This window comes from Neltuma alba, unplaced genomic scaffold (assembly GCF_004799145.2).
Source record: "Neltuma alba isolate B1F8T4 unplaced genomic scaffold, ASM479914v2 tig00011687_pilon, whole genome shotgun sequence".
Taxonomy (NCBI): Eukaryota; Viridiplantae; Streptophyta; class Magnoliopsida; order Fabales; family Fabaceae; genus Neltuma; species Neltuma alba.
In genome coordinates this window covers 237424-494315 of record NW_021636326.1, presented here as the reverse complement: position 1 = coordinate 494315, position 256892 = coordinate 237424, and the positions used below count along the sequence as shown (strand labels likewise).

The following is a 256892-nucleotide window of genomic DNA, read 5'->3' as shown; positions in this document are numbered from 1 at the left end:
TATATGATCTTTTTTTCCTGGTAAGTACAATTATCCTCTTATTGGAGGCAATTTTGTTCGAGGCACTGTCGGATACTAAATATAAACATTTCTTCCAACAAGGATAAAATATAATGGTTTTTATTATAAGAGCTAATTAACTAATTTGAGTAAATTAAGAAAGTTTGTTAACTTAGTTATTTATACTTAGAATAATATCATTGTTAAATCAAGTATATTATTTATAACTATTATTTGATGGAACATTTAATATGTACAACTACTACAAAGATTGTTTTGAATAAATAGATAAATATGAGAGATGAAATAAATTAAATATTATATCTAAGATCAAATTAAATATTAAATGAGTTCTTATTTTAAAAAGAGGAGCTAGTATCATCTTTTTAAAAAATAAAAGTAAAGGAGGAGGGAAAACGGATGAGGTCCATCATTCAGCTCGTGGGCTTGCAGGCAGTCAAGTCCCAGCGAGGTTCGGCCCAAAAAAAATCCAGATGTTACGTCAGTTTTTGGACCATACTTCAGCGTACAATTGGGTCTGGTATGCTAGTGAGCGAATGGACATTAATTTTTCTTTTTATATGCTCTTTTATCACGCATTAGATCTTTCCCTTTCCCCTAATCCCATGTGCATGTGCAGGAATATTAAAAATTATTATTTAATCCGAACATATTAGCCGAAAGCGAAAATATCCCAACAGAAGAACCTAGCAGCAACATATAGGATCAAAAGCCACCCAAGTTTAGAGCTGAAGAAGGCCAGAATAATAAGCAACTTTGGCCGGAGATTTACTATTTTATATTCTATAAATAACTATTAAAATGCTACTTATATTGTATTAAAAAAAACTACTTATAAACTAATTATAAACGGTTTCAAACAGGTCCTACGGAACAAAACAGGTGTAGAGAAAATGCAATGAAACAAGAGGAGGAGGAGCGAGCGACTTACCCGGCCAACCAGAGAAGAGAAGAAAGTAACGAATTTGAGAGGCATCGCACTTAGTTTACTTCAACTTCCTCTTACGTTTTGGTTCCTCCCCAGCTTCAATTTACGTAGTCTCGCTGACGTTGATGCCCCTATAGTGGGAAAAGGTTAAATCCTACCCATCCTAATTTTTTTTGTTTTTTAAATAATTGTACTCTCATGCGAACATGTCTCCTTTCCTCGAGGCTGTGTCGCGGAAGAGGATTATTGCCTAATTCGCGCCCAAACATCTAACGGTGGCAAATCAGCCTCATCCCTATTTTGGACGGCTCCTCTTTCTTGGCACTGGCGGGAAATTCTGGCGGGAGATGAACCCTCGGAGCCAGAGAGAGGAATCCTCTTCCCTTTTTCTTTTCTCTTTCTAGAAAAGAAACAAATACTCTCTCTTTTTTTTTTATTATAAGAGACATTTGATGTGTTATGATATATTTTTATATATAAGAGACACTTAAAAGTTGTCTCTACTTTTTGTGTTCATTTTTTATTTTACCCATATTTATTATCTCCAACTCACACTCTCTCTCCCTCCCACTTCTCTTTCTTTAATAATTTAATTTGTTCTCTCTCATGCTCTCTCTCCTATTAATGAGGACATTTTTGAAAAAAATTATACTTTTTATATATTAATTGTTCTTAAACTAATTTAACTGTTTTTTTTTATCAACATACTTCGATTATTTGTCTCTTATAATAAGAACCGGAGGAATAATTTTGTAGGATGCGGCAAATGTTTTAAGTAGCGACGACGGGTATTTCAGTCTTTTCAGCCCAGTGTTTAAAGAGGACAACACCGACGGTAGGTACAGCCCTCTGGGCATGTGGGACCCTCCCTTGAATTACGGGGTGTCCGTTACGTTCTCCATTCTACGTTACCTGATATTAGATGCCTTTTCCTCCTAATTTACAAAACTGCCATTCTCTGGCATTAACGACCCACATCAACACCAAAACATTTTTTGGTTTTTGTTTTTTTTTGAGGGGCGGGGGGAGGAGCAGATAATCAATGTAATCAGTAATTATCGATATTCAGTACTCATTTAGTTTTTTACACACCATTCAAAATTTTATTTTAAAGCATCAAAACCTATAATGATCTGAATTGTTTATTACTCTATAATTTACAATGAGCTGGGTTTTAATACAACTTATTGTTTGTAATTCATGAAGTGTGATTTATTAAAATTTTATATTTAACCCTTATATTACAAAGGAAAGGAATTACTATTTAAAAGCTAAATAAATCAACATAAATAAATTATTATATGATGAGGATCTGTGTGTATTATATATACATAGTGTAAAATATGGAATTGATTGAAATAGTAGAAATATATTATAAATATATGATAAAAATAAAATAGCACTCATGTATTGTACTGTTGCAAGGAGAAGCCGACACAGAAACATAAGCTCTTTTTTTTTTTTTTTTTTGAGCTGAAGAAACAAAACCTGTTGCTTCTGTCTAAAACATTAGGTAAGGTCGTTTTATCCATGGATAATACTCCTCCGGTCCTAATTATAAGACCCAATTGACTTATTTGAGGAGATTAAGGAAGTAAGTTAAGTTGGTTATTTATAATAAATAAGTGTTGTCATTCCTAAAATATCCTTACTAATTAAGTATATTGGCTAAAACTATCATTATTAGAAGGATTATCTTGGAAAAAAATGCATAAATATAAGAGACAAAATGGATTGGGTCTTATAATTAGGACCAAATAAAAAGTCAAATTGGGTCTTATAATAAGGACTGGAGGGAGTAGCATGTAATTTAATCAATTATATTCGCTATCTGAGTCATTGAGTCATTATCTTTAGATAAATAGTGACAACAAGAAAGCCTCAATAGTGAGGTTATTGCTCAGAAACTTAGAAGTATATACTCTTCCAATTCTAAATATAAGACCTTTATAGTGTGTATAAGAGTCTTATATTTAGAACTGAAAGAACATATGAAGGTCTTATATTTAAGACCGGAGGAGTATTACATAACAAGATATGAAGGCTGGGAAAAATAAAAAAAGAAAAACAAGATTTGAATGAATAAATTTATTTAATTATTAAAAAAGTATCAGGTTAACGTTTATATTCTCCGGAAAGGCGAAATTGAATTTAGAATTTTTTAGAAAGAAATGGCGTGAAGGGGAAATATGCAGTAATTGGAGGATGGAAGGGAAGTTAGGCTTGGGGGTCACCTTACCACAAAGTCAAGGGGTCAAGCGCAGGGAGTGGTACAAAGGGTAAGAGCAGAGAGAAACAGTATCCGATGCGTTGCATAGTAGTCGACCCCTAACCTCTCCGGAAGCGAGATGATTCAAGAGGTGGACCTCTTATCTTTGACGTGGCTCTCACCCATTCGATCATTCCCTCTCGTCGGGATCATACTAGCACACCAATTAACATTCCCACTCACTCTCATCCTCTCTCCCTCCCTCTCCTCCCCCCCCCCCCTTCACTGGCCAAATGCCAATTTGATTTTTAATTTCAGCCTTTTACTGGTTTTTTCATTGGCGGAATTCGCTGTTTGATTCCGGAAATGCTCGCAGCTATGGAAAGTTCCGTCAATGGTGGCTTCTCCCACTTGCAGAGATGTGGAGATAGCAGCGAAGAGGAGCTCTCGTGCTTCCTCGTCATACCAAAGGTGGTGGTCACCGGAAATAACCGTACTAAATCGGTGCTTGTTGGTTCCAAGGAGTGGTTAAGAAGGCCGTAGGGACTGGCGGGGGGTTGGCATTGGCTGGTAACTTTTCTGCGCCAATTGGATTTACTTCGAAAATCAGTTTTAGTATTTGGGATTACCTGTTGTTCAATTTCGGTTGCAATGTATTTCCCTTCATTATATTCTCCTGGAATTTTGTTTTGGGGAGTTCAATGGAAATGCTTCTAAGCAATGTTCAGTCTATTTGGCTGGTTACTTTTCTTTCTATTCAATTCCTCTTTGCATCATTCCAATCTCTCTCATTTGGTGGATCAAATTTGTTAACCGGGCAATCTTCTATCCCCTACTCCATTTCAGAAATTCACCATTTGGATCAATGCCAAATGTTTTTAATTCGTTTCATTCCCAACCGGGAGAAGTCTAGATAAAAACATTTACAGATGGTTTTCACATAAATTTTTTTTTCAGTATTGTCGTATTTTGTGTTGTGATTTGAATAAAGTTATTCATTTTTATAGATTTTGAGTTACAATCCTAAATCACTAATTGTGGATATCCATTGCATATCTGAGTTGATCCGTGGATCTGGCGTTTTAGCTGCTGCTTTACAACGATCAGTTTGCTTTCTTGGGACTTTTGGTATGGTCTGGCCATATCGAATGCAGTTAATTGATCTATCGGGAACTTAATTATAACAGCGACCTTTGACATTTGTAAATTTTAAGTAGGTATTATTTTCGTTTATAAAGTGGTAGTATTCGATCAGATGCAAGTAAATGCGACGTGAAATTTTTCTTCGATGATCTTTGCTTGGAATTTTTCCCACTTTCAACTTTTCCCCCATCTATTTATGTACCTTATTAGTGTATGAGTGTTTGAATGAATTGCATAATTCATTGTGAATGCTTAATTGTTATTTTCGGTTGAGGAGGATGACTGGATGGGGAGCCAGTATTTCTCAATATTGCAAGTTTGCAACACATTATGCTGGCTTCCACACGCTCTTTCCAATTTTCGTACTCAGGCATGAACAAGCTCATTGATTTTTCATCCTCACCATTTCCCACAGATTTTATCCCCAACCACCCCCCCAGAAAAGAAAAGAAAAGAAAAGAAAAAAGGATTTGGGTTGCAGACAGCTATACACCCCAGGCTTTCTGAAATTATCTTTCCATTGCCTGATTCCTAAAATCTATTTATTGTGGATTTTTTTTTCATTTTGTTTTTATATTGGCGTTGCTAGATTTACTTTTGATGATTTTCTCATATTTTGAGTGTTATTAACGCTATAGGTTCTTACACAACGGTATTGAAGTTAAGCTACAGAGGAATGCTCTTAGCGTGATAGAAGCACCTAACTAGGTGATGAGGAATGACGAACTTGAATTTTAAAATATGCGGTGGAATGGATCAGATATGGGTGAGTTTTATCATCAAGATGCGTTCTGTTTTTTACTCCGTGTTTCAGATAGCTTTTTACAAATTTGTGGGCATTAACATTTTTTATCGTCAAATGTCCTGAAGCTCCTAGTAATTTTTTTGCAGCTGAATGATGGTAGAGGTTTGGTTTGATCCATTTGAAGGCTGTCTCACTATACGCTGACAACTTATTATTTGTTTTCTCCTAGTTCTAATGCGCACTTTAATCTGAAGGTAGTGTGGTGATCATAATTCAAAATTCTATCGTATTTTGATTAGCTTTTTTCTTTGGCTTCATGTCTTTTGGGCTGGGAAAGTGATTGAGGTTGGTAAATTGGATCCATTGTGTCTTCACCTTTTGCTTTTGCTATTTCTAAAAGGTCTGATGTCTTACTTCTTTTATCGCTCTAATGGGCCCCACCATTATGTTTGATTTCTACGTGCTTTCGTTTGAATTAATAGCATCGGACGACACTCAAAAGTCCCACAAATCGAGGCACAGGATGCAGAGATCATTGGGATCATCGCACAAGCATACGAGCAGGTCCCTCTCTGGCGATTCACAGTCTAAGGGGTCCATCTCTACGCCTCAAGGGGCCATGGTATATACGATCTTTTTTTCCTGGTTTCTTTTTTTACTATTTAATTTGTTATCCACTTAGTAACTAGACTATTGATATTTCCTCCTGTTCACATTTCTCTAAAAAAAATAATTTTATGGCAGAAGTTGACTTGAGCAAACTGGAGATGGCTGCATATGGAGATATTGGCGACACTTTAATCTTGTTGGTTTTCTCTCTGCTCCCTAGACCTGTCTTTTTTGTTAGTAGTCTCTTTCTGAAAGAGGCTTATGCAATGTAATCTGGTTATATGCCGGCATCTAAAATGTTTTTTGTAGGTGGATGCCGTTCCAAATCCATCGAAAGAGCACTAGTCGATGTTGTTCAAAGGCATTTCATGTCTCAGGTAGTTACTGTTCCATCTCTTCGTTGCAGTTATTGCTTGAAATAATGTAAACTGAGATTCAACTTTTGTTTGTGAAGCAAATGGACGAGTTGCAGGTGATCATGGGATTTGTCCAAGCTGCCAAAGAGGCTGAAAACCGTGTGCAAATGAGACGGAGATGAGTGAATAAGGGATTTTATATGTGATATCATCTATGCTAACAAGAACCGGTACTCAAAATCCACTTGCCCTTGTTGGATGTAAATAATTATCGTGGGGTTTTGTATGTATGGATACCAAAAGTAGTAAGGGGGTTTACAGTTAAGAGGCTCTTTCTTTTTTGGCAGCCTAGCTAAAGTTATAGTAGAAATATGTGACCCTTGTGACTTGTTTGGCGAAGCCTCCAGGGGCTTTCATTTTTCTAGCTTATTGCTGACCTGGGAAGTGAGTTTCCTCATTGTATATATATATTCTATCTGATCCCATTGTCCTAAGCTGTGATTTCCTTCATTTGCTGATCGCTTTATCATGCGGAGTGGTAATTGACATTTTGGATTCAGTTTTTTCTTTCTTTTTTGTCAAACATTTTCGAAAGCAGCCTTTATCTTATGTCGTTTTTTTTCTTCCTATAAAATTTTAGCAGGTCCTTCTCGAATTATGGACCTACTGTGCAAGGAGGCAAAAGGTGGATCTCTTCAATTTCCCCCCCTTTTTTTTTTTCGTTTTGGGTTTTTTTGTTGGGGGGAGATACAGAGTGCCATTCAATATTTTAAAATTCTTTAATTTTTTAATATAATATATCCGTTCCATTAGTTGTTGAATTAATGTGATGGTTCTTTTGTCAACACAACCGGACAATATATCCTACTAACAAGTTTTGATGCTTTGAAATGGAAACCGTGGGCATATTTCCTTGATGGCTGACTGAAAACAGCAATACGCAAGGGCTATGACACTTACTACCCCTAAAATGGGGGAGATAAGTAGCTATCATGTAAAGATTAAACAGGTTAAGTATTTTACAAATGACTTTTTCCCACCAATGTCAAAGATTAGTGTTTGAACCTATACTATTTATTTAATGATTTTAAATTATTATTCCCAATTTAACGAGGGGCACACTACTTGAACTACTTGTAATTAATGCTCCTTTTTGCTTATAATTTGGACCAAAAATGTGGCCAACAATTTTTTTGTATTTTAAGAGCGGGATTAGTAGCCCCAAAAAAAAATAAGCACGGACAAAATAAGGGGGCGAGACACAAGACCCTCGGCGTACCCCCACCCAAAAAAAAAAAGAAGAAGAAAAGAATAGAAAAATGAAGAAAGAAGGGAAAGGATAGTTGGAAGAAAAAGGAGGCAGTAGGCGCTGATGAAAGGAAGAAAGCGGAGTGGAAAAGTAATGGGCTCATAATAAGTTGGTATAAATTTGAAGATAAGCCAGACAATTGGCTGAGGAAGGATCCTATGCCAGCTTTTCGTTTTTTAAATTAAAAGAATTTAAAGGGTGGTGGAAAATCAGGGAGCCATTATTACTAATATGTTTGTTAGTTTAAACAAAGCGCAAGAAATGAAATGGTGGGGATGCCTCGCTGTGGCGTGGAAAATATCGGGGGAATGATGAGGATGATTGTAGGGAGCGTCAATATCATCGGATCTTAGGATCAAAGCGGGGCCCACTCGTGCTTTGGACGCTTCCGAAGCGAGCCCCCTTCTCCATTCTACCCTCTACGCTCTTCGCCTTCTCCTTTGCTTATTTTCGATTTCAGTTTTGTTGTTCTTAATCATTTTTTAACACGCGTAATCACGACAGGCAGGCGTGGTGTGGATAACATTTGGTCCTACTTACAACCCAATAAAGCCAACGGCGCGATGCAGCCTAAGTGCCTGTTTGGAAACACTTTTTAGAGCTTATAAGTAGCTTATAAGCTCTATAAGCTCTATAAGCTCAATTGAAAAAAGTAGGGTCTGTTTGGCAACACTTATTTGCAATCGGGCTTATGTCTGAAAAGCACAATAGCTATAAGCTAAAATTAACAGCTTATGGCTTATAGCTTATGGCTTATGGCTTTTGAAATATGAAGAGAGAAAAAGTTAAGAAATTAGAATTCTTTCTTCTTTTGATTCTTATTATAGCCTCAAATAACTAATTGTAGATATAAAAATCAATTAAAATTAGTTGAAAGTAATGAATAAGTTAGAAATATATTTTTATTTTTCAATATGCTCCTAAAAATATCTTTTAGTTTTTTTATGTTTTCACTTTATATTAAAATATTTTTTATGACTTCTTCATATTAAATTATTTTAATTTCATTGTATTATGTTAAATTTATTTTTTTAATCATGTTTATTATTTATTAAACTCATACCCATTTTGGCAATTTTTCAGCCAAATTACTTTTCTTTACTCAACTATAATCCAAACAAGCTTTTTCCAATCTCATTTTTTGTAAACTAGCTTGTCTGAACTCCAATCCAAACACAATTCAGCTTATCCAATTTAACTTTTCCCAACTTCACTTTTCTATAAGCTACTTTTTTCTATAAGCTGCTCTTTTTCAATCGCTGATCCAAACAGACCCTACGTCACTTCCAATCACATCAAATCATTAATCCGTTTTGTTTCTCCCCGTAATTTCCATTCAATGTGGGTTTCATGGGCAAAGCTATCCTGGGCGCGTCATTTTCTTCGACGGGAATGCATGACCATGTCAATTCCTTCTTTTGCCATGAACTACTCCTTTTTTTTTTTTTTTTAAATATTCTGACTTGTGTTGAACAGATTGATGGTGGATGATAATGGAACAATGTGGATGGGTCTCGTTGCATCCAATTTTTTTTAAAGGAAAAATGATGAGTCAGAGGAGGAGAGAAGGATGATGGATGTGCAGGTGAAGGGGCCGAGACTGCAAAATTTCAAAAATCAAAACCTGCCTCCACAAATCCGGAAATCAAAAGTTTTGTGGGGGTTTGGTTTGGTATGCTTCACTCACTTTCTTAATGACTCCTTTATTTCCCTCCCTCTCCTTGTATCCGATTGAAAGTATTTTTTTTCCCATAGTTTGCAAATTAATTACTATTTCATCTAAATAAAAAATTTAATCACTTTAATTGACTCAACGGTCCATCATAATATGAGCATACCAATCAAAAAATGTTTGTGAATTCCCCGTGTGCTAAAATTTAACTGTCAAAACAAGACAACACAGACAAGACCGTCTTTTTGAGGAACGCCCGAGGCGCGCAGGCAAGCCATGAGAGATATTTTCTACTTGGCAGAGGAAGTTGTTTAGTGAAGAATAAATTTTCTGCAGAATTGAACCGGAAAATAACACATTTTCGACAAATCAAATTGATTGATATAATAAATTAAATTCTTAAAAAAAAAGCTGTGATTGAGTGTGACCACGTCAACCAGACTGTGCCCTATAAGTAAGAACTGAGGCACTGCACAAACTTCATATTCAAAAGAAAAAAGAAATGAGGGTCTGTTTGGAATAGTATTGGCTTTGTTGATGTCGTGGAATTTATGTGCTCTCGCCTATCCATCCCCTCATCATCGCTCGCACCACAAATCCAAGACATTGCCGCCGCCTCCTCCTCCTCCGCCTGCCGGGTGCCACCATAATACGCCGCCGCCGCCAGCATGGTTCTACTTCTACTCGCCGCCACCTCCTAGTCCAATGCACCCGAGGCGTCGTCGGCTATTTTGATTTGCGACGTTATTTATCATTGTCTGCACAGCTTCGTGTCTTCGATACTGTCGACCGCCTTCCGTGTATTCCCCCACCCCCCACTGATCTCACTCTAGATCTCTCCTCTATGATCTCTCCTTCCTGTTCTACTGCGTGCCTTGTTCTTCACCTTTGTGTTGTTTTCCAGATTTCGTATTATAAAGCTAGATGAGAGCTTCAAAACTAGTGTTGACTTCATTTGAACACTGTTCGTTGCGTGGGAATGTCAATGATGGTCACATTTGCTGTTTTTGATGTTCGTGAATTAAAACATGTTCTTGCTCCCAATATGTCCCATCAACCTCAAATCACTGGCCTTATTACGTCTGGCCGTCCTAGTGTCGGGTCCTATGTCCTACTGCTAACTAAAACTCACGCCAACATACGCATGCATGCTCGTAGGTGTACCCTCTTTTCTTTTCTTTTCTTTTTTTAATCGCCGTTTGAGTCGATGGATTGAATGAATTTTTTCCCGTGATTCGACATGTTCCACTTTGAAAATGACATTGATATACTCAAGTCTTGGACTCTTGGATGTATAAGAAGTTAAGGAAATGATCGTGGTGCACAAAACTATAAACTTGGAGGAGACAAGATTATGGAGTTGATGCAGAGGTAAACCATGCGCACATGTTTTCTCATGAATTGCGTCGAATTCAAATTTTAAGATGAATAGCACAACTTGATATGAAAGTTATACTACAAAACCAAAAAAGATAATTAAATTAGTTATTGCTATTAATAAGTAGTAGTAAAATTATGATATACAACATGCAATGTTGTGTGAAGTGAAATTGAAAATTGAAAACCAGTAAGTTGAAGACTCACGGATCTGCAATCGGCACTCTCTACTTGACTGCACCTGATAAGGTTCCTGATTCAATTCATCAGTCCCGCAGCTGCCGTGCGTCTGTTTTAAAACTTTTGTAAAGTTATTTGCATTTTTGTCATCAGGAACGTATGTGAGAAAAAATATGACTGCAACGTTCTATGAAAAAGGTGAAATTGCCCGACTTGTGATTTTCTTTCAAGCTCTAGCCTGCTTTTTTAATTTAAAAAAAAAACAAAAGTGGGAAGTTGGATTTGACCCAACATATTCGGGGGGGAAAAGGAGTCAAGATCGTAGTTTATATGGATCAGATTCAAACCATCAATAAAAGTGCACCCCTTCTTTTACGGGTAAATGCATGCTGTGTAGTCACTTTGTTGACCACTATTTTCGGTTCTGATTATAAAATTGTATTTATAAATTATAAATAAAGTTTTATAATTAAGATCAGAAATCGTATAAATATTCTAATATGGAGGCTTTACAAATAAAAGAGCAAAAGCTACTGTTTTGAGGCGTCTGGAAGGAAATAATAAACTGTACAAAGGCAACGTTTGGAGCCATTAGATTGGGATGCATGCATCATAGCCCAAGCATTTGAGAGGGCCTGGCTCCAATTGGGTCCAAGGTCCAAGTTATTGTTCCGAGTTTTTTGTTGGGCTGAACATGCACTTCACCCTGGAATACTCTCTACGTCAGGCCTCCCACAAATATATGCTCCGCTTTGGTTTCGATCTTGCTCATATTTTGCGAGAATCGCCTTATAGAATTAAGAACGGATAATATTCACGTTATGCTCCTCTGACCCTAAACGTATGAGTTAGTAAATTGGTTTTGGTCCGATTTTAAAAGCTGAAAGGTGAAAGATCAGTATTTTTCAGGGCAAAAAAAAAAAAGAAAGACCCGTATTTACTATTTAGATTTAAAAAGAGAGATTTCTTCATCTCTCAAAGCATCTGACTCACACCACCTCCCGCACTGCCTGGAAAGTTTTGGTATCAGTATAAACATGATTAATCTTTTGATTGTGGGAATGTGCGATGGCCTATTGCCGACTCTCGAACTCATAATATCATTCCCCTTTCCCATCATCATCTGATCTTCACAAGATATCTTTATTTCGGTTGAAATATTCCTTCTTCTGTCATATATCAGGAGGGGTAATTTGATACCTTTAAACTTAAATTTTATAGCTGAATTTTAAAGCAATTATAATTAGTAAGGCCGTCTAAAATGAATATTGTCTAGTATATGGGGTTTATTTGATACACGTTTTGCTTTTATTTTTGCTGGAAAGCTGCGTCATTGTGGGTGAGAAGAAGTAGGGAATGTTTCAATGGAGAAGTGAGGATGAGGAAAGTACAAAGTAGTGGGAGGAACTTCGTACTAGTTTTGGGCACTACAACACGCACAGATTGAAACGGTTTAATTTCACACGCAATCAACAACTTTTAATTTGCTTTTAGTCTCCATCGAAGCAAAAGTTTTTCATATCGAGGGGTATTGAGATGTAAGCCTCTATAAGGATCACAAAAAGTTGCAGAGTTTACACAAGATCATGCCGATACGATTTGGTGATGAAGGTTCATGTGCTGCATTATTAATCCCACTTGGATCGGCAACTCTATAAGACAGAACAGCGTTGTAGAGATGGAAGGGGCCACAAATTGGAGAGGTTAGGTCCGCCCCGCAATTCACACATCGTTTTCAATTAAATTAACGTTTTGCTCTCATTTTCTGACAGCTTGCATTTTTGCACCTCTTTTGAGCCTTCACACGTAACCTAAATGCCAAGCCTGCTTATGTTTGCGCCTTTTATTCTTGTTAAGGAATGTGTATCCAGCTAGCTTGTAATAGGATCGCCCATTACTTTGGTTTGTAGATAGCAAAATCATAAATATGAACGTATGATGCTGGGGCGAGTTTTCTTGTTTAGGGCAAGATGTCAACTTGCATGTATATGTCAGCAAATTCTCAGACATGAATATGAATAGAATATAGAATATATGATTATATAATAGGATCAAGAGCAAGCTAGCCTATATATGAGGAAATATATATACTCCTCCGGTCCTAAATGTAAGACAGTATAAGGGTCTTTCATTTAGGACCGGAGGAGTATATATATATGGCATCCTAGAAAGTGAAGTTGCGATATAGGTGAATTTGGATAGCGTGGAATACCATTAGATTCAGCACTGGGCATCCCATTGGTCAGCGCCTCAAAATATCAGCAATACCATCCCTTCCTATTCCTAATTCTCCTATCATTTTCCATTCCAATTCGATCCCATCTATATATCTTTTTGTGTAAAAATAATGCTCTGAGAGAGAGAGAGAGAGAGAGACGGGGGGGGGGTGTGTGCGTGTATATATTTTCAAAATCAGAGTATCCCGTGATAGCCACCTGTGAAATATATATGAAGTTGACAAAAACTATAGAAAACAAAGTGGCATATATGCATACTAATTAATAGAGCTCTTTGCTCTATCATCATGCCAATCCAGGCCTTTTCCTAGTGCACTAACTGGCCTTAGCTTACCTTAGCAGTGGACACTCATTTCCTCATTCTTCATTATTTATGCCCAAATTCTTGTCCTCCTAATAACTACCTACCTGTCAACTTTCCCATTTTCTCTTTACGTAAATTCAATTTCACAATTGTTCGAACTAAGCATGTCCATTTCTTTTGGTAATTAGCTACATTTAATGCAAGTATCTCTAGAAACAGCTCAAATCTTTTCTTAGCTTGTTCCCTCTAATCCCAAATATAAGATACACCTTTTACTGCAAATTACACTACAAATCAAATCTTATATTTAAAACTAGAGGTAGTACATGTATTTATATATCATCATATAAGAAGATCCGAGTGAAAAAATAGTTATAATCAATAGCGATAGACATCCATTCAAATTTAATTAAGGTCACGTGGTCATATATAAATAGATGTTCTTATCTCTTTTATTATGTTATAATAAATATTGACCAAACAGGTATAATTTGGCACTAAATTTCTGAGGAAGGGACCCTGCTGGGTCTGTGGTTTTTAGGTGATAATGAGCTATATGTAGCCTGAGTTGGATACTCACATAGAAAAGCAAGAAGCACATATATAAAAACATGTCCTGTGAGGACCAAAAACTTTATTTAAATCATAGAGGAATAAGGATTAGTTGGTGGCTCCATTGGGACTTCGCAATATTGATAGTGTCATATGCTCCGAACAATTGTGGGGCGACAAATGGACCTCCTCGTATTGTCGTCTCTCCTCTAATCTCATTGCAATACCCAGTGTATAGCAGCATGAGGTGTACACTATATTAGTCTACTCTGACTTAATTAGTGGCCTTACTACTAAGATCCATATATACATTGCCATCTGAACTTTATAAAAGATTTGAAGCAAATTAAATAGTAAGATGACATTTAAATAAAACGGATCCCACCTAGCTGCGCTAGAACAATGGGATGGATGACGACGACGGAATACTTAAGTGTGGAAAATGACTAAAATATTTGATGACGGAAGAAGAGAAGGATAGCCAAAACGACGCATATGGAATCCACCATCCATGCACAGTTCTAATTACTGTAACAGTGCCAGGGACATATGGAATCCACCAGCCTAAACGATTCCCACTCCCATTTTGTTGGAATCCTTAGCCACCCCAACTTGCTGCTCTAATTTCACGCAGCCTTAATCTGCTATTGTTTCACTATTATTCCTCATTCTCGCTTACAACGCTTTTTCTTTTAAGCTGCATAAGGCATCCACGATTCTTCAAGATTCGCCTAGATATATAGAATCCACTTCCACCACACAATATTCGCTTGAATTATATGGCTACTTGAATGACGTGGTTCCAGTAACGTGTTTTGGTGCAGTCGTAGAAGTAGTAGGAGATAATATATACACACATGCACGTACGGTAACTGAATAATTTACTGATGTGAAAATTAATACAATTAGGTGGGGAGTGTATATATATGTGCAGGGCTGGCCAAATATTGATCGAGAAAGCAATTGCAAGCGTGCATGCAACTGTACTGTGAGATACATTGGTTACATTAACAACAATAACGTGTAAAAGGCGTCCGGGATTGTCATATATATGACCATTACAACACCTATTTCTCTCATCACTCTTCTGACTTCCGTGCACTGCTTCTCATCTCTCATTGTACCTAATCCCTAATTAGGTCAGGTAGCATCACGTACTCCCCCTCTTTACCTCTATTACTCTCATTCTCTTTCATTCATTTCATATGTAAATTAAGTAACCTCTTGTGCTTATAATCATCCATTTGCACGTATAGCTTTCAAATATGTGTGTGTGGTATTATTCCCTTCACAGATCGAAGCGCCCCAAACCCGATTCTGTACATAATATATAATCTCGATGGTAACCAATTTGTACTTGTGGAAATAAAAACAAAAAATCTACTTTGACTGTCATCTACATATGCATTTCGCCAGTCAATTAACTACTTAAATTTAGGAAACGAACGGCCATATCTGGTGGTATCGTTTTCTATATCAGATCCATATGTGCAGGAATCCCTCTGTTTAATATTCTATTGGCATAAAAATATTCCCTGTGGACCAGATGATTAGATGGTTTATTTAACGTATTTCACATCAGTAGTTGCAGATATTTCATCCTCCAACGAATTTTAACTGTTCCCGTTGGATGAGACAAAAGGTAATAACAATCGGGTTGTTCAGGCCGAATAAACATCTTAGTTATGCGTAGTGTCTGGTTTGCGTAAAATATATTAAAAAAAAAGGAAAGTAACGGATCGAAAAAATGAATTAAGGAGGAACAATGAAGGGAGGGTGGCATATTAATTATATTTGGCGGTCAATGTCGACCCATTTGGGCTTTTCCTTACGCCCTCGGGTCATATATAGTATATTTTGTGCTTCGTTTGATTCTGTCCCTTCTGTAAATTAGAAGGACATGAATTGAATTCCATCTTTTATTTTATTCTTCTGGAGAGCGGCCACCAAGAGAATTCTGATATAATTTATATTCAAGAAAATCAAATGCATCCGAAAATAATTTATTTAATTTTGTCCAACTACCATGCATTTTCCCACACAAACGATACATATAAAAAACGAATCAAATTGAAATTACTTACAATAATATTTTATGCGTGTACGTGTTCACACCTTTCCGACCCGACTCACTTTCTTTGAGCAGTGAAGTTAGCCTGGTGGGTCATAAACGAAGCACAAGTGATGAGGACAACCGCATATAGTGGCAATTTCGTGCATTATTTGATGATTAAAAAGGAATTAATTAATGTGCAATCAACACATAATGGTTAGAGTGGGAAATTATGAACAGAGAGATGGGTGTGCAGACAAAATTTGGTCGGGAATTGAGATCAATATTAAACACTCGACATAAATGGTATGCATTGGGAGCAATTTATATTACATATACACGTAATTAATCACAATGTTGAGGAACAGAGCTGAATAGTGTGAGAATTGGTCTATCACAGAGAGAGAGGTAAAAGAAGGGGAATTAACTAGGAGGAGTGGGATCCTAGTTAGTGTATGAATGATGGCATATTTGGAAGGGATTGATGTGCGCCAAACAAGAAGTCATCACACGCATGGACAGACCGAAGTGTTAACTTCTATGGAATGAAACAAGGTTCTGTGGCCTCCACACGCACCCCTTTGGTTTTGTGAAATCAAATGCGTGCCCGTCATTCTGAGATCAATGCACCTTCCTCATTTATTCGGGAAAAAAAGCAAAGAAAAGATCCATACTTGACAACATAACGAACATTTCTCAGATTCTGAACTCTGCACTCGATTGCAGCACGCCTGCTTTTATGAAAAAGATTTCTTCTCTCTCTCTTCCTCTTCCCTTGGACCTATATATACTCCCTTCTTTTCTTCCCATACCTCGGGCCATTCCTTACCTCAGTCCTCACTAAAAATCGGTCCCATTTCTCCCTCTTCCATCTTTCTCTCTCACTCATCAATGGCGTTTCGCAAATCCTTTTCCAACCGCCTCTTCCACTGTTGTAAAACCATCGCACAGTCGGCAGCTTCAGAACGCACTCCTATCCCCCCCTCTCCGCGCCATGCCATCCTCCCCCCCAATGCGTTCAGAACAAAGCTCCTTCGAGAGCACCTCGCCTCGCCTCATTCCCCTCGCAGAGCCTTCTATGGCCGCCTTCACAACCGCAGAGCCGTATATTACTCTGGCCCCTCCGACCTGCCGGAGTGTCTCTCACTTCCCGTTGGAGAGAAACTCAGGGAGAGGCTCAAAGCCATCGGCATCGAGGGAGATCGCCTCCGCCTCGATGGTCTCGGTCCGCCGGCGAGGGAGAAAGCCAAGGGTGATTCGCCATTCGGAATGACTGTCAATGATGCGAGGAAGATTCTTAAGCTATCGCGGGTGGAGAAGCTGAAAGCGAAGTTGAGGGAGATCCCAAGGACCTCGATTTCTCACTCTGAGTATATGGAGCTATGCGTTGATGCTTGCGAGAACGTTAAAGAGGGCGCCAAGGTGGCCAAGATGTTGGATGAGTCCGGGAACGTCATCGTTTGGGGAAACGTGGTCTTCCTGCGACCTGAACAGGTAGGTAATTAAGCTCCCTCTGCCATGAACATGATCCCGCTTGTTCCTAATTTCGGATTAATATTTCAGTTTTTTTTTTTTTTTGGTTTATGGTCTTCACACAATCACACTTCAGGAATTACTTTGCTCGATAAGATTAAGTAATGACGTTCTTAATAAATAAATAAACAAACAAAACTGGCCGCGAGATAGAACTAGAAGCGAGCAGCGACGTCCAGACAATATCTCCTGAACACGCGTGGACGTGCATCCATTGGAGGGGAGGTGAGGGAGAGCACCTGAGGCCGTGCCTCATAGCCAAAACGTGGTAATCCGTTCGCCATTATTCACGTCAGCATTAGACCGACGCGAGCTCATTTCCAAACCCCAGTAATTTATTCTTTTGATGGCCGGGATTGAAGGAGCCTGATTCCCCTGTTTTTGAGGGATTGGTAGCCTCTCAAGTTACAAAAGTTCCCTTTCCTTGCGTGAGGGAACGTCCTTCCTATATAGTAGTATTTTTCTTGCCTTTTCTGTCTGATTCGGTGCATCCTTAAACTACATGTTTGGAGTTGATAAAAATATTTATAGAATGTCGACTCATTTGAGCTGATTGAATTATGGTTTTGGCGGGTTACAGGTGGCGAAGACCATGGAGAGCTTGATCTGGAAAACAATAGGGCATCCAAAGGACCCGAGGAGGATGGAACTGGAGGAGATGGAAAAGCAGAAGGCGATGATAGATGAGAAGGCAAACGCTTTGGTTCGAGGCGAGCTTTACTGCGGACTGGTCTTGCTGGTGCTGCAAACCCTGGCCTTCATGAGGCTTACTTTCTGGGAACTTAGCTGGGACGTCATGGAGCCCATTTGCTTCTTCGTCACCTCCTTCCATTTCGCTCTCGCTTACCTCTTCTTTCTCAAAACCTCCACTGAGCCCTCCTTCCAGGGCTACTTCTTCCGACGATTCACCACCAAGCAACAACGCCTAATGAAGACTTACCAATTCGACGCCCACAGATACAATGAGCTCTGCAGGGCCTTCTATCCCAATCATGACGCTACTTCAGAAGCTCCATTCTGTTCCTCCTCCCGAGGCAACATTCTTTGCTCCGCGCATCATTGAAGAGTCATAGCCACATCTTTCATATGTTCGTCCAGAATGGACTAATTGGACAACTTGAGTTTAATTTTTCAAGTGCTTGACCGAGCTGGCCTTTGATCAACAGTTATCAAAGTTTTTCACATCTACCTGAAGGTTCTTCTTTCCGGTTATTTAGTGGAAGACCTCCGTATATACAGGAAATACTAGGTTGAGAGGTGGTGTGAGTGAGACCGAATATCCCCTGATGTATGGACTCCTCAGTACATGGACCACATACCAATAGTTGGACTCCCCCCCCCCCCCCAAATATCTTGGACCAGATAGTAGGCCTTGACAGCTGGGAATACCCCTTAAAAGGGGCCAATTCCTGGGATTTCAGTGAAAACTTTTCAAAGCAACATCCTACAGCCTTATGTTTTCATAATAACAGAGTATCCATAAGGGTATTTTAGAAAAAATTGATAAATATGAGAAAGGGGTCTTATATTTAGACCAAACCAACATAAGAATTGGGTCCTTCGGAGGAGTATAACAGAGCTCTCTTCCGGGCTGTAATACAAGTATTTTTCTGTTACATGTCGGATTAAATATCTAATAGATCAGATTTTTTCAACTATCAAAGTTACTTTATAGTAGCCTGAGAATCTAGAGGTGCATTGCCAACAATTATCATTCCATATCAAATTAAACGATGCACTTTATGCAGGGGAATGATTGTTTAACTTAGTACTACCTCCGTTCCTTACAACGGCTGAGATGAATGACGGAGAGAAAACTTTATTTATAGGAGAAGAAAGAGGATAAAGATTGGATTTCTAAAAACTTAACGACGCGATTCATTTGCAAAAGCAGGGCACAGGGTCAGATGAAACAGAGCAGCCAGAATTGGGAGCCAAGTCCGGACGAGTACTGACTAAACATTCATCGTTTATCATTAATTGAGAAGCATTTGAAATCAAATCCAATGCTCCCGCCAAACGGCATCTGAGAAAAGTAGGATCGTCAAGTTAATCTGGTGGCCGTGGTTCTTGAAGGGTGGTCGTATTGGGTTAGGGACCTTCGAATCTATTTCATCAAGAGGTCGAACAAAAGACGGATGACGCTGTAACATCCACCTTTTCACCGATGGGACGAAATCTTCCCCGAAAAAATCGCAACAATCAAAAGGGTTATGGTTTTGGAACTCCGGCCTACCGACCCATCATCGATCACAGAGAGGTTGAGCAAAATGCAAGTTTAAGTTGACGGAGCGGTAAAAATTTATGCAGATCATTCTAACAGGCCTTTTTACCTTTTTGTCAAATATTAGGCCTTATTTAGAATCACTTATAAACTTATTTTTATATAAAAATTTATTTATAACCTCTCATCAAAAAGAAAAAAAGAAAAGTTATTTATAACCCATTTCAAACGGTCTTTTAATATATTCAACTATAAACGATTTGCTTTTTAAAAAATTTTTGGCCTTATTTATAAGTTACTTCAATAAATTTTTATCATGAATGTATCATATTGTACTTCATTTATTATAATGTAGATGGTTATTGTTTTTAAAATAAGTATATATTAAATAGAGATAAAGTTAAAAATTTGTTATATTTTAATGAAGAATTAATGTAATTTAAGATTTTTTTTAGTCTGTATAAAACATGTTGAAAATACTTTATAAATATGATTATATTTTTCATTGTATAATTGATATTCTCTTTTCCCGAGTTTTTTGGGTCTAGGTTCTCATATATATGGGCTCGGCCCATACTCCGTAGTTTATGGGCATTTTTATCCAAAAAATGGTTTATGGCCACCCACAACCTCTATCCAACTCTGACAGCCCATTTAAAAAGTCCGTTTGCAAGTGTCCATTTTGATGAATAACTGCATGCATGATTAGCCTTTCCCACGACATGCAGGTTGCCAATGCGGTAACTTTTTTTTTTTTCCAGCGACCAATGCAGTAACTGTTAAATTAGGTTGGTTGAGTATGAATATTTAATTTGCGAGGAATGATACACCACGAAGCAGCAACTGTTAAACGGTGAACAGAACCATTATCCATAACAAGATAAATCTGGTGAGGAGACAAGATCACGCATTTTACACGAGGCACCGTAATTAAATCCACCTGACTCTGGTGATCGCGTCAACGGACCCGCAATGTCACCTCTACCCTATGTTTAGTAGGAAGAAAATGGAGGGGAGGGGAGAGGAAGAAATATCTTAATGAGCTCAATTTGAAAAATACAAAAGTGAAGTTTCAAAATTTTAATAAAGAGAAGATAGAAAATAGAAGATAAAAGAATAATAAAATTCAATTAAAAGCTTTTAATTGCACGTTAATTTTTTAAATTGATCTCATTAAAATTTCTCCTCCTCTTTTGCTCTCTTTATTTCTCTCATACTAAACGGAACTAAACAGAACGTTAATCTCCTCCTGATCTAACTTTGTAGTTTCTAGTACCACTCCAAAACCAGCACAAATGTAGCTTACGTTCTCACCGCAGGCATGCATACCCTTTCTGTGTAGAAAAATATTCCCCGTACAGAAAGACGCCCAGAGGTGACCAGCCCGAGCAATACGTACTTCCAATGTTAATATTATTAGGCTTTCTATATGAAGATACGCATATGCTTGTACAGTTGCCCTCCTTTTTTCCTTACACATAGCACCAACCCAATTGAAGCCTCCTTCCACTGCGTTCTTGACTCGCACTCGGATGATGCCTCAATCCGCAGCATATGTCCCACAGTATAACATTAATGAACTCAGTCCTTATTTGAAGCATGTCATGCTCCAGAGAGTAGCCGCTATTGCTGTGATTTCGAAAGTTCCAATTTGGTAGGTCCGACGTTTAGCGTTTTTGGGCTCCATTTTGGACCACAAATTGAAAGCCAAAGAGGTCAGACAAACTGTAATTGCAATGCATACAAACACACACATATACCCGTCAAATGTTAGCGTCTCATCTCATCCATTGCTCCAATTGGTTAGACAGTGAGAACGTGGGAGCTTCCTCACCGTAGCATCCTAATTTCACTTCTGAGTTAAAAGCAGTGCCATTTAACAACTATCGAAATCAACGTCACGTGATGGAGTGATTCGTGAATCCCTAGAAAACTCTCAAAGGAGGGCCTTTGCTAATTCCCACTACTTCCCTTTGCATTAGAAAACAAAAGCACCTCCACCTGAGGAGTGGGCCTATGTATTAATGTGAACTTTAGGGTAAGCTGTGATAAGTAGTGTGACCCTTTCTATTTATAAGACACACACCCACACTACACACACACACACACACGTTTTGGCCAATATATATATATGTATGTTAAATATTGGTGATGATTATGAACCAACCTCGTTAGGCTCTGCCCCTGGAACCTACATGTCATCAACTTTATTCAATTATGGCCTTTTCCTTTCTTTCAAATCTCTCCCAGCTTGGCATGTGTGTATATAATATACCATAGCATTATCAACGTCTTCGCTTTTTCCTTTTGCGAATTCGGTTCGGAGTACACTGTTTCCAGTCCTATTATAATATTTGTTTGCCCCAGCGCCTCACTGTTATTAATCATTTTATACGATAGCTCAGTAAAAACGGGGGAAAACATGCACAGGTCTGGTTATATGGTTAATTAGACGGCCTTTGCTGCATGTATATGTAGTCCAAAACATGAGTTGAACTGAATCCATATTTTTATATTTTACGGTGATCATTGGCAATATTGATGTAAAAATATCGATCCAAAGCTTATTATTTTTAAGAGTTGTTGAAAAAGTCGCTGTTTCGCACTGTGGACGTATGTGACGAGTATGGCAAGTCACCTTATACACACCAACTCAGAGGTAGGAGGAACTAGAGGCCATATGAAGTTAGGTTGATTTGCACCTGGACGCTGGGAACCAGTGTTAGGCAACCTAAAATGGTTAAGAGGGTGAGAAATGGGGGTCAAATAATTAAGGGTAATAATTAATATGGTGGGAAGCTAATTTAAAACCAAAACTTAAATTAAATGGACTCTGAATATCTAATAATGTCCATGTCACTTTAATCATTGCTGGATCGACATGCGGTGAACCCCCCCCCCCCGTTTTTTCCCCATTATTTTTGGTCTCAACCTTCCATATAATAATTGAGGCACCAAGACAAATATATCCGATAGCAATACTTGGATTTCGTCACCTAACTTTGTCCATCTGTTTATACTTGGCTATCTCTCTCAAATAAGAGGGGGGACCCAGCATCCAAGATATATATTTTTTTAATTTTCTTTCTTTTTTTTCCCTGGGAGAAAACGAAAATCTTCGTTGTTGCGAAATTGGGTATCATTCTTCCACCTAAACTTCTCTTGGAGGAGTAGTTTTGCTGTTGTTGGGAATCAAGTTGCTCGTGAGGGAACTGTACGTGGCTTAAGGATTTGATCAACTGCCCAATCCATGATTGTTTCGAAGCAACCCAAGAAAAACCATTAAACTAATGACACCGTGTGTGCATTCGGGATCAAGGATTAATTAGTTTGAAGGAAGAGTATATGTTTACGATTTGGTATAGCACACGTTCAATTATTCATTTATTAAGTAACTTAGGATTAGGATTTGGGCTGTGTCTGCATCTCCTCTCTCTCCCTCTTCCATTTCTGGCTTACCAGGAAACTTTAGCTCAAATTCAAAATATAATATAATGATAAAGGGGGCTTGCTCACTCATTCTGGAAACAAATTAGCCATGAACGAGTCTAAAAAATAAACCGTATTTATACAGGACTACTATATATAACTGGTAAGTAGTACTATGAGTTACTAGTATTAAATTGGCGGAAAAGACGCAACGGTAATCACAAAACCAGTCCAAGTGTACTACAATATATGGGTGTGCATGCGTGGGGCCTGAGCGCAAATGCGAGGACCGTTTCCATTGTGATTACTGATTAATATAAGGGGCCGTTTGGTGAACATACCGATGAAATGAATGAGCTGTATCCTTATTACGCTTCATTGGGAAAACATATACGGATTAGCTGTGTGATGAGGCCTGATCAGTTTATTCTATATAATAATAACATGTATAATAATATGCATTAATTGTATGTGATCAGCTTGAATGGGATGGAAAGGTCAAAGAAGGCTCGTAAATTAACAAAGTAGCTTGCATTGTGGGCTAATAAATACCAAACCTAAACCCCACCATTCTTAAACCGAGAGATATGCCCATTTTTTTGGGGTTCTTTTGCTTGTCAATGAGTTCTCTCATTTCCTTGCCTTAACCCGACCGGCTCCATCAAGAATTGTTTCTGTCCTCTCCCTCGCATCCATTTTGTTTCATTTCTAAGCTTCTCTCTTTCTTATTTTGCCCAAAAGGAAATAGTTTCCCTGTTTATCGTTTTTTCCCCCTTTAGTAACAAAAGTGAGAATGAAATCTTCCCGCCAGCTTCTAGTACTTCGCCACGGGGTCTTCTTCTTACAGTATGGGATGCCACCAAAACAAGGAACCAAAAACCCCCAGCTCACGTTTCCCCATTCCCCGTGCGTGTGTTGTTGAATTTATTGATGAACTTCAAAAGAATAATAAATAGAAGAAAAGCCACAGTTCAGAATATATAGAGGAATAAAATGATTATTAAAAGGAAGAGAGGGGAAAAAAAGAACAATTCATGCAAGGTGTTTGTTGAAAATACACCCAAGGAATTGAAGATGTAAGGGTGCATAGGAAGAGAACAGGAACTTGACCGGGATTTGATTAGTAAGGAAGGAACAAAAATAAAATATGCATACGGATTAGAGCGAAAGGTGTGGGGGAGAGTAGGACAGTTGAATGGATCAGGAAGTATGATAATTATATTGCATTCATCAAGGTGGGGGGCCACCTTGTTATTATAAAGACGGGATCCATAAAACACTCCTTCTCCTTCGTGTGTTCTTTCTCTTTTTTCCTCTTTTTTTTTTGTTTAAAAAAGGAATTTAAAAAAAATACTTCTCATGGACACACAATTTTTCCATTTACGTATGTCTTGCATTTAATTTTTTTTTTTTCTGACCAGATCTTGCATTTAATTTGGACAATAGGAAAATTGAAGGCGCAGGGCTGACCTTTGCGTAATAAACGATACATGAGGGCGAGGGGGCCCGTGCATTTGGGTTATGGAAGATTTGCATTCTGGAGAAATGACCTTTTTAATTGTGGCCTGCGAGTTCTTTCTTGGCATTCCTTTTGGTGTTATGGGTAATAAGTTGTTTTCTTATCCAACAATGTTTGTTAGGCAATTTTTCCTTTGATTAAGAAAACATACCATTTTAATTAACACTATTATTATGAAAAATACGGGTTTTTTTTTTTTTGTGTTCAGTGAAATGGATTATTGTGCAGTTCAAAACAAATACGCGTATAGTTTTTTGTCACGTAGTTCAGTGTTTTGTAGGCTCCTGGCACCGGCGGAGCCAGGAAATGAAGGACATGGTTGGATTTTTCTTTTTCCCTGGCCCTTCAAAACAGGTGAAGGAAAAATAGAATTGGTCCTAAAACTAAAAGTTTATTTAAATATTACAAACCTTTGTCGAAATCCTTCCTCTACCCTAAACACCCGCGAATTGATTATTCATAATATTATTTTCCTTTTTTATATTTAAAACACTTTCCTATTCTTCACCTTCAAAAATAAATTTAGAATTTTATGTTGGGTAAGAAAATGGTTTCAGACCGTATAAAATAGAAACCGTATGTTGGCAAAAAAAAAAGAAAAAAAAAAGAAAAGAAGAAACCGTATTTATTTATTTATTTATCAAGTTGAAACGCGGAGGGGGATTAAAAAAGTGATCTTCGCCACCCACTCCACCCAATCCACATTGGTTTGATTTTTTTCATTACCTCCCCTCTTCTCCTCCCTACTGTCAGTGTCCTCTTTTCCCATGTCAGGGAGATCGGGAACTGCAAACTGTTGAATTTGGATATTCCCCTCTACAAATTGAAAGCTCATCTCTTTGAACCTGTCTCCGATAATAGCACTTTTCCCCTGAAAATCAAAGTCCTGCCTTTTCGCTTGTGTCTCGGAACATTGTTCACTCCTTTCTGATCAAATCCACTGTCAGCCCAAAGGGCCACGCCTCAATTACTTATCCTTTGTTATTGTTGTTCTTACAAGACTTTCCAAAATGCACGAGAGCCTGCGATTTTTCTCGGTCTTAAAGCAGATCGAAAAGTCGCCGGCGAGTTGATGGAATCAACATCGTGGGTTTCTCTGCTTATCCTATTCCATGGAGGTAATGGTTCGGTGTAGTCCCTGCAGTCGGTCCAGATTTGATTGTGCGCTTCGATTCGCTGTCGTCGTTCTCGAGGTAAGCTCTTCTACTGGATCAGTTTCTGCTCCTTTTATTAAAATCAATTCTCTTAGTTCAATATTCCCCAAATGTCTAGGGTTTTAGACATTTTAAAATCGTTTGCTGGACTATGCTCTGGCTCTGTTTGGTGGCGTTAATTAAGGTTAAAAGGAAGAAGAACAATGTCTTTTTTGAGACTTTTTATTATAAATCGATGAAATATCCCTTTCCCAATGTTCTTTGTAAACGAAGGTTCAGAAAAAATGTTTCTTACATTTCCCGGAAAGGCAGGGTTTGTTCTGGGAGCAATGTTTGATTTGGAAAGTGCTGGGTTAGACGCTGTTGCTCTTTAATTTCGAGATCCTGCTTTCTTTGATCTCCAGCTTATTAATTCTTGCTCGCTACTTTCCAGATTCACATGAAACTGTTCACTAGACTCTAGCATCTGATTCAGTAAATCATATCTGTTACTTGTTTCTCTTTTGGTTTAACGAGCTTCGTTGCATACCTTCTCACTAAATTTGGGGGAGTTTACATGGTTCTGAAGTTTCCCTTTTGACGTTGCCATCTTTATTGACGTTGGATCTACCATCTACTGCAAGCTATAAACAAAATTTTTGTTTCTCAATTTTCATTAAATACATTGCGGTTAAATACTTGGATTGTTTGATTGGCTCAACTTGTTTAATATGTATTTTTGCCCTTCCTCTTGCTGCTTCAGATTATATTGATACTGGCATGTTCGGAGGCCACGAATGCAATACCTCAAGAAAACCAACTTCAATGGGGAGACCCGGGCAGAAGAAGTGAGAACATTGCATCGCACTCTTGCATCCATGATCAGATACTTGAACAGAGAAGGCGACCTGGTCGCAAGGTGTATTCCATTACCCCACAGGTTTATGATCCTGGCCTTCCAAAAGCCCTTCAGCATAAAGGCAGGTCATTACTTGGAGTGTCAATATCAGGTCCTCAAAATGATGCAAAGCAACCTATTAGAATATATCTCAATTATGATGCTGTAGGCCACTCTCCTGAGAGAGATTGTCGAAAAGTTGGTGATATTGTCAAAGTGAGTATTTGATATGATTTTTTTTCTAAAAAATATCTTCTGCTTTGCATATTACCTAGGTTCGGTGATGGTATTCTGCCTATCATTATTTTTATTTTATTTGATCTTTGTTTCTGTATTGACAGCTTGGAGAGCCTTCAATGACAGCCCCTCCTGGTTTCCCTACTTGTAATTCTCATGGCGATCCTCCTATTTTGGGGGATTGTTGGTACAACTGCACTGCAGAAGATATTTCAGGAGAGGACAAGAAACATCGCCTTCGCAAGGTAAATGCTTTTTCCAATTATATTTGCTTTGTTTGCTTGGTTGATAATCTGAGGAAAACAGTACAAGGTTTTTTTCTCCGCTTGTAGTTAGTTGTAAATTTTGGGCAAACATGGTTTTGTTTTTTAACACTTGTTTGCAATTGATTGCAGGCATTGGGTCAGACAGCCAATTGGTTTAGGAGAGCATTGGCTGTCGAGCCTGTCAAGGGAAACTTGCGATTAAGTGGATATTCTGCTTGTGGACAAGATGGAGGCGTGCAACTTCCTCGTGAATATGTTGAGGGTACGATTCAATTATTGCATGTCATTTGTGAATGTAGTAGTTTTATTTTGTTTGTAATAATTTGTCACATTTTCACCTATGAATTGTAAGGAATGATCTCTCTTTTCACTGTCTTCAGAGGGCGTATCTGATGCTGACTTGGTTCTTTTGGTGACTACAAGACCTACAACTGGGAATACACTTGCTTGGGCAGTGGCATGTGAAAGGGATCAATGGGGCCGTGCCATAGCTGGTAGCTTATCATTAGGAACATATCCTAGTTTGAATGACCATCTTTATCTTTCATTTGATAGGCTTCAGAACTAAAGATGTATTTATCTTTGCAGGACATGTAAATGTTGCTCCTCGCCATCTGACAGCTGAGGCTGAGACTTTGCTGTCAGCGACTCTGATACATGAGGTTGGTTTGGTTTATGCATGTAATTGAAATTTTGGGAACATGGGAGACACTTCGCAACGGTGTTCATCATGTTTAATCTTTTCCAGGTTATGCATGTTCTTGGTTTCGACCCACACGCCTTTGCTCATTTTAGAGATGAAAGGAAAAAACGTCGCATTCAGGTATATATTGCATCACGTGCTGTAAAATAATGTATATTCTGTGTATTTGATCTGTTAGTCCTCTGGTATAATTTTCTCAGTTATAGGTTTTATTGCTGGTGGTAACTGTGCTAGCCAAATGTGTTGCAAATCAAGATTATCACAAATACTGATTGCATGATAAAACATATTCGATTTGTCTTTGGAATTAGTTCTGATGATTAGAAAATCTTCCTTCCATTTAATTCGGCCTCCTATTTGTAACAGCATCTGTTTTAAATTTAGAACAGTTGTTCATATTGTTTCTCCAATTAATAGATGTAGAATTTTTTTCCCCTGTTGCATCATTATTGTATCTCAGCATTGAATTTGACGCATTTTAGATGCTTGTCATTATTTGGTTACTTCCCAGGTCACTGAACAGGTTTTGGATGAGAGACTTGGGAGAATGGTAACCCGTGTGGTGCTTCCACGAGTTGTCATGTATTCACGACATCACTATGGGGTATATGCTTGGGACCCTATTCCCGTTTATATAATACCTCCAATTTTGTTCTGTCATTTATGTCGTATCTCATAGTTTCAACAAAAGATTAACAATAAATTTGATGGCAGGCTTTCTCAGAAAATTTTACTGGTTTAGAGCTGGAAGATGGAGGAGGACGTGGTACATCAGGTTTTTGTCTTTTCATCTTTTCCGTAAACAAATTAATCAATTTTGTTTTGGTAATATACATGCCTGCCTTTTCTTCCATACCTTCCATTGTCTTTAATCAATTCAAACATGTTTATAGTTTTTAATTATTGAAGCACATAAAATGCTTTGGAATGCAATGTTTGATCCCTCCTACCTCAATTTTCCTGTTAAGGATCATAAGGGATAAATTAGTGTCGGGCCCATGTTTGTAGAAAGTGTTGGGAATCTCAACTCTTGTGCTCATAGTACTATGTGTATTTCAACATGCTTGCTTCTTGTTTAATGGCTTAAAATTTATGTACTATTTGCCTAATAGAATAGGAAGTTGATTTCTCCCTTGCTTGGTAAGATTTATCTCATGTTACTGGCATATCCCCATCCATGTCCCCTTAGAATGTTGCAAGTGAACTACCTAAACAAGTGAGCAACTATTGCATTTTAGATACCTTGTTTGACATCCTCGAGATTTGTATATTCTAGCCACCAATGAAGTGACAATGTAAGTTACGTTATTGACTTACAGGATCTCATTGGGAAAAAAGGCTTTTGATGAATGAGATTATGACTGGTTCTGTGGATACAAGATCTGTAGTTTCGAAAATGACACTTGCTCTCTTGGAAGACAGTGGATGGTACAAAGCCAATTATAGCATGGCAGATAATCTTGATTGGGGTCGCAACCAAGGTACTGAGTTTGTTACCTCCCCTTGCAATCTCTGGAAGGGGGCCTATCATTGCAACACAACACAGTTGTCTGGTTGTACATATAATAGGGAGGCAGAAGGATACTGCCCAATTGTAACTTATAGCGGAGAACTCCCTCAATGGGCTCGATATTTTCCGCAAGCTAATAAAGGTGTGTGTTCTATGCTTTCTTCATGATAATTTGATTCCTTATATTTGAATTCTAACATTATGGGCCTCTTTCTTAAGTGTTGATGCTACTGTCAATCGATCATTATACCTTGTAGACTTGCATTCAATTGATACTACAAGTTTTAATGCCCTACAACAAATTTTTCTGGGCATTGATTGTAATCTGTAACTTCTTGAAACATAAGCAATTCATGGTTTTCATGCTTATTATAAATTATTAAACAATATATAATCTCTTGGATGTAAAAGTCTTTTGTTGATTTAGTAACTTGTTTGTTTGTTGCAGGTGGACAATCCTCACTGGCTGATTACTGCACTTATTTTGTTGCGTACTCTGATGGATCATGTACAGACACCAGTAGTGCAAGGGCACCTGATAGAATGCTGGGTGAAGTCCGAGGGAGTAACTCTAGGTCAGATTTGTTACTACAAAATTTTCACTCCATCATTGATTTACACGGCTTTTGTGGGCTGCTTAAACTTTGAGGGTCAATTTTTGCATTCTTCTAATGTAGGTGTATGGCCTCATCATTAGTACGAACAGGATTTGTACGGGGTTCTATGACCCAGGGAAATGGTTGTTATCAGCACAGGTGTATCAATAATTCTTTAGAGGTATGCAGTACGGTTTATAATCGTGAACTGTTAATAAATGCTTCCGTTTGTCTAATGCTTTATTTGATCATATTTCTGCCCGGAGTTTGCTTCAGTCTGAGTCTGTATGCGTTTAATGATGACATTTCCTGGTAGTGTTCTTTCTTTACATGCTAGCAATATGCACAGGCGCCTACTAACAAAATTGTTGTGTACTAACAGCAAATAATCGTTAGGCAGCTACTTGTATTCTATTGGGTAGTCCAACACAGAGACATAAATAGTACATGATAATATTGTTAGTTGTTGGTATATATTCTTTTAATATTCTGCTTGCTGAACAAGGCAAGCATTGCATGCCCACAAATCCTTGGTCAACGGTTATATGTATTCCATTCTCTAGCTGAGCAGCCATTTTCCTATAGGACAAATGCTTAAGCCAATTTGAGCAGGCCATAACTATGACTATTTTTCTGTAACAGAATGATGGTTGTGCCTTCTTTCATTTTTTGATGAAATGATCATTGATTGTAGTTCGATGTTACTTAACAGGTTGCTGTGGATGGTATCTGGAAATTATGTCCTCAAGCTGGTGGACCCATTCAATTCCCTGGATTTAATGGTAATGTGAAACTAATTTATTGATGTATTTGTTTACATAATGATGCCTGTTGGCTAATAATTTGGCAACCAATATTTTTATTAAATAGGTGAATTGATCTGCCCTGCATATCATGAGCTCTGTGCCACAAACCCTGTCAAGATACCCGGCCAATGTCCCAGTTCTTGTAATTTCAATGGAGACTGTATTGATGGAAGGTGCCGCTGCTTTCTAGGATTTCATGGTCATGATTGCAGTGGGCGTGAGTTCTCATTTCCCAATTTATATTATCCCTTCATTTGTGTGGTCAACTCTATTTGGCTGAAGATTTTAGTTTTGGCCAATTTTGATCTGTTGTCATCGATTTTCTCCAGGCTCCTGCCCTAGGAATTGCAGTGGCAATGGCAAATGTCTCTCCAATGGGATTTGTGAATGTAAAGACGGCTATACTGGCATTGACTGTTCCACCGGTATGTATATGAGTTACTCAGCCTTTTTGATCACCATCCTGTGTAAACATTCCTTTTTATTTTATCAACTAATTTTCAACCGAATTATTCTTGTAGGGGATATTCAATTAGGCGTTTTATCATTTATCTTTGTGTCATGTTATTTTTGTGCTTGTTGGGGGTGTGGGTACGATTAGGAATTTGCTACGAAGTTATGGCAATGTTATCCCCTGTGAAGGACTGGTTTGGACCTTGAAGTGTTTGAGCATGTATACTTGTCTGAAAATGGATTCCTTTTATATGCTTTAGCTTTTGTAGTTTCTGTGATTGTGCTGAATTATTTTGGCTCACGAGGACATATAAATTAAAGATTTCGATTGATTTAGTCTTGCTTAGGAACCACATTTACTTAATTTTTCTTGGAGCAGTGAGATTTTTTACTCATCCCTTGCATGAACTGCAGCTGTTTGTGATGAGCAATGCAGCCTCCATGGTGGGGTTTGCGATAATGGAGTTTGTGAATTCCGTTGTTCTGACTATGCGGGATACACATGCCAGAACAGCTCCTTGCTTCTCTCCAGTTTGTCAGTTTGTAAAAATGTGCTGGGAAAGGACGTGTCTGGACAGCATTGTGCACCGAGTGAACCAAGCATCCTGCAGCAGTTAGAAGAAGTAGTTGTCATGCCCAACTACCACCGACTATTTCCTGGTGGGGCTAGGAAATTATTCAACATATTTGGCAGCACTTACTGTGATGAGGCTGCTAAACAACTAGCCTGCTGGGTAAGTTATCTCTTTGAATTCTGTTACTTTGTTATCTGATTAGGGCATGTTTGTTTAAGCTTAAAAAATAAGTTACTTTTAGATTGATTAAAAAACTGATCTATTGTTTAGAGACTTCATGATAAGTTAATTTTTGCTGTTTAGAAGTTGTTCAAAATAACTTCTCTTTGGTTGCGCTTAGACTAATTTCCTTGTCAATTTACTTTCCTACTCTCCTAAGACTATTGAATAAGCTGAATCTGATGCACCCGAAAGATGTAAAACTAAAACGATCATGGTGGCAGCCTGCAAGATCATTCTAATTGTTTCTTTATACTGATTCTGTTAAACGATGCATCTCTTGACAATGCTAGAAGGATGAAGCTGCGACTTCATATAAAGTGTGATAATTCCCATTCTGTATATGTGCGAATAACTTGGTGCTTGATCTTCAGATCTCTATCCAAAAGTGTGATAAGGATGGTGACAACCGCCTCAGGGTCTGCCATTCAGCGTGTCAGTCATATAATCTAGCGTGTGGGGCCTCACTTGACTGCACTGACCAAACCTTGTTTAGCAGTGAAGGGGAAGGCAACGGCCAGTGTACGGGCTCTGGTGAGATGAAAATGTCTTGGATTAATCGACTGCGAACTACATTTTCTTTGAGGAACAGTTCCTTGAAAGGAATTGCTGTAAAATACAGGCAACTTTAACGTCAGTTCATTTTTCTCTCTGGGGGATTTTGGCTTGTAATTTTTCCGGGGTTATTGTTGCAGGGAAAAGGTGGCATGTAACTCCTTAGATTTAGTGGGTGCTTCCTCATCCAAAATTGTTTAGGAAAAACTGGATGAGGAGGATACAGTTTGGGCTTTCGAAGAGGAGAGCCTTTTGTAGAGAAAATTGGAAATGTATGAAAAGAGAAAGTAGCAGAGGAACAAAGTATATATATTGAGTTGGTTGTCAAAAATTTGGCCGAAGGCCTCAAAAAAGTCCGATGTTTCATCTCTTGTATATATTATTTGACCCATGTCTCTTGGTTCTGTGTCCCCTTCTAGTTTGAATCTTGTGGCGGGCCGATAGATTTATGGATCTTGCTGGGGATTTATTCGGATTTCCCTCTGTAACTGCTGCTCCTTTCTATTCAAAATATAAGTTAAATTTTATCTATTATGTTTATCAAGAAACCAATTAAAATCAATTTAAAACAATAAATATGTAAGGTATATATTTGTTTTTTCTAGCATATCCTTATTAATGAAGAGAATAAGTAAAAGATATGATAAATGAATTAAAGAGGATAGAGAACATATGGGGGTAAAATTAAAAATTTTTTATTAAATACTTAGATAAAAATGAATGTTGTCTTATAAAAAGAAAAAACCAACTTTTTTAAGAAAGTTTAATTTATATTTTGAACTGGAAGAAATATTTCGGTACGTTTCACAAATAATTAGAGAAATAGTAAAAAGAGCATAGGTTCGTTACAGATAATCAAAGGTTTGTTAAGAGGGTTATTTCTCAACCAGTTGGGGATAGACATGAGAAAGAATTACACTAATGTTCCAAAGAAATAAAATAATTATGATAGTTATTTATTATTTTGAAACATATCATTGCAAGTTATTCTGTTATTATTAGGGGTAATTATAGACTTCATAACAATTCTCCTCAAATATAAGTTATTTTGCATTCAAGATGGTAAGATTCTTGTTGGATCTGTTGTACTACCTCTGATCCCTAATTATAAGATATTATTTATAGGTTACAAATAAGATTTTATAATTAGAAATATATAAATAAGGTTTTATAATTAGGATCGGAAGTAATATGATTTTTGTTAGAATCTTTGAGTGAAACACGGTGAACGAAAGGAAGGCAATCCTTGGGACTAGAAGAGAAGGCCTGAATTGGTGTATGGAAATGTACATTATTTTCACCCTGTTTTGTGTGGAAAGCGCTTGGATCATAACAAAGGGAGCGAAATGGTCCGTGCCCAGCGGGTTACGCAAGAGAGGTAATGGGGTCCATGTTTGAAGAAGTAAGGTTAGGTTATGTGAGAAGGAAAGCGAGATGGCAGGGACAACAGAAGCCAAGTGCGTCTGGTGTTCGTGTTCCTCTGCGATTGAGATCTTGTCCATTTCAAATTTCCCCAAAACTACCTCCCCTTTTTGCTTCCCTCCAGGCCGTTCACGCCTTCTCTGCCGTACTTTTATCAACATTAATTCCTTTTCTTCTCATGCAGGCAAACAAAAATTCTTTTTTAATGAAACAATAAAACTTGTACTCTTCAATTGTAATCACGACATTCATTACTGAATTTCTTTGTTACGTTAATAAAATATAATATCATCTGCATATATTGACTAAGATTCTCTTGTACCTATTATCTGAGTAATATAATGTTGTAAAATTTAAACACTTTTTTATCATTATAAAATAGCCATTTCTTATAATATTAAATAGATCAATTTTTATTCTTCACAAGAAATAAAAAATTTGGGAACAAAACTTTTTTTCTTTTTTGGGGGGGGGATTTCTTAGCTAGAGATACCGCCATTATCTTTAAAGAGCGTCTTAACCTTTGTCAATTTCAAGGGGAATTAGCACATAATATATCCATAATAAAAAGGTAGACGATTGTGTACAAACGAAAAAAAGGTATGCGATTATAAACATTGTTTTCAGGAAAAAAAAACTTCATTTCCTAAAATAATAAAATGAATCTGACCATATTTCACAGCTTGTACCGGGTATACCTTGATATGTAACATCGCTATAAGTTGATTATTCTTTTTGTTTTTTGTTTTTTTGCCAGAGGATAAGCTGATTATTCTCCAAGATGATAATTCAATTCAAGGTCAACAATCTCACCATCTCTCAGCCAGCGAGTACGGAATTTGTTCCTGCCTTTAAATTTCCTCTCAGTTCTCACCATATCTAAAGATTCATCTATCAATAAACCGAAGAAACTACAATTGAAACAAACGAACCTTCACTCTCGAGGGAAAAAACCATGAATTTGCACAGAATCCAACACCGCCATCAAGTAACACGTATATATGGCAGGACCCCAAAATTATAACCATAATTAATCAATATAATTACTACAATGAATTTTTTTCCCCCCTTTTTACCTTCAGTTACCACAATGATTGAATTTTATGACTAATATGATTATTGAACCAACATAATGCAACGCTCACTAGTAATGTAATGTAAAGCGGTCACTGGGAGGGGCAAAATGTGATCAGGTAATCGGAGCCGGCACATGTGCAAGTACTGGAAGCGTCGTCGTATGCGTAACTGTAAGCGGTTGGGCACGCACGTTTGAACATCTCCGAGTACTGCGTGGGTCCACATGTCGCCGGTGTGGAGTGGTCGCCGGTGCAGCAAAATTCGGCCGTGTTAAACGCCGCGCAGGCGCTCTTGCACGCCACCACGGAAGCTCCATTCCTGACCTGCAGCTCACTGGGGCAGTTAGCATTTAAATCCGCAACGCAGCCCGCGTACTGGCAGTCACCGGTTCCCCCGGTTGCCTTCACACCCATTCCCACATTATAACCATCGACCAGGCTCACGTCGTAGAAATCCTTAACATTGCTAGGCGTTCCCAGTGTGAACTCAGCGAGCGTGACGGGAGGAACGCCGCCACCAGTGCACCGGAGTCCACCGCAGTCGCCGGTAGCGCATTTGCCGTTTCCGGAGGAATCGAAGTTGCAGGAGGTTCGGGCCCAGAAGCGTCCGGACCAGCCGGATGGAGCAGTGAGTTGACGAGAGGATCCAGGCGCCAAGGAGAATCCACCGTCGCCCAGAATGGCAGCTCCGTTACCTGAAAGTGTGGCAGGCCATACCGTGTAGCTGCAACGATTTTCCAGGGTGAACACCGTGGCCGAACCTGTATTATAACCTGCAACTCCATCCACAGCAACACAAAATCTAATTGTAATTAAAATGCAAAAAATACTGTGTATATTTCGTCTGTATTACCGTAACGATACATGATATTCTCTGTATCGATCGTGTGTGTGGATCGGAGAATCACATCGTAAATTAATTAATCTTTAGATATTATGTATATTTTGTCTGTGTTAACGATGTAACAGTATAAATGTGGCTCGCAAACGTGTTAATTCAGAGTGAGATGGAATTAAGAAAGGAGGGGAAGTACCTGAGAGAAGAAGAAGAAAGAGAAAGAGGTGAGAAGGAAGAGCCATAGCGACCCGAAGTAAAGGTAGGGTGAAGATGGGAAGGCCAGAGAGCAAGGGCGGGGGTATCAGGTATGAGATGAGATCGTGCGTGAGGAAGTTACAACTGGGAAGGGCCGTATTTATACTGTTTTAAGGGCCATTGTCACTTTTTGCACTCCGCATTTATGCTCCAGCACGGGCTGCTGTTTTCTATTAGTGGCCCATAACTGATCGTGCTTTCTTAAGAGTAATTTATATTTATTTTATTATATATTTATATGTGAAAAATAGTGCAAACATATATCACATTAAAATCAAATTTTGTGGGTCAAGTAACAATAACAATAACAATAACAATAATAATAAATAAGCACTGGGCCCTTGAGCAGTGAGAACGCATGACGCCACGTACACGTTGCCCGTCGTGAACATGTAGTTGTGTCTTGGACGCTTGGTAATACTTCCGCCAAGCAAAAATTGAACCCTTTAGCAAATTTATTATAATTTTTTTAAAGAAAAGTTGATGCAATGCAAGTTAAATACGGTTGAAGGAAGTGGGGATTATGTTATGAAAATGGGATAGGAGGTGGGAAAGGGAAGGATCAAAGTCAAATAATGGGGCGAGTGCGAGTGTCTCGGGGGAGAAAGGAAGATGGGCAGCGACGACGTCGTGGGAGGCAGCACCCCACGTGCTCCCCATCGCCGCCAGCCATTATGCCTCAACCCTCTCCACGCCCCATAGCTAGCCACGTTTTTGCTCTCAATCGGTTTAGCACTTCATAAGCCCCACGAATTTCTAATTACAAGCAATTTAATTGGCAACATTCTTTTCCCTTCATTGCCAAAGTTAGCACATTTAGCCATATGGACATGTACTAATGGACCACGATATATGCATGTATGTATGTATACGGAAGGCCAGCCAGCCTTCAAGCATTATTATAACTCTATATTAGATCTCATCCAAAGTAGGACAAACAATATAATCAATGCAAACACGTGAACTGCATTGCCATGAGAAATGTATATATATGTCCCTCGCGAGAAAGCGGACAAGACACGACACGAAAATTAATAATCTTTCTGAACAACTATGATTCAGGGAGAATTTCTGATAGGCAACATAAATGAGTTCAGGCGGTTGTTATGGTCAATTACTTTTTTATCGTGTGTTGCGCGGACCATGCTCTCCCCTCCTGAGCCCCTAGTTTGTGGTTATCCATGCTCTTCCCTTAAGATAGTATACTTACTGACCTCCTTGCTAGCCAATTGTTTCTCCAACTGTTTTATCAGATCATACCACAAAAGAAAATGGGGACTTGTATGATCTAATTTTAATTGCAAAGATCAAATCACTATAGTTCATAGGATGTTGATCAATTGGAAGCGTATCATCATGTTTGGAAAATTAATTTTTAGAAACTAATGAGTTTTTATTAAAAAAAAAACTTGTAGTTTGATTGAAATATATATTCGAAGTATAAAAACTAAATCCAAATTATTTAAAATCAAGTTTGATGGTCGTCCAAATTAATATGAGCATCATGATATGCCCGGGATGTGTGGTCCCCTTCTCCGGTGGGGTCGCGGGTATCCATAAGTTGGAATTCATCAACTCATGGACTGAAAAGAAAAAAGAGGAAGTCGGCAGTAAATTGCGCAAACAAATAATTGGAGCGAAAAGGTTTTTTTCTTTTTTTTTTTAAAACCAGCGAGCGAAAAGAAGATCACCAGGGTGGTTGGTTGTAGTCAAATCTTCCCCGTTTTATACCTAATTCATAATGAGCTAGAACACCCCATGATCGATTGTTTATTGCGTCTAAGGTTGATCACATCCTTGACCATGCATGTTTACCGCACGGCTATATGCGCATCATGAAATGCTGCAAGTAATTACCATACAAGGGGATGAGTTGTCCAAACCAAATCTGCGCAACCATGTCAGGAATTCAACTTATGCGGTAATTGAAGCGACCTAATTTGACCGCAACAGAGAATACTTGAAGCATGCTGAAGAGAAGCTAATCCCATTATATACAAAATTTATCCATCAATTTTCAGTAATACAATGCAGATAGAACTCTATTTCTCTAAAACTTCAGCCCATTCCCTTCTGGAGCTCTTGCGCTTCATCCCATGGCATCAATTATATATGTCGCCAGGCCATGATGATCAAGGAAGCTAAGGGACTTTAGGAATTCATCATACTACATAAATACTGCTTGCAATTTCTGAGAGAAAGCCCGTTGTAATGCCTCAGCTTTTACTCCTGGTGTTAACCATTTAAATATAATTTTATGAATAGCATTTAACAAAAAACAATTGTCTTGAACAATTCAAGATCAGGTTCATCATCATCCAACATGTCTATTGCAATTCTAAAAGCGATCATTATCCACTCTTTTGTTTTTTGCTGTAAAAGAGTGCATTAACATAGTATGTAAGCGGCATCAATTTAAGTTTGAAACATGTAGCACTAGCGAGATATACACAAGACAGGCCCACATACACCCTGAACCAAATGAGAGAAAAAAATGTAAGATAAGTGAACACGGCAGTCAAAGAAACTACCACAGCAAAAGTAACCAGGCACTTGAACGTAGATAGTTCCTTTTCGTTTAGTTGACTAGGGAATTGGCCTTTAATATGGAAATCAGAAAGCAACTGGTCCTTCATCTGGAACGCATTCATTAGCCAAGAGGCAGCCTTGGTTTCAGAAGCTGGAATGCCATCAATAGGGATACGCCGAACATGTATGTGCACTTCTGACGGATCGGTCCCGAAGACATTGTCCAGGAAAGAAGGGCATTGATTCTTGTACGCAATGCTTACATCATATACTGCGGTATATAAATTTCATCAGACATAAAAAGATGGATCAGATGAAAGGCCCAAAAAAAGAAAAAAGCAAAGCCACAGTGGCTCAGTCAGCTGCTTTACAAGTATGATGTTGAAAGATAATCAAACATTATTAGAAGCAAAAGCAGGCCTATGAATTGGCATCACATTTGCCGTGGGGAAGATGCGGAGCCACAAAATATTTATACTTGCTAAATCATATTTTTCAGTATCAGGTTTATTGTCGTCCAAGAAAAATATCAGGTTTAGCTACTTATGACCACGAAAATGCATGATTTTCTCAAATAGCTACTTTTATCAATTGACAAGCTGTGTCCTTTAAAATTCAGTAGCAGAAAATTATAAGAGAAACCTGCATCCAGTGAGTCTCGTAGAACTTCCAAGCAAGCATAAAAACCTTTAGTTTTTGGAAGGAGCACATTTTTTAGCACAGGAAGCCCCACTTCAGCTGCATAATTTTGACTTTTTTTGCTCTTCTCTTCGCTGCATAAAAAAGCAATATCACATATTTTCATTCATTGAGTTGTGCACTCGCACAATATAATATGAAGCCTATATTTTAGCGTTGCTAGTCAAAACAGAAATTGAGGGCATAAATTCCTAGAAAATATAAGGCCGTCTTGAATCATGTTATCATCAAGTCAAGACGCAAGCACTTAGAAGCCAAAAGACAGTGAAGAGCAAGAGGAATGATGAGGCAGTACGTATAATCAGTTCCTTCCGGAAAAATTGCCAGCCACAAAGGATCCTGAGGGTTCTTTAATGTGGAAAGCGTGCTGAGCAATATTGGCTCATCTATCTCCCACTTCCTCTCCACTGCAATGAACTCCAGAATGTGAAATCCCCAACCGAAAATAGGCAGCTTCATCAAGCTGCTCTTAAGAATGTATTTTATGTCGCCCAGACGTCCCTTTCGAAGGGCAAGATTCCACAAATACATCCAATCAACCTCAGTTCTGTGGTTTGCAATAAGTACAACACGTTCCTTCATCGGAATACTATCTCCAGAAAAGACCACTTTAGTTTTGTTTATCTTTTCAAATAAAGAAGGCCACAGGGCTAGCCAAAGTCCAAAGAGGAATGAGACGGCCTTCCTACTACCACGTATACTGAAAAGCCGCATTAACACAGCTGCCACAGGTGTAAAATAGGCTAAAAACATAAAAGCTGTAGAAATAAACACCACTAAGCATAACAGACCCCTTAAAATCCTAATAGGGGTCAGAGAACGGTGCTTTAATCTACAATCAGATTTCAGAGGTCTGGAAACTTCCATCTTCTTCAAGGAACTGTTGGAAAACCTCCCCTTCTGCAATAACGGCCTTTAATGTATAAGACTTCCAAAACTTTTGGACAAAAAGAGAGAACATAACAGCGATAGCATGAATAATAAACAATATTTACATACAATGAAATAAAGGTAAGTATATCTTATGCAGTAGTTGATTCGGAGGTCCAGAGGAAAGCAGTAATTAGAGCATTTCCATATAGCTCTGTCAATCTGTTTAATAAGTGAGTTCATCTAGACATCTAGTCACATACTAGCTAAGTAAACGGGAAAAAGAAAAGGAAAATAAAATCTAGTCTTGCAGCTCCAGCAAACTCAAAGCATGGTTTCATTTCTAATGTCCTGGCTCTATGGGCCGAGATTTTAATTGGTTTCAGTTGTACAAATACCTTTGATCTGAAAATTGAGTCCAATGAGAAAGACACAAGTAGTTGTGAGAGACACCACAAAAATTGTTCTTGGGTCGTTAGTTGTTCTCCAATTAATGGCGTCATGGAGTTAACCTTTCTTGATCACTAAATTCAATGTTCCTTCTCTTAAAGACATTTTCATCCTTAATTTCTTTGACAACAGACAAATCCCTGATATGGCAGCCTGAAACTTAGGAAATGATTATACAAAACAAATATATTCTTCAGGTCAATTTGCTCCCCACCTGAGATGAAACGCCAAATAGTAAATACATTGAATTGATGCACGGTAAAATTCCCTGGCAAAATGATAGAAACTAGTTTAATGGTAAGCTCACTTCGGGAAAGACTTCGAGCGTTTTCACAGTCCCAATTTTTCCATTGAAAGCAAGGGCATAATAGCTGGTAAAAAAAATATCATTTGCTGAAAAATGCAGAAAACCACTAGAAATGCAAAACGGTTCAGACGAAAGACAAAATCACTTGATACGTGTCTGTGTCTTGTAAACATTTTCCGCTTGGAACACAGAAACACTTCGGGAATACGGAAGCTTGTGTTTGGACGACCATACATCGGATCACCAATCTAATAAGTGCTCCGGAACAACTTCTCTGTCTAGTGGAGTCTAGTCTACTATAAAGTCCACAACGTTAAACCACAGATATTGCCAGAGATCCCAATCGCTCTCAGAGCATGTCACTTTTAGAGTTTCACGCAATAAGCAGTAGCTATTGGAGAAATCTATGTTTCTGATCCAAAATCCTGAAGAAAAATGTTTAAGAAACTTGGGCAGTAACTACGAGGAAAGGAAACATTATAAATCATGATTAAGGATTCTAACAAAAGAGATTATCAATTAATTCCTTTTTGGCCAAAGACAATGCACCGGCACCACTACGCTTGGTATAAAATTAATGGATTCTCGAATTTTGGCTCCTATGGCAAAAGTGCTGATCAGAAATAGTTGTCTAACCAGGGTTCAAAATTCTAATTCCTTTCCCAATCTGACTTTTAAACTAGGCTATCCCTTCCCCATAAAGAAGGCAAATCTTATAAATATTTATCTTTACAGTATGCAGTTTCCAGTGTCAACTGACATCTCTTCCTCAAATTGTAATATTTGGTCAATAAAGACCGGCAAATACGGGAGAGTGACAAATCCAGTTTGTGTTATAAAGACAACAAAAATATCTATTACTCTCATTTCTTGCCGACCGCAAGCAAAATGAAAGCATGAGAAGAAAGAAAGAAAGAAATGAGAAAATAATTCAAACAAAATTATCAACCTAGACGAATTTCAACGAGATTTACCGATCAGAAAGTTTCTTGCGAGAAAAGAATCAATACGAGGCAAAGTAAATATGGAGTTGAGTCAGAGCAAAGAAATAAGATGGGAGAATTTACCTGCAAGGAGCAAGAGCTGACAAATGAGTTATAGAGGGAGATTGGGAGAATAATATGGGCGTTCCTCGCTCTTGTTGTCGTTATGAAGCATCGAGTAAACTTCCTCCGGGAGGAAAGAGAAGGAATGTTGGATCAATGAAACAGGAATTCTGAATCAGATACTGGGATATTGTTTGGGGAGTAACCAAAAGAGGTGAGCGTTAGGGAACCGCACATCGTGATTTGTGAAGCTCAGAAGGAATGGATTTGTTTTGTACACTTGGAATGGATTTTTGATCGGGCCCAGGAAGGAGCAGCCGCCGCCACCGCTTGGCGCTTGGAATCAACGGTTGATTATACGATATTAATTATTAAATTTATGTCATAACTTAAAAACATTTAATCCCAAGTTTTCTAAGTTTACAAAATGAACAGTTTTAACGGAATTTTCTTTTGCCAGAAAAATTTTAAGTTGTGATATAAACATAAATGAAACGAGAATCTCAAAACAAACTGGCCGCGGAAAAAAAATAATATGATGGGTATATTTATGCTGTTATTCTGTTTTTTTTTAATACTCACGGCTTTTGTTTTATGAATTTCGAAATTTAGAATTTGGGATCAATTTTTTTTCTTAATTTCATAATTGATTCATTTAAAAGAAGTAAATGTGATTGATTCTTGGTGCGATGATAGCTTCAGAGTGTAATATAACCACACCATATATTCTAGAAGACGCGCATATTCAACGGACAAAGCGCGCACAACAAAAATAGATTTGACGCGGTTCCGCCAGAAATAAAATACCAAGCATAGGAGATGTGAATTTTTTTTAATTAAAAAACAATTTTATTCAAACCAAGGAGATGTGAATATTTGGCAAGTGATTTGGAAATGGTCTGCAGTGAGCAGCTTTTGAAAATTGCATTCTAAACCACATGGACTCCTCCTGCAGCCTTCACGGTTGATAAAAGGGCCCCATCAATCCTTTTCTCAATAATTGGCCGAAAAGGGCCCTTTTTCTTTTCTTACTTTCAATTTTGGCAAACGCTGACATTTGCATCCATCCTACACCAATAATTAAATTACTTGCCTGTTGGAGGGAGGAAAGCAATTTCTTAACTGCCAGCCCTATCATTCTCTTTCTTCTCTTCTTTCTGTTGAGCTGAAATCGAAACAACACGATGCAAGTCAAAAGACAAGGTCTATGTTTAGATTACATATGGAGCTTGTCATTAATGAAGGTAATTGAATTTGATTGTGCGCACCAATGTTACGCCAAGGCCTGCTTTGTGTTATGATCTTTGAACATGCGTGCTTGCAGAAATTACTGTCCACTCTCCTGTGTGAATTGAATCTTCAAGTGCTATCACATTTGCATGCGTGGTGCAATATTGGACCTGTGTCATCTCTGTCTCCACCATTTTCCTTATTTCCTTCAACTTTTCTTCGCTCCCTCCCTCTCTCTATTTAATCCATTCCCTATCTTTTACGACAGCCAACTTAACGCAAGGCAAGTAGCATAACATGTTAAAACGAAAACAGCATAATATCAGGAAATTCTGCTGCATTGATCTAAGATTGCCAAGGCATTTATGTGAAGTCGCCCATGTAAAAATTTGGTTTTCACAACTTGTCCCATGGACAAATCGAAAGGAATCTTTAAAGGACTGGGATTTGCTGGGAATGAGGGGCTAAAAAAAAAAAAAGATTTTTGCTATTGTCTCAACTGAAGCGGCAAGTAAGATCCTCATAGATTTTTATGGGGGGTGTTTAGATAGAAATCAAACCATAGTTTTAAAAGTACTTTTACGGTTTACAAAATAAATGTGAAAAAATTTGTCTCGTTTTGCGAAAAAGTGTTTTTGAAACCATAGTTTGAAGGTTGCCAAACACCCCTTATAATGCTAGGGGATATTGATGTGATTAGGTCGTCTTTAGGTCTCATTTGAAATTACAATTATAAGCTAGTTTTATATAAGTGAAAACAAAACCTTTTTTATATATTTACCTGATATTTTATAAATCAAAATTTAAAAACTATTTATAAGTTATTTCAAACCACCTAATTTTAAAAAGTTCAAACAAACATGTAGAAAATCTAGTTTCTCTAGACTAATTTGTTAAGAATGTGTACAGAGTTAATACTTTTTTAATCAATCTTCCATTAGGCTGCAAGAGGTTAATTGAGGTAGACAAATGATGAATATAGATTCCTCTGGACTTTTTTTTTCTGTATTTGTATGGCTGGAAAAAATAATACTACTTCTGATTCTTAATATAAAAGTTTAATAACTAATTTGATTATACTAAAAAAATTAGTTAAATTGATTATTTGTAATAATTGTGTACTGATCATCCCAAACTACCATATTTAATTATGTATATTGAAACCATCCCTAGTATGAATCCCTACAATCAATAAGGATGTTTTGAAAAAAAATTATAAATTTAAGAGATAAGATAAATTAAATTATTATATTTAAGATAAAATTCAACTGCAACTTTTACATATAAAATAAAAACTGTATAAATAAAAATAAGACGAGAGTCTCAAAAGCAAAACTCAACTAATTAGTTAGATAGAGAACCAATAAGCCCACTATTGGTCTAGACAACACCGAGAAGTCGAGAACTGGCACAAAATAGAAATGGCTAAAAGTTGACAAAACTTGTTACCCAAAAAAAAAAAAGACAAAACTTATGAAGAGGGAAATAACCTTTTTTGAAAAAATTTCTTGAAAATAATACTACCTCCACTCCTTAATATAAAACCTCGTTTGACTTTTTGTTTGGTCCTAATTATAAGACCCCAATCTATTTTGTCTCTCATATTTATGTATTTTTTTCAAAATAATCCTTCTAATCATGATAGTTTTAGCCAATACACTTAATTAGCAAGGATATTTTAGGAATGACAATACTTATTTATTACAAATAACTAACTTAACTTACTTCCTTAATCTCTTCAAATTAGTCAATTGGGTCTTATAATTAGGACCGGAGGTAGTAATATTTTATAGTTTATAAATGAGTACGATAAAGGCATATTAATATTTTAAAAGGCTTGCTGTCTGTTCTCTCTTGGATCGGAACTGATGGTTCAGAACATCGAATTGCTTTGGATTCATTGAGGTTTGTCTTTCATAACGAGTTTTCTTAATGTCTACTCCTCTGCTTGAGCTTGCAGGCAGCCAGGCACCACAGTGCCACACTGCAGACTTGCTTCGACGGTTCGACCCTCCTCCCCGACCGGCTAATTTACAGTGCGGGAGTTTTCTTTTTAATATTTGCTGTACTTCTTTTCCTTTTTTGTTTTAATTTTACTGTCTTGGGGTGGACAAAAAAACACAGAAGGGAGTATTTGGTAGAAGATTCCAATTCCGCGTGCTTTCTTCCTCTTCTTCGCCAAGTTGTACTGTCTTCGTGATTATTGTGCCCTACACCTCGATACCTTCTAGTTTTCGATATTCGTCTTTCTGGTTTCCTTCTAGAATTCGTCATTCTTTCCTGGAATCCGTCGATCGCTCGTTATTTCTGCAGATCGGTAACTCTATTTCTCGGAAAATATTGATCTATTTTTTTTCATATTATGTCCGGTATTTTTAAACTCCGATCTCCTCCGTATCACTTTCTAACTGTCTCCGCAACAGCGTGTAATTTGCTATTACTACGAAACAAGATCTGAGGTTGTGTATATTGCATTTGAGGGGCATTTTTCTCTCTTTCTTCCTTTCATATGGTTATTGATTTTGTTGAATTAAATTAAGTGCTTGTTTATTGATATTATTGACTATTTAAATGTTTTGTGGATGATTGTGGGTATCCCGTGATGCGAACAATTTCTACACACCGTATCGAGCTTCATGTTTGATGAATTATACCAATTGTAAATGTAACGATCCTTGTGCTTATTAATTAGACGATTTTATTGAATCTCCTTCTCGGGAGGCCAGTGAAGAAGAGTTCTCTGTTTGCACGGTCATCATCCGTGAAAAACGATAAAAAGAGCTTTTGATGGGACTTGCTGCCTAGGATTTTTTTAAACTGGTTAGGTTGCCCCCAAATTATGCGTCTGTAGATCGCCGCAAGTAACGGCTTAGATGGGGCTTTTGCAGGCATCTGAAGGTTGGACCCAATAGATGGCAAGCAGGTTTGGGGAATCAACGAGCAGATCACCACCAAGCCCTTCCTACTCCAGCAACAATAGTAACAGCGATGCAGGCAATTTTGAATGCAACATATGCTTTGACTTAGCACAAGACCCTATCATTACTTTATGTGGCCATCTTTTCTGTTGGCCCTGTCTCTACAAATGGCTTCACTTTCACTCACAGTCACGGGAATGCCCAGTGTGTAAGGCCCTCATTGAGGAGGAGAAGTTGGTTCCCTTATACGGAAGGGGTAAGTCCTCAACTGACCCAAGGTCGAGGTCTGTTCCTGGTATGAACATACCGCATCGTCCATCAGGTCAGCGACCTGAAACTGCCCCACCGCCTGAATCAAACCACTTTCCTCAACATGGGTTTGGATTCATGGGTGGGTTGGGAGGCTTTGCTCCAATGGCAACAACAAGATTTGGGAATTTTACATTCTTCACAGGATTTGGTGGTTTTATCCCGTCGTTGTTTAACTTTCAACTGCATGGATTTCATGATGGCGCTATGTATGGTACTCCAACTGGTTTTCACTATGGATTTCCTAATTCATTTCATGGCGGCCATGCTCACGGATATTATCCTCGTCATACAGGTCAAGGTCAACAAGATTATTATCTAAAGAGGCTTCTTATGGTTATTGCTTTTTGTGTTTTTCTTGCTTTTATTTGGCAATAGACTTGATAAAGCTGAAGCTGCTAAGAAAAATGATGTTTTTGCCGAACTTAAGTCATTGTAGATCTTCTGATGCACTCTGTAACTAAGGCTTTTGTTTATATTTTGTTTCATCAATACTATTGCAGCTATCTTTGTCATTAGTTTCTGTTTATTGATTTTCGTGTTTGCCATATGCTGGATCTCATCTACAGAGAAAGTTAGACGTTTGTTTGTTGATTATTATGGTTATGTCCGCTTGAGTGAGGTAACAGAAACGATTGAGTTATCTGTTTTTTCTGGTCTTTTTTAATTTGTGCGCTTGAAAATTTAGTTTTTGCCGTTGGAGATGATGTCGATATCTGCATTTATTGATTGCTGATTGCTGATTTGCCTTTTGGATTGGCTAGGTCCATGCAATCCTAAACCTGTTGGAAACTAGTAGTACTTTTTCCATGCTTGGTGTTTTTTCTTTTGAATTTTTTGAATTCTGTAGGTCTATATTGGGTATCCTCTCTGATATAAGCTGTCTTAACTCTTAAAGACCACTCTATGTAATATAACCTTGATGCCCTCGCATGGATGAAACCCTAGCGTCACCCAGCTTGGCCATACTGGGTGGAATTCACGGGGACAACTTGTCAGTTGTCATATATGGCTTGAAATTTGAAGGTTCCAGCATGCTACAGTGTTTCGACCAAAAAAAAGAAAAGAAAAAAGCATGTATGTAGTGTTAAAGATGTTGAATGATGGGATCGGCATTGGTAAAATATGATTCAGATTTTCTTTTCTGAAACACGACGCTTGTATGGTTTATTTATATGACGAGGGTTTGAGCTTTGGATGCGACCTATCTCGTTTTACCATTTGAGCCAAGATAAGCGACTTTTGTTTTTCTTGAGGAGTAATTACTTAACTTTCAATTGATCTCATGATCGGCCTTTTCGGCCTTTTTCTTTCGTGAATTGCCATGGCCCACTGTTATTCCTCTCCTGAACTTCACTGTGTTGCATTCATGCATCCACCAATGAGTCTCAAACAAGCCTCTTGATTCAGGTCCATAACTGTGTCTGCTCCCACAGAGCCCCCCATATTGTTTCAATTTGCTTTTTCATATCCTTGATGTTAGTTCGTTGTTTGCCCTAGTAATTTTCATCTTAATTGGCCTTTACAAACTGAAATTGTTGTAAAAGTTAGTTAATATATCAATCGAGGTTGGGTCTAGTAGAAGAAGTTAATTTTTATAAGGTGGTGAATTAAGATTTAAATCTTCATTGGAAGAGGTGTCACATTTTGTGCTTCACAGTATTTCGAATAGAATTATCTCTAATAGAAAAATGCATATGCCTACAAAAAAAAAGTTAATATAATGCAATTTATGTTCAAATAAGTTTTATGGGGGAAAAAACCATTGTCAGAAATTTATGTAATACTACTTTCGATCCTAATTATAAAAATTAGTTAACTAATTTGAGGAGATTAAAGAAATAAATTAAATTAGTTATTTGTAATAAATAGATGTTATCTTTTCTAAAATATTTTTACTAATCAAGTATATTGGTTAGAACTACTATTGTTAGAAGGATTATTTTGGGAAAAAATGTTTAAATATGAGAAACAAAGTGTATTGGGATCTTATATTTAGAATCAAAATAAAAGTCAAATAAAGTCTTATATTAAGGACCGGAGGAAGTATGTTGAAATTTTTTTTAAAAAGGTCAAAAGTAAGAAAAAATTGCTTCCAGCTTTAAAATGGATTTCGGGTAAAAACTCGTTTGGTTTTGCTACTATGCTAAACGTAATTTCTTTTTCACCTGATTAATTTTTGTTTGGGCCTACTACAGTTTTAGGTGTCCTGGGTTATTCCAAACACAATAATAAGAGTAGTTTAGCATCATTTTTTAAACAATTATTTTTTTTCCGGGATATTTTTTAAACAATTAGGTACTATCTCTGGTTTTTAATATAAGAACTAATTTGATTTTCAATTTGATTTTAAATATAAGACTCTAGTCTTTTTGTTTATCATATTTATTCAATTTTTTTAAAAGTGGTATTTATAGTAGTTGTACTTGTTAAAAATTCCAACAAATTGCAGTTTTAACTAATATACATCAGTAAGGGTATTTTAGGAAAGACAACACTTATTTATTACAAATAACTAACTTAACAAACTTTCTTAATATATTCAAATTAATCGACTAGTTCTTATACTAATTGTCTGTCAATAAGAAAAAATAATAGATGAAGGCGTCAGTTTTAAAACAAAAACCGTGTGAGGGACAATTTGTTTTTACGAAACTAGGTTTAACTTTGTATTATAGTACGTCACGCATAACTCGCTGGAAGAATTTATTTCCCACACGTCACCAGGCTATGAACCCTTCAAAGTTCAATCTTCAGAGTTGTAAGGCTATCTTTTTAACTCACATCCTCACGTCCCGTGCCCACTCCGTGTTTGCAGTTTTCACTAATTCTTTTTTTTTTTTTGGGCAAACGCATTTTTAGTTTCCTACTAATTCAATGTTTTCCAAGCCGCCTGAAATCTGACGCAATATTTAATGACCTCGGAATTTTAATACCCGCTAATAATGTTGGTTCATTTTGGGCCCGGTACCGTTCGTTGAATTGTGGCTTTAGTGTCACGATCAGAATATGGCCACTGATTGTATAGTCATTTGACAATTAATTTATATAAATTAAAAAATTATCTATTTAACAAGAAGTGCCCCAACCATAGAAAGGAGGATTACGGCATCTTAATCGTAACATTAATATGTTTTATAGTTATGGTTTTGAACAATTATAAAGGGCGTTTGAATTAGCTTCTTAAAAATATTTGTATGTAAATCGAGAGAAAATTTTATCATACTTGCATCAAATTATTTTTTAGAAGTTAATCCAAATAATTTTATATGCCAAATATTCAAGCAATGAGGGGCACTACCTTTAAGAATTGATAGTGACAGTTTTACTTTAATGCAAATATGACTGAATTTTATTTTATTTTTTGACCAATAAATGTAAGTTCGACATTATTGGACTTTTTTGGGGGGTCAATATACATTTTTTTCCATGTATCAAAGTCTGTACATCGCAAGAAAAAACTGATAACCAGAGCTAGAAAATAAAAATTTAAATCTTCATAAGAAGAGGTGTTCACATATAACGTCCTGACAGTATTTTAAATAAGATTGTCTATAATAAAAAAATAACTAAAAAAAATCATGCTCGCGCGCGAAGTCACAGTAAAAGTATCGAGAACATGGAATGATTTGTGCCGGGGGCAAAAAAAAAAGAACGTCGAATGATTCAAATTAAAACAGTAGGCACACTGCAAAAAAGACTAAAACCCTACCTAACACTAGCTGCAAAAAAGAATATGCTAACATAATTGTAAGTATGCTTAGCGTGTACGGAAGGATGCATTAAAGTACCTATTTATGACTTTAGATCTCTTAAAGTTAAATTAAAATACTGCAAAAATAGAAGAGAATGAGACAAACGGTACATGAAAACAACTTGAATTCTCTAAGGTGACAATTCATCTCAGGTTGCAGAGAAACTGAGGATGAAAGTTCCGTCGAGTAAAAGTAAGCGCAAGACCTTAGTTTTCTCTTTGGTCCGACCGTCCTCATTTTTATTTCTCCATTCTGCTCCCTAAAAACTCAATAAACCTTTAAACTGCCAAAAAAAAAATCATTTCCCATACATTATTTTTTGGGGCCATCAATCTATTTATCAGATATTGAGAATTGGAGAGCTGCAAGATCATATACCATGAATTTGTAATGCCCAATTGTTCTTTTAATTTTTCAATGGATTGAGATGATTTGGAATTTTGAACCATTAATTTAAAAAAAAAAACCCCTTTTTTTGGGTTTACTGCTAAATGAAATGCTTGCTAGACCTTTGGTTGGAACTACTCAGTGTGGACTCTATCTGTCTTTATTGAGGCCCACCAGTTAGATGTGGGCTTCAGTGAATGTTTTTCCTTGTTATTTTTTTTTTTCCGGGTATCGAAATTTGATCTGCGTTTCATAGCCGCAGGATATGCTGATGAAAACGCCAAGAAATGGAATTAAGCGTAGACTTGCCTTGCCTTGTTGAAAGGGCGGGGACTTATTTGCTTGAAATAAAACCAAGTCCTTGCAGAGCAGAGGGGAGAAGTCGGTCTCCTCCGCAACTTCCATGCAATTTACCTTCCATTCTTTTAATTCGTCCCCCCTATACATCATACATATATATACACACGCGCACACATATAGAATCAAGATTATGCGTCCCCATACTACCAAAAGTGCCCCTCTGTGCACTCTCACAGTCACGCCATGGCATCCGCCATGGTTTCCAAGTCCTCCAATAAGTTCTTCTTTAACAAAACCTTCAAGTTAATCACCTTCCCAAGATTCCTTCGTCCCTGTCCCAAGTCATCAAATGCCAGCCCCCAGGAAGAGCCTTCCATTAGCACCAAAAGAGAAGACGACGACGACGACGACGTATTGGACCAGAAGAAGGAGACGCTGAGGCATGTTTTCGATCACTTCGACGTCGACAAGGATGGCAAGATTTCATGCGACGAACTCATGCACTACATGGCATCGGCAGGCGACTCGGTGACGCATAACGGAGCGAAAAGGGTGATCCGTGACTTCGATTCCGACGGCGACGGTTTATTGGGGTACGGGGACTTCGTGCGATTGTTAGAACACAAAGACACGGGCGAGTCCAGCGATGATGATGTTCTGAGGAGTGCCTTTCAGATGTTTGAGGTTAGTAAAGGCTGTGGCTCCATAACGCCTAAGGGCTTGCAGCAAATGTTGCAACAGTTGGGAGACCTGAAATCCCATGAGGAGTGTGCCGCTATGATTCGAGTGTTCGATCTTGACGGCAACGGGTCTCTTGATTTCCATGAATTCCAGCAAATGATGATGTCTTCACCTTCTTAATTATTCACGCCCCTTCCCTTTCTTTTCTTTATGTTATTTTTGCTTTTCCTTCACAAACACTCTTTCGCAACATCCAGCATGCAATAGTGAGCCAAATCTGGAACCTACCCTGCCTTTCAGGCTGCTAGTCAAGGCTCTTTTGAATTGTAAAGACATAAACACAAAAATAAATAAAATAGGATGTGATACAGTTTGGTGCCTATTGGTATCCGCATACTCTCGGGCATATACGCGTATTTAGGTTGTTTTATAACCACAAGGGGCGACGCCGGCTGATGACTTGTTGAAAAGCAACGCATAATAAATAGCTTATGGTCTCGCTATATGACGCATATTACGCGTTAATTCGCTCAAGTCAAGTCGAGGACGCACAATTCCTCAGTATCATTACTTGGACGTGTATATTTTCTTATACTAGTTTGCTTTGTTCATAATATATATATATATACTCCTTCAGTCCTAAATATAAAACCATTATACACACTAGCATAAGAGTTTTATATTTAGGACTGGAGGAGTACGATGATATGCTGTGTTATTGTCTCGGGAGTCCACTGACAATGCTACCATTCTCTATTTAAAAGAACGTGTAATGATGCATCTCTAGGTTTAAGATTCCCTATTTCCCCGCGCCCAATCCTCAGTTATAAGGAAACTTAAAAACTGGGTCAACTCAGAAATCACATTTGAGTTTATCCAGCTTTTACTTCAACTGACCTGACAAGTTACGCAAGACTGTGGCCCCTACATTTTAGTAACCTACATCTACCTTCATCAGTTATCCTTAGATGGCAATGCTCCTGGCCTAGGAAACTTCCTAGGAGCTGATACCGTGCTGGAGTATGCAACGTAATTGATCATTTAAAGAAAACAAAAACGTTTTGACTTCGACAGCCTATGCAAACCGACTTGCGTTCATAAGCGCGTTCAGGTCATAACCAAATGCGCAGCTTAACAAATTTTCAAGGAACCATCATGTTGGTGAGTTGTCTCTAAAGCGAACTTGCCCAAGGAAGATATATCATTTCAATCCTGACAAAGTTCTAAGGTTACCGTGAAAGTTATTGATTCTTCTCTTCAACAAAATAACTTCAAATGTCCTAAGAACTGGGAGTTACAGCTTAGGAGGGTGATTTTTCCTCTCCCACGGTGTGCGGGATGGCACACCCCTGCACTTGGATGTAATAAAGCTTTATTAGATCAGAGAAACAAACAAATCGTGTGTATTTAATCATAATATTCCCCATCAGTAAGTGCTAATTACAATTACGAGTACAAAAAATTCAATTACCCTATCAAAGCTATGCCTTGTAGCTTTAGCCTCAGTTTCTAATATCAACAGGCCAAGCTTTATCTCTCTAAAGAATGAGAATCCGTATGTAGCCAAATTTAAAGGGGAAAATTTCCAGTCATCCAAATATGGTGAAGGGTGTTTGCGAGACCATACTTCCGAACTGCCAGTTGGCCTGCCCTGAATCCATCACCATAAACAGGGGAAACGTCTGATTCGATCTGGTGCTTGAAAAATTCCCCAAGCTTCCTCTCAAATTGAGGTCTTTTGGCTTTCCTGGATGCATAGGATGAAGATGAGGTTGAGGCTGATGATCCAGATGAAAGCTCAGACTCCAACCACATGTGCGCCACAACCTGACAGATACCTTCTTCAACATCTTGTCTTAGGGTCCGATAACCTGCGTATAGACACATTTACAGCAAATGGAAACCGTGTTAGGAGATTAAACGGCTGCATCAAAGAAAATGAACATCAGAAGTAGAGAAGCGCTCAATCCCCCAGCTGAAAGTATTCCAAAGAATTGAAGAGTACCTTTAAGTCGCAGCCATGCATGCATCATTTCATGAGCTAGGATTGATCCAGTGAGCAACCTGGAAAAAGCAGAATAGCAATCATGCATAAAATAATTCATCAAACCAAAGATGAACAAGAAGAACCCGGACAATTATGAACTAGTTTTCTTCCTAAAAGTGAACTGGTACATCCTAAAACTGAGGACTATCAAACATACATGAATTGTGAATTAGCCAAAGGTCCTTTTTGTTATGCAGAAAAAGAATCATGTATATTCCCCACAGATACCAAAGGGTAAGCAAATGTAAGTTACAATTTCACTCCTTTCAAGTTCAATTTTTCCAAGATTTATTTAAATTGTGTAATAAGGACAATACAGGTCTTAAGTTAAACAAACTTTAGTCTCACATATATTCTTTTTCAGACTTTCCGCAATCACATATTCACCAACCTACCTAGTTTCATGTTTATCTTGCAATTTTTTTTGCCTTTTAAAATTTTTGGGTTGTCTTTTGGATTTGTTTATCTGGTCATGGGCATCAAGTGTCTCCCCTACTGATTCAAGTTATTTTATAGATCCAATAGCACTAAATCATACCTGGGAAGGCCATACAAAATGAGAATTGCTGTCACATCACAGCGTCGAGTCAGTTTGTAGGGTTGTGTTCTCATGTCTACTGCTCTATTGCCTGCTCCAAACCTAGGTCGCCTCAAGACCTGGTCAAGTTAGAATGCAACATACCACAAATCTTCAGTCACTTGAGGTTCTTGACAAGTTCTATTCATATTTAGAAAAAAGGATCCCAAATAAAGCAGAGCAGGAATTTACAGTGCTGATAGTCTGTTCTTCAGAAAGGCAGAGTCCCCTGGTCTCAGGCATGTGATAGTGGCCCTGTATAAGATAAACAAGTAACTAAGTGACAAACAAGTAACTACAAAAATGGAAACACCGGATTGGACCTAGAACTAACTCTTCATCTTCAAAACTATATTATGAACCAGGACAAGATGATGTCTTGCAATTGTTGACTTCAAAACAGGAGCACAAATTTTTCTCTTTTACCAGCACTCAAGAAGACTATGAAGTGAAACATCAAATTAAATTATTTGACATGCTTTGTGCATAAAATATCTACGTAGATAAAATTGACGAGATAAAGTATTAGCAACTGAGTGACAAGAAAAGTGAGTTATTTTTCATATTAATTACTTGTGAAGATTTCGCCAGACACCAAAACAAAAGTCCCTTGTATGTCCAACAGCTGATTGTCATTATGATACCATCAGGTGATTTTTCACTGCAATTTGGTAAAAAGGTACATTTCCACTTACATTCCTCTCCCCCTCTCTTGCTTCATTCAGTGCTTGTCTTTCAACCAAGAGCAATGGAACTTGCTGGTCCAGTCTCATATGAAGACCTTCATAAAATCTTTGTATGTCTGAATAAAGGGGTTGGCACTCGCTAGTATCCATGATAGCAGAATCCAGACATTCCAGGCATAGCTTTCGACCATCATTAAGAGCAATGTATCCTGCCTCTCGTGGCTGCATAAGTGAAAGGAAAACTTTTTAGCTGCGTTGTTTTCAGTTTAACCAAACAGGGTCGTCCAGCATTCCTTAGGCCAGCCAATAAATACTTTGTAGATAAACATTTTGCATTCAGACTGACCTCCATACGCTCACAGCTGCAACAGCGTGGAGTACCATCATGTTCGTGAGAAGGGCAGTATTTCTGGATCCAGAAAGGATGTGCTCTATACTCAATAAGACCAGCAGGGTTTGTTGGAATCTGTCAAAAGGTATAAATTTTCAAATATTGACAACAGGCAAAGATATATGTGGCTAAACCGAAGGGGGAAAGCAAATTAGCATGTTATGATTACAATTCCAACATATCAGAAAGTATAGAAATCACGGTCATGAATTATAAAGCTTACTGATATAATGCATCTGCTTGCAATATCAGCAAGCATCAAAACATAAGACAAAGGTGAAAAATAATAATAATAAAAGACTATACATTCAAATCCCCAAAAACAAAATTGAAATCCCACATAATTTCATGTTTTATAAAAAAGTGACAGACCAACCATTCAAGGTCAAGAACAGGTAAACAATCCATCAACGCTCATTCTCCCTATTAAATCAATAACTCCAACGGCATTCAGCATAGATAAAAGATGTATAATCCCAAAGTTCAATAAGCTTATAGTCTAAATATGATATTTTGCTCTAATCCCTAATTGCATAATAATTTGTAGAGCCAAACCACTTGAGCAAATCAGATATAAGTGAAATATAATAAGTCTAGGAAAAATACTTACAAAATGCTTGCATACATCACATTTTGGATGGTAGTTTTCTTTGTAGCATGATTTATGATAAGGGTAATTCCCAGACGTGGAAAACTACAAAAGCAAGGATTGAGGTAAGTACTTATGGAACAAGGATAATAAAAAGGGAGAGCTTTGCCAGGCAACTTGAAAGTCACATACCTCATAATCAGAGATTGGGAGGTTGCAAGCACGGCAACGGAAGCATTCAGGATGCCAGAATGCACTCAAGCAATTTAGATATCGTCCATAACCAATCTCGGCATTACAACCAGCACAAATCCTGTTAATAAATAAATAGATTTAAGTGTGTTTGCATCACATGCATAATTGATTATATAAATCGCATAAAAAGAGAAATGATCGCTAAACAAAGTTGATTCCTTTGAAGCTGTAAGGGAATAAAGGATTGCATTATATCTTCATGTTTATCACTACTATTTCACCACTTTTCCTCCCTTACAATGTAAAGAATCACGTTTCAATATGGTGGTACATGCACAAAAGAAGAAATAGCACCGAGATTGTTAACTGTAGCATAATTCAGCAAGCCATGACTACACTCATCATTGTATTCCGACACTATCGCCCAAAAAAGAGATGAGATAAATAATCTCCGTAGTCTACACCTAATGTCCCTGTTTGCCTAACAACCAAACCAAGCACTTGAGAAATGAAATCCATGACTGGTCAAATATAATGAAAACCTCATTTAACAGAACTTAAAAATTAGAAGTTTCTGGGTGGAAAAGCACAATGATAAATAGATTCTTACTTTTTCCATTTTTTTTTTAAAGAAAAAAGATTATTATGTTTTCTTATCATTTTCTAGCAGTAAGTGATCAATTGAAGAATGGAAGAATGAAGACTACACCTTGACCCCTGGAGTCCCCTAAAAGTCTTTCAAAACGTCATGTCTACATCTTAGACAATATGGAAGATAATTTATAAATGTGCACGTTTTTATAGGCTTAAGTTTGTCCGTATAACCAAAATAGCCAAAACTACTTATTTGAATTACCACCAATTTATGTCCTTTTCATCTTTCTTATTACTTTTAGGTGGGGGACATTGTTTTTCTCTAGCATTCCCCAACCTTAGAGGCCTCAAATCACAACCTTGATTTTTTCGCTCAGGCTTATACTCTTGAACCTTAGAGAGCTCAGTTCTATCATCTTTCTAATAGGATGCCTGAATCTTGTGGTTTTGGGCTTTGATACCACGTTAATTTTTGTATAGGCATGGGCTCATCCGTATGACCAAAATAGCTTAAGCAACTCAGTTAGGATTGCTACAAGCTCATATATCCTTCATCTTTATTAAAAAGAACCCAAGTTTCTGTTCATAAATGTAATCCCATTATATTAAAGATATGCAAATGCATATTTTGATAGCATCTGGGCACTATCAAACCAGTCCTTAGTCAGCTGACACATCTTCGATAATAAAAGGTGTAATAATATCAGTGAACATGTGATCCATAATATCAGCAGATATATATATATATATATATATATATATAAAGGAAAAGAGGGAGGGATTAGCGGGGGGAAATGTGAACGACCAACTAAGTGCAATAACATACATCAAAATAGAGAATTACAAAGAATAAGCAGGAGCATAACATGCGCCAGGGAGAAAAGGAGAATACTGACAATCTGAAATTTTGACCACATGACAAATTGTGAATGAAAGAAGTTCAGATCACTTGCTTATCATGTCCAAGTAGTCAAACTAAATAATGGTTAAAACTATAATCAGACAACATTGTTCTCCTTTCTCCAACTCATACCTGGACCCCATGGGGAAATACACAGGCATCGGTTGATACATATTTCCATTTCCATATCTGGGAGGAGACTCAACATTTAGACTCTCTTGTATTGCTCTAGCAAGTTGTTCATCTTCTTCTAATTGTGACTTGCGGTCTATATAGGACAAAGACTTGTTAATATAAACATTTGTATATTGATCTTCAGAAAAACACAATTTAGAGCCTATAAAGCTGAAAAAAACAGAAACAAAGACTCGTGTAAATGATTGATTAATGTTTAATGCTTCTCAAGGGCATAGCATTATTTCACTAGTAGATAAACTGTCACAAAATGATTATACAAGAGAAAGCCAAATGACAGATACGGATTTTGCATCACAAGACCGTTAAATGTAGTATCCATCATGCATTATTGAGAGATAATATGAACCAGCGGACATTTTGAACCTAGAAAGCCAGATAGAGTATCAATTCAAGCAAAAAAAAAAAAATAGTGATTTTTTGAACCAATTCCATGGAGAAAACTATAGCTTCAAACAAGCAGTCGCCAAAATGATGTTTGCTGATTTGTAAAGACAATGCTCAAGGAAGTTTGAGCATCACCGTACATAAGTACATAACAGAAACATCTTAGTAACCCAGAGAAAACCTAATCCAAAGAATATTAAATTTTGGAAGTTGTAGAGGAACTTCAATATTTTAATAAAAGATGCGGGCACCATCCTGAGGTAAAATCCAGCAACCAGTTACTAGTTCATGGAGGTGCCAGATTCTAGCAAGAAAGACGAACAAATGGTCACTGCCCTGATTTGTGTATAAAAATCTTCCTGCTTGCATTATATCCATCAGAAGTTGCTCCACTGGTCGTTAATATTTACACACGCTCTTTATGCTAGCAGTCCCTTAAACCTTATGCAATCGCATTTAAAAGTTATACAACTCACCATTTATGTTCTTTCTTCGCTGATTTTCCTCTACAAGAGATAGTGCAATAGCACGATCTATATCTTCATTCTCGTTCTCTGACCATACACCCTGCATTCAAATCCCAGTTAACAAATCCAGACAACTTATATAAAGGTTAAACTGGGGCTCTAGATGAATGCAAGACAGTAGAATTTGTGGCCTTTCTCAGTTCTTTCGATAACCAATGAAGATTTTGAATGAATCTGCCAGAAGGGAACAAAAAGAAAAAGGAAGTAAAGTGAAGGTAACAATTGCATTACCCCGGAAGTTGATGGCAAGTAATAATCTGTACTCTCCCTATAATTTGCATTATAATGCCCTTCCGAAATTTTGTGGTCAGAACCTTTAAAAATTTTGCTAAGCCAACCCATTCGACGATTTCTATATGTTCATGGTATTATTAATTTCTACCTGCAAATTAGACAACCACGTAATCGAACACCGTCAAAGCTCTTGGTTATGCAAAATAAGAGCGAAAATTTCTACCATTGATTCCAGAGCAACAAAAAGAAAACAACGCCAATAATCATCAATCTGATCGACACAATCATTTCATGCATTTAAATTAGGCGAAACTATGACCAACAAAAAAAAGAAAAATAAAAGGCGATACTGCCGCCAGATAGAATACATTAATACCATCGTAAGGTATCAAAACAATCCAGAAGAAGGAAACAAATACAACTGCATTTGACATCAATTGCATGCGAACCTCAATAAATAATTAGAACTTTTAAACTGCAGATGGTCCGTAGAAGCTATGGGTATATCATAGATAAAAGCAAGTCATGAGAGAAAGAGAGATGAGCTTAGATTCTTGTTCTACCAGCTCAATGTACCCATTAACTTCATGACATCTGACCTCCAATTACTGGCTTAGAATAAACGGAGGGCAAGGTAGTGCAGGAGTGACTTACCCCTTAATAAACGCAGAATCTACTGGTGCTCGAAGCACGAGTCAGAGATAATAGCAGATTATTCGACCACCAAAGAAACGATCAGAGGGAAAAGATGTTATCTGGCGACGCACCTTTTCCCGTATTTTCCCTCTAAGTTTATGATCTAATTCGCAAGTCAGAAAGCTACTTTAACATTAATTTCTGCGAGTCTGCAAAAGAATCTGTGAAAAATCGAGTATGTCTACAAACAAATGGGAACGAAAGAACTTTAGATCATTGACACCTGCAGGGATTACAACCAAACTTTTCTTCTTTTTTTTGGGAAAAAAAATAAACATTTATATATGTGAACAGAGATTATGACCAGAACTGCACGCGATTTCGGAAGTCAAATTAAAAGAAACGTAAAACAGTGATCAAATAATTGTCATAACCCCGAAGGGGTTTGACGAAAAATCATGGAATGCACTTGATATTGAGAATTTCCACCAGTTGGAGGGATTAGAAGGCATGTGGGGCCCCTTGTGAACTCTGCCTTAAGGAGTCCCCAATGCCAAAAGTTTCTTTACGAAAGCTATAATAAAGAACGAACAATATAGGAGCCCCTGTTTGCTTTTATTTGTTTTGGTTCGGGGCCGAATCGAACGTACGCGGTTCAAAGGGGGGTTTGATTTGATGTGAACGGGGAACAGTTCAAAAGTCCGAATTTTATAAAGGAGAATATATAATTAAAGCAAAAGCGGCACAGGGGAAGCAATCTGGCAAAACATGACGGCCTATCCAGATTCTCAGCCCCCTCGATGGCTTAAAAACGAGTTTAGAAGATCTTTTCGCCCGCCACAATTTTAGGGATCTTCATGATTTATTTAACGAGAAATAAATAAGCGAACATCAGCAAGGGAATTTATAAAAATTAGACACGATCTTATTGACAGGCACGTTCCTTTTATCATCTCATGGCTGCGTTTGGTTGCGTGTTGTTTCCTGGTTTATCGTAATTGTTGTTTGTTTAGTCCTTAGGACTGGTTTTTTTCCCCTCCTACCAAAAGACAGTTTTATAATGTCTGACCTCTATTTGATGTTCGTCTCTTCTTCTTTTAGAATGTCATCTGTATCATATATTCAATGAAAACAATCTTTAAATTAAAAGCTTTATACCACTTTCCATTTATTCACTAGAACCACAAGGAGGAAAAAAAACGGTACTCAGTCAAAACACATGGAGAGGAGCTAAACTGTTCCTATTATACTACCTCCAGTCCTTAATATAAGATCATGTTTGACTTTTATTTTGATCTTAAATATAAGACCCAATCCATTTGTCTCTCATATTTACATATTTTTTTCCAAAATAGCCCTTCTAACAATGATAGTTCTAGTCAATATACTTGATTAGCAAGAATATTTTAGGAAAGACAACACCTATTTAGGACAAATAACTAACTCAACTTATTTCCTTAATCTCCTCAAATTAGTCAACTGGCTCTTATAATTAGGACCGGAGGTAGTATAATGCTTCTCATGATTAATTGTGAAAGATATAAACTTTGACACTCATCATCTCTGAATGACCCGATTTTACTGCTCATTTATTATCTCTGAACCTAAGTCATGAAGTTAAATTTTCTATTATATAATGAGTCTCGCACCTCTAAAAAACTCTAGTCAAAACCAATTTCTCGTGGCTGTAAATCTAACAAGATTATGACTCAAATCAGAACATTCGCCAACCCGCCATTTATAAATACTCCTCAAGCATTTTAAGAATTATTATAACTTTTCTCTCCTCTAAAGTATTATAGGTTACACTTTCTAGCACATTAGCAGCATTGCAAAGTAATCTCTTGCATGGAACGTTGAATTCAGTTTCCATGGAATGTGAATGTAATATACGAAGGAATGCACCTGAGGAATCAGCATAAAGTAGCTGAACAAGAAGAGGAGAGGCGATTCTTTCTTAGGGGCAAAGCCAAGACAGGGAGATTCGTTTTTTCATGGAAGTTGGTTTATATTTTTAAATTATTAAATCGTCGACGGTAATGGCACGGCGCCATCAATGCTTCAGTTCCAACAATGGAACCGGCTTTCATTCGGGCTTGGCTTGGCTTGGCTTGGCGTTACCATGTCAACATTGGTGGCTAGAGTTGGAATTAATTCGAGGTGAGTGGCCAACCTTCTGAACAAACTGCGAATAAGTCTACATATAATTAACCGATGAAAGAACGAAGTAAGAAACATTAATTAAATGGCACACTTTTTGAATCTATCGTTTGCCAACTCCGGAAACAAACAAACGAACGAACACTTTTTCCCTCTCTCCTGTCAATTCTCACACTCTCCTTACATTTTTTCAGGATAAACTGTCAAATTTATACTTTCAACAATTTACGAGGGGAGAGATATAAACCGATAATCAAAGAAGAAGAATGACAAAACTGAGAGATCATTAAGATACAGGTAGTGGGGAGGTTTGACGGAGTCTTAAGCATAGTCGAGCCTTTACTGGCTTATGATCAGAACCGGTTATTTTGTCCATTGAGTCATAGGAGTATAAGACTGCTTCCATGTTATCTGTGTCTTCTACCTTGAACAATATACGATCTGTCCAAGCTGGTACCCTCACCTGTATGCACACATCCAACCAACACAAATTTTTATAATTCTATACTATAACATAAGCTCTAGTTTCAAGTTTGAACTTTGTATAGCCTAAGCCTATATATATATATATGTACACACACATGGCAAATAAATGGACGTGGAAATAAATAGAATTGCAGAGATACATGCCTTATAACTGGTATCATAGTTGCTACTTCCTGCATTATACTTGTAAGTTGGCCTGAATGTCAATGTGCCCTCACAATACCCATTGAAAATCTGTCCTCGTCCAGCCTCTTGTAAGAGCTGGTCTTTGCCAAGCAGCTGCTGAATCAATTGAAATATAATGAAGAAACCTTCTGTTAGATTTGAAGTTCTGCAAAGTATGACTTTGTGACGAATTAAGGCCACAGATGGTTGCTGTACTAACCTTGTGGAGGTCCTTTTTTATCAGAGTTCTGGCCGGGTACGTATCAATCCCTTGTAGCCTGTAATTCAGATCCCCCATCCAAACAGTTACGTGGGCTGGTCTGGCATATGGATTCCAGTTCTTGGAGAAGAGGGAGTGTGATATGTGCCTGCATTCTGAATTCCTTTCTTCAACTCTCCGCGCATGAGCTGCGCATTCAAACACACTATGAGTACTCACCAGCTCATGTAACCTTAATTATGTGTGAATGTGAATGAAAAAATGCAAAGAAGGTTTATATACCAGAGAGATGGCAAGAAATGAACACCATCCTGATGGATTTGTAGTTAATCCAGATTGCCACCGCCCCTTTCTTCCTTCCGATTATTCCTCCGCAGCCTCCAACTGATTGCTTGTCCACCTTCAATTCTGCGTGTATGTAACAATGATGATCATATGTGAGTCTCGTCAATAGTCTCAGTGATGCATCAAGATGAAGAAGAAAGAGTGGATTATTGGGTAACAAATCACACCTCTAATCAATGATCCAGCATTCTTGGGCCCGAAGAGGTACAACTGCAAAGACTGCATGATAACTTTGCCTATCAGGCTTCATTTCAGGCGGAAAAAAGCGGGGGGAAAAGAAAAAGGAAAACTCTAATGAGTTCACAGGAGCAGGAAAAATAATTTAGAAGCTCAATAACACAGAATTTGAAGTTTTTATGGATTTATTTGTTTCTGGATATTGGAGTCTTATTTTGTACAGCTAAGCTGACAGTGCCTGAAGTCGTCATTATCCAGTGAATTAGATTGCTTGTTAAACGTAATTATCTTAAAAGTCTAAAAGTGACAGCGTTCAGTATTCAATCGGGACCTAGTCCCCGAAATGACATTCGAATGAAGAATACATGAGCTCGTTTTGCGGTGGGAAAAGAGAAAAGATAAGCTATACTTTGAAAATGATTCTTGCTAGCTGATGATAATTATCATTGCCAATTATTTAGTTATTGAAAGATAACATGGAAAGGGCTGTATTTGCAAAAGGTCATGATTAGATAAGGACTGGATGTGCTGGAACCTCACATTCCTCGTCGTTCAATATGTCAAGATTTTCAACAAAGAAATTAAGAATAGGAAACGGAGAAAGTGATAGAAACAGATCAGATGAGGCCCAAGAAGTTACATGTGAGTGTCAAGCAGAGCTGCTTTCAGCAGTTTTGCAACTTTTTTCCGTGGAGCCTCCTGCAAGCCAAACTAGAAGATCAAACTCGCAGATGTCCCCGACCATCTCTGCTAGATCGTCAAAGTTGACCTTCACAGGGAACAAAATGAACATGATAATTAGTGATATTTCAATTGGAGGGACATGATGGTTTAGAACTTATTAGAACTTAAAATCAGTAGTTATGGAGGCACCACTGAATGCACCTGGCCGTTCATATTCCAAGTCACTATGGAGATGCAGAGATCTGAAGCGGTGGACGAGTTAGAAACTCTGTCCACGTCCACCGTTCTTATCCCTACGTGCGAGGGGGAAGCTTGGTGATGAATGAAACCCATGGGCTTTCTCCTCCTCCTCGTTTTCAGTCCGCAAAATCTGACCCAAGGATAAAAAGAAACCAGTGAAAAATATCAGAAAAGAACAGCATGATCAGACTCGAATAAAAAATTAACAGATATATTTGTACTTTCCAATTCCATCTTCCATAACCATACGTCCATACCCTTTAGCAGGTTGATTCCCCATTCTGCAAGTTGATTGCGATTATTAAGTATATACGTGGCAAACGAAACTCTGCTGATCTGATATATACTGAGATTGAAGAATTATATTCCCGAGATAAGTGTGAAGAGAAGGGGATAATTTTTGAGCGATGGAGCAGTGAGCGAAATCATCTAAGAAGGGGGAGGTATGAAGATTTAAAAATGGTTGACTTTTCACCCTCATAATTACACGGATATATATAAGGGCCAGGATATGGCGGTGTAATAAGGAAGAGAAGTCAAACGTCTAAACAATTCGAATGGGAACTCGTATATTTTTCCTGGGGGGTTAGGTTGGGCTGGTTGAAAAAGGCACAAATGAGGGAAAGTTAAAGCAAAGTTGAAAAGGACCATCACAGATTGGCCTATCCACGCACCATGCAGCTTACGTTAAGCAACTCTCTATCTGACTGCGTTTCAAGGAACTGCCACTTCCAGTTGGCATTGCCTTCCCCTCGATCTCTTTCTATTTATCAGCACACTACGCTTATATAAGAAGAATCACTTCTGTAAGGGGGAAAAAAAAAAGGTCTAAGATATTAATAAAATGTAAGATTAATTTGATCTTTGTTATTTGAAATTTAACCTCATTTTAATTCTGGTTTATCATTTATGAAATTTGAAACCAATGATTTTGACAAGTAAAACTTGCTTTGGAGATAGAAACACGGTTTGAGAGGCCAAAATTCTTGAAACGCATCAAAACAAAATCAAATTTTAGGGATTAAAAATTATATTAAGTAACTCTGAAATTTATAATAAGTCTTATTATTTATAAATCTAGAATGATGTGACTCATATAAAATATATTACTGTGAAATTTGTATAGATGTAATTTAAAAAATATGACAAGTAAAATTTTATTTTATTTTTCCTTTGGCCTAACGGGTAAAATTTGATTGGGTTGTGCACGATTAAGAAATTGACAAGGGAGGTTTTCATACAAAACTGATTGCACTTTGTTGCATTATCCCATCTCAATAATACTAATTTATAGTATCTAAAAATCGAATTCCATTATTTTACAAACACCTGATAAAAATCCCTAGATTGCGAAGTGACGATGATTCAACGAGGGTGAGATTTAAAAGCAAAAAGTGATAAATTCATCCATGTCTAGATCTGCTAAATTGATTGAAATTATTTTTTGTTAAATTTATCCCAAGGCATGATTCAGAAATCACTTACTTTTTTTTGGTGGAATATTCATAATCAGGATTAGAATTGAAAAGAAAAAAAGGTACCAAACAGGGGATAAGCGCTAGTTTGATCTTCTAGTCAAATGTGGATTTTTTTGAATTCAAAGTCTGCAATGTCTCAAATATAAGATCAAATTCAAAGCCATCACCAAGTGTCGTCCTCTTTAGCTTTTCCAAACCTCGAAACTCTCCCATCTTTTCACATGACGAACAGGGACCAATCTACAACACAAGCTTCTTAAATTCACGAAACGTGGGTCGTCAAATCTCAAATCTCTCATGTATTAGTATAATCACATTTTTATAATCAACACAATAATATAACTGTATTATTATATTCAATATCAATATAAATATCTATGCAATCGGGTTCCAGTTCTAGTTATACAGATTCAAAATTAAATTACTTGTTTTCTCTGCAAATGTACAAATAGAAGTTCAAAAGTTAATTATCGATAGTTGGCATGATTTAAGTTGGTGTATACTACTATTAACATCTTGCTGAATGCATGTAATTCTTATATTATCACATGTATATTTGCAAATCATCGCGTAAAATATAACAATTTTTTAAATCAATGCAAATAGTTACCAATGCCATTCAGACAAAAATAAGTTACCAATACCATCATTTTATTAGGAAAAAGTTAAAACCCATTAGTAGAAAACTACCTCTGATTTTTAATATAAGAGTTAGATAACTAATTTGAGTATATTAAAAAAAATTAGTTAAGTTGGCTATTTATTATAAATGTGTGTTGATTTTCTTAAGTTATCCTATTCAATATGTATTGAATGATTGAGATTATCCATTAGTAAGAAGCTTCTACAATTAATAAAGATATTTTTTTAAAAATAAAAAAAAAGTAAATTAGGATTTTATATTTGATATATTAAATTCAATTCTCAATTATTAACTCTTATACTAAGTAGTTAGGCAGTATTTTTTGACAAACCATTTTCCGATTTCCTCTGGTGATCAATCTAATTAGATGCCTCAGGTAATAAAATACGACCTCCAATTTTAATTATAAGAGTTGATTAACTAATTTGAGGAGATTAAAAAAATAAATTAAGTTAGTTATTTGTAATAAATAAGTGTTGTCTTTCTTAAAATATCCTTACTAATCAAATTTATTAGTTAGAATTATCATTATTAGAGGGACTACTTTAAAAAAATACATAAATATAAGAAACAAAATGGATTAAAGTCTTATAATTATGACTAAAATAAAAATTAAACCATTTCTTATATTAAGGATTAGAGATAGTATATACATTAAGGAAAAATGAAATACACAAACTGCACCGCTCGCAGCATGACCGCATGAATAACATGACTAAGGGTGTGTTTGGATGAAACTAAACTGTGGTTTGGAAAAGTGATTATGGAGAATAGATGGAGAATAGATTTTGTGAAGAATATATTTTGTAAAAAAGTGATTCTGAGAAGTGAGAGTGTTTGGATAGTTGTTATCAGAAACACTTTTTATATATACAAATTACTAAAAAAAAGACATAAGTTAATATGATAATTACAGAAAAAATAGATTTTATGATATATTTTAATTTGAAGGAATAAAATTGTTAATAATATATTTTTTACCAACATAATTAATAATACATAAGATAATATAATTAATAAATAATTAATGTATATATATTTATAAAATATAAGATTAAATATGTTTATCAAAAAATATGTTTATAAAAAAATAACAAGATACATATCATATGGGCTCTCACACTCTCCTTTTTTTCTCCAAAAGCAAAAAATTTTTGCTTTTTCCAAAACTATGGTTTTGGAGTCAAACCCAAAACCATGGTTTTGGTTTTTAGAGGAGGTGTTTGGGTGATTGACACACCAAACCATGGTTTGGATCCCTAAACCATGGTTTGGGGTGTCACCCAAACACACCCTAAATCTATCGAACTCTTTATGAACCTACATCGATCCAATTTATTTAATATTACAACATAAAGCACCGGGAATGTAAAAATTAATCAACGTGATTTAAACAGCACTAGGCCACTAGCTCATTGGTGATCTTTATATTATTCGGTTGATATTATAATGTCAATTTTGTAAATTATTATGTTTTAATTTGCAAGATCATTTATAGATTTTTGCATACAATTAATGTCTTTTTATTAAGATATTTAATTATATATCAAAATTACTCATATAAAAAATAATTACTAAAAAGCCAAAACTTAGGTCAAGTTAATTAAACCTATTAAGGAGGTGTTTGGATGGAATCAAAATCAGAGTTTTAAAAGTGTTTTTATGGTGTACGAAATAAATATGTAGATGAATTTATCTCGTTTTGCGGGAAAAAAAAACATTTTTGAGTGCTTCCAAACAACCCTGAGTCTCATTAGTCTCTCAAATTTTGCCACCTGTGTTAGTTTAACACACCAGCACTTAACCCTGATTAAACCTCCGTTGGTTCTGTTAAAAATTTGGGAGAAGGCCGCGTAGTGAATTAATTGAAGACCTAGAAATTTCACCAATCTTTCCCACCCTAAAAATGCTTCTTCCGACCTTGGCAGATCTGGGAAAGCAATTGACATTTTGCGTATGAGCCTTCACGATGAACTAGTAATCTCCTCAGCTGATTTTGGCATTGTTCATCTTTTTTTTTTCCCTTTTGTTTTTGTGGGTCTCACTTGCCAGCTTTTGAAAACGATTCGTCTGAATCATTATTCTGCTTCGATCTATTCCATTTCATTGCGTTGTTGCTTAGGATGTTCTTGGTTTTTTGGCTTCACGTCATTTCAGGTGATGCATTTTGCTGTCATCAAGAAGACCAAAACTTCTCCATGAGATGCAAAACTAAGGGTGATTTAGCAGTGACATTGGGATTAAGTGCTGGTGCGTTAAAGTAACACAGGTGGCAAAACTTGAGAGGCTAACTGGACCCAAGAGACCTAATTAACTTGACCTAAATTTTGTCCTTACTGAAAATAGCTAACCAAATGCTAATTGGATAGACGTCGTTAGTTGAAATAGCACTAAGGGAGTGTTTGAATATTATTAAAAATACTTTTTCAATTTTTTTTTTTTATAAATTATAACAAATTTTTCTATCGTAAAATTACTTTTAATTTGGTTGGAATCCAACTTCCTTGGTAGGGGGAATTTTCCAGTTTTCATAGGGGCGAGGGGGTTAAGTTCGCGTCGCGTTTTCTCGAAACCTTTCTGGGCCTCTGACCAAAGGCAACAGTGTCTCAGCTTCTCGGAGCTATGACTGAAATTCGTGTTGTTGCCAATGAAGCATGAACCCTAAGTGACTGACGGATTTAATTCGGAATCCTATCGGATCTGTCTGTTCCGTGCGTAGCACAATTAGTCGACGAGATGGCCCTGACTTAATGTTCTGAAGTGTTTCGGAGCCAATCTGTGTTGGAACAATTGCTCTCAATTGCTTGGCCGCTAGACATGGTAACGCCTGAATCTTTTCTTTGTTTGGAAGCATGCATTGAAGCCGCGAGTATTGTCGGACTTCAAATATTAACTAATAATGTTCATTATTCATAATACTCTCGTTATTAATCTAGTAATAATGCCTCTGGATGACTTCAGATTTGTTTATTCATCATTCTTCAGTATGTCTGAACGTGATTAGAGGAAAAATCCCTCTGGCTTGTGATATTGTTGTATAGGTTATTCCATTGAGAAGATGGTTCAGGTCAACCACAGGGATGTTAATCTATTGTTTCCCGTCGGCTTCAAAATGTTCGTATCAATTGTTCTTCATGTGCTTGTTGCATCCATATGATTATAATGTCCTAGACTTAAGTCTTCAATGACATGTCCGCATTGGTCGGTCTTCATTGCCTAAATGCTAGAGTTGCATGTTACTACATCTGGGCCTATTTATAAGAAACAACTTATTAATAGGCCCGGAGGTAGAGTGAGTGAGTGAGTGTGTTTTTTTTTGTTTTTTTTTTTTTTTGGGGGGGGGGGGGGGTTTCCCTCAGCAAACACAATGACTTAAAAATAAATTAGAACTAGTTCAAACTTCTAATGATAGGAGTGATATTGGAGTTTTGAAAATGGAGAGATAAAAATCTTGGATTTATAGAGACACATCTTTTCTCCAAATATCCTGTCAATTGTCGTTTCCCAATTACCCACCTGTCCGTTTTCACTCCTCCCAAGCACACCCTGAAGCAGACTGAAAATGGAAGTAATAGGTGTTTTAGTATTTGCTCCTCAAGCCACTTTGATGCAGTTGACTTGACTTGGGGACAGCGTGGGCTTTTGAGAAAGAGAAGTTTCTGCTATGGATGTGTCGCTCATGCAAAGTTTTAGCCATCTAAATTGAAAACATAAAAAATCCTTGTGATTGCACTTTTGATATGATTTACCACAGAAGTTACACCAGCAGGCAGGATAGGACACCCTTTTTGCTCCGGCTATGTTTTAACGTTTTAATGTTTTGAGGTTTTTCATGACCCTAAAACCCTTGCGTAACTGTTGAACTGAACAAACTTAAACTCTCCCCCATATCATCATTTTACCTTCTAAATCTAGTAGTGCCCTCCTAAATATATTTTGTTTTCTAACTCCTTGCAATCTGTGTTTTATATGTGCCAGAAGCGAAGAGAGCAAAGACAGCCTCCTTGTCTAACAGACGTGGAGTCAGATAGATTAAGTTGCTTACCGGGTCATGTTATAGACCAAATTTTGTCACATTTGTCAATTCGGGAAGCAGTGAGGACAAGTGTTTTATCCAGCAAATGGAGGTACAAATGGTCTACACTACCTACTCTTGTGTTTGATAACCATTGTCTCCCCATATCTTCCCAAGACCATTCAATTATCAAGAACAAGCTTGTTAGAATTATTGATCATGTGCTTTTGCTTCACTCTGGTGCAATAAACAAGTTCAAGCTCTCCCATCGTGATCTAATTGGTGTGACTGACATTGATCGTTGGACTCTTCATCTAACCAGAAGGTCTATCAAAGAGCTTGTGCTGGAAATCTGGAAAGGGCATCGCTACAAGATACCCTCTTGCTTGTTTACATGCCAAAGTTTAATTCATTTGGAATTATTTAACTGCTGGCTTAAGCCTCCATCAACATTTATAGGCTTCAGGAACTTGAAGAGTCTTGATTTACAGCATGTTACGATGGATCAGGATGTGTTTGAAAACATGGTATCTAACTGCCTGCTACTTGAACGTCTAACATTGATGAACTTCGATGGCTTCACTCATCTCAACATTGATGCGCCGAATCTTCAGTTTTTTGACATTGGAGGCAAATTTGAGGATGTTAGATTTGAGAACACCTTCCATTTAGCTGTTGTATCCATTGGTTTGTATTTGAACCTTGAAAATGAGAAAAATAGATGGCAAGGAAGTTCTAGTAATTTGCTCAAGTTCTTTGTTCATCTACCTCATGTTAGAAGGTTGGAGGTTCAAAGCTATTTTTTAAAGGTATGATTCTTTTAACACCTAGCACAAAGTAGAAAAAGGTTGTTATTCTTGAGAATTGAACATTGAGTGAAAAACTAGATTGTCAAAATTATATTTTAACCCACTAGATTTGACATCATCATGTTATATGACGGTAATAAATAAGTGAGCACTAGTTAGGGTGTTATTTGGGGTAGTTACACGGGTAGATGCTGTTGGCATTAATCTATAAAAGGGTATGGAGAAGTCATTTGTAGGAAGGCTGAACAATTGAGGAATTTAAGTTCTTTGCTTTGCTGCCTTTCTCTGTTCCTCTCTGTTATCGTCTGTTCTATTTTCTTCTGTGTCTCTACCCCCCCCCCCTCACTCTTCTACCAACAATTATTTACCACATCATGATTTATGTCTGCGGTTTCCTAAGTGTAGTAATACTTGTCTCTCTGAGATGACACGTTCGAGAACACATCCTGCGCATGTAATTTATAATTTGTGTGTATCATAATGATTTCCATTCTACTATCGCTCGTCTTTTTTCCTCCAGTATTTGGCAGTAGGAGTTGTGCCGCTAAAGCTCCCTAGACCATGCGTAGATTTAACTTATCTTTCCATACGCATCAATTTCAACGATTCCAAGGAAATTTCAGCTGCCTTGTGCCTTTTAAGGAGTTCTCCGAATCTTCAGGAACTGGAAGTGTTGGTGAGTTTTTTCTACGAATTATGATTTAGTGTCATTTGGTCCTGTTCACTGATATGAAGTTGCATATTAGGTTACATCATTCATTAAGTTGCTTAATTTGGCAAAATACTCATCTTCGAGTTTTTTATTTCCTCGTTTCTTAAGTTTTGGGCTGGAATTTTAGTGATTTTAATGCTTGGACTACATATAGGCTCGCACTGAGGAGCAGCAGACTACTCTGGGAACACAGGCCTACTGTTGGGAGGATGACTATTGGAATTGCCCGGTGATGCAACTGCAATTTGTTAGGATAGACGGTATCTCTGGCATCAAACCCGAGCTAGATTTTATCAGCTTTCTGCTTTTATATTCTCCCGTGCTAGAACGGATGACTGTGAAACCTGCTTCTTCAAATGGCGAATCAGAGTTAATGAAAGAATTGTTGCGGTTCAGGAGAGCATCTGAACGAGCTGAAATTATATACTTGGATCCTTGATGCTAGATTTTATGTGTACATAAATCTCTCTGTATTTGGCCGGGCAGCAGGCTTGTGAGCGGCGTGGTGAATATCCTGTGGATCCTGACACTTATCTTCGTTGACTACTGTGCCAAGTATGGCTACCTTTTATTCGCCCGGGTTGTTTATTGGGCGCCTTTTAACCGTGATTAAAATTTCAATTTCAATGCATTTTTGGTTTGGCGTTTAGTTAAAGCTAGGCTTCAACCCCAAAAAGCTAGCAATGAGGATTTACCTTTCTTAAGGGCTTGATTCATCTTAAATTGGGATCAGTCAATAGTGATTACTAGAGAATATAAAATTGTTCCTAAAATAAAAATATTCAGTGTGTTTAGTGTAAATAGGCTAAACTTTGGTTGAGTAATAAGATGTCAATATTTAAAGTGGGATGATAATTTCTTATATATATTAGATATGAATAGATTTTATTGTTAATTAGTTGGCATTTTATATATTTGGAAAAAGAAATTATCATTTTCCTAAAATGCAAAAAAAATGAATTGCATGTAGTTTGGGTCTCATCTAACTTAATGAACTCAGGTTCTTCGCCAATACACAAAGGAAAGAAAATTCCTCCCAGAATTTACGGGGCACGTATGAAACATTAATGCTCCCTTCGGTTCCTTAGTCACTTGACACGTCATTTAACTTATTCTAAATATGATACTCTTGTACAAAAATAAAATTGTAAAATAAAAATTTATTGCTGCATAAAAATAAAGAGTTGAGTTTTTTTTATTTCAAATGACGTGATAAAAGTAATTTATAATAAAAATCGAAGAGAATATTTTAGATAACGAGATGTCATTTTGTTGTACGTGAGAAATTCTAGCTGTCGTTGAGCAGTTGGCCCAAAAAGAGCTTCGTCTTGGCTCTCTGCTTTTGCAGCCGCAGGTCAAAGACCCGGAAACAGAATATCCTTCCCAGCAATGATACTACCATTATTAAGCCGACTGGTATTTACTTTTTGGCTTTTACCTCATCCCGCGAGGGGAGGCCTGGGTTAGGCTTTTTAACCAATATACGATAAACAATAAAATTATATACTAAAATGTTGTATTTTTAAAACTATTTACTAATATACTGCATTTAAAATTGTTCTTGGCAAGAACGGTTTTAAAATTACACACAAGTCGTTCTTGGCGTAAACGATTTCAGAAATCGTTCACATCAAGAATGATTTTACTTTTTCCCGTTTACTCTCTCACATACGAATCTCTACCAATTTTACATGCAAAAATAAGAATCTTTGACAATACTCTCATAAGGCTACAACGTCTATATTAGATTAAAATTTGAAAATCCTAATTTTTTTTAATTTTTTAAATAGAGCTTGATGAGATTTTTTGTCATTTCCAATTCTTTTTATTTTTCTCATACCAAACAATACGTAAAAAAAAATGCTTTAATTGTAAATTTTTAATTGTAACAATTAAGTTGCAGGACTAAATTATTATTATTATTATTTTGGTCACAAGCATAAAAGGTCCATGCCCAATACTTGATTTCTCATTAAACCAAACAAATGCCATGCGACAAGATTTTTTACCAAAATACTATAAAAAGTAAAATTATATACTAATATGCTGTACTTTTAAAAGTATTTACTAATATGCTACACTTAAAATCGTTCTTCAGGTGAATAATTTTTAAAGTCATTTATCTGCTGAACGATTTCTTCATAATCCATCCTTAATGTGCATGAAAGCTTGTGTGACATTTATCTGCATTTAAAATCGTTCTTGGTAAGAACGACTTTCAAATTACACACAAGTCATTCTTGGCATGAACGATTTCAGAAATCGTTCTTCGTGTAAATATTTATTAAATGAAGAAGTTGTTCAGTCGATAAATGACTTTAAAAATTATTCACATGAATAACGATTTTAAGTGTAGCATATTAGTAAATACTTTTAAAAGTGCAACATATTAGTATATAATTTTACTCTTTGCAGTATTTTGGTAAAAAAGCCAGTTGTGTGGAATTTGTTCGGTTTGACGAAAAATCAAGTATTGGGCATGAACCTTTTATACCTGTGACCAAAATAATAATAATAGTAATTTAGTCCTCCAACTTAATTGCTACAATTAAAAATTTACAATCAAAGTATAATTTTCTTTTGTTACATATTGTTTGGTATGAGAAAAATAAAAAGGAAAGGAAATGACAGAAAATTTCATCAAGCTTTATTTAAAAAATTAAAAAAATTGGGATTTTCAAATTTTAATCCAATATAGACGTTGTAGTCTCATGAGAGCATTGTCAAAGATTCTTATTTTTACATGTAAAATTAGCAGAGATTCATATGTGAGAGAGTGAACAGGAAAAAGTAAAATCGTTCTTAGCGTGAACGATTTCTGAAATCGTTCACTCTAAGAACGACTTGTGTGTAATTTTAAAATCGTTTTTACCAATAACGATTTTAAATGCAGCATATTGATAAATAGTTTTAAAAGCACAGTATTTTGATATATAATTTTACTGTTTATCGTATATCCGTAAAAAAGCCGCCTGGGTTGCGTCGCTGTCTTCTACCTTGTTCCAACGGTTGGTCTCCGAGTCAGCGGAGACGAGGCTACTCCCCATTCGTATTTCAGTCTTGCAAACCCACCTTTCAAATGCGGCCATGACCCACCTTTCCACTCCCCCTTTTTCGGCTAAACACATAAATAAGTGGATGCTATCAACATCCTTTAATTTCTCTAATGTTTAAGGCCATTTCGAAGTAGAAGTGGTCCTTGAAAAGCAAGTGTGCGTCCTGCAGCAGAACATACATAGCCATGGCCGTCGACACCCCACTCCTGCAGGGCGACGGTGGTACTGATGATATTCAGGAGGCAAAGCCAGCAAGTTTTTTCAGGGGATTCGCATTCGAGTCGAGGAAGCTGTGGCAACTGGCTGGCCCCGCAATCTTCACCGCTTTGTGTCAGTACTCCCTTGGTGCTCTCACCCAGACATTTGCCGGTCAACTTACCGAGCTCGATCTCGCCGCCGTTGCCGTGGAAAACTCCGTCATCGCTGGTTTTGCCTTTGGCGTCATGGTAGCTATATCTTTCCACAAACTCCTTCCCTTTCACTTATTTTTACCTTTGTCTTTTAATTGCTCGTGGGAAGGAACTGATTCTGATTAAGCTCAACGAATTAGTATTTCCATAATTCTCAATTTTCATGAACTCCTCGGAGCTAGAAGTTTGAGTTGCATGCAAGATATCTCGTCTCGTCTTTCAACAGCTCTAACATTTTTTTTTTTTTATTAAATGGGGGAGAACAGTTGGGTATGGGGAGCGCATTGGAGACGCTGTGTGGACAAGCATTCGGGGCGGGGCAGTACAGAATGTTGGGGGTATACATGCAAAGATCGTGGGTGATCCTGTTGTCCACAGCCACGTTATTGGTGCCTATTTATGTTTGGTCACCCCCCATATTGGAGCTCTTTGGAGAGACTACGGAGATCTCCGAAGCTGCTGGTCAGTTTTATTCGTTTCAGTTCAGTTACTCATAAAAACTCCAAGTTCGAATGAATGTGATTTATTATATTGTTTAGGAGTAACAACGAGAAGGATTTTGAAAGAATATGATGGAATGTGACAGAAGAAGTTAATATTTTGTTCTGTTTTAGAAAGATACGAATCACATGACTAGCTAGCAGGAAACAATTTTTTAATTAGAAAGATATGAATCACATCACTAACTAGTAAGGAACTATTTTTTAATTAGAAAAATAAGATCATCATATGTATTCTGACGGCTGTTTTAAGTATCATCGGATTTTTTTTTTTTTTTTATGTCCTGTACTTTGTTGGTGCAGGCAAGTTTGCTCTGTGGATGCTCCCGCAGCTGTATGCCTATGCTATGAATTTTCCAATCCAAAAATTCTTACAGGCACAGAGGAAAGTGTTTGTGATGGCATGGATATCGGCGGTTGTTTTGGTGCTACACGCATTTTTTAGTTGGTTTCTCATGTTGAAAGCGGGATGGGGCCTAACCGGAGCAGCAATTGTTCTTAACTTATCTTGGTGGCTCATTGTCATTGGCCAACTGTTGTATATTTTCATCACCACATCTGACGGTGCTTGGAGTGGATTCTCCTGGCTAGCTTTTGCAGACTTGTTTGGCTTTGTCAAACTTTCTTTGGCTTCAGCTGTTATGCTATGGTATTTCTCCTTCACTTCATACTCCCATCTCCCATTTGTTTTCAATTTCTTGGGATTATGATGACTAAGGAGGTTCTGTAAATTGGATGGCAGCTTGGAGTTTTGGTACTTGATGATACTAGTGGTTATAACTGGGCGTTTGAAAAACCCTCTGATACCTGTTGATGCCATATCTATCTGGTAATTAATTGCGTACGCTCCTCCTCCATCATGTTGCTGTGCTTGGAATAACTTTTATTTCATATTCTGTCGTGTTTGAAACTAGAAACCAAAATTATCAAATCATTGCTCTGCTCAGATGTGATCACTGACAGCTTTGTCTCATCATGACTGCAGCATGAATTTAAATGGTTGGGATGCTATGATTGCGATTGGGTTCAATGCTGCAATAAGGTGATCTTTTGTCTGCCTGTTCCTTTTCTCAGTACAACTCACTATCTAATCACTTCATAAGTTCATATCAGATGCTTCATAATGAAATTTGTTTGTTCCCGGTTTCATGTGATTATGACATTGTAAATGTCTTGTAAACAAGTGATCTCAGCAACTATACAAGTTTGGCTATTTTAGATAACCTATAATTGATTTGTTCAACAACAGTGTGAGAGTTTCAAATGAACTTGGAGCTGGTAATTTCCAAGCTGCCAAATTTGCAGTGCTTGTGGTCTCCATCACATCCGTGTCCATAGGAGTTGTTGCCATGGCAGTTGTGCTTGCTACGAGGGATTACTTTCCTTACCTCTTTACAAGCAGTGTTGCAGTTGCCAAGGAAACAACTAAGCTTGCTAGCTTACTTGCGGTCACAGTACTTCTTAACAGTCTTCAACCTGTGTTATCTGGTTTGCACCGAAAAAGATGGAACTCACTTATGTTATTATTAGCATTGAATTTAATGATGATAGTTTACTCACTCATGCTTCTATTCTTACTTGTTAGGCGTTGCTGTTGGAGCTGGCTGGCAAGCTATGGTGGCATACATCAATATTGGATGCTATTACCTTGTTGGATTACCTGCAGGAATAGTCTTGGGATTTGTATTCCATTTCAGAGCTGAGGTGAGATACTATTTTAAGTACTTGATATGCTTAGGATAAGTACCATGACACAAGGAAGACGTTCTGTAAGCAGTAATTTTAATCTAATTTTGCAATATATGGTAAGTATTATGAGAGTCTTGTCTAATTCTTACTCTTGATATGTACAATCTTTGGATTCAGGGTATTTGGTCGGGAATGATAGGAGGCATAGTTCTGCAGACTATAATCCTTGTAGTTATCACTTTAATAACCAACTGGAGAAGAGAAGTGAGTGTTATTCATATCTCCTTTTTAGCTAGTAAATTCTGTGTGATTTTGAACTCGATTTTGAGAGTGTCATTAATTTATTGCTCTGAGAAGCACAGCAATCTTAGGAGAAGTTTAAATTCAATCCTAGAATCTCTTCGGATGTACTACTTCCGGTTTTAAACATAAGAGCTAATTTGAAGTGTAAGGAGAAGTTCGACTCCTAGAATGTACTGCTTCCGGTTTTAGCTAATTTTTAATATAAATTATATTATAAACTAAATCTTATGTTTAAGAATAGAGATGGTAATTTGGTTCAGACAGGTCTGGGGAATAATGGAGAGGTAGGAGTTCTGTTTTTATATTTTTTTAAGCTTAAACAATTGTTGAATTTGTCTAGCAATGTACGATGTTTAATCCATCTTCAATAAAGATCAGTTCATTTAAAGGATGAATTTATTGACTGTCTTGCCTACCCTTTTTATGCCTTGCTTGACAGATCATTCACTACAATTTACAGTTTACAAAGAGTTGTCTTAACTGTGAACATGCCTTGGCCATACTGGTTGCCACTCAAAGGGCCTTTCTAAGTTCATCCATCAAATTTTTGTTGAATTTGTAGTTATAAAAAGTAAAGTTTTGATTGCATCTACAAAGTAAAAGAAAAGGATCATACTTAAGTTACATATATTCATTTCATCAAGTTCTTTAACTAACCTATAAACTCAAATTGAAAAAAATTAAGATACCTGGTTATTTGTAATTAAAATACTTGATATAATAAATATAAAATATAAAATCTTAAGTAAGTATTTTGGCAAGGAAACCATAATGAATAGCAATAAAGCATATATATGGAGGAGGCTGGTTAAGTGGTTTGTCGGGGGTTGGCTTGAGAGTTGAGAGTAAACTAACGGTCGTTGGATGATAGGCTTTGCATATAATTCGGGTGTGTTTGGATTGATGTTGGGCAAAACTAATATAATTCGGGTGTGTTTGGATTGATGTTGGGCAAAACTAACTTCTGGTCTAATTGACTTTTGTAACTGAAGTTAGAATAAAAGTCAGTTAATGTAATGCGATTTGTTTGGATAGGTACTTATAAAAAATCAGTTAAAAATGTTAAAAGTTGTTTGGATGATTAATAGAAAAGTTAGTTTAGTTGTCAAATGACTGAAAAAAAACATAGACTTTATTGAATGGTAATGTTTGAAATTTTTTGTTTTTAATGTGATAATAGTTTAAAAAAATGTAAAATATTCTGATAAAATATAAATAGTTTATTTGTGAAATATAAAATAAAAATATTGTTACAGAGAAAAATTTGAAAATACATTATAGATAATTAATTAAATATACATAATGACAAACATGAAATAAATAAAATTCATTTGGTTTCTAATTAAAGTAAATGAAATCACATAACTAATTAGATTGTAAGTTTTGTATAATTTTTTTAATAGTCAGTTAGAAAAGTTGATCCGGATTGTGTTTTCATAAGTCAGTTGGAAAAGTTATTTTTTTTTATAAGTCAGTTATAAAAGAAATCCATCCAAACAACTAATTTTATTCAAATAAGCCAAACCTCAGTTTTACATTTTTTTCATACACTTTAGTTTTTTTCAACGATAATCCAACGAGGCCAAAATAGGTTGGTCCGTTCCCTTCACCGTCGAAGTTCACTTTTGTGCGTCATCGGTGATTGTTGGAAGTACCTTCTTTTGTCCCTTTATCAATTATTTTCATTCTCTCAAAATTTCATATTTTTATTGAAATAATTCATTTTCAATTTAGTCCGTATGATTTTATATATTGTTAGACAATTCTTTAGAGGTGCACAACTGGCCTAACACCATTAAAAAAAAAAATTCTTGAGGATCCGTTGCTACTGTTACAGGTTTGATCAGTTTTAATCAAATGGTAATGGTTAGCATAGAATTTTCTTTTCTTTATACTTATTTCTATAAACGATCATTAAACCCTTTAATTGTTATTTAGGGAGTAGAAAGCATAGTGGGCCACAATACTACACAGGAGCATTATTTTCCCTAATAGTGCCAAGCCCCTCCATTGGAAAATCCTGGGCAAACTTTTCGCGATATTTGAGGTTTTGAAGCGTAGAGGGAGCACTTTGACTAGGGTGAGCAACAAACCCATTACCCGCTAGTCCGCCCGTGGCCTATAAAATTTTTGCCTGTTTAAACCTGTCTAATTAATCCAAATAAGAGATTATAAACAAGCGAGTTTAAATGAGCAAAGTAACCCATTAAACGAGTTGGGCTATGGGCAAGGTATTGGGTTGCCCATACCTGCCCGTTTAAGTTTTAATTTTTAAAAAATATTTTTATTCTTTATTTAATTGATGATATTGTTTCTTATTCATCTTTTATCAAACCTTCATACTTGTCTAAACTTTTATTTTATCCTTTAGGTGAAAGTTGGAACTTTCAAAGTTTATGAGACTTTTTATGATTGACTACTTTTATGATTTTATCAGACTTTGATTGTTTGTGACTCTAAGTGAGGTTGTGTGATTGAATATGGTTAATGTTATGTGATGTTATTTCATATTTGATTTGCCATTTGGTATGCAAAATTTATTGACAACTTCATAAGGTTACATATACAAAGTAGCTATACTAAAAAAAATTGAAAAAAAAAAAGAAGGGTTACCCATAACTAGGACCCAAACAGACTACCCTGTAACCCATTTAATACAGGCTAAATGGGCTAGTACCGGGATATGGGTTAACCCATACCCATTTATTCATAAATTGGCAGGTTATAGGCTAACATTCTAGTTAGCTCAACCTGTTCATTGCTCAGCCTTAACCTTGACCCGTTTTCTAACCTTGACCCGTTTTCAAACTATAAGGAGTCAATTGAAAAACTTTAAACGATAGGGCTGAATTAAAGATAAGATAAAATATGAGGATATTATTTTTTTTCCCCCTACTGCTATAATAAAGAATATTGTTGTGCCGGGGGCCAAGAAATGTAAAAAGGGCGAAAAATTCGTTATCCCCTTCCGCTGGCTCCTTCTTCTTTATCCGCCTGAGCTTCGATTGCAAGAGTTTGCGTTAGAGCAGTGAGGTAGTTCAACATAATGGCACTTTCCATTTCTTCCCTTACAGCTTCCTTCTCATCTCTCGCGTTCTCCTCCCATATTTCCCAGAGACCGCACAGCCTCTCTTTTGGAAGAACCCACTCCATCTCAATCTCCCACGTGTCCCGGATCCCCTCGCTGGTTGCATCCGCCGCGGTCGCCTCTCCGGCGGAACTGGAAACGGATGACCTGAAGAAATACGTAAAATCGAGACTTCCTGGGGGTTCGCTGCTCAAACAATCATAGGCACCGGTCGTTATTTATGCAATATGTACATTTAATCCCCCCCCCCGGTCCGCCACATGTTGACGGTTTTAATATTGAGATAAGTTTCGTCCAGGGTTTTCTAATTGAGGGGCAGCTTCTGCATTCTATTGTTTTAAACCACTGTTTTCAATCTTTTACAAAATAGCAATTTCCTATGTTTATGTGTTTTCAATTATTTTTATCTGTTCAGCCTGAGATCCCCTGGGTTTTTTTTAAGTACCAGAGCCTAAGACCAAGATGACAAGATTTCGTTGGATGTTTTGACATAGTATGTTTTCTGAATTCGGTTGTTGTTTGTAAGTAAAGTTTGACATAGTATGTTTTCTGAATCTTCGGTTGTGTGTTGTGTAAGTAAAGAATAGCTTTATAGTACTCGCCAGACACCTTTGCATTGTAGCTACAGCTCTTACTTTCTTTGAAGTCACTGATACTAACAAAACAGAAGTGGCTGGCTTCAGTATACCTTAACGCATAGATGTAGTAGGTCACAGATCTCTACCAGAGGGCTTTTCGTCCCTCTGTTATGATGGAGATTTGAGATATAGAGATGGCGGCGGGATGAATAAAAAACTATTGATTATCATATAGTTTGTATTCTAGATGAAATTTGCGCGGACTAAATTTGTCAACGAAGGGTTATCACTAACTAGGAGACTAAACCTTGTAATCACATGGTAAAACTTCTCGTATTACCTTTCTTGAGCACGAAGATAAAAATGTTTTGAGGTTGGAGTCAGAAAGCGATGCAGATATTGTGACCTGGCAAGGAGATTCTATTACTCCTTGAACTGTCTATTGGGGTTTATATTCACCGCAGTCATCTGCTTGTCAAATCTGTATGTTTCTCTTTAGGTGTTCTCATGTGATTTGTTGACTTTTCTTTGCTCAGGAATATCTTCAGGGAAATCCATTGTGGCTTCAGTACATTAGGGTCCCGTTAATAACTTTGGGATATGAAAATAGTTACGATGTATTTGTCAAAGCTGAGGGCGGTGGCCTCTCTGGTCAGGCTCAAGCAATCTCCCTTGGTATTGCTCGGGCCTTACTAAAGGTGAGTGAGAAGACCATAGATCGCCTCTGAGACAAGAAGGGCTTTTGACCAGAGATTCAAGAGTGGTCGAGAGGAAGAAAGCTGGTCTGAAGAAAGCTCGTAAAGCTCCCCAGTTTTCAAAACGTTAAGGTCTGAAGATTACATGTATAGTTTGTCTCCCATGTTCTGGAGTTTGATTGTATTTGAAAGTATCAATTGGTTTTCCCGTGTAGGCATCTTTTTAGAAGCGGGATGAGACAGGGTTGGCCGGATGGAGAATCTCAACAGAATGGAGTAGAGAACAACTGAAGCATTCCAAAGTGCTTGGGAGTTGGGATGCGGAAATCCTATTAATTTATTACCCCTCTATTCGTGTGTGTACCAATGATTTGGTAAATACAGCATTAGCTTGTTATTTTTCTCGCTTACCCCACCCGCCATGCTGTCTCGCAGGTTTTTTGTGATATCTCTGTAATCTTCATTCCTTTTGCATGTGTATTGATTCCTGGCGTTAGCTATTGAATTTCTTCTTTAACTCTTAGTACGCAGCAGGTTATCAGCGGAGAGGTGCGAAATTTCTGAATATCTCCAATAACTGTATAATATGAATGTCAAGTTGGTATTTTGATAACTTGTTAATGATATACTTGGATAAGTATGCCCGATGTGTCAATCACAAGTTTTTCCTGGACCGCCATGCTGTCTCGCAGGTTTTTTGTGATATCTCTGTAATCTTCATTCCTTTTGCATGTGTATTGATTCCTGGCGTTAGCTATTGAATTTCTTCTTTAACTCTTAGTACGAGCAGGTATCAGCGGAGAGGTGCGAATTTCTGAATATCTCCAATAACTGTAAATATGAATGTCAGTTGGTATTTGATAACTTGTTAATGAATACTTGGATAAGTATGCCCGATGTGTCAATCACAAGTTTTTCCTGGAATCGGTAATCCTGTTTCTCTTCTGCATAATATGAAATGTTCCATATTGTTTAAAAGTAACCATTAAAAATTACGTGATACTTATTACAGTTTTTCCTTTTTTATAAGCATGTATTATACTTTTGTAATGAACTTAATTAAAATCAATTTTTTTAAGAGAAGGAGGATGATGTGAGTTTACGTGTTTCTGTTTTAATTTGTTGGTTCTGTATTGATGTCACTTTTCAATTCAAAAATCAACCTCATTCAAATTTTGTTGGTATCAAAAAAAGTTCAAGGTACTGTATTAAAAAAAGTTAATGTTCCTAGTACTCACTCTAGTCTTTAATATAAGACATCATTGTTGAGTTAGTTTTGGTTCTAAATATAAGATCTATTTCTCATATTTATTATTTTTTTTAAAATTACCCATATGGATACTCCCTCAACCATGATCAAATAGAAGAATGAGGAAAGATATTAGGGTTGCACGTAGGGCAGGCTGGGCAGGGTTAAACCCCTGCCCGATGCCCAACCCAAACTATGTGCGGGCCGCAAAATGCAGCCCGGTGCCCAGCCTTGCCCGTAGAAGCCCTAACCATTTTGGGCAGGGCTAGGCTTCATCGCCCAAAAACTGATGCCCTGCTCAAATCATAAAAAAAAAAAAAAAAAAAACAACTCCATCTATATCTAAAAATCACATTACATAATTCTACATTTTAACACACCAAAATCATTCAGAAATAGTCTAAAATAAGCCTTAAAGAATATCCAATTGAATAACATTAATAATCCATTCAAAGCAAGATTCAATATTGTAATTGGAGCCTAGAAAATTGAACAGTTTGTACTTTGCATCAATCTCCATAATTTCCAAAACGGATGGAACACCTGAAAAAATACAAATAAAATAACAAAGTTTAATATATTACAAAGGAAACAATAAAAAAAATATACAAACACAAGTGGAGACTGAAGAAATAGTGAGAAATGAATCATGGCAAGAAATTTGAATTGATACAATAATACTGATATAAAGTACAACTCACGATATACCATTTGATTTAATTGATTCATTTAAAATGATTCTGCTATTCCAAATACTAAAACGAATTATTAAAAAAAGAAAAGTGAGCAATGCTTGGAAACTAAAACGAACATGGCAATAATTACAGATGACTCTGCTATTCCAACTCTGCCACTCATTTCACGGTAGAAGCACTGAAGCAGAACCATTTCTCTGTTATCTCAAATTCTTGCAAACTAAAACGAACATGGCATTAGATGAATTTTTTTTCGAATAGACACGGCAGGCCTGAGCTTGTAGATACAATTACAAAACACAGCATTAGATGTTGAATCTAAATATCTCATGCACCTCCATAGAAACAGCATTATATGAATTGTGAAACAGAAATAATCCAAGCAGAATCAAATGGCACAATCAGGTGACTGAATCAAAGCAGAATCAAATACAATCATATGATACAGAGACATGCGTGGAGACTGGAGAAATGAATCCGTGCTGTCGCAACTCACCGAGTGGAGATTGAAGCTGTGGAGCAACGAGTGACCGAGAGACGTGATGGTGGTTGAGGTGTTGAGCTGGAGTATTCGGCGAGCTTGAGATTGAAGAGACAGCAACCAAGAGATACCGAGAGACTACTCTACGAGCTTCATATCGGAGAGATAGCAAGGTGAGGTGGGAGACTGGGAGTGACCGAGACCGACAAGGTGAGGTTTGTAGAGCATAATATTTCTCTAGATAGTGAAAAAGGAGGAAGAAATGGTCTATAATGGTCTATACCGAGAGACTACTCGGCGAGAAGCAAGATCCAGGCGAGCAACGACTCGTTGAGCTGGAGTATTCGGCGAGCTTCAGTCTTCAAATCAGAGAGACAGCAGTAAGCAGTCACAGCACGAGGAGGTGAGAGACTGCACTGGGAGGGAGTGACTGAGACAAAGTGGTAGGGGAGTGACCAAGAGAGCGATCGAGACTGACAGGCAGGGGAGCGACTCAGAACTGAAAGTGGGGGGAGTAACAGCGTTGCCGCATTGGGTAGGGTTCTAAATTTCTGATGAAGTGATGAAGGGCGGACTGATGGAGACTGCCAGACTGGAGAGTGAAAGTGAAAATAAAATAAAATAAAATAAAATAAAAACTTCCAGGCAGGGCCAAACGAGCAGGGCAGGGTACCCTGCCCACTGCCCGGCCCTGCTCGTGTTGAGCCCTGCCCAAAAGTGCTCTTTTTTTGTTTGGGCTACATTTTTCGAGCTGGGCCGGGCTTTTTTTTCCCGGGCTCAAGCGGGCATGCAGGCAGTATGAACACCCCCAGAAGATATTTAAAAAGATTATTATAGTATTTTAGGAAAAATATGTCATATTTTTTATAATTAACTAATTTACCTAACTTTCTTAATCTAATCAAAATAGTTAAATAGGCCTTATATTAAGGACTGGTGGAGTATCCTATATTATGAAAGATATAGAAAGTTTTTATAATGGAGAAAGTGCTTATAATAAGGGTTAGATGAAATACGTTTAGTTGTTGGAAAAAGGGGGGGGATGAAATATGTTTAGTCATAGGAAACGCATTACTTTGATATGGTGCAATTTCTCGTCTGCAGAATCGAAAGTGTCATGTTTTAGATTTTGAATGGTAATTTAAGGCTGCAATGTATTTGTTTTTAAATTTTGTCAAATTTGAAAGTTCGGGTCTGGTCTCTGGTGTGCTCAGTAGTCAATAGCTACAGATCGGCCCAACTTGGAAAGGCCCAATACAGGCAGCCCAATAATAGTAGCTGGCCCATGTCATATTTAGGGGAGGGTGTAGGGGTGATTTCCTTCCCGCCAACTTGCACTCTCCAGTCTCCCCGGCCACTCCCAAAGCCAACGGCCGTCTCCTTTTCGAAAATTTTATTTTCAGTTTCAATTTAATTAATCTTTTTATATTTTAATTATAACACATCGATTTTTTTACAAAATTAGTGTCAATGATTATATTAATATTTAATGTAAAATTTAACATTATTATATCAATATAAATTTTTATTATATTTTATACATTAATTTATTTCATATTCTCAATTATATAATATATTATTATTATTTATCTAGATTTAAATGCTTTAATGAGAAATAAAAGCTTCAATGTTTTTATTAGTCCGTAACTGGTGATTGCTTTTCCTTTTCGGGATGGATGGTTGGGAGTATATGAAATTAATTTAATAGAACATTTATGATTACAAAATTCAACTAATTTTTTTGAATATGGATGAAGATCGCAGCTCTTTTTCCGCCCTAAGGCCGGCAAACAGTTAGCTATCATAACCTTATTTGATTGTATGGTTGTTTATAATAAATACCATCCTGAAATTTAATATAATAGTTAATTGACTAATTTGAATAGATTAAAAAAATTAGTTAAGTTGATTATTTATAATAAATTTGTGTTATTTTTCTAAAATATCTTTATTAATCATGTGTATATTCAGACCAAAAAAATCATATATTTAGTTATAACTATAATTTGATAAAACATTTAACATGTCGAACTACTATAAAAATTAGTTTAAATAAATAAATAAATATAAAAGATAAAATAGATTTTTACCTTATGTTTAAAACCGTAAAATTAACTCTTTAAGGATTAACTTGCATATAAATCTTTTATTATAATTTTTCCGAAAAACAATCTCGCCAACGGTAAGCGAACATCTGAAGAACACGAACAAAGATCCAACCTTGACCGTTTTTGTTGCATGCTTACTCCAAAGACGCCCACATATCTCTTACCTTGTGCGTAATTCTCCCCCAAAGTTCACATCCTAAGGCTTTGAGATCAGAGAAAATGGCGAAATCGAGTGCAGACGATGCTGAACTCCGTCGAGCTTGCCAGGCTGCGATTGATGGCACTAAACAGAAGGTAGTTATGTCGATACGTGTTGCCAAGAGTCGCGGAATTTGGGGAAAATCCGGCATGCTAGGGGGGCGTCAAGCAATGGCCAAGCCCAGGGTTCTCGCTCTCTGCAGTACGCAATTTTCACTTCTGCATTTTCTTGGTCTGTCTGTCTAAATTCACGTTCGTGGATTGTATTTACAATCCTTTGAGCTGAACATGGTGCTTCAACCAACTGGCTTTCGTAAATGTATGAAACATGAACGAAGTAGACTGGAATGGGTGTCCAGAAAAGTTTACTTGCTCTGCGTCCTGCAATATTTGTTATTGCTGACGTTGTTTACTTTTTCCCATTTCTTTCTCGTTAGCCCAAGTTGAGCACCTCAAATGGGAATTTTAAGTTTTGACAGTTATTATTCATGCATGAATAATTCTTCCCATTTTAATACATAGTAATTGGGTGCACTGCTACATTCTAGAGTAATACCCCAGTAAACTTGGATAGTTTGAACCCACCTAACAATATTATACGCTTTAGTATATATTACGCCCGGATCAGATGATGATTTAACTTCCCTTCTTCTGCCAACTACTCTTCATAATTCTTGCTATTTCTGTAATGGCTCTTAAATTTTTCCTTTGAAGTATTGTTGGTGACATCTTCCTATTTCATGCAGTCAAAGTGAAAGGTCAGAGGACAAAAGCTTTTCTTCGAGTCTTAAAGTACTCCAATGGAGGAGTTCTTGAGGTAACTTTCTTCTACCCACTTGTCACTGGCATGGGCTTTTTTTCACCCTGCGTAGGTTTCAGTTGATGGGTGTATTTTATGGGGTTTCCTGGCATGCAAAACAGAGCAGGAAGAGAAACCCATTGAGCTGTATTTTCATTTGTTTTTTTGTTGCTTCTTGTTGGCTTTTCTTTTGTTATGGGGAATTCGCATGTTCAATCTAGACATACGTCGCTGAAGGCCAGAGGGTTTGAAACATTAGTATAGACATGCCACACACCTCTCCCCTCCCCTTCTCGATTTATAATGATCAACAAAGTTGGAAAGTGTGCACTTTCCTTTCTTAATGTGAGGAACAGATAAAATGAAACTAAATTTCTCTAGGCTTGGCAGTACTGAAGTACAGAAGACTTGGTCGAAGATCCTATCATGCTTTCTATCTAAATTTTTTTTGTGGTTGTAGCCTGCAAAGTTATACAAGTTGAAGCACCTGTCAAAAATGGAACTTATATCAGCTGACCCCAGTGGATGTACGTTTACCCTGGTAATGGCCTATTCTTTCATTCTATGATTTGCACAGCAATTGTACAGCAAAGGAGATCTTCTATCTGTGTTCTATGGACAGTGTTCTCAATTGCAGCACTGAAGTGAAATGAGAAGCAATCTTATCCTGTTCTGAAGTTTTTTTTTTCTTTTTTTTTTAAATTCTTTCTATGTCATGTGTTTATTTGGATGATGAATTTGCATCTTATAGGGATTCGATAACATTAGAAACCATACTGTGGCTCCTCCTCAATGGACAATGCGCAATGTTGATGACAGGTTTATCATTGAGAGAAAAGTATAATCTCAAAAATAAAAAATTTTGTAGTAAGATTTTGTGTTTGGACAAAAAAATTCTTATCATATCCATTACTTTTCTTGTAGGAATCGCATCCTAATGCAAATCTTAAATATATGCAAAGATGTACTCGGTCGCCTTCCCAAAGTTATTGGTATAGATGTCGTGGAGATGGCTCTCTGGGCTAAGGTGAGAATGATGGTTTTATATGGTTACATACAAGTGAAAATCATTCTTTACTGATACACTCCTGTTTACTTGTCTTGCTTGGTGCACTAACAGTGGCTTGTCTCATTTGCAGTCACTGAGCCCAAATTTTAGGGAAATTTTAAATTTTAATTGATGTATCTGCTAGTATATTGAAGTTATCTTACAACAACAATGACCATTGTAGACCATTAATTTTTTTTTTTCTGTTTACCTTTTCTTAAAAACAAATGTGAAACAGGAGAACACACCAGCAGTTGCTACTCATGCAAGCCCAGAAGATGGTGGTCCTGTTGAATCTGCTGTGACTGAAACAGAACTGAAAGTCAATGTAGAGAATGAACTTGTTTCCCAGGCAGAAGAAGAGGACATGGAGGCTCTTCTCGGAACGTAGGTGCTAATCCTCTTAATCTTTAATGGCATTCTTAAAATCAGAGATCAAATTAATAAGATGATTGTGAGTTTGAATGCAGTTTCAGTGATGATTTCTATTTTACACAATTGTTAGGACTTTTTTTCTTTTGGGGGGGGGGGGATTGTGGAGGGTTCATTTGAGTGTTGCATGACATACATATTTCTCTCCTCCCTTGTAGATATTGTACCATGGAAACCGCATATTAAACTTCCCACTGATTTTGTTTGTCGTGCCATGTCAATATCTGAATGAGCAGTTATGTCATGGGTATTGGTGAAGCAGAGGCGTTTTCTGAAAGGCTGAAGAGGGAGCTCCAGGCTCTGGAAGCAGCAAATGTACATGCCATCTTGGAAAGTGAACCTCTGATAGACGAGGTACAACTGTTCTTAAGTTTAAGGACATCCATCTGTCCAGCCCCCTGACTCATGTATTCATCCCCATTTCTACCTGTTACTGTTTAGAAGGATAGAAGTAAGCATTTGCACTGTTTATTTCACGTAATAATTATTTGAACGACATATATTCGGAGTATTGCATAAGATCAACCTCTTTATATACTTTAACCTGTTGCTTGAAGCTGTGAAACTTCTAACTCGCATTGAGATTCTAAGCTTTGATTTTATCTCATCATTGTCACTTTCTTCCCCCATTATAACCTGCTTCCTTCTCCAAATTTTTTTCCTCAATTCTAGTTTGTTTCATATTAGGAGGTTGAAATACTTTTTCCCTTCCAGGTGTTGCAGGGGCTTGAAGCGGCAGCACATTGTGCCGAAGACATGGATGAATGGTTGTGCATTTTCAATGTGAAGCTAAGGCACATGAGGGAGGATATTGAATCAGTAGGGACTTTTACATTTCATGTTTGGAGAATGATTTTCTTAGCACGGTTTGATTAGTGGTGTTATAGAAATGCCTCCTCCAATCATGGAGAATAACGCTAGTCCTTGTGCACACTCTAAAACAAGGGTGGAGGTAGATTTTTTTAGTACAGGAGTAGAAACTTTAAATAATTTTTTATAAAATACGATTATATTCTATGTACTAGAGAAAAAGAAAATAAATTGTACTATAACTAGTAAAATTAATGATGTGCCAAAGTGCATGATTTATGCTATGCACGTGCAACATGAAACAGAACAGTAATATTTCATTAATAGAACTTTATTTGATTTGACACATTGGTCAACGTTATATGAAATTCTTAACTAGTTTCTTGTTGAAAAATATTCAGATTTGTTGGCGATTTTATAGAAATGATAATATAAAGCAATTTATCCAATATATATGTTGGAAGAGAATAGAGTTTTGAAAATAAATGCCAATGCAAAGGACAATTTTAAAAATATTAAACAACGAGAGAGGAAATAATAAATAAACAGAAACGATTGAAAGACAATGATGGACCAAATGATCTTCACTCTTTGTTGTCATTTTACTCTCCTATAATGCAGAAGTGTTAGGAGAAACCTTTCTACTTTCCAATTCCTTTAGCTTGCTTAAAAATAAAACGGAGATAGTGTATCTAGAAGCTTTTATCTTTTCTAAATTTCTTATTTTTAAGGACACAGAATTGTTATAATAACTTGTTGATAAACAGTAGGTAATTATCAATCATTTTATTTTTTCAAAGTATGGCAGATGTTAAGCAAATATGCAACTTGTCATCCATAAGTCATATTACTATGTTTCTTTTTCGGCCAGTAGATTGTTATCATTGCTCTTGCCTTGGTTCAACCCTTATATACTTTTCTTCCCGTTATGGTATTAACTGAAAAGGGCAATGACATAAATGATCCTGGTGTGATATATTTTTAGTATATTAATAGGCCACACATTACCACTACCATTAAAAGATTCAGTTTTTTCATTTACACCCAAGAGAAATGTGGTTATAAATGATAATTAAAAGCTGAAGAAAAATGTGTTGGTGTAGGCATAGGTGTTTTTACCTTTGAAAAATCAGATAATGACTGCAAACCTAATAGGTGGCCAATCTTGTGCTACAGGAGTTCCTTTCCAGTTAAATTGAGACTTCTATATGTTACTTCTCCAAGTGCTATAGGCAATATAATTCTCATAAAATTTCCTAATTTTCTATTGTACAGATAGAAACACGCAATAACAAGTTGGAAATGCAGTCAGTAAACAACAAAGCTCTTATTGAGGAAGTTGATAAGCTTCTTGAGCGGTTGCATGTCCCTTCTGAGGTATACCTGCATTGGGTGAATTAAATGCTAGTTAGAATTTGACAAATATACTTAAGCTTAGTATTTATTTCAATATTTCATTGGGTTCAGCTTGCAGCTTGTCTGACAGGAGGTTCATTTGATGAGGCACGTGTGCTTCGGAGTGTCGAAGCATGTGAATGGTTGGCCGGTGCCCTGCATAATGTCCAAGTTATAGATCCTGCTTTTGCAAATATGAGAGCTGTATGTTTTCTGACTTGCTTTTTTGACTTTTGAAAGCCATCTGGTAGCCTATTCATGTCACATGGCAACTTATTTTTTCTAGCTAGAAAAGCATTAAAAGAAATTTAGTCGGTTGGATAGGTAATATCTGAGATTTTTACTGTGAATTTGAGTTCGTAAAGCGAATACAGTTGTCTTTGTGCGCAATGCTGCATATAGGAACCGAAAGTTATTTGCTTTAGCAATGGTTCCTGTTTGTCCTACAGGTTAAAGGGAAGTGGGCAGGACTTCGACATGTAAAACCTTGTTTTTTGCGCCGAACATGGAAAGTTTGTTGTTGTTTGTTAGAAAAACATCGTTATAATTTGATTATTTAATGTGACAGTTATTAATTATACCCATTACTTTTGACTGTTTTGATTGGTAGGAAAGGCTCTGTATGAGAGTTATATTGTGAATTTGAGCTCACAATGCAAACAGAGTACTTGTGTTTGTTGCCAATACTCAATACTGCTTATATGTTTTGAGCCACAAAGGATTCTCTCTCCCCCCCCCCCCCTCCTGGTTTACAGAAAGTTACTTGTTTAAACTTCGGTTCCGGCAATCCATACAGGTTAAAGACAGGCATGCAGAACTTGAAAAATTAAAAGCTACTTTTGCCAGGAGAGCTTCTGAATTCTTAACAAATTATTTTGCCAGTTTGGTGGATTTCATGATTAATGATAAAAGTTACTTTTCCCAGGTATTTTCTGTTCAGGTTCTTAAAAGAATTATAAACCTCAAAAAGCCTAGGAATTCAAAGCATCATTTTGTGTGCTTGCTCTAAACAGAAAGGACAGTTGAAGAGGCCTGACCATGCTGAATTACGGTACAAATGCAGGACGTATGCACGCCTTTTGCAACATTTAAAGGTTAAATTATGGAAAACTTGACAATTTATTTCTGAAATTTTTTTTTTTCCGCACTTATAACTGATGCTTCGTTTTCTGGTTTATCCCCAAACTATTCTTATTTTCACTTGCAGAATCTTGATAAAAATTGCTTGGGCACATTGCGGAAAGCTTATTGCAGTTCTCTCAACGTGCTTCTCAGAAGGGAGGTATGAGATTACAAGCTATTGATACCCCACATTAGTGTTATTTGTTCCTTAATCTTCTGGCGTTGGAGTAATTTCTATGAATTACTCTATCTCAATAAGAACTGAGGTCACTTTTATGTTGTTGCCTTGAGAAAGTGTCTTAAGTTTCTTGCCTCCTTCTGCAGGCCCGTGAGTTTGCAAATGAACTTCGCACTAGTACTAAAGCACCTAAAAATCCAACTGTTTGGCTTGAAGGTTCCGCAGCTGGTCAGAATGCAAACACTGCTGATACTTCTTCAGTTTCTGAGGCCTATGCAAAGACGCTCACTGTTTTTGTCCCACTTCTGGTGGATGAGGTGAAATTCTTTCATGTTTATTAACGTTTGACGTTACTTAAATTTATTAAATTAAAAAAAATGAAACTCTTCATGGCTTAAATTGCAGAGCTCTTTTTTTGCTCACTTCATGTGTTTCGAAGTTCCCACAGTGGCTCCTCCAGGAGGCACTATTGATGGTGATGAAAATGAATATGATGACGATGATGCTGAAGCAAACGATGATGATTTGGGGATTATGAACATTGACGAGAACGATAGCAAATCCGGTGCTTGTTATTCTGCTTTCCAATAACAACCTTCTTCTGGCACTATCAAGTTATCCAGAATTTCACAATTGGCTTAATTTTATAGGTGTTAATCCTGCGGAGCTGGCATCTCTAAATGAGTTCCTTCAGGATTTGCTAGATGGAATCCAGGTATGTGTAGAAATTTCTCTGTATTGCTTTCAATATGTGTTTTCGAGCTACTGATATTTTTGAGAAGAAATGATAAAGCTCTGTGAGGATGTCTCAAGCAATTCCCACACTAGCACTGGGAATGATACCCTGTGGTGTGCTGACAACCTAAGTTAAAGGATGAGACTATGAACGCTAGCTTCCCGAATGAAGTAACCCTAGTGTCAAGGCGGCTTGATGCAGCAGGATTCGTTAGCCTTGTGCTGGGTGACCTAGAGTCCCGGATATCCATGCAGTTCATCCGCGTATGTGATTAACACTTCCAAGAATTTCCTTCTGCCAAATACATTCTGAAGACAAGGTTGCTAAACCATTTGTTTTAATTCAAAATCATATTGTAGTTTGTAGATGAAGCTTGCCATCAGATTGAAAGACATGAGCGCAATGTGCGCCAAATGGGAGTCTTGGCTTACATTCCCAGGTTAAATGGATCCTCACTCTGGACTTCTTCCCCTTTATCCTTCCTTTTAAAGAAATGTCTGGTTATTTTGATAAAGATAGTACAGGTATAGGTTCCCTCTTCAGCGCTTTAATTAGCACCATCTTGTAAGCTCTTCAATAAACACCATCATCAGTTTCTTCTGAACACCCACCCTTCTGTGAAGCATAGTTCTCGGTTTATTCATCATATTATTCTTATCTCAAGCCTTTTTTTTCCGGACGCTTCAATTATTTTCTTACCCACTTCTTCACAGATTTGCAACCCTCGCAACGCGGATGGAGCAATACATCCAAGGACAGTCAAGGGATTTGGTTGACCAAGCATATATGAAATTTGTGAGTACTTTTCATCATAAACTTGCATGTTTTCTAATATATCAATTTTTCAGAATTACTTATAATTTACTACTCCAGTCCTTAATATAAAAGCTAATTGACCGATTTGAGTAAATTAAAAAAATTAATTAAGTTATTTACTTGTAATAAATAAGCGTTGTCTTCTCTAAAATGCCCTTTAATCATATGTATTAGCTAGAACATTTAACATATACAACTACTACAAAACTACTACCTTAGAAAAAATAGATAAATATGAAAGATAAAGTAATAAGGGTCTTTTATTTAAAACCAAATTGAATGTCAAACTAACTTTTATGTTAAAAACCAGAGATAGTATTTTGAAACATTCTACGTAGTTCTTTCTTCCAAACAATTGGCTTTCAGATAAAGAGTAGGATTTTTCAATTTTTAGAGTTGCATTCAATAATGGTTTCGTATGTTACAAAGAAGTTCACAGCGAAAGTTCTTCTTTTTAGATATGCATTAGTGCATGAATTGTAATTTAATGTGCTCAAGTAACTAAAGATGGTAATTATACTTTCTGATCTTTTCAACAACCTTTAGACTTTTTATTTACCTTATTAATTTTCAACAAATTGTAACTGCTTTTGCTATATTGTTGTTTGCTGGTTGGATGGTTGCTTGACAGGTCACCATAATGTTTGTGACTTTAGAAAAAATTGCACAAACAGATCCAAAGTACGAAGATATTTTTCTTCTGGAGAACTATGCAGCATTTCAAAATAGGCAGGTTCCTGTGCGGTGTTAAGCTGATATTCTAGAGAAAGACACTTTCGCTCTTTAACTCGCTATTTTGTTAATTTGGCTCAGCTTGTATGACCTGGCTAATGTCGTTCCCACTTTGGCAAAGTTTTACCATCAGGCCAGTGAATCCTATGAACAAGCCTGCACACGCCATATCAGCATGGTTATTTACTATGTAATATATACCCTGGCTCTTATATCCGTATCCTTTGAACAAGCATAATGTGTTGAACTTGACTGATTATCTTTCCTTTTCCTTGGGAAGCAATTTGAACGTCTTTTCCAGTTTGCTAAAAGGATTGAGGACTTGATGTTCACTATCCCACCTGAAGAGGTAAGTGTGTTATAACTTAATTCGATATCAAGAGAATCACTTGAGTCACGGCTTTCGGACACTTCTAATCTTTTAAGAAAAGCGTACATGCTGTTGCACGAGCTCGACAAATTGCCTCTACTTGAGAATGTCTTGGAACTTTGTTTTTCCTGCGTTCGTGAGATGAACAGATATAATCGTTCATTTCACACTTAAAATTTCGAACATTCGACAAATGTTTGTTGGTTCTGCATCAATTTCAGATTCCTTACCAGCTCGGGTTGTCAAAAGCGGATATGAGGAAGATGCTAAAAGCCAGTTTATCTGGGGTAGGGTGATGCTGATGCATGCATATTTATTCAGAATATTTCTTCTAGTAAGTGTTAAACTTATCTTGGCTATCATGTGTCTTAGGTTGATAGGTCTTTTGGTGCGATGTACAAGAAATTACAGAAGAACTTGACTTCAGAGGAACTGTTACCTTCCTTGTGGGAAAAATGCAAGGTATGTATGCTGTTTGAGCTCACTTGGCCAATCAGATGCCTCCTATTTAACAAAATCAAAGAAAGCGATTTTTTTTGGGGGGGGGAGGGGGGAAGAACTACGTGGCAAGTTGATATACTATAGTTGAAGGAGTAACTCTGATAAAAGCACAGTGCACAAGCACTAAAGATAACTGTAAAGAAAAACAATCTGTGCTGCTGCTTGGCAAAAGCAGTGAATAATAACGATGCTATCTGATTGTGGATTTTTCCCAAAATCAATAATATGACAGAAGGAGTTTCTCGATAAGTATGAAAGTTTTGTCCAGCTCGTCTCCAAGACATACCCTTCGGAGAATATACCATCTGTGGCAGAGATCAGAGACATCTTAATTAGCATTTAAAAAGTTTCGCTTTGATGCATTATGTTCCTTTGTTTTGCTTGATATATATGGTCATTCTTTTTGAATCGCCCTATGTAATTTGATTCATATTCTATTCTACTAAGTGCATTTATTGTGAAGTTTTAATTTTATGAAAACGTTTCCCTAATTTTGGCTTCGATTAAGCTAAACGTACACTCGTACAGGATGGATCACAGAGAATTACACCCGCAAAAAATAACGACCGTTTATTCTGTTTCCGACGATTAACGACAGCTCATTCTGTTTCTGAGATTTTTTTTTTTTTTGGGCGTGCCATGGTAATGCAATAGTCACGTTTTTATAATTAAAAATTCTTAAATTAACTCACCTAAATTTTTATGTTAAAAAAAAAAAAAAGCTAGTCCCATCTGATCGAACTATTTTTTTAGTAGAACTCCCTTTAATACTACCTCCGGTCCTTAATATAAGATCTTATTTGACTTTTATTTTAGTTCTAAATATAAGACCCCAATCCATTTTGTCTCTTATATTTATGCATTTTTCCCAATGTAGTCTTTTTAACAATAGTAGTTCTAGCTAATACACTTGATTAGCAAGGATATTTTAAAAAAGATAATACCTATTTATTACAAATAACTAACTTAACTTCTTTCATTAATCTCCTCAAATTAGTCAGTTAGCTCTTATAATTAGGATCGAAGGTAGTATTTGACACCCCAATCCGAAGTTAAAAATTACTTGACTCCAGAGACCAGTTTTGTTGCTTTTCCTCCCCTCATTTGGTTGAAAATTCTGAAGGGAATGGAAGCCAAAAAATTTTAATTATTTTGTTCTCATATTTATTTTGTAATATTTTATTAATGCTTATGAGAAAGAATAAAAATAAACTCCTCACTTATTTCAGAAGAAAAATTAATTAAAAAAAAACATAAAAAACAAATAAAAATTTTACTATTTTGCTCTTGTACAGATATTAATATGTTGGTATGAGAATGAATTTTAACAAATAATACAGATTAAATCAAAGTGCAGATTAATTTATATAAGATGAATAAAAAGTATGAACTATAACAAGGCCACACCCTCCCTTCCCTTCAAACAAGACACAGACGTGATTATCGATGGAGTCTGGAGAGCAGAAAAATGCAAGCTGAAGATGTCAATATTGCTGCGGCGAAGCAGGCAAGATCGAACCCCGTCACCAAAGGGACGTCCTTCAACTTCTCCAATACTCCCACCTGAAGAATCAGCATCAACACGCATGCCCTATTCTTGACTTTGCCTGTCCAATAGATTCTATTCCCACCCATCTTGGCGCTGACTGAAACGAGAAACCGCTATCAGTCGTTCAGGTCAGTTTTAAAAACTTACGCAATATAGCTTCTTACAGCCGAAATGGCAAATGGATTCGAAGATTGAATTGATAAAAAGAAAAATGCATGTTAATTGCTGCACTGACCTGAAAGTCCCACGGCTGTTCTTCAGTCTTGGATCCAACAAACATGACGTACAAACCCACCCCAAAAATGAGCATGCCCGTTCCTACCAGGAACATATCTGCCCCAAATTATAGAAAACAAAAGGGATGTCAGGTTCTGTTTTAAGGGTGTGCGAGTGGAAGAAGAAGAGGGAACACAGATCTACCTATGGCTTCGATGAGTAGTTTGGCAACATGGCCTTGATCCAACCTGTTCGACCAGATGTGAAAATACTGTGCGTACGTCTGTATAACGAGTGAAAAACCCTGCATTTGGGTGGTATAGGAACAGGTGAAACATTGCATGCATGCGCGCATATATTATATATTTGGTGGATGGAAGTGAAAATGACAAGACAGGCCGGTAAAAAAACTTAGAAAAGAAACACGGCGTAATCAATCACCTCAATGAAGCATAACGCGGAAGCAAGTAGAGATCCTAACACGGCAAATAATGTTAAAAATCGGCAATCAATGATGGCCTGCAGGTGTTGGCGCTACAGATCAGGATCGGAAACTGTGGGTGATGATTAGTAGAGATTAAAGTGCGTATATCTATGGCTTATTATAGGGAGACATACCTTTTGGATGAGCATCTGGGGCCGTACATTGGAAGGGGGAGTTTTGAGAGGAGACAGAAGAGAGCTGAGAAGATGCCCAAATTTTGGTAGCAAAGTGGTAGTGAAAGCCGAGAATGCGGATGGCGGAAGTAGAGGTTGAGGCTGGGACGTGATTGAATGCCGGGAAGCCGCAGGCAGGGATGCCTTGAGAGTGGTGGCCTTGTGGCTTGGGGATATGCGACTTGTGGTGAATGAAGCATTAGAAGAAGAAGAAAAGAAGCAAGGTGGATGGGCGGAGCCGGCGTGCCAAGCACTCTAGAGAGTGCCATTGGAAGGAGCAAAGGAAGGAGGAGAGTGCTGTGCGTGTTATGGCCGGAAGCAAGATTCTGAGCCTTGGCCCTTGTGGACTCTTGCTGTGCTGTGCCCCTTTATGAACGCCAATAGTCGCCAAGTCTCGACCGTGTTTACTGACTTTTACTTTTAAACACGGACCCAATCGATGAATCATACAGTTTCACATATTTGCGTTTTGTTTTTTCAGACGTTGGCGGCCTCGCTGTCCATGCCTGAACTTCCACGACTCTGACACCCTCTTGAATATGGATCGTTCGCTGCACTTACATGAGAGTTGAGACAAATCTTCTCTCCTGCCTCAGGTCCCACCCCAAAAAAAAAAAAACTTGTGGTTTTTATGTACTTGTCCTCACTCGCCCTCTCCCCCCAACCAAAAAAAAAAAAAAAGAAACTCAACCGTTCCTTTTGTTTCCGTCCAGCCATGAACCTCCTCGGCTTCTTCGTTTCCAAGTTCAATTCTGGCCTCTGACCTGCCTCATTCTTCTCCTCTTGTTTCTTCCTTTTCTTTCTTGCCTCACTTAATTTTTTGCTTCTGAGCTTTCCAATTCGCATTTTGGTTCCCAGTGTTGAATGCTCAATACGTTTTGTGCGAACGTCCAAATCCAATAAACATATTTATTATATATTACTCCTCCGGTTCTTAATAATATAGACCCAATTGTTGAGTTGGTTTTGGTCCTAAAAAAGACCCATTTTTTCATATTTATCAATTTTCTCTAAATCACTCCTATAACTTCCTTAATCTAATCAATTAGTCAAATGGGTCTTATATTAAGGACCGGAGGAGTACCTATATATGAATATTAAGTAAAATTTATTCTGAAATTTCTATATTCGGCTCCTAATAGTTTGTGCTTGTGTCGAGTTTAGTTGCCTTCAGTGGGAGTGAATCCAGCTTTTTATAAAAACTAGCCAAGTCCGATTTTTCCATTCTAAAAGTCATTTTTATTTGCGTTTATCCCAGAGAGAAGAGTCATTCTTATTTACAGTGTATTGTTTATGATATTTTTAATTTATTATCGTAAAGAATTAAACTTGTATGTGCCCGTTGTGGCCAGGCAAAGTTGCATCGCACATAATTTTTCCCTTGCAGTTTTTATAGGAAGAGGAATTTGTTCCCCCATGAATCAGATGTAACTAGTCTGATTACTCAGGAAAAAAAAAACGTGGTTCACAATTCATAATGGATAGATATTAACGGAACCGGTTTTAATGTGAGCGCAAAGCACCGTCCAGATTCAATCTTTAATTAGTTATGTTACTAAAAAATATTTTTAAAAAAAGTGACAGCTAATAGATTGTTTATATCCATTAAAATAATTATTTTAAAAATAAAAATGACTCATACTCTTTTTTCTATATCTCATATATTAACATTTTGTTTAGTTATATATTACTTAATTTCGATTAATGATGATGGGGGGGTCGTGATGTTTTTGGCGCTAGCGACTAGGAGCAAAAAATAGGGCTTAAAGCCCATGAATTGGCCCATTACCAGACGCCATGAGGCAGAGAATATTCCCGCATGCTTTTTGAAAATGAATTCGCTGGGCCCAAGAGGAGAGGAAGACAAGGTGCAAATCAGCTCGCCCAATAGATGCCCGGCACCCAGTGATTGATGGTTTTTTTTTTTCCTTTTGTATAAAGGAATAGGTATTAATGAGCTTTTGCCACAAACGGGATGGAAGCCACGACTTCCCACTTGTAGGAGACGCCACTAGAACATAAGGGCCTTGACAGCATGAATTGATTTGATGGGGCACGAAGGATGAACGGTGACCGCTTTACGCAATGGTTAGTGAAAGCGGGGGAGCCGTGAGAATCCAGTTCCATTTTCTTCTTCTTTCGGAGCAACGGAGTCGCACCACCTCCAGGATCACAGTCTTATATCTATATTCATCAGCGACCCTTGGAACAAAATCCTGGGTTCACTTTGGCGGACCCACTTATCTACTTTTCCCTCTGTTCATAAATTACTCACAGTAAACGTTAGCCATGTTCACTGCTATTCCAGCAAACTATGAGTTCACTGCCATTCCTGCAACATACTTCCTCTTCACTCTTATTTACTTTTAATTTGAATTTGAACCTTTCTTTTGCTTCTAAACATATGCTATTTCATTTCAATTTTTAATAATGTTTCTATTAAATGGAAAGCATTAAATTGAAATACTCTTCCAATCATTAATATAAGACTTATTTAACTAATTTGATTAGATTAAGAAAGTTAGGCAGGTTAGTTAATTATACGAAATGTGACACGTTTTTTTTCTAAAATACCACAATCATCTTTCTTAATACCTCTTCTTTCTTTTCTACTTGATTATGGTTGATGGAATATTCGTAGAGGTAATTTAGAGAAAATTGATAAATATAAGAAATGAATTTTATATTTAGGGGGTGTTTGGATAAAATCAAACCATAGTTTGGGAGATAGCTTCTGGAGAATAGATTTTGAGAAAAATAGATTTTGTAAAAAATGATTCTGAGAAGTGAGAGTGTTTGGATAGTTATTACCATAAACACTTTTTACATGTGTAAATTATTAAAAAGGGCATAATTAATATGATAATTATATGAGGAATAGATTTTATAATATATTTTAATTTGAAGGAATAAAATGTTAAAAATAATTTTTACTAACACAATTAATATATATAAGATATATATTAATAAATAATTAATATGTGTATATATATTATAAATTATAAGATTAATATGTTTATAAAATTATTATTTTTTTCTAACAGAAAATATTAATTTGCTTTAAATATTTTCTGGTAAAAAAAAAGCTGAAAAAACAATAAATAACAACATACTACCTCTTTTTTGGTCCAAAAAAAACAATATACTACCTCGATGAAGACCGAAGACAATACTACTCCTCGGTCCTTAATATAAGACCAATTAACTAATTTGATTAGATTAAGGAAGTTGGTAAGTTAGTTAATTATAAAAAATGTGACACATTTTTCCTAAAATACCATAATCATCTTTCTTAATACCTCATATTCCTCTCTCTACTTGTTATAGTTGAAGGAGTATCTATAGGGTAATTTAAAGAAAATTGATAAATATGAGAAATGGGTCTTATATTTAGGACCAAAACCAACTCACCAATTGGGTCATATATTAAGGACCGGAGGAGTATCTCTGAACAGTGAAGGACTGAAGGGTATATATGTCTGGTCAAAATCCTTCTCCCTGAAACCAGTTGACACTCTCCCATTTTTTTTCCAGAAGCATATGCAAAATGCTTCTCACAAAACCATGGTTTTTGGATCAAAACCATGGTTATTCATTTTTATGGGTGTTTGGGTAAATTTTTTTCAAACCATGGTTTAGGATGATACCCAACACCCCTTTAGGGGGTGTTTAGATAGAAACCAAACCATGGTTTCAGAAGTGCTTTTACGGATTATGAAGTAAATATGTGGAGGAGGTTATCTCGTTTTGCGGAAAAGTGATTCTGAAACCTTGGTTTTGTTTTGCCAACACCCCTAAGATCAAAACCAACTCAACAATTAGATCAATCAGAGATACTTAGAATTCAAAAATAGTGTACCGCTAAACAACAGTTGAAGAATGAAACATGATGATAGGCGAGGCAAGTTAGACCCGCAACGAAGAAGCTTCATGGCATTAGACGCACGAGTTGTTAACAGGAGCAGCACGAGAGCCACGTTTGGTGATGACGGGCGGGTGGGTTTGAATTGGGCGCATATAAAACGGAGCATTTTGGTCAAAGTCAGCAGCGAAGGCCCTTGAATTGAATCAGCCGTTTTAACAACAGGACGAGCTTTGACCCAACACTAGTAGAAGAGCAGCAGCGTCACGCTGGAAGCATTATTCACGAGCTTTTCCTTTTATGGCAATTAAATGGTCGGCTCCATCTCCTTTCCTTCCCATGGAAGCTGCGACTTGATTTTTTGCCACTGCTCCGATTCTGAGCATTGGATGGATGCGGCAGTTAAAGTCCGTCTGAATTGATACTAAAAAAAAAAAAATAACTTATTTACAATCTGATTTTTTTTTTTAAAAAAAGGTTGGATAAAAATTAGATCACGTAATGTGATTTATGTTTGGATTGACTTTGATAAATAAGTTAGTTTGTGAAAATAAGTTGTTTGAATTGCGATTGAATAAGTAATTTTAGTTTGCAAAATTACCAAAATGAATATGATTTTTATTAAATAATGAAAAAATAAAAAATATCAATTTACATAATATAATAATTTTAAATTATTTATAAGCTCCCATTGATATCATATATATTTTTATTTTTTATCATTTATTATAATGGCATGTTTGAAAATAAAAGTATATTTCTAACTTATTTATTACTTTCAACTAATTTTAACTAATTTTTTATTATCTACAATTAGTTATTTGAAATTTATAATAAGAATCAAATGAGGTAGTAAATTTCTTAACTTTTTTCTCTTCATGTTTCAAAAGCTATAAGTTATAAGTCATAAGGTATAAGCAGTTAATTTTTACTTATAACTTATTGTAACTTTTTATATAAAAGTCATATTACTTTACCACCAATCCAAACACCGTAAATTCTTCAAACGTACTTACAATTGACAAAAAGGTAAGTTATTGGCCCTGAAACGCTGAGCCAAACAGGCTCTAAATCAAATACCAGTTTTATCTCTAGATAATTTTTATATTTATTTTTCTAATTATATTCTTGTATCCTTCTACCTCATTTTCTTTTCAGAATACACATTTGTCGGGTATTTATTACTTAATATCTACTCTGCAATATTCATTATCCTACTACCATTTAAAAAGTCGAGAATGCTTTTACAAACAGATTAATTGCATTGTCAACAATTTATTATTTTCAACATTTCATAATACTCCTATTATTTATGATGCATTTATTATTTTCCATTTATTTTTATTACCACCATTGTATTTCAAAACACATGAAAGGATTTAAAATTTCCCCCCGAATGTATTACAGCAATACAATCCAATTAAATAGTTTGTGTTTTCTTGCCAAAAAGAAAAAAGTAACTAATTTGACTAAATTAAATATGTTAATTAAATTAATTAATATGAAATATTTTTCTTAAAGTACCATAAGCATATTTTTTAAGTTTTTTCCTCCCTCTCCCACATGATTATTGTTGAGAGAATATCAATAAAGTTAATTTTAAAAAATTGATAAACTTATAAAATAAGTGTTGCATGTAGAACTGTCATCAACTCTATAATGGGAGGAGTATTGTTCATTATGTTCGTGTTTTGCCAACGGTACTATTTAGTACGAATATTCACACGGTTAGATGTCTTTTAGCTACACCGTTGTTTATTCTGTCCCGTTGATGTTCAATAATTCCGGATGCACATCTCAATAATATTCTTATTATGTGCTTTCTATTATTCTTATTATTAGATATCTTCTTCAGACGAGTTTAGGTCCCAGGGTATAAATCACCATCAACAATTTCATTAATTACTTTTTTGTCATTTTCACCCTTCATATTAATTGAGACCCAAAGCTGAAAAAACTGAATTATGCCATTTCAATAGGGGCAAATTAAAGTTGACAAAATGTATTAATTCAGAAAAAATTTAATGATTTAACTGTTATTTTTTAATACGTGAGAATTAATTAAAAATGCCATATAATAAGAATGAGAGGGAGAGTACTATTCCTTTGTTAATCGTTTCCCTTTCAAGCGATTATTATATCATTACGTATTTGTTATTTTAATCTGCTTCACCGCGCATTAATTTTTTCAACATTTTGATACGTACTTTGAATGATTGAGAGGCTAATGTTTTAATATTATAACCTCTCCTTATTAGCTTCAAATAACAAATTTAATTTTTGTATAACTAATAATTAGTTAAATTAATTAAAAGTAATAAATAGGTAACAAACATACTCCTCCGGTCTTTAATATAAGGCTTATTTAACTACATTAATTAAACTAAACAGATTAGTTAAGTCAGGTAGTAATCATAAATATGACATATGTTTCCCAAGATACCCTCAGTTAAAACTTATTCAAAAAATTGACATTTCAAAAAATATTTTAAATTATTTTATTAAAAATATAAAATGATAGAATTAATGTATGTGTGGAATTAATGAGTAATAAGTACTCACTCACTTTATAAAATATATAGGTTTATTATTAATAAGTGATAAGTATTATTGCGGTATCTAATTATTTAATAAGGGGTAATTAGAAAAGAATTAGTAAATATGAGAATAGGTCATATATTTAGGACTAAGATCAGTTTTCTAAGTAGGTCTTAAATTAAGAACCGGATAAGTAATTTGTTTCCAAATATAACGTTATAGTAAATGAGAAAAAATGAAAAATATATATATATATAAGAAAATGTAATGAGATAATGTGTCGCAAAGGAGAGGCGATAAATAATTAGTAAGAATAAAATTTAAAAAAATATTAATTATTGAGACAAACTCAAATTAAAACTTATTATTTTTAAATTTAAAACTTATAAATAAAATCAGAAAAAATAATAAGTAGTACAATTTAATAATCTGTTTCAGACACAATAATTAAGCAGGCCAATATTCAGCCTAGGAGTTGGAGTCCCGTCACAGCTTTTTGTCAGGAGAAACTAGGACTATAGAAATACAAAGAAAGCAATGCTATGCAAAGGGCTCTGAAAAATACCGTTGATTTGGTATGGCTCGGTGCAATCTGAGTAAGTTTGGTCTGAAAAAAATTCACCCGAAACAAGATTAAATTAGACTAGACCGAACTGGTCTGATCAAGTTAGATTATACTTGGAACTAGCTTCTCAGACCAGTTAGTTCAGTCCAGTCTAACTCAAGCTTTTTTATTTTTAATTATTATTTATATTGTTTTAATTTGTTTTAATTCTTTCATATAATTTTTTTGTCAATTCAAATAATTAAAATTTATTTATTAACTTCTTAAATGACGAGCATGTGTATGTATTTTCTTTAATATATATAAGATCTATATCGATTAGGATTATTAACAAATGAAACATGATATTATTAAGAAATTGAAAGGGAATTATCAAATTTGATAAGGTTTGGATCAAAACATGTGAAAAATTTTATATAAGAAGTTGAAATCTTACCTTCCATTGAGGAAAAAAATAAAAATAAAATTAAAATGAGGTACTAGATTGGACCAGATATCGGGCTGTCTTTCTCAATCCAAGATATAGACTTCAAATTGATAGCAAATCCGGCCCAATCCAATCACACCCTAACTCAACGTGTACTTATACTCCACAGCTGACAGCAAAATATTATGAAAAATAAAAAGCAAACACGGATATCTAGTGTGGGAGGGAACCGGAGAATGAGATTTGAAAAGCAGGGTGGTTAAAGGCGGAAAGGAAGACATGGAGAAATAAGAGGGAGGAGATGTTTTTTTTTTTTGGGGGGGGGGGGGGAGGGTGTTCCACCATGCTAAGCTGGCGATGATATAATTGAGTATAGTGCTTATGTTGTTTATGGCACTCGGGAGGGGGCCTCCCTGTTCTAGAAACATATATTAGTGACCGTGGAATCCCTCCGCGCCCAAAAACAAGGCTGTTCATTGGTAGTTTCACGTGTGATGCGCTGGATGTCACCACGTCACCAAACCGCCATATTTCTCCTTATCCTCCAGGGCACCGCGCCACTCTGTGCATTATAAATATCTCATGTCCAGGAACTTTTTTTGGGAACAGATTAATTAGAACAAATCAGAGGAGCAGTATACTTACAAATAAAATGCAACCCTTTTCTCAATTGCCTCTTGATCGGGACACACAAACTCCACCTCTCTCATTCTAGCTAGGCCTGGCCTGGCCCCCCATCAACCCCACTCCCCCTTTGCTTATAATCCTTATACTATCAAACGAGGATGCTGGCTTTGGCCACACGTGCAATGCATGCCTTAACATCACACACATGCTTGCTCGCCCACACTTTACATGACAGCTTATAATAGACAAGTATATTGGTATCAAATATTATCATCCATAACTAGGATAAGAGGAATATAACCTATAATCAATACTCCCTCCAATTCTATATATAAGCTTCAATTTCGGTTTATCTTAATAGTCACTGCATTTTTTTCTAATCATTATCTTAATTATTTATTTTCTCTCATTTGCTATATTCTCTTTTATAATGTTTTCTCACATATTCTCTTTTATTCTATTTCTCATTTATTATAAGAACATAATTTGAAAATGAGATTATATTTATAGCTTTTTTTTTAATGAACTAGTTATTTGAAGCTTATATATAATATTAAAGGAGCTGTTTCATTTTTTGCCTTCACACTTATCCCGATTTAATTTATCTTATCCACAAGCACAAGTCCTGCTCCAAATTTCAATGCATAAGTATTACTAGTGGTTTTAATTAAACATCTAACAAATGGTGTATTAAAATTTAGACAATATGAAATGAATTTTATAAAAAATAATAATCATTACACAATATGTGTTTTTTCTCACGAGCACAGGTAAATTCTCAATCGTTTTAATATAATTATATAAATATATTCATCGTGTTACAACAGAGTGAATGGAGTTCGCACCAGGGATCGTGCTGTTTCAGAATAAATTATCCTAGTAATATTTTAAGAATAGGATAATCGGGGACTAAAAGGGCATGTAAAATATGAAAAGGGGAGAAGGTGAGTTGAATTCAAAAATTGACCAGGGCGGTCGGTGGAGGGCAAAACAATGATGCGCGAATTTCCACGACACATGAGAGTGAGAGTACGCCAGCGCCAGCCCGTCACCCGTCACCCGCCTTCCCCCATAAATGTATTATGTAGCCTCCCCGCTCCCGCGTTCATTTGTTACTCGTTCGTCCTTTCTTCCTCGTCCTATTATTTTTTTCCCCCACAGCCACTCCCCTTACCAAATCTCCTTCTCTCTCTCTGTCAAATCTCTGTCTCGGTTCCGTTGTTTGAGTTGAATCCTCGTCCCCCCCGTCCCCACTAATGGCTTCCTCTTCCATCTCCTCCCCCTTCCTCCAACTTCAATCTCCTCCAACCTCCATATCGCCCATTCCCTCCCCTGCCCCTCCCTTTTTCCTTCGTCCCATCCGAGCCTCCGTGTCGGAGGGACCCTCCGTCTCCCTTCCCCCGCCGTCTGTCGCTGCTCGTGACGCCCCCAGGCTTCCTCTCCGCAAAATCCCCGGTGACTATGGCATCCCCATCATCGGTCCCTACAAGGACCGACTGGACTACTTCTACAACCAGGGTCGCGATGAATACTTCAAATCACGCATCCTAAAGTATCAGTCAACGGTGTTCCGCACCAATATGCCTCCTGGGCCCTTGATTGCTCCTGATCCCCAGGTCGTCGTCTTGCTCGACGGCAAGAGTTTCCCCGTCCTCTTTGATGTCACCAAGGTCGACAAGAAAGATCTCTTCACCGGCACTTACATGCCTTCCACCGAACTCACCGGTGGCTACCGAGTTCTCTCCTATCTCGACCCCTCCGAGCCTAATCACGGCCCGCTCAAGCGCCTCATGTTCTTCCTCCTCAAGTCTCGCCGCGATCACGTCATCCCCGAGTTCCATTCCTGCTACACCGCCCTCTTCGAGACCTTAGAAAATGAGATCGCCGCCAAAGGGAAAGCAAATTTCGGAGACCCCCACGATCAGGCCGCCTTTAACTTTCTGGCTCGCGCTCTCTTCGGGTCTAACCCCGCGGACACCAAACTGGGATCGGACGGCCCGAAGCTCGTTCAGAAATGGGTGCTGTTTCAACTCAGTCCGATTCTGAAACTGGGCCTTCCCAAGCTCATCGAAGACTCTATATTCCACAGCGTCCGTCTCCCTCCGTTATTGGTGAAAGCCGACTACCAGAGGTTGTACGATTTCTTCTGCGAGTCCTCCGGGTCCGTGCTGGACGAAGCAGAGCGGCTGGGATTGTCGAGGGAAGAAGCCTGCCACAACCTCCTGTTCGCCACGTGCTTCAATTCCTTTGGAGGAATGAAGTTTTTCTTCCCGAACGTAATTAAGTGGATCGGCAGAGCAGGGGTGAAACTACATACGCAGTTAGCAGAGGAGATCCGATCGGCGGTGAGATCGAGGGGCGGACGGGTGACGATGGAAGCGATGGAACAGATGCCACTGATGAAGTCGGTGGTGTACGAAGCGTTCCGGATAGAGCCCCCGGTGGCCCTACAATACGGGAGAGCTAAGCGAGACTTGGTGATAGAGAACCACGAGAACAGTTTCGAAGTGAAAGAAGGGGAGCTACTATTCGGGTATCAGCCATTCGCGACCAAGGATCCCATGATATTCGATAGAGCAGAAGAGTTCGTGGGGGATAGGTTTGTAGGGGAGGGTGAGAAATTGCTGAAGTACGTGCTGTGGTCAAATGGTCCGGAGACAGAATCTCCGACGGTGGGAAACAAACAATGTGCGGGGAAGGATTTTGTAACGTTGGTGTCGAGATTGCTGGTGGCGGAGCTGTTCCTCCGATACGATTCATTCGATATCCAAGCGGGAACGTCGCCCTTGGGTTCCTCCATAACCGTCACATCTCTCAAGAGGGCTACCTTTTAGACGCAGCCTGCCGGGGCTCACTCCTCTCTGCCCACCTTCGGACCTAAATTGTATCATGTCACTAAGCCGGTTGTTTTCGCATGTATATTTCAGGTTTGAGAGAAACAGTAGTATTATTCATGGTTCATTATGAATATATAGATTTAAATGAATGCATTTTTTTTGGAACAAAAAAAAAATAGAGCCTCAATGGTTGGAGTTTGGGTTGTTCAAGGTTTGCGATGACGATTAAAGAGGAAAATAGGTGAAATTACAAAAAGGAGAGGAGAGTGAGTGGATTGAATATGCGGGTCACTTTCTTTCCATAAAGTGATGAATGACGATGAAACTGTTGTAAAAGGATGGCTCATCTTCCTCGATCACATCCTAATGGCTGCTGGCCTGGCAGCGTCCCATGCGATAGCAGCGAACCCGGCACTACTGTATCGTTTCTTTTCTTTTCTTTTTTGGGAGTGAACGCCGTCTTGTTCCTTTATTTACATAAAACGGAGAATTGTTATTGTTAATGATTCAGTATTTACCTTGTTAATTCATCGGGTTCCAAATTCATTCATGTTCATCTGTGTCTGGCGGAATCTTTTCCTCTCTCTCTCTCCCCTCTCTTGTTAAAATATTAAGTATGCACGTTTCCTTTTCCAAATATCGTTTCACGCATTAAAATTATTAGAAAAAGAGGCGAGCAAAAGAAATAAATAGTTGTCCACCCACAAGCTCACCGTCGCTCTTGACTCCTTGAGAATAGGGTATACTATTTTCAACATTTTGACCCCACGTTTGAAGCTGAAGGCGAGAAAAAAATTGGTGCAATTCCCGTGTTGAGCTGATTAAATTCCATTGTTAATTTCTTTAGTCGTAGTCGTGTGTTTTACCAGTAACAAAGCACGCCATTGGATGCGCGCTTGCGTTTCGTGTGAATTGAGGTTGAGTCCAATAACTTGTGATTCTGGCCTTCATGATTCCATCGCTGAGCAAGTAGAAGCCCTGAAACTTTGAGATTCCAGTTCCGTCTTGAATCCCAGCATCCTTCTTCCCAAATGTCGCCACTATATTCCCATAACCAATCACATCTGTGCAGCTGCTGGCAAATGCAAGTCGTCTTCATGATCTCATTCGGCTTATTGCTATTGGACAAGGAAAAATCCAGTACGTTTGTTCTGTTCAAATATCCCGTATTTTGTTTTCCTCAAAATTAATCCTCTTCATCTCGTTGACTCGGTCAAAAATATTCGACACGGTAATTTATAAGGAGATCCAATTATAATTTCCTTTATTTTACTATACACGCGGGTCAAGTCAAGCAAGTTCTTCCCTTAATTATATTTGAATATTCATGATTTCGGAATATTCGTTTGAATATTTGGTAAATGAATAGCTTTCACGCCGGATGCTGTGAACTTAAATAAAAGATCATCTTGCTTAAACAAGGCAGCGCATCAGAATCTATATCCTAAAAGTCCAGAATTACCGGGGACCCAGCAAGGCATCGCTTCCCTACATGCCAGGTCACTCGAATGACTTACTCACCAAACTATTTGCTGAATGAGAGCTTTGTTCGCTCAGCCAAAAGTCCGGGTCTTGCACCGAGACCGGGGAACAGTTCTTGCGCCTTTCAATTGAGTTTAACGCGGCAGGCTCAGTCTGCAACTTGAGAAGGCCTTTGCCCTCTGGTTTCACCTTCTTTTCTCTCGCACTTAGAGGCTTCTCACTTTCATCAGAGGAAGGAGAAGAAGAGGACAGCTCTGTTGAGGCTGTACGATTGCTATCTCCAAAGGTTGTCCACCTACTCAGTCTGATCTGCTCTAGCTCAGCAGCAACTTCTGTCATGGAAGGCCTCATGTCCCTGTGGAATGCAAGGCATCGGAATGCTAGCTCAGCTGCCTTGTGTACGGAGAAATGGGTCCAATCGTCCATATGTGCTTGGAGGAATGGATCTATAATCTCATCCAAAAGCCCCTTCCTAATCCTGTCTGTAGCAAAAGAAGCCAAATTCACTGCATTCTGGGGACGAGTAAAGTCCACCACTTTCAATCCCGTTATGATCTCAACAAGAACAACCCCAAAGCTATAAACATCACTTTTATCGGAAAGGTGAAAATCTTGATGGTACTGTGGATCAACATAGCCGGGCGTTCCCTGTGGGGCAGTTGAAATGTGAGATATTTCGGTCATCCCAGGTCTGGAAAGACCAAAGTCTGCAACTTTTGATCTAAAATTGTGGTCCAACAGTATGTTGCTTGACTTGATGTCTCTGTGGTAAATGGGGGGATTGATGGCAGAGTGGAGATGTGTTATGGCTTGTGCTGTTTCAGCAGCAATAGTGAGTCGAACCGGCCATGGAAGTCCCGTCCCTCTCTCCCTTAACAGATGTTGATTTAACGTTCCATTGGGCATGAACTCGTAGACAAGGATTTGTTCTCCATATTCGAGAGAGCAACCCAACAAGCGGACAAGATTGGGATGGCTCACTGAGGAAATGAGCTTGATCTCGTTCATTACTTTCTCAATACTGTCAGTGTCTCTGTATTTGATCCTTTTAATGGCAACCCATTCGTGACTGTGAAGTTTTCCAGCATAAACAGTCCCATATGCCCCAGTTCCGAGCCTCTGTTTATCTGAGAAGTTATTCGTGGCTCTCTCGATGTCTTTGTATGTATAAATAGGAACGCTGGAATTGCTGGTAGCTTCGGTCAAGCGCCTTTTTGTGCTCTTCGTGACTCTTAATTTGGAGCGCCGCCGAAAGAAACAACATATTAGACCAAAACCGATCATTAGTGAAGCTCCAAAGACCATCCCTGCACCAGAAGTTATCAGAGTCACACATGCTTATAAAACGCTAGGTTGCAGAGCATCGGAACCTAGTCTCGACCGTTGATTTGATAATTCCTTGATGCCTAAATTGAATCCATGCGGACTTCATATGCTTGATATCGATCATTACTGGTTATTTTGCATTTAATTTCAAGCTAGTGGATTTTGGCTGGTTTCTTTGAAGAAGGCCCCCTTAGTCATAATATATGATCCCTAGTAAGTCAACTTATTATATTCAACGCATGGAATAGGAAAACTAACCTCCAATTAAGACAACAAATCGGGTTGTCCCTCCACATTGGCCGGACATGTACTTTGCTGGGTTGCAGGATGAAGAGGCTGTTCGATTACATGGGCAGATTTACCAGAAGCAATTAGTAAGGAATGCATTTTGAAGCAAAAAGGAGGAAGGAATACTTGCAGCTAGTATACATTTCAACATTAGTTTTTTTTCCCCTTCAATAATATCAAAATTCAATCAAGACTCAAATTCACAAGCCATAAAAATTCAATATTTGACACAAGGTGAGGATAAACTAGAACTTCGATTTATCAGGTTGTCGTTGTGAGATGAGACTCTCTACCCCATTCTGTTAGCAATGTTAATGAATCACGGGGTAGGATCACGAGATGTCTCAAAACAAGAACAACTCAAAATATCAAGCAGGGTATATTCTGGCCCACATTGAGATGCTCTAGACGGTACCCAAAAGAACAACCCAACAACATGAAAGAGAGGTGGGGAGAGAGAAAGGAAAAGAAACGTTGTCGGACCAAATTATGGGAAGCAGTCTTGACCAGAAGGTTAATTGATTAGTAAGGTTGAATTCAAAATCCCCCTAATCGGAGGTTGGACTGATTAGCTGTGGGGTCATTCATGTTTCAGGGCCATTATCACGTGTCTTCCTCACCCTGTTTGTGTTAGAATTAGCTTTTTAAAAATAATTTTATAATTTTAAGATAAATACCTATATAAGGAGTTTTATTTTGACTAACGTAAAGAGACTTAAAAAATTGTTTTTTACACCCCTGAAACAGAGGATCGTTTCATACGCCTCTGTTTCATGATGCGTATGAACTGGCTCTACTTGTCAGAATGAAACCCATATGTCCCACTCCTACCCGCCCTTAATCCCTCTGTCCTTTCTATTTCTTGAATCAATAATTAACAATTCATATTTGTAATACTGGCAAAGGTTTTTAATAAGGGGCGTTATCCTGTCGTTTATGCCAATGAGAATGATAAATTATTTTGATCGAACAAAGAGCAAAAGGTTTGCTTGAAAACAAAAAAACAGAGAGCAAATTAAAACATTTCATTTTGAAGAATCAAATTAAATAAAACAATCCACCGGCAGTCAGGTATATAATTTTTTTAAATAAAAAAAACGAGCCCGGGGCATCATGTACGCAAAAGAGCACAGAATAATGTTGTATAAGAGAATATGATAATAAAGCAGCCAGACTCTGTTCCCTGGATCAATAAAAAAGAGTCGCTTGATTGGGCGTGTCGCCCCGAATTTTACCCAAAAAAAAAAAAAAGGTGGCCAGACTTTATGGTGTAGACTTGAAGAAAATGTGGTCATGGTCAGGGGAATGCCATTTGATTAAAGCAGCACCCCACCGTAGTCAATAAACTGGGCTCCGCACTGTTCACTTAATTAGAAATCAAAGCTAATGGAATCATGGCGATCATTGCGCTAAAAAGTCAAATCAACGATTATACCACGTTTAGTTAAAAACAGCTTCATGAAGCAGAACTGACCTTTCCGGCAACCATTTCCGGCCAAATACCCGTCGCCCGTGAATCCTTCCTTGCAACGGCACCGATACCCCGCCTTCTTGTCAATCGGAGATTTTAGTCTCGTACAGTTGGCATCGTTGGAGCATTGGCACTCTCCTTCCAGCCACCATCCCAGCTCAATCGTCTCAACCTCCAAGGACACCGCCGTCGCCACACTGATGTACGAATTGTTCCTCAACTCTTCAGCCGCTATCGACGAAATAAGGTACTGACAGCGCTTGTTCGTTAAATTCTGGAGATTCATAAAATCAACAGTAGAGTTTTCGTAATAGCAACTCAAATTGCCACCTCCGGAGCTGCAGTTTTCCGACTCGAAGTGAGTCTGCACCATAGTCGCCGGGATGACGCAGGGGGAGACCTTTTGGCCGCAATTTTGCAAAAGTATGGCGTTTCGTGATGTGGGCGCGTATCTGTGGCCGAAGAGTTGACGGAAGGTATGAAAAGGACGGTTGCATTGGGACTTGACGCCGACGATTATGGTGTCGGAGTTAATGGAGTGGACCGGGTAATCCCCGATGAGGATTGTGCCGTCGGGGGTGCAGTTGAGTCGGATTGCGCAGCCGGAAGAGAAGCCAAAGGCGTAAGGGAGGCGGAGGAGGGAGTGTTGAGGAGGGCATGTCTGTTGGCAGTGGCGGCGGGTTGATTGAGCGGTGATCAAGGGGAGGAGAAACAAGACGAAAGGGATCAGAAGAGAGGGATTTATGATCATGGATGTGGGGAAGATCATGCAGAGGAGATATAAGAGGGAAAAAGAGACGATAATTGAAGTTACAGTGGAAGAGTGTGGGAGATGGGAGTGGCACCTGAAGCTGGGCAAAGTCAATAATGAAGAGAGCGGTGTGGCGTTGGAGACGTTGGGGTTGGAGTTAGGTGTGGGGAAATGGCGTCTGGTTAGATAAGACAACAAATAGGTTGTCAACAAGACTGCGTGAGCATGAGTGGGCGACCTTTCTCGCTTTCACACCTATTTTATTTTTGGTGGGAGTTCTATTATATTTGGCTTCTTTTCATGCTTGTTTTTTTTATTTTCAAGTAGAAAATAAAGGCAAGAGAACGAAGAAAATCACACAAAAAGTGAATATGAAACCGTTCCCAGTGGATGGCATATCTTGGAATGATCATCATTCACGGGGGGCAATACTATTCAAACCCGTCCCTTCGGACTGCGATGTCGTGTATCGATCCTGGTGGAGCCGGAGCACCCTCTTTATTGATGGCGAGAAGTCCGGCCCGATGATCTGGCGGGTTTTGGGTGTGAGTCGAGTTGAATTTGAATCATAGAAGGGAGAGAGGGATGGGGGCGGAGGCGCCATGCAGGGCCCACTGCCGCAAAGCAAGAAGAATGGGGAAACAGGACTTTCATTCAGCTGTACAGTGGCTCAATTGTGCTGACTGCTTTTACACCTATACATTAGATTACATATTTATTCCCGCGTACGACATTGGATTTTTGGCAGTCATTCACGTTAAACAAAAACATGAAAAGAAAAGAAGGAAACCTGAGCTGAGACAACTACTGATTGATCACAGCTCAGCATGTTGTAATTAATTAAGTAGTAGGATCCGAGCGGAGGCGGAGATAGTTTTCGACTTTGCGGGGTACTTTCCATCGATTTGACTCCCACTTGCCTCTCCCGTGTTGCCAACGACTCCACTGCCACCTCTATTCAAACTTCATGTCAAGACGCAAACGTGTGTTCACTCAGATTGTATTTGATATCTTCATTCTCAAAACTACACCTTCATGACAACATGCGTAATATTAATTTTTTCCCCGTCCACACCAAAGAAAAAAGAACACTCGAAAAGCAAACAAAAAATGCGGAACAATAATGTCAACAAAGTCATCAGAATATGGAAGAATGAATAATAGGATACATTGGGGCATGCATGTGAGACGCACGTCATCTAAACCCAATGGATGTATTTTTTTTTTCAAAAAAAAATTCCATTGACCGGCTCGTGGGTGCGGGGGCTGCTTCACACATTATAAATCCCACCACGAAAGTGAAGTAGCTTCGTCTCCAATTAGCCTCCCTGGCTTGGACCATGAATGTCTTTTTTTGGATTAAATGAGTTTGACCTGCTTGAGAAGAAATGAAACCATGTTCAAGAGGAACTGCTGATACGGAGGTTGTCCTGAAATAGTTGACAGTTGCTCCGCTCAATATCCACCCAAAGGGAAAAGGCCACGGTTGCTTGTACCAATGCTACACCCACCCCTTCATTTTCGTAGCAACGCCTCAGTTTTTGGCTTTATTTTGGGTTCAACTAAAGATTGAATAAATTTAACCCAAGACAGAGCACCGTTCAGTGGGAAATTTGGCGCTCCCTCAAATAATCCCTCCTTTTCCTTTTCCAACTTATATTCCACTTTAACCGGCCTCTTTTATGACTTCCATCTGCTTTATTTGTTCTTCCATTTTCCCCCTTTCCCATGCCCGGGCAATGGGCAGATTATTACGACACAGCACGTATTCAGTTTTCATCCTCAAATTTATGTAGAGCGCAGATAAAAAAAAAAAAATCTATTAAATCTTCAAACTTCCACACTTGAATCCAAGCATCTAAATTAATTTCAAATAATCAAGGTATCTCCGATCGCCCCCACAGTCGAGATAATTGAGATCTATTTCAAATGATCTTTGTACTTCTTTTGATGGTCATCGTATGAAAATTACCCAATCATTAGAACCATTTTTTCAGGGAGCTCTACACCCCACTTTTCTGCCAACTATCTTTGCCTTTTCTTTTTCTTTTTCAAAAGGATTGAAAGAGTTCAATGGAAGAAAGATTATGGGGAGGAGGGAGGGAGCAAAGGAGGCGGGTCCCTGGGCATAGTTTTCTTTTATTTTCTTTCTTTTTTGTAGGGAGAATTACAACTAAGTCTAAAAATAATAATTATTAAGATGTTCTAATAATAACTTGAACAGCCTGTAATGATAAGTTTTAAAATTGAGAATGACAATTTCTAAGATTTATTTTGTAATTTTTTTTCCTTCCCCAGGACCTCATTATAATTCTCCATATTTTGTTTAAAAAAAGAAATTGAAGTTTAGGCCAGTTGAGTTGAAACAGTATTTTTAAGTGAGAAAAGTAGAGGCCCAAGAAGGATTTTATATTGCCCTCCGAACAATATTTTTGGCCCATGATGCCTCCCGTGAGAGAGTTCAGGGAATCCCGAAAAAACAAGTAGCGCCAAGCAGGGCTTTTGTTTTCTTTGATCATCCAGCAGCGAGCAACCACCATATGCTTTGGATTTGGTCAGTGGTTCTTCTCAAAATCGACGGTTTTTCGTTGTTTCTCTTTTTGTTTTATTTCCCTTTTCCTCACTACCAACGCATGTTCCTCCCTTCCCAGTTTCGACCTCTTCTAGTTGCTGTCTCCGTATCTCTACGTCTGATCCCTATAGTCTCCTACTTCTTTTGTTCCTCAACTAGCGATGAAACGAATTGATGATAACGAAGAGAAACTTGCAGTATAAGCACGCAATCGACTGGGGGAAGGCAACGGAAATAAAATTCAGGTGCCGAGGCTTGATTAGTGGCACGAAAAAGAAGAAAAAGAGCATAGGAAGGGAGAGATTAGATAAGTAATGGAAAGCATGGCATATTATTATGTATACACAACTTGGGAAGTGGTGATAGTAAACAAAAATAAAAGAGGTTAATCAGTAGGAACTGAGTACATAAAAGAGTTTGGCAACAAGTAAAGAGAATACAAGAGCGCAGGGCGGCGTACAATTTTTACAGAGAAGAAAAGAAAAGAAGGGAATTAACTAGAAGAAGGTGAAAGGATCGGGGAGGGAGGAATTGGTGGGAGGGGTGGCCTTGGTGGAGAAAGGGGAGGTGACGAGGGATTGGACAGCGGCTCTGAGCCTGTTGATTCTCTTCCTCTGACGAATACGCTTCAGGATGAGCTGCTTATCCATTTCCATTTTGCCAGCCCCATTTATCTGCAACTCCCTCGTCACCCTCATCACCGCCTTCTCTCCTTCCTCCACTCTCTCCTCTTCCTCCTTCACCTCCGCCTTTTGCAGCTTCAGCGCCTTTGAATTCCCTGACATGTTTTCCTCTGATGAACGCCTACTTTCAAATTCTGCACAGTCTCAGTTCGGAAAAAAATTCTGCAGAGTCATCAAACATTAGAGTGAACGCACCGGGTGATGCCTCTTATTTATAACCAAAACTATAATAGGTCGGTGCCATGCCAACGTGATATTCGAGGCGCCATCGGAAACCATGAGAACCGGTTTCTGGTTTTTTCAATTTTCTTGTCACGGTGATGCGGTGGTCGGTTATATATTTATATACACTCACACACACACACACACAAGCACTTGTTTCTCTGGGGATTGGGGGACTTATCATGCGTTTTGATTTGCATCACATCAACGGAATCAGATTCGGTCCTATCCGCTATATGTCTTGCATGCATTTCCTTTCCCCAAACATGACTTTATCCGTTGCCTCCTGCCTTTCACTCCCACGTTATACCCATATAGCATTGCATACGAAGCATTAAAAATAGGAAATAGGAATTAAGATTGAGATTGACAAAATAGTATTTAATATGAGAAATGATTTGTATTTTCCAATCCTACTTCTATGGCCTTACCTAATCTCATGTAATAAGTAATTATTTATGTTAAAAAAATTTTTAATGATTCTTTTAATTGTAATCCCAATTCTTATTCTTGATCTCCAATGTTTCATACCAAACAGGAGTATCATAAAAGATAGGGATCTTTTCTCCAACCCACCATCCCTTCTGTTGTAGGATTCCAATAAATCATTCTTTATTTCACTTTAAAAATTCCGATGCAGGCAGCTGTCCAAAGGATTGAATTGAAGTGGGCCGCAGCTGTTAAAGGAAAAAACCGAAGTAAAGTAATAGTAATTTTTCATTGCTGGTAAAAAAAAGAAGCAAGTTTTTCATTGTCTGGCGAGAATCCACTGACAAACTCAATTATTTTTATATATTTTGATATCTTTTATATGAGTTTTGTCAGCTTAATTACTCTTTTTGTCTTAATTGATTTAATTTATTTTATTTTGAATTATTATTTTATAGGGGCAAAATTGTCATATTTTAGTTTAATTGTGACTAATTGATTTTTGAGGACAATTAATGCTACCTTATCTTTGAATTTTTGCTTGCAGGTTTTTAGAAGATTTTGAAAAAAAAAAAAAAGAAAAAAGAAAAAAAAAAAAAAAAAAAAGAAAAGAAAGAAAAGAAAAGAAAAAAAAAATAATTAAAAAAAAGGGAGCAAAACGCAACCACTAATAACCTATTATAATCATCTTCAATAGGCGGGACGCAAGGCAAGGGGGGCGGGGCGAAAAAGAAAAATAAAAAGGAGAGGCGGGACACGCGAGAGGCACAAAGAGGAACAGAAAACCAGCGGCGTGAAGGAGAGGATTCAGCGTGAGCTTCCACAGCGAAATCACATCCCAGCATTCATCTTCTTTGTTCTTCATGGCTGAACCGAATTGGTTTGTTGGAGCTGTGGTTGTGATGGTTAAGAGTAGCTAAATCCTCCAATTCTCTAGAACAGTGTTTATGGCTTGAACTTGGAGCTTCAAAGGGGAGTTTCAACTCTTCTAATCTTTACTTCTTTCATTATAATTGTGATTTCTAGGTCTTAGAATGAATTTTATAATGTTTGAATGGGCTGTGATGATTTATATTTGTATTGAGATTGGTTGTAGTTGTTGGAATCTTTGATTAGTATTTAACATTATGCTGTGATTAGCTTTAATTTCTTTACATTATACTGGGTCAGTCTATGTTTTGAAATTATTGTGAACATTCAGTGGTAATTCAAGGTGGCTTGGTTATTGGACTAAAAATGTTAATTGCTTTTCTTTGATTCTCTTTTTGGCTAATTGTGCTGAAACAGTTTAATTGTGAATAATTAATATGCAAGGTGGTTTGGTGTTGATTATTCTAATTAAACCGAGTCTAAGGGGTGGCCCTTAGAGTCTTTTGAATTTAGCTAACTCCCAAATTAATTGAAGTAATGATAGCCTTAATCATTGTGCTAGAGGATTGCTCTTCCAATTGCTATCACTTGTTAATTCTCTTTATTCATTTAATTCATATCCATTTTATAAACTAAAAATCCAAAAATTATTTACTCATTTTGCATCCTTTTAAATTTTGCCAATTAGTTAATTAAAAAGAAAATCAATCCCTTTCCAAGTCAATTCTTTATTTTTGATACTTAGTTGCTTAGGATTTCAAATAAAGACTCCTCAAAATGAAACGACCCGAGTTTTGTACTATATTGTATTACTTGGATTTATTTTTGATTGGGAACCCCAAGGCAAATGACAAAGGCTCTCATCAAGTGGCGTCGTTGCCGGGGAGCCAAGAAATTGGTTCCCTAGTAATTAAGTGTCAAGTAGCCTTGATTGGGGTTCATTTGTTGAGCCTTTTTAGTTTTTATTTATGTTAGTTTTTTTTTTTAGTAGTTTGCATTTGTTTTTTGTTTTTTGTTTTTCATGGCTTGGTTTAATAGCAATCATGATCTACTCTCGCATTCTCACTTTTTTGCAGGAAATAGTACATGGAATGAAACACCTTCTAATTCAACATGTTCTCAAGAGATTGAAGAGTTGTTACAACAGTTGGACTCCTTCTAAGCTCAGCTAGAGTCTCAAATGCCTAGCCACATCTATACCCATGATCCCTCTTGGATGAACCATCCTCCACATCAATCATCTAACCCATCACTCCAACCTCACCAACCATACTTTAATCATATATCTCTACCATATGCACACCACCAAGAACCACCTCCTTTTCTATATGAATACTACCATCAACCCTCGTCCCAATCCAAGTACCATTCTCTCCCCCAATCTCATGAACATCAATTCAATGAACCTGACCCATTTCTTACTATTCCTAAGAAGGACCAGATACAATTTTTAAGAGAAGCTTACGACCGCTTAAATTCATACTACCATGGATTACTTGAAGAGGTAGAAATATCTGGAATTTCTAAGGAATCAGAGGAAGAGTTAGAAGAATGTCAAAGTGTATTGGGAAAGTTCTTGAGTGATATGGTGCAAATTGAATCTGGGATGGGGAAGGATGAATCAAAGTATCCAAATTCACTCATGCAAGAGACTGAGATGAAGCAAGAACATCCACAAACTCACAAGGACTCGTGCCTTACATCAGGTAATATTGCTCCTCTTCTTGAGGAGATTGACCCCTGTGCTATAACTACTATTCCTGTTGAAGCTTTTGATAATATGAGTGATATTGAGGTGGATGAAAAAATTGTCTGTGAATCCCCTCATGTTTTTGAACATGCTAATACACATCAACGGAATCAGATTCGGTCCTATCCGCTATATGTCTTGCATGCATTTGCTTTCCCCAGACATGACTTTATCCGTTGCCTCCTGCCTTTCACTCCCACGTTATACCCATATACGAAGCATTGAAAATAGGAAATAGAAATTAAGATTGAGATTGACAAAATAGTATTTAGTATGAGAAATGATTTGTATTTCTCAATCCCACTTCTATAGCCTTACCTAATCTCATGTAATAAATAATTATTTATATTAAAAAAAAATTTAATGATTTTTTTAATTATAATCCCAATTTCTATTCTTAATCTTCAATGTTTCATACCAAACAGGAGTATCATAAAAGATAGGGATCTTTTCTCCAACCCACCATCCCTTCTGTTGTAGGATTCCAATAAATCATTCTTTATTTCACTTTAAAAATTCCGATGCAGGCAGCTGTCCAAAGGACTGAGGCTGCGTTTGGATGACCAAGCAAACCATGGTTTGGAAGCTGAAACCATGGTTTGCACCTGAAGTCATCCAAACAGGCAGGCTCCAGCTGCAAAACGCGGTCTGGGCTGAAACCATGGTTTCCACCGGTGAAACCATGGTTTCACCATAAGCCAGAAATTTTCGCTTCCTGGCTCTAATAATTGAAGGCAACATCTGACCCCAAAATACCCTGCTGTGACCGACACTTCACTCTTCTTCCGCTTCGCTCGCGCCTTCATCCTCAGAGGACTCTTCTCGCTTCGCTCGCGCCATCCGCTTCGCTCGCGCCTTCATCCTCAGAGGAAGCTCGCTCTGCTCGCGCCTTCATCCTCAGAGGAAGCTCGCTCTGCTCGCACCTTCATCAGAGGAAGCTCGCCTCTTTCTCTACTCGCCGGTTCGCTCTTCTCGTGGAGCTGCTCCGAATTTCATCGTCGATCTTCACTTCGCCGTCGCTGCTCGCCGTCGATCTTCACTCAGCTCGTCTCTGAGCTTCATCAGCTGAGCTCTTCCCCCTTCTTTCGCCGGCCCTGCTCCGATCTCTTACCTCGGTAGTTCGCCCAGTCAGGTCGCCGTGCAGAGCTTATGTTCTGAGTGTTGCACCTCCGCATCGAAGTCGATAGGGGCAAAGCTCAGTGAAAGGCCCGATCGTGGCAACTCGTCCTCGGGTTGGTGAGGTCGCCGTTGGTCAGGTAAGCTATCTCCGGTGAAAAAAAAAATTTATTGCTGGCTTCAGTATTTTCCCTGTGCTAAACCGAACGATTTTGGAAACTTCCTCCCACTTTTGCTTTTGAAATTGTTCATGACTGGCATGTTGATCGAAGGAATGAGATATTATTGCTTGCTTCAGTATTTTGCCTGTGGTAAACCGAAAAATTTGATTGCTGGCTTCAGTATTTTCCCTGTGGTAAACCGAAAAATTTGATTGCTGGCTTCAGTATTTTCCCTGTGGTAAACCGAAAAATTTGATTGCTGGCTTCAGTATTTTCCCTGTGGTAAACCGAAAATTTGATTGCTGGTTTATTGCTTGATTTTTGTATGAAACGAAATGTGGTTCTGGAGGCAGGGAATATATTTGGTGATATTGTTTTGGAGACGAGAAAGCCTGCGAATTGAATTCCACTGGGTATATAAAATGCAAATTCGTTTTGCTCTGGTTGCTTGGCGTGGGATCCCTTTTTCCTGTCCAAATTCGCCCAGAAGAAGCCTGTGAAGTCGAACAATATATTGGGACATTGCTTTTATTTTTGGAATGTGAGGCAAGAATGTGTTGTCGTGAATTATTGTATTAATGACTTTGATAAATTTATGGCCAATTTTTGAGAGCCAGGACAAATAGAATCACAACTCAAATCCGTGTATATATTGAAAGAAGTGATTTGTATTTTGCTTAGAGGTTTATATTGCTGGTGTTTTATATTTTCAGTTGACAAATCAATAATTACATTCATCATGAATATTTGTATTAATTACACACATGAACGAATTTTTTTGAAAATTATTTGTAATACACAGTTGTTGTAAAAGTTGAGTACAATATGATTTATGGTGCATGATGGTTCAAATATGATTTATCTTATTATTTTGTCTTTCAATCATCTTTGTACAATAGTTAAGAAAAGGAAAAAATATATATAATTATTTAGTTAGTTTTGACGTTTTAAAAGTTAGTATTTTTAAACAAAAATAGATAATGAAATTCCGAATAGGAAGGGTGTATTTTTTCTGGCCATTTAAAATTACAATTTTCTTGTGTTATTTCAATTGATTTTGAGTTGATCAACCTGTGATGACTGAAGAGCTATAATTGTGCTATAGCATAATGCGTAAGAATACGGTGAAAGCTTCTTGGGACCTACGAACCACAAAAGTGTTTATTGACCTGTGCATTGAACTTGTGCAACAAGGGGAAAGAAAAGGTACTAGCTGAACAAAGAAAGCTTGATATTCTTAGTGATAACTTTACTGCCAAAACTGGAAGAGTGTATGAAAAAGCTCAATTTAAGAATAAATATGATTCCCTACGAAAGGAGTGGCAGACATGGGATAGGCTGCTTCGTGAGACAGGATTGGGATGGGATACTGAAAGGAATACTGTCAGTGCAACTGATGATTGGTGGGAGAGAAAAATAAGGGTAATTATTAAACATTTTGATCTTACATTTTCTCTACTTGTTAATATTTTGTGTATATTTACTGTTTTTGTAATATTTTATGATATTATTGGTGTCTAATGTGCAGGAAGTTCCAAACTACGAAAAATTCAGAGAAAGAGGACTTCAATTTAGGGATCAGTTGACTCAACTATTTGGGAGTGTGGCTGCAACTGGACCACAGGCATGGGCACCTTCTTCCATGACACTTCCAAGTGAAGGAACACCGAATGAAGATTTGGAAGAAGGGTCCGGAGATAGTGATGAAATTTTAGGCGCACCAACTGGTATAAGTGGGAAATTTAACACAGTGAACTTCAATGATAATAGTGGAGGTAGTGGAGGCAACACTGAATTGAGGCAGGATACCAGTGGTGGGGGTACAAGCAGAGGTAGGAGTCGACCTAGTAGCTCACTGGGGGTCAGAAGGAAGAGTGAAGTCAAGAAGAAACGCACATCTCCCTCTATGAAAATAGCGGATGCAATTAGCAAGATTACTGAAACAAATATTTCTGAGGCCGAGCGTGGAAATGAGGTCATTTCACGAGCAGAAGCTAGAAGGTTGGAAGAAGAAGCGCGTGCTTATGAAATTTCAATTAGGGGAGTCCTTTCTCACCTGAAAACAATTCCTGAAGTTGTCAGTGATCCCGATTTCTTTAGACGGTGCACACAACTCCTTATGGAACGGCCGGAGGCACGGGAAATGTATGCAGCTCTGAAGGATCAGAAGGAACAACTTCTACCCATTTTAGAGCATTATACTAGGGATTTATGACTTGTTTATTATATTAGACAGTTCCATATGTGTATGTTTTATGTGACCAGTGGATTGTTATATGAATCAGACAACTCTGTAACTTTTATAAATGTTTCGTAATTTCTACGTAGGAATTCTAAACTTTATGTGTATGTGCACAGGATAAAACGAATATGGATGATGAAATTAAACATGTGGAAGAGCATGCTAAGGGACGGAAAAAAAGGGTTAACAAAGTTGCAGCATTGGTTGGTGCATACGCTACTTTGAACTTGTGTAAGGAGCCTCGGCATACAAGTACTTATACAGGCTGCATATGGGTAAGGGATGTTTTAGATGGCAACTCCAGTCGTTGTTATAACATGTTTAGGATGGAACGGGATGTGTTCTTAAGTCTGGTGGAAGAATTGCAACAACATGGTCTAAAAGAAACTAAAAATATAGGGATACATGAATCAGTTGCAATGTTTTTACATACCGTTGGGCATGCACTTAGTAGTAGAATGCAGCAAGAAAGATTTCAACATTCAGGGGAGACAATTAGCAGACATTTTCATAATGTCCTAATGGCATGCTGTAGACTTGCCATGTCTAATATCAAACCAAAAGATCCAACATTCCGGCATGTTCATACAAAAATTCGGTTTGGTAAATACTGGCCTTTTTTTAAACATGCTATTGGAGCAATTGATGGCACACATGTTTCCTGCGTTGTCAGTGCAACAGATCAAACTAAATTTATCTCTAGGAAAGGAACAGTGTCACAAAATGTCATGGCGGTTTGTGATTGGGACATGTGTTTTACTTTTGTCTTGGCCGGATGGGAAGGTAGTGCACATGATGCTCGGATATTTGATCATGCCCTCACAACTCCTTCAATGAACTTTCCCCATCCACCTGAAGGTATTTTTTTATTTCCTATATTTTTTTAATATTTAGCTTAACAATAGAAACATAATTTATAATAATTTCATTTTTTATATAGGAAAATATTATTTGGTGGATGCTGGATACCCAACACCGAATGGATATCTCGGCCCATATAGACGGGAGCGTTACCATTTGCCTGATTTTCGAAGGACATCTGGGTTTGAAAATGACAATGAGATCTTTAATTATTTCCATTCAAGTTTAAGGAGTACAATTGAAAGAACTTTCAGAGTTTGGAAAAAAAAGTTCGCAATCTTACAAAACATGCCATCTTATGATTTTGAAACACAAGTTAAAATCGTTTGTGCAACGATGGCTATACATAATTTTATTAGAACGACATCTATTACTGATCCTGGATTCGTTCAGTTGGAAGAAGAAGGTACTTATGCAGAAGATGATGATGATGGGGTTAGATTTTCACGTATACATTCATCAATTCAATCTTCATCTTACATGGCTCAGGTTCGTGACAGCATAAGAGACGAACTTGTTAATTCAATACGAGGATAGTAGTCATGTCTTATTTATTTCCTTTTATCATAGATTGTAATATGTAGTTAAAAACAAAACCTATTACAAATGCTTTGTATCGATGCATCATCTTAATGATTATGACACTTCTTTATTTATATTTCTCTTATTAATATTATGCCTTATATTCTCAAGCTAATTATTACTTACTTGAATAATTAATAAATTATTTTAAGACGTGTTTATTCTATTTTATCAAACAATATCATCCCATTTTATGTTTATAATCTTCATGAAAAATACATGACTTTCTGTTTGCAACAAAATAATTCATCTTCTCTAAAAATATTTTTCACTCTTATATTTTATGAATATATATGTGTGGTGACAATTAATTAATTAATTGTATTAAACATTAGAGGTTATTATACATGTAGTATGTTATTACAAAAAGTAGTTGTGAAAAAATGTTATGAGATTTCACGTTTACAATCTTTAAACAAAATTAATATTTTTCTGTTATAAAAAAATCATTTTTCTATAAACATATTTAATATTATGTTTTATAAATATATGTACACATATTAATTATGTATTAATTATATTATCTTATATATTATTAATTATGTTAGTAAAAATTATTTCATTAACAATTTTATTTCTTCAAATCAAAATAAATCATAAAATCTATCCCTTATATAATTATCATATTAACTTATACCCTTTTTGGTAATTTCCACATGTAAAAAGCACTTCTGGTAATAACTATCCAAACACTCTCACTTCTCAGAATCACTTTTTCTCAGAATCTATTCTCCAGAATCACTTTTCCAAACCACGGTTTGAAGTCATCCAAACACACCCTGAATCGCAGTGGGCCGCAGCTGTTAAAGGAAAAAACCGAAGTAAAGTAATAGTAATTTTTCATTGCTGGTAAAAAAAAAAAAGTAATTTTTTCATTGTCTGGCCAGAATCCACACAGGCAAAAAAACCGGAAAAGAAGGAATCAACACAGGCTTTTATTTATAAATTCAAAAACACGCTAGTCATAGAATCATATGGCAGTACTTTTATTTCCTTTACTATGATTAAACCCAAAAAACACGTACTTTATTTTTGGCACATTAATGAGACCAGTACAATGACACACGCGATATCTGGCATCATGAAATCTGATTGGACTTGGTCAAACTTATTTAGTCAACAAAAAATTTGAAGTGCCGATGACGATGATCACAGAGCATCGTAGAGCTGGGAAGAGAGACGGGGTCGGACGAGGGCCTGGAGAGGAGTAGCTTTCATGGTAGTGAGTCCAAAAACTTCAGCCATATCAATGGGCTCATCAGATGGCTTTGAGAATTCAAACGAGTGCAGGAAAGTGGCCAGAGTGAGATGAATGGTTTGAAGGCCGAACGATATTCCAGGACATATTCTTCTGCCACTTCCAAATGGAAGTAACTCGAAGTGATGCCCTCTCACATCAACATCTTTATGGGTAGTGAGAAACCTCTCTGGCTTGAACTCAAGGGGGTCTGACCAAATAGTGGGATCTGTTTGAATCTTCCACAAATTGGTAATGAGTCGTGTTCCCTTTCTAACAAGGTAGCCCCCCACGGTGCAATCCTCTGTGAATTCACGAAGCCCAGAGAGAGACGCTGGTGGGTGTAATCTTAGCGTCTCTTTAACTATTGCTTGAAGATATACCAGTTGATTTATGTCTGATTCTTTCACGCGTCTTTCTCTTCCAACTTGGATGTCCAATTCTTTCTGTGCTTCTCGCAAAGCATGGGGGTTGTTTAACAGACGGGACACTGCCCATGTCAGGGTTACTGTGCTAGTATCAACCCCTCCAGCAATTAATATCTACAAAATTACAAACTCTCCGTGAGAATATTGTCACAAATTATGCTAAATTTTTTCGAAACTTCAGCTGTCTGCTAAAATTTTCATCTGAGCTAATAGAAGTAAATGTTGAATATTATTGATCTTAATTGTAAAGACTTGAAACTAACGACAGAAGCATAAATGTTTTATATCTTGTTGTTCCCGACTGGAAAATGGCTGGGCAAAACATATACGTACCAATGTCGTAGCTTTGTTGATGGTATCTGCATCATATCCTCCCAGCTCTGAGCCACCAAGAACAGAGAGCATGACGTCCATGAAATCTTCGTCCCCTTTATGGTCTCCGGAGGCTCTCTTGCGGTGGTGCTCTTCTAGCCACTCATCTAAAATGGCGTCGAGTTCCTTTGCGATTATCTTCATGGCCTTTTCATGTCCATCCAAATCCAGCCGTCGAAGATAAGGAAGAGCATCCCCTAACACAAACACTCCCATCAGACGAACGAACTCTCTCAAAGTCTTCAGAAACCGTCGTGCTTCCTCCTCGTTAACCTCGGCTCTCCCGCCAAAATATCGCTTCCCAGACATCGTTCTAAGAACCTCGTTCATGGTCAATTCCCCAAAACACAGACTCAGATCCACTAAGACCTGGCCGGCCGACTCGTTCTTTTTCTCAGTCCAGAGTTGAAACAGCCCTTTCACGCAAGAATCAACCTCGGACACGCGCACGTGACTCAACTGCTGGATTCGACGATTGGAGAGCAACTCCAGAGTGGCGAACTTGCGAATCTCACGCCAATAAGGACCATAAGGTGCGAAGAGGAACATGGCTTGGTTGTAGCTGAGGTTATCAACAGCCACAAGTTTAGGGCGCGAGGAGACGGCCAAGTCGTTAGTGGTGTAGCATTCCTTAGCCATTTCCCAGTTGTTGATCACCAGAGCACGTCGAGACCCGAGCTTGACGGTGAAGATGGGTCCGTACTTGTCGGCCAGAGCACCCAGAGAGTAATGGGGTATGTTTTTACCGCTTAGGAGGGGAAGGTGGCCAACAACGGGCCAACTTCCACCTGCTACAGGAGCCTCTCTCGTCCCATGAGCTTTGGACCTTCTTGTGAGAGAGAACCCTAGCAGCAGTAGAGAAAGCAGTCCAAGTACAGTAGTGGGAGGATCTAAGCAACTCAGAACTAAACCCATATTGGGGTTGTGCTCTGTTTGTGCAAGGAGGATGATATCTTAATTCTGTGGACCAGCGGTGAAGCCGTGGCTCTTCTTATATTGGCTTCCATATACGGATGGCGGCGTATGACTTTTCTGAGGCTCGATAAGACGATTATGGAAGTCGAGTCTTTTTCAGCCAGTCTTCCCAAGTAAGTGCACAGCCGCTAGCTTCAGCCGCCTGTCTCTGAACGCGTGAACGGCTGTGACTTCTTGCTTTTTGACATTTGTCGGTTCCCTTGTTGTAACAGAAGGGGTAAAATGTATACAATCCTGATCATTAATAATCAGATAAAAGGTGTAAAACAACACAAATTGGACTACACTCATCGCCCCAAATGTTCCTTTCCTGGAGCAGAATGCTAATCGGATTTCGCTTTCTCAGCACAATCAATCAGTAAAAGAAGATATTTGCAGCGTCGTGATTGAATATAGAACCTCTCTCCACTGCTGTTTTGGTTTTGCCTCAAATGAAATCTGTTTTTTTATATATTTTTTATGGTTATGGAAATGGGAGAGTCAAACTAATTTCTTCTCATTAAGATATTTTTTATTCAGTCATCAAGCTCTGTTTTCATAATAACTCCAAGCGATACGAAGAAGCAAAAATAATTTATTGTTGAAGGAGTAAATAATAAAAGAATAAAGAATGCATCATTATTTACCATTCTTTCTAACTTTAACAGATTAAAAATCAAAATCATCTTTAAAAACCTTAAACGCATGTATTTTTGACTAAAAATCGAAATCATTTTCTTTTTATATTCCCCTTTCGGCCGCCCTAAATTATTTTTCATTCGTTTCAATGCCGCAGCCGCCGTATTTTATTTAGACATTTCAGTTTTGAAGATCGACACCTGTTAAAAATCGTGATGGGTGAAAAATTTTCCTCATTCTAAGAAAGTGACCCATTCATTGTCAGCGTATTGACAGTGTAAATCTCCGAAGTTACATGTCATCGCTTGGCTTCGAGATTTGAGGAATTACGAATCTGATAACGATTGGGCCAGGGGGATTTTCAGTGATTAACGGGCTTGGCGTCTTCAAGGGACCATTAATTTTGACATATATTTTCACTGAGGATCACTCCAAAAAACAAAAAACAAAAATAAAAACTTGAGCCCCATAGACTTTGGTCATTTAATTTGCCACCTTGAACGTACGAAGCAGCACTTGTGTCAAACAAAGCCGATCACAGTGCATCATAAAGCTGGAAAGAAAGACGAGGAGTGATGAGAGCCTGGAGCGGAGGAGCCTTGGTGGTTGTGAGGCCAAAAATTTCAGTCATATCAATGGGTTCATCGGATGGCTTTGAAATCTGAAAGGAGTGAAGGAATGTAGCCAAAATGAGATGAATGGTGTGAAGGCCAAACGATATTCCGGGGCAAATTCTCCGGCCACTTCCAAACGGAATGAGCTCAAAATGATGTCCTTTCACGTCAACATCTTTGTGGGTAGTGAGGAACCTCTCTGGTTTAAACTCCAAGGGGTCAGCCCAAATGGTTGGATCGGTTTGAATCTTCCACACATTTGTGAGGAGTCGCGTTCCCTTCTTCACGCGGCAGCCACCAATTATGCAATCCTCTGTAAACTCGCGTGGCCCCATAAGAGTTGCTGGCGGGTGTAGTCTCAGAGTCTCTTTCACTATGGCTTGAAGGTACGCTAACTTATTTATGTCTGATTCCTTCACTGCTCTTTCCTTCCCGACTTGAATGTCCAATTCTCTCTGAGCTTCTTTAAGGATGTTGGGGTTGCTCAGCAATCGCGAAATTGCCCAAATAAGGGTCACTGTGCTCGTGTCAACGCCCCCTGCAATTAACATCTACGCACACTGCATCTCATTAATTATCGCTGGATAACAGAAGAAGATGGTAAATGCACGGTAAGAGATAAATAAGTACCACCCATCATCAACATAAGAACTGCTAACAGAAACAGTTTGAATTTACTTCTAAATATAAAATTTTAATTAATTTTAACTCTCTTGTTTATCTAAACTAGTCTTATTGATTATACATGTTAAAGGAGTTTGTATTAAATATTAGTTTCAATCCATATAATTTAAAAAGATATTTTAAAAAAATCAACATATATTTTTTACAAATAACTAATTTAATTAATTTTTTAATCTACTCAAATTAGTTATATAAATATAAATTTTATATCGAGGACAAGAGGTAGCATATAAATTTAAGAAGGAAGGTTATTCATTCCTACGAACTGTTATTAACTGGGGTATAGGGTACCGTATTAACAAAAGAAATGCATTTATAATGTTACGGGATAAAAATGAAAAATAGGGGACACAGATAGTAAGCCAACACGGGTTAATGTCGGCAAAAAAAAAAGAGCACGGGTTAGTGATTTCACATCGATTAAATTTAAATCAACAGTGATTTGTTCGTTTAATTAAAAGAGCTAATTACAGGGAAATAATAATAAACTAATATAGTTTTTAATTTTTAAAGTCTTGTGGCTAACTTCATAAATGCATACGTACCAGCGTTGTGGCTTTGACGATGGTATTGGCGTCATGACCTCCGAGCTCAGAGCCATCGAGAACAGAAAGCAAAACGTCCATGAAGTCTTGATCACCGGCGGAGGCTCTCTTGCGGCGGTGCTCCTCTAACCATTCTTCTAAAATAGAGTCGAGTTGCTTTGCAGTTTTCTTCATGGCCTTCTCATATCCACCCAAATCCAGCCATCTGAGACAAGGAAGAGCATCCCCCGCCACGAACACCCCCAAAAGCCGAACGAACTCCTTCAAAGTTTCCAGGAGCCGGCGTGCCTCCTCCTGAACCTCAGCTCCACCATCGTAGTATCGCTTACCTGCCATCGTTCTAAGAACCGTGTTCGTCACCAACCTCCCAAAACGCTCGCTCAGATCAACTAAAACTTGGCCCGAATCGTTCTTATTTTCTGCCCATAGGCGGAAGAGCTCTTTAACCCAAGAATCAAGTCGAGACGCACACACCTGACTCAGTCGCTGAATTTGGCTATTGGAGAGCAACTCTTGGGTCGCTATCTTACGTAGTTGACGCCAGTAGGGGCCATAAGGTCCGAAACCAAACATCGCCTGATTGTAACAGAGGCGTTGAACAGAAACAAGTGCAGGACGGGAGGAAACGGCAAGGTCGTTGGCGGTGAAGCATTGCTTAGCCATTTCCCAGTTGCTGATCACCAAAGCTGGTCGAGAGCCCAGCCTGATGCTGAAAATGGGTCCATGCTTGTCGGCCATGGCTGCCAAAGTGTGATGGGGCATCTGCGGACCTCTCAAGAGTAGAAGGTGACCAATTATGGGCCACCCACCCTCTGCCTCATGATCTTTCGACCTTCTTATAACAGATAATAAGCAAATTAGGAGCAAAGAAAGCAGTCCAACTATAGCAGCATGAGCATCTAAGCTACTCAGAACTGAGCCCATATTGTGCCTCTGGTTCTGTTTCTGTGTGAATGGTGAAAAATAGACATGTCCCAGTTCGCCACCTTGCGAGCACAGGAGTCTCCTACATTCATTGCATCTTTTTATCATCGCGATGGGGACACCCTTGAATTTCTGTACAGAAGAGAAATACTGTAGCTCAAATTTCCATTCGCGTGTTACTGACCAATGGGATATGGATAGAATTGCGAAACCTATCTTTTGATTCGACGTTTGCCCTATTACGGCTTAACTTGTCATCCGGACTGATAGATTCCACTTCTTCTCATCACATATTTTGTCACACGTGTGTCTTGATTTTTTAGGGGTTTTCTTTCCTTTTCTTTCTAATATATCCAATATATAGCAGATTCCTCTAAAAATAAGAAAAAATTCTAAAAAAATATTCTTGTATTTGAAAATTTCAAATAAAGAATTACTAAAAATATGTTCTTATTTGCTTTTTGAGTATAGTTATTTTTTTATGAGTGTGATAATTAATATTAATTTAAAATTTCAAAATTCATCGGTCATTTTTTGAGATTCTCTTCAAAAATAAACCGCAGTATATTTTTATTCGCTAATTAATATTAGTCAGGATTGAGGTTTTTTTTATCATAACTTTACGTTATGTATGGATTTTATAGATGCTCAGCAACTCACATAACATAAGCAGCGGCAGCGCTGCCAGTTGGGTTAAGAACAAAAAATATTTAAGTTGTCTGTTGAGGATGACTTGGCTGGCAAACAATGAGGCAATGTAAAATTCAATACTTTATTCTCCTGGCGAATATGATTTTGGGCAGAAACACATATGGTGTTTAATTTAGTTAAATATTAAGCAAAGGTAGAAAGGCAGTTGCTTCATATAATCTTACATGACGTAGAAACCACCACTCACACAAATACATAACACACACACCCCCAACCCATACATTTTGATTTTTCAACTTTAGCGGGCAATCGAACACACAGTATATTACACTATAGTGGACCCACGGCCTTGGGAAGCACGAGGAAGTTCAGTGGAAAAGAGAAGGTGACAAGCGAGGTGAGATTAAAACCTGAAGCGGTCCGGTTTTCATGGGACTAAGTCCGAAGGTGGCGGACATATCAACCGCCGCATCGGAAGGTGTGGTGACATCAAATGCTTGTAAAAGACCGGCGAGGGTAAGGAGTGTCATTTGGAGCCCAAATGCGATGCCAGGACATGCCCTTCTTCCTGCCCCAAACGGAATGAGCTCAAAATGGTGACCTTTCACGTCAACCTCCTTGTGCGTCCCCATAAACCGTTCTGGTCTAAACTCCGATGCCTCAGACCAAACCCTTTGGTCTCTCTGCAACTTCCATAAGTTCAACATCAAGCGTGTGCCTGCTTCTATATGGTACCCCCCTAAAGTGCAGTCTTCCGTGAATTCGCGTGGACCCGACAGTGGCCCCGCCGGGTATAATCGGAGCGTCTCTTTTACTACTGCTTGAAGATACTCTAATTTGTTTATATCTGTTTCGCTCACCAGCCTATCCTTTCCCACCTTCGCGTCTAACTCATCCTGGACTTTCTTCAGCACATCGCGATGATTCAGTAATAAAGAGAGTCCCCATATCAGGGTGACTGCGGTGGTATCTGTTGCCCCTGCCATTATTATCTGCATACGTGCAGTATAACAATTTTAATATTAATTACACAATCTAATATGATGATGAATTGAGTCAGCCAAATATTACTCGTACCGAGCAGGTTGCTTTGATGACAGTATCAGCATCATAGCCACCGAGATCAGCGCGGTGAACCACGGACAACATGACATCGATGAAGTCCTGCTCTGTTTTAAGCACACCCGAGGCTCTCTTCTGACGATTTTCCTCCAACCATTGACACATAATCTTGTCCATTTCTTTGGCCGTTTTTTTCATCTCCTTTACGTAACCACCGAAATCAAGCCACCCTAGAAATGGAAGTGCGTCTCCCAGCACGACAAGTCCCATCAAGCGGAAGAACTCCCTGAACACATCCAGCCACCGCCTCACCTCTTCCTCGTCTACGTCTTCCCCGGAGTACCTCTTTCCGGTGATCATTCTCAGAATCACGTTCAGATTCGTGTCTCCAAACCATCGCTTCATCTCCATCGGAACAGTGCCGGAGTCGTCTCTTTTATTGGCCCAGAATTTGTATATCTCTTTCAACGAGCTATGTACCTCGGCATCTCGGATATGTCCAAAAATTTCGCATCGGCGAGTGGAGAGTAACTCGGAAGCCGTGATCTTACGCATTTCGCGCCAGAAAGAACCGTAAGGGGAGAAGCCAAAGCTAGCATAGTCGTATCCAAGGATTTTAGCAGCTGTGAACTTGGGACGAGAAGAGACGATGACGTCATGGGTGGTGAAGCATTCCTTGGCTACCTCCCAACTGCTCACCACGACGGCTTTGCGGATCCCGAGTCGGATGCCAAAAATTGGTCCATACTTATCAGCCAAATCTCCCAAGGTCACGTGAGGCTGCCCAGAAGCACCAAAGATGGGAAGATGACCAATCAGAGGCCACCCGCCGGCAGCTTCTGGAGGCTTTCGAGGATCCTCCTCAACGCATAGTATAAAACGAACGCTACTGCGATCAATCCGGCAATTATGGCTCCATCAAGATACTGAAGCATCATACTCATGGCGATTTGAGCTCCGTAAGTGATACCTCTAATGGAATTAATGAATTGTGTTTGATGTCGGGTGATGATGTACTGACTGGCGGGGTGGATTTTGGATTTTTATGGGCTCAAGTCTAGTGGAATCGTTTCCATCCTGATTTGTCAAAAATTATCCCATTAACCCAGTGCTTTTAAAATACTCCTGCAACACCTTTGAGTTGGTTTTGGTCCTAAATATATGACCCTTTTATCATATTTATCAATTTTCTTTAAATTATCTCTATGGATACTTCATCAACCATAATCAAGTAGAAAATAGAGAGAGGTATTAAGAAAGATGATTATGGTATTTTAGGAAAAACGTGTCACAATTTTTATAATTAACTGACTTACCTAACTTCTTTAATTTAATCAAATTAGTTAAATAGGTCCTATATTAAGGATAGTAAGAGTATATTTTTTCGCAAAATTGAGGTAATCTCCCTCCGTTTGTTCATGCGACCAAAAGGTCACCGGTGCGGTCTTATCCAAAATCCCTCCTGTATGTTGCCCCTTTGTCAGGAGCTCATTGATGCGTTATTGTCTTTTTGGCCATCATATTTGAAATTAGTGGGACTATTTAATCAAGCATCGCCCGTTAGATTGATTTATTAATTAAAAAGTCAATAATAATTACTCCTTCGGTCTTTAATATAAGACCCATTTAACTAATTTGATTAGATTAAGGAAGTTAGGTAAGTTAGTTAATTATAAGAAAAGTGACACATTTTTTCTAAAATACCATAATCATCTTTCTTAATACCCCTTTTCTTCTTCTACTTGATTATGGTTGAGGGAGTATCTATAAGGGTAATTTAGAGAAAATTAATAAATATGAGAAATGGGTCCTATATTTAGGATCAAAATCAACTCAAGAATTGGGTTATATATTAAAGACCGGAAAAGTACGATAAATTTGCATCTTAAACACTAGAACAGTATTTCAACAACTAAATAGAATATTATTATATATAGCGATAGTGTTTAACGTTCAGTGCATATCAGGTGTAGAATATCGTTTTACCAAAGATATAAGCGCGCGCGCGGGCGTGTTTTACTCTTTTTTAACCATCACTTCACGGTAAACATCATATGAATTTTTATTAGGGATAATTAATATGTAAGTATTTATAATTTTAACTAGTTTTTAATCAAGTCTTTATAATCATTTTTCTTTTTATCATATCCTTATAATTTTATATATTTTTAATTAGGTCTTTATAATTTTTTTTCTTTCTATCACGTCCTTATTATTTTACCTTATTTTTTATTAGGTCCTTGTAGTTTTTATTCTTTATTCTATAAACAATAATATTCTGTAAATAATAAATTATTATAATAATTTTATGTTAATATTCTTTTAAAATTTTAAGTTAAACATATATATTATTTATTTTTCAATTCTAATTTTTATAATTAAAAAATTGAAATTATAATAATACAATTTTCTAAAATTAGAATGTAATTATAAATAATTTATAGTAATAATTGATTATTCTAATTTATTATTAATTACTTAATGATTATATTAATTATTTTGTCCAATTATATAATTATTAATTAAAAAATAAAATTAATTTTAAAGAAAAAATTGAATAAATAATTTTTTTAAACTACAAATGACCTAATTAAAAAATAAGTGAAACTATAAGGACCTGATAAAAAAAAAGAGACCTAATTAAAAACACGTGAAGATAAAAAGATATGATAAAAAGAAAAAAAATTATAAATACCTGATTAAAAATCAAATAAAATTGTGAAGACCCTGGGATTAATTATCTTTTTTTATTATTATAACACTGTTAACTCTTGCTGAAAATGTTACATTAGCCTCTATTGATGTCTGGCAATTTAATACATAATACGTAAAGAACATATACATATAAAACTAATACACTAAAAAAATATTATATTTTAAGTAAACTTTATTATCATGACGAATATAATACTTTTATTATTATGGAACAAAAAATATATTGTACTACCTCCGATTCTAATTATAAAATTTCATTTGCCATTATAAATGAAGTCTTATAATTAGAATCGGAAGTAGAACTAAAGATGCAAGATAACAGCAAGGTTACGCTTTAATTTTTTTTAATACTTTTCTTTATAAATGATAATAAATTTCATTCATTCCTACCAAAAATATGCTTACATTATATTATACGAAAATCGACAAATGAAAGGAATAATTAGAGGCCGCAATTACAATAAATAGAAGCTGATATAACCATAAAAACACGTTTTGTTGAAAAATCTTTTTATCACATCTTTGTTTTCAACTTTACACGTTTCAGCTTCTGTTTGATCATTATATAACTTATGAGAGTACAGTTTATATAGCGGAGATATTCCTGCTGTGAATATAGACATGCATTTCTCAATTTCCATGTATGATATAAATGGATATATCAGCACTAAATTTTGTGATTGTGTCGTTAATTATTCCATCCAATCATGTAAGTTATATTACACAGTTAATTAATTAATTAATTAATGTAAATATACTCAGCTTGTTCATTAAATAAACCAACAATGTGTTTTTATTTTGCAAGAAACAAAACAAAGCATGACTAAAAACCGGAAGAAGAAAGTACATGATAAGATGAGCCAATGCTCCTCTTACTCATAATTACGCAGGAGAATTTAAAATACGCCGTGCATCAAGCACAGGTTCTTAAAATAACCTTCCAACTAAAGAATTTTTTGATCTCTGTGTACCGTCCATGAGTCGATTCCCAACCGGGTGCCTGCTGCCACACGATAACCACTCACATTATAATCTTTTATTATTTTCGGTTTTTAATATAAGAGTTAGTTTAATTAATCTGAGTTAATTAATAAAATTAGTTAAGTTAGTTAATTATAAATTTGTAATAAATAGATGTTGATTTTCCTAAAATATCTTCAGTTAGAACTACAATTTGATAAAATATTTAATATGTGTAATTACTGCAATGACAACCTTAAAATAAATAACTAAATAAATACGTGAAACAAAATAAATTAAAATCTTATATTTAAAACTAAATTAGTTTTTATTTTAAGAATAGGAAGTAGTATTAGTTACTGGTTATTTAGTTTCCTGAAGGCGCGCAAGCCTATTTTGTTCTGACTCCTCAACTCGCAGATCCTTTCCTACATTCAGGTCCAATTCTTCTCGTGTGCCTTCCGCTGTACATGGAGATTTCGGAGCAGCAAAGAGATGGCCCACGTAAGCATACCTCCCGTAGTATCACTGCCGCCAAGAACAAGAGCCTGCGTTGCGTAACATATACACGTACATAAGGTCACAATTTTTTTTTGCTTTTTGGGGGGGGGGGGTATAACAAATAAAAAAAAAAAAACATGAGCAGATTGCACGTGACGCCAGGAGTATTGCGAGGACGTGATATGTATTGTGTATATGTATCGCATTTTATACACCTCTATCTCACGCACACAGCAATTTTTCCCGATCCCTCCCGGGTAACAACATCGCTTACCATGAATTATTTGAATGCGAGTATCTAAATCGGCACGTTGTTCAATGAAATGCGAGTCGAGGAAAATGACGGTTTTGTGTATATTTGGGGAGTGTGGACCGGGCCTGAAAGTGGGGCTTCGGCCCACAAGGAAATGGACCAGGTAATTATATATAACGTTCCCTACCCCAAGAATAGATGGCGAACGCTGAAAAAACTAGATGGCTTTGACGCTCGCAAGGAAGGGTACGGCCCTAGCATAAGCCGCGGTTAACAGCAGCTGAGCTTTCCCTTCCAATAGACAACGAAGGCGGAGCAGCTGCCGATCAGTCCTTAATACCGACATTCTCAAATAATTAGAACGCCAGGCAACTAATAATCCTCCCGATTTTCCGACACTAGTAGAAGCAGAGAAGCCATCGAAACCCAACGTGTTCAGTTGATTGAAACTGGTTGCATCCTCGCATCTGGTTTCTGTCAAGATAATGATGTTGGGCTTTAGCCCATTGAGCGCAGTCTTCAACTTTCTAATGAAGCTTTTATTACGCACTCCTGTCCGGAGCAATTGAGATCTGTTGAACAGTGATAGTTCCGAGTTTGACTCTGGCATTATGTAATTTGGGCTCTAGCCCTCCTTCTATACCAAAACAAAAAGAAAGGAGAAGATAGCGAACGCTGAACGACAGCGAAAACGAATTGTATTGCCTCCCCAAATATGAAAGCATGCGTGTGCATCTTGTGTTTTCTCTGTCACTAAAGCTTTGTTTACGCACATGCACATAAGCTTGCTTCCCCGCCTCTTTAATTTTGCGTCTCATCCTCAATCAATACAATAAAACGAATTGTCTAGCCTCCCCAAACAAGTGCTACCGGTGATTAATATAACAGTCAGTAAGAGTTTTAATTTGATTTTAAATATAATATTTTAATTAATTTTGTCTCCCTTATTATTGTTAATGTGCTCTTTTAATTTATTTTTTAATTTTAATATATAGTTAATAGCTTAATCTTTTCTTAGATTTTGAAGTTTAGATGACAAGTGAAGGTAAAAATATAATTTAAAATAATAATATTAATAAATAATGTGATTTTTAAATCTTAAAAATATAAAAAAAATAGGAAAGAAAAATTTTGTTCCAAGAATGATAAATTAACTAATTTACATATTATGTTAATTCAAGTATGATATCCTCTTTATTCATTACTCCCTCCGTTCCTTATTATAAGAGACATTTGATGCTTATGGTATGTTCCTATATATAAGAGACACTTAAAAGTTGTCTCTACTTTTTTGTGTTGATTTCCTATTTTACCATATTTATTATCTCCAACTCACACTCTCTCTCCCTCCCACTTCTCTTTCTTTTAATATTTTAATTATTCTCTCTCCTACTCTCTTTGCTTATTAATGAGGGTATTTTTGGAAAATAAATTATACTTTTTACACATTAATTGTTCTTAACTAATTTTAACTGTTTTTTTTATCAACGTATTTCGGTTATTTGTCTCTTATAATAAGGAACGGAGGGAGTATAAAATTAGTATTTTTTTCCTCTTTATTTATTTGTCTTAATTTTAATTTTTTGTGTGTACTTAAACGTAGTCTTATTCTAAATTTTAACATATAATTACAATTAATTTTCAATAACATTCTTATAAATTATAATTAAAATTTAAAATAGTACTTATAATACTAAAATTTAAATAAAAGACAAGACTAAAAATTTAATTATTATATACGTTTTTTTTAATCTTAGCTTTTTTAAAAAAATAATTATTATAATTTGAATTTTTTAAAAATACAGGCCTTTTAACAGATTTCAGGCCAGGTTCAAGCTGAAAAATAAGCCTATAACAGGCCACAGGCCAGGCTCAGGCCAATAGACTCCAAAACAGGCCTGGCCTGTTAAGAGCAAGGCCTGGTCTGTTTCCATCCTTAGCCATCGAGAATAGAAAGCAAAACGTCCATGAAGTCTAGGTCACCGGCGGAGGCTCTCTTGCGGCGGTGCTCCTCTAACCACTCTTCTAAAATAGAGTCGAGTTGCTTCGCAGTTTTCTTCATGGCCTTCTCATATCCACCCAAATCCAGCCATCTAAGACAAGGAAGAGCTCCTCTAACCATTCTCATACTATTGATTGCAAAGTTGATCCATTCTTTACCACTAATCAGATTCACTTTGTCTTTTTATCGGTGCGATGGGGCACCCCTGATTTTCTGTACAGAAGAGAAATACTGTAGCAAAAATTTCCATTCGGGTCTTATTGACCAATGGGATATGGATAGAATCATAAAACCTATCTTTTGATGTGACCTATTACAGCTTTACGTGTCCTCGGGACTGATAGATTCCACTTCTTCTCATCACCTATTTTGTCATTACTTTACGGTCTGTGTGGATTTTATAGATGTTCAGCAACTCACATAACATACGCAACCGCAGCGTTGCCAGTTAGGTTAAAACCAAAAAAAAACTCTACTAGTTTTTAATGTAAAACTTAATTATTGAGTTGGTTTTGATTTTAAATATAAAATGTATTTATTATATTTATTAATTTTTTTAAATTACCTCTATAAATACTTTCTCAACTATAACCAAGTAAAAGAAGATGGGATATTAAAAAAGATGATTATGATATTTTAGGAAAAAAGTATCATATTTTTTATAATTAACTAACTTACCTAATTTTCTTAATCTAATCAAATTAGTTAAATAGATCTTATATTAAAAATCAGAAAATTATTTAAAGTTGTCTGTTAAGGATGACTTGGCTGGCAAAGAATGATGCAATGTCAAATTCAATACTTTATTCTGCTGGCGAATATGATTTTGGGCAAAAACATATATGGTGTGTAATTTAGTTAAATTTTAAGCAAAGGTGTAAAGGCAGTTGCTTCATATAATCTCACACGACGTAGAAACCACCACTTACATAGGTACACGACACACACACACCCACACCCACACCGACCCACCTCATACATTTTGATTTTTCAACTTTAGCGGGCAATCCAACACAGAATATATTACACTATAGTGGACCCGTGGCCTGGGGAAGCACGAGGAAGTTCAGCGGAAAAGAGAAGGTGACAAGCGAGGTGAGAATAAAACCTGAAGCGGGTCGGTTTTGATGTGAGTAAGTCCGAAGGTGGCGGACATATCAACCGCCGCATCGGAAGGGGTGGTGACATCAAATGCTTGTAAAAGACCGGCGAGGGCAAGGTGTGTCATTTGGAGCCCAAATGCGATGCCAGGACATGCCCTTCTTCCTGCCCCAAACGGAATGAGCTCAAAATGCTGACCCTTCACGTCAACCTCCTTGTGCGTCCCCATAAACCGTTCTGGTCTAAACTCCGATGCCTCTGACCAAACCCTTTGGTCTCTCTGCAACTTCCATAAGTTCAATATCAAGCGTGTGCCTGCTTCTATATGGTACCCCCCTAAAGTGCAGTCTTCCGTGAATTCTCGTGGACCCGACAGTGGCCCCGCCGGGTATAATCGGAGCGTCTCTTTTACTACTGCTTGAAGATACTCTAATTTGTTTATGTCTGTTTCGCTCACCAGCCTGTCCTTTCCCACTTTCGCGTCTAACTCATCCTGGACTTTCTTCAGCACATCGCGATGATTCAGTAATAAAGAGAGTCCCCATGTCATGGTGACCGCTGTGGTATCTGTTGCCCCTGCCATAATTACCTGCAAGCGCGCACTATGACAATTTTAATATTAATTACACAATCTAATATGATGATGAATTGAGTCAGCCAAATATTACTCGTACCGAGCAGGTTGCTTTGATGACAGTATCAGCATCATAGCCACCGAGATCAGCGCAGTGAACCACGGACAACATGACATCGATGAAGTCCTGCTCTGTTTTAAGCACACCCGAGGCTCTCTTCTGACGATTTTCCTCCAACCATTGACACATAATCTTGTCCATTTCTTTGGCCGTTTTTTTCATCTCCTTTACGTAACCACCGAAATCAAGCCACCCTAGAAATGGAAGTGCGTCTCCCAGCACGACAAGTCCCGTCAAGCGGAAGAACTCCCTGAACACATCCCGCCACCGCCTCACCTCTTCCTCATCTACGTCTTCCCCCGAGCACCTCTTTCCGGTGATCATTCTCAGAATCACGTTCAGATTCGTGTCTCCAAACCATCGCTTCATCTCCATCGGAACAGTGCCGGAGTCGTCTCTTTTATTGGCCCAGAGTTTGTATACCTCTTTCAACGAGCTATGTACCTCGGCATCTCGGATATGTCCAAAAATTTCGAAGCGGCGAGTGGAGAGTAACTCGGAAGCCGCGATCTTACGCATTTCGCGCCAGAAAGAACCGTAAGGGGAGAAGCTGAAGTTAGCATAGTCGTATCCAAGGATTTTAGCAGCTGTGAACCTGGGACGAGAAGAGACGATGACGTCATGGGTGGTGAAGCATTCCTTGGCTACCTCCCAACTGCTCACCACGACGGCTTTGCGGATCCCGATTCGGATGCAAAAAATTGGTCCATATTTGTCAGCCAAATCTCCCAGGGTCACGTGAGGCTGTCCAGAAGCACCTAGGATGGGAAGATGACCAATCAGAGGCCACCCGCCGGCAGCTTCTGGAGGCTTTCGACGATCCCTCCTCAATGCATGGTATAAAACGAACGCCACTGCGATCAATCCGGCAATTATGGCTCCGTCAAGATACTGAAGCATCATATTCATGGCGATTTGAGCTCCGCAAGTGATATCTCTAATGGAAAAAAAGAAATTGTATTTGACGTCGGGTAATGGTGGACTACTGGCGGGGTGGATTTTGGATTTTTATGGGCTCAAGTCTAGTGGAATCGTTTAGTGCTTTTAAAATACATTTTTTCCCAAAATTGAGGTCATCTCCCTCCGTTTGTTCGTGCGACCAAAAGGTCACCAGTGCGGTCTTATCCAAAACCCCTCCTGTAAGTTGCCCCTTTGTCAGGAGCTCATTGGTGCATTGTTTTTCTTTTTGGCCATCAAGTTTGAAATTAGTGGGATTATTTAATCAAGCATCGCACATTAGACTGATTTATTAATTAAAAAGACAATACTAATTATGACAAATTGGCATCTTAAACACTAGAACATTATTTGAACTACTAAATAGAATATTATTATGTATGGCAGTAGTGCTGTAACTTTCACCGTATGTCAGGTGAATCATGTAGCTTTACCAAAGCTATAAGTGCGCGCGCGCGGGGGCGTGTTTTACACTTTTTTAACCATCACTTCACGGTAAACATCATATGAATTTTTATTATTATAACACTATTAACTCCTGCTGACAATGTTGCGTTGGCCTCTGTTGAAATGTGCCAACTTAATACATAATATATAAAAACATATATATAACTAATATACTAAAAAAAACATATTATATTTTAAGTAAACTTTATTATCACGATGAATATAATAGTTTTACTCCTCATGTCCTTAATATATGACCCAATTGTTGAGTTGATTTTTGTCCTAAATATAAGACTCATTTTTCATATTTATCAGTTTTTTCTAAATTATTCCTATGGATACCTCCTCAATCATAATTAAATAGAAGAGAGAGGGGGTATTAAGAAAGATGATTATGGTTTTTTAGGAAAAAAGTGTCACATTTTTTATAATTAACTAACTTACCTAACTTCCTTAATCTAATCAAATTAATTAAATGGGTCTTATATTAAGGATCGGAAGAGTATTATTATAGAACAAAAATATATTATACTACCTTCGGTTCTAATTATAAAATCCCGTTTGTAAGCTACAAATAAGATCTTATAACTATGATTGGAGGTAGTACTAAAGATGCAAGATAGCAGCAAGGTTACACTTTAATTTTTTAATACTTTTTTTTATAAATGATAATAAATTTTATTAATTACGACCAAAAATATGCTTACATTATATTATACGAAAATTGACAAGTGGAAGGAATAATTAGAGGCCGCAGTCTACGAAGGGTTCCTCTCACATAAAAACTTACAATAAATAGAAGCTGATGTAACAATAAAAACACGTTTTGTTTAAAAATCTTTGTCACATCTTTGTTTTGAACTTTACACGTTTCAGCTTCTGTTTTATCATTATATAACTTATGAGAGTACAATTTATATAGTGGAGATATTCCTGCCGCGAACGTATACATGCATCTCTCTTTCCATGTATGACATAAATGGATACACCAGCCTCTCTGCTAAACTGTGTTGTTCATTATTTCATCCAATCATGTAAGCTATATTACGCTGTTAATTAATTAATGTAAATATACTCAGCTTGTTCGTCAAATAAACCAGCAATGTTTTTTATTATGCAAGAAACAAAATAGAGCATGGACTAAAAGCCGGAAGAAGTAAATACATGTGATAAGATGAGCCAATGCTCCTCTTAATCGTAATTATGCAAGAGAATTTAAAATACGCCGCGCATCAAGCACAGCTTCTTAAATAACCTTCCAACTGTAGATTTTTTTTATCCCTGTGCATCTTCCATGAGTCGATTCCCAAGGGGGTGCCTGCTGCCACAGGATAACCACTCACGTTGCAATCTTCTGTTACTTTTGATACAGAGGTCGTTTAATTTTTATTTTAGTTATAAATATAATATTTTAATTCACTTTATTTCTCATATTTATTTATTTTTTTTAAATATGTTTTTTATAATAATGATAGTTCTAGCTAATATACTTGATTAATAAGGACAATTCGTGAAAAACAATACATATTTATTACAAATAACTAACTTAATTAGTTTTATTAATTTACTCATATTAGTCAACTAGCTCTTACATTAAAGACCGGAGGTAGTATAAGAGCTTACTTAACTAATCTGAGTTGATTAATACAATTAGTCAGGTTAATTATTTATAATAAATAGGTGTTAACTTTTCTAAAATATTCTTCCTAATCAAGTGTGTTACTTAAAACTACTACTTAATAAAATATTTAATATGTGTAATTGCTGCAATGACTATCTTCAGAAAAAATAAATAAATTAGAGTGTTATATTTAGAACTAAATTAAAAATTAAATTAGTTTTTGTTTTAAAAATAAGAAATAGTATTAGTAATTACACTTCTGTTTCTAAATATAAAATTTTTATATATATTAATATTAGTATAAAGATTTTATATTTAAAATTAGAGGAGTAGTTATTTGGTTTTCTCCAAGCCCAAGGCACGCAAGCCTTTTTTGTTCTGACTTATCAGCTCGAACATCCTTTCCTACGTTCTGGTCCAATTCTTCTCGCGTGCCTTCCTCGGTACATGGCCATTTCTAAGCAGCAAATAGACGGCCCACGTAAGCATGACTCCCTTAATATCACTGCCGCCAGGAATAAGAGCCTACGTTGCGTAACATATACACATCTATAAGGTCACAATTTTTTTTTGGGGGGGGGGGGGGGAGAAATCATGACAAAGACAAAAAAAAACAAAAAGAGCAGATTGCCCGTGACGGCAGGAGGAATATTGCGAGGACGTGATATGTATTTATTTATGTATCGCATTTGTATATCTGTTCAGGCCAGGCTAGGTTTTGCTCTTAGCCTGTGACCTGTTACAGGTTTATTTTTTAGCCTGAGCCTGACCTGTATAAAGGTTTGGCCTGGCCTGAAACTTGTTAAAAGGCTTGTATTTTTAAAAAATTCAAATTATAATAATTATTTTTTTTAAAAAGCTAAGATTAAAAAAAACGTACATAATAATTAAATTTTTAGTCTTGTCTTTTATTTAAATTTTAGTATTATAAGTACTATTTTAAATCTTAATTATAATTTATAAAAATATTATTGAAAACTAATTGTAATTATATGTTAAAATTTGGAATAAGACTATGTTTAAGTAATAAGTACACACAAAAAATTAAAATTAAGACAAATAAATAAAGAGGAAAAAAATACTAATTTTATAATGAATAAAGAGGATATCATACTTAAATTAACATAATACGTAAATTAGTTAATTTATCATTCTTGGAACAAAATTTTTCTTTCTTATTTTCTTTATATTTTTAAGATTTAAAAATCACATTATTTATTGATGTTATTATTTTAAATTATATTTTTATCTTCACTTGTCATCTAAACTTCAAAATCTAAGAAAAGATTAAGCTATTAACTATATATTAAAATTTAAAAATAAATTAAAAGAGTACATTAACAATAATAACATTAATTAATTTTTTCATATATTATGATTATAAATTCCTAATAGGTCCAGGCCGGTCTAACAGGCTTAACAGGCTTTTTAAAAAGTTTAAGCCTGACCTGTTTAACTAAACAGGCCTTCAAACAGGCCTGAGCCTGTCTTTTTTGAAAACAAACCAGACCAAATACAGACCAGACTATAGGCCCCTGACAGGTCACCTGACCTGTTTCCACCCTTACTCACGCACACACCAATTTTTCCCGATCCCTCCCAGGTAACAACACCGCTTACCATGAATTATTATTTGAATGCGAGTATCTAAATCGGCACGTCGTTCAATGAAATGCGAGTAGAGGGAAATGACGGTTTTGTATATATTTGGGGAGTGTAGACCGGGCCTGAAAGTGGGGCCTCGGCCCACAAAGACATGGACCAGGTAATTATATATAACGTTCCCCACCCCAAGAGTGGATAGCGAACGCTGAACGACAGCGAAAACGAATTGTCTTGCCTCCCCAAATATGAAAGCATGTGTGCGCGTCTCGTGTCTTCTCCCTGTCAAGAAAAAGCTTGGTTTACGCACATGCACATAAGCCTTCTTCCCCACCTCTTTAATTTTGCGTCTCATCCTCAATCAATACAATAAAATATCTCCCATATATAGACAACAATTATATCTCTAACTATATATATGCAGTTTTGGAAAGATTCCTTCGTCGACACATTATTCCTTGTATTTTCTGTGGTGCGAGGTTAGTCGTTATTTTTACTAAGTTCAGATCATTTACTAATTCATTCGAATGATTCAGATTTATTTAGAATAATTCTCTTCCAATATGAGTTATTTTCTTATAAATAAATTAAAGAACCTAAATCCATCTCTTTCGCATGATTTACCCACAGATAAGAGGGGACTAAATAATTTTTCGATAGATGATTGTCAGTTTTCATTTTTTTTTTTTCAAATCTTTTGGCCAGAAGTTTTCATCTTTTCATTAAACCTATTAGGAGACGGAAATCTCTTGAAATGTTTAGTGGGACATGGATCTCGACCCACCTGTCCAATATCATGTCAGGCAGCAATATTGGAATATATGGGTCCTGTTCTGCCCGATTACAAACCAACCATGGTCCATGGCCTGAAAGAACCATTATAAAATCATTGAATCTTCCACTGCCCCCGATAATGACATCAAAGACCATGTCCTCAAGTTCTTGGACTGAAGCATATGTTTCGTAGCAAAATCTTATCTCTTTCCTCCTCCGCTTTTTTCCATCCAGAAAACTCAGAAAGACCTATCATGGAAGGGAACAAAATCGAGAATATTATTATCATTACTGTTAAATTCACGGGCCCCACTCTTGGCTGGCTAGCTGCATTAATTATACATATCCATATCATGTAAGTACGTTCATGACTGGGAAAGGGGCTAGCAGGGTTAGCTGGTGGCGGCCACTTGGGAATGTAACTCCGTTGAAGATTCGGCCTGGTCAGTGTTAGACTAAGGGTCTGTTTGCCAACTGGGTCTTCCGAGTGTGAATTCCAGGTCAAGCTTCATATCCGAACGTGACAAATTGCTACAATCCGACCTCTCCTTCACGCAATTCCACAGCCCTCTACTACCTCCATCCACCTATATATTGACGATATAATTAAAGTAATCATACCTTTTGGATATATATATATATATATATATATATATGTAGTCCATAATGTGAAATTTTACAAGACCGTATAAATGTGTGTGTTTTTGTGCACTACAAGCTCAGCATGGTCCAGCTCTCGATGTATACCTTTGTTTCCTTTGCCTTGAGATCACGAGAATGAGTCAAATCAATTTGGGGCTTTTGTCTGTTGTCATTTTTATTTGTCTCCATTGACGATTGGCACGATGCTCTGTTTGTGTAAAGTAAGAGAAGAATAATTAGCATTAATCTAATAAACATACTCGACAGGTATAATTATATTAAAGCGCCACAATTCATATGTCTAATGTACTCGCATGAATGAGGATGGCAAAATTAGCAGTTTTATTATCACCAGCATAGTGTCCAAAGTCCCCAAATTGTCAAGAAATCTGAAGTGAGATATCTGCTCAACTTGCAAACTACAAGTTAATTAACGTTACATCAATAACATGAGAACAAAAAGCTAGCTAGGTAGCAATTTACGGTAAATGAATATTCATTGGTTTCCGCCAACTTTAATTAAGACTTGCCAATTTCCTTTTGAGTTGATCAATTATTAAGCTCAAAACGTCATTTTTTTCAGATTGCAAATAAAACATGTCGCGATTTCCAAACGTTTGGGATTGACCATATTTATTAGTGTATAAGCTAGCGTTTCTTCTTCTTCTTTTTTTTCCTCCGGGGGGGGTACCGCACGTATAAATGATGATTCGCATTCCGAAAGAAGTCTAGGTTTATTTTGTCAAAATCTATGCTTAATTAGGCTCCCCCCTATAAATAAAAACTCGTAATCATTCGGAAAAGTAAGCAAAGCCCTAAGTCAGATGCGAAAGAAGCAAATACGATAAAAGACTCCACTGAATTAGCTAGATAAGAACTCAACAGTAGCTTCACATTTTCGGAGAGAGAACAAAGTGTTTTTTAAAAATTATTTACGGGGATATTGATCAGTTCACCTGAGGGATTTCTGGAGCGATTGTGGTAATAAACGGGCATCCTCACGGGCTGAAGCTCCATGCACATCCGCATTGTTCTCTGCCCTTTGGCTCAAACCATATCTCTCTGCCCATGACCTGCAATATTCATCACCCATTATTAGAGCAGCTGTTCTTGCTTTATCAGACACCGCCTTAATTATTCACATCAGGACTTTTTGGGTTTTTAATGGGGGACAGTACTAGATTAGATCTCAAACACTGGAATAGCCAAAGATCTCAAACAAAGAGAATAATAGTTGGTGAAATAGCAAATGAAGTCCCTTCCAGGGAAAAACAAATTTACCTGTCCCTTTGTCCGTGCTCTTCACTGTTCTATACATCTGCACGAATACCCGCATAACATAAATGAGAAGAAAAGACCACGAAACTTTTAGATTAAATCCATCGAGATAGTACTAGATATCTTTATCAGTTGTTCCTCAGACTTTATTAGTTTTCGCTTTTCCGAAAGAGAAAAAAAACTGAACTGAACTGAACTGCAATAACTAAAAGACCGTGATGAATGGAAATAATTACATGGAAATTAACAGTGGTAACCCCACCTGCAAGTGACTCTTGACGTGGGCTAAGGTTAGATCTTTAACGTTCATTAACTCTAATACCGACTTTGGCGTAGCCCCTGCCAGTGACAACAACCAAAAATTAGAGCTTTTCCGCAGCAAACAGATTGAAAAGTAAGGGTTAATTATCAGTCTAATCAAAGTATATGCATAATTAGAGTACGCATTTCATGTTTATATATATGATTTACTTTCATGACCACCAAGGAGCTGAACAGCACGAACAAACTGAGCGTGGAGAGTTGTGGTCCACCTCATTCTAGGAGCTCTAACGCTTCTTTTCACACCATTAATGACTCTTGCATTTCGTTTAAAGCTCTGGGCACAAATGCGGGGTTGATGGTTGTGGAAGTGATGGTTAGCGTTTCTTGAGAGCAAAAGATGATGGGGATTCAAATCTGGGGTCTCTAAACCTAGGCTCAACTTCGGCTCAGGATGGCGAAGGTGAAGAAAGCTATTCTCATGGCTCAAGTCACTTCCAGCACTGCTACCAGAATCAGAGGTTGAGCATATATCGTTGTGCAGTGTTTTGCTGGGAACCTCTTTGGCTTCAAAGTCCGAGATACATGGGGGGCTTATGTTTAAGGACAGGTCTGGCAAACTTGTCAAGCTTCGAATTACCGGATGCGATGTAGTGAACATGGTAGAGATTTGGGTCTACTACAGAAGCAGTGGCTTGACAAAGTATAAAAGAAAAAGGGAAAGAAAGAGGGTTGTGAAAGATGGATCTATCAATGACAGCAAGAGGAAGCAGTTGAAGAAGGGGATGAACTGTGATTATATCATGAATGGCTCATGATTTGCGTTGGTGTCGAGGAGGAGGTAGCCTTTTAGTAGGGATCTTACTAGGTAGAGGAAGAAGAGGGAAAATTCCAATGCAGTGACGGAGTGATCGCAGAGATTACTGCCCTCGAGTCAGAGAAAAAAAGCAGGAAAGTAGAAAAAGATGAGGGCTTTTTCAGGGAAGGTGGTTTGAACCAAAAGTTTACGAAAAAGGGTGATACTTATTAATGGAAGCTCAGGGATTAGTCTGTCGTCAGAGGAAAGGCGAGCGAGGAGAAAGAGAAGGGAAATTTGAGGGGTCCGTGTCCATTATCTGTACAAGAGTACTACAACAGGTAAAATAATACAACCTGAGTTGGCTTCCCCTCCGACCTTCTTGAATCTCAACTTGAGTTTAATATATTATAAAATTATTATAATATTAAATGATACAAAATAAATAAAAATTTTATAGTTTTTTTTACTGTTTGGAGTATAATTAAATGAACTTTGAAATACAGTTTAAATTTACTTATCTACTTAATATTATAATAATTTTATAATATATTAAATCTGCAGCTAGGGATGTGATGTGATTCTGCAAAGAATGGTTGGAAATGAAGAAGAAACAAAACGGGTACTGTTCAATGGAATATTGGGAGGGGAATTCATTCTGTGCTTACGTTGATGGAAGGAGACGCATTATAATTCGCCTGCTCTTTTTGTTCCTATCACAATTTAATTCACCTCTTCAACGCCTTTTTCTTGAATTGGAATATTCCCTCATTTCATTACGAACGAGGATTGACCGGCAGGCTCAAATATCCCTGTCCTTGGCTAACTCATGCAACCGATCCATGCTGACGTGGCGTGCAGTAACTCCAAGCAACACCACCTCGCTCCTCGTCCTCCACATCTTTGACCATTCAGCTCTATTCTCCCACGAATCGAATTTCACGATGGTGATGAGTCAGGCTAACATGAATATGTCCAGCCCTTAACCCGTAATTGTCAAACTGAAGAAATCGTCAAAGCCAGCTCGCAAGAAGTGTTAGGCCTTCGGTAGGCACGTGTGGGTAATAAGGAATCGCCAAGAAATATCGAGCTGGACACGTGCGTAAGCCAGTCAATATGAAACTATAATTGATGTTGTGAGGAATAAGATTTGAACAAAAGAAAACAGGAGTGCATTTATGTCGTCAGAGGGGGGTGTGATGTCCGGCGACACTCTAGGGTCACCACCCCACCCACATGACATTTACTCTTCCCTCTGTCGAAATTAAACAAATTAAATTCCTCATCACTCAAGTTGTGGAAATTGTCTGGACGCCTCACTCACACACACGCGCCTCCTTTAGTTGTCTCCGCAACGCCGGAGGGGGAGGTATGATGTGAAGTGAGAATATGAAGGGGGAAGGCGGCGGCGCGTGAGAGGAAGGGGGAAGGAATCGCGTTGGCAAGGTGGGCAATTGTGGAGGGTTAAGTGTAGGACGAAACTGATTGCTATGGCCAATATTCCCTCTCCGTGTCCAAATATTCCGTGTCGAAACGCTCGAGGGGCGAAAAAAGAATAGGAGCGAATTGATCGGCGTCAACCAGGCTTCCGTCACGTGACTTTGGGTGTGACCTTGTCCGTTCCACAGCCTCTTGGCTAAGCTGTACGTTGGGTGCCTTCGATTTCCTTTGGTATTAATTAATTACGGGTATGAACGAGACGAGACGCTTCATTAGTTCATTTGCATGCATTGCTGTGTCTAATTAATGAACCTGCTCCCACTCCCATGCTTCCTCCCCCTTTGTTTTATTCCGTTTGGTTTTGTCGGTTGTGACCACGATATCAATTAGGAAATATGTTAGTGATTTGTTTATCGTTTTGGAAGCCACGGTCAGCGCCTGATGCGCTCTAGATTCTCCTGCCGTTGAATTTTATTATCATCATCATCATCATTATCATATCCTTCCCTTTTTAAACAATCAAGCTTCATATTATTCCCTCATTCCATGGTTGTTTTGGACGATATTGCACAATCTCTACGGTCAACATGTCGTTCCCTCCCTCGCTTGCACTGTTGTCAAACGCTTTGGCTCTATCTCTCTCAAGAGAATCAACCTCTCTCTCTCTCCTCCCTTCTTATTCGTCTTACTAGTTAATTTCTTATGAATTTAATAATTTTAATTTAATTGATACATGCAAAACATGGTAGTGGCATCCCTTTCTCCAGAATTAACGTAATTTTATATCATTCGCATAGGGCATAACTCGAATTATGGGTCTCATCTCACGGATACAGCTGTGATATAACAAGTGTAATTATAAAATCAACTTTAACATGAAACGTAAATTCAATTCTAAATAATTTAAATTTAAATTACGCACTCAATCACTCAAATAATCCGATACAAATAGTCAAATTACACAGTAAAAAAAAAATCCTCAGCGGAGCCACATAATCTGGCTTCCTGCGTAATTCATACATTAATGGAGATTTTTATATAATTAGGAGATCATAATTAATAAGCATATTTTTCAAAGAAAGCAAGTACGTATAACGAAGTAGTACGCAGTTAACTTCGAATAATTAGTGCACCTCCAGCAAGAACGTGATGTGAAAGCTGCACACTGATGGTATTGTGAATTGGTAATAATTAAGTGTACGTTATCGTTGACCTTTGGATTGATGCTTGTGTATGTTTAACTGTGACTGGCGATTCTGGTTCATATGCACGCTGCCCTCCATTGAATTATCACTACCAGCGTGACAGGCATGCGCAGCGGTGCACCACTACTAGCACAGTCTGATGAAATGCCATGACTAATTGCTGTTCAAAAGCAGCATGTCACTCGTATATATATATGGCATCTATCTGGGGGGTGATCTGATATATATTGCAAGGATTTATAAACATAAAGTGGTTAGTTTTAATAAAGTCAATTAGAGAGCATGAAATCCCATGGACAATGTAAATAATAAGGAAACAACTTGAAAAGTGAAGAATCAAACACCATGTTATATGAACGAAGGAGGGCAGGTTGAACTTTTGGTTTGAAATACACATGGATGAAGTTGCATTAGGTAAGATGGGGTGTACCTAGATAGGAACAAAAGTTTGAAAGGGGAAACTAAAGCGTCAATAATTATAGTACGAAATTGATGAGTAGGATGCGGAGATAACGTTGAGATTTGAGACACGGTGAAAGTGGGTGGGGTATTCTAATGTGAAGTATACTCGAGATTTGAGCAGGGATTCATATAGAAAATGCAAATGCCTACTAGCAAGTGAGAAGTAAAACAGGAGGAGCAGATGCAAGAATATATTAGGTTCGTCATATTGGGGAGATAGATCAGAATGGAACAGACGCATAAGCATGTGTTAGCTTCGGTATTTGAGTTCAACCTTCACAATTCTCCCCTCCCTAGCTAGCTTATCTCCTTTGGGTGCCAACGAAACGACAAAAGGCAAAGCAAGGAATCCCCCGAATCAACGCCGTTTAGGCTGATGTGCTCTGCGCCACGACATTCATTGTCACACACACACGCACCCACATTTATTTATTCTATGCTTTATTATAAAAATTAATGAACCTCCATGCATCTCTTCCAGCAATAATTATTTTATTATTATTACTATTTGTTATGCCGCTATGGTATTTGCTATAGCTAGCTTGTTCACTGAAGTTGAATCAAAATCACCAAGATCTTTTGCCTTTCTATGGCAGCTTTTAGGCAACAGCGCAACACAAACACTGCAGGCAATGTTTACTCAACTTTTTAATCATGAGATAATAATGTGCCTAATATGACTTCTCAAAATAAGGTCAAAACTCCCAATCTCTACCTGTCCCTTCCTTTGAAATCACAAGTTCTTTCCTTCGCATCGACACAAGAAGCTGCAGGTTGCACGGCTTCCAAAGCGTCATATATACAAATGTGCACGCAATCCTAAACAAATTAAGCTGAAACTGAAACGAGGTCAATTATTAGTTAATCATCGGCTCATCACACGCTATAACAAGAAAGAATTGAGAACCAAGCACTTACTCGAATCTGTAATTAAGTGGATCACGATGTCATATTTGAGAACTTGATCCATCACACATCGTCAGAGTCATGTACATAACTATTAGTATGAATCGGCTCGAGCCGACAGAGGTGTGGGAAGGTGCTAGGATAAAGATGGTGCGGGCTTGCAGTGGAAACAAAGGAAAGTAGTGGGTAGAGTGTACATATAAGTAAATTCGTGGGGAGAAGTAATAATGGGAATGTGGACCAATGTGAAAAAGGTACGTGTTAGGGCAGAGGGATTAGAAGTGCTAAATATACACAAGTATGGTGAGTGGACTGCATAGGCAAAGTGCATATAAGAGCATCTGCATGGTGTCAGAAGAGGACAACTCCCATCACTACACAGATCGTCATGTGCCTCCATTCAGTTTTTTGTTGCACACTCATTTCACTTTCATTCCCCACTTCCCTTTCTCTTCACTTTCATTCCAGTACTTGCCATGTTCACTTGACAAAATTCATAATATCGTCAGCTAACCAATAAAATCTCCCCAAAAATTGACAACTTACAGCTTCTTCAAAGAATTATTTTTGCCCGCTTTGGTTTCAGCTTGACAGGCAGATGGCCGATGTAAAAGCAAAACAGTGTAGCATACATGCTGAAATTCTCATCTTGATTTGGTGGATTATGTTCACTACCTTATCTTTTCGTTTCTGTTAATCTGACAAATTCTGTCATTTCTAGAAGGGCAATGGCCCTCTTTCTTCTTTCGTTCCTTTCTTTTTTGTTGTGGTTTTTTTTTGGGGGGGGGGGGGGCGGGGGAAATGCTTCTGCCTAACTGATCAAGTTATGAATTAGGCAAATTAAATCTTGAAATGGAACTATATATATCTTTGGACGTCGAGCACAGACACATTATTATATTGTTGCGCATCTTTTTTTGTGGCCTAGTTGATTCTTCACTCGTATATACGCAGTTTAAGTACTAAGGTGTGACTAGTTACAGAGAATTCATAGCAAAATTAAGAAAAGGCCAACCGAATTGTCGTCGTTGTTGACTTGGGTGAGGTGATAGGTGCCCGCTTGCTCATATTGTAGAGTTCGTAGCTAGGATAGCTCGATATAAAGGTATAATTTAATTTAGTGTTGATGAGAAGCATAGAAAAGGACAGATAGTAAAGAGAGTTTTGCCGCACTATGAGTCGTTTGGGCAAGAAGTCTGCCCACTTGCTGAATTTTGTGTTTCCAGCCAATCTCCGATTGTTGACTTAAGGATAAGAAAAGTAAGCAGGGGAGGTGAGATGAGAATGCATGCGAGCTCAGCTATCAATTTACGCCCAGTGATAAACTCACGGCATGCAAACATTGGGAACAAGGCAGGCCTGGAATCTGACGTGGATCATCCCTCCATCTGCCATGAGCTTAATTTGCATGCATGCATAGATGCATATCATCCCTCCTCCCCTGTTTCTTAGCCCTTCGGAGTCAAACTTTTCCAACTCAGCACAAATCCCTTCCAAAGACGTCCAGGCATGGATTCTTCATAATCATCATCCTTACATGATACTCCTATGGTTGTATTTATAGCACAGAGAGAGAAGACGTTTTTTGGTCATATTTATAGGACATTGAGAGAAATTTTTTTTATATTTGTACAATTTTATCCCTCATTTACTATTATGTTGATTTTGTTTACATTAGGTATAATATATATTAAATAGCGATCAAGTTAGAAAGTTATTAAATTTTAGATGAAAATTAATGAAGTTTAAAATTTTTCTTAGTCTATATAAAATATACTGAAAGTGTCTTATAAATAGGATCAGAAGAGTATATAGCATGAATCCCACATAGAATGTGGTTTGCCTTCAAATGAGTGCCCATCCACCACCAGATGATGGTCCCTTTAAGTTCTATCACTTCTGGCCTTTGGCAAATTATCGCCGCCACGACAATTTCAAAGTTGATGTTTAATCAGGTTCGTGTATTTTCAACTTTTACACAATAAATTCAACTGTCTTCATATTCGGTTTCCGAAGCCCAAATCATGAAGCCCACGTCTGAATTCCCCCAAATGTTATGTTGGGGTGACCTCAGGTCTGCTAAGTCTAAAATAAAAACAAAAACTATGCTTTTGGAAGCCCAAATTCCGTGACCCGTTTAGCCGCCGAAAAACGCAACTCTCATGTTTCCGGCCTTGTTGACAGGCTAAACTGTTTTTTCCCCATTCATTATCAAGTAATCAAGGTAATATGATTTTTTTTATGGAACTATTTTCTTTACAGGGAAAAAAAAACTATTCATGTGGACTTCCTCCGCCTTTTTTTATAAGAGACGTTGAACTCTATTATATAAATCAAAAGGTTAGTTAAAAATATTAAATAGGTAGAAATTATAAATAATTTTTCTAAAATATCTTTATTTATGAGAAGAGTGAGGATACAAGAAAAAGAGTAAAAAAATTATTATAATAAAAAAATTATAAAAGAGAGAGAATGTGGATGGAAAGAGATGATGATTTGAGAAATAAGATAATAAATATATTAAGTATTAAAATAAATAATTAATAAAAGTAAAATAAAAAATTTATCACAAAAACTTAAAATAATTTGTAAACATTACTTTTATTTAGAAATAATATGAGAACTGCAGCTGTTGGTTACAAAAAAACGTGACGGGGGAGGAGTTTTTAGGGAAGTCAATTACTACGTCATCAGTCGCAGCTTGCTACATTGAGATCACAGGGTGAACTGAGGCTTCTCTTGTTGTGCTTCAACTGGACCTGTGTCTTGCCGCTGTTCCGCGGGCGTTCATCGGCGACAGAGAAGAATGACCTTGTTTCATTTTTTCAATTGTGCAATTCTTACCTTCGGCCCGCACGCCGTTTATTATTCTGCTACTCCCTTGTAAGTCTCTTCCTCATAGATCCATCTCCCTTACCTCATTCCTTCCTTCTTGCTTTCATCCCCTAATCTGGTTTTATGTCTATCCCTGTTTTCGTTTTTTCTTTTTTTCCCAAATTCGGGATCTAATTTTTTGAAGATGCAAATTTATACCTATCGATCCTCTGACAAGTTCTATAATTTTGCCCTATCGTCTTACTTTTTACCGCTGAATTACTGTCCTTTGTTTTTTTTCGTCCCTCTTCATAGTGCCCTAGACGGACCTTTTTTTCCCTTTGGTTAGTGTAGCTGCTTATGTATAGAATATCCAAACGCACGGTGATATTATCCGAGAAGTTCATTTTTCAAATTGGTTCCTGCTCACGAATTGCAGATGGGATTCCATGCGTGAAACAGATCATTAAACGGTTTGGCTATGTTCATGATCTAGATGTTGTTCATTTTCCAATGAGTTTGTTGCTTAGTAGCTGAAGGTTTTTATTTTTTATATTTATTTTTTAAAAACTCAAACCGAAAGTTGGACAGCCTAGTTCCGATGAATGCCTGATTGAAATTTTCTGTATCATTGCTTTTAAATATCAAATACTCTTCAAAAGTTGCTCCTGCTATGTGATCAAGGCCTCGTAGTTGTAAACTTGTAAGCAATAGCACGGCATTAATTAAATATTCTTGAGTTGAATCATCTCAGAATTATTTACTTTCTTCTTTGGCAACACAACAGAAAAAAGTAGTTATTGTGCTTTGTTTGCTTGATCATGTGATCATGTGACAATTTTACATGTGCAGATCTGAGTATGACACCCTTGGTACTTCTATCAAAGCAGCTGTTGTTTATCTCGCGACAGCATTAGTTAAGGTTGGGAAATGTACTGAATTTTCTGGTCTATGTATCAAAATAATATTTGCACAAAGTAAGATTATGTGTGTCTCTTTTCTTTTGTTTTGCTTATGTTGGCAGCTCGTTTGTCTCGCAACTTTTCTCAAGGTATCTGAGAGCGATAGCTTTGATCCTTATCAGGTATGTTGCTACATTGTGTTATTATCTATTTATGCATGCATTTAGGCACCTGTACTTTTACGTAAGGCAGCTAGATATTCTTTTGGAAAATTCCTTAAAAGCATGATCTTGATACCTAATTAATTGAAGACCTTGGATTCACCACAAGGATGTCACCAATGGTCTAAAAGCTAGAATCTGTTACCAATGACTGCGAGGTTCCCCTTCGTGGGGGTGTCAATATAGGGTTTTGGGCTTGCGGAGAAACAATCTTAGCAGGGTAGTTCTGTTGTAAACTTTTGCTAAGCATACAATTGTTCTTTGAATCGAAAGAAGTTGAGACAGCACCTTTGATCCCATGGATGCCATTGTGAAGTTATTGTGCACCTCTAATACCTTTACAATGATTAGTGAGTGATAAAAAGTGGCTTATTTTTTCTCCCAGGAATGTCTGAAGGCATTAATAGGCTTCATAGATGTTGCTGGGCTTTATTTTGCCTTGACCCAGTTGACTCACAGAAACATCTCTCAAAATCATAAATTTCAAGCAGTTGGCCTAGGTGAGTGTGACAGGGTGTCACATCTTATATGATAAAAAAGATGTCTATGTTTATTCATCTCTTGAGAAGTGCATTGATTCTTCTATCTCTTCAATTCATCTCTTGTGGCAGGATGGGCGTTTGCGGATTCTGTACTGCATAGATTGGCACCCCTTTGGGTGGGCGCAAGAGGACTAGAGTTTACTTGGGATTACATTCTGCAAGGCCTAGAGGCTAATGCTAACCTGGTACATTCATCGATTTAATGTGAGATTTCTTTTTTTTTGGGGGGGAAAAAAAGGGAAGAGTTCAAATGCACATGTTCTGGCTGCTGGATGATACCCTGTGTTTTTTGCATGGAGGATGAGGAATGAATGAACCTCATTGTTCATAAATTAGTTCAATTTGATATAAATTTTATGGTTCGTATTGATGATTGTGGGATTCTGTGTTGGTTGAAATGATGAAACTGGAGGTCAGTTGCTTCAGGCAAATATGCTCCTACTTATTCTCAAATTTGTAGTACATAATTATTTAAACAGAGTTTTTGCTCGTGATCTGTACAGGTTTTGAGCATATCTCTTGCGGCACTAGGATCTTTGATGTGGCTCCGAAAAAATAAACCCAAGACTCTGATTCCTATAATATATTTGTGTGCAGGGATTGTGGCTACCATGCCATCCATCACTAGGTATTTCCTGTCTCATCACTGTTTGGCTAACAAGGGTTATTTTCCCCCCCTCTGAATTTATAGTAGGGCAAACTAGTTTTCTGTAAGTACATAGTTTTAAATAAAAAAATGAGCATAGGACCTCTCATTGAACATAAGCCTCTAGTTCACTGTTCTCTGGGGAATATTGATACTATCCATTACTATCTTCACTTCTCCCTTGTATAAAGTTGATTAGGATATGATGAACAGTCGTAAAGCATCATGGATATGGTGATTGGGTACCTGGAAGTCATAAAGTTTAGTCTCAGTCATCAATTTGCACTTTTTTATGGTCCATATGTTTAGAGCATTTTGTTGGCCATAATCCATTATAGTGCTGTCTAAACTCTTTTGCTGTTGTGCAGCTATCTGAGGCGAGGCTTGGGGTGGCATTTACTGAAGGTCGTAGGGTTTGAACTTTTCACATCTTTGGTAATGGCTGTTTTAAGTTGGCAGCTCTTTGCTGCATGTCAGAGGCCTTCAGCATGAGAACCTATCATGACCAGAATCAGAGAAATGCCATTAAGATTATTGTTAAACTGTGCTTAACTTATTTCTGGCCAGTGTGTTGATGAGCCAATCTCTGCACCAGATGGTAGCTGCCCTGCTGTTTAAATTTTACCAACTTTAGATGTATCAATTACAATTTCTTGATATATTTGATTTTTATGTTTCTTGCGAGAAGTTAAATGAAAATTAGAGTTTTGTGAATTTGGAGTTGTGCCCTGAGTTGCTTAGGGTTTGAGGCATCAACCTTGTTGATCACTACGAAATTGATTTTTGGAAGAATCTTCTTTCATGTTTCGCAACAACTGCTCCTCCTGTTTGTTGTGCTAATGTGCTCACGAACTCAACTCAAAGGAGGGAATTACGGCTTTTGTTGTAGATATATCACCAACAAATACATAACCCTGCTTTGTTTTTGGGCGTTCAAACCCAACCTGCACCGCGACATTGTGCGGACCGAGCTTTTATGAAGGATTACCATTTTTTTTTGGGGTGGGGGGGACATCCGATTATATGATGCACAGTGACTTCATCTTACCAAGGAATGTCTCAGTCGGCGTAGGCAGCCCCATGGTTAAACCTTCTCAAAGACAAAGAAACTGCATGATCTCATATATATATGTGTGTGTGTGTGTGTGTGTGTAGAAAGAGAGAGAGACAAGTGCCAATCATTTTACACAAAGCCTACTTGAAATGATCAAAGCATTAATTTTAAAAATGAATTATTAATTCGCGTTCACTCTCTATTGTCCAAGGGTACCGTCCTGATTGCAAAACGGTGCGTTGAAAAATGTTAGACCGCGGTCCCATCTCATCTAAGCGTCAAGTTTCCTCTGACCCAAAAAAGAAGCGTCAATTTTCCACTTCCTTTTCTGGGGCTACAAAAGCGACAGATTGTTGAACAGCCCAGATTGGGAATGGGACACAACCGTAGAGATGTCATCGTCACATAGTTTACATGATAATTAGTACCTGGTCGACAAAATTTTTTGTGCTAAAAGAACCAAGCAAAATCATTCAACCAAAACACAAGATAAGCCCTCGTAGTTGTGGCCTATTGATATTTTCTTCTCCAAAATTTTTTATTAAGAGGGAGGATACCCACTTAACAGTGCTTTTGAACATAATTTTCTCCAATTAAAAAAAGTATCTGTGCTTGGCTAAAAAAGAACATTTCTTTTCTTTCTAAACAACACTACGTAACCAAGACATTTTTTGAACAAATTTTCCACTTCATATTCAACAAACCCATAGAAAAGTTATCCAGTCTACTTCATCCCAACGACACAAATAAAACTTGAACATGGTCTGCGGGCGAAAGATTATCATTTATAAAAAGAAAAAAAAAATTACCATTTAGCTTACAACCCAAGATTACATTAGTACACATCCTCAAAAATACAATGATCCGCGAGATTTAAGGATCGACCTCCCATGATTGGATGCAATTCGGGCCTCGTTTGCCTCCATAACTCACATTCTGCAGAGGAGAATAATCCTCAATAACTCTGAATATTGTCACATCCATGATCAATGGCTTGCCTTGACCAACTAGTTCAAACACACACACATCAAATTCTTCCAGGTTATTGTCCAGAGCGAACTGTTTCCACCCACCAGTCAGTCCTCCAGTTCGACGACCATGTTCAAAGCTGTATTTGGCATGCCATTCATTCCCTCCCGTGCGCAATATGACGTCTTCAGAGTGAGGAAAAAGATGTTCCGCTAACCACTTGCTAGGGATTGACTGGCGTGCCACAAGAAACAACAATGCAGTTTATAATGCCCAGATCAACATCAAACATTATGAATACCATGCCACCGAAATTACATAAACAAGGCTTTAGAATATCCTAAGAAGGAAACTAAGGTTATAAAGCAACAGATTACCGCATAGAATCTCTTGTATACATGTGTGGGACGCATGATTATGTAGAAACCCTGGTCAGTACACGCTGCCTGAGCTAATTGGAGGGCAGTCGTTTTCTCATCTTCTGTAACAGGCCTTCTGTTTGAAATATAAATTTCATTCGTCTTACTTCTGCTCGCAGATGAGGGTTCAGCATCTAACAAATTCACTGACCACCATTATCAGGACCAAAATCAGATTTCACATCAAATACTGATTCCATTACTGTTTGAAACTTATTTCTCTTTTTTAATTTGGGGATGCTTCTATTTGTCCGTTATTCTGACTATGCAGGAAGGGCAGTTGTCTATTTTCTTCCATTACATCTCTTTGGAGAGAGAGTTATTTTAGGGGTATGATTATCCCTTGTGGATATGCTAGGAGATTAGGAGACTCTTTTGAACTCATGAATTGCCTGTTTTTTATAACTGATAATGAGTTTGTAATTTGTATTTCTTTGTTTTGGGAAGCCTTCTTGTTCTTGGTTTTTTATATTTCTTTACTCTTCCATAAATTATCGTCCCTTCCATAAGAACATGTTACAGGTTTTTTTTAATAAGAAAAAAGGTAGAAGAACAGCAAAAAGGTCTAGGCCCTGCGTCACATTGAGTGAAATTATTACCAGCAATCAAGTTAGCTCTGTCCCTGCGCGTTTTAGATCCTCTGGTTCCTCCCCTCTGCTTAGTTTGGACATCCGCAACTGCCACTGGAATTGCTGTCACAGGGGAGGCAAATTCCACACCAGCATCACGGGCCTCTTTGCTACTAATTTCAGAAGGGATGACAGCCGGCACTCCCATGCTCTCTCCATGCACAAACTTCTCAGGCGAAGCATGTTCAGTGGGAATATTAGAGCGGAAATTGACTTCTTTCAAACGGTTACCTCTGATTCTCTTATTTGTATGCCCACATTTCCTAACAAAATAAGAAGCAGCCTTCTCACAGGAGCCACCCCGGCCAAATATTAGAACATCAAACTGCGATTCGTTATTGTACTTGAAGACCAGGAGATCATTCTCTTCCAAACAGTGATCTTCAACAAATTGTTGCCAGCCGTGCGTGAAATGCAAGGTATCATTTGTGGTTGTCAATCCAACATTCCACTCATCGCCACCAGGACCTCTCAGAGTCACATTATCTGGCAATTTCTTTCTTAAATTATCTGAAAAACTTCTGGGCAGTGTCTGCAGTTTTTATTCAATAAAATTTAATTCGCATATTTGAGAATAAGATACAACACGCTGAAGAGAAATATTTACAGAACATATTTCTGATCACATGGTACTGATCGCAGTATCTGAAGATAGCATGAAGTTTTTTCAGCAACTGAAGCAAGTAATTATCTATCAGAAAAGCGGCCGCTAGACATTTTACGGGTATTGTCAGTGATTCTAGTACTAGGACAACTACACACACGCATGCACACATTTGCTCTCTCCCCATTCAATCTTTTCTTTTTACCCACTTTTGTCTCTCTTGGAACTCTTATTCGCTTTCCCCCACATTATAGTGTCTATAAAGATTTCTACAAACGCTGGGACTGTAAAAATGAACCAACAAAGGCAGAGAAACTGTGGTCTCTTCGCAAAGACATAGAAGGACTCACGAGATAACAATCGATCTTAAGATCATAAAGGTTAAAACAGGTAGAAAAAGGTAAAAAGCAAGAAAGAAATATAAGAGGGCAATTCGACATACTGCAAAGAAAAGCGAGGAAGAAAGGGGGCCAAACAAAAGGAAGGTAATATCGGCACCCCTGGAAGGTATGAGGATGAGAAGAAAGCAAACAACGGGAAGCGTGCACTGAAATTACAGACTAAGACTCATATGTAATGAAATCTGTATGATCGAGTGGGTGGGCCAATTATGTGATCGGCGACAGAAAAGAAGAGGAAGAGGAAGAGAGACTTACAAGCTGTCGATCAAAGCCCTTGGGAAGATAGTAGGCAAAATGGACGAATTGGAAACGGGTCCAGTAAATGTCGTCTACCCATGATCTACAGCTTTCACAATTTTCTCCCATTTCTACTGACACAGATCGCGCAGGGCAAGGGTAGAAGCCTTTAGAGTTGAAGCAGCTCGCGAGCTCCAGGAATCCACTACATAAGCTCAATAAAAAATCACCAAGGTCCTTTTATTAAGTGCATAATTATCTTCTCGACCGTTTCGGGAATTTTAAGTGTGCGCTAAAAAAGTATTTAATGAAGGGTACGTATGAAAAAATAAGATGATTTTGAAAATATAGATTATATTTTTTGGAAAAAAAAGCCTCCAGCAATTAAAACGGACACAAATAAATAAGCACCAGTACTCCTATGCGACCTCGCCCAGCCCCAGGTGCTGTGATGTCGCCCATCCAATCCAATCAAGAATCCAGGAGCACGAGGCAGAGGGGGGCTTGGTGGGCCCACTTCTCTCTGCCTCTGACCCCCCTCCCTCTGTGGGCGGCACGACTTCCGAAGGCTATCTCAGCTTTATGCTTTGTAAAATGGATAGCAAAAAAAAGAGAGAAAAAGAAGAAATAACTTTCTTTTAAGTTCAGAGTAAATTATAAATTATAAATAATTTTTTAATTATAATTTACTCAGTAAAAAGTAAATATGTAAGAAAATTTTTTTCTTGACTTACATAAAACATGTATATAAATATTTTTCATCACTGCCCCAAACAGGCCTATCATGGTGTAATAGTTTGCTTCTGCCCAATCAAATGAATCTTTTGCTCTTCTATTTAAGAATTATTACTTCAAATATCCGATTTATTAAAAATTACTAGATAAAAATACATTAATACAATGACTCATTTTTACACCAATTCATTAAGTCTTGCAAAAGGTCATCAGCAGCCATACGCCACCCAAATTATAATAATAAACCATCAGAAGATGCTTTTATACTTCATGATATGAAGGTGAAAAACCTATTGCAGCATTTATTAGACTTGATTCGGCATTGGCGCAGCATTTGTCTACTAATCAATTCATAGCCTACAACAAATACTTTAGTTGCATCCTGCATGACTCTATTAGCAGGCGACTTTGTTGTCCGTAAATTCGAAGCATCTGAGAAAATAAGCTGATGGGAAAGTTAAGCCTACTCATGCCAACTCTTCCTTCCTGAAAACAGATTTGCGAAGTAACGGACGGCTGTTAAGCGACGCATTAGCCGTTGGTTCCGTTTGATAAGCAGCTAAAATAAAATTCCAGTGACTACTATCCAAGTATCATGTTAAATTTCACATTAATGCAATAACGCAACTTTCACAAATCATCCTTGTTCATAGGTAAGAGACTTAATGAACAAAATAAGTGCTGACTGACAACCACATCGTTTCAGACATTGAGTAATGAAAGAAAAAACACATAATAATAACCAAAAAAATCAATTAATTCGATTGTCTGATAGGATTCAAAATTTAAAAGATGTGAAGATATAAGATTAAAATTTAATAATATATACATACAAATTTTAGGAAAATAATAAGAAATGCATGAACCCATTAAATTTGCCTAGTTCTGCCAGCAAGCCAACCTTTTGAAGCTCTTGCCAGTTCCCCATGGCAACACAATCTGATCAAACTTCCTGCGAAAGATTGCTTAATCCTTCACTGGTCTGCTAGGAAACAACCTTTTTCTCATTTCTCGGGCTGCATGCCCAAATAGCTACAGAAGGTTTAATAACCCAACGCATCCACAGATCCCTCACCTCCCAACAGGTTCCATTCCATTATGGTTGCCATTACAACTTTTACAAGGCAACAGCTACATTACTCCCCCCCCCCCCCTCCTATTCTCTTAATATGGATGAGCATGGATGAATGGGTCTAACAATGCCAAGTATCGAAAGAGGCCGACCTTCATAATTTAAGCGATAGTAACGCATCATGAGTCTCCTGGTAATAGATGACAACCAACGTGATGTCGACTTAGGATGTGAACTCTATTTTCTGTCCCTTTTTATTTTTCGAAGGGAGAGAGTTTTGCGTTTGTGGGTTGGGGGAGGGGGATCATTCATGGATTGTTTAAAAGCATAAAACATGTCCATTGAAGATTGATTCATCTGTCTCACAAGCATGAGTGTTTACTGGTTGTTGGAACTACAGGTAATCTACTAGATTTTGGTTCCCTGTTCTGATGGTCAAGCCCTTCCTTACCAATCCCAGAAATATAAACTTGCATTTCATACTGACCAACAAGTTCGAAAATGCACGTGTCTCCAAAATTGATGTCATTATCACGGACAAAGGCCATCCATCCCCCACAAAAGGTGTGCACTGCTCTGCCTTTTGTGTCTGGAACAGAGTTCACAGCCCAACATTCACCTCTCAAATTACGAAGCACAACTTCTGTTTTGTATGATGGAAGATGCGCTGCAGAAAACTGATATGGGATTTTCTACAATGCGAGGGGAAAAAAAAATCCAATGGATTAGAACTGATGTTAGGAAATACAATTACTAATAGATGTGGTCAAAAGCATTACATAATTTCTAATCACTCACCAAAGTGTATGATCCGCTGACATTGAACTTTTTCATGACTTTTACAAAACTAGGAAATGAGGAAGTGAAGGCCTGAGCTGCTCTTTGTTCATCAAGTGCAAACAGCATTCTCAAACCAGCTTTAGCCTGTGAGCTTAGTTCATCTTCAGTTCGATGTCTTCTCCGAACAGCTGTCTTCGTTTACAGTTAAAAGTATGAAATAAGTCACGATTTGGACGATATATTCTTTTATAGATTAAAGATATTCAACATTCATCTCTCTTCAGTAATTATCACTCGCAAAGATTCCAATTTGAATTATTAAATTAATTTCTTTTTTTAGCCAAACAGAATAAAACTACTACCAGAAACGTAATGCTATCAATTCATATTGACTTAGAATCTGAATGCAAAGCCCAGTTAAGAAATAGATAGAAACCTCACCCAACTTATTATGGGCAGCTTTTGACTGAGGGCAAATCCCTGTCTTCTTAGAAGCCTTCGACACTCCGCCAGGATTCTTTTTATCCGCAGACAAAACAGCATCCTGACACATCCTTGACCACTTCTTATCAGATAGATCAACATTTCCATTGCATTTTGGATTGACTTTGGCCTTCATCGGCATACATCGAGAAGTTCTATGGGAATTGATGGAATGTCCTGTAAGAGGCCTACTAGAAGCTACTTTCCCACCCTGACAGTCTATCCCATCTTTTCCTACTCCAACAATGCGGACCCGTAATTCACGCTCATGGACAAGTTCAAAAATGCAGATATCCCCAACTTTAATGTTATTGTCACGAACAAAAGCCATCCATCCACCACAGAGAGTGTGACTCGTATGTACTCTTGTTGTTGGCACAGAATTAACAGTCCAACGCTCCCCTTTTACATTATGAAGGATGATCTTTATCTTGCAGTTTGGAAGATGCACCATTGAAAATTGATACGGAATATTCTGTATGATACCACTCAAATTCATATGTCAAATTCAGAGAGAGAGAGAGAGAGAGATTATAACAACTGTGTTGTCAAGTGTGATGACCTTGTGCAGGGAAGTGGTGATCAAACTGCAAAAGTGATTTATAACAGAAGGGCAGCCAGTACATAATAAAATAAAATTATATAGGAAGTAAAATAAGAACCACAAAGGGGATCACACACCAGAGTATATGAACCACTGATGTTGAAGCTTTTCATGATTCTCACGAAATACGGGAAAGAGGAAGTAAACAATTGAGCTAATCTTTTCTCATCATGTGACGATAACTTTGACAGACAAGCTCTATTATTCATACAAGGATCATCTTCTTTCCCACTTCCAATCTGCATAGCAGCCTCTGTATTGAATATAACAATTAAATAAAGCAGCATATTAAGATTTACATTGCTTTGCCTCATGATCCAACTTGAGCAATAAAAGGTATATGCCAGGAAATAAACATGGTATTCAAGACTTGAAAAAATGCTTTTGTGACTACGGTAAGCTTACTGTTCATGTTCATCTCAAGACTTAATTATGACATACAAATAATTATAATATAATGACCTTGTTTGTGAGACTCAAAATGTGATAGATTAAATTAACAGTTTTACCTTCACATTCGTTGCTATCATCCATTTGAGAAGGCAAAGCAACATCACTAGCTGGGCATCTAAGTTGTGCATCTTCTTTGGAGGATTCTCCTTTTTCTCTGAACATATTAATTGGTTTTACCCACTCAAGCAAGGATAAATCTTTACTAACTATACTCGTCTTGAGTTCCTGGTTCTCAAAGGCACTCCCTCTCATTTTCTTTGGCACACCTTCAGCAACAACATTCAAAGAACAATTCTCCTCCCTATTTCTTTTATGTGCATTAATATGATTGACGTCACATGAATTTTGACTGCACTTAGATATAAATGCTGCTTCTTTCTCGCATGCTCTTTGATCAAAGACTAGCACATTGAAGTGTAGGTGACCCTCATATCTGAAAACCAAAAGGTCACCAACTTCCATAAAATGATCTTCCAAAAACATCTGCCATCCATGATGGAGGAATAGATCATTCCCCTCCTTAACCAGTTGAACATGCCAAGTATTTCCGCTAGGACCCGTCAATGAGACTAAACCAGACGTCCTACCTTCAAAGCAATGGGTGAATCCGGAAGGAATTCTCTGCAGAAACAGAGTTTTTTCTTACGACCACCAGAATTCCAAGATGCATACAATCTAGATACATTGGCAACCAAGAAAGACAATTCCATGGCCAAATTATACATTAGGCAACAGTTTCAACATTCAGCCGTTCCTAAAACCTTAGAAGGCACTTTGAATATAGATGATCATAAATTGTTCACAAAATGATTACGTAGGAAAATTTAATATGCCCATGAATTCCGACAGTCAGCCCTGTACAAATCCTAAAGCATTTGGTTTCAAAGCTTCATTTTCTAAAAAATTTCTACACATAAAATTGAAAAGAAGATATATATTTATCCACAGCATAGGGCAGTTCAATCTGTCACTATTATGGAAAGAGAGATAGATGTATCATACATATCTTTACAAGGAAGTGAGCTCTCTTCGCAAGCAATGACAACAAATAATAGCATTAAGCATCATTTAGATACATTTCGTTCATGTATAGTTGAAGAGGAAATTTAATCCTGATCCAGCCATTATTAATGCCAAAAGAACAAGAAAACTTAATCACCAACCTGATGAAAAAATGATAAATCCTTACTATAATATTGGGGAGATTAAAGTCGAGCTTAAACAGCATATAACAGCGATAAAGATATGACAGGAATACTGTATCCCGTCTTATATGTAGGACATAATTAGTATTCGCGTTATTCAGACTGGAAATTTCAAACTCGAGTTCAAACTCATTTAAGGGGCAAAAAAATATATTGATATTTCAACATCACAGTGGCCCCATCGATGATGGAGTAGAATAGGAGTGCCACGTCGCAGACAACGATAAAAATGTTGAAAAGGGGAAAAGGACTATACCAGTCTGTCGGAGCAAGGTGTGGAGGAATAAAGCTCATAGAAGTGAGGCCTCCTCACATTTAGGTTCGCCTCACAGTCCCGGCAAGCCATTAAGCCTACTTTCCCTCTATATTAGATAAAAATTTTGAGTACGCGCTCTCGAACGACCAAGCAGCATCTGAATTTTGTAACACGAGAATGATCAGTGGAAAAGCAAAAGGGAGGCTTTGAAACATAAATAAATAGAGAAAACTAAGATTTGGGGGAAGTAGAGAAAAAGCAATCACCTAGGAGGAGTCAGGACAGGGAAGAAAGAATTTGAGAAACCCCTCCGGGAAGATGGCTTCGACAAATCTTGCTTGCGTCCTTCATTGTGGAGAGCTGAGCCAGCCAGGTTGGTCGTGGGCAGTTTTTGGTCCTCCTCTTACTCACGTTCGGAAAACGACGCCGTTTATATTTTTTGTTCGGGCTTCCCAGTTCGCGCCACAAAAATGAAAAATAACAAAAGAAAACCATGCAGCTGCCTGAAAAAACAAGCAGAACGGTAATGCCAGGTCGTTTTTACTTTTTATACTATCTTTTGTTATAATTAACTTTGGAAAAATAGAAAAAAAAATACCGTCAAAATAAAAAAATTACACACAAAAACCGGTTCATAAAAATTGTTATCAAAATTTAAACTAATATTGTCGCAGATTCTTATTTATAATTTTTCTATTTTCATGATTTTTTTTGCCATTTTTCCGTTAACATTTTAGAATAATTTAACCGAGTGCGAACTAGCACGCACTAGGCATATGATGGTGGTTTTTTTTTTTTTTGAGCTGAAATGATGGTGGTTTTATTAGGGAAGCGCTTTTCTTAAGTGTTTATAGAATTTTCCAAAATCCAAACAGCCCTTTGTACTAGGCTTTCGTAACCCTCTAAAATGATAGTACTTCTACATGAGGCTTACAAAAATGGATGGTTTGAATTGACGAAGGATCCGGCCCAGCCCACTCTCTCCAGTGGTGGCTCTAGCCTCCAAGTAAACCAATAGTTGAAGCCCGTGGAGGAGCCTCCAGTTGTTATATTGCCCCCAAAAAAATAAAAAAACAAGATGACTTTTATTAGTTGGTGCTTTTTTAAGTTTTTACATTGATACATATAATTTTGACAATTTTTCACCTGAAATTTGAAACTATCGATAAAATGGTAGAACATGAAATCGGGAATCACTTTGTCGTTTGAAGAATTCTAATTCAACATACTTTATCCTTATACAAGATATTACATTAAAATTCTTATTATGTACATCTGAATTAGTGTGAATTCTGTAAATTATACTGCAATCATTAGGATTCAATTTTGTCTCATCTCAACTGGCATAAGGTCACTGAGAATTACCATGCATGCAAACAATCCTCTTTGACAATAAGGATGTTTCATTAGCATACTACTACCTTCGATCCTTAATATAAGCACTAGTTAACTAATTTGAGTAAATTAAGAAAGTTTTTTAAGTTAGTTATTTGTAATAAATAAATGTTGTTTTTCCTAAAATACCCTTACTAATCATGTGTGTTAGCTAGAACTACTATTTGATAGAATTTTTAACGTGTGCAATTACTACAGTGACTACTTTGAAAAATAAATAAATATGAGAAATAAAATAAACTGAGATCTTATATTTAGAGCCAACAAGAGTAGCGGAGGTGGTATATTACCTATACATGCTTATGTTTCTTTGCTGTGTTTTAAATTTTAAATTAAAAAAGTCACATATCAATGATAAATATTGAAACATACAGTTGTTTTATTTTCAACAGGGTACGCAAGTTTCGTTATTGCATGAATTTTATTTCCTATAATTAGAGATGCTAGAACGCTGCGGGTGGAGAATTTTGCGGCATCTATACTGTGAACACAAATAATTCACAATAATAAGGGTGTTGATAGAAAATGCCGGAGAATCACTCGCTAGCCATTAAACGCGTCAATGTAACGTCTTCCTTCTTTCCCTTCTTAAACGGGTTCCTTCAATTGTCCTGGGCCTTCTAAGGGGGGCGACGCACTTTATGATTATTCCTCTTCTTCTTTCTTCTCCATACAATGCAGGCCTCGGACTGCCTCCTATTGCTATTCTTTCTACTCGCATCTGTATACTTTTCAAGTGCTCTTTCAAATGCTGAGGTCTCCTTCATTGCTCATCGACAATTATTGACGCTTCGTGAAATGAAGACTTGCCTGATAATTATTCGGACAACTACAAGACAAATCTAACTTTTCCCCATAGCAGACTCAAAGCGCTTATATTGCGCTTCAAGCATGGAAAACAGCGATGTATTCAGACTTTTCCCCATAGCAGACTCAAGAGCGCTTATATTGCGCTTCAAGAAATTTGAAACTATCGATAAAATGGTAGAACATGAAATCGGGAATCACTTTGTCGTTTGAAGAATTCTTTGGTATACCAGATATTACATTAAATTCTTATTATGTACATCTTAATTAGTGTGGATTCTGTAAATTATACTGCAATCATTAGGATTCAATTTTGTCTCGTCTCAACTGGCATAAGGTCACTGGGAATTACCATGCATGCAAACAATCCTCTTTGACAATAAGGATGTGTCATTAGCTACTACTACCTCCGATCCTTAATATAAGAACTAGTTAACTAATTTAAGTAAATAAAAAAGTTTCTTTAGTTTTTATTTTTAGTTAGTTATTTGTAATAAATAAATATTGTTTTTCCTAAAATACCCTTACTAATCATGTGTGTTAGCTAGAACTACTATTTGATAGAATTTTTAACGTGTGCAGTTACTACAGTGACTACTTTGAAAAAAAATAAATATGAGAAATAAAATAAACTGAGATCTTATATTTAGAGCCAACAAGAGTAGCGGAGGTGGTATATTACCTATACATGCTTATGTTTCTTTGCTGTGTTTTAAATTTTAAATTAAAAAAGTCACATATCAATGATAAATATTGAAACATACAGTTGTTTTATTTTCAACAGGGTACGCAAGTTTTCGTTATTGCATGAATTTTATTTCCTATAATTAGAGATGCTAGAACGCTGCGGGTGGAGAATTTGCGGCATCTATACTGTGAACACAAATAATTCACAATAATAAGGGTGTTGATTAGAAAATGCCGGAGAATCACTCGCTAGCCATTAAACGCGTCAATGTAACGTCTTCCTTCTTTCCCTTCTTAAACGGGTTCCTTCAATTGTCCTGGGCCTTCTAAGGGGGGCGACGCACTTTATGATTATTCCTCTTCTTCTTTCTTCTCCATACAATGCAGGCCTCGGACTGCCTCCTATTGCTATTCTTTCTACTCGCATCTGTATACTTTTCAAGTGCTCTTTCAAATGCTGAGGTCTCCTTCATTGCTCATCGACAATTATTGACGCTTCGTGAAAATGAAGACTTGCCTGATAATTATTCGGACAACTACAAGACAAATCTAACTTTTCCCCATAGCAGACTCAAGAGCGCTTATATTGCGCTTCAAGCATGGAAAACAGCGATGTATTCAGACCCCTTTGAGACCACCAAGAATTGGGTGGGAGCAGATGTTTGTTCCTATAATGGCATTTTCTGTGCCCCGGCTTTGGACGATCCAAACATCACCGTTGTGGCTGGAATTGATCTCAATCATGCAGATATTGCAGGCTATATTCCAGCCGAATTTGTTTGTTGACCGACCTTGCTTTACTTCACATTAACTCAAACAGGTTTGCGGGGTTCTTCCCAAGAGCTTCTCCAAGTTGAGGCTTTTGTTTGAGCTAGATATCAGCAATAACCGCTTTGTTGGCCCTTTTCCGGAGTGTATTCTACCAATTCCGGAGCTTAAATACATTGATCTTAGGTACAACAACTTTGAAGGCCAACTTCCTTCAGAGCTTTTTAACAAGCCGGCCGATGCTATATTTTTGAACCATAATCGGTTTACATCGACAATTCCTGAAAATTTGGGGAATTCTCCGGCCTCCGTGGTAGTGTTTGCCCATAACCACTTTGAAGGTTGTATTCCGGAAAGCATTGGTAAAATGGAAAAGACATTGAATGAGATTGTGTTCGCCAACAACAATCTCACAGGATGCTTACCAATGGAAATTGGAAAGCTTGAGAGTGCGACAGTTCTTGATGTGAGCGAGAACTTGTTTGGCGGCATCTTGCCGAAGTCCTGTGACGGACTCAAAAAGGCAGAAGTAATATCAATTGCACACAACAAGTTCACCGGTTTTGTGCCACAAAACATGTGTAGCTTGCCTAGTTTGGTGAATTTCACATTTGCAGATAACTATTTCAATGGCATGGACCAAGGCTGCGAGCCTTCTTCTAGAAAGAATGTGGTGTTTGACGATACTGGTAATTGCATACCAAATAAGCAAATCAAAAAGCAGCAAATATTTGCTCTGCTGTGACGAGCAAGCCTGTTGATTGTAGTAAGCAACAATGTGGTCACCCATCCTCACCTTCAAAGCCACAACCCCCTAAAGAAGAACACACTAAACCACAGCCGCAGCCCCAGCAACCTAAAGAGGAGAGTCCTAAACCTAAATCTCAAGCACCACCCCAGCACCCTCCTAAAACACAGCCTCCCGAACCACCAAAAGAAGAGGGAACTAAACCTCAACCTCCCCAATCTAAGCCTGAATCACCAGAGGCACCATCTCCTGATCCTTATGATAGAAATCCAAAGCACCCACATCGACCGGACTCTCCACCGGCCCAATCTCCCTCACCTAAAGTTTTCTCTTCACCACCAACACCAGTCTATTCTCCACCCCCTCCAGTTCGTTCTCCACCACCTCCACCCATTCCCCACCACCTCCACCTGTTCACTCTCCCCCACCGCCTCTGATCTACTCACCGCCCCCACCACCTATTCATTCTCCTCCACCTCCATCCACTCTCCGCCCCCCCCCTGTCACTCTCCCCCGCCCCCGATTTACTCTCCACCCCCACCCCCAGTCTACTCTCCGCCTCCTCCGGTCCACTCTCCCCCACCCCCCGTGTTTTCACCTCCACCTCCTATATCTTCTTCCCCACCACCTCCTGTTCATTCTCCTCCACCTCCGGTACATTCACCCCCACCTCCAATTTACTCCCCGCCACCTCCAGTCCATTCTCCTCCACCCCCGGTTTTCTTTCCACCTCCAACTCCTATCTACTCTCCCCCACCGCCTACTCTATCTCCACCGCCCACTTCTCCTCCCCACTCTCCCCCTCTACCTACTCTATCTCCAACGCCTGCTTCTCCTCCCCAACCTCTCCACCCACCTACTCTATCTCCAACACCCACTTCTCCTCCCCAATCTCTCCCTCCGCCTACACTATCTTCACCGCCTCCTTCTCCACCCCAGTCTTCCTCTCCACCTACCCTATCCTCGCCACCCGTTTCTCCTCCTCCAGAAGATAACATAATCTTCCTCCAGTCTTTGGCGCTTCATACGCATCACCACCTCCACCAATCATTTCCGGCTACTAAATGATCGCTAACCTAATCAATTGCATTGTTAGATAAAACATACAATCATTTTACATGCATTAATATTCATCTTCTTATGTTATTGAAATGTATGTCAAATGGCAACACAATTGGAAGAAGAACTGTTGTAACAATATATTATATTGTTCTCATTTATGTTCATAAGCTTCTCTTATTGTAGCATCTCCGTTACGCAAGTTAGAAATTCTTTCGTGAGCTTTTATTATGAGCGCTCAATCCAGTTCGTAGTTTAATAAATTTGAGTTAATATCCATTTTCGTAATCACTTTTTACGTTTATTGTCATATAAACGAAAGAAAGAGGTAATATTAACTAGCGGACATTAATTAGGGTCAGCTCAGGATTCATTCGTTGAGCTAAAAAAAAAACAATGAAATGCTTGAGGGGGGAGACGTTTAAGATAAAAGTGAATCCAGCAAAATGCATATGGCTTTTGAGTTGAATTGTCCAAAACAAAACAGCATACTAATAACTTCAGCGGAATAACAAGTCTCTGTATTAGAGTATTGTATATGGCAAAACTTGTTTTTAAATATGATGGGCACTTGCTGGTAAAAAAAAAAAATGATGGGCACTTGTTGGAAAAAGAAAAATATGATGGGCTCTTAAAACACAATTGACTTTTTTTTTGGGTTAATTTTTTTTTTAATCAATAGCGAATTGATCTGTTTGAATGATGACAAATATACTGTTAAGAAAAAAAACAGTAGTATTCTTTCCATTCCTATTCCAATGACAAGATTCTTAATTCTTACTACCTCTTGGTTCTAATTATAAGAGCCAGTTAACTAATTTGAGGAGACTAAGGAAGTAAGTTGAGTTAGTTATTTGTCCTAAATAGGTGTTGTCTTTCTTAAAATATCATTGCTAATTAAGTGTATTGACTAGAATTCTTATTATTAGAAGGGCTACTTTGAAAAAAATGTATAAATATAAGAGACAAAGTGGATTGGGGTCTTATATTTAGGACCAAAATAAAAGTCAAATAGGGTCTTTTATTAAAGACTGGACGTAGTACATCCCAATTAAACTGGCTTAGCTCATTTGTGTCTTCGATCTACTTTCGCTTCTCTACTTTTATTCTTATTTAGAGCCCATTATATTTGCTAAAATTTATATCAAGTGATCACATGACACTTTTGCAAATTCTGCAATTTGTCTTATAAATATTAAATAAAACCGAAAATGAATTTGTATTGGGTGCTCATCGGATCTGAACGGTTCAGATTTAATTTTATTTTTATTTTATTTTTTTAAAATGATTATTTTAATAAGTATATAATAAAAAATAAAGATAATCTCTTAACTATCATGTTTTAAAAAAATAATTTTTTATTTTAAAATAATTATCTAAAAAATTAAATTTGAACCGTCCAGATTTAATCTGGAGGGTTCAGAATACTCATCAGTGATGAGCACCGCATGCTCATCACTTGATAAGTATCATAGCGGACCCTTTGAAAATTTTATCATATAAGCAGAAGTGAAAGGAGCACGTTTTATGATTTTATATACAAGTAATTTGGGGACAATGTTATTTGTTAGTTGTGAATACCAGGGTTCACTGCAGTTATCATGTTTTAGTCTTAGCCCACAATAATTTTAACAGGAAACAAGAAGGCGATGGACTTTGGTGACAAATGCGGTCGGTAAGAAGTGATGCTCCACTGCCGCCTCTCCATCGTTGGCCTTGTACGGTCAGTGATCATATTTCAAGGTGATAAGAGATGATCCGGTAGATTTTAGATGATCTCTTAATTATTGGCCACTGCGTGATTGTGTAATCTGGAAAAAGATAAATCAAGCAAAATATGATTACAATTATTTTCACCATTTTATATTATCTGTCATGGATGCTTTTTTTTTTCGCTTTATAAAAATATTTATTAATGTATTAATTTAGATTTCAAAAATACATAAAACTCTTGTGAAAATTATTGAAAGGTCCCTGTTTAAAAATTTCATTGGTTAAAATGACCTGGAATGCTAGTAATTTTAAATTCATATCAAATCCTACTAACCAATAAAAATTCTAAATAGGGACCTTTTAACTGTTTTTAAATTTTATTCATTATTGATTTAAAATCTAAAATTACATTAATTTACCAGTAATTAAAAAGTGAAATTATTTATAAGTATAAAATAATACTACTATACTTTATTTTCAATTCCGGATAGCAACCTAGCAGGACTAAACTTAGTTGGATTAGTTCTCAATACGCAGTAGACACATAATGCACGCAATCAGAATATCATTCGTTCGTATTAAAATAATTCCAATCAGAGGCTCAAATGAGAAACTCAAATAAAAATGGGAATATTGCAACCAATTTTTCTTTTCGATCAAAATAATGACGTCGATAACGCTAGTGAAATGGATCTTCCAATATTTAAACGGAAGAGCAACATCATAGGTAATTTAAATATATTTTTGTGGAAACAATAAACAATATATTTTGTGCATGCTAGTATTTGACTTGTTCCACTGTATAGAGAGCGAAAGGAATTGGTTGCAACGGCCGTTATGGGTGTGACGTCAGGCCGGAGGTGGATGATTAAGATGTTGCGGGAAGGAATCGGTGACGGAGATGAAGCAGAAGAAAATCATCAAACTCTTTGTGAGGAACTGCGCAAAAAGAGACGACTGGGGAAGAAAACAGATGATCCTACCGAATGCTGTTTCTTGGGTGTAATCTCTTTTAATTACCGGGCCCGAATTTGCATTCCAAAAAGAAGACGACAGGGGGAGTTTGGATTGCATTGGAACTTGATGTATCATGAATTAAATTGGATTTTTGGGACAGGTTCTACGTCAAGAGGCTGTTTGGATAACATAGAAAACTATGGTTTTGGAACCCAAACCATAGTTTGGGTCTCAAACTTGTCAAACACCCAGAAAAATAAAAACCATGGTTTTGGATCAAAACCATGGTTTGGAGCTCAAAACCATGATTTCAGAAGAAGTGAATTCATTCTACTTCTGGTTCAAATGGGAGAGTATGATTATGCCTGTAGAGTAGATCTCAATGATAATATAATTTAACATTTCTCAATTATTTTTTTATAAACATATTTAATCTTATACTTTATAAATATATATACATATTAATTATATTATTTTATATATTATTAATTATGTTGGTAAAAAAATATATTATTAACAATTTTATTTTTTCAAATTAAAATATATTATAAAATCTATCTTTTATGTAATTATCATATTAACTTATGTTTTTTTAGTAAAATTTGTACATATAAAAAGTTCTCCTGATAACAACTATCTAAACACTCTCATTTATCAGAATCACTTTTTCACAAAATCTATTCTTCATAAAATCTATTTTCTCAAAAACTATTCTCCAAACCATGGTTTGGTTTCATCCAAACACCCTTCAAGTGATTCCAATTTCAGAATTTCAAAATAAGCAAAGAGTAAATTAAAAGGGGTAAAATTGTAGTGGCAGCAAGATAAAGAACATCAACATCGAGGAGTCTGATGAGGATTGAGTGACCAAAACTGATATGCAGACAACAACCTTTCATAATCTAATCTTTGATTTTTTGTCCGTTGCCATGGCCGTCCGTGCTATAGTCCTACCAGGTCAAGCCAACAGTGGAATCTCTCTCCGGAGCGCTTCCCACTCACCATAGCAGCAAGGAATCTTTCCCGTCCCCCGCACATTTAATTAATATTTGCTTTCTTGCTAAATACCGTATCGATACGTAATGCTACCTCTCATACTAATTAGAAGAGTTATTTATGGTTGTTTCAGGCGATGGTGACCAGATATTCCTCCATCTCATCAAGGAAGCTGTCAAATGCGCTAAACGGTTCTGACCTCCAATAAATGCATCGTTGCTATGAGTGACTACAATGATTTCACAGAATGACCAAAAAACATATCCTTGCGAACTTATTGGGGGCGAATGCACAAGTTTGTTACAGTAACTTTCTTGTTGCCTTAAGTATTTGAGCACGCATAGTTCTTTTTTCCGTGTTTGCTAAAGAAGTCATGAGATCTATTTGTTGATGTTTTTGTTTTCCCCCAATTTTCAGAAACAACACCGCTGCCACAAAGAAGCCATGATGGACAACATGTCAAAGCAGTTGAAAGAACATGTGAAGACCTCCCCTAATGAAGCTGTGAATTTTAGGAATATATTTGCGCCTGAACTTTTTGGACTTGCTCTGAAGCTAGTAAGTTTTCGTTCTGTATTAATATTTTTGAGTACAGAGTGACCGTTAGTAAACTGAACACGATGAAATTTACAGGTGTTGGGCGAGGTTGTAAACTCAATTTATGTGGAGCAGCTCGGTAAGACCTTAACAAAAGAAGAGATATACAGGATTCTAGTGCTTGACTTGATGGAGGGTGCAATTGAGGTGGATTGGCGTGATTTCTTCCCTTATCTAAAATGGATTCCAAACAAAAGCTATGAGGAAAAAATTCGTGGAATCGATTTCCGCAGAAAAGCTGTTATGAGGGCATTGATCGACAAGCAGAAGAAGCGAATTGCATCTGGAAAGGTGGGTTTACTTTAAAGTATCACTACAACTTTGTGCAAAAAAAATATAATGGTGGGTGTCCTGACTCCTCTCTCACTGAATGTATTAGGAAGTAAACTGTTACATTGACTATCTCTTGTCATCACCGGAAACAAAAGAACTTACTGAAGAACAAATTCTTATGCTGCTTTGGGAGCCCATTATCGAGACATCAGATACCACACTGGTGACTTCAGAATGGGCCATTTATGAACTTGCTAAGGACAAAAGCCGACAGGTTTGTTGGTTCCTCCATTTGTTGATTGTTTTGTTTCATCATCAGAGAATATACCAGCCCGTGGGAATGTTTACTGTATCTGGATTGCAGGAGCGACTGTATGAGGAACTCCAAAATGTTTGTGGACCTAACAACCTCACTGAAGACCATTTATCAAAGCTCCCATATTTAGGGGCTATTTTCCATGAAACCTTAAGAAAGCACAGCCCTGTTCCAATTGTGCCTTTGAGATATGTCCATGAAGACACCCAGTTGGGAGGATATCACATTCCGGCAGGAAGCGAGGTGAATTAATCTTTGGAACTTAATTACTTTTCTAAGGTTTGTGTGGAGTGATGAGATGACTAGCATTGACAATATGGTACGTGTTGAACACAGATAGCAATAAATATATATGGATGTAACATGGATAAGAACAAGTGGGAGGATCCTTCCGAGTGGAAGCCGGAGAGGTTTCTGGATGAGAGCTATGACAATGCGGATCTGTACAAGACGATGGCGTTTGGAGCAGGAAAGAGGGTGTGTGCAGGGAGCCTTCAGGCTACTTCAATAGCTTGCGTTGCAGTTGGCAGATTTGTTCAGGAGTTTGAGTGGGAGCTCAGTGAAGGGGAGGAAGACAACGTGGATACGCTGGGCCTCACCACACACAAGCGCTACCCCTTGAATGTGAAGATCAAGCCCAGAAATTAATGGAGTAGTAATAATGCTATAATTGCTCTAAATTTCACCAGCGAATGGGTCTATGAGACATGCCAACCTTATATGACAACGACAGAGATCCCTAGTTCCTATTCCCAGATGAATAAAATTATGAATAGTATAATAGTATTCTCTAATAAGTAAGGTTCACATGATGGCGTAGGAAATCTCCGAAATATTCTCTGACCGAAGCCGGTGGAAGGTATCATTATTATGCCTTTTGTATTGCACGCTAAAATTCAATTGAATAATCTTGTTCATTGGGGGAGAGTACCAAGGCTCATCACAATTTCTCATATTTTATGCTGATTGATGGCGACTAATAATAACAACGACATTGATTGTTGGCCACAAAAAATGATAATAATATTGATATTAACAAAAAGGAGATGGAATTTGTTGACACTTTTTTTTTGGACGAATGCGGTCAGTGAGGAAGCCACTCTCCAATATTCACACTCGATGAGTATTATTGGGACCATAACTCCAGGCGATGAGATAATGCACGAGATTTTAGAGGGTCACTCAATTATTGGCCCCGGCGTGAGTGCGTGATCTGCACATGAATCAAGCCCGCACGCGCAAACAGCTTTATAGGATTCGATAGAGTTTTAATTAGTTATAATTATGATAGCAATTGGCTGTCGGTCCCAAGTTCAAAGGTAATTATTTTATGGATAACGAAAATTAAGGCGGTAACTTATAGTGGGGATGGTAAATGGTTTTAACTTTTCAAGACGGAGAATACAAGTTCGGATTATAAGAACCGTAGTTGTTGTGAAGATTTTAATTTTAACGCTCTTGACCCGATAAAAATTAATATCAAAAATAATTTGACCATATTCTGAATTATATATATATAAAAGATCACTTATAGTACATTGATGTGTTTTAATTAAAATAAAGATTCTAACTCAATTGGAAGACGGGCATTATTTAAAGGTAATTTCAAATAAATTTTTGTTCCGATAATAAATAATTAAGACAAATCACTGAGGGGCAAGTCACGGGCGCACTTTGCAAGGTCATGTTCCATATCGTGGTCTGAATTCTGAAGTCTGAACATTGAACAGCACGGGTATGCACAAATTCACGTGAAAAGGCCAAAAACATGGTGGATGGGGTTGGTTTTAATTGCCATTTCCGAGCTTGACTGTAACAGGAACAGAGATGGCAATGGAGTTTGATGGATGATGGATTATTGGACAAGGGTCGAGTTTGCCATTCCCTCAAGACTCGGGCGGAATCTTTCTCTCAAGAGATATTTGCTTTCTTGTTGAAGTAATGAGCATAACAAACTGAAGCCCAACCTCTCCCTTAAAATTGATTCGTGCTGTTCTGCTCCACAGGGCCTGAGATTTAAACTGTAAGGAAGCATTTTTGAGCTTTATATATAACAGAACAAATAGGCATGTAATTCCTACTCAAAACGGGTGTAATGGAGCTGCGGATAAAGACAAACCAACAAACTGAGCTTGAAATCTAGAAACGGATTGCAGCGCGACAATAGGCGAGTTTAGATACTTTCACAATAATAAAAAAAATATTTTCACATTATTAGAAATAAAATTTTTCTCATATATTTATTTCAAATAAAATGAAATAATTTTGAAAAAAACTAAAGTCAAAACAACGAAAATGATTCTACCAATCATGCCGTCCCATGACAGGGTTCTGATATCGATGAAAGAAAAATCAAATTTAAGGAATCTTTTAGACTTTGTAGCTCTATCGAGGGATTATTAAAAATATAAGAAATTCTTACACTTTGAATGAACAGAGATAACTTGACAAACTTTAAACTAAATCGAGACGAATCTAACTATAAATATTGAGTTACAAACTTGATAAAATAATAATGGTCAAGTAGTTAATTTTTCCAAAAATTTATAAAATTTAGCAAGTTATCATATAGATGTTAAATTAATTTGCAGTAGGCGAAATAATTTCAAATAATTTTTTTATTTTTAATACGTGCGTTGACAAGAAATTCTGAAATGAAATGAATTATGGTTTATAAGTTTTTGATGCACAGTTAATTTAAGTAATGAAACAAGTTTGTTTTCAACTTTACGAAACAAATTATAGTTTATGCTGGCATATATCGTTATTTAAGTGTTTATTTTATTGTTATTCACGCTTATAAATAAAAAAAATAGAGGAAAATATATTGACATTTCTCTATTTACCAGTGATAAAAATCTCCTTATTTTTAAAATATATATAAATCTTGTTTGAAATCAACATGAGTAATCATGTAACATGAACATCTTTTTCACTCTTAAGAATTCATTTCATCCACCCAGTCATTGATTTTTTGTTAAGGCCACATGTTTTGGACCAAAATATCCCTTCTCGATATAGATGTTTAAAAACCATTTAGGGTAAATACTGGTGAAACACTCATAAAAGTTTTTGTGACGTAAAAACATATTTTAAATTTTCTAGTCATATAACTTATTTATTTGTTTTTTTTTTTTAAATCTCACCATGACGTAAAAACTTGTTATCTGATATGATTATAATGTGCATTGACTGATTTATAAATAGCCGTCGATTTCACGTTTTCAGTTCAAGAAATAACACGCATTAAAAATCGCATTTATTGAAAACCTATAAATAATGGCTTGTTACTCGTTTAAACTCGGCGAAATCGTATTAACTTGGTGATTTATATGCGAGTTTGAAACTAACAACAAAACTCACTGAAAGCAATCAAATTTTGTTAACTTTGGAGATTTGAGAGAAATAAGAAGAAGAAATATGGAAATCAAATGTATTATTCATGATAGAGCATATGCTCATACAATCACTGTAACCCACTTGGGTTAACACTAATCATCCCTTACACAAGGGTGATGAACAAACCCCATAACCTATGAGGATTCTTGAGGTGGGAAACCCAAGTTAACCTCCCCCTTCTATAATGAAGACTACATTATCTCACACTCTTAATCCATGCACTAAGACCCTATTTATAGGCCTATCTCACTTAACTAATGACTCAATTATCCTCTCTCTAACATGCCCCCTCAAGTTGAGCACCTCTTAATTAACTGAAGTGATCAACTTGACAAACACAAACCAAGGAGGTGAAGAGAATTAAACCTTTCAACAATTTATTAAACAACATGATAACAAACCCTCTAACTTTGAGAGTAATACTTGAGGTGAGGACCATGTTACCCTCCCTCTTTTGGTGTGGAGACACTCTCCTAACACACCTATACATGAAGTGAACTTGCAATTTCAATAGCAAAACAACATGATGTCAGAGTACTCTTCCCAACATCCAATTTGTTGATTCTCTTCAGACGTGCTTGAATTTGCAGGTAGAGGAAATTGTTTTCAGGTACAGTCAGTCACTCACTTGTTGATGTGCCCCCTGTGCATTGACTCATGCTCCTTTCAGATCAAAATTTCAAAAACAAATAATCACCAGTCAAGCAACAAACGTCTACAAAGAAATAAGGAGGCTCAATCATAAAACCAATGCTTCGTCCATTGTGCTCATGCTGCCAAAGTCATTGAACTCTTGCCGAAGTCCATCGTCCCATGCCCAAACGGATGCACCAATCCAAACATGTTTTGTAGCTTTGTGAATACACGATTTCAACAAGTAAAAGGATACCCAACCAATATAAAGCTTTTATCAAGCAGCAATACAGAAAGCAAAGCCACTACAAGATAAAAGTTGAAATCTTGACAATAATTCATATTTTTGTCTCTCCACAATACTCATCAGTTCTTTTCTTTTGAATCGCAATCAGCCATGCACTTGTCTTCTGTCAAACTAGTTTTCTTGTCACTCCCATTTATGCAAACTAAAGGTTGTAATAATACATATTGATGGGAGTCCCTTGCGACCAGCCTCCAACCATCATGAGTGAATAAACAAGAAAGCATTTGTTCTTGAGGAAATTGAATGCTAAAGGCATGATGATTCGGTTGTGATTGATTTCTCCAAGCGACAGAGTAAAGAGAAGACCCATTTGGGTGTCACGAATGAACTCTCACACCCCATCGTCTTCATTGACAGCCCCTAAGATTTCTCAGAGATGCCTCCCACTGGCCATGGCGACGAATACCCAGAATCTGTTTTGGATTGCCTCTTTCAAAGTGAAATCATTCTTCGAGGGAGATTTGTCTTTAACAGAAGATTCATTGGAAGCAATGTGAGTGTCTGGCATCGATGACCAATGCACGGTCCTCCACACAAAATAACCCGCTAGAACGACGGAGGAAAAAGACCAAGATTACCTCAGAGGGCACATAGCTTCCTCCAAGGCCCCCAAGAAAGAGAAGTAGGTGGAGATTCTGGAGAAATAAGTCCAATAATAATAGAGATAGAACCATGAACGTGGGCAGCTTGACGGCTTTGGTCTTCAAGACAAATCTTGATGGCGGGTGACAAACTTGTCTTTAATGGCGTGTCAACATTATTGCCGTCAGACATCCGACGACTCTCGACCATGACTCTGAGTTGAAGCTGGAATTCAAAACCCGAACTTGCAAGGTCGCAAAGAGCACTGCTAGAAAAATGTTGGACGGCAACGAATACGCAGGGTGACTCAGACATGCCATGCAATGGATAGCGACGTTGAATCAAGCCTTCACATTGACAAATCCTATACTCTTCCGCAGACTCTGACGGTGGCAATAGGAAACAACAAGGTGACAGGGACCGTCTTGAAATGAAGCTGCGACCACGGCGAAACAAGAAAGCTAGGGTTTCCTCAAGCAATCCTCAAAACGCATCGTTGAAAATGTTGAATCCATTGGGCCGTTAGAACAGCTGGACTAGGAGCGGTGGCAAAACAAGAATCACTTTCTTGGGCTTTTGTAATTTTTTTTTTCCCCAAAAGATGACCTGCTCTGGATACCATGTTAACTTTGGAGATTTGAGAGAAATAAGAAGAAGAAATATGGAAATCAAATGTATTATTCATGATAGAGCATATGCTCATACAATCACTGTAACCCACTTGGGTTAACACTAATCATCCCTTACACAAGGGTGATGAACAAACCCCATAACCTATGAGGATTCTTGAGGTGGGAGACCCAAGTTAATCTCCCCCTTCTATAATGAAGACTACATTATCTCACACCCTTAATCCATGCACTAAGACTCTATTTACAGGCCTATCTCACTTAACTAATGACTCAATTATCCTCTCTCTAACAATTTTAAAGTTTTCTCCTATGCCCTTCAGTATGTCGTAAAAAATACTTGAATATTTAAAGAAAAATTTATGAAATAATATTCCCAACCCATAAAATTATAATATACAACGATAAAATCATTTTTGTTAAAATTACATAAAATATTAATATAAAAAATTGAAATATTTATATCAAAGCATGCGTAAAAGACAGTTAAATTATTTAACTGAAAATATCTTTAAAATATTGAAAATCCAAATCAGTGTTCTGAATTATAATTTTTATTAAATTTATAATTATTTTATTATTTGATAATGTATAGTGACTTCGTATATGAATTTCATAAAAATATCTACAATGAGTATGATAAACTATGAATGTTGACGGGTTTAGTTTTAATTATTTGGGTTTAAAATATTTGTTAACTAAATTTTTGTCATTTTTATATTTAAACTATTTAATTACATATTTTTAATATTTATTTATTAATAGAAGTAAATTCTCACAACTTTACCATTCGAGCTCATGATTCGAGTTTACATACCTATTACGAGTTGTTTTAAACTCGCGAGTTTAACAACCTTAATAAATACCTGTGAACGAATTCATTAAACTATAAAACCTAAGTCAACTCAGTTAAATTCCAATATAGAAATAGAAATTTAAAATAAAATTCACTCTAATAACATTTATTTTACAAATAAAACACAAGTGATTGATTGAAATTTATGATTTTTGGCGCATTCAATAGCATTTATTCTTTTGTGTTTCTACTTATGACCATCCACATTTACTAAAGAGGAATGTTCAAAGTATGTGATATATGCATCCAGATAATATACATATATACTACTCTACAACGCAGCGTAAATGATGATACACTCATAAAAGTTGCGGTGAATGCACCTTGCGCAGAAACATCTGGTTCTGTTTATTACGCTACGAGCACGAACGAATGTCACATTACCGCTTAGTACATGCACGGGGCCATATTTGGAGGCACATTTAATGCTTCACTCTTCTTTCCTGTTTACCTGCATTTAGTATTACCACTATTACTGCTCTGAATTTTAATATAAAATCTTATTTAATTTTTATTTTGATCTTAATTATAAGATTTTAATTCATTTTGTCTCTCATATTCATCTATTTTTTCTCAAGATAGTCTTTCTATTACTAGTATTTTTAACCAATACATTTGATTAATAATGATATTTTAGGAAAGATAACACCTATTTATTACAAATGACTAACTTACCTTATTTCTTTAATCTGCTCAAATTAGTCAACTAGCTCTTATAATTAGAACCAGAGGTAGTATATTCCTTTCTATGGATACTTCAATTATCGATAGAATAAAAAAAAGTTAAAATTAATTAAAAATAATAAATAGGTAAAAAATATAACTTATTTTTTAATAAAAGTATTATTGTTATCTATACAAAAAATGGCTAGAGAAAAGAATGAGTGGAAAAAGACATAACAGAGGCATAATTGCGCAGACGACTGGCTGATATTAATTAAGCAATTTTTTAAAAATGTATGAATCCCTCGTAATAAATAAAAATGAAAAAAACTTTCACCCCCCAGTAATACGGGCGGGTGAACAGCTTTACTGATTTCTTTTGAAGATCTAAAAAGGGCAGATTGTTTAAAGAATTTAATTGCAATAATGACTCAAATATTCATAGGAAGACTCGTGAAATCAACAACAAGGCTATAAATACAGCCCTTCATACCAGCGGACCCAGCTCACTCTGTGCAAGAAAGAAATAGTGGAAATATCCGCCTATAATAGAACAATGGCTTTCGTGAGCGACATACTTGAACTTGTTCCCAGAGAGCCCTTGGCATTCACTGTTGCGTTGGGTGGTTTTTCTCTGCTGTTGCTCGTCTTCTTCCTTGGAAAATTCAACAGCTTCCTCTGGAGCAAGAAATCTGAGCTTCCTCCAGTGCCAGGTATTACTGTCCGTCGTTAATTATTTTGTGGATTAAAGTTCCTAGTATGTATCCTAGAAATAAATGATGCCACTATATTACATGAAACGAGTAATGGGGGAATGGGGTGAAATAATTGTCGCAGAGGTTAGAGGGCGACTACCCCTGATTGGCAATCTGCTGCAACTGAAGGAGAAGAAACCTTACAAGACGTTCACGCAGTGGGCTGAGCAATATGGACCCGTTTATTCCATCCGAACCGGTGCCTCCACCCTTGTTGTTCTCAACACCACCGAAGTGGCCAAGGAGGTTTGTTTGCCCTTTCTAACATATGTCAGTTGACTAAACCATATCAGTCAATCGGAAAACGCTTTTCATTCTGCCTCTGCTTTTTATGGTTGTTTCAGGCGATGGTGACCAGATATTCCTCCATTTCATCAAAGAAGCTATCAAATGCGCTTAAAGTTCTGACTTATAATAAATGCATGGTTGCCATGAGTGATTACGATGATTTTCATAAAATCATCAAAAAACATATTCTCACAAGCGTTCTTGGGGCGAATGCACAGGTTGGTTGCAGTGGCTTTCCAGTTACTTTGAGTGTTTGAGCAAGCGCAAAGCCTCTTCCTTTTTTTCTTTTTTTTACTTGATTACGAAAGAAATCATGATGTCTATTTGTTGTCGTTGTTGTTTCTCCACAATTTTCAGAAACAACACCGAGGCCACAGAGAAGCCATGATGGACAACATGTCAAAGCAATTGAATGAGCATGTGAACGCCTCCCCTAATCAAGCTGTAAATTTCAGGGATATATTTGCATCCGAACTCTTTGGACTCTCCCTAAAGCTAGTAAGTTTTCATTTGATATCAGTATTTTTCTCAGTATGAAGAGACGACAAGAAAACAGAGCACAGTGAAATTTGCAGGCGTTGGGAGAAGTTGTAGATGCAATTTTTGTGGAGGAGCTCGGCAAGACCTTAACAAAAGATGATTTATACAAGATTCTAGTACTTGACTTGATGGAGGGTGCAATTGAGGTGGATTGGCGCGATTTTTTCCCGTACCTAAAATGGATTCCAAACAAAAGCCATGAGGAGAAGATTCGAGGAATCGATTTTCGCAGAAAAGCTGTTATGAGGGCATTGCTGGACAAGCAGAAGAAGCGAATTGAATCTGGGAGGGTTAGTTTACCTTAAGAGTAGTACTACATCTTTTTACAAATACAGTATAATGGTGGTCGTTCTTATTCCTCCATCATTGAATGTTACAGGAAGTAAACTGTTACATTGACTATCTGTTTTCATCATCGGAACTAACCGAAGACCAAATTCTTATGCTGCTCTGGGAAACCATTGTTGAGACATCAGATACCACATTAGTGACTTCAGAATGGGCTATGTATGAACTCGCTAGGGATAAAAGTCGACAGGTTTATTCTGTTTCTCCGTTTGTTCTTATTTTCAAAGAATATATTGGTCCGTGAATATTCATTCGTTCCGCATTGTGTTTGGGTTACAGGAACGACTGTATCATGAACTCCAAAATGTTTGTGGACATAACAAGGTCACCGAAGAAGAATTATCAAAACTGCGATATCTGGGGGCTGTTTTCCATGAAACCTTGAGGAGGCATAGTCCTGTTCCAATTGTGCCTCTGAGATACGTCCACGAGGACACCCAATTGGGAGGATATCACATTCCCGCAGGAATCGAGGTGAATTGATCTTTCGAACTTAATTTCTTTTCTGAGGTTCGTGTGCAGTGATGGGTTGACCGATATTTGACAATATGGTGGTGAACACAGATAACGGTAAATATTTATGGATGTAACATGGATAAGAACAAGTGGGAGGATTCTTCCGAGTGGAAGCCGGAGAGATTTCTGGATGGGAGCTATGACACGACGGATTTGTACAAGACAATGGCGTTTGGAGCAGGAAAGAGGGTGTGCACAGGCAGCCTTCAGGCTACTTTAATAGCCTGCGTTGCAATTGGCAGATTTGTTCAGGAGTTTGAGTGGGAGCTCAGTGAAGGGGCAGAAGAAAATGTGGATACTGTGGGCCTCACCACACACAGGCTCCACCCACTGCATGTGAAAATCAAGCCCAGAAATTAATGGGGAGGGATCAGTAACGCCGCGTTTGCTCTCTAAGTTTGACCGGTGAATGGGTCTGAGACATGCCAGCTTTATATGGGAGTGATTCCTATTTGGCAGTTGAATAAAAGTATGCTCTAATAAGTAAACATTTACATTTTTTATTATTGCTTGTTTTATATGCTTCGCCAGTGTTGTTATTATCCTTCAATGTAATAATTTCGTGGATTGAGTTACCGCGCATTTCTAATTACTTTTCTTTTTTTTTTTCCCCGGTAAAGGCGTTTCTTATTACTTTTCAATAACAATAAGTACGTTATTTTCTCTGATTTTTATGAACAGTGCATCTCGTAAGGCCACTTTCAGACACGAACCACTGGAATTGGCCACTTTTCTTAGTCGGGTCCGAGCGTGCATATTGATAGCTTTCAAATCCTTAACATTATATTCATATCAAGATTCTAACGGACAGGAGATTCTTCACAAGTTAACCTTTCCTCTATTACTCTTTATTTACTAGTGAATCCACATGAGAGATATCAATATGTATAAAATATATGAATAAATATAAGAGACAGTTGACTAATAAGATATAGTTGACTAATTTGAGTATTAAAAAAGTTAATTAATTTAGTTATTTGTAATAAATATATGCTGTTTGTTTTAAAATATCCTTATTAATCAAATGTATTGGTTAGAACTACTATTATTACAAGAACTATTTTAAAAAAAATAAATATAAGAAACAAAATAGAGTAGGATCTTATATTTAAAATTTAAATAAAAGTCAAATGAACTTTTATATTAAGAATCGGAAAGGTAGTATTGGTTAATCATGGGTTTTAAATTTTAGAATTCAAATGATCAATATATTATACTCGAGGGCTTTGGAGGAAAGTAAAAGTGGGATGAGTATCATTGTTTCCCGTCTCCTTTGGGGCGGATCGATGCGAACCAGTCTTTGTTGGTTGTCAATTATATGAATTATCCCACGCTGTGACACGATAAACAGAGCATGAAAGCACTCCGCTTTAGGAAGGTCGGTCGTCGGGACTGTAATTAAAAGGACTCTATCGTGTTTTCACTTTTGAGCGTTGAAAACGACCAAAGCGCTGAGAGCATATTGGGTCAAATTGTCAAACCTCATTCTTCTTCAAAATTGCATTTCATTATTCACACCAACTACCACCACCACCAACACCAACGGAGCACCCATTGTAATTCTCCCAATATCATCTTACCATCTTTGTACAAGCTCGGTCTCATAACCACAGCTTGCCCGAGACGGGAGATGGATGCTGATCAAGCATTGAGTGGTGCTTCCAGGCCTCAACAGAGCTTGGGGTTCCCTCCCCCGCAGCGCAGCGAACCCTTGCCATGTCCTCGTTGCGACTCCACAGCTACCAAGTTCTGCTACTACAACAACTACAACCTTTCCCAGCCGCGTTACTTGTGCAAGTCTTGCCGTCGCTACTGGACCCACGGCGGCACACTCCGCAACGTTCCCGTCGGCGGTGCCACTCGCAAGATTTCTAAGAAGCCGCGCGCTCCCTCTTCTTCTTGCACTGTACCATCCCCCACCACTGCCCGCGGAACATCGACGGCCTGTCCTTCGTTTGGATTAACTGGGTTTTCATACGAGTTTGTTCGTGGACAGACTGGGGCTTTTCCCGAGTTCCCTGCTCCCCACTCTGACTATAGCGCATGGCATGAACTTACTCTGCTCCGCCATCCTCCCAATAGCCTCAACTAGTACCCTATCCCCTCATCTTTCTCGCACCCACCCACATAGACTCACCACCAATACCCTTTTTTTTTTTTAATAAATATTTATGCTTGTTTGCTAGCTGTGCAAGTATGTTTTGGTGCCTCCCTGCTTCGTCCATCACATGCCGCAGCAGCTGCACCTTGGAAAGTATCTATGTTGAATATGTTTACTTCAATGATATTCTGTATATGTATTTCGGCCTTCCCTTTTTTCTGTTTGGAAAATGAAACTAGATGATTGAGTAGCCGCTACTGTGGTCCTCCACCGGATGTGTGACCCCACATCAATGATTTGACTGGTCGACATGTTAATCAGATGGGCATAGCTCGGGATTGCATGCTGCTTCTCGAGTGCGATCTCTTATTAACTACCTCAATGATGTCGTTTATCGCGCTAACAGCCCAATGATGTATTATTAGCTCAGGAAAAGTTCTTCCGCATCCTCTGTTGTTTTATCTTTGTTCCATATTGATGGTTTGGGATTTAAAAGTCCCTCTCAAGTTTCTGGTCCTCTTTATCTATACTTGTTCTATAGATTAATCTAGGGCCTTGAGGGTTGGCAGTTATGTACATCTCGTAGTTGCATTCGGGAATATATATAATATACATATAATTGTCGCTAATCATTATTAGGTTTTCCTTGGCCGATGTTTGGTCGTAAGCTTTTATTGTTTAAATTGCTAACGGCGTGTATTAAAAAGGATTGTTTACATAGTATATCCCCCGGGGGGGGGGGGGGCGTAACTAAAATTGTTATAGAAAGAACCTAATGAATAGTTCATTTGATATGGATCTCATTTGGAAAGGGAAGTCAAAGCAACTTGAGCAACGAAAGCGTCGCATACGGTGGCCGTTCATATGACGAACGATTTCTTTCTACTTGAATTGATATCTGTTATACATATGTAAAGCATACAGGAAGGAGCTGACACAGACCCGAAATAAACAAAACTGCATAATAAGATGATATAGGTAGCGATTACATGACGTTTAGGAATTCAACTAGGTTTGAAGAATTTCAAATTGAGCCCATTAGTGACTATGCTCCAAATACCTCCAATGGTAAAGGCCAAGCTAAAGGCAACTCCCAGCCAACCCAGAATCCAGTTGAAGTACCAATTGAAGCTGTATTTGGTGGGCTGCTTTATGAGAACCCACATGAAGCATGGATATGCGAAAGTCACCGGAAGAGTGAGTCCTCCCATCAATCCGGCGAGGCTTGAGAGAAAGGGAAGTGCCACTCCTATGAAGAAGGACACAAATCCAAAGAAAACTCGGAAGCCTGACCTCACCCATATTGAGCAGGGACGGTTAGTTCTGCTGGTGTACCCAGCTTCGAAACTGTCAAAAGCAGGCATTGAGTATATCTGGAAACTGGTCAAGCAGCTAAACACAACAAGAAGGAAGTTCAAGGCAAGAATCCCCCTTGAAATGTCATGGCTGTGAAATGCATATAAAGCCGCCAGAGTCCCTCCTTGAGGCATCTGTAACAACCAACAACACAAAATGACATCGTGTTAAACTCAAATGAATATAAGGCCTCAAATACTAAGAAATCTAGGAGACCCTTACCAGGTTTCCATAGGCCCAAAAGCCTCCAACAGCAACAGGGAAGAGGCACATTGCGATGAAGAAATATGCAACCTTGGCACCTTTCCACATCGGCACATGAGCAGGGTGCTTAAAAGTCGATGGCATTGTTGCCTGAAATTAAGAAGAAATTAACCATGCGTAAGCCTTGGAGGTACTTTTAAAAGGTGAAACTACAGAAACGGTGATTATTATACCTGAATTTCTAGGACTAAGTTGTGGCCCCTGAAAGCAAAAGCTATGATTCCGAGTGCATTCATGACAGAGAAAACAGAAGCAGAAGACGACGGCAAGGACAGAGGTGTGTAGGAGATAGAGGGTGGCCTTTGTTGGCTAACGGAGAGAATCCAGACCATGGTGGAGTAAGTAATGGCCGTGACAGCACCGACGAGTGAAAGTCCTGCGATTGAATTGAGATTTGGCAGCTGAGACAGAACAATGGACAGAGAAGTGAAGACCAGGTACCACTCAACGGTGGTTAGGGGATTGGAGGTACACGTAGGACCACAAACTATTTGGAAAAACAATTTCATAGTCTCCCCGCCGAATAGAATTAAAGCCGTTCCTGTTCCTGCTGACAAATAAACTGTTGGAAACAGAGATAGCCACACGCCTAATCTTTCCCCTGCATCAAACCAAGGAGAGGTAAGGAAAGGAAGTAGATGGTACATGTTGGTTTCAACTTAATTATGACTTACCGAATGCTGCCTGGGCGAGTTCCACGTATCTGTTGTATCTTTTCCCAGGAACTGCTTCGTGTAGCTGAACCAGAATCCATAGGGTGTATAGTTGCCAACAGTATGCTATAATCAAGGAAATGATTCCCCAACTCCTGCACAATATTTCGCCTTAGTGGCCTCAGATATACGTTCTCATGTACCTAAAACCTGTACTAATCAGTCCAATAATCCAATTGGACAGGTTTTCTTATTGCGCAGGTCACCAAAGAAATCACGGTCAAAAAGTGCTTTCAAATCGCAGAAGTGTCGAGGAAAAAATGTATACAGCTATCGAAGATTCGAAAGAAAGATTTTGGACAGTTTTGGCGGTGGACCCAGTGAAGGCTGATGCTGTGATACTATTTCCTTGCAAATAATTAAGCTTTGGAAAAAAGGAAAGCCAAAGCACCAAACAGATTGCCGCTGGCGTGGTTCGAAATCCTTTAAGCTATCATGTCTCATAAGTATGTGAGGCTAAAGGGAGACAGTTCTTCAGCATAACGAAAAAAGAAAGTTTTTAGGGACAGAAGGAATTAGTAACAGTGACCAATAAAATAATTAAAGCGACTTCATATGTACCGGTGGTGCCGCTGAAAAACAAATGCATCTCGTATTTATTCATTAAATAAAAAACTAAAATGAAATTATAACTATAATTAATTGATGTTTGTGTGAAAAGAGGAGTAAAGACTTGCATATAGTAACAAGTTATGAAGGTTGAGAAACGAAATTAAATTTTAAAATTCTAAACGGTGATAGAGGAGGAGTGACGAAAGAAATGTACCAGCCAAGATAAATGAAGGCAACGGGCAAAAGCAGCGCCTGGAAGCCAACACCAGCATTGAGGTTGTGAAAAGCGGCGTAGTAAGCATTTCCATTGCGAGACTCTGTGATCGGAAGCCATGCGTCCTGAGGGTTGAGCTTCGTGAGGTGGCCCACCTCCTCCAAGTAACCCTTCATGTTCACCAGCACCCTCTTCATCGGCGTTCCGATTGGGCTCAGGAACCTGGGCGATATGAACGACGTCGGAGTCCATGCGTTGGACGACTTCGCCTCCTTGGACCCCTGTCTCGGAGACCTCTGCCCCGACGGCGTCTGTATCTCGGGCGTCGACACTCTCGGCGTCGCCGGTATTGATATCAGCTCCGTCTCCGGCCTCTCCTCCATCGCGAGCTCGCTGACCCAAACGGAGTTCGCACTAGCCCGGTCTATTTGTCTCTACTCTCTTAACTATAATAGTAGCTACTATATAAGAAGAAAGATGAGAGCACAATCATGAATAAGGGGCTGCTTTTGTCCCTATGAATAAAAAGGAAGGAAATAATACTTTATTAAAGAAAGGCTTTTGATGGTTGGGAGCCAGGGAGGGGCGGGCAGAAAGAAAAAGGATCCGATAACTGTAAACTATGTGCCGTCCTATTTTTCACTTTTTTGGGGCCTCAGCGATATAAGCCATCTTCGAAGCATGAAAGTTTGTACATTTAGCAGGCGCCATGAAGATTTGTTGATTATTGTGAGAATGCCTCGTAGTGCTTTGGGCGGTTCTCGCTTGAAGCCTAGGCTGCTCTCACACCCATGCTCACTGCTTGCATAGCTCAGTGCTTTGGAACAATTGAAGCTCATTTTATGATTCAGTGGGTAAAATATCTATGGTTACGTAGGTATTGTTTCTGTTCAAATGTACCAAATATGAACATTTATTTATGGCAAGATGCGGGGGGATTGGTACAGACTTCAGAGGGTTGAAGACGCATAATATGAGGTGGGGTCCAAGGCGTGGGTATTGCTCACGATTTTTTTTTTTTAAATAAGGAAGAAACGTGGTCAAAGTCAAACAGCAACGAAATGGAGGACGGGGCCTGGATTTAAGGGGGCCACAGCTTGAGCTAACACGGCTGTGTTTTCAAAACATGGGAATATGTTGGCGTTGTTTTGAATCAGTGTGGGATGGGAGATATGATCCTTTGGCAGTAATGAAAAGAAGGCGGCAGAGAGAGGACATGGATGAGGGGCCACGCCTCCTACTCATATTCATGAGCACGGCAGTGCGCGTGATCTATTTTAATTCCACACTCATGACTCAGCTGAGGAGACAGCATCCTCACTCCCAATTATTTCTTTCCTCTCATTATTCTCTCTTTGCCTTCTTTTGGGTTGGGTGGTGGGGGGAGATATGGCTCACATTCCATATATTTTCCGCCGAAAGAACCCAATAAGCTCTCCGCAGCATTACGCCCCCATCTCCCATCTGTTCTGCAGATATTTTAAATGGTTCTATTTAGTCGTGGATCTCTGTTATGTTTGATGCTGAAATTTGAGGAAAACAATCCTTTCTTTCCAAACAAACTGTTCCTCAATGCGTGGATAATTAATCACAGCATTAATTCGGAGAAGCGGCCTCCGCATTGGCACAGCATACCATCGAGAACAAAAGGGGCTTTCAAAGAGGAAACATTTTTGTCAGTTGGGCTGCTCTAACTTAGAAAGCCACGAGCGTGCCGAGGGACGTGTGTCATTGAACCTTCCGGCCCATTCATTTCGATGACGCAAAGAAGTTTAGCCCAGAAAGAAAAATGAGTCTGCAATGCTCATGGATTTTGCCCTCTCACACTGGTCACCGCACTAGTGAAATTCTTAAATGATGACTCAGATAAATAAAATTTCACCAACAGGAGTTAGATCCAGAGGAAGAAACTAGTCTCTCATAACATGACGAATCAAGTTTGAATCCCAGCTGGGAGAGGTTCCCACATTTAGTGCCCGACAGTACTTCGAATAGGATTGTCGTCGAAACAAGTATTTCAAAACACTTAAATTCGTAAATCAAAACAAACTTCTCCACATATTTTTTATATTATAAAATTATTTTTAAAATTATGATTTGGTTTTCACCCACGTATCCTTTAACGATAACTAATCAAATTGAGATTCTCAAATTTATTAAAACAACCATCTTGCTTTTTATTTTTTATTTTAAATAAAAAAAACTAATTAAGCACTCTCGTTAGTGACAAGCACCGGAGTTCATGTGGGCCTTAGCTCTGAAGCTTTGGCAACCAGCTCCATTAATCAACGGCCACTGGAACTTCGGCAACCAACCAGTCAATAAGGGAGCTTAATTTTTTAAAACAAAAAAGATAAAAGGCAATATAGTTATTTTAACAAATTTGAAAATATTAATTTCCTCGGTTATATCTGCACTGAAATTTTATTTATTTGGATGATTATTTGAAAATTTTCAAATTCAAGGATTATTTTTCTCTCACTTTCCTTCTGAAAACGAAACCCACTGGAATTTGGTTTGCCTGAGAGTCTCTGCCCCCTCATTTGTCACAGAGGTTTCCGTTCTCCTCTCCCATTATTGATGGGCTTTCTAATCTCCCTTCTTACTCTACAGAGTCGCTCTGTTTCCAATCTTCATCAAGTCACCTCGTTTTGCTGATATGGCTATCCGGGTTACTTTTAGCTATTCTGGCTATGTCGCCCGAAGCTTGGTTTCGACGGCCGTTGTTCGTTGTTCGTGTCACGTCTACCCCATGCTTCCAAGAATGCTGGAGCCGGTCTCGCATGTTTTGTCCTGGCCAACAGAAGCATGATGTCAATTCCTCCTCCCCTTGCGGCGTGCGTAGTTACCATTCCAATTTCAGGCGACCCAAAACCAATTGCTGTGCTGGAAATTCAGCATCTACCTGTACGACTCTCGCGGCGAGAATTCTGGGTGATAATTCTAAAAACCCGTTCGTTTCGGGTTTGATTTCGATGATGAGTTCAACTATTGGTGTATCTGGTTCATGTGGCGTGGGTACAGCTGTTTGCGATATTTCCCCGTGGAAACCTACTTCAATTATACCCTTTCTACAGGGGTCGAAGTGGCTTCCTTGTAACCAGTCGATTCCCTTCATCGCAAGCTGTGTGAAGGATAAAGGCGAAACACGTGGCTTTAGCGCGAAAGATAACGAGGGGTCGGGGTACACTTCTAAGGATGTTGAGAAGACAAGCTGGCTTTTGCGCTTTTTACGAATCTGTTCTGAGGATGCGAAAGCTGTGTTTACTGCCGCTACTGTTAGTTTTCTCTTCCGATCATTCCTGGCTGAACCGAGATCGATTCCCTCGTCCTCAATGTACCCAACTCTGAATGTAGGTGACCGTATTTTGGCGGAGAAGGTTGGTACCCTTGAAGAATTCTTCTTCTTCACAAATTTAACTGGTATTTTTAGTGTATGATTCTATTTTAAGAAAGTATGTACTATCTGCCCCAGTATGGCGAGAATGTGTGTTTCTAATTTGCATCTGGAGGCCTTGAAGTGAATTGCCAAATTCAGATGTGGCAGCAAATATCACTATATAAGTTACCTTTTTCCTCGCCCTTTATCATTACATCTCTACTCCTCGCTCTTAGAAATCGTATTTAGTATAGACCCCAACTAATCCAATTGGTCTGAATTTTGGCCATTGTTAGTACAATTAAATATGTCATGTAAATGACGAAATTCTGGTGTTGAAGCTATTACTAACATATAAAGATCACCTTTTATCTTCCCCCTTTGATATCCTAATTCTCTTCCATGCATTAAGAAGCGATGCCCTTGTCCTGTATGTGTCTCCTTGAGTCCCCATCGAAAGGTTAATGATTCTTTCCCTCTGCTCATAGCTGAAAAGTAGGTGATCAGGCTGAGTCGGGACTATAGCACGTTATGTTTACTTGGTAACTGTTGTTATTTTGCCTCAGCTTTTTATAAACTGACTGCAATGGGTTATTGTGAACGACGTAACAGATTTCCTTCTTCTTTAGAAGGCCTGATATTTCCGATATAGTGATTTTTAAGGCGCCTCCTATTTTGCAGGTATCTTGTACTTATTTTGGAACGTATTGCTTCTCTTGCTTCTCGGCTAGTTTAATCTAAGGCGTGGTAATAATGTTTACTTTTTAACGTATGGGGCTTTGTAGGAAATTGGTTATGGTTCAGGCGATGTATTTATAAAAAGAATTGTGGCGAAGGCTGGGGACTGTGTTGAGGTAAGCTTTTAATGTTGACTAAAATGTTGGCGTTTTGGTTCAACGCTTCTTTAGCTACTATTGTTGTTTCTTTTTCAAAACTATAGCATCTTGATTATTAACTTCTATGGATTCTGGAATTTTTGGTAGGTTCTTGATGGAAAGTTACTGGTTAATGGTATTGCTCAAGAAGAAGAATTCATTTTGGAGCCACTCGCTTATGACATGGATCCGCTGGTAAAACCTCAAAAAAACATATTATTACATATGTAACTTTTTCCTGGTTGGCTCAAGAACCAAACGAATCATAAAAAATGGAGAATTGAACAACAACATTTCAGCTTAAATTCAAATTCTTTGATTCATGAAACTCAGTTTACCAAGCCAGTCGAGTTGGCATGCAAACTGCAGAGCTGGCTTGGTTCTTTCCCATTCTGATTGGCTATGAAATTTGGTTGGTTGATCTTGCCATTGGCAACGTGTTTAGGCGTTTTTCCCTTGATTGTTTTGGTTGCAGGTTGTGCCTGAAGGTTATGTCTTTGTGATGGGAGACAATCGCAATAATAGCTTTGATTCGCATAACCGGTAAAAACTGATTCTTCTTATTACTAATGTTCTTATTGTTTCTGTTGGAAGACATTGATCTAGGAGGGATGGAAGATCTATTTTGGCCCATCCGTGAAGGCCGTTCTTTATAGAAGGTCATGCTTATGTACTTGCCATCTGAAATTAGTTTGAGAATTGTGTGTGTGTAGGACTGTATGGAGACGCGGCTCCTGTTTTAGGATTAAGATCTCTAACGTACGTGTTGTGTGTGTGTGATAGGGGTCCGCTACCTATTAAGAACATTGTTGGTAGATCCATGTTTCAATACTGGCCTCCATCCAAAGTATCCGAGACTTGCAAACTGACTCCTGCAAATAATTGTGTGGCAATTTCTTGACATCATCGGTTGACGGCTTCGCGCTTTTTTGACCCAGAGTATGCTGTTCACTTTAAGAAATGTGCGGTGTGAATATATTCATTGATGACATAAGGGAACTCAACTGTGCCTCGCTCTGGTCGCATTCTGAGTATTTGTGCTCTTGAAAAAGAGCAAGGCCATTATCTCCCCCCCCCAAAAAAAGCGCGGTCTTGCATGCAGGGAAAAAAGAAGAAAAGAACAGAATTTTTTGTTTTCTTTTTTGAGCTCGGGAAAGAAAGCAACATGTTGATAGGTTTTTGTATGTGCCACTTCATGGTGCTAATGCCCGACCCTAAGGTCGACAACGAAGCTTCGTCGATTATGTGGGTGGCCGAATAAAAAAAAATGAAGCTTCCACAACTATGTGAATATGTACGGATGTATATTTATAGTGAAGTCGAGAAGTACTGGGTTTTATTTTTTTGGTAATTACAATTATTTTTATTTTTGTGTTTGCAATATTTGTATTCGATATAAAAAGTAATTTTTTCCATAATTTGAAAATTTTCTTCTCGAAGGAATTGCTACTAGAGCTTTTGTAAAAAGTTTTTGCTGCAATAGTTGCGAGTTTGTTCTGAAGTTATTCTCCTTCAGACTTTTCTACAACCATATGGCATGGCTTGACCATACTTGATTTTGGGCTCCTTCCATGATATGTGGTTTGGCCGAGGGGGAAAAGGTTAAAGAATTGAAAGTAAAATCTTGGCAACTTGCCGCCATAAATAAATATGTTGCATGCTTTTCATATTCGTCACAAGGCGATCAGAATCCCGAGCTGAAGCATTGTTCGTTGGGAAGACGAGGATGGCAACTGATCACATTTCGATGCTACTCTTCTTTCTTCTGATTCATTTTCAATTCTATCGTGACTTACATTTAGCACCCGCTTTGCCTCTTCTTGCAATCGCCTCCCCCCCTCAAACCGATGTTTCCCACCTATTGCATGTACGCCCCATTATCTGCCTATTTCTTTAATTTATAATAACTCATCTTTATCTCTGATTCTTTTGTTTCTTCTTTTTTCGTAACACTCTTGATCTGATTCTTTGTTTTATATCTGTCTGTTTCCATCCAACCACTTCTCTTTGTTTCATCGGTATCAGGATGTTTTAAAGAATATTTCAGCGAGGCTGAATTGGAATTTGGGGGATGTAAGAATTTTTGAGTTGGACGTTGTGGAGGCGAGGTTTGTCACCTTCCAGAATTATGAATTCTCTATTAAGTTGGACAAGAACCAGTTTGGCGCTATCAAATTCCCGGACGATTTTGTGTTTTGGAGAAAATTTAGAAAACCCAAAACCGATTTATACTCTCTTATTCATGGGGTTGCTTCGCGGGCTGTACTGGATACCTTGGAAATCGAAGGTCCACTCGAGCTTAGGGTCGATCCTCCTCATCAACTCTCCCTCTCCTTGCCGGTATATACCAGTTACCTAGCCTCCTTCGGTTTCTTTCTTAATCTTGCTTTAAAGAGTATTGGATTCTTTATTTTGTACTCGGTTTCCTGTGCTTGTTCCAAGAGCGTGTCCATCTAAAACTGCACACACTTGCATTTATTTTTTTCATCTGAAGAATTTCACAGAAAACATTTTGTGTACTCGATTACAATTTAATACTTCTCATGTTGCGAGTTAAAATTGTCAGCATAAATTCTCTTTAGGAACGATATAAAAGAGACGAATTTCATGAATTATGTTAAATGTTCAATTCCATTTGATTAACCAGTTTCTTGTGAGCAACTAGCGAGGATAACAATACGAGGAGAAATATGAGAGTCCGTTTTCACGTAGACGAATCTCTTAACGGAAAATCTGGCAACTAGCGTCATCGTCCTTCTTACGTTGCAAATTATATGCATATTGGTGGCATTTGGGTTGTTCTGACCGTGGTTTAATCTCTTAACAGATGAATATCTCGCATGCTGGTTTGAAACGCATCCTTGTTGGTGAAGGCATCACATTACAAATAGGAAGAGCTTTAGAAGTGTCCTTGCATTACTCGTCCGATTATGATCTGTTAATGGATGGAAGTATGACGTTTGACGACGAGTATGAGAGTGATTACCAGCCCTTCATGTTGTCATCTACCTGCATTCAATTGGTTTACGTACGCATATCTGGCCCTACGTCATTGGCTGCTTATGTAGAACGAAGCCCTGCTCTGCTCGTACGAACTGTTTCTATCCCGCACGACGCCATTCTGTTGCTTCCAGACAAGCACCTCCGTAGTGCTAGCAGGTACCAAAAGCAACCTTGCCCTTTTGATCCTGTGAGTACGAGATTAAGAATGGCCGAAAAAATTTGGAGGAGCCTTGTAGGGCCCGGGATGCTTGAAAACCCCATGTCTGTTTCCTTGGAAGCAAATAGAAAGGCGTCAGCTGCTGTCAAATTCCTCATAGGATTGGAAAGGGACGTCGGAAGAAATTACAGATACGAAAGGAGACACAGAGACGAGGAATGGTACAATCGCGAGAGGCGCAGAATTGAGTGGGTTCGGTTTGAGGTGGTGGCCAGACTGGGGCCTCACAGGCTCCACCCTCTTTCCTTCAAGAAATCCAGACCCATTCTCCACTGGCAAGATGTGAATTCCAACGAGTCCTCCACGACTTGGTACCCTGATCGTTTTCCTTACTTTCTGCTTTAGCCCTTTGTCGCATATTTCATGGCACTATGCTTGTAAATGACAATTCGCAGCTAGCCGTTGTAAGTGACCAGAGCATTTAAATAAAGCTGAGGTATTTTTTTTTTAATTTGGGTTTTTTGGGGAGTGGGGCGTCTACACTTTTGATATGGGGTCCTCGTGGGATTTGAACCCATGTAATATTCTTTGAGCACGTGACGACCCCTGCTGGGTTTTGGAATGCAGTTGCAAGTGGTCTTTTTTTTTTTGGGGGGGGGGGTTGTTTTACAAAGTCCCAAGTGCTCTTTATGCGTCAAGTTCAGTGACATATAGGGAGCTTGGAAGTCAGGAGTTACATGCCAGAAGTCCTTTTGGCAGATCAACTTTAGTCAATTTTTGTTTGGTGGTTGTTTATAATGCAAATTTAAAAGTCCATTTGAGAAACCCCGAAAAACACATTCTGAAAAAATAGGAGAGGGTAGCTTTCGGCTTTTAGCTTTTGAAATATAGTTAAAATTTTCGCTACGTCTTCCCATGTCGTCCCTTGAATGTGTGTGTGTGTGTTTTTATGTAATTTTTTTGTTTGACATGTCAAACTAAACTTTACATTATTTATATTTGTTTATTTTTCTTATTCAATATATTATTTTTGGTAATTTATATATGTAAAAATAATTTTCATTATAAATCATATGAACAACTTTCAGTTTATCGAATTGGCTTTTGAAAAAACAAATGTATTTTCAAATATATATATATATATATGACTTTTACCAAACACTTCCTTATTTTATTATAGGGAATATGGGAAAGGCGAATAAGATTACAGTTGTTAGGTGCTGATCAGGAATTTGTAAAGAATATATTATTTGCTGAACATAAAAAATTGTAAAAATTATTGTGATGTTTCAAAAAAGAGTTTTTTGTCCTAGACTTTCATTATTTAAAATTTTTTACTTCATTTTAAAACTTGTTTGGATTATAAGGTAAACCCAAAAGGAAAAAAAAAATCGCAGCAAAAGGGCCATTTTCGGGCCGCACGCACCGAATCGGAGTTGTTTTCTTCTCTTTGTATCGTAGCCCAATCTCAATCAATCATCGATCCTATAATTATTATTCTCTGACCGGGGAAGAGCAAACCTGTCGTATAAAAATGCGGCCCACAATAAAAAGAGTTGAGTCTAAAAGAATTAATTAGTCCGTGACAACACGATGCATCCGAGTTCGAATATTCTTACTGAGAGAGGTTCTTATATTTAGTGTCTGACAATATCTTAAATAAGATTGTCTATAATAAGAGGGTGTTTGTATTTACAAGGAAAAAAAAATGTGGCCCCACAGATCACGTGGCTTCCACTTGCTGGCGCGATGTTTTAAATGTTGACGACCGTTGCCGATCTGCCCCCCCTCTGCATCCCCCTCATCTGTCGCCTTCCTCTTCGCAAAATTACCAATAACGCCCCCGTTCCATTTCTAATTTACATTTTCCAGTGTCATATAATTACTAGATATTTTCCAATGTAAAGCATAAATTGAGAGCACTTGGCTTCCGGTAAATGGTGATATGGAAAAGAATATCCTGGGAACTGTGGCAGTGGGGGCCGAATATCTGGCACTTTAATGCTGAGATTTAAATATTTGGTCTTTTTAGCCAGGGCATCATTGCCTGCTTCCATAGTATCGCTTATCGCTCTACTTTTTCTCTCTCTTTGTTTGTTTGTTGGGAGAGACAATGTGAACGTGGTTGGTGGTGAGATGTATGGATCCCTTTTATTTCACGCCAAAAAGTAAAGGCGAGCATTGATCATGAAAGCTTTGAATTTTGGTTCATGGCCTGTGCGTCTGTGTGTATATCCGCACACATCGCCCATCCATTTGATTGTGATTACCTCGCTTCATTTCATAACAGGTGGTTCGATTAGGCCAGATTCCGGATTAGAACGGGATTATGTGGACCCCGCCATGCCCCCGAGGTCATTTCCAACCCCCGCCACTGAGGTCATTTCCAACGAGCTTTGCTTGTGGATAAACTCAGTTTCAAGTGGTGTTTGTTATGTTAGTTCCTATTCCTAACCACCACGGCTCGGCTTCCTGACCAAAATGACAACCCAACGAAATGGATTTATTTTTATTAAAACGTTTTCCTCTGGGCAGCTCATAAATTTGAAGTTCCTTGTTTTTGTTCGCAGACATGCTAGAAAAATATCATTTTACCTTGACCTAGGGTCTAATTATAAACCTGTGATTGTACGTTGTTGTATCTTTTGTTTATTTTAGAAGGAATAATATGTCACATGTTAAAACTTTTGTCTATATATGAGTTCGCGCATAATGCAAAAACTGCAACAATAAACTACTTATTGCGAGAGTCAAAGACAGCATGTCTCGTTTTTCAGAATTGTCTTCGCCAGCTCATTTTCCAAAATTCATATAATGCGTTAATTATTGTCGCTCTGCGGCACTCCTTCTCTCCCCAGATATAAATTAGATATGAAAATTAGTCTTATTAGTTAAATGCTTTAAATGCCCTCAGTTTGTTTTTTTCCCCCAAAAATATCCCATGTGAAGTCATCAAGTGGAGGTCACGCAATTAGTTTTTAAATTTAATTCGTGATAATCACAGGAAGGATAAAATGGAAAAGATGGATGCATTAATTAGCAGAGGGGTACACAATAACTTCCCCTCGTTCTTTATGATCTCGAAACAAAATAAGAATCCAATACCGGCATTTATGGCTATATGCACTTAACAAGTACTCGTCTGGTATTATTTATTTATTTATAAATTATTTTTAATATGTTGTATATAAATTAAAAAAACTTTAAATTTTAAATTTTATTGACTCTTATTTAAAATTCAACAACTTTTTAATTTTATCTATATCTAATATATATATATTATACCTTATGTAAACAAAATCAATACGATAATAAATGAAGGGTAAAATTATACATTCACATCACAAATTTTTCTCAACACCCTAGGAATAAGACTAAAAAATATCTCTTCTTTGCTCTATAGATAGGATCAGAGGAGTATTTAAATACATTATGAAATTTTAAACGGTTTAGGTACATATACTATCCTGGAGCTTTTTTAAAGTACATGCATACTACCTCAAAATATTTTTTTAGATCTAGTATCATAAAATATTTTTTGGTGTTTTTATCAGTAAGAAAAAATTTTAGAATGGTAAATATATCAGAAAATATTTTTAAAATGTCAAAAGAAATATTTCGGGATGCATTCAAGTCCAATCTTAAATTAAAAGGGGCTTCTATTTAATTAATGTTCTCGTACGGTCCTAACAAGCTATTTATTAATATGCGACGTTGCGCCCGGGAAAACGGTGATTTTGCATATATACTATGTAGTATATACCAATGGCCAAAATTTTTATTTATTTTGTCTTTTAAATTTCTAGTTTATTTTTTAAAATATTTTAGTGATAATTATACGTGTTAAGGGATTTTCATTTGACAATACTACCTTAGGTCTTTAATATAAAACCTTGTTTAATTTTTATTTTGGTCCTAAATATAAGACTCCAATTCATTTTGTCTTTAATATTTATACATTTTTTTTAAGATAGTCCTTCTAACAATAGTAGTTCTGGCTAATACACTTGATTAGTAAGAATATTTTAGAAAAATAATACCTATTTATTACAAACAATTAACTTAATTTCTTTTTTTAATCTTTTCAAATTAGTCAACTAGCTCCTATAATTAGGACCGGAGGTAGTAGTTATGATTAAAAATGATACTTTAGAAAAATCAACTCATATTTGTGACAAATAACTAAATTAATTAATTTTTTAATCTATTTAATTAACTAAATAGTTCTTATATTAAAAATTAAAATTTTCATAACAGCCAGGTTCAACCATTCATATTCATAAGCATCAGCAATACAATTCATATGACCAAAAAATGTGTACAATCTGTTTTACCGTCTATAAGCTCAACCAAATAAGGCATATATGATATGGGGTAAAAATTATCATTGCAAGGCTGTAATGTGTTTGAACCAAACGGATCTTAAGCACCAAAATAAAGTTATATTATGCGCGAGTTAAACATAATTTGGCGTGTGATAAATTTAATAAGGTCCATGGATGATTTCACTAATAGTCGTAATTTGGTCACTTTTTTTTTTTAAAAGTAATATTTTTATCATTTAAAATTATTAATTAACATGAAATTTTAAGTAATTGTAACAAGTACTATTAAGTCGTGAAAAAAAAAGATCTATTTTTTGCCAACAGCCCAAAAACATATATTATTAAGTTGAAAATAATATTCAGATTCAAAAATTAAAAAAAATGTGCAGAGGTGTTCTCTCAGAAAACTCCTGTACCAAGATGTATCCGCAGCTTTCATAATTTTTTTTTTATGAAATAGAAAGCTTACGAAATTTCTTGGCCTAAAAATATCTTTAAAGCCAAAGAAAATTAAGAAGGTGTTTGGATAACTCAATAAATATTTTTCAGAAGTACCTTTTCATAAATCGAAATAAATTCATTCACATATTTATTTCCTATACTAACAAAATATTTTTAAAATTTTAATTTTAATTTTACCCAGCACTTTATAGGATCCAAGAATTTTTACAAGCAGGCTGTAAGAAAGTTAGGGCGCCTCGAAAGCTGCAAGACAAACACAGTCTGAATATCCACGCGTTCAACGCAGACTCAAGACTCAAAAAGTGTTTCGACTCGCAACACGACGGCCATAGCGTAATCCCCCCAACATCGCTTTCTTCACACTTACTTTCTCAGCATTTTACAGGGAAAAACATCGGATTATTCCTGAACTCTTCCCTCACTCCTCTTTTATTTATTTAATCACTCTGTTAAGCGGTAGTTCATAAAGGCCTTCCTGCCTTGGGTCGGTGCTTCCGCCAGACCCAGAAGAATCGGGAAAATATCGAGTTCCATTAGCGAGCAAACAAGTTCCGGATCAAGGATTGTGAAATGGGTGAAACCGAGCACCACCATCCCCCGCAGCCAGTGCAGGCGCCTCCGCCTGGACCACCGCCGCCTAATTTTGCACTTTCGAGGGGGCCTACTTGGACACCCGCCGAACAACTCCTTCACCTTCACTACTGCATCCATTCCAATCCTTCCTGGCGTTAGTACCCCGCCCTTCTGATTATGCTCTTCTTCTTTTGTTCATTTTTCCTTAGGGAAGTTCTTTTATTTATGCCGAAAAGCTATAAAGGTCTTTGTGATGTTAATAGGAGCCGGATTTTTTTGAAAATAAAAATTAAAAATTGAAACTCAGCTCCATCTTTCTCTCTACGTTTGTCGCTGAAGCGGGAAGATGTGGCTTGTTCTGGATTTCTTTTTCATATTTAAATTTTCTCTAGTGGCTTCATTCCAGATGGCTTTTTGTTACCTTTTCTAGTCTGATTCTCTATAAAGTTCCCCCTTTTTACTTATTATTAGTGTGGATTGCGTCAATGAATCCAACTAATGTTAACTCTCAAGTGATTCGGTTTGTGTAAGATTTATATAAATTCTTTTCGATTTCTTTAATTGTTGCTTTCCCTAGCTTGCGCTATTTTCTCCTTAGCCCACTGGGCGACTTATAGGTTTCTGAATCCACCAACTATTTTGACAGCGGTGGCATGTCTACTGGGTTTTCAGCACTACATCGTGATGCTTGGAGCTACAGTTCTGATTGCAAGCACCTTAGTGCCTCAAATGGGTGGGGGCCATGTAAGTATGGGCCCCTGTCTTATTATAATTTCATACCATCATTACTTGCAAACAACCTTGGCTTTGATCTTCTTATAGCATACTAAAACAGTAGGTCTTCTTGAGCAGGGCGACAAAGCTCGCGTGATTCAAACCTTGTTATTGATGTCCGGAGTGAACACTTTACTTCAGACATGGTTTGGGTCAAGGCTTCCAGTAGTAATGGGTTCTTCAATAGCTTTTTTCATCCCTGTAATGTCCATCATAAATGATTACAATGACCGCAATCTCTCATCTGACCATGAGGTTCGTATGGTTGCCCCTTAATAAATTTTAGTGGTTGTGACATTGGAAACTTAATTATTCTCGCAATAACTAACGTTAGTGCTGAAGCCTTATATGATTATATGTAATTATGATGGTATTTGTAGAGGTTTAACAAGTCAATCAGGACAATTCAAGGCTCCCTGATTGTTTCTTCTTTCATCAACATCATCCTTGGGTATAGTAAGGTGTGGGGAAATTTAACAAGGTAAATTAATCTCAATCTTCTATATTAATTTGCTTTTTTTTTTTTTTTGGGGGGGGGGGGCTATACAGTTCGTTGTTAAAAGCAGTGAGAAACGTTGCAGCTTTACTTTATTCCTTGCTGTAATTCTTTGTGGTTTTTCTATGTCAACCAGATTCTTTAGCCCAATAGTCATTGTACCGGTGGTTTGTGTGGTAGGCCTTGGTTTGTTCATGAGGGGCTTCCCACTGGTAAATATCCTTTATGCACTTGCGAGTCTGAATACATTGTTGTTCATAATATAATATAAGATGAAAGGATAAAGAGTTATTAACTGTGCTACTTCTCCGCTTCAACACAGCTTGCAAATTGTGTGGAGATCGGATTACCCATGCTCATTCTACTGGTCATAATCCAGCAGGTTTATTATCTCTTATCTCACCTGAAATGTTCGGTTCTCACTCCCCTTTGGAACTGCAAATCTTTAGCTCATTCCCTCAAGGGTCTGGGGAGTTAGTTTTGACATTCAAGGGGTGGCTCTACCTTTTTTTGTGTAATTTTTGGACGACTTTTTGATGTACTGTGGTTGCTAGCCCCTTCATGATATAAAATGAAAATTTCAGACTTTTATCTTTGCTATGTGACAGCATTTGAGGCGCGTGATTCATCCCGCTGCACAGCATGTGCTTCAGAGGTTTGCTTTACTTATGTGCATTGGCATAATCTGGGCTTTTGCTGCTATCCTTACTGTTGCTGGTGCATACAACAATTCTAAAGAGCAGACCCAAACAAGTTGCCGCACAGATCGCTCCTACCTCATGTCATCTGCTCCTTGGTATATTCAGATAGTGATGCCTTTATTAACTTATTTTGAGTTTGAATGCTTTTCTGGAAATCTATAATCACTCATTTGTTTGCTTTTTAATTCCAGGATTAAAGTTCCATATCCATTTCAATGGGGTACCCCCATATTCAGCGCTAGTCATGTCTTTGGGATGATGGGAGCAGCACTTGTCACTTCTGCAGAGGTCTAGCAACTGCGACTTTTTTCTTTTTTTGTTTTTTTTTTGGGCATCCTTTTGAGAACTTTGACAGCTTCACTCTCTTGGAAGTGTTGATCATGTACATCCTACGAATTTTTCAAGCCAGTTTCATATAACTGATAATATGCTTGAGTTTCCTCTGTTGATGAAGTTTTAAATCCTTCAATACAGTCAACTGGGACTTTCTTTGCGGCAGCTAGGCTTTCTGGTGCTACACCCCCTCCTGCACATGTCCTCAGCCGAAGCATTGGGCTGCAGGTGAAGTACTAGTCATTAATCATTATGCTTCTTAATAATCAATTTAATTTGATTATTCTTTAGCTTCGCACAAGAATCTGGTATATTGAGACCAGTTATAATACTAGCTACTGACTATTATTTTTTGACCTCCTAAATACAGGGTTTGGGCATGTTGCTTGAAGGCATATTTGGTTCTATTGTTGGTACTACTGCATCCGTGTAAGCATAAATGTTCCCAGAATCACTTGTAACCCCACTGTAGCATGATTAATCAAAAGTTTTGGATGCCTTGGTTGTGACCTATAGTGATTGACTGACTCTGCTAAATATGTAGTGTTTATATTGGCGCTTCGTTTGTAGTTATATTAGTAGTAACGGTTTTTTAGAGGCTAAGAAAGATGTTCGTAATTGTCTAATTCTTCTTAATGAACATTTTTAAGTAGGCATATATTTTGTTATAAAAAAAAAGTAGGTATATATTTGATTATACTCTTTTGGAGCAATTTTCATGACTGCTGTTGCTATTTGAAAACTGAAATCTTAGATTTTGGCCCGAGCCTGTGCTTTACAAGATGGGGAGTATTATTAGTTTTGACCTAAACGAGAGTTCTCTTTTATTCATTATGCTAGCAAGTCTGACATTTTCGATTTTTTTCCCTGACTAACATGATTGGTATTATTTCAGGGAAAATGTTGGCCTACTCGGGTTAACACAAATAGGGAGCAGAAGAGTAGTACAGATCTCATGCGGTTTTATGATCTTCTTCTCTATTTTTGGTAATATATTTCACCTAGAACCAGATGAAAGTTCCTATTGTTTTATACATTTTTATGCGTGATCAAGTTACCATATATCTCTTTCAGGTAAATTTGGAGCCTTTTTTGCATCGATTCCCTTGCCGATATTTGCTGCTATATACTGTGTTTTATTAGGAATCGTAGGTAGGTATTGCTGTTATTATGTAAGTTGTCTGAATTTTGATTTCAAATAATAATAATGGGCGTGACAACATTGTTGCTTCTCTTTTTGCAGCTGCTGTTGGGATCTCATTTATGCAGTTTGCTAATAACAACTCCATGAGAAATCTCTATGTTTTGGGTTTATCTCTCTTTTTGGGGATCTCAATTCCGCAATATTTTCTTACCTACACAACTCAAGATGGTCGTGGTCCGGCCAGAACTAATGCTGGTTGGGTAAGTCACTTGCAAGGTTTCTTAGTTTTTGATTCCTTGTTCATGTTCCTTCTAGTAAGGGGGCATTCTTTTGCTATTTATTTGGTTTATTGGTTTCATAAGGTTATCAACGAAATAGTCTTTCTGATCTGATTGTGTTGCAACAGTTCAATGACATTTTGAACACCATATTCTCTTCCCCCCCAACTGTGGCAATAATCGTTGGAACACTTCTCGACAACACACTCGACGCAAAGCGGACTGCTAACGACAGAGGAGTTCCGTGGTGGGTGCCTTTCCAGGCCAGGAAGGGAGACTCAAGAAACGACGAATTTTACAGTTATCCTCTCAGGCTAAATGAATATACCTTCCAGATTCCGATGAACCGCATTTTGCATGCTCGTCGCTGACTCTTCTGTTTTCGGTAAATTTTTATGATCGTGTAAAATATATAGACAATTGCATAAATAGATTCATGTGACATGTAAATTTTCTTTTTTAAAATATGGGGTGCCCCTAGATGCAAAAGTTAAAAGAAGCAATGTGTTGAGGTCGAAACATGCGGCTGTGGCTGGTCGGGTTTTAGATCATGCTTGCGAGAATATTGGGCCATAAGAACCTGAAATGCTAATAACGAGATGTCTTCGATGAGTGTGTTGCTTAGCGTGTTGAATACTATCAGGTTTACAGGATGCTAAATGTGCAAACGACGTCACTATAGCCAGCTCGGCATGAATGTTCAGTTAAATAATGATATGCTCTGGTTTTTGGACTCCGTTGCGTGTCAATTTTGTTCTATGGCGCTAACAAAGAGGCATGCTGCAATTGGCGAGCTATATTCACGTTCGTATGATGATGCCTGTGTTTGGAAAACATGAAACAGTGTGTGCTTTTATTTTCATTAAGAAATTTAAGTAAACCCAGGTCAAGCCTAGCACGGTTGTTGAAGGAATATTCTTTCGGCAGGAGCGAGGATGAGAGCCGGGGGGTAGTATTAAAAGAAGGCATAAAAGGAATGGTCTTTTTGTTAATACAAGATCTAATTTAAGAATTGACGTTGATTCTATATGTAAAAATTATTTTATATGTTTATTAATTTTTTTTTCAAATTGATCATGTATCTTTTTTTATTACCTTCCTCGTTTATATATAAGAGCAAATTTATTCGATTTTTCATTTTAAAAAGGATTACTAATCCTTAACCTTTTGAGGACTGATTTTTCTCAATCTTTATGATGATATTTGTTTCAACAACAATTAAGTAAGAGAAAAGGGAAAGAAAGCAAGAAAAATATCAGAGTGTTTTAGAAAATATATCATCTTAGTTAATTTAATTAATATTTTTAATTTATTCAAATTAGTTAAAAGAATAAAATTTAAACAGTACCAAACAAAAGCATCGGCACACCGTGATGCCTGATAGGATTCGTCACCAATAAAAATCGAGGAGTGTCTCCGTCAACGAGGAAGAAAACCAGCAAGTGATGGAGACTCTCCTCTTATAGCAATTTTCCATCGTTAGGTCCACATATGTCCATTCTGCGCAAGCATCACGCCGTAGTTGGTGCTATTGGATGAAAATGAAGGGGAAAAAAATTATATACCTTTGCTGATCGATCGGTGACTGATTATCAGAATAATATAATTTAATTAAAATGTATAAAAATGTTTATATATAACTTGAAAAAAGAATAATATTGAAATAAAAAAGACATTAAACAAAATATTCATATATAAAATCACATATAACTTAATAAAAATGGTTAATAAAACACAAATATGATGAATTTTTTCCTTTTCTTAAACTCAAAATGATGTTACTTTAAACTCAATAATATATGTGTGATTTAATTTGATCAATTAATCCAAAACTTTTTATTCAATTGGTTAGGGAATTAGTTTACTAGTATAACCGATGGGGTTTTCATACTATGATCTATATATTTAAGCTACTTTCTTTCAATCAAATCAAAATATGTTGATGATATATACATATATATTTCCAATTAACTTTTTTTAATTAATATTTTGACCAACTTTTTTTAATTTGATTATTTTGATTTGATTGCACAGAAATACACCATGAAGGCACACCACGATGTTTAATTCCACGCAGTAAAATAAATTCGTCCCGAACAACGTGCAGAAAAGATTCCATTGGCTTGTTACCGCATAAGCCGCCAGAGGAACTGAAATCAAAAGGGATTTTGGTTACTGGATGCTTATCGATTTCAGTTCACGTGCGACTATTTCTCTGGGAGGGCAGGGGGCCAGAGTTCATCGTACAAGATCGGCGTTTACATTTATATTTATAATCAATGAATAGTTAAATACTAGCACACTGTACTCCAAAAGTAGAGAGGATGATAATAAATAGAAGGCATTGACCAAAAGGCCACATGGGCGACTGAGGAAGCTTCTCGGTAATTCCGAGAGCCCCAAGACTCTCCAGAGTGGCCCCTTCGTCGCTTTCGCTTTCCTCAGCTTCTCTCCTCTTACGCGTTTTCTTTCGACGAAAAGAGGAACCAGACAGGCCCTGCTAGTGGAGGCACGTAATTGGTCGCTTATGAGTCATCACGGCCAAGAGATTCCAAATTTTCCGTCCTAACCCTTGGAATTTTGGCAGAATAGAGCCGCCTTGCCTTTTTTCTTTTGAAAAAAAATTTATTACTTGTTATGTTTTATTTCTGCCATAATGTTGATGATTAGTTAAGTAGCATTATCTTCACAGAATTAACGACGCAATTAAAAAAAACCATTATCAACAGTCGGCATTTTGGTAAAGGAGGTTGTTGCGTCTTTTACTATTCTAACAACTTTTGACAGGTTCTGCTGCACTCGAAGTTGAGCCGGATGGGGCTCAATCTGGGTGCTTGAATTACTAAATGATTCTGCAGAACATGGCATTTAAAAGAAAGAAGAGTGAATACTGATGCAGACTTAACACAGCTGGCTATTGCTGGGACAAAGGTGGTAAATTTCTGGGCGAAGTCAATTTGCCATTTCAAAACTCGGCTATAGACAAATGACAAACATATACAAGGAACTAGCCATATCATGGCTTGAACATGAAACAAACAGAGGACTTCATTTTTCATTAAGCCAATCCAGGTCATAACACTGTTCTGATACTTGAACACAGACATCTGGCTTAGCCTTCTCCACATCTCTCCACATCCCCGACACCTCCTCATCACAAATCACAAGCCGCAGTGATTTCAATGAAGTTGCAGACTTTGGTAAATCCCTAATTGAAGAGCACTCCCTCATGTCTATCTTCTCCAAATTTACTAGTTTTCCTATCTCTACTGGAATCCGTCCAAGATTGACACACTGAGATATGTCTATGTACTTGAGCCTTCTAAGCTCGCCGATGCTGGGAGGAACTGCTTCCAGAGCCGGACAAGCATATAACCGCAGGATCTCCAGTGATCGTAGCTTTCCTAGCTCATCAGGTAGTTGGACTAAGTTGTGGCAGTTGGTGATACTTAGATTCTGAAGTAATCCCATCCTGCAAATGCTTGGGGAAAGCTCTGTTAAATTATCACAGTGATCAAGTGTGAGCTCTGAGAGGTTCGGGAAGACCTCAGACAAATCTGTCATTCCACCATCCACATTGTCATTTATCTTGCAGAGGACTACAAACAATTTGCGCAAGCTTGTCAAGGGAAGGTCTGAAAATTGAGGGATTGTAACTTTTTCAAGCCAGAGGCTCCTTAAGGAAGCCAGATTCTCAAAAACGTGAATATTGTGAATGGAAGCGTATGAAGCGCTATAATTTATCAATATCAATGCCCTCAAATTTGGCATTCTATCAATGAAGGGAGGTAAGAAGAATTCACTCGCGGAGAAGTTGATGATCAGCACTTCGGCCTTGGGAAATTCCATTCTTAACCAATCCGCTTCTTTCATTTCACCTGCAATAGTGAAATCCATTGCAAATACAATCAGAGTTTTTGTTGATTTTTTTCCTATTTGGGAGTGGGAATGATAGATGGATGGAGAAAAAAGATACCAGTGTGCATTGAAACAATCTGAGCCTCAAATGGTCGATCTTTATATCTGGACCATTCTTTAGGGACTCTGTTCTCTCTTTTTGGCATGACTAAGCGCCGGCGCTCATTAACGCTCTCACGAATGCTCAAATTAAGAGCTACGTCTCTCAATACATCGTGTTGAGTGACAAAGATCTCAAAGCAACTGCTATACATGCCTCCGGCACTGATACATTGAAATATCAAAAAAAGTTGTTACAATAAAGCAGATGATGAAACCAACATAATTAAAATGGGTTTCACTTATTTACCGTGCCTCTTGCACCAAGGTGAGAAGATTCTTGTTTGAGAGCTCAACGACAATGGCAAAAGCTTCGGTCTCATCAATATCGTGGATTTCAACCCACATATTGATGAGTACTTCTAGAGGAATCTTCTTGTCTTCTGGAAAAGAACACAGGTCCAGGAAGCATTCTTTTATTTTCGCCGGTAGATAATTGACGCTGATGGCCATTCTTTCAATCAGATTGATTTCATATGATTCTCCTATGCTTTGGCCTTGGGATAGCCTGTTTTTCACGCCTGCCCAAAACATCTCAGACTGATCTCGCAAGGAAGATCCAATGACTTTAAGGGCTAATGGAAGTCTTCCACACTCGGTCACTAGCTGGATTCAAGAACAGAAGATAAGTAACAAAATATTTTAAAGATCATTCCATGTAAAAAGATAGAGTTCATCAATACCTGCTTGACCAAATTCCCATTTGCAGCAAAAGGGATAGACTTCTGTCCAAAGGCATGGTGACAGAACAGAGACAGGGCATCCTCTTCGCTCAATAGTTCAACTTTGTAGCTCGCAGAAAAAATTGTCGGGAAGTTGAATCTTGAGACTACTAGGGATTTGCAACCAGGTATTCTACAGACAAGCTGGTCTAAAACAGAGAGCGACCACACATCATCCAGAACTATCAGATTTCGTGTTTCGGTTCTGCATTCAAATTGTGGCTTCCACTGTGGAATCACGTAATTAGGATTCAACCGTTCATTGCCCATAACAAATCCCCATATTTTGGCTCTCAGCTGCTCCACGTTTGGAGACTGTGACACTGTCAGGAACAAGATTCTCTCCTTGAAATGACCTGGGGGAAAAAAGTGACAGTTAAGCGATTATGGCCGCTTCCATAACAGATCATTTCAAAAGCAACAAGCCAATGATGATTTAGATCTAACATTATAAATTTCATAGCATGAACAAACGACGAAGAGATACCATTCAATACCAAACTATAATATATGACACCACCCTCAGACCTCGCAGGGTAAATATGATCAAATTCCCACCTTGTGTCCTTGTTAAAAGAAGATAAGGTAAATTTAAGACCAAAACAAGCTGTTATCTTCTTTTGGCTGCCCGAAAGTAGAGTACGAGAGTGACTCCGATGACACGGAGACTTCAAACACATAACGTAAACAGAATTGATATGCGAGGAGAGCATAGAAAGAACGGGTCATGGGAGTTAGAAGGAACTGGTGCTTACATCGAACATGGTCATCTCTGCAGATCTCCCTCGCCAGAGTAGTCTTGCCTGATCCTCCAATGCCCCAAATTCCTACAACGGGCAAATCCTGTCTTCCAACAACCAATTCCTTGACCTTCTTCTTCCCCAAGTCCAAACCAATTCTAAAGCTCCCAGAATTACCATCCAGTATCTCATCCTCTTCCATGCTCCTGACCGCCTGCTCCATCCACCCTCCACCCCCAACTCCAATCTTGATCGCTCCGAAGTACTGCTCCAGCCGGCGGTTGGACGCGTCCAACCTATCGAAGCGCTCGGCCATCTCGAAGCGGGTGTGGTGGACATCGGCCAAGATATGAGCCTGCATGGGACCTTTAAGGAACCTGGAGACGTTCTTCTCGAGCTTCTCCATCTTCTTAGCGAGCTGCAAGTTCTTGTAGACGTTCCAGCGGCTGGAGGAGAGAACCTTGTGGGAAAGCTCGACGCCAGAACGGAGCATCTCGGAGATGCGATCGAGCTGGGATTGGCGGACGGCGGAGAGCTCAACGCCGGAGTATTTGATTTCTTCGATGATGGGGAGCAGTTGCTTGATGTTGGTGTGGAGCTGGTCGGCACTTGATTTGCAGAGAAGTGACTTGCGAGATATGTCTATGAGCAGTTTCATGAGTTCTGTGGCGATTTCGCCCGCGAAGAAGTCCGTCACTGCCATTCTCTTCCAACGCCACTCCGACTTCTTGCCTTCTTCTGTCCCAAACCCCCTCCGGTTATCACCTCTCTTCTCCTTTTATGCCAATCCTGTTGCTATCTAATATTCTAATCTGAACCATCTGCTTCGCTCGAAACTGCAACACTTCCCTGTTTTACTTTAATTCTTCTCAGTGGATTGATCGAGTACGTTGTTTTAAAAAAAAATGATGAAAATTTTTTGCATGGTTTCGTGAAATTTCTTTGAAGAATATTTTTGGAAAAATCTACCTGGTTTACCGATGTAAACAGTGGACTTTGTTAGGCATGAAAGATGGCAAATAAGTGAAATAACTCGTTACGCTGTTCGGTTGTGGGGAATATAAATCGAAGATGTTGCGTAAAGAATCGTAAATAGCATAATTTTTCTCAGTAAAAATTACGATTAGCTCTTAAAAAAATTAATTACTTTAATATTTATTTTGTAGTAATTGTTTTCACATTCCTCAATAAAATCTAAATAAATGAATATCAAGTAGATAACTAGTTTGAGAATTTAGCTATTTATAATAAATAGAAGTTGATTTTTTTGAACTGTCATTTTTAATTATATGTATTGAAATTACTCATTATTGAGAACTTTCTTAACATGTATAATTAATGAGTTTATTTTGAGAGAGAAAATTATAGTAGTAAAATATCGAATTATGGGTATTGACTGTCCACGCAACACAAATTGATAAGTATAAAATATTTATCGTCATTTAATACTCAAACAACATATATAAATTTACAAGTAAAATAATAGTATTTATTATTGATGATTACAAATAATAAAAAATTTATGAATTTGGTCTTTACGCATATTTTTTTTCGAGAAGAAAGAAAGCAACGTCAATTCAATTAATTTGTATTAAATCCAAATGAAGATGATGATACTATAGAGGATGCAATTTTACCGCGGCTAATATGTTTTGTCTTGTAGATAGGCTCGCTCGTGTACTGCGGCTGAGGATGTTTTGTTACCTTCAACTCCTAAGTCCTGAAGCTTTCTCCCGGACCTGGGAGTGTGACTAAAAAAAAATTACAGCCAACAATCTTTAAACGGGAAACGTGAATACTCTAAGAGTCTGTTTGGTTAAACGGTAGGATCTCAAATAAGTCCGTTTAAATTTAAATAAGTGTTTATGAAACATGTTTAAGGTGTTTGGATAATTTTTATAAAATTTTGATGAATCGTGATTTTAACTTTCCACCACACTTTTAGGATAAGTAACAAGAAGTAGCTTATGCGTTTGAAAAACCCCGATGAATCTTCAGTAACTAAATTTTCTCTAATCTACCCCTCATTCTAATGGTAATTATTTTAATTTTTTTTAAATACAATATGAAACTGTTTTTCTAACATAAGTTCAAATAGTCATTGCAACCATGGCTATCCACAATTTTATTAGAAGGCATACTGAGACTGATTTTAAATTTAGTCAGTATGAAAATGAAAATATTCTCAAAGGTAATTATGATGATCATGTTGTTTCATATCCATCACTAAGTGCCAACGTAGTTTCCTCATCAGAAATGGATTGACTTCGAGACTCAATTTGAGATCAAATTCTGCAATACAGGGAAAATAATTAACTGTCATTTTTATTAATTAGTTTTGTTGTTCAAATTTATTTCTTAGTTATAATTTTGACTGAACATTCAATATCCTTATTGATGTTACTAAAATTGCTAATCAATTTTTTTTTTTTATATTTTCATTCATCTCTTATTTATATGGGGTCTTTTATTTAATATTTGCACTACACATAAATTTTGTACGTGATTTTAAATAATAATTTTAAAAGAAAAATAATATTTAAATATTCATGTCATTTATTAAACTATATTTAATAAAATTTATTATTAAATATAATAATTATGAAAACGTAAACAACTTTATTAACTTCATGTCTTTTTTAGTAATTATACACCCATAAGTGATTTTAATAAACAAAAACCAAACATAATCACAATTCTTAAAATCACTTATAAAAAAAAATCCAAACAGAAATAACGATTAACTAGTATCACTTATAAAATTTACGATTATCTAAAATCACAGTTGTTCACCGCTAATCTAAATGGGCACTAAGAATTTTGTTTGGCTTTGATTTCCAGAAAAAATAATTATTTATTAATTAATTTTATGAACAGACTCATCATTATAAATTTTAAGTTTTTTAAAATTTTACGTCTCAATATCCTGTTTGTTAATCTGTTGGTGTCAAACCATTAACGTTGAAACTAATGATTATAATTAGAAATTCGTACGGCGACGCATAGTTGTGGCGGATAAGTCGCTAATGGGATTACGATTTTTCACCAATTTGAGGGCGCACGCCCAATTGTAGCAGGTGAAAACCCACTTGGGCGGTAAAAAGCCTTTATTCCAAACAACAGACAAGAAACATACCAGCGAAGGGCTGCATAACAGAACAAGGGGAGGAGCAGAGCTGACCATCTAAAAATACATCAGAAAGGAGTTAAAGTTCGCAGAGATTGAATTATTAAATTGGGATTTTATCCGGCGATTTGTTATTTAATTCGAAGAAATCCCCAGGATGATTATGCTGATTAGTAATTCCAGAGGTACGGATGGAACCAATTGTTTACGGTAGGGTTGAGGCCTCTCACCCAGTGACTTGAGTCGGAGCAGCGGATAAATATGATTGAGTGACTAAAGGAGCAGGCAAGACATTAAACATTAAACATTGAAGCATAAAAAATGGGAGAAAATAATGGTAGGAGCATCACTGTATATCTACGTTATCTTGGGAGCTTGGGCGAGGTCAAGGCCGAGGGTGTTGACTCTTGGAATGACCAGTTTACCCCGCCAGCCATGGAATAATACGAAAAGAAAAATAATAATAATAATATTATTATTATTATGATGGAGACGAATGAGAATGACAAGATGACGATGGTCCCACTTAGTTAGAAATGAGGGGCGGTGTTGGTGGCAGACAGATGCGATGCACATTCGCACATGCACTGCTCTTGACCTAAACCAGTCATGGTCTGCGCATCAAAAATTAGGAATTCACATTTCACAGCACAAGCAAAGCTGATAACGTAAATCATAATCGAAAGGGACAAGGCCCCGAGCCTGAGTGTGCCTTTTGTTTCATTAAACGAAGCTGGCACGTATTTGACTCCACTTTCCCCTTTCCATCATTTTAGGCCGCTGTCGTTTTTTCACTTGTTAACTTTCACAGCATCACTCCCCCAGGTATTAAAAAAATAAATCTTAATTTACCGTATATGATTGCCGTCTAACTCTAGCCAATGCTTTTCCGGCAACCCTAAAGACTCTTTCTCCGTCACTATTGAGTAGAATCAACTCAAGGGCCAAATAAAGTACGAGTGAGATGGTAGTAGAGATTTTAAGTAGAATTACAAAGCACAGTATTACTAACAAACTATTTATTGAACTGATAAGCGGTGTCATTTTTATAAGGAAGAAAATACAAGTTTGAATCTTGAAAAAAAAATTTGTTAGAAGAGTTTTAACTTTAGCACTCCTAATTTGATAAAGATTAGTCTCAACCTCAAAGTAATCTGAGGATACTCTGAGTGATAAAAAAAAACGCATTAGTGTTGGGGATGGTAATTAGCTCGCTTTGTTGTGAGGGTGACGCTGGGCTCCAACGCTAGTCTTAGTCTCCTTAATAATTAGCGGGCCCAGTGTTCGCTGAGCTAGGCCCGTTGGCCTCAAACATTTATGGGCAAGGAAACTTGCTATTTCGACTTGTTGCCACCTACACACACACTGACGCGCGCACACACATTTTCGACAGTGTCGTTTTTAGAAACATCACTCTTTCCTTGACGAAAGTTTGATTTTCCTTCCCTTTTTTTTTTTTGGGTTAATGCACAGATAAATTTTCAATTTAATAATCCATCCAATCCCAAACATCTATGTAAGGGATTTACTTTTAAAAAAAAGATAAATACACAATTTTTAATGAAAGATAAAGGTAATTTTTTTTTCTTGCTCGTGTGTATCATATTAAAAACAATTATATTTCAAGCATAATATGGCACTTACTGTGAGATGTATTCCAGCAAAATTCTCAGCAGACCCTTTTTTTTGGGGGGAGGTTTGACGGAAAGCACACACAATATGATAAAAGATTTCTATGGCCAAAAAAATGTCACTCCTTGAGTCCTCGTCCCTCTTCAACACATGACCTGTGAAATTCGTCTTGATTCTAGATGTAGATTTTATTTTTTATATGATTTTTTAAAATTATTAATACTCTTCTGATAATAATTAAGTATGAGAAAGATGAAAGGTATTAAAAAAAGATAATTAAAGATTTAGATTAGTGATAGGCGGCATAACCCGAGAGATGCGGCCGTTAACTTCCTCCCGCCCCGCGTTCCCCCTCGCGGCGTCACCAACTCACTGTGTTATATTTGTAGAACCTGAGTCTAAAGAAGCAGCAGGGTCAACCTACTAATGACCTCCTTTGTCAACCCGGTGACATATTCTCTCTCTATCCTTCTGTAATAATCACTTAATTAGTACTGATTCATGTAATAATCACGCAGCAAGGGTCTTCGTTTCAAGTTGGTGGCCCCGGGGCCTTCCTCTTCCTCCTCCTCCTACCTCCGTGGGTCACGTATTATTTATATTGACATTAATGTGAAACGCCGGGTCGTGTTTCTGACTCCAAGCCGTCCAAGGAAACCCCTCGCTGATGAGATAAGGTGTGGAGTTAGGCTTTGAGATGCGATTGTCAAGACTCGGCTCCTCAAGCAAAACCCCTCAAAAGTCATTACTGTTGACTATAAAATATTCAATTATTCAAGACACGGCCATGTTGAATTGGAAATTATAGACGCTTACCAGTTGGCCAAGAAATAGCTGAGGTGTTTCCCTTCCGGTCCTGCCTCTCCCTGCCATGGCCTCGACCTGGCAATCTCTTGCTTTTGCTTCCGCTTTTCTATGACGACTTCCACCATTCATGCCAGTTCCCAACTTCATCAAATGCCTTTGTCTCGCAAATCATCATCTTCTCCCTCTCCTATACCCTCCCCGTCTTCATCTATTTCTCCTTTAGCCCTTAAACAGACTGACGTCGATGCCGCTGCCAATGCCGCTAGTCTCGTTCAAAGCACGGAGCAATCAACTCCCCACCACCGCCGCCTTACTCGAGCCAGGAGGCTTCGCCACCTCACCGACCATGATGTTGGCTTGCACCTCACCGACGATTCTTCGCTCATGGCTTCCCCTCCTTCCTCCCGCAAGTCTCGCTCGTCGGGTGGTTGTGAACACTGGTCCTCCTCCGCTGTGCCTCAACCCCTGCCGCTTCCCGAATCACCGTTGACTCGCCGACCGGAGTCTGCCGGTCCTAATCCCGGACAGCTCCACCTTGGGTCTCCTTCCGTAGACCATTCGGGATTTGCTTTCGGGAGGTAACAATCACTCATAGTTATTATCTTGCACGGCTCTCCTAGATGATCATTAATTCTTCTTCAATGCGTAGAGTTCTCCTGGACGATCATCTAATTCTTCTTCTATACCTCGAGTGAGTTATGCGCGAAGAAGGTGAAATTTGCGTACGAACTAGGAAGTAGACACGGATATCTGAAACTTGAAAGTAAACAGATTGGCTTTGTCTGGTTACTCTGATCAAATTTCTGAGCCACTTATTTTATGAAACTAAATTTTTCAACATTTACTTGGTTTAATTTTAAGCGAAGATAATATTACTGTGTACCATCTGTACAATGTTCTACTTCTTATCATTCGCGATCAATGGGATTAACTTCTAGTTCTGCATGGATTGATGCATTAATTAGTCAACATGCTGATTCTTTGCGGTACATTTTCTTTCCTTTCAATTCAAAATCACCAGGAAGACGGTGGATCACGATGCATTCAAAAACATGAAGCGTTGGAGCACTATGGATAGACCTTGTGATCCAACCACTGCAAACGCAAAGTTTAATTTAAGAGTAAACATCCCAGTTGCACCTTTTTTGACAGGTACTTTCTCCACTCCTGTTGCATTTCAAATTGTTGAACATGGAAGATCATTTTCCTTCTCATGTTGCTGCTAACGCAGGTCATAGTTCGTGTCGAGATAGAGCAATCTCTCATGATACTGACTCTGAAAGTATATATGACTCAAGATTGTGTGTGGCCGCAAAGAGTGCCCCAACAAGTGTTTTTTCCAGTCCTGTTGCTAGTCCACGGAGATCAAGCAATGTTGATTTCACTGATCATTTCTTTAGTACTCAAGAATTTCATGACAACGCTGTTGGCCATCCTTCAAAAGTGTCACCACACTTGAATGTTCAAAGTCCAGATCACTCTTCTCTCCGTAGCCCAGGGCGCCATAGCCCTTTCCTCAATCTCAAAATCCAAGATGGACCTCAGCATAGATTTCATTCCAGGGCGTGGCTAGAAAATAACCATGTTGACGCACACCCATTGCCTCTCCCTCTTCCTCCGGGATCCTCACCACCGGCACAATCATCTGTGCAGTGTCAATCAAGTGCCACGCATCACTCATTTGAAAGCCAATTTTTGGTGAAAGGTCAATGGCAGAAAGTAAAACTTATTGGACGGGGCACTTTTGGGAGTGTTTATCATGCAACAAACCTGTATGTGATTTGTTCGATTATCATGTTTGCTATTGTCTACTAATTGGTTCTCATTTGCTTTAGATTAAATTTTTGTTTACTCATGTGTTTTCTCATTCACCTAAAAGAGAGACCGGTGCTTCATGTGCAATGAAGGAGGTGGATCTCATTCCAGATGACCCTAACTCTGCCAACTGTATAAAGCAACTAGAGCAGGTTATTCTCCACATCTTCTAATTTACTTTGTACAGAAACATGACTCCTCTTACCGGAGAAAATAATTATGACACAACTTTAGTTGTTCTGGCTGCCAATCGACATCTATTGAAATCAACAATCATATTGAATATCAACTATTCCCAGAGCTTAAGTGTTACTAAACTCCTCCTCATCTGAAACACAGACCTATATTACTTTGTGTTGATATTTAATTTATTTAGCTTTAGCCCAGAATTTGTTTTCTAAGTAGTGTAGGAGCTAAATAATTGCAATCAATTGCGCTGTTGATAGAGTTTATGTGGAAGTTTGAATTCTTTTAATTTTTTGCTTCTCTGTGCCATAAAATCTTTAGCACTTCCCCACAGGAAGGTATTTAAGCCGCCGGTTTATTTCTTTTTGTTTCAGGAAGTCAAGATTCTTCGTCAACTACACCATCCAAATATTGTGCAGTATTATGGCAGTGAAATAGTGGGTTATTGATTGGATTTTTTTTTTCACATATACTAATATAGCCTTATTAAAGCTTGAGGGCCTTTGCGATTGGAATTAGATGTAATTTTTTTAATAACTTTTTGTTTACAGGTTGGTGATCACTTGTGCATATATATGGAGTATGTTCATCCAGGGTCGGTTGATAAATTTGTTCGGGCGAATGGTGAAGCGATGACAGAGTCTGTAGTTCGCAATTTCACACGGCATATTCTCTCAGGGCTGGCATACTTGCATAGCACCAAAACTATCCACAGGTGACTGTAATGCTTGATGGAAGGAATTAGCATACTTGATTTAAACTCTGTAAATGGTCACCAATTTGTTCCTGAGATCTATTATTTGACACAAGGAACTCGCTAATTCTGGGGGAAACAGTAAAATCTAACTCTGAACTATATCATGTGTTTGTGGAATGATTATACACTTCCATAAAAAAATCTAACTCTTTAAGAATCTATCACACACACACTATGTGGAATTCGTTCTCTTGTTTAGTGTGGCCAGTTTCCTGGAAAAGGGCACTCTTCTGTTTGGATTTCTCAACAATAAGAGTTTATTTGGCTTTTCTGTATTTTGCTGATGTTAATAGAATGTATGGTTTTTCTCCTTAGGGACATCAAAGGAGCAAACTTACTTGTTGATGCATCAGGCACTGTCAAGCTTGCTGATTTTGGCATGGCAAAAGTTGTGAGTGTTCTAGACTTCTGAACTCATTTTAACAATGTGCTCACGTGCACACATGCAGTTGTTAGATGGGCAGATAGATGGTTTGTCAACAACAACAACGACGACAAAGCCTTATTCCACTAGGAGGGTCAGCTACATGGATTGTATGATGCCATTAAGTTCTATCCAAAGCCAAATCTTTGGATATATTATTAATTAAAAGATCTTGTTCAATAATTTCATTAAGTGTTCTCTTTGACCTTCCTCTACTTATTTTTGGAGGACTCCATACTGTTTTATCAACTCTTTTCACCAACACATCCAAAGGCTTTCTGTGCACAGGACCAAACCATCTCAAACGGTCTTATACCATTTTTTCATCAATAGCAGCCACCCCAACTTTTTTGCGTATATGTTCATTTCAAATCCTATCTCTTCTTATATGACCACATATCCATCTCAGCATTTTCATCTCAGCTACTGCCACTTTATGTTCATGTTATCCCTTTAAAGCCAAACACTCACTACCATGTAGTATTGCTGATCTTAGCGATAAAACTTTCCTTTGATAGATGGTCTGACAATCTAGAAATAATCTTTTAACCTGCAGGTGTTGATTTTTCTTTATTAACTGTTTATATTAGATTCTTATTGAAGCAGCATCCTCTTTTTTTCTTTTTGTGTCTTTCCCGCTGTCTTTATATCTGATTAATTTGCTCTTTCCAGCTAACAGGGAAATCATATGACCTTTCTTTAAAGGGCAGTCCATACTGGATGGCTCCTGAGGTATTTGATTGCTTGTATCATCTAGATTTCGTTTTAAATGGTTGAGGCATGTCCTTACCTACCCTGGTTTGTCCGTCAAAGGTCATGAGGGCTGCCATGAAGAAAGATGACAATCCTGATCTTGTCTATGCTGTTGATATCTGGAGCTTAGGTTGCACTATCATAGAGATGCTGACAGGAAAACCTCCCTGGAGTGACTTTGAAGGGGTGAGTACCTTAGCACCTAATTCTTGTTCAATTCACCTGTAATAAAGTCTAGTGTATATTTGTTTTGTAGGTTTACTAGAATAGTGATAAATTTGATCATATCTATAACCGTATGGAAGAGTTTGTAATATTTATTACAAGGAGGATTTTTTTGGTGACTTTTACTATCAGTACTGCCCTTCCCTTGTTGGGCAAATATGTGAAACAAGTATCATGTGCGAGTCAGTCATCCTTTTGAACTCATATTGGTATAGCTTGAAGCAATTATTCTTGTCGACTAAAGACTAAAGAGGGCAATATTTATGCTATATATTTAATTTTTGCTTGCTTGTGGAATTAAAGTTGCATTAAGCTGACTAGAATCATAGGTCAAAAACAATTCTTGCTGAGCAGTGATTTTTATTCTCTCTCAATGATCTGCACCTTCTAGGTCAATTGAATTTATTCTATTATCATAAAAGGTAAAGTGTCCCGTTGAGCGGTCGTTCTTTGTTCAAACCATTTAGTAGATTTGGCATCCTCTTATGACTTACAGACTTAGAAGCAATTTGAATGCCCTTTTGATATTCGGATTCTAGTAGTCTATTTATTTGCATCTTGTTTACCTGTTGATTTAATAACCTAGCTGTGTTATGTACGTCAGCCTCAAGCCATGTTCAAGGTGCTGCACAATTCACCACCGATACCAGAAACATTATCTTCAGCAGGAAAGGATTTTCTTCAGAAATGTTTTGAAAGGGATCCAGCAAATCGACCATGTGCAGCAAAGCTTCTTGAGCACGCTTTTGTACAAAATTTGCATGACCAAGATGCTCTAGCTCGCCCACAATTATATCCCAGAGAAGACCCTGAAGTAAGTGCTAATTATACTCGCATTACTTCATAGTGGACCATGGATAAGGCTCATGGTGGTCATAATGAATTATATCCCACGCTTTCTTGGGATGAACACAAAAAAGAGGAAGAAAAAGATGTGGCATGTGCGGTTCCTCCCGGCGGAAGACATGACTAGCTGACATGTCGTCAAATTGTTTGTTCTTTGTAGGATAATTCACGCAGTCCCAAAGACCCTACTGCACATAAACGTGATGTAATTCGGGCCTCCATCGGCGCACGCTTCTTGAACAAAATCCAGAAGTTAATCGGGTAAAATATTTTGTCTCTATTATCGATCATATGGTTCGAGGTGCTTGATTGGGGTTCATTCTCTTCCTGTTCTGATTTTGACAGTGATTCTTCCCAACAATATACTGCTGAGGATTCTAAATATTCTACATCTCATCACCCTCCTTACTCTCTGCCAGAAGTTAAAATTCCTCAGTCGCCCTTGAAACCGGCTGCCCTCAATTACGTGTCTGCTTCAAAAGCCAGCAACACGTCCCTTCCTGTAATGAGATTCATAACGCACCTTTGAAGGGGAGATTCTTCCTTGCTGATTCCCAAGTGTCTTCGGAAGCTTATTTACCTTCACTGGAGGCTGGGATTTGCAAGCCGCCCGTTCATAGCTGCAAATATATCAATCTCAAGGGGCAATGGAAAGCGAAAAATTCACATTTACTTGTGCCAATAAAAAAATTTGTACATAGTGAGGCGCCGTTAGTTATACCAGCTCTGACGACAATTTGACGTGTAATTATTAATTATTTTTAGGCTAAATTATTATTTTATTTCTTCTAGTTTCCTGCCAACTTAACATCATTACCTATACTTGCGTTCGTTTTTACTTGTATCTTCGTAGTATATGTAACTGTAATATATTTTCCCCCAGTAACTGTAGTCTATTGAAACTCTGTATAAATTGCATTTAACACGAAGGTTATCAGCCATTCTACGTAATACTCCGAATTGCACTTATATCACTACATGCTCTTATACTTTACCTTTCCGTCATTTTATGTGTGCGCACGTAACATCAGTTGAGTCGGTGAAAGGGATCGAATTTATTTTAAATAATAAGATCAGATAAGTGTGTTCATATTTCATAACTTTAATAAAATTTTTAATTCTAAGGCTGATTTTTGAAATCGCTACTCTATAGAAAGCAAAGACCAAATGACAAAGGCTCCAGTTTTGAATATAGTAATTTTTCTGCGAACAATATCATAATCGTTCCTAGAAAATCTATTACGGGCCTTATTTTTGTATATTCTTTAAGTTAGGTGCAGCTTTGTATATTACGGTAAATTTAAAAATTAAGAAATCGTATTCATGACCTATGAATAGTTTTATTTTTGTAAATTTACATGTTAAATTATTAATAATTGATATTGATTGATACTTTTAAGGAGAAAAAAAAGGTGAAGAATGAAGACTGAGCACAGGTAGAAGATGAGAAGAGTTGCTAAAATTTCCTGCAAATTCAAAAATTTAAACGGCGAAAATTTAAATGAAAAATATCCTTAAATCATATTCACAATTCCAGATTCTAGAAAAATATCAATGAAATTCTTCAAGAAAAATTGAAAACCATCTCTAAATTTAAGAATTTTTATATAAGAAAATGAAAGAAATATTTTGCCGAAAAACAAAGAAGTAGGCTGGATTTGGCCCATTGTGAAATAAAGCGACCCCCTAACTTGGATGCTCCATAGCCCATAAACTGACTCGGTTCCGTTGCATGGGGGCCCAGTGAGTTTTGCCTCCATCATTAAAAATTTTGAAGATGTATCTTCGATCTCACTGCCCCTCATTGCGAATTTTCCTTCTTTTCATGATTTTTTGCTCCTTTATTTTCCACCTGAAATCTCCGGGAAAACAACTTCCTTTACTCGACAGAGTGTTCGCTAATTTAAGTTCAGCAGATGGGGGCGAAGCCTCAGTTTCCTAGAAGCTTAATCAATAGGATCTATGCTCCGTTGGCTGATGACATTCATTTTGCGGTCCCTATTTCCTCCTTGAGAACCAGCGAACTTGAACTGGTCTAGTTCTTTCTTTCAATTTCCTCAATTTTAGAGTTTGGCCACGGTAGATTCTTAATGGCCGTGATTTCACTGTTCTTGTGTTTCCAAGCTCATTGCATGTTTATTTTTTCTGATACTTCATTAAATGTGTTATTTTTCTCCACCTTATTTTTAAATCCATCACAGGTACGGGGCGTTTTACGAATGTTACAGGGTTTTTCTGGCTCCCTCTTTTTTTGGGACCATGTTGGAAACAATTTTCGTGTCAAAAGTGGAATATACCTGACTCATCTGTCTCAGAGAAGTCTTCACTCCCTCCTTAATCAATTCATGCATGCTGCAACATGTTTGCAATTGGTGGAGATCACAGTAAACAAAGTTGAAAAATCTGTTCCAAAACCTCCTCCCACTTTAAAGGCATTTGTGTGCTCGGCTTCGGCCTGGCTTAAGGTTTGTTAACGACAATGTAGAGATGCTCTTCGATAAGTGCTACTTTCTGTCCCCTTTTTCTTGAAAAAAAAATTCAATTTGTGTCAAGCAGCGGTTGCGGAATATTGCCTTGAAGGAGGAAATAGCCATGAGCAATGTTGATGGCACAACCATTCCAACCTTGTTAGGATTGGCAAGTTCTTTATCAAGGTTTGTATTTGTTAAATTGATCAACTCTAAGAATTAGGATTATGTTTGCATATATGCTAGCTTGTTTCCTGGGCCGTTATCTTCCTGGAATTTTCAAGCACTGTTGCTTAAGGTATTCGTCATGTTTTCTTGGTGACTGAAGCCCTCTGCTCCTCTGCCAGAGTGCGGCAAAAAAAGGCCAAAAAAATTTTTTTTCCCGAGGTTTACAGTGTTTCAAAAGCAACATACTAATCGATGGTATCTGATGGTCATTTATTGATTTTAGTCTTTGCTCGGGTGGTGAGTACCTGTTGCAAATAGTATACGGGACGATACCCTCAGTATATTTTGAGATTGGTGCATCCATACCAGCAGCAGAGTTGGCTGTTCATGTGCTTGACTATCTTTACAAGAAGCTTGATGAAATTTGTCTAGTGCAAGGTGGTGAGGTCGTGATTACTTGTCCAGCAGCACATTACATGTTTATTGAAGTGTTTCTCCTAGTTCATCCTGTCACACAAAATTATGTTCATCTCAGGAGGAAGCTTATCATATGGTGCTCTATATGTTTGTGGGAAGCTTATTGCCATATATTGAGGGCCTTGATTCCTGGCTTTTTGAAGGAACACTTGATGATCCTTCTAATGAGGTAATCATTATTGAATTTCCTAATTTATTATCCTGGAGAGAGAAGAAGTTCTACTCACTTTTTTAGTCCTGAAAGCCATAAAATATATAAGTCATATATAATTTTAGATTGAAGCAGCTAGTGCGTCTTTGAACTAGTGTTGAATTTCATTATGTGTGGCCTTGGAAATACTTCCATATTTAATTAACCAGTAATGATGGAGCAATTTCTGCTGCTAGAGTTTTCTAGTGATGCATTCTGTTTAAATGCCGTGTTGATACTCGGTCTCATTATCTCTCTTCAGATGTTCTTTTTTGCCAACAAAGAGGTCTCAGTTGATGGGGCTGAGTTTTGGGAGAAGAGCTGTTTGCTGAGACTGTTGCAGCATAGCAAGCTAGACGTTGAGTCCTCTACCATAAATTCTGCTAGTAATGATTCTATGCCAACACCAACTGACAGGAAGGAAATGGGAAGGAGGGATTCTGTTTCTTTGTCTGGCACAGTCAAAGGCAAAGAGCATAGCATCAGAAACCATCAAGCTTGCCCTTATTTTATGAAAGATTTAGCAAAGTCAATAGTTTCTGCCGGAAAGTCATTGCAGCTAATGCGGCATGTCCCTATGAATTCCTTAGCCGTTTATAGTAAAGGAAGTGATTGTGAGATTGGAAGTACTAGAGATCTAGAGAGTAATTTGTATGGCTCTCAGAGTATCTCTGGGCTAACCCTGTCAGAAGTGTTTTGTGTATCCCTGGCAGGACTTGTTGGTGATGGCGATCATATCTGTAAGTACTTTTTGCAAGATGACTGGCACAAATATGATGCTGTGTTTTCCTTTGCATCTTGTGCTAATGAGCAAGATGCAGAAAATGACTTTAGCGAGAATTCACCTGTTTTGCCATACTTGGAGAAAATTTGGTACAAGTTCTTGTCTGATACATTATTGCAGAAAAAATCAGCCGTTTCAAATCTGAAACAGAAAAACATAAATGATAATCACACAAAAGACCAAGGAGAGGCGAGAGATCTTGAGCATGAAATGATTCTCTGGAGATCATGCATAGAAAATCCTGTAATCACTCCATGTCAAACAATCCTCAGAAAGAATAGGGCTACCTGGAAAACATTGAACTTATCTCAAAATTTCTGCCTGCCTGCCTTAAATGATGAGATTCTGAGAACGGCTATATTTGCTGGAGATACTAAAGCATCTTCTGATAATGAAGGAACAAACTATACTTGTGGTTTTCAGTTCGGTGAATCTGAATATCTTCGTTCACAGGACGAAAGAAAACTATTGGAAATGCTGTTTCCATTTCCTGCCCTTCTGCCTTCATTTCAGGTACTGCTATTCCCTGGCCAGCTTTATATGTAGGTTTTGTGGCACAAACTGAACTTGTATGTTTTTTTGAACAGGATGAACTTCCAGTATCAGAGCTCTTACCTTTCCAAAGAAACAGCACTCTTCCATCTAGAGTTCTTCTTTGGATGCAAAATATTGACCTGCGAGCTACTCCACCTCCTCTGGTTATTATGCAGCACTGTCTAACAGCCTACATTCAAAAGCAGGTAAGTTTAATGAAGATAGTTGATGAATCCAAAATGACCGTACTATGACAATGCTCTGCATAATAATCCATTTCAAACAAACAGGTGGATTATGTTGGAAGGCATATTTTATTAAAGTTAATGGATGAATGGAGATTGATGGATGAGCTTGCAGTTCTGCGTGCTATTTATTTATTAGGTTCAGGTACTTGTCAATTGATGTAAAATTTTAAGCTAGCTGCTGTTTATTGTATATTAAATTGAATTTTCTGTCTGTTTTATGTTTGGTAGAAGTCTTCTCAATTTCTCTGTCTTCTGTGCTGATACCTTGCATGGATAGGTGACTTGCTGCAACACTTTTTGACTGTCATTTTCAATAAACTGGATAAGGGAGAAACGTGGGATGATGATTTTGAGTTAAACACAATTTTACAGGTATGTTTTTTGAACGGCTATTCTCTTCCTTCTGCATTGCTATTATTTTTAATTCTACGTGGAGGCCGCATCTAGCATCAGTGGTAATTTATCCTTTGGCTTTTTTCCAGACATTAAATTATATTAAACGTCATCCAATGGTTCTAATTCTTTTTAACACTTATTATCATTTAAATGCTTAATATGCAAAAATTGTAGGCAATATATTTTACACGTTTGTCCAAATGACAATTAGTGAACAAATTGTAGATAACATGTGATCTGACTTGTCCTGTATCTGATGAGGAGATTGCTCATATTGCATTGGCTTGGTCCAAGGAGCTATATACTACATGAATTTCTTATTCCTTTTATTATGCCATATGAAGAATCCTTCTATGAATATCAAATGCAGGAATCAATCAGAAATTCTGCTGATCGCTTGCTGTTAAGCACTCCAGATTCATTGGTAGTGTCAATAACATATAGTCTCAGTGTTGACAGTGATGAGCAACCAGCCACAGTTTCTACTCCCCGTAAAAGTCATGCTCATAGCTTTGGAATTGATGGCCTTGATATGCTGAAATTCACATATAAGGTTAGCTTTTGGCCTCTTTATTTTTTTAAACTGACTATTGTTCATGACAGTTTTGAATTTCAACTTAAAAAAATGAGTAAATAAGGAAATTAGGGTATATTGAAATTGGCAGGTCCCTTGGCCTCTTGAACTCATTGCCAATACAGAGGCAATTAAGAAGTACAACCAGGTATCTGGCGTTCCTTTTTGTTCTATTAAAAGTTCTATTTACCATTTTTGTTCTTGCATTCTGGTTTGTTCTTTCATATCTTAATTTGGTCCCCATCCCTTTCTCTTTTCGTTTGAAATTAAGGTGATGCGGTTTTTGTTGAAAGTCAAACGAGCAAAATTTGTACTTGATAAAGTGCGGCGATGGATGTGGAAGGTAATTCTATACAGTTCTTCCCTTGTATCTGGAGTTTCATCATCCTCTCCTCATATAAATCTTTATTGAGGATGACAGTCTATTTTTTGTGTTATACTAAATTTTGGACACCATCTGATAGGCTGGGTTATGAAGAAAAATAAAGAGAAATTCTACTGAAGATAATAATGCTAGAATCTGAAAAGATCACTTGCTTCAATAAACCGAGAATTTCCTCATACGAGGTCAAATAAATCTCAGGCTTGCCCCATAATACATCACGGCTGTTAGTATCTGCACCTAAATTACAGCATAATAACTAATCATACTGCACCTAAATTACAGCATAATAACTAATCATAAACTGCCACAATAACCGCAAAAACCTTCTTACATTGGCTTAAAGGTAGCCATATTCCCACGTTCCCACTGCTTCCTTCCGTCCTTGTTCTCTTTCTCTCTCTACTGAAAGTGGTCAAGAGTTGTGGGATCCCATCACCATCTATGGTTTTGTGACCCTATCTTGTTTTCACATTTTACAGGGTAGGGGATCTGCAGCAAACAATAGCAAACATCATTGGTTGGTGGAGCAGAAACTCCTCCAGTTTGTGGATGCTTTTCATCAATATGTGATGGATCGAGTAAGAAACTTACCTGCGTGTACAGTATTTAAGATAATTGGAAAGAATGGTTGCTCGTGAAGAAGACTATATGCAAATTGCAAAGCACATATGTCTTTTTATTCAATCCAAGCACATTATTCTTGAACCAGTGGTATTTGCAATGCATATGTTTCCTCATAATCTAGTTGTTTACAGAACACGTGCGTCTTACCTGTCAGTACGCTTTCTATGCAGGTATATCACAGTGCATGGCGGGAACTATGTGAAGGTATGACCGCAGCCAAATCTCTGGATGAAGTCATTGAAGTCCATGAGGCTTACATGTTGTCAATTCAGCGGCAGTGCTTTGTGGTCCCTGATAAGCTGGTAATTTATTGTATCTCCTTCCTTTATTGTTTATGTTTTACATGCATGGACAGATCAAGTTTTGATTGGTATAATTTATTTGCATTGGTCATTTATGAATGTAGTGGGCTCTGATTGCCAGCCGCATTAACAGCATCCTTGGCTTAGCTTTAGATTTTTATAACATACAACAAACCCTAGGCAGTGGGGGAGCTGTTTCTGCAATCAAGGCAAGGTGTGAGATGGAAGTGGACCGAATAGAGAGACAGTTCGATGATTGCATTGCTTTCCTCCTCAGGGTAAAAGCGATTTACTCTAATACTGTGATTGCCACATCTTAGTTTTGATTAAAACATGGATTTCTTGTGCTCAGACTCTGATCTGTGGGCAATACATCTTCATTTGCGTGCATTTGCTCTCTAGTAACTACATTCAACGGAGAAAATTTTTTTGAAGGTTGTAGGAACTTACGATTATACACCTCAAGTTATTGACTCTGCAAAGACATGCTCATATGCATTGTTTGCCTGCCTAACAAATAGTGTGCATTGGGGCTTGAAGGTTAACTGATTTAACACTAAGGTGCTCTATAGAAGTACAAATTGTGGAATTAAAATATTGAGTTCATTTCGTTGAGGTCACAGCATTACATTTTTACTTAGAATTTCATGTCCTTGTGGAATGTAAAACATCAGCTTAAGTAGACCTCCGGTGTTAATAATATAATTCTTATCCTGGCGTTGCAGGTCTTATCTTTCAAACTCAATGTGGGGAACTTTCCTCATTTGGCTGATTTAGTCACCAGAATTAACTACAACTATTTCTACATGTCTGCTACTGGAAATTTGAGGACTGGCTCCGGCTCTGGCAGTGTTACTTCAAGATCAGGGAAGGCCTCAGATAGAAATTGATTTAAGTCGGTTGGCTATGATATTTCCCTGAATATGATTACAGGTCTATGCTTGGTTTTATGTACAGTATTTTAAGGGAGAAAAACCACGTTTTGCTTGTTCATTCATCATCGGCTAAACGACTTAATGAGGCGCCATCAACTGTCAAAAACGACAGTCGGGTGGAATATAAATTTCTTATCCCTCGCCATCGTAACCTTCAACATGCAGGACATGGCAAAAGAAAAATGTTGCTATCGTGAATCGGATAAAGTTGACATGAAAGTTACGTCGACTCTTGTTGCTTCTTTTCTGATTGTGAAGAGTGGCTGTATGGTACTATACATGCTTAAATTTTAAATGTGTAATGTTTGGCACGATAATTTAAACTTGTATTGTGCAACTGCATGTGCAAGAGGGTTCCTTCTGTGCATCTAATGTGACTTAAATTTTGATTTCAGAGAGTGCATCTAGAGTTTAGAGCGGAATATAATAAAATCATCGTAACGAAGTAGAGGATAAATTTTTTTTTTTTTTATCTGAAAGTAGAGGGTAAATGGAGTAATATGGAGCGTGACATTTTGTTGGAAGGTTGTAACTAGACTCAAATTTTATGCGAAGTAGAATGTAAATAAAGTAACAAGGGCTCACGGGCTTATGTTCCAACAAGTAATAGACTTCTGTGGACTGTATCCCATCGGCCACTATTTTCCCATCCCAACGTGGCCCTCAACTTTCATTTTTCTCTTTCTTCTAACTTCGTTCAAATGCCAAACCCCACGGAATAACGTATAACCTGATACTTTTTATCAATAACGAAAGTGGCGACTGAATGAAATATGAAGTTTTGGGTGAATGGCTTAAATAAATTTTTAATATTTAGACAAACTAAAACTATATTTTTTTTCCATTTAGTTATTTCATGTCTTTTTTCGTTTTACTACCTCCGGTCCTAATTATAAGACCCAGTTGACTTATTTGAGGAGATTAAGGAAGTAAGTTAAGTTAGTTATTTGTAATAAATAAGTATTGTCATTCCTAAAATATCTTTGCTAATTAAGTATATTGGCTAGAACTATCATTATTAGAAGGATTATCTTGAAAAAAATGTATAAATATGAGAGGAAAAATGGATTGGGGTCTTATAATTAGGACCAAATAAAAAGTCAAACGGGGTCTTATAATAAGGACCAGAGGTAGTAACAAATAACATGTGAATTGAAAGATGACTTGAAACCTTGGGATGTGAATTAGCACTAAAATTGATTTACCGTTGATTTTGTACCTTCTGTTTTTAGAATGAATTGTTTTGTATGCTCAATTGAAATCAATTTTTTACTGTTAAAAAGCTTAAAATTCAATTTTTGTCTGCAGTTGTCATCCTGGGAATTAACGCTGGTTGTTCTTTAAAGGGTGTTGAGTCTTTTTCAAATCCATCAATCTTCCTTGGCAGCGATCATCAAGTCGAGATGCTCCCAAAGTAGAAGTTCCAGCGCTTAATTTTGACATATTCAACCCAACAAATTATTTGAAGCCATTCATGACAATACAGCCCTCACCAACCCAGAAATGCGTGTCTTGTCTTCTGGTTTCTGGAGACCTTCGAAATTCCACTCTGTGGATAACTGCCGAACTTACGACAATAACTCACTACTCTTGCTTTCTAGATTTTCGTCCCAAACCCATTTGGGTTATTTTATTGTCTATGATCAATGACCTAATCAATAATCATCTAATATCTCACATTATCACTGAAATTCAACCACACCCATTTGTGAAAAATGTGGACTTGTTTGAGATTCTCCGGCGTCCCTGTTCAACTCCACTAGCTGGCGATGTGGGACTTTTTTCAGTGTATGTGTATAAATATGTAAGACCCTCATCTCTATAACCAACCAACACGGCATCTCATCTCGGTTTTATTATCATTTCTCGGATATAAGTAGACGGAGCCGGAAACCAGAATAGAGGAGGAGATGAAGGCGAGTGCGAAGGTGGGAGCAGTTTGGTTGGTGGTGATGGCTTGCGTTGTCACAAAGGGAATGAGCGAAGGCAGAAGCATTGTGGTTGGAGACTCTCAAGGATGGCGTGCCGGCACTAACTACACCGACTGGGCCGTCCAAAATAGCCCCTTCCGCATCAACGATACGCTCGGTCTCTGCTCTCTGCTCTCTATTCTCTACCAACCGATCACACTAAACTTACTTCCCTTCATAATCCACATCATAAAATGAATTTTGCTTATGATTATAATGTTTGGGTTTGGTTGCAGTGTTCAAATATCCTCCGCCGGCGAAATGGAGTGCAGCTCCGAGCGTGTACTTGATGCCGGACTTGTGGAGCTTCGTGACGTGCGATTTCAAGGAGGCCAAGCTGGTGGGAAGGCCGACCGAGGGAAGTGGGGAGGGTTTTGAGTTTCAGCTGAATCGGTGGCAGCCTTACTACTTTGCTTCTGCCGACGGCAGTGGCTACGACTGCATCGCTGGTCTCACCAAGTTCGTTGCTACTCCCATGAATTAGCCTCCCTCCCTCTTGGCTTTTCGTTTCCCAAAATAACGCAACCCAAACATATTGACATATCTATGTCTACCCATATTAATTCCAATAGTTTCATCTCTCCCATTGTGTGTTTGCTGGCTTTGACTTTAGTTGCTTTTGCCAAGCGTGCTTTGTTTGTCGACTACCCCTAACCGTATGTACTCCTTTTCCTTCAATTATAAAACTATGAATTCCTGGAGATATAGCATAATAGTGGTGTTCTTTTAGTTGCAAGATCGTCTTAACAATTCCCCCCACCTTTTACTCTTTCAAGCTCTTCAGTTTTAAGTGTCTCAATCATCTTAAGAAGAAGTTAAAAGTTGGTTATATTCAATCTTGTCAAAAAGAATTCCAATATTAACATGGTACTTGTTAAGATCTTATATAGGCCCCGTTTGGCAAAGTAATGAAAATTTCCCATAAACCCATTTCATATAAGTCGGGATAAAACTCTTCTCACATACTTGCCTCGTATTCCGTAAGTCACTATTGAAAAGCTACTTATAATACTCCTCCGGTCCTTAATATAAGACCCAATATTGAGTTGGTTTTGGTCCTAAGTATAAGACTCATTTCTCATATTTATCAATTTTTTCTAAATTACCCCTATGGATACTCCCTCAACCATAATCAAGTGGAAGAAGAAGAGGGGATATTAAGAAAGATGATTATGGTGTTTTAGAAAAAAATGTGTCACATTTCTTATAATTAACTAACTTACCTAACTTCTTTAATTTAATCAAATTAGTTAAATGAGTCTTATATTAAGGATCAAAGGGGTAAAATCAACATCCCAGAAAAGTAGTTTATTAAATATCGAAAACATGACATAATAATATTTTGAGGTTAAATTATGTTTTCCAACACTTTATCTCCTCAACAAATATAATGAAACTTAATTCAGAGCAACAAACTAATGTAACATGTTCGGAGCGCGCGAATAAAAGCATATAATATGCTTAACGTTTATTTAGAACTTACATATATCAATCTGATTTTCACCTGTTTATTTAAAACTCCATTCACGTTTATATGAAGTTCAAAGAATAACAATTTTCACATGGCGCTTAATCAACCATCAATTAATTATTTGCTCGCGCATAATTACCTTTTTATATCAATCAACTAAATCAATCATAGTCATTTTTTAGAAACAAAAATATAAAAGACAGCAATTGATCTATAAGTAAATTTAATTTTAATCATATCACAGCTAATTGGTGATTGTTTTGTATCAATATAAACACGAGAACAGGAAAAATATTTCATTTTAACAGTTTTCAATTGTATGATTTGCATTCCAAAATCCAAATCCATCAAAAACACAAGTCATCATTATATAAATTGAGAAGTAATGACGTGAATCCTGTGATTATGAGACTTATAATCTTGTTGGTATTATCACGTCAATCATTTCCTAAACCAAAAATATTATGTACTCGACGTTATTTTTCTATAAGATGTTCCAAACAGGCTCGTTAATAACATAGGACCGAGTCAACGATCTTCATTCCCAATTAATTATACCTTTATTATTATCATTTCTATGTCTGATAAACATTGCCAATTCAAGCTTGATTTGGAGGGATTTTGTCCAATATCGACCCCTTCAATAAACATGCACATATATCAAAGCCCCTCATTCGGTCTTATTAACATCAATCCAATTTAAGCAGAGGCAGCGGGAAATCAGAATAGGGGATCGGGGGAGGGTGGGATCAATTTTGTCGGCAGCGATGGCTTGCGTTGCGAAAAATGGAATGAGCTAAGGCAGAAGCATTATGGTGGGAGGCTCTCAAGGATGGCGTGCCGCCGGTGCCGGCACTAACTACACCCACTGGGCTATCCAAAATAGCCCCTTGTTCGAGGGCCTTCTCATAGCCTCTGAATCGGAAGCCTACTCATCAGTTCTCTTTCACACTTCATATCACTAATGCGTGAGTCTGCATTGCAGTGTTCAAGTATCCGCGCTCCGCCGGCGAAATGGAGTTAGCTGAGTCGGCGGCGGCCTTATTACTTTGCTTCTGCCGACGGCACTGGCTGCGACTGCCTTGCTGCTCTCACCAAGTTCGTCGCTACTCCCATGAATCAGCCTTCCTCTCTTCAACATGTCTTACTGTGCATATCCATATTAATTCCAGCAAGTTTCTTCTCACCCATAGTCTGTTGCTGGCTTTCACTTTAGTTGCTTTTGCCGCATGCTTCGTTTATGTCGACTAAAACTATGTGCTCCTTGTCCTTCGATTATGAAACGATGGTCCTTGCTAAGTAAATCATGTTTAAAAAACATGGCATAATATTTTGAGGATAAAATATTTATTGTTAAGTAAGATATCTTTTAAAGTGACTAATATTAAGTACAAATATTATATCCTTATACGAAAGTCAAAACGAAAACGAATCAGTTCAAAGAACTCTCTACTGAGATCTCAAAAGTCAAAACAAATGCACGAGGTCTGGCGATTTTGCGTTTGTTTTTTTGAAAAAGGCTTACTTTTTTCATTAGGCCCAATCATAATGAGTGTTGGACGTATATGAAGCCCATTATGTTGCCTTATGGCCCAAGTTCAGCAGAGGCAGTTTTGGGCTACCTGCTCTTTTCAGGGGTCTCCCCAACGGCCCAACGCCGCACAAAAACATAAGGGGTGGGGGGGGAATCTGTTGCCGGTCTGGTTGCTCTTTCCTAAGGCTTGTAGCCTAACGTAGTGACGTCGGCAAGGGATTCGTGAGCTACTGTTGTGGCCTTTCTCATGGAAACAAATCAAAAGTCGAAAAATTGTCAACTCAAACTGAGAATGAAATTCTGTGTCTTGGAAAATTTCCCAACAAATTATTGGCAGAGTTGTATCCTCTCTATTGCAAGAATTTGACTTCTGCCAGGTTTTTTTGCTAGGAATTGGGGCTTTGACAAATTCAACTTTCAATCCTGATCAAAGCCACAATTTGCAGACAAGGGCAGCTAGTGGGCGGTTTTAGCCATGCTAAACACTAGAGGTTGCGGTTGACGGAAGTTTGACTTTAAGAAGGATAGAATGCGACTGATGAATTACACAGGCATACGGGCATAACAAAGAGGACACGAGAAACTCACTTCGGTCTTGAATTTTGAGTCCCAAATACTCATTTATTAGCAAGCAAATGAAACTCGAAATAGTGGAAAGAGGTAACAGCACAAGGGGTTAGCAGGATAAGGAACAATGATCTGGATCTAGTGAACTCTAACAAAGAAGATACTCAACTCAGGACCTTGGGCGTCATCGGGATTAATCATGTAGAAAGCTTCGGAATCCTTGGAACCAACCACCCTCTCAAATCTGGCCCTCATGTACGTTATTTCCCCGTCCCCACTTTGTTCGGAGCTCGGAATAACCCCTGCTCCCATCGACACCCCTCTCAAATGCTGCATCACATTCGCCTCTTCCTCGTTCATCTGCTTCCTCCTTATTGAGTAGCCCACTTTTCTTCCGTTGCAATACACCCCCCACACAAACTCTTCCAGCAACTTCTTCCTGTGCGTCTTCGTCTCGCTCTCCAGCGCAATCCTCACCATATCGGACGCCATCTCTTTGTTCAGAGCACTCGTATGCATGGGCAGCTCTATGAAGAACATGGGCATGCTGTAGGGATCCTCTTGGATGGCCAGGCTGACTCTGCCTTTGCGGTGGCCGAAGATGGTGGCGGTGGTCGAATTATCTTTCAGCATAGGCTTGCGGGGTCTGCCCAAAAGCGCCACCATCTTGCAGCCAGAGGTTAGCATAGGGAAGAGCTTCAACACTTTAAGGAGGCCACCACTGGAGAATTTGCTTGTTCGCTTATTATCATCCGCTGAGGTCGGGGTGTGGCGCAGCAGGTACGCTATTCCTGGGGTTTCCATGGGGTTGCAGCTGGGACTGGACCGCACGGATGGCATTCTGGCGTATTAAGGTTACAATTATATATGCTGGAGTTTGGAGAATGGAGATAGCTGTCTGTTGCTGACCCAGCTCATAAAATAGATCGAGAATACATATAGGCGGGGTTCTTGTTAGCAAGCCATTCCTTGATTGGGATGGGACGGGTGAGCAGAGCAGCTGGTGTAATAGAAGCTCTGGCTTAAGTCAATCAGGTAAAAGAAAATCTCGGATTAAAATCTTGATGTGACCAAGTTTGTGAAATGAACAAGGGCTTCAATGAGATGAGGGGAGGCTAGCTGGACCATAGGTTATGGTGATAGTGATTAGTGAAAGGCAAACTAACTTGGAGGAAAAAGAGGGGGAGGAGCATGTGCGTGTCTGGTGATTACATATGGTATGGGACAGCATCAACGTCAGTTGCTTTATGCCTTTTTCCAGGCCCCCTTTGCTCTAATTATATGAGATGCAGCCCACCCTTCCCGCAAACATTTCATCTGCTGCTTTTTCTTCTCTTGAGTTCTAAATATAATATTTATGTTGTAATGTAAATTACACTATAAAATGAGTTTTATATTTAGTATGGAAGGGACTATAATATATTAGTACCTTTCTCTTTCCCAAACACCCTCTTTAATTACCTGCCTGCCTTTTTAATTTGTCAGATCATATGTCCTTTTTCGCTGAAGCTCCACTTTTTTTGTTGTCATTTTTTTCGTATGTATGTTATTTCCATTTCGAAATTCACGCCTTGTGCTGGCAATATGGACACCTACAGCATGCATGCCGCCCCTTGATGAACATAACACCTGGCACAGTATTACAAAATATTAAACATGGGAGAACATAACTAAAAACGACGCAGCAAGTAGAAATAATACAATTTGTATTTGTTCGTGCTTACCGATAATGTGTGGAGCAGATGCCTTTGCTGTCCCAACTGGGAAATCTCTGCACCAGTGTCAAAGGAAGACCCACTACAAAACTGCATCAATCTGCAGTACCATGAGAGTTTGATTCCGACGGCCAAAAAAAAAAAATCTATTTATTTCTTCTTGTTCGGGCTCTCTGCCCCTTGTTCCTCTTGTCTATCATCGCAATATGCTCACCAAGTTTCCATATTTTCGATTTATAGGATTGAATGAATATTACAGGCCACTGTTTTTTTTAGAATTGGATGCCCCTCATTTCTTTGCTCTGAACTGTGGTTCGTTTTCTTTCCAGGAGAAATATTATCTCAAAACTGGGCTAAATTTTGATATTGTTAAAAAATCATCACTGGAAGGACGAGAATAGACTGGGGCCTGAAAATTATTGAGGCGGTGATGGGATGGGTGATTGATTCTGTTCAATTTCTACATTGATTTTACTTGTGTCAACGTGACAGCCTGATAAACTGCTCCATGCTTGTGGCTTATAATGGAAGATGCATACATAACAAAAGCAATGTTGGCTCTAAAACAGTGTTTTGTTTTCTGGAGGGTGCGAGAAACTCATCTCAGCAGACAGTGAATTATCATTCCTCTGGAAGTATTGGATAATGATGCGGTGCTTTCTGGCAAAGTTTAATTCACTCAAAGCACTACCAAAAACTTGACCTTCAAAGGTGAATGGACAGCACTTGCGAGTTTTACAAGAGGTCGTCGACACTATAATTTCAACTTCAACTTATGTCAGTTGTTCAGGAAATTCTGGCCAAACGCAATTCTGTTACATGAAAGATCAGGCATAATGCCACTATCACCTTCCGGTTGCATCGTGTTCACAAGATATTGACACATTAATTAAAAAGATTAAAAAAAAACAAATGACTCTGCTAGTTAACAAAGTTAGCTGTTTAAACTAACAAATCACCAAGTAGAGTCATGAAGGATGATCGTATTCCCCAATTTGGTTTCTTGCAGTAATGAAATACTCGTGCCGTCCCTAAAATTACCAGGCAAAAACTTTTTAGCTTTTCCCAGGGGACCTTAAAAAGTGAATTTTATTATGAGTTTTGCCCCCATGGAATGGGCTTGGGCCTCTCATTAAATATATCTGGAATGGGCTAAGTCCAATTGGAGTTGTTTGTCTATAACAATTTCTTTCAAAAGTCTAATGTGTTTGACCCGTCAATATAGAAAAATATGGGTCTTATACTTATACTACATTAAAAGTCAAGGTTAATTTTTATACTCTTCCGATTTAAATATAAGATCTATTTTATAATATAAAAATAAGTTTTATATTTAGGACTAGAGAAATATTAAGGATTTAAAATTATTGATTAGTAATTGGGTTCAGGTACAATTTTGATCCTGATATTTTTTAGGTACAATTTTAACTCTAAGGAACAAAAATTGCACCTCAAAAAAAAAAAAAGATGAAAGTTAAAACTTCACTTGAAACAATAGTAGGGGCAAAATTGCATTACTAAAATATCAAGAATAAAATTGGTGAAAATTATACTTTAACCCTATTAATTTAAAAGGTTATTATATTATTTTGACCCATCAAAACAGTTGCCGCTTCTAGAAGTTGCCTAACGGCAGAGGAACGTGACATTTAAATGGCAGTACTTGTATGGTTCCTCGCAAGCATATATATTACTCCTTCTCCTTAATATAAGACCCATTTAACTAATTTGATTAGATTAAAAAAGTTAAGTAAGTTAGTTAATTATAAGAAATGTGACACGTTTTTTCTAAAATGTCATAATCATCTTTCTTAATACCCCTCTTCCTCTTCTACTTAATTATGGTTGAGGGAGTATATCCATAAGATAATTTAGAGAAAACTGATATATGAAAATAGATCTTATATTTAGAACAAAAACCAATTAATAATTGGGTTCTATATTAAGGACCGGAATATATACCAAATTTCCCTTTCACATGGTATATACTACAAAATTTCCCTTTCATGTTTTGGCAATATATATTCCCCGCTGCGCGCCGGCACTGCAATTAATAATCTTTAGTTGATAATTATATGGAAAAAAATTAGTGTTCTACAAAAAAAATGGACAACCTGTCATGTTTCATCTTATCTTATCAAAAAAGGGAAAATTTCCTAACCTGAGCAAGATCTGTTATGGCCTTCGTGCATATCCACACATATGAAATATTAAACCAGAATATAATTCCATTTAATATTCAGGACGACATGGACGTTCGAGTATCCTTCAGTTTTGGCTCTTATTTTATCTTAAAACCTTGTTTTCTTAGTCTCCAAGCATTGCATTGACAATACAACTCAGGGATTCGGTTCCGTGCATGAAAAAATCAGATAGGCAATGATAACAGTAACAGATAAGATGCTGCATGTGTATAAATTTAAAAAAATAGTTAAAATTTGTTTATATTTTAATGTTTTGAACTATCATCAATATTCACTGATTAAATAAAGTTCTTTAGTTGATTAATTAATTTTCAACACAGTTAATTGATTATTTACTAAGAAAAAAAAATATCAGAACAATATACCCGATATTGGGCGAAAACAATTAAGGCGCGCATGACCTCCCCCCCCCCACAAGTCATGACTCCAGCAAATTTTAGTCCCCTTCAGTTAGTGCCACTTCTAATTTTTGTTTCGGTTTTTTATTTTATTTTTCCACATGTAACAAGAATACACAAAAATAATACCGCAAGAACTCATATGATCGGCTACAAGCGTAGTTAGCAGGTAAAATGCTCAATGCTGTGCATATATACTTGTATATAATTACACTTGCATGGATAAAAATCCAGTTTACCAAATCTCAAACCCACTCTAAAAGTAAAATTTGGACTACTCGGACCACGGACTAGGAACCCAGGCCGGGGGGGAAAAAAAGGAAAGACCTAATGCGAAATTGAAGAAGCAGGAGAATAAGTTTATAGAGGGGGATTGGAGAGGATGAATTATCCAATGTGCGATCCCAATCCGGCAAGCCTGCCCAGTATGCCCTGTTTATAGGGCAAGAAAGTTTTCTTCTTCAAATCTTGGGACTGGGCTTTCTTGATGGCGTAGTGAAATTCATGGGGCGAAATGGGTCCCCTTCTTGAGGACCCACTGGGGCTGTCGGTCGAGGACCTGGCATCTTCAGGTTTCTTATACAAAGCTGAGTATTTCCTCAGCGGATCTTTGCTGGAGCCTTGCCCTTCGGATGCGCTTCGGAAAAGCAAGAAATCTCTTAATTTCCATTTCCTAGAGCTCTTGAAAGACGATGAAGATTCCTCTCTCGTGCCTTGATGTTGATGCTGTGGACGTCGCTGTTCATGTTCTTCACCCCATGTATGCTGCGAGACCCTGTAAGGAGAGTGGGATCTGGCTCCTCTCCTACCCGAATTCGACGGAAGCAACCCCGCCGGCGTTCTGTCTCTTCCTCGTCTCTCTTCTAGTGGCTCTCTGTTCTTTTTCTGAGACAAGACATGGTCAGCACCTTTCTCATCCCTATTAGACACAACCGGGCTTTTTGAAAGACACGGGAACATGTCACCCTTGAAGGGCTTGATCATGCCGCCATCAAACAGCTCCTCGGCGGTGAGAGACGCAGCATCTGATTCCTGACTGACAAAGAACGCAAAATCATCGTCACCCTCGTTCGGCTTTTTGGATGGAAGAAGCAGCGGATGGAGCATCGTTGAGGGTGAAGAAGGAGTCGAAATCACGATAAAAGTCATGAATTCTGGAGGGCTGGAGGGAGCGCTGGAGTAACATTCAGCAAAATGTGGAGGCGAAGACATGTTGGAAATCATCACTTGCATTTTTCCAGTCGTAATGTTCTTTCCAATGAAGAGACCGTTTAAGCTTTCTGGTCCGAATCAAAATATTTGTATGACAGATGCGGGCATTTATGAGAGGTTATAGAGGGACGAAGGATCCAATGAATAAAAATAGAATAAAAAGAGCATGAAGTGTGTGGCAGACCGTTGACATGAGGAATGTAGGATATGGGAGCTGCCTTTTCATACCGTTGCTGTGTGAATTCAACTAAACCAATTTTTGAAGAAAATTTAATCAATTTAATACTCTACGCTGATTACTCCCGTACTTTCTAGAGGATTTTGATGTCGTGGCGCCATGGGCAAGTGGTTTTTATTTTTTATTTTTTTTCCTTCGGTTTTTGGTAATGCCGTGACAAAAGAGGGCGGAGCATGTAATTTAGCCTCGCTAGCTTGACTCTGACCTTAAAATTTAGCTCTAGATGCAGTCTTAATTTTTTCAGAATCAGTTTCAATACTCATCGTATTGATGAATACTATAAACTCATTAAATCTGAATTGTCTATATTTGATTTGCATTGTTTATGTTTAAAATTTCTAATTAATTATTTTTATATAAAAACTTTTTTTTAAAGAATGATAGTTAAAGATTATCTCTATTTTATATTCTATGCATATTAAAGTAATTACTTTAAACAAATAACAATAAAAAAAATCAGATTCAAACCATCTAAATAAAATATGATCCGTTCAGATCTAATGAGTTTGGGTCTCATCAAAATGATGAGCACCGAAAGTGGTTTCCAATTTTCTCTCCCCCTCCCTTATTAATTCACTCATAACGAACAAATTATCGTAATTATCCTCATTTTCTTCTCATCCATACCAAATAAAAAATCATCAATATTAGCGAGGCTTGTTCAACAGAAGGCTTCTAGATTTTCTTGTATGAGCAAAAACCAAAACACGAAGTTCAAACAAATAGATAGCTGTGCTGATATAGTACTGCCAGCTTTGGAACGGAATAGATGCATAGCGTATATTTGGAATGGCTTGGACTGCATTTTCCGGTTCTTAATATAAAAATTAATTAGTTGACTAATTTAAGTAGAGTAAGAAAGTTTTTTTTTTTTTAAATACTCTTACTAATCATATGCACTAGTTAGAACTACTATTTAATAAAAACTTTAACTTGTGTAATTATTACAAGGACTGTTTTGAAAAAAATAAATAAATATAAGAGACAAAATGAATTGAGATATTATATTTAGAATCAAATTGAAAATCAAACTAACTCTTACATGAATGATTGAAAGTAATAAGCTGTTTTTCAATCATGACTCACAAAATACGGAATAAGCATGTGAGAAGAATTGTCTCGATTTATATATGATGTACTTAAGAGTAATTTCAATCCTAGTCCAAACGCGTTTTTGTATTCGTCAATCAACATAAAAATAAACAACCTGTGATAACTAACGTGGTTATCCTTGTCATGACAGAAACAAGATGACCCCGACTCGCATAAAAGAAAAGATAGCGGACTCCGTCAACATACAATCACAATGCCATGCCAAGGTAGTGTCTGCCTCATTTGTGGTTTTCATTTTTCGGGCTCTGCCCTCCTTTTGTACCCAAAAAACAGTAATTATAAGCGGTCTGAATCAAGTCAACTCTTTCGGGTCCAAAGAATTTGGATCAGCCCAAACCATCTGGACAGAGAAACTTAAGGCCAGCGAATGTCCGTTCCAATAGATAAGGATTGCCTGGTCAGGGTGAAACTTTTACCGTGAAAGAGGCAACCAGTATCACTCAGCTTGATTAGTCCATGCAACTACTGAACAAGACTAATTTCATATAATTATATTCTTAGGACATTAATTTCGTCAAACTTGACCTGTAGAACCATTTAATCTAACAAGTACGTCGAGTCATGAGTTGAAAAGCATGAGGTAAACGATGATTCGAGGGGAAACTGCCGAGGTTACTTTGGAAACCATTTTAGCTGCTGTATGATAGTGGGAGAGACAGGACCACATTGTGACTGACAAGGACAGATCAATGGGCTTCTTAAGCAGCACAAAGAAAGTGCATGCCACCATGTACAGGTCGATCCTCAGTCCTCACTGTGTGCGTGTCAATGGTAACCAGAGAAATTTGCGTAGGCCTTGCCTCGACTGTTGGCAGTTTTTTTTGGAACTTTCTGCGCCCTTCTGAAGGGCGCACTAACTGTACTAAATAAATATTGTTCATCGGCTTGCAAATGGAGGGATGTGGTTCTGGTTCCATGTTATATTATATACAGCCAAATTTTGCATATGCACTACTTCCTCTCTTCGCTTCTTAATGATCAATCTATTGCGCACATGCACAGTAATCAGAGTTCAGTACGAGTCAAAATTAGTCTATTGCGGAGTGAGATCTTCAAAAGGGGACCATTAAATCTCTCAAGCGATATCACGATTTCTGAGCACCCATATGCAAACACAGAGTCCCCATCTCGAACGAAGCAGACAGGATTTTTTGAAGGATATACCGCTTGACCTTTTAATTTGATTTATACAAATCCATATTTCTTGGATCATACGGTGACGCCTTAGCTTTCTTTACCTAAGAGGAAGATATTCTGCTCAGCGGAGGGAGAACGGAAGGATGATCGTTTACATTCTTTATTCGCATAATATACAAGATTGAAATTGCTAGCCCCAAGATGAATAACATCATGCACAGGAAACAGAAGCAAAATTATGTGCATATCAGATATCTAAAAGTAAATTCATAAGGCAGAATTTGTACAAATTGAGAGAGGGGCTCGGTTTTTCTTTTCTCGAGGAAATTAATGGCTTCTTTCCCAAGTTCGCTTGGCAACTGGAGGCAAATCCAATCCAGCAACGACTCCAGGTCTTTTGCAAAGTCCAGCAAATACCAACTCAGCAGTTTCGGGATTGCAAACTTAGACGTCGAAATTCCAATAGCTGCCTGTAAATACTCTCTTTTTGCCACTTCCAACTCCTCCTCAACCTGGGATGCCGTGTACACTCTTACCTTCATATCACATACTTCATAAATCAGTAACGGCGCAAACCCAAAACCGTAAACCATGAAATCGATTAACTTATTGGTTGGTTTGTTTAAAAAAAAAAAAAAAACTTATTGGTCGGACAGAGAAATGTTGCCTTCATGTATGCGGAACAGTAGATAAAAACCTTTATAAATGAACTACGTAGTCCTAAACTTACTGCAGGAGATGACCAAGTGCCACAACAGAGTGCAAATGTGACCAGGGGCTCTGACAATTCCAGTCCAAATGAGCTCCTTGCCGTCATTTCATGATTCTTCGCTCCCTTGGAAAATGGCTATTTGGCATTTGTCGGGTTAGAAGCTTGTTGAATCTTATATCCCTACCCACACAGAAGCTAGAGATGGATGGGACAGGACTTACCAATTTCAAGTGATAAGGAAGCCTCAAGATGCAGTGTTCTATGGTGGTTGCGCTTAGCATATATCCGCCCACATTTATTGTTGCCTTAGTAACCAAAAAAAAAAAAAACTGTATCACATAGATTATTGATTCTCCAGCGTATTTGTGCTATATTATAACCAAAACAAAAATCCCAACTGGTCCTTATACCTTTCGCATCAGCGCAATCGCCATTTCAGGACTCTCCGGGACGCCATTCTCTATGAATGCCTGAAGCAGAGTGGAACTTTCATTCTTTAAAGTCTTGTCCTTTACATTAATAGATTAATAAGAGAATACAGTGCACCGTCTGAAATAAATTATTACTGAAAATGATAAATATTTAGATTTAGGTAATCCTCAATGCTGTAGATAACTGATGTACCTAACTGACTTACGTTTATCATACAGGAATTATAGATGTTGATCCAGAATGCGAGCTTCTCCTGATAGTTGAGGTTTTCCAAGCTGACACAGGCAAGTTTCCGAAGAAGAAGTCTGCAAATTTTGGGAAACTATAATGCTCAATCTTATAACTGATATGCATAACCAAAGCCTATGAGAGAAGTGATAAGTAGTCTAGTGAGAATTGAACTATGGCCACAAAAAGGAAATGAAGTCTAGTTTGGATCGAACAAGACATACTTCAATCGACTCAGTAAAAACAGAGAATTTGAAGTTCTTTTTGGATTGAAAGATTTGGCTTCAATTGCACATAATTGCTTGTAAGGACCGATATCCCCTTTCCAAACTCAAAACAGATACTATAAGGATCCCAAGATTCTGTTCCTTCAACATAGTTTCCGGTTTTCAGACCCCTTAAGCATGGCGCATCATCTGCGGGGCCAGTATTCTTCACTGAACTCATTCTCAAGAGAATGCTTGATAAACACTTAACAATCTTTTCGGATATTGTATTCGGGCTTTCATCTCCGCCCGGTTTTTCATGCGCACTCGGATTTCTTGTTTCCGCAATTGGCTTGTCATTCAGCCTTGCATCTGGCTGCACAATTAGAGAGAGAAAAAATCACATTTTTTTCACTTTAAGTTTCCTTTAACCTATTCCTATCACACGGCTGAAAATTATTTTTATGCGTACCTGCCTCATTGGAAGACCTCTAAGTTTCTGCACTGATTTATTTTCAGTGGGAAGTTTTATAATTGCAGTCCTGGTCGTTGTGCCTGGACGTTTCGATTTTTTGCTGCTCTTGGAAGAATTAGAACAAGATTGGTTTTCTTTTCCGTGTTTATCCTCTGGCCACACAATCAAGAAGCACAATCCAAGGGGATTACATTCTCTGAAACCGTAGCTCAAGAGATGTTTATGCTCTAAACAGAGACAGTTTAAGCTGAGTCAGTGTAACAAAATACTTACTCGGAAGTATTATAGCAGAATCCGTTTTTGCTTGGGAAAGCGGCTGCATTTTGTCAGGCTTTTCAATTGAATGTGCATTGTTAGAACGAGCTACGTGCTCCATTCTTCTTCTAGAAGATGACATGTACACAGCTTCCTCGTACATGTCCTGTCTCAAATCCACGACCTGCTCTTCAAGCCTTGCGATTTCCTCTTCCAGAACCGCCACTTCCGCCAGCAGCGCTAGAATCTACATGTTTGGAGATTCCAATCAGCACTCAACTTTCTGCCATTCCTCTCTCAAGACTTCGCGAAATTTTGTCATGCTTATTTTCGTTTGGTTAATGTTCAGGGCAGGACCAAATAAAAGGAGAGATATTTACTTACGCAAGGGGGGAGAAAGGAGGAAGGCGAGGCAGAGCTCCCAAAGGCCGGTTTAAAGCCCTCTCCAATGCCCTGTGGACATTCTCTTCATGACTGAGCTTCTTCTTCAACTTATCGACCTGAATGACGGAGAATTCGGCCCCGATGTTGATCGTAGATGTGGAAAAAATAAAACCCAGAAAAATAATCGGAGTAGGAAAAAGGAGGATACATCTCGTTGCAGGGCCATTTTTCTATATCTGCTCGACGCTTTTCCATCTTTAGCTGCTCTTGCTCCGACCTCTCGCAAGTTTCCCTGCATCTCTGCCTTTTCATTCAACGGCGACGAAGTTAGGATCCATCAGTGCATTACAATAACACAAGCTACAGAGGTTAAATAATGGGAACCCAGAAGGATTTCAAATCTTAAGACTTGGTGACACAGTTGTCATTTGGGTAGACAGGCCCATCGCCATATACTTAAAAAAACGATTATCCCTTTGTGATAATATCTTGGATCTTTCGGGAATAGCTGTGGCCATCGAACCCGAAGCCATATTTTACAATTATTCATCTTATACAAAAATAACTTAATAATCATGAACTCCATCGAAGCCGAAACTGCTCTAACTATGGGAACGGAATGCAGAATGAGCAAACTTGTGATTACTTTCTCATGTGTCATTGGAGCTTTGACGCGGTCAAGTCGTGTCCTGACGCTGGTATTCATGGTTTCCAATTTAATAACCTGCAGCGACCACCGACACCGACACGTCAACTTGGTATGCAAACATCATTCATTTGTAACAGAACAAGTTCATTAAAAGCAGAATCAGCTGTCTGATTTATATAGAGATGGAACCTGTGAGTTAGTTACGAAACAGCATACTGAAAGACAATAATGAAGGTGGAGTGTGGGATTAGTCAGATTTCCGAAAACCGAATATAGGATGGTCACAGGTTGAGGAGAGTTGGGGAAGGTAGATAGTAATCCCAGAAGCACAGGTGAAGGGGTTAAGGAATGAAGGAGAAAAGAAGATGATGAAGGGGTGGGGGGTTGAATACTTGAATCCGACGGAATGGCCTTATTAATTGCCTGACTCAGAAGAATGAATACAAAAAGGAAGGTAAGACGAAGAGAGATGGAAACAACCCAAAGAGACAATATGCGCATCCGATTTGCAAGCTAACGGTATGACCGTACGCCACCGCGACGCTGTCTACGTGGTAGCATTTGGATTTCGTAAGAGCGGGGCTGACGGGCATTACTTCTATAAATTACGTTTTTTATTTTTTTGGAAAAAAACAGGCGTTAGGTTCATCTTTTGTCCGTTACGTAACTCTTTCTTATTTTAATTGAGTTACCATTAAATATCCAGCTTATAAATCATTGTGCTTGTGATGAAAAAGAGAAAACTTGGAAGCCACAGGCCAGAAAAACAAGTGCGGAATAATCAAAGTGTTGACTGGGAAGGCAATATCCAGTTTTAATGAGTGGATCCAAGCTTTCATTTCTTTATATGTAGCCATGAGGCGTTTGGATGATTTTTGTCGGTGGTTGTATTAAATTAGATCCTTCTTACGCAACAAAGCAAGGTCGAGATTTGAGGGGCTGTTCTGGCTACGCAAAAAGCTGCGCTAATCAGTAATCACGCATGCTTATGGCCACTGGACCCTTTTACGTATGTTTAACCAAACTGAGCCATTTCCATGATTAATAAGAGCGCCTCTGCCATGTGTATAGATAAATATGGAAATTAATCCATGTATGTTCACTTTTATTTTTTCTTTTTTAAATAAAAATATAGACAGACGCTTGGATTAAAACCTGCCCAACTATTGTAATTGAACTGTTTTCATGAATTGTGTGATATTATATAAAATTTATGAATAGTATAACTTGTCATAATTTTTTATAATTGATATTTGATAAAATGAAAGAGATGACAATACACATGGAACCACAGCCGAAAACAGCTAGCAAGTGATCGTGATGGGGAAGCAATGTTATATACAACGATATTTAATATTTATGTGTGTTTCGATCTAACCAGATTATGTAAAAAAATATTTATGGCCCATAAGTGACTTCTGAATTAGATATTAACTGAGGTAGAAATTTTTAATCAAGAACAGCTTTTTTGCCCGATTAATTAAACAGTTAAGAGTACTTTAATTATTACCAAAACACTTCCAGAATAAACCTGAATGTTTGAGATTGAATATAATATAGGATGAGTCCGTATCATGATTTCATAATTAAAATAAATTACATCCCCGTCCTCAACAACGTGACAGCGAAGTTTAATTTTAAAAGCAAAGGATCGGATATTTCATCCAATCTTTGCAAAAGAAACTTGCCGTTCCTTTTAGGCCTTGAAAGCTCCTTTTGTTTACGGAGGTATTTTCTTTATTTCTTTATCTATTAATTTATATGGATCCGATCTTTTAACCATCAAACTAATCATGCTTTAGTTGTAATAATACTTTGTGCCAATCCCTTAAGACGCATAACACTGGCAATATCAATTCTGAGCGCCGAGTTCGTAAACGGCAGGGAAAAAAAATCTGAGAACTAAATAATCAGTGCAAGGCAAAAATAAAATGCAGCTTACACGACATGGTTAACTATAAACTCATTTTGGTACTTTCTTCCCCTTTAACCTCTTAATGCCTCTAAATGACGATTTATTATACGAGCTAGCTGTGAAAAATCGCAAGCATGCATCTGCACTAAAGCACTAAAGAGCTATCTTTTTAATTGCTGCCGACGTTAATTTACCCTTAGCTCTGCTAATATCATTCATATATGTTAAACCCCTTGAAAGTGAAACTAAAGCAAATCCGTGAAAGATTCTATTAATTATGGTTCGCAGGAAGTCAGTATCTATATATTATAGCACCAGTGGGTAAAGGTTATATTGTGGGGTTAAATGGAAAGCACAGTAAATATCTGCTTTTGTGCCGGGAAAGCATACTTGAGCAGAATCTCTTTCTGGATGATGAGCTAGCCCTGCCTCGCCTGTTTCAATACAGGACAAGACACTCAGACCCACCATCCCCTTTTCGTCGTCTTTTCACATAGCCATACACGTCCTCGCCTTCACTGACCACTACGAGCTTCTAAATGCACTGAAATAATTAATTCAGAATGTGGTTAACAAATGATTTTCAACTTTTGATCATACAAAGTTCTGGCCTCGGAAATGGCAAGTTATTGGAAGAAAATAGCCAAATGTCAACAAATATATTTGTAGTATCTGGCCCCTTGTTGCCAAGGATCAAGTGTACAAATGCAGTTAGGCAGACTAGTTACAAAAGCACCTTAATTTCAGCTAGCTTCCTCGATTGGTGCTTGGTGCTCCGGATTCCATCGCATGTACAGAGAAATGCTACATTTTCCTTATTCATCCGTGCCTCTTTCACATAGAGAGAAACCTTTTATTTAGCTTTTATATATATATGTAGCTTTTCAGTGTGGGGACCTTTTCGATGATGATGATAATGTGAAGTTGGATCGTCGTGCATCCCAAATCATTGTCCTTGCTCTTATCCAGGGTGATCACATTCTCTTTTACTCCCCCCCCCCCAAAAAAAAAAACCCATTTTATTATTATGATTGGAGTTATGGCCTTCATAATTAAACTTCAATTGTACGTCTTCCCTTTCCTATGTATTTTACAGCAAAGCAGAGGAACTTATCATTTTGCACTCATGGCCAATTAGCACATGTTTAGCCACCCGCTCTATCAATGAATACATATAGAGGAGTGACCACAGCAAATATTGCTCGCCCACTCCTCCCATATAAAGGTCAAAAGCAAGGAGAGTGGGGCCCAATGCGGTACAACGTTTGGAAGCTGGTGACTCTGCTGTGTCCATGGCCATGGGTTTCTGGGCTCTTCGTCTCTCACTTTAGATACTCGTCGTAAATAAGACTTTTGCTGCTGCCACTGGCAAAAGGTGAAAAGTAGCTGCACGCTGAGAAACCAGATGCTTTTGTCGTCTTACTTTTACTTTGAGGGTGCAATAAGCTTTTCATCTTTGTCCTCTGATTCAGCTGCCATTTCAACTATATATGATTATTTGAAGAAGTTAAACGAACTAAAGAAAACAAGACTAACTAAGGGAACATTTTCGTTGAGGTCGATTTCCATATTTGGAGCTACCAATTGCATTCGCATGGGTAGCGAGTGAACAACCAGCTGGACTTTTGACATGGATTTTGTCTTGTATTTGAAAGACATGACAGAGGGCCAGTATGTAAAGTGGAGGTTACGACGGAAGCTAACGTCTGAGTCTACGAGATTAAGACAGGTTACCTTCCGAGGATAATAAAGCAAATCAAGAAAGAAGGGGGCCAGTAGAGACGTGGAACCCAAAAGAGTGGACCTTTAAACGAACAACCCCACGAACATTGGAATGGGAGAGCAGTGAACAGGAAGGGGAGGGCGGTGAAAGAAGGAGATGGATTACAGACTGTAAATGAGACGAGCCAAAGCTGAAGAGCTTTAATAATTAATGCGGAATCTGAAACCTGTTGTTGTCGGCATGTATTTGGACTCGCCCTGGGGTTTGCCCATCTGATTTAGAAATTTATTGATGCTCCGTTTTGGCGCTTTCTACTTTACATCACTGCCTTGAAGCTGGGCAAGCGAACTCATATCGTGGTAAGCGTGGCCCGAAATGTGACTTTCCAGTATTATACGGATATGCTCTCTCCCAAATGAGCATACGGCTCAGGCGCTCAGCTTTAACCTTTAAGGAATTCGTGACATTGGGTATGAGAATTTTTCCCCGAAAGAAAAAGTCACCATCACGCCAACCGCCTCTAGGCGGAGTGGCGCCTAGGGTGTGCGTGTGTTGGTAATGTGCGGGTTGGATCCCACCCCTCATGTAACCCCAAAAAAAAAGGTCACCATCACACGCATGCGCGATGCGGGTCGTTATAATACGAATACACCAAAAGAAAAAATGATGCCGAGTCTAGGCTCGTAGTCCAGTTCATTGATAGTGGGCTTGCTGCGCGATTTTTTGGACCGACTAGCAACAAAGTGATGCCACAAAAAACTCTGGGGGGGCCAGCATCTGCAGGCCAGAACAATGAGGAATAGTGCCCCAAGCAATTCTGAATAAATAATACTACCTTTGATCCTATTTATAAGATCTCGTTTATAGTATCTACAGGTCAAAACAATAAGGAATAATGCCCCTAGCAATTCTGAATAAGAAATACTACCTCCGGTCTTATTTATAAGACCCCATTTGTAGTTTACACGAGAAGGTCTTATAATTAAGACCAAAGGTAGTATGCATTTGCTGACTACTGGGATTTGGATTTAGGAAAAGAAGCCAGTCCCTTGTAACGTGATAAATTAAAATTTGAATTTCTATTAGAATATGTGTCCGTATTTAGTGTCTAGCTATGTTTTGAATAAGATTGCCCTGATAAAAAAAATACTGTCAATGCTAGCGTTTAACCATGTGGCCAATGTTGTGGCCGAAAAGCATGTGCCTGCTGAGTAGTGGGAATAGTTTCGTATAAACGAAGACTTGGACCGTGAAGAAGAGACTGGGTCGGCCGCTTGTCTGAATGGGCTTTTGAAAAGTGGAATGGGTTACGTAAAGAAGTGAGAATAAAATGGACCCGGAGA

General features: G+C 37.7%; 35 protein-coding genes, 1 long non-coding RNA gene and 4 pseudogenes across 48 annotated transcripts; 22 read left to right on the top strand and 18 right to left on the bottom strand.

Moving 5' to 3' along the window:
- Positions 1 to 3519: 3519 nt before the first annotated feature.
- Positions 3520 to 6182, top strand: LOC114716714 (uncharacterized; annotated as a pseudogene).
- Positions 6183 to 16548: 10366 nt separating this feature from the next.
- LOC114716752 (calcium uniporter protein 4, mitochondrial-like) lies at positions 16549 to 18614 on the top strand. Its single transcript, XM_028901801.1, has 2 exons — positions 16549 to 17189; positions 17809 to 18614. Exons 1-2 carry the CDS (start codon positions 16587 to 16589, stop codon positions 18289 to 18291), a joined length of 1086 nt encoding a protein of 361 aa, XP_028757634.1. The 5' UTR covers positions 16549 to 16586; the 3' UTR covers positions 18292 to 18614.
- A 6481-nt stretch (positions 18615 to 25095) lies between these two features.
- On the top strand, positions 25096 to 32755 carry LOC114716748 (leishmanolysin). Its single transcript, XM_028901795.1, has 17 exons — positions 25096 to 25593; positions 26297 to 26647; positions 26773 to 26913; positions 27064 to 27196; positions 27315 to 27428; positions 27523 to 27596; positions 27683 to 27757; positions 28149 to 28241; positions 28352 to 28412; positions 28957 to 29289; positions 29596 to 29722; positions 29825 to 29924; positions 30456 to 30525; positions 30614 to 30766; positions 30879 to 30974; positions 31417 to 31736; positions 32171 to 32755. Exons 1-17 carry the CDS (start codon positions 25513 to 25515, stop codon positions 32426 to 32428), a joined length of 2580 nt encoding a protein of 859 aa, XP_028757628.1. The 5' UTR covers positions 25096 to 25512; the 3' UTR covers positions 32429 to 32755.
- A 2085-nt stretch (positions 32756 to 34840) lies between these two features.
- On the bottom strand, positions 34841 to 36026 carry LOC114716753 (pathogenesis-related protein 5-like). The gene is made up of 2 exons (XM_028901803.1): positions 35884 to 36026; positions 34841 to 35622 (listed from the first exon to the last, which is right to left on the bottom strand). Exons 1-2 carry the CDS (start codon positions 35927 to 35929, stop codon positions 34940 to 34942), a joined length of 729 nt encoding a protein of 242 aa, XP_028757636.1. The 5' UTR covers positions 35930 to 36026; the 3' UTR covers positions 34841 to 34939.
- A 2151-nt stretch (positions 36027 to 38177) lies between these two features.
- LOC114716750 (probable 1-acyl-sn-glycerol-3-phosphate acyltransferase 4) lies at positions 38178 to 42167 on the bottom strand. Of its 4 annotated transcripts, none has more exons than XM_028901799.1 (5): positions 41865 to 42167; positions 40705 to 40758; positions 39466 to 40070; positions 39114 to 39244; positions 38178 to 38742 (listed from the first exon to the last, which is right to left on the bottom strand). In XM_028901799.1, exons 2-5 carry the CDS (start codon positions 40732 to 40734, stop codon positions 38294 to 38296), a joined length of 1215 nt encoding a protein of 404 aa, XP_028757632.1. In that variant the 5' UTR covers positions 40735 to 40758; positions 41865 to 42167; the 3' UTR covers positions 38178 to 38293. The 4 variants fall into 4 exon arrangements, with proteins under 4 accessions (XP_028757632.1, XP_028757630.1, XP_028757631.1 ...); XM_028901797.1 differs by lacking the exon at positions 40705 to 40758 and adding an exon at positions 40439 to 40704; XM_028901798.1 differs by lacking the exon at positions 41865 to 42167 and adding an exon at positions 40950 to 41571 and having other exon boundaries at positions 39159 to 39244.
- A 2730-nt stretch (positions 42168 to 44897) lies between these two features.
- Positions 44898 to 46818, top strand: LOC114716754 (E3 ubiquitin-protein ligase RNF185-like). Of its 3 annotated transcripts, none has more exons than XM_028901806.1 (2): positions 44898 to 44978; positions 45962 to 46818. In XM_028901806.1, exon 2 carries the CDS (start codon positions 45986 to 45988, stop codon positions 46676 to 46678), a length of 693 nt encoding a protein of 230 aa, XP_028757639.1. In that variant the 5' UTR covers positions 44898 to 44978; positions 45962 to 45985; the 3' UTR covers positions 46679 to 46818. The 3 variants fall into 3 exon arrangements, with proteins under 3 accessions (XP_028757639.1, XP_028757638.1, XP_028757637.1); XM_028901805.1 differs by lacking the exon at positions 44898 to 44978 and adding an exon at positions 45005 to 45109; XM_028901804.1 differs by lacking the exon at positions 44898 to 44978 and adding an exon at positions 45161 to 45390.
- Positions 46819 to 50985: 4167 nt separating this feature from the next.
- LOC114716740 (probable calcium-binding protein CML41) lies at positions 50986 to 51603 on the top strand. The gene has a single exon (XM_028901785.1). It carries the CDS (start codon positions 50986 to 50988, stop codon positions 51601 to 51603), a length of 618 nt encoding a protein of 205 aa, XP_028757618.1.
- Positions 51604 to 52778: 1175 nt separating this feature from the next.
- On the bottom strand, positions 52779 to 59923 carry LOC114716749 (protein DA1-like). The gene is made up of 12 exons (XM_028901796.1): positions 59401 to 59923; positions 58744 to 58894; positions 58462 to 58552; positions 57536 to 57671; positions 55906 to 56026; positions 55735 to 55818; positions 55080 to 55199; positions 54743 to 54955; positions 54240 to 54302; positions 54009 to 54127; positions 53429 to 53487; positions 52779 to 53294 (listed from the first exon to the last, which is right to left on the bottom strand). The coding sequence occupies exons 2-12, from the start codon at positions 58852 to 58854 to the stop codon at positions 52993 to 52995; spliced, it is 1419 nt and encodes a 472-aa protein (XP_028757629.1). The 5' UTR covers positions 58855 to 58894; positions 59401 to 59923; the 3' UTR covers positions 52779 to 52992.
- Positions 59924 to 61589: 1666 nt separating this feature from the next.
- LOC114716799 (type IV inositol polyphosphate 5-phosphatase 11-like) lies at positions 61590 to 64242 on the bottom strand (annotated as a pseudogene).
- Positions 64243 to 68550: 4308 nt separating this feature from the next.
- Positions 68551 to 72171, top strand: LOC114716798 (F-box/FBD/LRR-repeat protein At1g13570). Of its 2 annotated transcripts, none has more exons than XM_028901862.1 (4): positions 68551 to 68800; positions 69962 to 70804; positions 71325 to 71480; positions 71671 to 72171. In XM_028901862.1, the coding sequence occupies exons 1-4, from the start codon at positions 68798 to 68800 to the stop codon at positions 71953 to 71955; spliced, it is 1287 nt and encodes a 428-aa protein (XP_028757695.1). In that variant the 5' UTR covers positions 68551 to 68797; the 3' UTR covers positions 71956 to 72171. The 2 variants fall into 2 exon arrangements, with proteins under 2 accessions (XP_028757695.1, XP_028757694.1); XM_028901861.1 differs by having other exon boundaries at positions 69959 to 70804.
- A 2374-nt stretch (positions 72172 to 74545) lies between these two features.
- LOC114716778 (protein DETOXIFICATION 33) lies at positions 74546 to 77862 on the top strand. Its single transcript, XM_028901836.1, has 8 exons — positions 74546 to 75018; positions 75249 to 75444; positions 75786 to 76131; positions 76225 to 76311; positions 76468 to 76524; positions 76732 to 76970; positions 77068 to 77186; positions 77349 to 77862. The coding sequence occupies exons 1-8, from the start codon at positions 74758 to 74760 to the stop codon at positions 77595 to 77597; spliced, it is 1554 nt and encodes a 517-aa protein (XP_028757669.1). The 5' UTR covers positions 74546 to 74757; the 3' UTR covers positions 77598 to 77862.
- Positions 77863 to 80423: 2561 nt separating this feature from the next.
- On the top strand, positions 80424 to 82476 carry LOC114716739 (30S ribosomal protein S9, chloroplastic). The gene is given in 4 exon segments (XM_028901784.1): positions 80424 to 80737; positions 80740 to 80791; positions 81664 to 81844; positions 81847 to 82476. Coding segments are annotated over 4 exon segments (570 nt in total). The 5' UTR covers positions 80424 to 80520; the 3' UTR covers positions 81967 to 82476.
- A 4111-nt stretch (positions 82477 to 86587) lies between these two features.
- LOC114716791 (exocyst complex component SEC3A-like) lies at positions 86588 to 95996 on the top strand. Its single transcript, XM_028901851.1, is given in 25 exon segments — positions 86588 to 86768; positions 87313 to 87383; positions 87826 to 87906; positions 88117 to 88184; positions 88290 to 88392; positions 88652 to 88800; positions 89082 to 89199; positions 89560 to 89664; positions 90931 to 91032; positions 91123 to 91254; positions 91847 to 91975; positions 92064 to 92144; positions 92258 to 92332; positions 92497 to 92667; positions 92756 to 92915; positions 93001 to 93065; positions 93179 to 93349; positions 93446 to 93525; positions 93800 to 93881; positions 94534 to 94631; positions 94716 to 94824; positions 94915 to 94983; positions 95226 to 95291; positions 95377 to 95466; positions 95738 to 95996. Coding segments are annotated over 25 exon segments (2667 nt in total). The 3' UTR covers positions 95849 to 95996.
- Positions 95997 to 96987: 991 nt separating this feature from the next.
- Positions 96988 to 98773, bottom strand: LOC114716738 (uncharacterized). Its single transcript, XM_028901783.1, has 7 exons — positions 98614 to 98773; positions 98411 to 98514; positions 97889 to 98182; positions 97712 to 97789; positions 97475 to 97574; positions 97290 to 97387; positions 96988 to 97151 (listed from the first exon to the last, which is right to left on the bottom strand). The coding sequence occupies exons 1-7, from the start codon at positions 98771 to 98773 to the stop codon at positions 97083 to 97085; spliced, it is 903 nt and encodes a 300-aa protein (XP_028757616.1). The 3' UTR covers positions 96988 to 97082.
- Positions 98774 to 107065: 8292 nt separating this feature from the next.
- Positions 107066 to 108945, top strand: LOC114716713 (allene oxide synthase 1, chloroplastic-like). The gene has a single exon (XM_028901758.1). It carries the CDS (start codon positions 107203 to 107205, stop codon positions 108778 to 108780), a length of 1578 nt encoding a protein of 525 aa, XP_028757591.1. The 5' UTR covers positions 107066 to 107202; the 3' UTR covers positions 108781 to 108945.
- Positions 108946 to 110068: 1123 nt separating this feature from the next.
- Positions 110069 to 114279, bottom strand: LOC114716794 (wall-associated receptor kinase-like 14). The gene is made up of 3 exons (XM_028901856.1): positions 113354 to 114279; positions 111850 to 111927; positions 110069 to 111572 (listed from the first exon to the last, which is right to left on the bottom strand). The coding sequence occupies exons 1-3, from the start codon at positions 114117 to 114119 to the stop codon at positions 110284 to 110286; spliced, it is 2133 nt and encodes a 710-aa protein (XP_028757689.1). The 5' UTR covers positions 114120 to 114279; the 3' UTR covers positions 110069 to 110283.
- A 12222-nt stretch (positions 114280 to 126501) lies between these two features.
- On the bottom strand, positions 126502 to 128594 carry LOC114716760 (cytochrome P450 82A3). The gene is made up of 2 exons (XM_028901812.1): positions 127588 to 128594; positions 126502 to 127368 (listed from the first exon to the last, which is right to left on the bottom strand). Exons 1-2 carry the CDS (start codon positions 128539 to 128541, stop codon positions 126739 to 126741), a joined length of 1584 nt encoding a protein of 527 aa, XP_028757645.1. The 5' UTR covers positions 128542 to 128594; the 3' UTR covers positions 126502 to 126738.
- A 983-nt stretch (positions 128595 to 129577) lies between these two features.
- LOC114716759 (cytochrome P450 82A3) lies at positions 129578 to 132183 on the bottom strand. The gene is made up of 2 exons (XM_028901811.1): positions 131063 to 132183; positions 129578 to 130384 (listed from the first exon to the last, which is right to left on the bottom strand). The coding sequence occupies exons 1-2, from the start codon at positions 132092 to 132094 to the stop codon at positions 129755 to 129757; spliced, it is 1662 nt and encodes a 553-aa protein (XP_028757644.1). The 5' UTR covers positions 132095 to 132183; the 3' UTR covers positions 129578 to 129754.
- A 617-nt stretch (positions 132184 to 132800) lies between these two features.
- Positions 132801 to 138738, bottom strand: LOC114716737 (cytochrome P450 CYP82D47-like). The gene is made up of 4 exons (XM_028901782.1): positions 138379 to 138738; positions 134721 to 134776; positions 133715 to 134612; positions 132801 to 133629 (listed from the first exon to the last, which is right to left on the bottom strand). Exons 1-4 carry the CDS (start codon positions 138736 to 138738, stop codon positions 133006 to 133008), a joined length of 1938 nt encoding a protein of 645 aa, XP_028757615.1. The 3' UTR covers positions 132801 to 133005.
- A 2174-nt stretch (positions 138739 to 140912) lies between these two features.
- On the bottom strand, positions 140913 to 142912 carry LOC114716770 (cytochrome P450 CYP82D47-like). 2 transcript variants are annotated; one of them, XM_028901829.1, is made up of 3 exons: positions 141906 to 142912; positions 141171 to 141820; positions 140913 to 141110 (listed from the first exon to the last, which is right to left on the bottom strand). In XM_028901829.1, exons 1-2 carry the CDS (start codon positions 142833 to 142835, stop codon positions 141197 to 141199), a joined length of 1554 nt encoding a protein of 517 aa, XP_028757662.1. In that variant the 5' UTR covers positions 142836 to 142912; the 3' UTR covers positions 140913 to 141110; positions 141171 to 141196. The 2 variants fall into 2 exon arrangements, with proteins under 2 accessions (XP_028757662.1, XP_028757661.1); XM_028901828.1 differs by having other exon boundaries at positions 140913 to 141820.
- Positions 142735 to 152019, top strand: LOC114716772 (uncharacterized). The gene is made up of 3 exons (XR_003737658.1): positions 142735 to 142808; positions 143719 to 143727; positions 152009 to 152019. It is a non-coding gene; the product is annotated as an uncharacterized LOC114716772 (long non-coding RNA).
- LOC114716771 (probable transcription factor KAN4) lies at positions 147416 to 150648 on the bottom strand. Its single transcript, XM_028901830.1, has 6 exons — positions 149719 to 150648; positions 149510 to 149586; positions 149251 to 149287; positions 148926 to 149042; positions 148075 to 148177; positions 147416 to 147914 (listed from the first exon to the last, which is right to left on the bottom strand). The coding sequence occupies exons 1-4, from the start codon at positions 150167 to 150169 to the stop codon at positions 149017 to 149019; spliced, it is 591 nt and encodes a 196-aa protein (XP_028757663.1). The 5' UTR covers positions 150170 to 150648; the 3' UTR covers positions 147416 to 147914; positions 148075 to 148177; positions 148926 to 149016.
- A 4985-nt stretch (positions 152020 to 157004) lies between the features above and the next one.
- On the top strand, positions 157005 to 160257 carry LOC114716780 (transmembrane protein 147). The gene is made up of 7 exons (XM_028901839.1): positions 157005 to 157200; positions 157984 to 158053; positions 158156 to 158215; positions 158640 to 158754; positions 158866 to 158981; positions 159300 to 159424; positions 159811 to 160257. The coding sequence occupies exons 1-7, from the start codon at positions 157124 to 157126 to the stop codon at positions 159932 to 159934; spliced, it is 687 nt and encodes a 228-aa protein (XP_028757672.1). The 5' UTR covers positions 157005 to 157123; the 3' UTR covers positions 159935 to 160257.
- Positions 160258 to 161163: 906 nt separating this feature from the next.
- On the bottom strand, positions 161164 to 164287 carry LOC114716726 (B3 domain-containing protein REM16). 2 transcript variants are annotated; one of them, XM_028901773.1, is made up of 5 exons: positions 164167 to 164287; positions 163774 to 163960; positions 162484 to 163045; positions 161843 to 162018; positions 161164 to 161699 (listed from the first exon to the last, which is right to left on the bottom strand). In XM_028901773.1, the coding sequence occupies exons 2-5, from the start codon at positions 163882 to 163884 to the stop codon at positions 161370 to 161372; spliced, it is 1179 nt and encodes a 392-aa protein (XP_028757606.1). In that variant the 5' UTR covers positions 163885 to 163960; positions 164167 to 164287; the 3' UTR covers positions 161164 to 161369. The 2 variants fall into 2 exon arrangements, with proteins under 2 accessions (XP_028757606.1, XP_028757607.1); XM_028901774.1 differs by lacking the exon at positions 164167 to 164287 and having other exon boundaries at positions 163774 to 163985.
- A 1597-nt stretch (positions 164288 to 165884) lies between these two features.
- Positions 165885 to 169699, bottom strand: LOC114716769 (B3 domain-containing protein Os01g0723500). Its single transcript, XM_028901827.1, has 7 exons — positions 169610 to 169699; positions 169344 to 169500; positions 167939 to 168503; positions 167507 to 167682; positions 166784 to 167300; positions 166361 to 166530; positions 165885 to 166254 (listed from the first exon to the last, which is right to left on the bottom strand). The coding sequence occupies exons 2-7, from the start codon at positions 169431 to 169433 to the stop codon at positions 165925 to 165927; spliced, it is 1848 nt and encodes a 615-aa protein (XP_028757660.1). The 5' UTR covers positions 169434 to 169500; positions 169610 to 169699; the 3' UTR covers positions 165885 to 165924.
- A 2914-nt stretch (positions 169700 to 172613) lies between these two features.
- On the top strand, positions 172614 to 174812 carry LOC114716736 (pollen-specific leucine-rich repeat extensin-like protein 1). The gene is given in 7 exon segments (XM_028901781.1): positions 172614 to 173007; positions 173010 to 173051; positions 173054 to 173707; positions 173710 to 174135; positions 174138 to 174227; positions 174230 to 174745; positions 174748 to 174812. Coding segments are annotated over 7 exon segments (2187 nt in total).
- A 2545-nt stretch (positions 174813 to 177357) lies between these two features.
- On the top strand, positions 177358 to 180380 carry LOC114716735 (ent-kaurene oxidase, chloroplastic-like; annotated as a pseudogene).
- Positions 180381 to 187284: 6904 nt separating this feature from the next.
- Positions 187285 to 189535, top strand: LOC114716734 (ent-kaurene oxidase, chloroplastic-like). Its single transcript, XM_028901780.1, has 8 exons — positions 187285 to 187441; positions 187566 to 187729; positions 187828 to 187989; positions 188129 to 188269; positions 188347 to 188601; positions 188691 to 188849; positions 188939 to 189133; positions 189224 to 189535. The coding sequence occupies exons 1-8, from the start codon at positions 187285 to 187287 to the stop codon at positions 189533 to 189535; spliced, it is 1545 nt and encodes a 514-aa protein (XP_028757613.1).
- A 1257-nt stretch (positions 189536 to 190792) lies between these two features.
- Positions 190793 to 191697, top strand: LOC114716716 (dof zinc finger protein DOF1.6-like). Its single transcript, XM_028901761.1, has one exon. It carries the CDS (start codon positions 190806 to 190808, stop codon positions 191265 to 191267), a length of 462 nt encoding a protein of 153 aa, XP_028757594.1. The 5' UTR covers positions 190793 to 190805; the 3' UTR covers positions 191268 to 191697.
- A 341-nt stretch (positions 191698 to 192038) lies between these two features.
- LOC114716723 (lysine histidine transporter-like 8) lies at positions 192039 to 194837 on the bottom strand. Its single transcript, XM_028901769.1, has 5 exons — positions 194376 to 194837; positions 193571 to 193704; positions 193070 to 193497; positions 192855 to 192986; positions 192039 to 192766 (listed from the first exon to the last, which is right to left on the bottom strand). The coding sequence occupies exons 1-5, from the start codon at positions 194756 to 194758 to the stop codon at positions 192281 to 192283; spliced, it is 1563 nt and encodes a 520-aa protein (XP_028757602.1). The 5' UTR covers positions 194759 to 194837; the 3' UTR covers positions 192039 to 192280.
- Positions 194838 to 196891: 2054 nt separating this feature from the next.
- On the top strand, positions 196892 to 199997 carry LOC114716757 (probable thylakoidal processing peptidase 2, chloroplastic). The gene is given in 7 exon segments (XM_028901810.1): positions 196892 to 197114; positions 197116 to 197755; positions 198367 to 198435; positions 198540 to 198608; positions 198738 to 198824; positions 199105 to 199172; positions 199413 to 199997. Coding segments are annotated over 7 exon segments (1131 nt in total). The 5' UTR covers positions 196892 to 197034; the 3' UTR covers positions 199531 to 199997.
- On the top strand, positions 199900 to 202298 carry LOC114716756 (uncharacterized). The gene is made up of 4 exons (XM_028901809.1): positions 199900 to 199976; positions 200070 to 200496; positions 200655 to 200969; positions 201457 to 202298. The coding sequence occupies exons 2-4, from the start codon at positions 200287 to 200289 to the stop codon at positions 202192 to 202194; spliced, it is 1263 nt and encodes a 420-aa protein (XP_028757642.1). The 5' UTR covers positions 199900 to 199976; positions 200070 to 200286; the 3' UTR covers positions 202195 to 202298.
- A 4695-nt stretch (positions 202299 to 206993) lies between these two features.
- On the top strand, positions 206994 to 211609 carry LOC114716755 (nucleobase-ascorbate transporter 3). Of its 2 annotated transcripts, XM_028901808.1 has the most exons (15): positions 206996 to 207086; positions 207118 to 207303; positions 207796 to 207893; positions 208002 to 208178; positions 208304 to 208404; positions 208556 to 208631; positions 208742 to 208801; positions 209028 to 209215; positions 209312 to 209408; positions 209595 to 209681; positions 209824 to 209882; positions 210349 to 210440; positions 210528 to 210605; positions 210697 to 210857; positions 211004 to 211609. In XM_028901808.1, the coding sequence occupies exons 2-15, from the start codon at positions 207147 to 207149 to the stop codon at positions 211244 to 211246; spliced, it is 1674 nt and encodes a 557-aa protein (XP_028757641.1). In that variant the 5' UTR covers positions 206996 to 207086; positions 207118 to 207146; the 3' UTR covers positions 211247 to 211609. The 2 variants fall into 2 exon arrangements, with proteins under 2 accessions (XP_028757640.1, XP_028757641.1); XM_028901807.1 differs by having other exon boundaries at positions 206994 to 207303.
- A 2074-nt stretch (positions 211610 to 213683) lies between these two features.
- On the bottom strand, positions 213684 to 217263 carry LOC114716724 (probable disease resistance protein At4g33300). The gene is made up of 5 exons (XM_028901770.1): positions 216370 to 217263; positions 215576 to 215970; positions 215143 to 215498; positions 214852 to 215057; positions 213684 to 214753 (listed from the first exon to the last, which is right to left on the bottom strand). Exons 1-5 carry the CDS (start codon positions 217055 to 217057, stop codon positions 213924 to 213926), a joined length of 2475 nt encoding a protein of 824 aa, XP_028757603.1. The 5' UTR covers positions 217058 to 217263; the 3' UTR covers positions 213684 to 213923.
- A 4501-nt stretch (positions 217264 to 221764) lies between these two features.
- Positions 221765 to 227877, top strand: LOC114716725 (mitogen-activated protein kinase kinase kinase 5). Of its 2 annotated transcripts, none has more exons than XM_028901772.1 (12): positions 221765 to 222498; positions 222942 to 223072; positions 223152 to 223692; positions 223800 to 223887; positions 224296 to 224358; positions 224473 to 224636; positions 224994 to 225069; positions 225775 to 225834; positions 225916 to 226041; positions 226685 to 226894; positions 227087 to 227187; positions 227346 to 227432. In XM_028901772.1, the coding sequence occupies exons 1-12, from the start codon at positions 222029 to 222031 to the stop codon at positions 227350 to 227352; spliced, it is 2037 nt and encodes a 678-aa protein (XP_028757605.1). In that variant the 5' UTR covers positions 221765 to 222028; the 3' UTR covers positions 227353 to 227432. The 2 variants fall into 2 exon arrangements, with proteins under 2 accessions (XP_028757605.1, XP_028757604.1); XM_028901771.1 differs by having other exon boundaries at positions 221768 to 222498; positions 227272 to 227877.
- Positions 227878 to 228764: 887 nt separating this feature from the next.
- On the top strand, positions 228765 to 235403 carry LOC114716793 (uncharacterized). 3 transcript variants are annotated; one of them, XM_028901854.1, is made up of 16 exons: positions 228765 to 228959; positions 229128 to 229391; positions 229483 to 229580; positions 229846 to 230008; positions 230098 to 230208; positions 230492 to 231526; positions 231601 to 231753; positions 231838 to 231937; positions 232073 to 232167; positions 232562 to 232744; positions 232857 to 232913; positions 233037 to 233108; positions 233630 to 233728; positions 233945 to 234076; positions 234181 to 234354; positions 234802 to 235403. In XM_028901854.1, the coding sequence occupies exons 1-16, from the start codon at positions 228843 to 228845 to the stop codon at positions 234964 to 234966; spliced, it is 3018 nt and encodes a 1005-aa protein (XP_028757687.1). In that variant the 5' UTR covers positions 228765 to 228842; the 3' UTR covers positions 234967 to 235403. The 3 variants fall into 3 exon arrangements, with proteins under 3 accessions (XP_028757687.1, XP_028757686.1, XP_028757688.1); XM_028901853.1 differs by having other exon boundaries at positions 229480 to 229580; XM_028901855.1 differs by lacking the exon at positions 232857 to 232913 and having other exon boundaries at positions 229480 to 229580.
- A 1426-nt stretch (positions 235404 to 236829) lies between these two features.
- On the top strand, positions 236830 to 237713 carry LOC114716790 (uncharacterized). Its single transcript, XM_028901850.1, has 2 exons — positions 236830 to 237099; positions 237218 to 237713. The coding sequence occupies exons 1-2, from the start codon at positions 236922 to 236924 to the stop codon at positions 237463 to 237465; spliced, it is 426 nt and encodes a 141-aa protein (XP_028757683.1). The 5' UTR covers positions 236830 to 236921; the 3' UTR covers positions 237466 to 237713.
- A 2546-nt stretch (positions 237714 to 240259) lies between these two features.
- Positions 240260 to 241863, bottom strand: LOC114716782 (protein MIZU-KUSSEI 1-like). The gene has a single exon (XM_028901841.1). The coding sequence runs from the start codon at positions 241391 to 241393 to the stop codon at positions 240692 to 240694; it is 702 nt and encodes a 233-aa protein (XP_028757674.1). The 5' UTR covers positions 241394 to 241863; the 3' UTR covers positions 240260 to 240691.
- Positions 241864 to 245032: 3169 nt separating this feature from the next.
- LOC114716797 (uncharacterized) lies at positions 245033 to 246177 on the bottom strand. The gene has a single exon (XM_028901860.1). The coding sequence runs from the start codon at positions 246101 to 246103 to the stop codon at positions 245258 to 245260; it is 846 nt and encodes a 281-aa protein (XP_028757693.1). The 5' UTR covers positions 246104 to 246177; the 3' UTR covers positions 245033 to 245257.
- A 2506-nt stretch (positions 246178 to 248683) lies between these two features.
- Positions 248684 to 251993, bottom strand: LOC114716767 (uncharacterized; annotated as a pseudogene).
- Between the last annotated feature and the right edge of the window lie 4899 nt (positions 251994 to 256892).

What these genes read in the sequence shown, in the direction of transcription:
- LOC114716752 (XM_028901801.1), top strand. Translation starts at nt 16,587, where the DNA reads ATGGCGTTTCGCAAATCCTTTTCCAACCGCCTCTTCCACTGTTGTAAA. An exon ending in TCTTCCTGCGACCTGAACAG is followed by an intron (nt 17,190 to 17,808) that starts GTAGGTAATTAA and finishes GGCGGGTTACAG; the next exon opens with GTGGCGAAGACCATGGAGAG.
- LOC114716748 (XM_028901795.1), top strand. Translation starts at nt 25,513, where the DNA reads ATGGAGGTAATGGTTCGGTGTAGTCCCTGCAGTCGGTCCAGATTTGAT. An exon ending in ATTCACGACATCACTATGGG is followed by an intron (nt 28,242 to 28,351) that starts GTATATGCTTGG and finishes ATTTGATGGCAG; the next exon opens with GCTTTCTCAGAAAATTTTAC. An exon ending in GTCCGAGGGAGTAACTCTAG is followed by an intron (nt 29,723 to 29,824) that starts GTCAGATTTGTT and finishes CTTCTAATGTAG; the next exon opens with GTGTATGGCCTCATCATTAG.
- LOC114716753 (XM_028901803.1), bottom strand. Translation starts at nt 35,929, where the DNA reads ATGGCTCTTCCTTCTCACCTCTTTCTCTTTCTTCTTCTTCTCTCAG. An exon ending in CTTTCTTCTTCTTCTCTCAG is followed by an intron (nt 35,623 to 35,883) that starts GTACTTCCCCTC and finishes ATGGAGTTGCAG; the next exon opens with GTTATAATACAGGTTCGGCC.
- LOC114716750 (XM_028901797.1), bottom strand. Translation starts at nt 40,543, where the DNA reads ATGACGCCATTAATTGGAGAACAACTAACGACCCAAGAACAATTTTTG. An exon ending in ACTCAATTTTCAGATCAAAG is followed by an intron (nt 40,071 to 40,438) that starts GTATTTGTACAA and finishes CCGTTATTGCAG; the next exon opens with AAGGGGAGGTTTTCCAACAG. An exon ending in ACGAGACTCACTGGATGCAG is followed by an intron (nt 38,743 to 39,113) that starts GTTTCTCTTATA and finishes TATATACCGCAG; the next exon opens with TATATGATGTAAGCATTGCG.
- LOC114716754 (XM_028901806.1), top strand. Translation starts at nt 45,986, where the DNA reads ATGGCAAGCAGGTTTGGGGAATCAACGAGCAGATCACCACCAAGCCCT.
- LOC114716740 (XM_028901785.1), top strand. Translation starts at nt 50,986, where the DNA reads ATGGCATCCGCCATGGTTTCCAAGTCCTCCAATAAGTTCTTCTTTAAC.
- LOC114716749 (XM_028901796.1), bottom strand. Translation starts at nt 58,854, where the DNA reads ATGGGTTGGCTTAGCAAAATTTTTAAAGGTTCTGACCACAAAATTTCG. An exon ending in GCAGCTGTGAGCGTATGGAG is followed by an intron (nt 54,956 to 55,079) that starts GTCAGTCTGAAT and finishes TCACTTATGCAG; the next exon opens with CCACGAGAGGCAGGATACAT. An exon ending in ATTTTGTATGGCCTTCCCAG is followed by an intron (nt 53,488 to 54,008) that starts GTATGATTTAGT and finishes TGCTTTTTCCAG; the next exon opens with GTTGCTCACTGGATCAATCC.
- LOC114716798 (XM_028901861.1), top strand. An exon ending in TTCAAAGCTATTTTTTAAAG is followed by an intron (nt 70,805 to 71,324) that starts GTATGATTCTTT and finishes TTTTTCCTCCAG; the next exon opens with TATTTGGCAGTAGGAGTTGT. An exon ending in TTCAGGAACTGGAAGTGTTG is followed by an intron (nt 71,481 to 71,670) that starts GTGAGTTTTTTC and finishes GACTACATATAG; the next exon opens with GCTCGCACTGAGGAGCAGCA.
- LOC114716778 (XM_028901836.1), top strand. Translation starts at nt 74,758, where the DNA reads ATGGCCGTCGACACCCCACTCCTGCAGGGCGACGGTGGTACTGATGAT. An exon ending in GGGTTCAATGCTGCAATAAG is followed by an intron (nt 76,525 to 76,731) that starts GTGATCTTTTGT and finishes GTTCAACAACAG; the next exon opens with TGTGAGAGTTTCAAATGAAC. An exon ending in TCTTCAACCTGTGTTATCTG is followed by an intron (nt 76,971 to 77,067) that starts GTTTGCACCGAA and finishes CTTACTTGTTAG; the next exon opens with GCGTTGCTGTTGGAGCTGGC.
- LOC114716738 (XM_028901783.1), bottom strand. Translation starts at nt 98,773, where the DNA reads ATGCGAATTGGAAAGCTCAGAAGCAAAAAATTAAGTGAGGCAAGAAAG. An exon ending in TGGACAGCGAGGCCGCCAAC is followed by an intron (nt 98,183 to 98,410) that starts GTCTGAAAAAAC and finishes GGCACTCTCTAG; the next exon opens with AGTGCTTGGCACGCCGGCTC. An exon ending in CCCAGATGCTCATCCAAAAG is followed by an intron (nt 97,790 to 97,888) that starts GTATGTCTCCCT and finishes CAACACCTGCAG; the next exon opens with GCCATCATTGATTGCCGATT.
- LOC114716713 (XM_028901758.1), top strand. Translation starts at nt 107,203, where the DNA reads ATGGCTTCCTCTTCCATCTCCTCCCCCTTCCTCCAACTTCAATCTCCT.
- LOC114716794 (XM_028901856.1), bottom strand. Translation starts at nt 114,119, where the DNA reads ATGATCTTCCCCACATCCATGATCATAAATCCCTCTCTTCTGATCCCT. An exon ending in CGGAAATGGTTGCCGGAAAG is followed by an intron (nt 111,928 to 113,353) that starts GTCAGTTCTGCT and finishes GTAATCGAACAG; the next exon opens with CCTCTTCATCCTGCAACCCA. An exon ending in ATTTGTTGTCTTAATTGGAG is followed by an intron (nt 111,573 to 111,849) that starts GTTAGTTTTCCT and finishes CTTCTGGTGCAG; the next exon opens with GGATGGTCTTTGGAGCTTCA.
- LOC114716760 (XM_028901812.1), bottom strand. Translation starts at nt 128,541, where the DNA reads ATGGGTTTAGTTCTGAGTTGCTTAGATCCTCCCACTACTGTACTTGGA. An exon ending in TCAACAAAGCTACGACATTG is followed by an intron (nt 127,369 to 127,587) that starts GTACGTATATGT and finishes GTAATTTTGTAG; the next exon opens with ATATTAATTGCTGGAGGGGT.
- LOC114716759 (XM_028901811.1), bottom strand. Translation starts at nt 132,094, where the DNA reads ATGATAAAAAGATGCAATGAATGTAGGAGACTCCTGTGCTCGCAAGGT. An exon ending in TCGTCAAAGCCACAACGCTG is followed by an intron (nt 130,385 to 131,062) that starts GTACGTATGCAT and finishes CAGTGTGCGTAG; the next exon opens with ATGTTAATTGCAGGGGGCGT.
- LOC114716737 (XM_028901782.1), bottom strand. Translation starts at nt 138,738, where the DNA reads ATGCCAGAGTCAAACTCGGAACTATCACTGTTCAACAGATCTCAATTG. An exon ending in CCGCGGCTTATGCTAGGGCC is followed by an intron (nt 134,777 to 138,378) that starts GTACCCTTCCTT and finishes TTGACAAATCAG; the next exon opens with GATGGAAACGATTCCACTAG. An exon ending in ATCCAAAATCCACCCCGCCA is followed by an intron (nt 134,613 to 134,720) that starts GTCAGTACATCA and finishes ATCTTGATGGAG; the next exon opens with CCATAATTGCCGGATTGATC.
- LOC114716770 (XM_028901828.1), bottom strand. Translation starts at nt 142,835, where the DNA reads ATGAATATGATGCTTCAGTATCTTGACGGAGCCATAATTGCCGGATTG. An exon ending in TCATCAAAGCAACCTGCTCG is followed by an intron (nt 141,821 to 141,905) that starts GTACGAGTAATA and finishes GCGCGCTTGCAG; the next exon opens with GTAATTATGGCAGGGGCAAC.
- LOC114716771 (XM_028901830.1), bottom strand. Translation starts at nt 150,169, where the DNA reads ATGTTCACTACATCGCATCCGGTAATTCGAAGCTTGACAAGTTTGCCA. An exon ending in GCTCCTTGGTGGTCATGAAA is followed by an intron (nt 149,587 to 149,718) that starts GTAAATCATATA and finishes TGTCACTGGCAG; the next exon opens with GGGCTACGCCAAAGTCGGTA. An exon ending in GAGCACGGACAAAGGGACAG is followed by an intron (nt 149,043 to 149,250) that starts GTAAATTTGTTT and finishes TGAATATTGCAG; the next exon opens with GTCATGGGCAGAGAGATATG.
- LOC114716780 (XM_028901839.1), top strand. Translation starts at nt 157,124, where the DNA reads ATGACCTTGTTTCATTTTTTCAATTGTGCAATTCTTACCTTCGGCCCG. An exon ending in TAGAGGCTAATGCTAACCTG is followed by an intron (nt 158,982 to 159,299) that starts GTACATTCATCG and finishes TGATCTGTACAG; the next exon opens with GTTTTGAGCATATCTCTTGC. An exon ending in ACCATGCCATCCATCACTAG is followed by an intron (nt 159,425 to 159,810) that starts GTATTTCCTGTC and finishes GCTGTTGTGCAG; the next exon opens with CTATCTGAGGCGAGGCTTGG.
- LOC114716726 (XM_028901773.1), bottom strand. Translation starts at nt 163,884, where the DNA reads ATGGGAGAAAATTGTGAAAGCTGTAGATCATGGGTAGACGACATTTAC. An exon ending in AGGGCTTTGATCGACAGCTT is followed by an intron (nt 163,046 to 163,773) that starts GTAAGTCTCTCT and finishes TAAAAACTGCAG; the next exon opens with ACACTGCCCAGAAGTTTTTC. An exon ending in CAGAGCTAACTTGATTGCTG is followed by an intron (nt 162,019 to 162,483) that starts GTAATAATTTCA and finishes TGAATTTGTTAG; the next exon opens with ATGCTGAACCCTCATCTGCG.
- LOC114716769 (XM_028901827.1), bottom strand. Translation starts at nt 169,433, where the DNA reads ATGGCTTGCCGGGACTGTGAGGCGAACCTAAATGTGAGGAGGCCTCAC. An exon ending in TCAGTGGTTCATATACTCTG is followed by an intron (nt 167,301 to 167,506) that starts GTGTGTGATCCC and finishes GGTATCATACAG; the next exon opens with AATATTCCGTATCAATTTTC. An exon ending in AGCTGCCCATAATAAGTTGG is followed by an intron (nt 166,531 to 166,783) that starts GTGAGGTTTCTA and finishes AAACGAAGACAG; the next exon opens with CTGTTCGGAGAAGACATCGA.
- LOC114716734 (XM_028901780.1), top strand. Translation starts at nt 187,285, where the DNA reads ATGGCTTTCGTGAGCGACATACTTGAACTTGTTCCCAGAGAGCCCTTG. An exon ending in TTCTTGGGGCGAATGCACAG is followed by an intron (nt 187,990 to 188,128) that starts GTTGGTTGCAGT and finishes CACAATTTTCAG; the next exon opens with AAACAACACCGAGGCCACAG. An exon ending in TTGGACTCTCCCTAAAGCTA is followed by an intron (nt 188,270 to 188,346) that starts GTAAGTTTTCAT and finishes TGAAATTTGCAG; the next exon opens with GCGTTGGGAGAAGTTGTAGA.
- LOC114716716 (XM_028901761.1), top strand. Translation starts at nt 190,806, where the DNA reads ATGGATGCTGATCAAGCATTGAGTGGTGCTTCCAGGCCTCAACAGAGC.
- LOC114716723 (XM_028901769.1), bottom strand. Translation starts at nt 194,758, where the DNA reads ATGGAGGAGAGGCCGGAGACGGAGCTGATATCAATACCGGCGACGCCG. An exon ending in GCCTTCATTTATCTTGGCTG is followed by an intron (nt 193,705 to 194,375) that starts GTACATTTCTTT and finishes AATATTGTGCAG; the next exon opens with GAGTTGGGGAATCATTTCCT. An exon ending in TTTGGGCCTATGGAAACCTG is followed by an intron (nt 192,767 to 192,854) that starts GTAAGGGTCTCC and finishes TGGTTGTTACAG; the next exon opens with ATGCCTCAAGGAGGGACTCT.
- LOC114716756 (XM_028901809.1), top strand. Translation starts at nt 200,287, where the DNA reads ATGCTTTTCATATTCGTCACAAGGCGATCAGAATCCCGAGCTGAAGCA. An exon ending in ATGTTTCCCACCTATTGCAT is followed by an intron (nt 200,497 to 200,654) that starts GTACGCCCCATT and finishes CATCGGTATCAG; the next exon opens with GATGTTTTAAAGAATATTTC. An exon ending in AACTCTCCCTCTCCTTGCCG is followed by an intron (nt 200,970 to 201,456) that starts GTATATACCAGT and finishes ATCTCTTAACAG; the next exon opens with ATGAATATCTCGCATGCTGG.
- LOC114716755 (XM_028901807.1), top strand. Translation starts at nt 207,147, where the DNA reads ATGGGTGAAACCGAGCACCACCATCCCCCGCAGCCAGTGCAGGCGCCT. An exon ending in ATCTCTCATCTGACCATGAG is followed by an intron (nt 208,179 to 208,303) that starts GTTCGTATGGTT and finishes TGGTATTTGTAG; the next exon opens with AGGTTTAACAAGTCAATCAG. An exon ending in GATCTTCTTCTCTATTTTTG is followed by an intron (nt 210,441 to 210,527) that starts GTAATATATTTC and finishes TATCTCTTTCAG; the next exon opens with GTAAATTTGGAGCCTTTTTT.
- LOC114716724 (XM_028901770.1), bottom strand. Translation starts at nt 217,057, where the DNA reads ATGGCAGTGACGGACTTCTTCGCGGGCGAAATCGCCACAGAACTCATG. An exon ending in ACCTTGGTGCAAGAGGCACG is followed by an intron (nt 215,058 to 215,142) that starts GTAAATAAGTGA and finishes TCAATGTATCAG; the next exon opens with TGCCGGAGGCATGTATAGCA. An exon ending in GATTGTTTCAATGCACACTG is followed by an intron (nt 214,754 to 214,851) that starts GTATCTTTTTTC and finishes TCACTATTGCAG; the next exon opens with GTGAAATGAAAGAAGCGGAT.
- LOC114716725 (XM_028901771.1), top strand. Translation starts at nt 222,029, where the DNA reads ATGACGACTTCCACCATTCATGCCAGTTCCCAACTTCATCAAATGCCT. An exon ending in ATTTTGGCATGGCAAAAGTT is followed by an intron (nt 225,070 to 225,774) that starts GTGAGTGTTCTA and finishes TGCTCTTTCCAG; the next exon opens with CTAACAGGGAAATCATATGA. An exon ending in CCTGGAGTGACTTTGAAGGG is followed by an intron (nt 226,042 to 226,684) that starts GTGAGTACCTTA and finishes TATGTACGTCAG; the next exon opens with CCTCAAGCCATGTTCAAGGT.
- LOC114716793 (XM_028901853.1), top strand. Translation starts at nt 228,843, where the DNA reads ATGGGGGCGAAGCCTCAGTTTCCTAGAAGCTTAATCAATAGGATCTAT. An exon ending in TGCTGAAATTCACATATAAG is followed by an intron (nt 232,745 to 232,856) that starts GTTAGCTTTTGG and finishes TGAAATTGGCAG; the next exon opens with GTCCCTTGGCCTCTTGAACT. An exon ending in TGCGGCGATGGATGTGGAAG is followed by an intron (nt 233,109 to 233,629) that starts GTAATTCTATAC and finishes CACATTTTACAG; the next exon opens with GGTAGGGGATCTGCAGCAAA.
- LOC114716790 (XM_028901850.1), top strand. Translation starts at nt 236,922, where the DNA reads ATGAAGGCGAGTGCGAAGGTGGGAGCAGTTTGGTTGGTGGTGATGGCT. An exon ending in CCGCATCAACGATACGCTCG is followed by an intron (nt 237,100 to 237,217) that starts GTCTCTGCTCTC and finishes GTTTGGTTGCAG; the next exon opens with TGTTCAAATATCCTCCGCCG.
- LOC114716782 (XM_028901841.1), bottom strand. Translation starts at nt 241,393, where the DNA reads ATGCCATCCGTGCGGTCCAGTCCCAGCTGCAACCCCATGGAAACCCCA.
- LOC114716797 (XM_028901860.1), bottom strand. Translation starts at nt 246,103, where the DNA reads ATGCAAGTGATGATTTCCAACATGTCTTCGCCTCCACATTTTGCTGAA.